Genomic DNA, 281,660 nt, shown 5'->3' on the forward strand with positions numbered 1-281,660 from the left:
AGGGAGTGTAGTAGATATAGGGGTTAGCACGGAAATAGCTCTAAAGAAGATAATAAGTTTTGAGGTGACAGAATGTGTGATAACAGAACATATGCCCATCAAAATAAAATTAAGGGGGGAGTATGATGGAGTGAAGAGAAGGGTAGGAAAAAGAGATAGGTATAAGGAGGGATGGAAGTACATTTGGAATGATACCACGATCGAGAGATTGAGAACAGAGTTAAAAGAGAGTGAAGAAAGTATAAGGGTTGAAAGTGAAAGGATGTTGGAAGGAGGGGATGTGGATGAAGTTTTAAAACTAATAGAACGCCCAGTATGGAAGGTGGGTAAGAAAGTGAGAATAAGGGAAGAGATAGACAGAAACATAGGCGCGGGGTGGTTTGATGAAGAGTGTAAGAGGAAACGAATGGTTGTAATGACAGCTCTAACGGACTTCAAGAAAGGAGGGGAACAAGGGAAAAGAGAGGATTATTGTAAATTAAGAAGGGATTACAAGAAGTTACTAAATGAGAAAAAAAAGTGCTGGAAAGAGGCGGAAGCTGAGAGAGTAAACAGGTATTGCAAAGAGAAAAGATTTGATAGGGTTTGGGAAACTATAAATAAGATAAAGAGAACTAGATCGACAGGGGGAGGAACAATGATAACAGAAAATGAGTGGATAGGATATTTTGCAGAGCTTTTGGGTGGGAGGGGAGAAGGTCAGGGGGGTATGGAAAAGACGTATATTGTAAAGGAAGTACAAACAGGAGTACAGTTACTAGATGAGGAGATAACAAGTCAGGAAATAGTTAGGGTGTTAAGTAAAGTAAAAACCAAAACAGCGGGTGGGGCAAATGGTATTACTAACAGGATATGGAAGGAAGTAGGAGCAAATGAAGTAATGTTGAAAGTGATGGTGAAATTTTTTAACAAGATATGGGAAACGAATAAATTCCCTAGCGAGTGGAGAAAAGGAGTACTTTGTCCTATATATAAGAACAAAGGAAGTCGAAGTGATCCAAACAACTATAGAGGAATAACACTCCTGGACTCGCTGTCGAAGGTATATACAGGAATTTTAGCTAATAGGATTATAAATTAGGCAGAGAAATATGGAAGGATTTCGGACTATCAAAATGGATTTCGTAAAGAGAAAAATACTGTGGATAATATATGGATTTTGGATACTTTAATTACGAAGTATGTGAAAATAGCAGGGAAGAGATTATATGTAGCAGCAGTAGATTTAGAGAAAGCCTTCGATGCAGTGAATAGAGAGGCGTTATTTACTAGATTAAGTGAGGTTGGGTTATCGGTAAAAATGAGGATGGCAATAGAAGGAATATATGAGAAAGTATTGGTGATGATTAAACTAAAAGGGGGTGGGTTGAGTAAGTGTATGGAATCGAAAAGGGGTGTGAGGCAGGGTTGTAAGCTATCACCCATATTATTTCTACTGTTTATAAATAATATATTGGATAGACATGGAGGCGAGAGATGGCAATGCCCTTGGATTGGGAAGAGGGAGATACCGGGGCTGCTATTTGCAGACGATTTATTGATCTTGGCATTAACAGCAAAGGGGTTGCAGGAAGGACTAAATGAGGTAGTGGAATATACAAGAAGATGGGCACTCAAGATAAATGTACGGAAGACGCAGATAATGATATGTAGGAAGAGGAAAGCCAAAAAAGAAAAGAAATTCTGGACAGTCGAGCAGCAAGAAATCAGACCAGAAAAAAGAATGGAGTATTTAGGACTTATAATTAGTAGTAACGGCACGTGGGAAAATCAGATTAGAAGAGCCAGATATAAAGGGAGGGGAGCACTGGCAGTAGTGGGGATATTAGAAAATAAATTTCCGGATATAAAGTACAAAATACAGAGATTGGTGTTCCAATCAATGGTCAAAGGAAAAATGTTATATGGGGTAGAAATATGGGGATTAGAGGAAAATAGAAAAGAACTAAACCAGGTGGTGGCGAAATTTAGTAAGATTATTATGGGAGTCCCAAACTGTACTGCAAATGTGGGGGCTAGATTAGTATGTAAAGAATCGATAGACACTACTATAGCCAAGAGGGTGATGAAGTATTGGATGAGATTGGAAGAAGGGAAGGGAGGGGATCTAGTACAAGACACAGATAGGTTCCAGAAAAATATGGAGAACGAGAGGTATTGGGTAAATAAGTGCAAAAATAAATTACGAAAACTGGGGTTAGGAGATATAGGATATGAGAGGTGGAGAGAAAAGAAAGAATGGGTATGGAGAAGGGTTATAAGGAGAGTTGCCGATATAGAGAGACAGAGTTTAATAATGGAATGTAGAGAAAGAGCCTCACTATCAGTATTTAATAAATTGTTAGAAATCATGAACCCGAAAATCGAAGTGGAGGACCGGAAGGGCAAGAGAGGTCTATACTGGTGGATTTTTGGTACTCCTACAAACAGAGGCTGGATAGGTACAGAAAATGCAGGTAGAAGTATTCTGTGTGGAGAAAAATGGTCGGACCTACATATATTCATCGAATGTAGGGAGTTAGAAGAGTTGAAAAAGAAAGTGTTGAGTAAAGAAGAGATAGAAAAAGTAGAAAAAATTGAAAAGATGACGGTTTGGCTGGCCAGAGAATGGGGAAGAGGAACAAATATTTCGAAATATTTAAATATGGTTAGAATGAGATTTATAAAGAAATTAAGAGAATAAGGGGTAAAAGAGTGTTACAGAGGAAGGAGAGGAAGGAGGTAGACGAAACTGCTAGGTTATATAAAAATTGAAGACAATAAGAGGAGTTTGAAGTACAATCTGATTTTATGATGAAAAGAAGATTTGTATATATTTGGAGAGGATTGCATGTGTGAGAGAACGGAGGTGGTAGTTAATGTTAGAAAAAAAAAGAATAATAAAGCAACGAGGGATGTGAGTAAGAGGAACTGTTGGACTGTTTAGAAACGGAAATAAGCGGAAGAAAGAGAAGGAATAAGGGAAAGCCAGGTTTGATTGTTGGCAATTCGATGGTTTAAGGTTTAAGTTTAAAAAAAATAAAAAATAAAAATTAGAGAGTAGTTTTTTAGTTTTAGTCTAAGACTCGTAGGTGCTATAGAATTGTCAACAAATACATTTGTAAACAGTGTTAGAATATGAATGATAGGGTTAGTGGACAAGAAAAGGTTTTTGGATAACATAATAGTAGATAATTCTAAACTCTGGCTTAAACATTTTAATAAGTAATGAGTGGTCGTGAGGAAGAGGAACTGTTGGACTGTTTAGAGATGGAAAGGATTGATAAATGATGTGAGGAAACAAGGAAAAGACAGATTTGTTTTGTGGCAATTCCGTGGTTTATTATGTAAGTTAAACTATTTTTTAAAAAATGCAATTAGGAAGTAGCCTTAGTCTAAGAGACGCAAGAATAAGAAAGAAAAGCGATGAGCAAGGAACTGGAAATTGTCAAAAAGTGCGTTTGTATATAGTGTATAAATATTAACTATACGGTATAGTGGAAAGTAGTTAGTAGTTAGAGAATAAGTATTATAAGAGAGATGGACAGAGGCTAGGAAGAGTAAGAGGGGAAGATTGGGGATGGAAGGGGGGAGGGGTATAAGAGACAGACGGGTGGGATGGTACAGTCCCATCCCTAGGTGAAAGAGGAAACATGTCCGCTCACAGAATAACAAGTGAATCAAGATGGTGGCAGTAAGACGACACGATTATAGGCGGAGCAGTAGATAAATGCGTGACGGATCGTATGATGGACCGGAAACCGCCTCTACGATTCGCCACGTAAGATGAGGAGAGAAGTACGAGTTATAGGTGGGGGTAATATCTAACCCGGGAGGAGTGGCTGAAGCGGACAGGGAGGGATGGCTCTCTCCTCACAGGGAATGCCGCATGCAGCCGAGGTTTTTTAATTTATTAATTTTTTTATGTTTAGTTAGCTGTAGAGAGTAGATAGGGGATGCCCTTACATGCGGAGGAGTTCCTCGCATACCAGAGGCATCTCAATAGTTTTAGACAAGTTGGTGCAGTGTTAGGCTGGATTCCGCCGACATTGACACCACTAAATATGTAGAGTAGATAGTAATTGTATTGTTTGGTTTATATTATTTTGTGCGGGTTTTTTTGGGTTCTTAGTTAACAGTTTTAGTGTAGATAGTTAGAGCTTTATATTATATAAAATAGTATGTTAGTTTATATTGTTTTGTTTTGTTTGGTTTATATTGTTTTGTTTGGTTTTTTTGGGTTCATGTGTATTTTATGCTCTTTATTGTCTGTAACCGATGGTGCAAACTAGGGTGGCAATAAAGAGTTATCTATCTATCTAAAGCCTTTGACTTATTAAATAGAAAACTTATAATGGAGAAATTAGAAAGAATAGTTGGAAAGAACCAAGTAACAAGATTGATACAAAATATCCTGTCAAGCAATCAAATAGTAATAGACAATAGAGTATCCACAACAGACCCTATGAATCAAATAAATGGAGTTCTACAAGGCGATCCCTTGAGTCCTCTACTTTTCATAATAGCCACCGCAGAAGTACCTAGAGAAATAGACACAGAAAAGGTGGAAATCTACGCGTACGCAGACGACATCAGCTATAACAAGGGGGGCTCATTCCCGACTCCCGCGCTTTGCTTCCAGCGTAACATCGCCCCATCCTGACGTCACGTGGAGGTCTCCTGTCGGCAGCTAGTCAATGACACCTTCGACGTGTTGAACTCCAGGTGCCTAAAGATCAAAAGACTCCCCTTAGGAGTGGATACGTCTTAAACATAAGGAGCGCTTACTGGAGGTGATTATCTGATTACACAAGTGAGATTTGGTCAACGGAAAACTTTACTGAAAATAATTCATCGCCGAGTGATACGGGGAGTTTTCATCCTGATACTGATAATGAAGGAGATTTCTTGAGGTTCGTAAGCAATGAACTATGTATAGGTCTTCTTGAGGGGCCGTTAACACCTGTACCCGTAAATGAACAGAAAGAAACGTTGGAGTTGTTAAGGATGGAAGACTTGAGTCAGAACTTCTAAACTGAAGACTTAAACCAGAATGCAATTAAATACCTAGCAGGCTACTTGGCATTCAAATGTCGCTCTGTTGATGACAGCTTGGGCGGTAAAGGTGAAATGTTTGCCTCGCCACAGGAAGTGCCTCACAACTGGTTATCAGTCATTTCAAAAGGAGGCCTTACTCGTCCAACCGAAGAATGATATCAAAAATTATGCAGTTTGAGGTACTTTCTGGTAGTTTTCAAGGGCTTTACACTTCTAAATGTGAAAGAGTAATGCAGACTTTGACTTCTATAATAAAATCAAAATTTCCAGAACTTGACGAGAATATTATATCGTTGTACGTCAGAACTTTCATTAGAATACCGGTACGTCACCTCAACAAAAAACATCATATAGATGCCATGAAGAAGTATTCAGCGAAGAAGAGTCGACTGTGGGCAGTTTCACCTTCTTCAACAACTTCCTAAGTCATCAAAACGTGAGTTTTACATACAATTAAACCAATAACTATTCCAGTGTTTCTATGTTTGTATTGTTCTAACAGCCCGGCTTTTAAGATGTAATTACTCAGATTTTCTTCTATCTTCTATCAACAGTATTATATCGCTGATTGCAGATGGTATGTAAAGTACAACTTCATTATAATTAATTGAAGTTATTTTTCCTAATGATCGAGGTTTATGCTGCATGGAGGCAATGCAGGCGCACGCTTCGAGCCCTCCCGGGTACGTCACGCGCGATCAACCAACGAGAGCGCTGTGAGCGGGAATGGAATACCTATTATCAAGACCGACTCCAATCCTCAGACCGTAATATTAAAAAAATGGCGGCCGAAGTAGCCGGATTGCTGGTATTGGCTAACACGAAAATATCACGCACATATTATGTAAACGGCGGTAATTTAACATGATAAATGTAATAGCATAGGGAAAATCACGTTTACACGTTTGAAAACGCTTCGCCAAAACGTACGCACCACATATAATCAACTAGAATCATAGATATTCTACTAGAAATTACAATTCGTCAAATAACGTTTTCTCTTAGATTTCACTTCGCTGGATAGATGAAAATACATGATAAAACTGTTAAAATGATATTTCTAACATCATTTTGAATGTTTCAAAATAAATTAAGGTTCGAAATTCATCGATTTATTCGCTCTCGTGAGAACTGTGAAACATAATTTGTTACCTTAGTTTTGAAGTGGTGGACAATTTCTTAAATTCAGCACCCAATGCATGGGAAGTACACCCGAAATAATCATGTTACGGTGTTGGCTTTACGTCCCACTAACTACATTTTTTACGGTTTTCGGAGACGTCGAAGTGCCGAGATTTAGTCCTTCAGTAGTTCTTTTACGTGCCAGTAAATCTACCGACACAAGGCTGACGTATTTGAGTACCCTCAAATACCACCGAACTGAGCCAGGATAGAATATGCGAACTTGGGGTCAGAAGGCTAGCGCCTTAACCGTCTGAGTCACTCAGCCAAAGTACATTCGAAATGATTATGTTAACCCAATGAACGGCCCTGGTAATATTAACATAATGTTGGCATAACAGCACTTTACACAATGATAGTAAACTTAGTAATGAAACGTTCAGACACTAAAGATATAATAGGTTTTTACCCATTAAAGAACATGAGAGCAAAAACTCTATTGACTAAACATTGATATTTAGCCACATGGACGAGCTTCAGTTCGGCGCTGTCTGCTTGATAATATAACCATACCGTGAATCTGAAGGTGTTGGTAATGTAAAACCCTACGTTACCGGTACAAACCCAGCTAAACCCCCAAGTCACTATTTCTTCTGTGTAACAGTATACAGATTGCTTCATCTGTCACACTTATAAGTTTTGTTATACTCCAAGATCCATCTAAACATTTCCGCAGGCAAAGCACAGATTATTGTAAAATACACTTGCATCTAAACCAGTCGACATTTTGAAGCACATAGACACTGGCGGAATAACAAAATATCTGTTATAATCTATCTAAATATTTTTTGAGGAACACGAATAGTTTGGAAGTAGAGAAATGGCCTCCCTAACCTCAGACTTATTCTCAAAATGATGTATGCATTCTACAATTTTCTCGTGGACTTCAAAATAATCACGATGCATATTCCTAATCCATTTCTCTCTTAATGTTCTATTCCGTAGGAAACTTAAGAATAGTTGTATGAGAGGCATTGCCATAGTTAGATTAAAACCAGGTCCACCTAGTGCTGGAATCAAATTATAATAAATGTTGTAATCTTGGTTCAATACGGACAAACAAAGAAGTTTATTAATTTAACTAGTGCACTCGTGTTCTTTAATGGGTAGAAACACGATCAAAACAAGCACATTCTCACATTACTGTGTATAATTACAGATCCTATGTGTCCACTGACACATATATACACTCGCACACTTATATTCTACAAATAAACTAACATGTATCGTGAACTTTCATAAAATTACACCGACTACATACGATAACAACAAACCAAAACAAACCCACATTTCCAACAATCCGGCTACTCGATTCGCCATCTTTGAACGTTCGAGAGTGGCATTAAGGTCTGAGGATTGGAGTCGGTCTTGCTATTATACACTACCTACCTTGAGCTATAACATTACCCGAATGTGATGTGAAACTTATAGTTTCTCATTGAAGATGGCGCTCTAGCCATCTGTGTTGATACCGTTGCCTACGCTATAATACAAGGCCTTGAAATGAAGTCATGGAAACGGGTAGCATCCTAGTTCACCATTCAGTCGCTAGGATCGCGTTCTTGCCCCCTTGTATTCGCATGGCCGCATATGTCAATAAGTAAATTATATCCTAAATAAAAAGAGCTGAATGTTTTTGCGAGTATTGACAGTACTTAATTTATAGAGCGGTGCTGCAGTGGCTTGAATATGCCATTGAAGTTTCAAAACTTTCCTTTTGAGGGGCTTCTTATCAAGTTTCAAAACTTTCCCTCTTCTACTTGAGTGGCTCGAAGCAATGTTGTCTAATAGAGGTCTCAGAAATTTTCATTGTAGAAATACAGCTGGTTTATCGTGTTTACACTTTCTACACTTAATTTCACTGTTGAAAATGTATTTCGAAAAAAAAACCCGTACATTTTTAGTAACTCTCTTCGGGGCAAGTACTGCGTAGCGGAGGTGGCAGATTCCGTCGTTCACTAAAGAAGTGCCACAGACGATGATTTTCGGTATCTGAGGGCTCCTCGATCTTGGAAACGAATAAGACCCAATGATGGACTTTGAATAGCTGGAGAAGAGATATGTTCTAAACAGCCTTTACAGTCTGTTTTTTCTTTCGCCACACGAACCATGATGTCATTATACTCCGCTTGGCGTCTTAGGTAGCTGAAGAAAAGCTCGATGTCATCGCTTGTAAGGTTCCTCGTCAATGCATAATGCAAATGTATACTTATGAGGTATTGTACGCAGCCCACAGTGGATTGGGTAGTCAAGATCTATGCCTGATACATTTCCCTCATGAATCCTTTTTACTTTCTCTGAATGCATTTGAATTTTCTTAATATAATGACAAACCAAGAACCAAACCCCATTGCACTACAGCCCTTGAAGGGCCTTGGCCTATCAAGCGACCGCTGCTCAGCCCGAAGGCCAGCAGGTTACGAGGTGTCGCGTGGTCAACACGACGAATCCTCTCTGCCGTTATCCTGGGCTTTCTAGACGGGGGCCGCCATCTCACCGTCAGATAGCTCCTCAATTCATATCACGAAGGATGAGTGGACCTCGAACCAGCCCTCAGGTCCAAGTAAAAATCCCTGACCTGGCCGGGAATCAAACCCGGGTCCTCCGGGTAAGAGGCAGGCACGGTAACCCTACACCACGGGGCCGGCTCCTTAATATATGACAGGAAATCATTAATTAACCAACTGAGGCGTTCATCTTCAGTACTAAAAGATGCTCGTTTGTTCTCATTCCTGGAATATGTCCCATGTGAGGTGTTGCAGACGTCATGCGTATCGAACAATTTCATAAAATGCTCCATAAAACAAATGATTTATTTTAAACTGTATTTAATGCTCTCGGGAAAAACCACCTCCATACTTTTCAAACCAGAGATTGTTCCGGGGGGGCGGAATAAAATACGGTATTTTTAGCCCTTGCTACATTCATTTTCTCCAAATTTCTTGGGTGAATTATTTTTCTGGTTGGTTTCCTAATTTAAGATTTCTGAGTTTGAAGAGGACTCTCAAATGATCGCCGGTCACGGTAGCAATGTTTACAAAAAAGTCCAGTGACATATTTTGGGATCGCCCGATTCTTATGACGTAACTCGGATTAAAACTTAGGAACCTAATTTCATCAGGTGGAAGCCGTATCTATTGCGTAATACTTCCTCTGTATAATATTTCGAACTTTGAACATTCACCGGAAACTTGTGAAACGAAATTCCATTACCTTTAATTTCTCGTGAATAAACCATGACTGGAACTGCGAATGCTTAACATCAGACGAATGCATAATACACTCACAACCAACTCAGTTAATAAACATGTTTAAAGGCGCGAACCTGGTAGACAGGGGGCAAGAAAGCGACCCTAGCGGCCCGGCACTGAACTTCACTGTGACCACTTCGATAGCGTTTTACGGGCTCTATTTCCAGGCGTTGTATTATAACGTAGGCAACGAATGATACACAGTCTGTCTCTCGCTCTCCGAGTGTTAAGTTGGTCTGCTCGTGATGCAAACAATGGAGGGATCGAGCATGATAAACAAACTGGGATTTTAAATGTGCTTCTTGATCTACGAATTGCCATTATCGTGGATTTACATGTTTCAAGGTTCGGCTGTCTGCTGGGAGTCATTATTTTGATTGACGTATGTAATTCGAGATTTCTAATTGCTGCTTCCAGGTATTCATTCATTTTATTTCATTTTGCGTGCCATAGTTACAAGAACGGTTCTATGTGATTTTCTTTCGGCAGTCTTTTATCATCTGTCTTTACAGGCTCTTAGTTAATTAATTTTGTGTGTGTTTTAAATTTTCCTTTCTTTCTTTGTGTGCACACGCGCGAGAACGGAGAGTGGTATTTACCTCTCTATTTATTTGGGTCTGTGTGTTTGTGGGTTTTGAGACCATGCACTTCTGATTAAAACTTCAGTCCATCTCACGCAACATTAGTACCATGGTAGTACCATGGTTACCGCTTGCATCGGCAATATCTACGCGCGGTATGACTGTCCTGTGTTTATTTCTCGCAGACGACTCGCACGACTCGCCGATGCTGCCAACCACTGTACTTAGGAACTAGTCCATTTGTTAGCAAAGGGCGTAAGCCCCCAGTCTGAAGTCGCGAACAGCATGCAAAGGGGGTCTGGAGAGCATGAATAAGACCATTGGTCTGGATTGGTTATGGCACTGAGCCCTGGACCACAATTACATTTGTTTTCACATGTTAGGGCAGTTAGCCCTGGACCACAATTACCTTACTTTTCACATACTACGGTAATTAGCCCTGGACCACAATTACCTTCATTTGCAGATATTAGGATACTTAGCCCTGGCCCACAATTACGTTTCTTTTCACATGTTACGGTACTTAGCTCTGGACCACAATCACGTGTCTCTTCACATTAATATACCACAGCATTCTATGTCGGTTACTGGTCAGGAAGTGATACGATTGATAGCAGCAAAGCATACTACGTCTTTCTTCGTAGACAGCGCCACCACATCTAGGCAGCAGTGCATCTGTCCATTGTTGATACAGAAAACATATCTAATTCTACTGACATGGCATCGAGCGATGGATGCGTTATAAATGTTACAAAACAGCTACTCGGTACCAGGGTTCGGCAGGAGAAGGCATCATTTCGTTGGATACCTCACCGAATTCCTGTTCAAAACATCTTTTCCCTTGGATATGAGGGTGCATGAATTCTTCAAGGCTGCCAGTGTACTGTACCCTCCACTACATTAAGGTTAGTTCCATTTACAAACATTCTTCTTGTCTATTAAGGCCGGTCTCCACTGTTTAACATTTAACACCAACATGTTGAATTTAACATGTTACAGTTGACATGTATATTGTGATTGTGTCTTCCAATTGACTTTGCATGTTTACTCAGAATGTTGAGTTAACACTTTTAACATGTTGGTGTGTTTTCCGCTCCAAGTGGAAAACATGTTAAGTCAATTCGTTGTTCGTGCGTTGTCGGCACAGCTTCGGCAACTTCCATGATGTTTCCATGCCAACACATAACCTAAACGACGCAAACGACGTGCTCCTCATGAAGTAGGATTATAATTACAACACTCCGCAACACTCCTTCTCTTTGTTATAAGCTACAAATACAGTACACGCACGTGTGTCGTTCTCTCTGCACTATACTAAAATGTATAGTCAGGAATGGAGTAGAGCAAGAAGATTAATCTGGACTTAATTAATGATATAATAGAAAAGCCTTATTTGTGGGATGTCTCATCAGAGGAATACAGATATAAAGCGAAGAAAGCAGACAGTTTTCAGGAACTCGAAAATACCTATAATTGTTCCCGCGAGTAAATGAAAAAAAAAAAACCTAGCGTCCCTCCGCTCCCAGTACAGTCGAGAATTGCAGAAAGTTCAGAAAATTCGGTAGTCGGGAGCGGACGAAGTTTATACTTCAAAGTGGTTTGCTTTTGAAGCAATGAGCAGAATGAGGGGAGGAAATGTTCCTAATAAAACTGCTTTTCTAAATTGCAACAGTGGCAATAACAAAGGCCAATTCCTCTTCATCTGAGTCCATTGTCCTTATTTAAAAATACTGGACACCATCTAAATGTATTAAAATTGATATGATGAACTACCTGTATATAAACAAAGGATGTTAAGTTTAACATGTTTATTGAGTGTGGACACAATGTTAAATGAAACAGTATTTGACATTTAACATTTAACATGCTGATGGTGTCACCAGTTAACATTTAACACTTTTAACATTTAACATGTTGTTGCTAAATGTTAATCAGTGGAGACCGGCCTTTACACATTGTTTAATATTCACGTTATATTTCCTTGTGTATTTTTTTACTTCGGCGGTCGGCAACGCTACGTACTACTAATAATTAGGCCTCTCTCTTATTAATATTCAATCATAAGTCGCACGGATTTAAGCCTCTATTTCATATTCATATTTAAGCATAACTAGCACAATATATGGTTTCTAGTGTTTAGAATCGTAATTACTGCATCGAAACGTCTGAAATATTTCATCACGTTCTTATGTAATCGTGGCTGGCGTTGGCACGAATGGACTCTGCCATCGCCTGAAGATTTGCCCTATGAAATGTCACTACCATATTTCAACATAGCCAGATATTGTTACTCTCATTTGTTTCATATGGTTATTCTTTGACTTTCCCTCACTCTTTTTAGGTCTTATCATCGTGTAAGTTGATCCGTTGCCTACGTCGGTTGATCATAACTTCTGTCTGTATTGAATTATTATGGGAATGACATTTTATTGGACTAGCCTTCAACCAATGGCAGTGTCCATTCGCCCACCGTCAGCCATGATTACTACGTTGCCTACGTTATAATTCAAGGCCTGGAAATAGAGCTCAAAAAACGCTATGGAAGTGGTTACACTGAAGTTCAATGCCGGGCCGCTAGGATCGCTTTCTTGCCCCCCGTCTACCAGGCTCGCGCCTTTAAACGTGTTCATTAACAGAGTTGGCTGTGAATGTATTATGTATTTGTCTGATGTTAAGCATTCGCAGTTCCAGTCACGGTTTATTCACGAGAAATGAAAGGTAGTGGAATTTCGTTTCACAAGTTTCCAGTGAATGTTCAATGTTCGAAACATTATACAGAGGAGGTATTACGCATGAGATACGGCTTCAAGCTGATTGAAGTATTATCCGCACACTTTATCTTGGTGCATTTGTGTACGGGGTGAGGAGTCAGGAAGGAGCTGTCCAAGTATCGATAGTGCTGCCTGGTGCTGCCAACTGAATGAAAATGAAATCTGAATTGAATCGAGAATATGATCGATCGATATGAAATTTCTAAACCGTTATCATCTTAAGCCAACAACTATGTCACATACACATTATATAACATTATAAAACATTTCTCGATGCGAATCTTGTTCCTAGAATGAATTCTATACTTTGGCTTTGTTGTGTAAACAACAACAGTACTAGTACGTAAAGTGCACGCCAGATGTCGAACAACGATGCTTAAACGATTCATAGTTTGTGTTTCAAAGGTTGCCAGTACGAATCTCGAAGATCGCCGAGGTCGACCGATTCAGCACTAGGGTGTAAAAGCACCAAGAAAAAGTGTGCGGATAATAGACCTCTGTTCCCAAGTTTTGATCCGAGTTACGTCATAAGAATCGGGCGATCCCAAAATTTGTCACTTGACTTTTTTTAAACTATGCTACTGTGACCGGCAATCATTTGATATGCATCTTCAAACTCAGAAATCTTAAGTTAGGAAACCAACGAGGAAAATAATTTGCCCAACAAATTTCACGAAAATGAATGTAGTAAGAGCTAAAAATATTGTATTTTCCCCTGAAACAATCTCTGGTTTGAAAAGTATGGAGGTGGTTTTGTCCCGAAAGCATAAAATACAGTTTAAAACAAGCCATTTGTTTTATGGAGCATTTTATTAAATTGTTCAATGCGCATAATTTCTGCAACACCTCACATGGGACATATTCAGGAACAAGAACAAACGAGCATCTTTTAACCGGGCGAGTTGGTCGTACGGTTAGGGGCGCGCGGCTGTGAGCATGCATCCGGGAGATAGAGGGTTCGAATCCCACTGTCGGCAGCCCTGAAGATGGTTTTCCGTGGTTTCCCATTTTGACACCAGGCAAATGCTGGGGCTGTACCTTCATTAAGGCCACGACCTATTCCTTCCAACTTCTAGGCCTTTCCTATCCCATCGTCGTCATAATACCTATCTGTGTCGGTGCGATGTAAATTCACTAGCAAAACAAAAGCATCTTTTAGTACTGAAGATGAACTCCTCAGTTGGTTAATTAATGATTTCCTGTCATCTATTAAGAAACTTAAAATGCATTCGGAGAAAGTAAAAAGGAATCATGAGAGAAATGTATCAGGCATAGATCTTGACTACCCAGTCCACTGTGGCCTGCGTAAAATACCACATAACTATACATTTGCATTATGCATTGACGAGGAACCTAACGAGCTATGACATCGAGCTCTTCTTCAGCTACCTAAGACGCCAAGCGGAATACAATGACATTATGGTTCGTGTGGCAAAAGAAAAAACAGACTGTAAAGGCTGTTTAGAACATATCTGTTCTCCAGCTACTCAAAATCCAACACTGTGTCTTATTCGTTTTCAAGATTGAGAATCCCTCAGACGCCGAAAATCATCGTCTGTGGCACTTCTGCTGTGAACGACGGAATTTGTCACTTCCGCTACGCAGTACTTGTCCCGAAGAGAGTTACTAAAAGGTGTACGTATAATTTTTCGAAAGACATGTTCAACAGTGAAATTAAGTGTGGAAATTGTAAAGGCGACAAACCACCTCATTTTCTACTATGAAAATTTCTGAGACCTCTGTTAGACAACATTGCTTTGAGCCACTCAAGTAGAAGAGAGAAAGTTTTGAAACTTGATAAGAAGCCCCTCAGAAGGAAAATTTTGAAACTTCAATGACATATCCAAGCCAATGCAACACCGCTCTATAAATAAAGTACTGTCAATACTCGCAAAAACATTCAGTTCTTTTTATTCAGGATATAATTTACTTATTGAGATATACGGCCATGCGACTACAAGGGGGCAAGAACGCGATCCTAGCGGCTGAATGGTGAACTAGGTAGCAACCCGTTTCCACGAGTGCATTTCAAGGCCTTGTATTATAGCGTAGGCAACGGATTACTATAATACAAACTTGCGTAAGTAAGACTGAAGTTTTACCTCCATGTTTGTCCACGTGAGGCAAATTGGATATCGCGGGTAGCGGGTCGACAAATGTTGTGATTGCTACCCCTTATATTTGGACCAGACTTGCCTATTTTTGCGGCGGACCAGCATTGTATCTGCGCTGTTCGAACCATGCTCGTAAGTGCATGATATCCGTCGCTATCCTGTGCGAAAGTATACGTCGCGCCTTGACACACCGGTCTGGTCTGGGTCGACTTTATACTGGGTCTCTCTTCTTGTTCATACCTTTGTGTGCGTGCCTGTGCTGTCTGCCTGTGTACGGTTTATAGTACTCTCCGTATCTCGTAATTTTAATTTATCTTTCTTTTTTATTTTTCGTTTTAGATGGCCGGTTCGGGCCATGCGCGGTGGCTATTTTAAATTTCTAGGCCGTTATCTGCTCCATTTTTGGCGATTAGTTTTTTGTTTTTATCTGTGGCAACATCATCTTGTTCTTTTGCTTCTGCTCCTTTGGGAGGCGGTGCTTTGGCATTGTTGTTGTGACGCGCTAGCATCGAGTGGACGCTCGCTTGGAGTACAGATGCTAACTGTTGATATGTACGCGTTCCGCATTAGTACGACCGCATTATCCCTTTCGTGATTCCATTTTCTGATTCCTTCGATAAGATGTTCCACGTCACATTATTTTTCTGAAACGAGTTTGTATTTTTATGTGGTCATACGGAAGTGAATAGTGCGATCATGTGTACTTTCGCCGTGTAACACAAAACTTGCTATCTCACTGAACGGGATACTACTTGATGTTCTATTTTACTGCATTTATGTAAGTAACTTTTAATGCTGCTTCCCATTTTTGCATTCATTTTAATATTGCGTGTGTTTGTATTAAACCCCATTTTCTTTTGATACATTCTTTTATTCAAGGTGGTTACGGGTTCTTGCCTTTCTGTCCTTTCGCTCCCCTTTTGTATACGCACGGGTCCAGCTCCGAACTGTTTTAGTTCGTTCCAGTCCATCCACGACAATTTATGAAGAGAGGTAAGTGAGGTAAGTATCTGCGCGTATATGTCGTGTATTGTGTTGAGGTGTTGTGGCAGCAGGGTATGGGGTGGTAGACATGCCACCTTCCTTCAGAGATGCTGCCTTCTTTCCTTTGGGTCATTGGACCACCTGTGAGAGATATTCTTTCCTGAAACGCTGTTTCAGTTGTTGAATTAAGTACTGTCTGAAACGTAAGCGAGAACGGAACTTTTCTTCCTCTAATTTATCTAGATCTGACACATTGGTAGCATTGATCTCATGTACAAACATAGTTGGAGTTAATGGTGTTAAGTCTTCTGGATCCTCTGATACGCATGTTAGTGTTCGGCCATTAATCACCGACTCCACATCACACAGTGAATTTGACAGTTCTTCATAAGTCAGAACAGACTTCCCGAGAATCCTCTTCAGCAGCTCCATGACAGAACGCACCAGGCGCTCCAACGAACCTCCTCACCTACAAGCTGTGGGATGATTGAACTTCCACTCAATTTCTTGTAGCTGAGATTCATTTAGGATTTTCCGGACACATTTCTTTTAGCATATTTGCAGCTCCAATAAAATTAGTTCCGTTGTCACAATATACTGTACAATGGATGGAAATCCTCTTCTTGCAATGAATCTCCTTATTGACAGAAGTAATGCTTCAGTGCTGAGTGAAGATACGCGTTCTAAGTGTACAGCCTGTAACGGTTCAAATCCCGTCACAGAGTGATATCTGTATTATTATTATTATTATTATTATTATTATTATTATTATTATTATTATTATTATTTGTTCAATTCAATTCTGTAATGATTATCGCTTGCGTGAATGTAGTGAATTTGGTACGTATATATGTGTGTGTAGTTTAACATTAAAGACATGTACAGTGAGAGTTGTTGTATGATATCAAGTTGTGGATGTGTGTAATAACCTGTGACATTACAACATTGTGCAATACTGCTAGCGTAACTGCCGAGTCATCGCTTTGTCATTGAGTGCATTTAGCGATGAGCTAATTTTTTTGGAGAAACCTACTGTCGCCCCAGACAATTTCACCATAGTGTGTAGCATTTGGAGCCGGGTGGGAGTAATATTATAGTTATTTCTGGAGACTGCGTAGGTGTGTCAGCTAAGGCTATAAATACTAGGACTAGCGTCTTATAGCTTCAGTCAAATGGATGGTGAACACTGAGGCAGTCAAATGGATGGTGAACATTGAGATAGTCAATTGGATGGAGAGACCTCAGTCGGTCAGTTCAGTTGGAGGTAGAGGCTTACCATGAAGTCATATGAACGGAGAGACTTGCCACGACCGAGCTCGATAGCTGCAGTCGCTTAAGTGCGGCCAGTATCCAGTAATCGGGAGATAGTGGGTTCGAGCCCCACTGTCGGCAGCCCTGAAGATGGTTTTCCGTGGTTTCCCATTTTCACACCAGGCAAATGCCGGGGCTGTACCTTAATTAAGGCCACGGCCGCTTCCTTCCAATTCCTAGGCCTTTCCTATCCCATCATCGCCATAAGACCTATCTGTGTCGGTGCAACGTAAAGCAAATAGAAAAAAAAAGACTTGCCACGAAGTCATATGGATGGAGACACTTGCCAAGGATTGTTGTACTGAGATGATAGTAGTCAGTCATCTGGATTGAGAAGCAGCAGTCACATGGATACTTGGTCGCCAGTGAAACAGAAAGGATCACCAAATTGGGCTTGATACACCTACATCACACACCAACTCAAAGGAATATGTCGTAATTACACTCACAGCGTTGAAGTTACAGTCATATGAACCAGTGAGGGAAAAATTTCTTGTATCATTTTTTTAAAATGTCCGGTCAAGAGGAATTCAAATTAATGCCTAGTTTCCTTCGGTTGTTATGTCATACTTATATATTCTCATCTATTTTATCGCAGCAGTTCTTACAATTTTGCGAAATAATTGAAAGAACATATTTTGTTCTTACAAATTTATTTATCGTTTTATTTCAAGGGTAGAATTGGATAGCCTCAAATTTAATGGGGAAACAAAGTGACAATCTCCTTTTCCCAGAACCTATATGGTATGTTGTCAAAAGTAAGCTTATTATTTTATTGCTGCACTGAGTTGTACCTGCGCCCATCAAATATTTTATGTGTAAGTAATCAGGTAACTTTAAAATGTGAGTACATTGTCCGACGAATGAGTATCTTATTTTATTTCAGGAATATTTTAATAGGTTTTCATTTAAATTCAATTTCACATTTTTAAAGTAAGTGAGTCAAGAAAGTCCACAAGCCCTATAAATTGCGCACTTATACAATGCAATCCACACCTTCGAATCCTTCTTTAACATCAATGGTCCAGCTCGATCAATTCCAATAACTTCAAATATTGTAGCATCCTTGATACGATCTTGTGGTAGCTGAGTGCTCTCTGATTCTGCGTGCTTAGCTCTGTGTCGCTTGCACTGTATGCACTTGGAAATCACAATTCTAATGGCTCTTCTACTTTGCATGATCCAAAACCTTTTCCTCAGATGTACAAGAAGAAATTGCATGCCAGCGTGACAGTGAACTTTATGTTGTTCTTTGATCGAGGCATCAACTACATCATGAGGGAAATCTGAAATTGAAGAGGTCATTTCTCATTGTGATCTTTGTCTTCACCCGGACCAGCCCTTTGCTGTCTCGAATTACTTTCAATCCGCTGACTGTGTCACACTTTTAAGGAAATAACTCCCGTTGTACACACTTTACACTTTATAGTAACTAATTCTGCTTCACTTAATTCTGAAAATGTCAGGGGGCCATTTTGCCTCTCTCTACTACATCGATCGTTTTTGTAGAACCTTAATACCATCCCATTATTCTTACACTTTGAGAATAGGTGAAATCACTTTTTAGATCAATACCCATCATTGTTACAGGCTCGTCTGCGTTTTTCTTTCTCTCTGAAATAATGATATCCTCATCATATTTGCCTTCGTTGACGTGAAAAACAGGTCACTTCTCTTCAGGACCTCTCCCTCACACCAGTTAGAATTCGCCAATTCTGATGGATAGCACCCTCTTGATAGTAGGTCTGCAGGATTATAAACTCCAGGTACATGCTTCCATTGTTGCGGATCAGTAAGTTGTCTTATTTCCTTGACTCGGTTGCCGACAAAAATAACTCTTGAATGCATATAGGTCTTCAGTTTCATACTTCTGAAATCCTCCCAGCATAAAAATCGGAGATAGTCACGATCTTCAGCTCGTACCTCAATCATTTGGAAAACGTTTTTATGTCTGCAGTAACACCCAGCTATTTCTCTCGAAACCTTAAAAGAATTTCACGGATAATTTGAACGTAATTAGGACCTTTTATTAAGAAATCGTTTAGTGAAAGCCCTTCGTTTGTTTTACATGAAACATCAAAAACCGGTTGAACTGGAGCAGCCAGACTTTCAGGTTTGATTACATGTCGACGTGGATGATAATGGCAATATTTCTCAACCTCTCCCTGTGACAGTTCTTCAATAAAACATCTCTCTGTCCAGTCTACAAATATTTTGCCATATTGTGAGAGGAGACCTGTCTTTTGCAACTTCTGCGTAGTCGACTGAAGTCTTTCCTCTGCTATTTACATATTAGACTGGATTTTCAGATGACCCTCCCTCCAAGGAAGGCCAACTACATAACGTCCATCTTCCTTTTGGGTTAAAGTATTGTGCCATTTCACTGTCACGTAAAGTTCCGGCCGTAGTAAGAACAAAGATGGAGTCTAAATTTCCGAATACTAAATATCGAAACGTCTGGCGATACTGCAAGCTAAGGTGACAACATTTACATCAGGCGCTTGTGAAATGATTAAGATACAGGAGGCAGTGCAAAAAGAACGAAAGGAGAAGATTGTTACGGACAATTATTGAGAAAAAAGGAACAAATTGGAAGAGAGCTAGTTTTCAACTGAATCATATACGGAAAGCAAGATCGTTTACTAAATAAAGAGGGTATCAACAAGAGATTCATCCAGCGGAAACAAGGAGTGGATTTTACTGATAGCTGCGCTGCAGATCATTAATAGAAGATTTTTATTTCGCTCCACAAAATTTAAATACGTGGAAATCCAAGTACAAGGCTACGACAGGCTTACGTCACCACAACCTTTGCTGACGTATTACTTGATATCGTCAAACCTAAAGAATTAAAGAAGTGGGATTTCAATAGTAAACTCTAGAAAGAATATCTGAATATAATCTGTTTGTTTCGAACGTCATATTCAATCATTACCCCAGAGTTCTAGTTGTCGATGAAATCAACTCTTTCAAGGAGACAATCTTTCGCTATAAGCAGATAATAACACAGCTTTTCCTATGATGATAAAGTTAATTAAAATTATATGTTATTCTGTTTCAACTAGTCCAGAAATGAGTAAGATGTTCTAAGAAGATGAAGGGCTAGACTGCCCAAGTGAGCGCCGTCAGATGATATTGCCTGCCGCAAGATGACCAAGCCCAGAGAAGACGTATTCGAGCCTTCCCAGTTTACATAGGGAAATGAAAGGAGGCGTGTCCATATGTCCTGTCACCTGGACATAACCGGCTACAGGAATTGCGGAAATTCAGATAAGTCTTTCTTTTAAACTAATGTATTAATGATTTATGTTCTTTTCTTTGTTCATTACAAGTTCATTATGACTGGTTCAAATCATTTTTAGGGGATAGAAGGCAGATTGTTGAAATATCATATACCGGTACTGATTTGAGCAAAAATGTAATTAAGAATGTGTATTCCTGTGCCAGAAACACAGATCATGGTGTTCCACAGGGGTCAGTTTTAGGACCATTATTATTTTTAGTATTTATTAATGATATCGTCCAAATTGTTGATGATATTCAAGGAGTGCAATTAACTTTGTTTGCAGATGATATTACTGTCTTTGTAGCTGATGAAAGTTCTGAAGGGTTAGAATTGAAGGCAGGCAATATAGTGAGTAATATCCTGAGCTGGCTTGAAGATAATAAATTAATTTTAAGTAAACAGAAAACTTCTGTGATTAGATTTCACCATAAGATTAATTTAAATATGGAAGTTAGTCCAATATCATTTGGAGAGACCATAATTGAGTACTCATCATCAACAAAGTTTCTTGGCTTGTGGATGGATGAATCATTAACCTGGGATAAACATACAGAGTTTATAGGGAAAAAGCTTAGTAGAATTTATTTCATGATAATATCTTTGAAAAATAGTTTTAATTTAAAGGCTTGCCAAATTATGTATTTTGCATATGTCCATCCCATACTAACCTATGGAATCATTTACTGGGGGAATTCACGATATAGCAAAGTCATCTTTAAGTTACAAAAGAAAATAATTAGAGGAATGGCCGGTGTCGGCAGGAGGACAAGCTGCAAGAAATACTTTAAACTTTATATTATTTTACCATTGCCTAGCCTTTATATCTTCCATACACTTGTATATATGAAGGAGAATGTAAACAGCTACACCATAAACTCTGATGTACATAGGTATAATACTAGAAATAAACACAGTCTGCACATAGAACCACACAAAACTAAGCTATATGAATCAAGTTTGAGTTATGCAGGAGTACATTTATTTAATAAATTACCAGACGGCATTAAGCAGATAAAACCATGTTCAAAATTTAAGAAAGAATTATTCAAATTTGTTTCTAACCATTGTTTTTATTCTATTGAAGAATACTTAGCTCTTGAAAATTAACTTATGTATCACTTTTTTAAATTTTTTTAATCTGTGCCTCTTTACCACATTGTATATTTCTCTTTATTTATCATGGCATGTATATTACTGTTTTATCCTTTGTTACTGTAAATATGATTATTGACGTGTCCCATATCACTGTATGATCAGTTGGACGAAATAAAATACAATACAATACAAAAAGTTTACCGAGTTATTCCGTGTATAAATAATGAGACGACGTAAATAGTGGATTATGAACTAGGTTAGAGGTGGTCAGGTAATCTTCACATTCTAAATGTCAAATCCCTAGATAGGTGGTCAGTCAGTGATAAAAGCCTACGCTCGAAATATGATCCATTTAATCTGAGAAAAGTTGGTTTCGCTAACGTGTTGGTAAATGGTGTACCATGTCAAGAGTAAACTTAGGTATGTGTGTGCGATGGTTGTAATCAAATAATGTCAAATTAGACAATCCGTTGGAAATGCTTGCCAGATGAATATGTGTGTATACAATAATTTAGTGTTATGACAGAATCGAGGTCATAATGTTGTGAATAAGTCCACAAGCAATGGTAGAAATAATAGATACTTCGTGAGAGTGAGGAATAAAATATATTAGGTAAATAAAATGTGTTATATGTTTAACGAGTAGTATAATAGTTATTTAAAGAGATGTTGATATGAGATTGGTGATTAAGAATGGTGATAGTTATTGTTTCGTCGTGAATACGATCATGGTTATGTAGTGGTGGACTTAATTGTTTCCAAGTTGAGTTTTGTGGAATGGTAATGAGTTCGTTGTGGTTCCTTTGGTCATTTCGTTAGTGAGCAAGCATAAATAGGGTAATATATAATCGGAGTGACACCTGTTGGTTAACCAGTATACCTGAAAGTACCAATAATTTCACGGTTAGGAGGATGAAGTCGAGCATGTTCATACCACTACAGATATTTTTTAATTCTGAATTTATTCTCAAGTAAAAGGAATGTAGTATACTTCTTAGGGAAAATCCCATATCACTGATGGTTGACTGTAGGTGCATGAGTTATCACTATGTGACAGAATTTTCACACAAAGTAGACCACACTAGCCAATGCGTTTCAGATGGAACTAAGATAGTATCCACTAGAGAATATGATGAAATTGCACTAGTAGGCCCCTACTCATTTAGAGTAACCAGTATACTCAGGTTAAGAGCGGTATTTAAGCTTACAGGTACTATGTTGAATCATTTATTGAACGTATGCATTAATTTAAAAAAAGGACTTATCAGTATTCACGCAGCAAAATAAAGAAACATGAACATTCATACCTGTTAAGATCCAGTACTTGTTATAATACTAGGAAAGGATTCTCCCGAATCAATCTGAGTGTGTATCTGTATCACTATGAACTGAGAGAGAAAAGAATTACCATATTTAAGTAGGCCAATATAGTCTCGAACTAAGAAAGAACAACTAATCCGAAGGCTTCAACATGTAATATAGGAGGATTATGATTCCAATTTTTAAGATTTGGTTCTAAACATGAAAGTGCGTCCTGCATATTTAAAAACCACCCTCAGTCTTCAGCTTTATATACAGTGTATTATAATGTAAATCTTATTTCTCGTTAGATGCATCTGACTTTATTTTAACTTAATATTTCCAATCTAATATTTTCAATTTAATATTTTTAATCTAGTATTTCCTTTTTAATCTAATATTTTGAACCCAACATTTCTAACCTTATACTCCTAATTTAGCATTTCTGAGCTAAAGGCTTAGTAATATTTAATTTGATAATTTACCTTACGTACCTTAATGATCTTTCGTTGAATTTCATTCCTGACTTTAGTCAATTTTTCGACCAATCAAGGCTCTAGCACTTGATATATTACAGATACAATATTCTTGTTGAGGAGTATTTTAACTCAAATGATAATTCTATTACTAGGCACGACTGAGGTCGGACATATTGAGCACTAGCGTGCTTATGGTGAACTTCGCCAACTTCTTAGTCCGATACTGACATTTTTTAAATTATTACTCCTTTCATACCAGAAAAAGAAAACAAAGGTATTCTAAGCCAAATAGTGGTAATGGAGGATTTTAATGGAATATTTAGGAATTATACCAAATGAAATGAAATGTCGTATGGCTTTTAGTGCCGGGATATCCCAGGACGGGTTCGGCTCGCCAGGTGCAGGTCTTTCTATTTGACACCCGTAGGTGAACTGCGCGTCGTGATGAGGATGAAATGATGATGAAGACAACACATACACCCAGCCCCCGTGCCATTGGAATTAACCAATTAAGGTTAAAATCCCTGACCCGACCGGGAATCGAACCCGGGACCCTCTGAACCGAAGGCCAGTACGCTGACCGTTCAGCCAACGAGTCGGACAATTATACCAAACATTCCGATAGGAGATATATTATATTTTAGGAATCCAAGGCTAATCCCGTCGAGTATGAATATAATATATAGATGAAGCCTGCAAAGTCCTTAATTAGAGTCTAAGGGAGAATAATTCAATGTCCGATACTTGGAATGAAAGGAATGCATAATAAATATGGTATGTGAAACATGAATTCTTCTTTCAATGTGTATCATAGTATAGCGACCTAGTTTTTAAGTGGGTATGTCGTAACAACTTGATAGTTATAAGGAATTCTAGCCAGTAACGTGTAGGAGACGTCCTTCGACGTGGTTTAGGGATTCCTTGGGTTCAATATGACGTGTTTTTCTCAACATTCGGAACTCATAGCCCGGGTAGATGATTATGTTAACCGTTACGATCGCCAGTTAAGCTAGCTTGGATTTTATGTGTCCTCTCCTGGACGCAGGGACGGCGCAGTATTAAGTAGATATTGCTTCGCTTCTCGATCTTGTTCTTCAGCTGATTTTATTTCTACTGAATACTGAATACCAATCATTTCAAGATTCCTCAAGTCCGTGATAGAACCATCACTGTAAGCCATCGTGATTGCTGTATTTGCCATATTCACTTCAGGAAAGTTGTCAGTTCTCCACCCAAAGTCCAGCCTATCTTTGTTTCAATAGCTATAAGGGCATTCAGTCTTGCCTAAGCCACGGACGAAGGAGGTCGCATTGAGCTGTGGGTCCCGGGAGGGGGAGTGGAGTTCGAGAGTGTGGAGTGCTGGAAGGTCGCCGAGAAGTGGGCCGACAATGATTGGTATAGAGCAGTACAGAGTGACGATAGGAAGATGGCAGAGGAGAATGAAGAAAGAAGAAAAGAAGCCAGGTGGGTGTAAAATGGATATGGAGAGGAAAGGAGAACTATTGTTATCGGCAGCAGTGATTATAATTTTACTATGTATTGGGGGGGTCGAGTTGAACCCAGGCCCGTCATATAGTGGAAATGAGGAAGGGGAAAATATGGACGCAATCAAAAGAGCTGTAAGAGAGGTGTTGACAGAAGTTTGCCCTTTCGGGCAAATAAAAGAGATGATTGAAGAACAAACCAGTAAGATTGAAAAAATGGAAGTATGGATAAGAGAAAAAATGGACGACATAGCTGCACAGGCGAGAAATAACACCGAGGAAGTGGTAGCATTAAGGGAAAAAGTAGGACGACTTGAAGAGGAGAATTGCAAGCTGAAAGCAGAAGTGGAAGCAAATACTTTATATAGAAGGAAGAAGTGCTTGTTTATTTATGGAGTGCCTGAGGAGCCGAGAGAAGGCAAAGTTCTTACAACTTATAAAGTAGTGGACCTAATACAGGGAAAAATGAAAATAAATTTTAGTGAAGTAGATATTGACGATGTGCAGAGAGTGGGGAGAACTAGAGGCAACAGGCCTATAAAGGTACAATTGTTTTCAACGTTGATGGCGGATGTTGTGTTAACAAATGCGGGAAACGTCCAGAGGGAGAAAATATGGATAAAGAGAGACGTAGGAAGTGACGCGATCAGAAAAGAGAGGCTACTCAGAAAACACAAGATACTGGCTGTAAAACAGGGGCTGAGGGCAACTATTAGAGGTCAAAATCTAGTGGTGTCAGACAGAAGCTGGAAGAGGATCTGGTCTGTGGATAGATTGATGGATTTAGAATCCAAGTTAAAACAAGATGAGGAAAAGGAGAGTAGTGAAATAAACTGTAGGCAAGTGAGGCGAAATACAAATAACAGTGTGCTGAGGATAGACTTAGGGATGAAGTCAAAGCATATCGGAAGTATTACTGAAAAGGGTCAAGAGAGGCAGAGAGAAGTGCTAAGTGGAAGTAGGAATAATGGCAAGGAAAGAGCAGTGGACGGACAGTGCAGTGGAGAGGCTGAAGAACAAAGGGTGATGGGGGCAAGGAGAGTGAGCAGCAAGAAGTTGAGAGAGCCGAGTGTAGTGGTGTAGTAAGGCAAGATCAGGGTAAAAAAGTAAGGTCAGTGTTAACCCGTGAGATATTCGAGCAGAATCAGAGTCGTAGCGGAGGGAGAAATAGAAACTTAACGGACATGTGGAGAGTTGAGAAAAGTAATGAGGGTATTGTAACAAGAAGCAAAAAACAATAATATAGCGAGTAAGTAGGTAATTAAGGGCATGATTGTAGAAGAGGTAAGAGATGGAGGTGGTGTTAGTTGAGTTGAAATGTTGTGATGGAGAAGTGGTATATAAGTTATGATGTGGATGATGTATGAGTGTGTGGTATTTGCAGATGGAGATTTATTTGATGGTAGACGAGTGTGTGCTAGGGCTGAAATGTGGAGTTGGAAGTAGAGGTGGTATATGTTGAAATGTGGTGTTGGAAAGGTATGGAGAAGTGGTGGTGTACGCATGAGTAAGTTGTATTTAATGTGATGGTATATGAGTGGGTGGTATTTGTAGATGTTGAAATGTGGTGTTGGAAAAGTATGAAGATGTAGTAATGTAATTTGGCTATGTGTAAATTTTGGTTTGGTGGACGAGTGTGTGCTAGGGCTGAAATGTGGTGTTGGAAGTAGAGGTGGTATATGTTGAAATGTGGTGTTGGAAAGGTATGAAGAAGTGGTGGTGTACTCATGAGTAAGTTGTATTTAATGTGATGGTATATGAGTGAGTGGTATTTGTAGAGGTGGAAATGTGGTGTTGGAAAAGTATGAAGATGTAGTAATGTAATTTTGGCTATTTGTAAATTTTGGTTTGGTGGAAGATGGAGTTTTCGGTAGGTAATTATAAGAAGTAGAGGTGGTAAATGAGGTAGGGTTGGTGCGGTATTGCTGAAATGTGGTGGTGGAAAATTTTGAGGGCTTGGTATTTAAGAAGTAGAGGTGGTATATGAGGTGGAGTTGATGTTGCATTGCTGAAATGTGGTGTTGGAAAGTGTTGTAATGCTGGCCGAAATTTTTTGGAGATGGAGAGGTAATTTTATTATGGAGAAGACGAAGAAATGTGTTGGTGGAGAGGTGTTGGTATGTGCGTGATTGGTATTTGTTATTCATTGCCGAAATTTTTGGAGATGAGAGGTAATTTTATTATGGAGTGTTATGACGGAATGATATGAAATGAAGCAATGTTAACGCGGATTGGTAAAAGTTGCGGTATGGTTGACTGGAATGCAATGACGGAATAAGATGGCTGGTTTGAATGTTGCTGTGGTAGCTTATTTTGGAGTAGGTCAGGGAACAATAAAGGTGATGAAAATGCTGAAGCATGAAGGTTGCATGACGAGTGGGTACGTGTGAGTGATAACAAGCAGAAAGTTGCAACACCAGCAGTGGAATGTAAATATAGACCCGGCTGAGGAGGTCTGGTCTATAACTGTAGCGTTAGGTCTTATTGTTTTATTGTTCATTTTATTTTGTATATGGTGGAGAGGGATGGCTTAGGTTGGACTACGTTTATTAATTTTATTAGTTATTGATGTTTTAAGTGTGAATTTAGAATTAGACAGGGGAGTAGCTGGACGTGGCATGAAGAGACGGAGGATGACTACCGTGGTGACCTAACTTTTGAGGTCACGGTTCCGGAGTATCTGACAGTCTTCATGGCACGGCCAAGGTGTACAGTGGCAGTATTTAGTATTTATTTATTTATTATTATTATGAACATGTACTCGGGGCTGAACGCCTGTTATGTTCATTAATAAATACAAATACAAATACAAATAAGGGCATTCTTAAGTCGAACAATATTTCCAGTTAGAATTTAAGCATAGACATCCATTCCAATAAGGAGCTGAATTTCTGGACAGTTATCACCCACATCACTGATCCATATTTTCTTCATTCTAAGTTCCTGAAACAACGTACCTAGAGCACGCTGAAACTCGTTGGACTGACTGGCAAATATGTGGCTGGTCCCTAACTTCGATCTCATAATCAACGTTGCCGCCTGGTTTTTGGAGCTTGATTGTGTACTTCTTATGATTTATTTCCGAGGTATTGCTCACACCGAACAGAACATGGGAAACCAATTCTTCAGCGTGTGATTTTAATCCGAGTTATTCTGCTGTTTTCTTCAAGTTGTAGGATCGTTGTAGCTCTCACTGTTTTTCTTCTGCCATTTCCGTGGACAGTAACCATCACTGTTTGTAGTATTACTTGACGAACAGATGTATGACAAGCCATATTTGAAGTTGTGTGAAGCTGACTGGCTTCCTCTTCTTTCTTCAATTATCCTTATCTTTCTGAAAAAGATCAGGACATAACCGTGGCATGTTTATTACAACAAACCAAGCACCTAATGTTTGATTTACGGTCCCTTTTTTTTTTTTTTTTGCTAGTTGCTTTACGTCGCACCGACACAGATAGGTCTTATGGCGACGATGGGACAGGGAAGGGCTAGGAGTGGGAAGGAAGCGGCCGTGGCCTTAATTAAGGTACAGCCCCAGCATTTGCTTGGTGCGAAAATGGGAAACCACGGAAAACCATTTTCAGGGCTGCCGACAGTGGGGTTCGAACCTACTATGTCCCGAACACTGGATACTGGCCGCACTTAAGCGACTGCAGCTATCGAGCTCGGTGATTTACGGTCCTTTGACAAATGATTAGGTCGCAAGCACATGAAACAACGCTTTTTTTCTCTCTCTCTAACCTCCGATCTTCTTTCTCAACTGCAATGTTTGTTGTTTTGAAACACTTCTCGCTGTCATGGGCCTTTTCAGAGAAGATACACAAGTCTTCTGAAGTATTGCTCAGTGCAGCCACTGTAGGTGAACTAGTCTTATCTTTAATGTGCTTCCTATCTTACCATACTTACTTAATCCGGTCCTCTTGTACCATGAGGTGTAGAGGATATGAGAGATCTGAATCTACTCCTATCTCCCGTTATGGCAATGGCCTCTCGTACAAAAGAGTCCCCTCACCTGCAGTGCTTCTCTAATTTCCTCCTCCCATGGCTTCCGTGGTCTTCCTCGAGCCTTCCTTCCTTCCACTCTCACCTCCATCATTAACCTCGGCAAGCGATCTGTCGACATTTGGTGGACATGGCCAAACCATTTCAATTGATATTCTTGGATGATTTTCTCCAATGGCTGCATATTCAATACTTTCCGGATGGCTGTATTCCTGATCCTATCTCTCTTGGTTTTGTCCTCTACTTTCCGGAGGTACCTCATCTCTGCCACCTGGATTCTGGTCTTGGTTCTTACTGTTAGCGCCCAGGATTCACAGCCATGAGTCAATGTGGGTACAAAGGTGAATTTGTAAACGGCTAATGTTGTGCCCTTTGAGATCTCCTCCTTGTTGAGGAAGTTTGTTCGGATGGCATTAAACAAGCGCCCTGCTGTTCCTATTCTTTCTGTTATTTCCTCCCCCATCTTCCTGTCTGAGCTGATGATTGAGCCAAGATACTTGAACTTGGTGACTTGCTCTAATGGTTTACTATTGACCATGATACAGTGTCTCTCCTCATTCCTGCTGATAACCATAGACTTTGTCTTGTCCACATTCACCTCCATACCTTTTTTCATAAGCTCTCCCCCACCCCCCACCACTACATTGATGTTGTGTCGCAGGTTTTGTTCGCAGGAGGCAACAACAGTCAGGTCATCAGCAAATACCAGGTCAGAAAATTGTACCTGCCGCATGAGATAATTTCCGACCGTCAATTTCTTGATTCTCTCATGACACAGCTTCATATTTGGTCGAGGTACACGATGAAAAGAAGAGGGCTAAGACTGCAACCTTGACGGACTCCTTGTCTCGTAGTGAACTCTGCTGACCTCACATTTCCTGTCCACACGTAATTCTGACAGTTCTTATACAGACTTGTAATTGAACTGCAAAGTAACTTGCTAACTCCATACTCCTTTAGGACTTTCCAGAATTTGGACCTCGGGACTCAGTCAAATGCCTGTTTCAGGTCAATAAAGGCAGCATGAAGAGTCTTGTTCTTCTCCAGTAGCTTTGAACTGGCCATCCTAACAGTAAATATGAGATCTTGCGTGCTTCTATTTGGGCGGAAGCGACATTGGACTTTTTCAAGTTTAGCCTCTACCTCCTTTCTTAACCCAGTCTCCAGGATCTTTGAGAAGACCTTCCCAGGCACTGATAACAAGGATATGCCACGATGATTACTGCGCTCTTGATTGTCTCCTTTCTTAAAGATGGGGATGATGACTGCTACTTCCCAATCCCTAGGTACCTTTCTTGTTCTCCAGGCCTCCACCATAATCTTGAATAGAAAGTCTTCTGCTTTCTTTCCCAAGTTCTTAATAATTTCTGGGGCGATTCCATTATGCCCTTGGGCCTTCCCATTCTTGAGTTGTTTAATAGCCAACTGCATTTCATTTATTCTTAAGACCTCTCCTTCTTCTTGTTCTCCTTTGCTCCCCCGTCTCCTCTCTTTCCTCACTTTACCATGGGCTGTCTTCATTTTCATTTCCATTCAGTAAATCATTAAAATATTCTTTCCACCTCTCCATTATTTCCTTCTCTTCTGTTAAGATTTTCCCTTCCTTATCTTTTATAAACTTTAGAGGCCATTGTTTCTCCTTTCTCATGTTTTTCAGTGCTCTATAACACAGCTCCTGGTTCTCTTTATAATCTTTTTCCATTCTTTGGCCGAATTTTTCCCAAGACTGTATTTTCGCTATTTTCACTAGGTCTTAACCTTTCTTCTTTGTTCATTATACATCTCATGGTCCTCAACATCCTGGCTTCTTAAGTATTTCTTCCATATTTCCATTTTCTTTCTTACTTTTTCCTTCTTGTCATCATTCCACCAGCTTGTTCTTTTCTTGTACTCCCCCACCGTTGTTGTTCCACATACTTTACTTGCCACTTCTAATAGTATCTTCTTGAACATGTTCCAGTTTCCCTCCAGGTCCATTTCCTTGATCCTCTCCTCTATCGTCTGACACTCCTCCTCCACTTCCTGTGTGAACTGCTCCTGTACCTCCTTGTTCTCTCTTAACTTGTACAACTTAATATTTTCTTGCTTGTTGTTCTTAGATTGTTTCCATTGTTGTTATCAAGAGAAAATGGTCACTTCCTCTTTCGTAGCCACGGTATACTCGACAATCTGTCACCTTCTGGAGGTGATCTCTCTTAACTAACACATAGTCTATGATGGAGTGCTCATCTCGGCTGGGTTCCTTCCTCGTGTACATATGTATCATCTAATGTGGGAACATGGTGTTCACTGCAACGAGATTATTGGCAATGCAGAAATCAACAATCCTCTCACCATTGTTGTTAACCACGTGTTCATCATGCCGGCCAACAGCTGCGCCACTTCCCTCTGGCTGGTTTCCGACTCTGCCGTTGAGATCTCCTAATACAATGATTTCTCCTCGAGTGTCATCCACCACATTCTGGACTCTTCGTGGAACCTATCCTTCTCCTCCTTTCTTACATCGTCGTTCACTCCGTAAACCTCAATAAACGTCATCAGCTCTATCTCAGGATCTAATCGTATGCTGACCGTTAGAATCCTATCCGTGTGGAATTTCAATTCTTGAATCTTGTTTCTGAAGATCTTGTGGATGAGTAGTGCTACTCCTGATTTGGCGCTTAGTCTGATGCTAACTCCATTATAAATGAGTATATGATTGTTCACCATTGTATCCACCCCTTGAACTTTCCTTTTTGTCTCTGTCAGTGTCACCACTACAAGTCTTGCTCTCTCGAATTCAGCCACTAGTTCATTCTCCTTTCCAGCTAATCCTTGTACGTTCCATGTTCCAAATTTCACAATCCTTTTTCCTCGCCATGTTGCCATCGCGTTCAGCAGTCTGGTGTCTCTCTCATTTGGACTTTTCATGGAAGTTATTTCGGGCATGTGAGATATGGGCCCACAGAGCCTGTAGGGCAGTGAGGGGGATGCACGCTTTTGGCCTCTGCCCCTGCCATGCTGCAACTTCAGGACTGATGGTGTTCTCATTCCCTACTCGCTGAGACAAAGATTTTTTTCCTTCAGGACCTACAGCTGAAGGTCTGTCATTTAGTCTGGCCCCTCACCCTCTACCTTACCGGCAAGAGTGACCCTGCTAGCAGCCGAAGCTCCCGCCGGCATCGCTCTTGGGATCACTGAGGCATGCAAACCTCCACACCACGTCAAGGTACCAGACCATGGGGGAGGTTCTTCCTATCTATTTTTGAAAGATATCCCTTCCTTTAGTTTCTGTAGTACTGAAACCTGACTGTGCTAACAGTATTTGCTGCTCATTTCGGACTTCAGTCTTCACAAACTCCATTAAAAAAACAAGTCGAGACATCCTAAGTTCCATTTCATTTACACTCTGTTTAGAAAATTGACTCCTCGGCCATCCCCGTAACGTTTCGTCTGGCAGACTCGACACAATTAAGGGAAATAACCATGTACCTGGATCTGTGCCGGTCAATTTAAGGTACTGAGTGACCGTAAATGCGATTCTAATTGAATTGATAAAGTTGAAAGGGGAAGTTTATCATTTTGAGTAGCATTTGGAATTACTAGTTCCAACAGTTCTCTTACATAGACTTGCATCATAAGGTCATCCTTACCGAATCGTTCTTTTAACGCTTCAATGACTTTAGGATAATTTTCCGCTGTTTGAAGGTAACTAGTAACAATTGCCACTGGTTCTGTGCCAGGTTTCATTGCCTGTAATAAATACTGAAACTTGGCACTGTTGTGCAAAGTATCATCTTCGTGTATTTTTCGGAACTGAAACCAAAAGCCTAACCATTCCTTAAGATATCCATTAAATGTTTTAGCTCAATTTTGGGTAACTTAAAGGACCTTCATTTACTGTTATGATTGCCTCCCTCATTTCTGAACATCTCGCAAGGTGGTGAACTAATCTTTCCTGCGAGGAAAAATGTATTGTTTACACATACCTTAATAACTTCAAATTCGTCACTATATTCCTCAGTACTTTCTCTTTCAGCTAAAATTATCCTTCGCATGTCTGTCTAATAAATGATCCATTATTTTCACGTCAATTTAATGAAGTTCCTCCATTAAACTTTCCAACCGGTTAAAATTTGATTGCAACAAGTCACGATACTGCGAGGTAATTTCTGTTATAACAAACTCTTTAATACATTGAAACTTCTTTGTTACACATTGCCTAATAGGCGTCCTACCTGTCTTTAGCTGTTCCATGTTGCTTCATTCTTTTCTTGGGTAGGAATAATTATGCACGATTACTCAACATAATTATATCACAGTCTAATATATACAGTCGCGAAGCTCTAATAAGAGGAAGGTTCATCCACTTGACAGCTGGTGCGACACTAGCACCTCTAGCGGCGAGGTAGAAGCACCCTGCTAGCAGACAACAGGGAACGAATTACCACTACTGTCTAAAATGGTCATAACTTCTGAACCATTCATGCAAATGATGTCCTGGCAAGGTTATTGTAATCCTTATGAAATAGTGGAGGAGGTCAAACAATTTATTTCGATGAGAAGTTCGAGGATAATATTGAAATATTTATTTAATCTTAAGGAGTTATGTTTTTTTACCGCGTACTATAACATAAAATCGCTTCTAGAGGGCAACCGGTTCGAAATAGGTATATACCATCCCGGACTTTTTTGTAGAGGTTTTTATGCTCTACATTTCGTATGCTTACACTTGGGGTCTATCGTTGACGGTTCAGGCAGCGTAAGCCAAGAAAGCAAGTGACCGACCATGGTAGAGCGTTGGCCTTCTTAGCCCAACTTGGCAGGTTCGATGTTTGTTGGTCGGTCGCTTGCTTTCTTGGCTTACGCTGCCTGAACCGTCAACGATAGACCCCAAGTGTAAGCGTAAGATTTGTAGAGCATAGAAACCTCTACAAAAAAGTCCGGGATGGTATATACCTATTTTGAACCGGTTGCCCTCTAGAAGCGATTTTATATAATAGTCTGCGGTAAAGAAAAATAATTCCTTAAGATTAAATAAATATTTCAATATTATCCTCAAACTTCTCATCGAAATAAATTGTTTGCAAGTTGCTTTACGTCGCACCGACACAGACAGGTATTATGGCGACGATGGGATAGGAAAGGCCTAGGAGTTGGAAGGAAGCGGCCATGGCCTTAATTAAGGTACAGCCCCAGCATTTGCCTGGTGTGAAAATGGGAAACCACGGAAAACCATTTTCAGGGCTGCCGACAGTGGAGTTTGAACCTACTATCTCCCGAATACTGGATACTGGCCGCACTTAAGCGACTTCAGCTATCGAGCTCAGTATAAATTGTTTGACCTCCTCCACTATTTCATAAGGATTACAATGACCTTGTCAGGACATTATTTGCATGAATGGTTCAGAAGTTATGACCATTTTAGACTGTAGTGGTTATTCGTTTCCTGTTGTCTGCTAGCAAGTTGCCTCTACCTTGCTGCTTGGAGCGCTGAACTCGCCTCAGATAAAAAATATCATCAGAGCTTCGCGACTGTATATATTAGACTGTGATTACATTTCTCTCTCACCTTGGACAGCAAAGTTCACAGTAATTTACATACGTCTCCGATCACGTCGGGGGTCACCAGATGTTACAAAATCTACACCTGACTCCATATTTATATTAAAACATGCTTTATTTTTCTCTCGTGCAAACTATATTGAAATCCACCTTCTGCAATTTTATAAAATACAACAACAACAACATTATTAGCATATTACCCCATGATAGTTACTCCTAAGAGCTCTGAATCAAGTCAATCATGGAGATCAATCAATCAATCAATCAATCAATCAATCAATCAATCAATCAATCATGGAGATAACAAATTCAAAGAGTACAAACAAAGAAGTATTTATAACACCATAAGAAACTTTCACCCCATCACGAGAAAAGGGACGTTTTATCATCAATTACAACCTGTTATTCCCCTAAACCATGGTTTTATTATGGTACATACTCTCGGCGACATATCACATTTATTATACGGCTACCTTTTAATCATGCTCTTAATCCCCATTATAAAAATATCTTTCTCCCTCAACTTCCTGTGTTTGTGGCTTGTCTGATACCAACAGTAATCACCTCCTGTTTCAATGTCTTGCTTTTAATGTTCCCCACCAACGCTTCCTATCCCCTTTGCTTAACATGGACACCCCCTTCCCCACAAGTATTTTGTGTTTATTATCATCTCTAACTCCTACTCTTGTTAACAGCATAAATCAGTTTCTTGATGATGCACATATTGTACTCTAATCCTTTGACAGCCTCTTTGTGCTCACTCTTCCATTGCAAAATGTTTGTCATAATTTTGGTAGGATATAAATCACCTTAACCTCCGTCTTATATGAGGTCATCATGTTTTGTGTGAATCGTATAGTGTGTTTTTCTATCATCTACACTTTTAACGTTCACTACGAGTGATACATGTGTCAGTGTTAAAGTAATTAATCTGGTTTCGTTACTGGACGATAACACATGAGTCCAACCACACCTTTCAATAATAATAATAATAATAATAATAATAATAATAATAATAATAATAATAATAATAATAATAAGTCAGTAATTAAAACCGAGAGGACTTTTCCTATTTGTAAAACACACAACCTGATTTTGACCCCGTTTACTGTATCATCATACCATTGCGTACTGTCCATCTCACAACATTATCGAGGTCTTTTTGCAGTTGCTCATAATCTGTAACTTATTTATTTCTGTTGAGGAATGTGAGGATAGGTTTGTACCTTTAAAGGTGGTAAGGAATGGTAAAGATCCACTATATTATAACAGAGAAGTAAAGAGATTAAGAAGGAGGTACAGGTTGGAATGAAATAGAGTTAGAAATGGTTGTGGAAGTAAGGAGAAATTGAAGGAACTTACTACGAAATTGAATCTAGCAAAGAAGTCAGCTAAGGATAACATGATGGCAAGCATAATTGGAGTCATACAAATTTTAGTGAAAAATGGAAGGGTATGTAGGCCTATATGTATTTTAAGGCAGAAACAGGTTCAAAGAAGGACATTCCAGGAATCATTAATGAACAAGGGGAGTGTGTATGCGAGGATCTTCAAAAGGCAGAAGTATTCAGTCAGCAGTATGTAAAAATTGTTGGTTACATGGATAATCTCCAGATAGGGGAGATGAGTAATAGAAGTATTAAAATTTACCTATGATGAAAATGACATTTACAGTAAGATACAAAAGTTGAAAACTAGAAAAGCAGCTGTATTTGATAAGATTTCTGGGAATATACTAAAGGCAATGGGTTGGGATATAGTACCATATCTGAAATACTTATTTGATTATTGTTTGGTTGAAGGAGCTATACCAAATGAATGGAGAGTTGCTATAATAGCCCCTGTGTATAAAGGAAAGGGTGATAGACATAAAGCTGAAAATTACAGGCCAGTCAGTTTGACATGCATTGCATGTAAGCTTTGGGAAAGCATTCTTTCTGATTATATTAGACATGTTTGCAAAATTAATAACTGGTTTGACAGAAGGCAGTTTAGGTTTAGGAAAGGTTATTCCACTGAAGCTCAGCTTGTAGGATTTCGGAAAGACATAGCAGATATCCTGGATTCAGGAGGCCAAATGGATTGTATTGCAATTGACCTATCTAAGGAATTTGATAGGGTAGATCATGGAAGACTACTGGCAAAAATGAGTGCTATTGGACTAGAAAAAAGAGTGACTGAATGGGTGGCTATATTTCTAGAAAATAGAACTCAGAGAATTAGAGTAGGTGGAGCTTTATCTAAACCTGTAATAATTATGAAGGGAATTCCTCAAGGCAGTATTATTGGACCTTTATGTTTTCTTATATATGTATCAACAATATGTGTAAAGAAGTGGAATCAGAGATAAGGCTGTTTGCAGATGATGTTATTCTGTACAAAGTAATAAATAAGTTACAAGATTGTGAGCAGCTGCAGGGTGACCTCGATAGTGTTGTGAGATGGACGGTGGGCAATGGTATGATGATAAACGGGGTTGAAAGTCAGGTTGTGAGTTTCACAAATGGAAAGAGTCCTCTCAGTTTTAATTACTGCGTTGATGAGGTGAAAGTTCCTTTTGGGGATCATTAGAAGTACCTAGGTATTAATATAAGAAAAGACCTTCATTGGGGTAATCACATAAATGGGATTGTAAATAAAGGGTATAGATCTCTGCACATGGTTATGAGGGTATTTAGGGGTTGTAGTAAGGATGTAAAGGAGAGGGCATATAAGTCTCTGGTAAGACCCCAACTAGAGTATGGTTCCATTGTATGGGACCCTCACCAGGATTATTTGATTCAAGGACTGGAAAAAATCCAAAGAAAAGCAGCTCGATTTGTTCTGGGTGATTTCCAACAAAAGAGTAGCGTTACAAAAATGTTGCACAGTTTGGGCTGGGAAGACTTGGGAGAAAGGAGACGAGCTGCTCGATTAAGTGGTATGTTCCGAGCTGTCAGCGGAGAGATGGCGTGGGAGGACATCAGTAGACGAATAAATTTGAGTGGTGCTTTTAAAAGTAGGAAAGATCACAATATGAAGATAAAGTTGGAATTCAAGAGGACAAATTGGGGCAAATATTCTTTTACAGGAAGGGTAGTTAGGGTTTGGAATAACTTACCAAGGGAAGTGTTCAATAATTTTCCAATTTCTTTGTGATCATTTAAGAAAAGGCTAGGAAAACAACAGATAGGGAATCTGCCTCATGGCTGACTGCCCTAAATGCAGATCAGTAGTAATTGATTGATTGATTGAAGCCCCTGTGAATTTACTAAACGTCGCCACAATCCTCGATTTGCAACTAGTGTTTTGGTCTCATTTAGTTCTATACCTCTTATCTTTAAATCATTAGAAACAGAGTCTAACCATCGTCGTCTTGGTCTACCTCTACTTCTCCTACCCTCTATAACAGGGTCCATTATTCTTCTACGTAACCTATCCTTCTCCATTCGCCTCACATGACCCCACCACCGAAGCCAGTTTATGCATACAGCTTCATCCATTGAGTTCTTTCCTAAATTAGCCTTTATCTCCTCATTCAGAGTACCTTCCTGCCATTGTTCCCACCTGTTTGTACCAGCAATCATTCTTGCTACTTTCATGTCTGTTACTTCTAACTTATGAATAAGATATCCTTATTCCACCCAGCTTTCGCTCCCGTAAAGCAAAGCTGGTCTGAAAACAGACCGATGTAAAGATAGTTTCGTCTGGGAGCTGACTTCCTGCTTACAGAACACTGTTGATCGCAACTGCGAGCTCACTGCATTAGCTTTACTACACCTTGATTCAATCTCACTATATTACCATCCTGGGAGAACACACAACCTAAATACTTGAAATTATCGACATGTTCTAGCTTTGTATCACCAATCTGACATTCAATTCTGTTGAATTTCTTACCTACTGACATCAATTTAGTCTTCGTAAGGCTAATTTTCATACCATACTCATTGCACCAATTTTCAAGTTCCAAGATATTAGACTGCAGGCTTTCGGCACAATCTGCCATTAAGACCAAGTCGTCAGCATAGGCCAAGACTGCTTACTACATTTCCACCTAACTGAATCCCTCCCTGCTATTTTATACCTTTCAGCAGATGATCCATGTAAACTACGAACAGCAAAGGTGAAAGATTACAGTCTTGTCTAACCCCTGTAAGTACCCTGACCAAGAACTCATTCTACCATCAATTCTCACTGAAGCCCAATTGTCAACATAAATGCCTTTGATTGATTTTAATAATCTACCTCTAATTCCATAGTCCCCCAGTATGCGAACATCTTTTCCCTCGGTACCCTGTCATAAGCTTTCTCTAGATCTACGAAACATAAACAAAACTTCCTATTCCTCTCGTTGTATTTTTCCATTACCTGGCGCATACTGAAAATCTGATCCTGACAGCCTCTCTGTGGTCTGAAACCACACTGGTTTTCATCAAACTTCCTCTCAACGACCGATCGCACCCTCCGTTACAAGATGCCAGTGAATACTTTGCCTGGTATATATAATCAATGAGATACCTCAATAGTTGTTGCAGTCCTTCCTGTTCCCTTGTTTATAGATAGGTACAATTACTGCTTTTGTCCAATCTGAAGGTACCTTACCAACACTCCATGCTAATTTTACTACTCTATGAAGCCATTTCATCTCTGCCTTCCCACTATACTTCACGATTTCAGGTCTAATTTCATCAATTCCTGCTGCTTTATGACAAGCGTAATTTCACCAACATCATTTTCCTCCTCCCCATGAGCTTGGCTGTTTGCAACACCACTAGGATGATTTCCTTTTACATTGAGAAGATGTTCAAAATATTCCCTCCACCTCTCCAGTGATTCTGTGGGATCTATTATGAGTTCACCTGAATTACTCAAAACACTGTTCATTTCCTGTTTCCCTCTCTTCCTAAGATTGTTTATCACTGTCCAGAAAGGTTTCCCTGCTGCTTGACTTAGCCTTTCCAGGTTATTACCAAAATCTTCCCACGACTTCTTTTTGGATTCAACAACTATTTGTTTCGTTCTGTTTCTTTCATCTACATACAAATCCCTGTCTACCTCGGCCCTTGTTTGGAGTCATTTCTGATAAGCCTTCTTTTTACGTTTACAAGCTGCTCTCACTTCATCATCATAATCATAATAATCATGAGGAAAAAAAAATAGTTTTCTAAGAATTTCATCCCACAACATAAGATACAGAAATTCCTTACAATCACATCCACAATGATATTTAAAATATGTCAAACATTAACAAGTAATTTATACTTGAAAATGTACCAACGTCCTTCAATCTAACTTCAATCTAACTTAATACATCAAAACATGCAGATCATCTCACTTGTACAGAAAAATTATGCTTCAGGGCAGTTTAAATGAAACAAATTAGAACAATAACCACTCTCTACCATTAGCTAAGGCTCATGAACAATTACTTGGCTGCCTTTCTAAAGAAAATCAGTGAAAAACTGCTGTGAATATTTTCTTATAGGTTAGTTGTTTTTATTGTTTCTTATCTGAGCTTACTGTTTGCAAAAACCATGAGTGCTAAGATGCATAAAAATGAATTGAGGAAGGACACCTAGTGGTTTATTTTTGGATCATTATAACTTTTGGTGGCTATCCATGAGGTTGTTATCCTACATAAATTGCAGGAATATGCTGTGATGGTACTATATTTCAACTTCCAGGTTATCTATCAATTTTTCACCCAATTTATTACAGTAGCATCAATAGGCAGAAAGGTAAGCAGATTTGATAAATGAGGTGTCCATAGTACCTACAATAAAGCAACAACAACAACAATTAAAATGTGAATTTCACTAGAATTAATTCGTTTGACTGGGACTAGAATTCAATGAGACAACATATTAGGAAACTATTGCAAAAGAAACCTTTAATGACACTTTCCTCTTTATATCATACATTTCATTCAGACTAAAAGGAAGTGAGGCAAAACAAGAAGTATAAATAAATACAGTTACAGACATCTGTCTCCACAGGTCATGCTCTTCTTAAAGCACCAATAAAGTTAAACTCAACAGTTACTTAAAGGAACCAATAATTCATCAACATATTAAGCAAACTCTTCACAAAATATCATATTTAAAAACATATTGGTCACACACACATACACACACACAAATACACATCACTCTCTCTCTCTTTATAAACAAAAATAATTGTCAAAAGTGAAGAAAATAGACAAATGAATCTAACTATAAATATGATCCAATAATGAGATTTTCTTTCAATTTATTTTTCAGTCTATTTTCTGTACGATAAGGTAAGTTTATCAAACTGGCTAGAGATGCTTGGCTAAATTAGTAAACATACATCAGGATTTGAAAACTAAGTCTAGAACAATGCACAGGAAGAATTAACCTTTAAGAAAGCAGGCATTCGTACAGTATAAAATTGTCACAGAGTGATTAAAAAAAAGTCTCATATATAGATATGGAGAAAAAAAAAAGAATTGTAATGTTTGGTGAGTTATAAAAAGCACCTCACATATTAAAAAAAGAAAACTGGCTAACATTTGGAAGTTAAAATATTTCAGAAGAATTCTTTCCGTAAAAATATATACACAAAATAAAGAGTATTTCTTAATAAATAAAATAATGAAAGGTACTGGAAAACATTGTTCTTCCTCTGCTTTCAATTTCCATTCAAATACTAAAATAATATACAAAGCTTCGTCATACATGCTGAACAATTATGCTACATCGGCTAAACTAAAGCCATACTATAAGATGCTGCTGCAAATAGCAAAGGCCTTAACACTATAAAGCTACTACAAGTAGAACACATCAGACATTCAAAGTAAACATTATTATCCTCTCCACACTTACACACACCATATAAATAAAATATCTCCTTAATAATACCCTGCACTTGCTAAAAATATGCAGCCCAATGACAGAAGCATTTGAAATAAATTAAAATGTTTCTCCTTCTGGCAAAACATACTAAGGCAAGAAATGTATTATTTTTTCCAACTGAAAATCAATACTTCACAAGAACACCATTAGAGATCTATTATCTTCTGTTAAAATTACACACACAGGTAGTTGCGTACCACTTACACTTGACTAATGTTCTCAGGAGCCCTCAGAAATGATATTAATATATATATATATATATATTTTGCTAGTAGTTTAACGTCGCACTAACGCACCAAAGGTTTTCGGCGATACACGGATGGGGAAAGGGTAGGATTGGGTAGGTAGAGGATGTGGCCTTAATTAAAGTACAGCCCCACCATCTGCCTAGTGTAAAAATGGGAATCCAAGGAAAAGCACCTCCAGGGCTGCTGACAGTGGGATTCAAACCCACCATCTCCCAAACGCAAGCTCACAAAAATTTTATAACTGTATCAAACATATACATTAGCAGAATTTGGTAAATACTACTAAGCTGGGAGGGGAGAAAAAAGAGCAAATTACTGAAGCAAGAAAGAAAGACACATTACAGTCAAGAAAACAAAAGGTGCGTATAGTGAGACTTTACATAATTATACTCTTGTCATACCAAATTGCTCTTTCTTGCTATATACAGTATTTCTTTCCTGTCCTAACATCAACATAATTATTATGCATTAGGATGAAATATACATCATACATTTCTTACATTTTGATCTCTATAACTACATAACGAGTGGCCAACAGTGAGTGGAAAAATGGTTAAGTATTAAGAACTACATATTGACCTCATAGCCAATAATTACTTCAAGCATGACCAGAACAAATAAGGAATCCTAGGAATAACACAGTAATAACACTAGAGCCACACATTGCAGCCTGACAATATCTGTAAGGAAATACTACAAACTACAGCTAATATTTTCTACCAGAACTTATAGTTGCAACACAAAGAAATATTTATGCTGGGGATACTCTACAGCAGATCTGTACAATCCGTGTTCGTTGAGTCACAGCTTTCTGCAGAAGTGGATGAGCCTGACTGCGAAAGAGAAGTAAGAGAAGGCATGTTTCTTTCTTTTTTTTTTTTTTTTTTTTGCTAGGGGCTTTATGTCGCACCGACACAGATAGGTCTTATGGCGACGATGGGATAGGAAAGGCCTAGGAGTTGGAAGGAAGCGGCCGTGGCCTTAATTAAGGTACAGCCCCAGCATTAAGGCATGTTTCACCATATGTCATTGAAGGGGTAACATAGACCAGTGTGACAGTCAGCTCTCAATTGATGTTTCATGTGTGGTTATCTATAGTAGAGGAGTGTAAGAGAAGGAAGAATGACCACCACTCTCTTGATATGTTGTGGAAGAAGAAATATTTTTATTTGTAGCTGCTGGTGACAATGTTGAATGTTTAAACAGTCACCGAATATTAATGCACCACTACAATTCCACACATAAGGATGTGTATATAATGATATAACTCGCAAAGATTGTGGTCAGAAGGTAGATGTGTTGAAATCATTTTGGACTCTGAATAAAATAAAACTAGTGTTTTTTATCTTGCTTTTGTAGGCATATTTGTAACAAATATAAAGCCATTTGAAATTCAATGAAAGAATGTTACTTGTTTCTTTTTTCATTAATAACAGGAATGTGCCCAATCCAGAGTGTTGAATGGAGTGAGGCTCTGTGTGACCTACAAACTTGTGGATAAGATTCCAACTTCTGGAAACTTATTCAAAGAAAGGGCTTTCATAAAGGAATGAATAATTGTTTGATGCCATACTTCCCTCACACACTATAGTTGCCTACTGCATTAGCACAGGATGTTCGACAGCAACTCATCGAACATGAAACACATTTTGTGGTTTATTCTTTGGCACTCAATGAATCAACAGATTTGTTCGATACAGCCCAGCTTACAATTTATCACCAATGCAAAATGTTTTATGTAGGACAGACTGGATGAAACTTTACAGTAAGATATCTTGAGCACATTAATGCTTAAAGGAACAAAAAGTTTTCATCTATGGGTCAACACGAGTGCAACCGGTCATCAATACAACTGAACAAGATCTCACCTTTTTTATGCAAAACAAACAGGGATGCCTTCTAAACAAGCTAGGAATATATATATATTTAGAATAAGTCAATAATCAGGACAATAACCTCATTGACAAAATAGAAAATAAGAACCTCTTATATGATGGAATACTTGGGCATTTAGAAGCATTAGGCATAAAAAATAATAAAGATTGTAAAAGGAAGAAGCTTTAATTAGACTCACACACTGCTCAATACTTGACACTTGAGATTTCACTCTTAGCTGTCTATATTAATAATACTTTTCACAAAACTGCACCCCAAAATTGATGATCCTTGGACTGAGGGATAATGACTGACATTACACTTATTTTGTCGCGGGTTACTCCGGATATTTACATAGACACAAAATGATGGAACTAGGTGAATGACGGGACCATGAAACTATGTATTAAAAGTTACAAGTGAGCCTAACTCTGATCACAGAGATTAACTAAAATCGTCAAAAATAGACGGAGATCTTATACAACATCAATATAGTGCGTAGTGATACAAAATTGCATAACAACAGAATAGGTAAGAAGTGCTGTGTATTTGAAATTACTCACAGGCTAAAGAGAGGTTAAGTAGAACAGCGGTAGTAAGAAACAGACTGTGCACTTGATTGTGCAAGGAGATCTCAAGATGCCGCTCACCACAGAGATTACTACCATAGAGGACAAATGTAACATTTGCTCCAAAACAGTAACTAGTAAGGACAAAGCAATTGAATGTGAGATTTGCCATCAGTGGCAGCACTTTCATTGTTCAGAACTAACTAAAGGAGAATATGACATCGCAAAACGGAAGAATTGCAAACTAACATGGCTATGCATAGAATGCAAATCAAAGATCAACATTTTTGACATCAAAAGGAGTGTGTTGAATAAGATATCAGAACATCTGCAAAAGTTGCTAAATGATTAAAGATTAACATCACAAATGAAATAGGGAAGGAAATTCACAATGCGATCGGAAAAGAATTTGAAACATTTAGTAGATATTCAGTTACAAATTATAAAGAATCAGCCCTGAATGTGCCCAAAAAGGTTGACTCGGTAGATATTGATATGCTACCTGACACAAACTCAAGAGAGATGACGTCATGTAAAGACCTGAAGAAATGAAGCGACATAAAGCAATGCGCACGGCCGATCGTAACCTTAAGCCAAAGAGGGTCTTGGAATTAACAAATGTTTCTACCCAAAGGATTCAGGGAAATGTAGGTGGTAGAGAAGAACTTCCTCATTGCAGTACAGATATTACACCATTAATAAGATCTGAACAACAGTCTTCTGATAACGCAGAATGGGTCGAAGTCGTCAAAAATAGACGGAGATCTTATACAACATCAATAAAAACTCCAACCTTCATTGGAACAAAGCGGAACGATTTGGAGAAAGATAAAAAGAACATGGAATTTCGTGCGGCTCCCTGAAGAGCATGGCTCTACATAGGCCGATTGGATCAAAACACTTCAGTAGAGATGATGAAGAATCGCTTGAAGAACTTGAAAGTAGAGGAGGTAATAGAATGTGAACAACTCCAAACAAAAGGAACATTTAAATCATACAAAGTGGTTATCCCTCTCAACGATCTTGGAAAGGTCATCGATCCGGAACTCTGGCCAGAATATGCCGTTGTGAGGAGATATCGTCTTTTTCGACAACAGGAAAGAGAAGAAAAATATAACACTCAATTTCCTCCTTTGGAATGTGGAAGGGCTTAAAAACACTTTGACTTTAGCTACGGGAAATCTCATCGACAATCAAGACATTATTATCATGACTGAAACATTCGCGACCACCGAAATCAACATATCCGGATTCTACTCAGAGCAAGTACTCGCCATACAAGGGCAACGAGGCAGACCCATGAGTGGTATTGCCTGCTTCTTTAAACCCGTTGTTGGAAAGTTGTCATGCACTTATAGAGATAAGAATATTATCATAATGGAATCTAACACATTATCGGTAATAGGATCATATGTCGATCCTTCCTCAGCAATGGAAGATGTATTATATATTCTTATGACTGCTCTATCGAAGGTGAATCAAGAAAATAATACAATCATTGCTGGAGACTTAAACTGCAGGATAGACAACAATGAATATCGAGGTCAAGAATTGCTTCAAACGTTGGAGGAAGAAGGATACACTCTTGTCAACAGCAAATCTGACAAGACGTACTTTGCCCACAATGGAAGCAGTACAATTGATGTTTTATTCTTCAAAGGTGCTGGACTTCCCAATCGTTACGAAGCCTATTGCTCGAAAACTTAATGAGAGTGTCCTGAAAAGCACTGATAAAATCATTGACTTAAACCACAAAATAATGAAAAATGAATTGGATGCTGCAGCTTCTGTTTTAGAAGACACCTTCAAATCTGCCTTCATCACAATAACTCCACGAAAATCCAAAAAGTGGTTCAATCAGACCTGCTATCTGGAAAGAAAGCAAGTCCTGAAGGCTCTTCATGTGGCAAAAACAACACTGAATATAGAAGACCTAATTAAATACAGTCAGCTCAGAAGTAAATATAAAGAACTACTGAAGACTTCTAGAAACAAGTATATTGAACTTGAGGCATTGAAGATGGCTGACGAAGCCAAGAAGGACCCATTCTTAGCATTAAAACCACGTAAAGTTCCAACAACAGGTAAAATAGATATGAAGACCTGGGAGAAGCACTTCTCACTCATCCTAAATCAACAAAGATCCTTAACAGCCTATTCAAGAAAGTACATTGAAGCAGACAGGGGAGGCATTACCCTATTCTCACAAAAAGAAGTGTCTGACACTATACTCAAACTAAAAGATAGAAAAGCACCGGGCCCTGACGACATTTTCAGTGAACACATTAAAGCTTCAGCAAATGTATTACTTCCATCCATAACGAATCTTATGAACCTCTGCTTGTTACTAGGAGACATCCCCAAAGCATGGAAAACTTCCACATTGAAGGTTTTATACAAACGAAAGGGTAACTTGCTTGATCCAAATTCCTATAGAGGGATTGCTCTGGAGAATAATTTGTTAAAGATACTCACCAAGTTAATAACCATTCGACTGACGGAAGAAATTGAAACCAAACTTCCTGAAGAGCAATTTGGATTTAGAAGAGGAAGAAGCACTCTGCACGCAATAAGAAATCTACTGGACGATATACATAACATCTTACGACTACCAAGGGGTAAATTTCACACAGTGTTCATAGATTTTTCCAAGGCCTTCGATAATCTTAAAAGAAACATTATATCGTCGAAGGTTGATTCTCTTGTTGAGGACAAGGCTCTCATTATTCTGATCCATAACATGTTGATAAATAATATGGTCATAATTTCAGACAATATAACTTCGAGGGAAATCGCGCAGACAAATGGCGTTCTACAGGGCGACCCTCTCAGTCCTTTATTGTTTAACGTAGCTATCTATGATGTGGTTCAAGCGATAAAAGAGGTGTCAAACGAAGTAACCATGTATTTATATACTGATGATATGGTTCTAGGATCACACAATATTAAAGAGCTACAAAAAGCACTGGATGCACTGGAGAAGTGGACAGACACAAATGAATTGCAAGTAAACATTGAAAAGACTGTCTACATGATTTTCAGGAAGGGTGGACGAACATCCTCAAGTGACAAAGTGACGTATAAAGCAGAAACACTAAACGACGTGAACAGTTTTAAATATCTGGACTTGATGATGCAGACAACAGTAAACTCCTTTAGACTTCATATTAGACTACGTGCTGCGGCAGCTATGAAAGCAATATTTGACATCAAGAAGTTAAATAGATTATCTCTTAAGACGGCCATGACTTTGTTTGACGCTAAAATAATCCCTATTTTAACATATGGACTGGAAATCATTTGGGGTAAGCTAACAAAGAATGACCTACACACTCTAGAAAAAGTCAAAGCCCGATTCTTAAAGACAACTCTCTGTGTGTCCAGATTTACTAGATCAAGACTGGTTTATGAACTCGCAAAGGAGCCTTTTCTAATTGAAGATTTGAGATTCAAGCTTGCTCTACCTTATACAGTCCAATGGAAGAAACTCTTGGATGAAAGAATGGCCAAAAGGAATGATATTTGTCCTGAATTCTATTCGACTGAAGCAATGACGAATAGAACATGGACCAATACAAACCAGGATCTACGACATTTTATCAATTCTATGGCAATTCATGGATACCACTATAAACTCTGCAAAACTAGGATCTTTCATGAACTGGACGATAGTTGTGTGTGTGCACTGTGTAATCTGACTTGTACTCGTTACCATGTTGTGGAATGCTCTAACAAGGGAACATTAGTAATGGGTAAGTCGTCGATTACGATGGAACTTGGAAAACACATGGAGGTACACGTAAAAATGATGTCAGCATCAATTTTGGGTGCTAACATTTATTACGGCGTTAACTACGGGGCCTAAAAGTTGTGACATTTCAAATTCCGCGCGATCAGCGATGAATACCTGCTGGCCAATGCTAAGCTGGCACACTGCGTACCTGAAGACACGCCTCTGCACCTCCTCCCCTTCACGCTCCAATTGGTTCGCCACTGCACGTTTCCCTTCTCCCCGCGCTTGCCGGCTGCAGTGCTGAACTAATTGGAGTGTGAGGGGAGGAGGGGCAGAGGTGTGTCGCCAAGTACGCAGTGCGCGAGCTTAGCATTGGCCAGCAGGTATTCATCGCTGTTCACGCGGAATTTGAAATGTCGCAACTTTTAGGCCCCGTAGTTAACGCTCTAATGAATGTTGGCACCCAAAATTGATGCCGGCATCATTTTTACGTGTACCTCAATGTGTTTGCCAAGTTTCATTGCGATCGGCGACTAACCCATTGCCGATGTTTCCATGTAAGAGAAATAGGCCTATAGTCGACTTATGTTTAAATGACATGTAATTGCTTTATATACACAAACTGTGTGCTCTATTAAATTATTAAAAGGAAGAAGCTACTCAAGCCTCTTTCTTCCCAAGCATCAATTTCACTGATCCCTTATTCTACAGCCCTTGAAACTGTGGCTGCAAGTGATACGCCTTCTCCCCATCCTCCACTCTTACCTCACCTATCCAAGAAACAAGCTCCAGAATGCACACTCCGTTACATCACCAGATGGAAAGCCACACTCGCTGCAACAAGACCTCTCCAAGGACAACAGTAGAGTGACCACATTCATAACACGATGAGAGACAATTTCTTAAAATACAAGGTTCCCTTGAGCAAGTTCTAACAGACATTCTAACAGATCCCTCTTTTTATTTCGTAACACATTTTGAAACTATATTTTACAACCTTTAAATTGAAAGTACTTAGCTTCAGAGAGGTCATTAAACAACAAATACCCAATAGGTCAAATTATCAGTTTACAACAAATCTTGTTCCAACATAGAAGACCAGCTGAGGAACATTTCTAAAGCCAAGACACAACGTCAACACAAAAAGTTTTACATTTTTTTTTAAAGAGAGGGCAATTAAGTGACAAAGAAACAAATAGTTTTAAGAGAAACAAAGAGTTAAATTGTAACAACTTTAACACCTAATGAAGTAATTAGGAAAGTTTCAAACTAAATTCAAAGGTAAGTATAACTGATCTCACTTTCCCCACCCCAATGCCCCGATTTACCTCTCCCCCACCCTTCTCCTCCCCTTTCCTTATTCGTTTTGTTTTAAGTATAATTACGGTACAACTTTAAGATGGATTTCAACAAAGATTATAATTTTTTGTAAAACAAATCACCTAAGCAATGAAATAAGTAGCTGATGATGTTGCTAAGGAATGAAACATGTACTACTAGATAGCTTATATATAGTATCAAAAAGGTGAAAAGTCTTCTTTATTATAGAATTCTTTTGAACAGCCCAGCTTGCCATATTTATTTGTGGAGGTGACAAAAACCTGAATGTTGCTGAGGAATTTTTGGATCTTGTAAAATTAAAGGCAATACTATGAGGGAGGATATTTTTCAGGCAGTGGAGGAATGTGAATGCCGTTGGGCTGCCCTGGGATCTTATGGTACCCATGACAACTCATGGGAATCCAGTGATGTGTGGCCAATGATTTGAATATGTTTCATTCGTACAAGGAAAAGTTCACAATTCAGGAGGCTGTGATCTCAGTGCTGTCCACTACTTCATTCATCAACAAGTTCTATGTTCAAAAATTGCAAATGTCAGTGATGGGGTAGAAAAAATGGCGAAACTTGTTAATTACCAATGAACACATGTACTCTTAGACAATTTCAAAAGTTCTTCAGAGATATTAATTTGGAATATAGAGATATTCTCCATCATTGTGTGTTCTGCTGGCTGACCCAAGGTAGGATGTTAGAAAGGTTTTCCAATCTTTATGAAACTATGCATCTTTATCTTGAAATGAAAGGAAAGCCTTCATCAGAACTGGTCATCTGAACACCTTAAATACTATTCTATAGGGCAGATATAAACTAGTAACTAATAAAAGTAAATTGTGGGCATTCATTCACAAACTCGCACATAACTCACTCATCAGTTATAGTAGGACTCGGATGTTTAAGACCTAAAAATAGCCCAAATAAGCAAGCAAATATGACCTCAAAAGTGACGAAATATGACCTCAAAATTGACGAAATATGACGTAAAAATTACAAAATATGACCCAAAATAATTAATCTAAATATGGTCATTTTAAAATAAGTTATAAATCGAAACGGTAAATCCTTTGATACATATTTGTTAATTAAATTCTTTATTCTTACTTTCATATTAATTTTCTGAATATACATGTTTAGCAGTTATTCACAGTCTATTGCCCTCGATTCACTTATCAAACATTTGTGAAAACATACCTATAAAGTAGGCCCTGCAAATTTCGCTACGATTATCACGTCACACAACATTTTAAAAGTCAAAATATGTTTGCTGCATCCTTCATTGGTGGTTTGAAATACAAGAAAACTAGAAATTAATCTATTTTTTAAAAAATATTTTGAAACATTTAAGCTCAGATTACGTTAATATTATTTAAATGTCTTAAAGTTTAAACTGAGCACCACGAAATGAATTAAGTAAATGTCTTTCGATAGACTATGGTAGGGCGGCAGGGCAAATAGTGCCAACTCACATAACTTTTTCATTCTTCTCCGCGGGTGGTATTGAAGTGTATAACAAGATTCATCTTCAAAGCTTCAGGCGCGGTTATCACTTAACACATTCTTGTAAGAAGCAAAACTCCTTTCCACGTCACAAGACGTTATTGGTGCATATTTAAATAATATTAAATCACTGCTATCGAGTATGCACTCATCTTGAAATGCACTGGTACCTTCTCCTCTAAGAACGTAATTTCTCTTGCACACACGGCGAAAACCGTCATTTCGATTGAGCACGTTTCGAAGTTTCCTTTTTACACTGACGCTAACTATTCCATGTGATTGTTGTGCTTAAAGTTACTTCTCATAATTTCAATACTTGCATGAATTTCGAAGCTAGCAACTTCTAAACGAGTAATTGCACTCGGTATAATTCCAAAGATCGACTTAATATATGCCAGACTTTCTGACAAACTGTTGGAAAACAATTCCTGCGCAATCTTGATAGAAGAGGCAGAGTATTCCAGTATTCAGATGTGACATGGAAAAGCGGTTTTGTGAATACTAGTTCTCATTAGGAAAGTTGACGATTTTGCACAGCTACAGCTGCCGCCAAACCGTCGAAATATGACGTTTCTACGAAAATAGCTCAAAATATGACCTTATGACAAAAAATAGCCAAAATATGCATTTATATGACAAATAAAAATCACTTAATTGTGACGATAAACACCTGATTTGCACCGAAATCCAATCGGGCAAGAAAAATGAGACAAAGAAAAAATATGACTTTTCCTAAACATCCGAGCCCTAGTTATGAGAATACTTAGCACATTTTCCAACGTTAGACGCTGTTCATGCTAGAGCATAATGTGATTTTGTTCAGGTGCTCAGTGACATCCAGACTGATTATAGTTTTCAAGGGATCGAGGTACTTGAAAACGAGGGGGGGGGGGACTAGGGGCTTTACGTCGCACCGACACAGATAGGTCTTATGGCGACGATGGGATAGGAAAGGCCTAGGAGTTGGAAGGAAGCGGCCGTGGCCTTAATTAAGGTACAGCCCCAGCATTTGCCTGGTGTGAAAATGGGAAACCACGGAAAACCATCTTCAGGGCTGCCGATAGTGGGATTCGAACCTACTATCTCCCGGATGCAAGCTTACAGCCGCACGCCTCTACGCGCACGGCCAACTCGCCCGGTACTTGAAAATGAGTCTGACCTTGTATTCCTTTCTCAATAGCAGTTGAAACTGTACCACATACTCTTCAACTTGAACTAACTGACCTTCAATGTGACAGAAGTATTAAGGACTGTTTCAGCAATGCCACTAGTCAGGTTGAGCATTACAAGACAATATCTCAGTAACAGTTTTCATGACTGAATAGGTTGACTGCAAAGATAATCACTGTATTTGGATCAACGTTCATGAGCGAGCAGCTATTCTCGATAATGAATGTAAATAAGAGCAAGTATCGAGCCTCTCTGTCTAATACTTTGTTATGATCAGTCCTTTGTCCAGCTCCATGGCTAAATGGTTAGCATGCTGGCCTTTGGTCACAGGGGTTCCGGGTTCGATTCCCGGCAGGGTTGAGAATTTTAGCCATCATTGGTTAATTTTGCTGGCACGGCGGCTGGGTGTATCTGTTGTCTTCAGCATAATTTCATCATCACGACGCGCAGGTCGCCTACAGGAGTCAAATCGAAAGACCTGCACCTGGCGAGCTGAACATGTTCTCGGACACTCCCGGCACTAAAAACCATATGCCATTTCATCAGTCCTTTATCTTTCAGCTGACAATGACATAAAACCACATTCTGACAGATTGATAAAACAAAATGTACTGAGGTCATAGTTTTGGAGAGCCCAGATCTTGTATAGGTCTGCTGTACAGTACACTTTAAGGTGTCCACAGAGTTCTAACGAGGTGAGAAACATTTCTCAGTCATCAAGTACACAGAGAATAAATGTTTTCTTTTATAGGAAAGCTAATTCCTAAAAGTGACCCTTAATGTATATTCATGTCCAGTCAAGATGGAATACAAGTAAAGATACCAAGATTACATTATGCATAATACATATATTTTTACTTTCATTGACCCGTCTCATTTTCATCCTTGGCTTTGACAATCTGGTAGTACCGAGGTATGAGTGATGCTAGTAATACCATTCCTTATACAGCCAGTCCCTGCTATGAACAGTGTGAAAATATCGCTCATAGTGTCGGTTGATGCATGCACTTCAGTGGGCTTGGCACACTTGATATGTAATAGCAACTTCTGGCTCGGTGAGGAAAGCAAAGGGAAACTACTTCACCCTCATTTCCCTATTTTGCCTCTTCATTGACACCTAGGCTATCTATGACAGCTGTTGGCAGAACTGTGGAGGATCAAACCAGCCTTTGGGCTGAATACCCAACATACATACATACATACATACATACATACATTTAAAAAAAAAACTAAGTTTTATAGAGGAACACTTTTTCACCTGAATAAACAATCAAAGACTGACAGACTTCAAAAAACTGAAAGGAGGATTGGAAGAACCTGCATCAGCAAAAAGTACCAGAGAGATGGACAGTGGCAGATAATACCTAACAAAGTTAGGTACAAAGAGCTAGAACCATTACAGATATTATGCGTAAGAGGAGACTGGGATTCTTTGGACAGATCATGAGGATGCAGGATTTGAGACTTCTGAAACAACCAGTACAACACAATCTCGTCTCAAAAAATACCACAACAGGAAGTAAATGGATCAGAGAAGTAAAAGAGGATCTGAAGGAAATAGGCCTTACAACACAAGACACTATAAATAAGATAAAACTGAATTCAAAACTCAAGAATACAAACCTCTACTTTACCCTTATGGGAAACAAACCCAAAACACACACATTTTCAGCCACAACTACTACTGATTAGCTTTTACTCCCAAGGAAACATATTTTAGTGCTTGCCAAGAAAAGAGAATAAGCTGCTGGTAAATTAAAAGTAAATTTGTATCCTAGATCTGAGGTAGTGCAGATCTATTCAGGCACAACCCCAATGGAGGTGAGCAGCATGCAGCTGTTTAACCACAAACCAGCCCTCCTGCCAATCTTAAATTTCCAACAGTACTGGGAATCAAAACTGAGAATAGCACTAACCGTTGCGCTGTGAAGATGGAAAGCTGCTGGTAATCAATATATGATCTTCAATGTTTATATAGGAGTTTCTGCACTATTTCCTGGATGGTAGCATAAATGATTGAAATTTTGGACAAAGAAAATAATAACAGCAATAATAAATAGTACAGCCTCAGCTACTGCATTCCAGACCTGCCTACCAATATTGACATTCCAATTGTTCTGCTGTCTAGCAAGGAAAGTGGAATTCTGTTGGACAATTACTATGGTTGACTTAATTTTGTTGGATGATGCTTGGGTGTGCCACCAGAGATCTTCAACATGACATTAGTCTACAAACAGCAAAATCAACAGTCCAATACTATGTCATTCAAATGTTATGGTCTTGTGAGTAAAAGACCATATAAATGAGTGTGATTCCAATATGATTCATGGAATTTTGTAACAGAATGGGGGCTTATGAATTTCAGATAAGTAGATAGTGCAGTCATAGGTGCAATCATATATGATATAGAAGGAGAGGTCAGACCGACGATTTATGAAAGTGAGCAGCTAAATTTTTAATAGTTACCAGCATGACAGTCTGAATGATTAACAATCTAGAAACATGATTGAATGGCCATGTTTTCACTTCAAGATGTTCAAGAGCAGAATTGAATACAGAAAACACTGATCATGAGCAAGTTTCTTTGTTAAACTTTGTAACATTGGATCTGATGAGGAAAAGGTCAGTCAATATATAAACAATTGAAATTTATTATAACTGTATTTATTATCATTATATTTTTAATCTGCCAAAGCCTTATGAGAGGTAAAAGACTAATTTTTGACAGGAACAGCCATTTCAATCACTCAGATCAACCTGCATTAGGCTACGGTGACATGTTTAAGTCCTCCCACGCAATAAGCGGAATCAGTCTAGAAAAATAACAACAGAGGCAGTGGAAATATCAAAATAATCCCAAAAATGTCAAAAGACCAATCATGTTTCACCTAGAGGTACTTGATTTACACACATCAAAATATTCTAATTGTACTTTTTGACATCTGCTCCTTACTCCATCCTTTTACAGTTTAGTTCTAATGGAAATGAACATACTATTTGGTCTCTTTGACATTGTTAATAATCAATTCAATGTGGATTAAAATGGGCACCACTCGAATCAAAAATAAATAAACTGATTGTTATAAAGTATAATGTCTAGTGTGAATACCAATTTTTATTCATGTAAATGATGTATTTATTAATATTCTCGCTATACATATATACCATATAGCAAAAGTGTTTTGAAAACCGTGTACATGCAGGACACCAAATTAGAGTAAGATTATCTTCCCTCGACGATTATACATTTAATAATTGTTTACAACATTAGGCCTAATTGTTACTTTAGGTTATTGAATCCTACATTAACTCAGTTTTATCCCATCTGTAAAACACAAAATGATAAATGGCAAATATGCTGATAATAGACTGTAACAATGTGTATTCAATATCAAAAGTTTTTTTTTTTTTAAACATCCAGGAAGTAATGAAGTATGTCTAGCTTCAGAAATACAAACGCTCATAGTTTAAAGTACTCTCAGAAAATTTAATAAACTGGTATTACTTGTCTGATAAGATATGAGCGTGTTGATGTTTGTTGACGAGTGTAGTGCAGGTGTGGCAGTGGCTTGCAAAAGTGAGGCAGTTATTATAATCTATTTAAATATACAACTTCATGCAGACTTACACTATAATACTCCATTCATGTGAAGCATCTAAACGTCCAGCATAAAAATCTTCATTGGTCGTGTCTGTCGAACTACTATCAAAGTCACTGCCGCACCCACAATGTTAGTTTTCTTATCACTTCCATTATTAATTTCCAAACCAACATCTGCCTCATCCTTCTGAATTCTTGCTCCCTTAATGCATCAATGCGCTAGTAGTCTCTCCTCTATATTTTCAAAGTGGATGCACAATTCATCCAGTCTTGTCTGGCCACTTCACTTTAATACCAAAGGGTCAGTTCTTCCAATGCTGAGATTGACAGATGGCTGACATTACTTGCAGCAATTTTTTGCTTCGTACATATCAGTTTGACAGGATCCAGACTGCAGTGATAAAAAATCAATTGTACAACAGAAAACCTATTTTCTTTTAAAATCCTATCCAGCTTATATACAGGATGAGATCGATTTTCTTTTACAAGTTCTACGAATTCTCTCTTGGTCATGTCATGTGACATTGTGATATTACTGTCTTTCAACCAGGACACTATATCGTCTTAGCAAGAAGTGAAGACTGAAACTCTATTGTGTTGTACTGTATGGTAAGATGCATTAGCAAGGATAACAATTCAATGAGGTGGAAGATTGGGAATAAGTCACTCCTGTAACTACTTATTATAGTTCATGCTATTCATTCCATGATAATCTAGAGATTGAGTCTTGATATATATCAGGACTGTCTCTTGAATTAATATAATTCCCCCTCCCGCACTATGTACCAAAACAGCTCTATGTCTCGCACCTGGGTTCACTATAGTAACTCCGTGTTGTCAGTACTTGTCTTGTCAGTATATAAAACAGGCTTCTTTGGCTCATTTCAGTTTTACCTCAATGCACAGAGATTTGCAGTACATCGTGCAACAATATCACTGCACTCAATATATCTAACATCTTTACACTTGGTAAATTTCTTTATTAGTCACCAAAATGGCTCTCTTTACCCTTAAAGTGGTATAATTTCTTTAACAACAGTGAGGAGTTCGTATTGAAATAGGAATTTCTTTCTGTACTTCATTAGTCCCAACACTTTTATCAAAATCTTCGAGTTCTGTCTTCTTCACATGTAGTCAACATTTTCCTGAGTTAAGACCTAATTTATCTCCAAATCCAACTTTTCACACTGCTTAGCAGTTTTACACACTGTATTCTTGCTTCTACTTACAGCTTTAGCATTCCTTTTCACAGCTTTCTGAAATGGAACGCTGACGCCTTTCTTCTCTACTTCCTTACAGAATTTTAGAACATTGTTAATCTTTCTACTCTGATAGAGAGAATGGATCACTCTGTGTTATTTCTTTGGAGGCATAACCATTCTATAAAGAGCTACAGTTCAGTTAACTGATACAGAAGTAATACAAAAAATAACTGATTTCCAACAGCAATTCACAATGACAAATTACTGTTACAACAATTCACTGTACTGTTTGCACTGCGGTAACAGACTACGTCATTCCATTTACAGCAAGTAGTCTGCTCTATGCCAATGGTAATCACTCATCAGATGCCTAATACAATGGTGTACTGGTTAATACTATTATCCAAAGCATACTTACGATGATAAATTGACACAATTTTCAAACTTTTAATTATTGCTGTGTTAACCCCAATCAACATATCTAAGCAAACAGTATACTTAAGCTACCCTGCAATGATGCTATACAATGGTCTCATGCCAATTTCATTAGCTAAAATAATTGGAACGACTGATGAGGCTTTCATGTACTTTGCATACTATTTGAACAACATCCATAATGCGTCATGACATCTTGTTGTCACATTTAAATTGTACACAATATTGCCAAGCCTACTGAAAACATAGTACAGCATGAAAACAATACTGATGATTATGATGGTGTAATAACTGTAACAAGATATTATTTTGCACACGTTATTTGTCTTTAGGCAACAAGTAATTTTTATAAAATATGAAATAATTTATGATCTCAAAATGTAACTGTATTATTTAACAAGTTTTCATCTCACAATACAATTAACGTATACAGAATTATTGGCGACAATCTATACTGATGAGTGATAACTTAGATTTTTATGTTTTGCCTTTTCAAAGAATAATTTAATAATTTTCACTTTCACAGGACAAATACAGAACAGAGAACTACTACTGATGCTAAATCATGTACACTGATTTTCATGTACGGTCTTTTAGAAAAATGGTACTTGTTGTCTTAACAAATTTCCACCTTCACAAAACAATTACAGTGAACTATGGTAGCAGTCAACAGAACTGTGACTTATCAGAATTCCTCACTAGCATTGTTATAGCATACTGCGATCTGAAATGTTACCTCTGGTTGCATCATATTGAGGAAAAGTGAATTCTGTATGAAAAAAAAAAAAAAAAAAGTTGGTGAATATTAGTTGAAGTTCAAAAATTTAGTTCCCTAAAACAAGCTAATGGTTCCAGTTGATTCTTCTCCATACTGACCTTTTCTTAGGGACCATCTAAGGTTTGTGAAAATGAAAATCCACAGCCTGTTTCCATCATTCAACTGGGTCAGGAATGGAATGAATGAAGGCCCCATCTAGCGGCAAGATAGGAATTGTGCCGGCTGCCGAGGCCTGTCGCACTCCTCTGGGGCAATGATTAATGACTGACAGATGAAATGAAATGATATTGGAGAGTGTTGCTGGAATTCAATATGACAGGGACAACCGGAGTACCCAGAGAAAAACCTGTCCAGCCTCTGCTTTGTCCAGCACAAATTATACATGGTGTGACCGGGATTTGAAACACGGAACCCCGGGGTGAGAGGCCGGCGTATTGCCGCCTGAGCCATGGAGGCTCTATCCTAAGGTTTGTATTCCAAGTAATTAAACCAAGACAGATGTAAGGGCACCAAATGTTTACATCTTATTAGATATCTATCAACAGAAGGGAGAAAATATTTCATCCATTTCTGATAAGGTAACTGAAGTGCCACAGGGTCAGTCAATTCCATTTGAAGTAACTAGAAATCTTCTACACCTCATAAAATCACATATATAGCTTATAATATGTTTCTGCATCATCTCCAATCCAAACAAGTCTCATCATGAAATACATATATAGTCATTTTTCAACATCTCTTATAGTCTGCTAAAACTGTACTATATAGATTCTGAGAAGTTTTGGAAAAACACACTGCTTTTTCAGAGCAATTTTCCAATAAAAGGAACTCCCTCAACAATATAGAGATTGCGTGGACCATTGATAAACATAAAATGAATGCAACTCCAATAAGGTTCAAGCAATCTGAGAATGAAATTCATCAACACAAGGCGAAAGTCATCAACGATAAAAATGAAACAGATCTTAAATTAAATTAAACCTAATTGGTGGTGGCTATCTTTTATCTTCTGCATGAGAACATATTTCTAACATAATACAGAGATTATTTACAGCTTGACTCTTACACTTGTAAAGGCATCATAACAGTTTCAGAGCCACTAATAACATTATCACGTTTTTGTTTCGCTTAATTAACAGATAATTCAACAGGAACGTTGTGCAACAATATGTGTAACACATTACAGACTCTGCACCACAATTATTAAATAATAAAGATATAAATCTGAGAACTGTTTCATCGGCACTCTTTAGCAGTTAATTTTTCAATCAATTCTTGAAGAGGTGCTAATTCTTTGCGATCAATCAGATTGAATTCCTGAAAAAGATTTTGAAGATTTTAATCAAAAGTACAATTTTATTGGGCAACTTAAAGATACACTGAAATAAAATCTAAAATGATAACTAATTTTAAAATAGGGAAAGCTCATTATTAACTAAATTAAGAACATAATGAAAACGAAACTAGCAAATATAAATAATTAAAGAAGCTAGGAAGGATGCTATGAACACATAAAAGGATAAAACAACACTTTGACTTTATGTCGCACAGCCACAGATAGGTCTGACGGCAACGATGGGATAGGAAAGGGCTAGGAGTGGGAAGGAAGCAGCCGTGGCCTAAGGTATAGAATATACCTGGTGTGAAAATGGGAAACCATGGAAAACCATCTACAGGGCTGCTGACAGTGGGGTTCGAACCCACTATTTTCCGAAGCAAACTTATAGCTGCATGATCCTAACTGCACGCCAACTCGCTTGGTAAGGATAAAGCAATGACAGACACGTATTGGAAAAGGGAGAAAAAGAATGAAAAGGCAGAGATAAACGTAAAGGGACTAGGACAAACTCCACAGGTCACAAACTGCCACTTCATAGATGAGCTCTCCCTTCATCAAGCCCATTTCTATCAGATTCTCTCCTCTACGTCCTTAACATGCTCATTTCTGCTTTTCAGCTTCAAGAGGTAACCACACACAATGTATGGCAACACTATTAATTTGATATCTTTCAGTTCACAGAATAGTCTGGAGAAAAATCCTTCTCACACAATTTCTCCAAGCTTACACTGGTACCTTTTTACACTAATTTTGTTTAGAATATATAAAGATTATGTGAAACTGTTAATAAAGTTTATATAAAACATAGTGCCCATAGAAATGTTCTCTCAAGTTTCCCTGACTTACCAGTACTAAGAAAAATTTCCCTTACTCACGAAAACTAAGTGCCAAGTTAATTCGCGACTCCACCATCCCCATAGTTGGCCTAATTCTCTCTACACTTCCTTTTTATTTCAATTATTTATAGAAAAACAATTACATTGATGGCACTGTACATATACACTAAACAAATATTTTAATGAGAACATATACCTTTACCTTACGATTTCCAAGGAACAAAGTACAACTAACTTATTAATAGAGTCATTCAAATATGAAAATAAAAATATTTTACCACAGTAATCTAATAATACTTTATATGGATTTAAAGCACTCTTGAGATCAAATGTTGTTTACAACAACAAGAAATTAACGTGTATTTGTAGCGTATGTAGGTAATGTGAATGAAAATATTTTCAAGTACCATAAGCATATCCATATGTCAAGAAGCAAATTATATAAAACACAATTTTAGTAAACATTGGAATTACATTTAAGGTATTAAAAGAAATGATTTTGGGGAACAAGGTAAGAACTGCCTTATTTTTTAATAGAGTTATTCAGTAAAAGGTATACTATCGCATGTATAACATAAGAATTAAACTTCAGTACCCTAATAGTAACTCATGAGGATTTAAAGCACTCTTGAGATCAAAAGCAAGTAATTTGTGTTTGTAATGTAGGTGAATATAATGAATTTCAATATTCAAAACAGTTTTCAAATTTGAAGACAAATCAGTCAGAAAGAATAGGAATGAATAAGAAAAGTTTGCACTTATCAAAAAGATTACTGTTTTTGTTTTGTTTTGTGTTTTCTAGAACTTTTTTTCTGCCTTTCTATTTCAGCATCCTGCTTTTTTCTTTCAATTTTCAACTTATTTTATTTTTCCTCCAAATCTTTCAATTGTAATTCAATTTACCTTTTCTACATTTTCTTCTTTTCCTCTTCTGATTGCTTTTCTTCTTTCTTTTCCAGGTATGACTGATACCTTCTTCTTGAAGCTCGGATCGAGGTCAGCATACTTATATTAATAGCGACATTTCTCGAACCACCAACGTGTTTCACGGTATCAAAAATTGTTCTCTGGGACACAAGTGATTCTTCTAGAAGATTTTTGACTAATAAATGTTTATTGACAGAAAAGCTTGTCTCAACAAATGCATTACCATGGGATAAAATGTAACAAAGTTTCATTACAGACCAGAGATCTTCACATTTCTCACCTTCTCCTAAAAGATTGTAGTAAAATTCATTCAATCCCAAGTCACCCATTCTTTTAGAAATGAAGTCATTAATTTGATTGTTGATTCCTGCATTATTCTGAGCTTCCTCGGTTAGCAGACAGAACTGTCATTTGGCATTTTCAGCACTTTTATCACATATTCTTGGATGGCTGTGCAAGTTTTCAAGAATGACATCAATCATTTTCATAGCCAAGCTGGATTTGAGCAATGTCATTTTAAGGTCTAGGGCAGTGAGACTCCTTGCTCTATAACCGAGCTCGATAGCTGCAGTCACTTAAGTGCGGCCAGTATCCAGTATTCGGGAGATAGTGGGTTCGAATCCCACTGTCGGCAGCCCTGAAAATGGTTTTCCATGGTTTCCCATTTTCACACCAGGCAAATGCCAGGGCTGTACTTTCATTAACGCCACGGCCACTTCCTTTCCACTCCTAGCCCTTTCCTGTTGCATCGTTGCTGTAAGACCTGTCTGAGTCGGAGCGACATAAAGCAACTTTAAAAAAAAACCTCCTTGCTATATGTGATTTTAGAGGACTTTTCTCTCTGAGTTTTTCTAACATGGTGATCAAGAGATTTTTGAACTCATTCATAAAAGTAAATTTTTCCTTTTCATAACATTTAACTTGTTTGAGTAAGCTCTTGGCAGCATAACCAATATCCACTTTTTCTACTGAAAGCAGATTGGCACTATCTTGTAAGTCTAAAGTTATTAACTTTTGGGAAGTACTTGCTTCAGCTATCTTTTCAAACGTAACAAATCTCATCATTATGTTTTTCATAAGTTCTTCAAGCAACATAAAAAGGTGAAGCACCATAGGTTTCTGACTTTGAAATCTTCTGATGAAAGGTTCAACATCCGACAAAATACTTCTAAAAGCACTTAATTTTGCCTTAAGTAGTGGATACTTCACAGCTTCCCTAAGGTATTGAGGTCTTTTTTTCAGTGAACTCTTTCACAAATTTGTCAATGTGATCATATATTTCAACCCATCCTGCTACAGTGACTGGTACAACCATCACCGTGTACTCAAATCGGAAATATGACTGTATGACCATTGATTTCTTTTGATCGTGATGTTCTACTTTAGTATTACGTTCCTAGATAGTGCTAGCATGTTTACAAGCCAATGTTATTATTCAAAGGTCATTTTGTCAATGTATATTTTTCTTCTAAAGTTGGTCACATATGTTATTATTCAAAGGTCATTTTGTCAATGTATATTTTTCTTCTAAAGTTGGTCACCCCACATGTTATACAAGTGCATTTGTTGTCTGATCCTTCATTTTCACTGCTTTTATAACCTCATCCATTATAGCAGTGAAGAGAAGTGGTGATAGACAACTTCCTTGTTCGACTCCGCTCTTGGTTTCAAAATAGTTTGACTTGCCTCCTTGAATATGCACACAGCTCTTTGTCCCTCAATATAGTTGTTTTACTCGGGCTATGATCTCATCTGGCACTTCTTTTCGCCTCAGACATTCCCGTATGTGCTTATGTGGTACATGATCGTATGCCTTCCCAATATCCAAGAATACAACTATAACCGTTCAATTTTTATCCCAGAATTTTTCAAAGAGCATTCTTGTTGAAAAAATGAGGTCTAGCGTTGAGCAGTTCGCTCTAATATCCATGTGCGTCTTCCTCAAGTTTAGGTTCAACAAATTTTCTGATTTTTCTCTCCAGGATGATCTCATATTTTTAACCCATGAGATAGAAGGGTTATGCCTCTACAGTTGTTACACTTTTTTCGGTCACCTTTCTTAAACAGTGGAATAATCACTCCTTCTCTCCAGTCACTGGGGATTTCATTTTCTTTACAAATTTTTTTTAGTACTCTGTACAACCATTGTATTCCAGGTTCTCCAAGTGCTTTGATCATGTTAACACTGAACTCATCCAATCCTGCAGACTTGTTTTCATTTTACATTCCACACAGATCAAACTTTCTATATTATAATTTATATGGTTTAGAGGGTCATCTTGTGTGTCGTCAGTCGTATTACAGTTCAGTAAGTGATTGAAATATCTACTAAACTCCTATAATATTTAATTTTCATTTCTCCATTTGGGAGCTCTATTGTGTTGATAGTACTATTATTTCTTTTGTTTTTAACAATGCTGTACAGTAACTTCTTGTGTATGTCTTGCCCTATTCTATTGGCAAGATGATCTTTGCAGTTCCTTCTCTCATTGTCAACTATTCTTATGACCTGTAATCGTTTTTCTCTGTAAAATGATAATCCTCGATTTCATTTGGATTTCCTCGCACTCTAGCACGGTACAAAGCTCTTCTTGCACCATTTCTAGATTTGACGGCCACTTTCACAACTTCATTCCACCATGCTGTTTCTTTGGATTTTCTTATTTGGCTCTGCCTTACTGTATCCACAAAGACGCACACGAAATGCTGTCAGTTGGTACAGTTATTTATTCACATCTATTTACATATTAAACATACACATAACCTTAATCACTGCTGTTACTAGCAATATACACACATCAACAAAGCCGCCATTTTAACAACTGCCTATCACCAAGAACAGGCAACATGAAAGTCGCAACCTTAAAACAATCGAAACAGTTGACTGCTTACAAGCATGTCACCTACAACACGTGGTCACAAGTATACTCCTGCTACACCATAACTCTACTAAACAACAACTCGTCGTTACCATCAAGACCACCTCCTTATATGTGCCTGGCCAGGCTTCTAGAAAGATACATTTTCTTGTAAATTCTAGAGTGCCTAACAACATGATTATAATATACAGAATATTTTACCATCATCTAGTGTCAGAGATACGTCATTCTGGATGTTACAGTGTGTTTCACAATTCTGTAGTGGATTACACATCATATACAGGTAATAATAAAAATGATATAATATTAATTTACAGGTATTTACATTAACTGAACTCATATAAATATTTATGTACAGCACACGTTCATGACATAACCTCACAAACAACACGATCATATCGTTTGTACATATGATATAACAACAACAACAACAACAACAACAATAATAATAATAATAATAATAATAATAATAATAATAACTGGATGTAAACACTTCATAACCATACAAGTCATAAAAATAATAATAATTGTAAAATAATAATAATAATAATAATAATAATAATAATAATAATAATAATAATAATAATAATAATAATAATAATACTTCGAGCTAGATAGTTTCATTATTTACCCATGGGTGAGAAAATATTGTTTTCAAGTTATATCAGTTTATCCCACTTGCATCAGCCTTCCACAGCTGTCTTCACCAATACTCTCCTCAGGTTATCCCATTCTTCATTTGCAGATCTAAGATCTTCTTTTGGTAACATCTTCCGAACATTTTCTCGAAACATTTCCTTCACCTTTGGTTCAGAAAGTCTCCAAGTTTTTATTTTTGGTGTTCTTTAGTTGTAGACTTGAAGAGGTCTTCTCTTTGTGATATCTGCAACCAACAGCCTGTGGTCTCCATCCAAATTTTCACTAGGAATTACTTTGACATAATTTGCAATCTTCCAAACTTTTTGGTCGGCAAGTATATAATCAATCACACTTCCCAACTATATCTTGTGATCTTATACGTGTCCCTTTTCTTGAACCAAGTGTTACTTACAACCATGGTGTTCCTCATAAAAAGATCTAGAAGATGTTTGCCCTCTCTCATACTATTCCCCATTCCATGAGGACCCAGGAAGGATTCATAGCCCAGCCTGTCTGATCCAACGTGAGCACTAAAATCTCCCATTACTACCAAATTTTCACAATCCATATGTTCTTCCAAGTTGGACAGGAAAGCTTCTTTTTCTTCATCTGAACATCCTGATTGTGGAGCGGAGACCTGGATTATATAATATTTGTCTCCATTCCAATTTACTGACAGTTTAATTATTCTATCACTGACAAATTCAATCTGGCTACAAACATCAATATCTTTATGAAGTATAAAGCCCACTCCCTTTCTTGACTCCAAGTTATTTCCAGACCTGTATAGTTTATAGTCTATACGGGGTGTCCTATTCCTGTTGCCTTCCATTTGGTTTCACTAATCCCCATGATAAGAATTTTCCTCCTTTCCATCATATCAACTATTTCTTCAGTTTTATTTGTCGGTGTTAGAATATTCAATGTTCCAATCCGGCAACTGGGTCTTGATTTGGGTTTCGCAGCTGGTGAAGCTCCAGGCTGTAAGCCATCATACGCATCTGGCTGTTGTCGTTGTCTTGAGCTCTTTGATCCGAGGCTCGTATTTGTGTTGAAAGCGATTGCAATTACACTCCAACTGACTTACTATGCCTAACGTTAGAGAAGATTTTCTGTCACGATTATTTCTGTTAGCCTTTAGCAGTCTCCTGCCACATCTACAAGGTAGCAGCTTCCTGTTGAATTTATGTGTCATTTACTACACCAAGGCTTCAACAAGCCCGCTAAAGGATGAACTCCTCTGCCCATAGCCACTGTCGCATACAGTAGTAGGATGTACCTGAGCCGAGACATTTCAATGTTGATATGACCCCAATGTACCTGATGCACTGGGCTTCATATACCATAGATCCCCAGGGGGTCTCTGTGTACGTAAAACCTTTTTATTGATGCAAACATTTTCCATTACTCTATCGGCAATTTCCCTATTATATTCAAGGCTCGTAGAAAACATGTTTAGGAAAAAAAAAAGAGTCAGAACTCGACAATCAAGCACAAGACTTCTAAACCAGCAGATCCTAGACTAGACTGTTAAGTGGGCAATGAAAATAGCACACGGAATCCATTTGATGGCTGCACTTACCAGAAGTAACACTACAACATAGCAACTGAAGCTTTCCCGAATCAAGAAATGGGCTTTAGTACGAAGGAGCTGAAACACAATATGATTAGCCATCGTAGGATTCTAACGATAATGCTTCAAATCCCGCTGACTATTACATATGGCTGCTGCAATTTTGTCGGTCCACCGTGAGACCTGTTTCTGGAGAGGAATACTGGAGGTATTGCTTCCCCTGCAAGAGCCAGAATTCCATGGTAATGGAAGAAATGTAGTCGTCAACAAACCTCAGCACCTCATTGGCCATCACAGCGCATTTTGGAAAATCTGGCCAATTTCCCCGTCCAAGTAACCAGCGGTTTGGGACTTCAGGCTGTCTCCGATTCAAGACCATGAGAAATATTGGAAAATGGTCACTATCACAGAGGTAACTGTGTACTTACCACCGTAACAAGGGAACTAGCACACAGTTGTGCAAGGTGACATCCAGGTGGAAGAATGTGCCATGTGCGCTGCTAAATTAGCCACAGTAGTCTGCCTTCGATAGTTTTATGACTGCGGCATCGCTCTTTTAAGTTGCTGCAATTTCTTCGTTCCATCAAGGAATGAGTTTTAGTTAGAGTCCTAGAAAAAAATGGAATGGACTCCTGAGCAGCAGCAAGAATAACTTGCGTGATACAAGTCACGTCATCATCTATGATCCATTAGAGTCATTAAAGACAGCCAGTGATGTGAACTTTGGCCAATCAGCACACTTTAGAATCCATCCTGGAGGAACCTCAATGGATTTGTTTCAACTAAGAACGATGGGGAAATGGGGGTCCTGTCACAGAGGTCGTCATGTACATTTCACCAACGCAGTGGGGTGAACACACGGCTGTACTGACTAACGCCAACGGGGGAAGAAGGTTCCATGTTCTATGCGTAAATGTGTTTGTTCACCTGTATTCAAACTGCATAGATCCAGCTCTCCTATTAACTTCTCCAACTCTCTTCCTCTGGGGCAAGGCACTTCAAAGCCCTATAATGAGTGATGAGCATTAAAATCACCTAATGGGAGGAAAGGAGGAGGGAGTTGATCTATAAGGGGCAATTATATACTTGATATTCAGAAGCTGACCTGGTGGGAAATATACATTTTTTCCTTACAATTTGCTTTATGCCACACCAACACAGATAGGTCTCATGGCATCAATGGGATAGGAAAGGCATAGGAACAGAAAGGAAGTGGTCATGGCCTTAATTAAGGTACAGTCACAACATTTACCTGGGGTGAAAATGCTATTTGTTTTACGTTGCTCCGACGCAGATAGGTCTTATAGCGACGACGGGATAGGAAAGGCCTAGGAATGGGAAGGTTGCGGCCGTGGCCTTAATTAAGGTACAGCCCCAGCATTTGCCTGGTGTGAAAATGGGGAAACCACGGAAAATCATCTTCAGGGCTGCCGACAGTGGGGTTCGAACCCACTATCTCCCGGATGCAAGCTCACAGCTGCGCGCCCCTAACCGCACGGCCAACTTGCCCGGTGGGGTGAAAAAATACATTACAAACTGAAGTCATGACAGGCAATGAAACACCATACCATTACTGCCTCTAGTTCGGTCTTTAGCGGAACAGCATTGATGTAGGTATCACAATGTGTGACGATACCGAGGTCATCGGAAGCCCGGTTGGCATAATCCCGATTTTTTGAGTATAACCTAAAATTTCTCAAGACTGTATGATCTGGTCTGAGATTAGTTTCTTGAATACAGACCATACTCACCACAAACTGATTGATTAGATGGTGCAGCTCGGTAAGATATCTGTCATAACAGTTACAATTCCACTGAAACAGTGCCAGAGTGTGGACTCTTTCTTATTTGTTTTAGGTTATATGCAGCAAGCCACTTTCTAACTCAAACACTTCTGTTTCCATCTGAGGATGGAGATGAACCCTCAATGTCCATCACCTTGTCACCGGACAAGGTTTTGGAGGGGTAGAGGGTCCTGGAATTTTTCTTTGATGCTTTCCTGCAGATGGGGATCCTCCTAAGAGGGAAGCACACAGGTGCCGATACATACCCTCCAGATGGGCTTCCTACTTCCCCGCCTTTTGTCTGAGTTCAGATGGGCTGGGAGAGGGATTCCCGGCCCTGGTCGAACATGCCACCTATACTGGCTTTGAAGCGGCCTTTGCCGACTTTTGGTGGAGGGAGACTTGGCCTTCCTCTCCGGCTGTGCCGGCTTACAGGCTTGCTTGTGGCCAATGGTTGGGTGGTCCCCATCTTTGGGCTTTTACTCTTTGTGGTGTCACTCACAAGAGCAACTGCTGCACCTTGGGTACAGCGATCTTCACAGGCATAGCTGGAAGAAACAGCAAACTTGACAGATCTTACTGAGATAAACAGGACAGTTTCTATCTTGAGGAGAAAGAAGAACAGGGCGGTTAGTGTACCTGTTCAGAGCTGTGCACTTTCCATGCCATGGGCTTCTTTTCCACATGTACCACACGTAGACTGATTGAGATACCATGAGTCCAAACTTTTGGCAGTTTTAGCACCGCATGGGAGGAGGTATGTTAGGCATCACATCACAACGATAGGGTGTCACTTTGAATTTCTGTGGTAACACTAACAAATTGAAGAAGACAATGAAAGCACCAGTGGCAACATCTTTACTGTTGTTCAAGATCAGGTCGTGGTGGGAGAAGACTCCGCAAACCAGATTTAGAGATTTGTGCTCTTCTACTTTGATGGAGATTTCGCCGAAGTGGTCGCACTTAAACAATTGATCAGCCTGAGCTGCGGTGTGTATCTTAACAAAAAGCTACCATTGCACATCATCTACAGGTCTTCAAGTTTGCTGTAGACACCTTCTATATGTCTAATGAACAAAATAGCCTTGACCAGCTTGAAGTCATTCCCATTACCAGGAGCCTAGACAAGCTCGATTTTAAACTTTCGCACTGTGCTTGTTCCCAGGGGATTGCCCTGTGGGTGGGGGCGGTAGAATAACACCCACGGTATCCCCTGCCTGTCGTAAGAGGCGACTAAAAGGGGCTCTGAACTTTGGAGCGTGGGTTGGCGACCACGGGGCCCTTAGCTGAGTCCTGGCATTGCTTCCACTTACTTGTGCAAGGCTCCTCACTTTCATCTATCCTATCTGACCTCTCTTGGTCAACTCTTGTTCTTTTCCGACCCCGACGCTATTAGGTTTGCGAGGGCTAGGGAGTCTTTCATTTTCACGCCCTTCGTGGCCCTTTTCTTTCTGTGACCGATATCTTCATTTTTCGAAGTGTCGGATCCCTTCCATTTTTCCCTCTGATTAGTGTTATACAGAGGATGGTTGCCTAGTTGTACTTCCTCTTAAAACAATAATCACCACCATCTAAAGCATTTGTACTGTGTCAATTTATGTATTTTTCATCTGAACAGTGTTATGTGGCTGAAGATGTTGATAATATACGAAACATGTACCACTTTTAACCATAAAGTTGCCTTAAGCAATCACTGTATTGAATAGGTGGAAGATAAATAAATACTTAATTGTGAATCACAAGGCAATACTCGCATGGCAAAGAAGGTATTGCTTGGGGTCCATAGTTAAAACAATGCCATACAGGCATGTACACCATAGCACATACATTTTCTGTTCAGATATCCGGCTGTCCGGAGACCTGTGTTTTCAGATGGATATCACTGCAGATAACATCCCTCTAGAACTTATTCAAAGTGGAGGACTAACTTTGAAGACCAGGATTTTCTCCCTAATTCTTGTAATTTGGGAAAGACAGAAAGTGCCTGCCGACATGAAAAATGCCACCATAGTAACCATTTCAAGAAAGGTGATCGAAGTATCTGTGGCAATTATCGTGGCATTTCCGTACTATCCATAGCAGGAAAAGTTCTGGCAAGGATTTTGTTGAAATGCCTGCAGACTGTCACCGAAATGGTACTGCCTGAGTCTCAATGTGGGTGCCCCAAGGGCTCTGAACTTTGGAGCGTAGGTTGGCAACCATGGGGCCCTCAGCTGAGTCCTGGCATTCCTTCCACTTAGTTATGCCAGACTCCTCACTTACATCTATCCTATCCGACCTCCCTTGGTCAACTCTTGTTCTTTTCCGACCCCGACGCTATTAGGTTTGCGAGGGCTAGGGAGTCTTCATTTTCACGCCCTTCGTGGCCCTTCTCTTCCTCTCTTCATTTTTTGAAGTGTTGGATCCCTTCCTTTTTTCTCTCTGATTAGTGTTATATAGAGGATGGTTGCCGAGTTGTACTTCCTCTTAAAACAATAATCACCACCACCACCACAATGTGGGTTTCGTGCCTCAAGAGGTACCACTGACATGATCTTTTAGCTAAACAAATCCAAGAGAAATGCAGAGAACAACAAATCCCGCTTCTTTTAGTATTTTACGATCTGGAAAAGGCTTTTGATTCTGTTCCTAGAGAAGCTACATGGATGGTATTATGGCGCTTTGGCTGTCCTGACCGTTTTGTAGGCTTAATTCAGGCTCATCATGATGGAATAATTGAACGAGTTCTTTACCTGAATGAGCTATCAGAAGAATTCCCTACCACAAATGGGCTTAAGCAAGGCTGTGTGCTTGCCCCCACCCTTTTTACCCTGTATTAAGCAGCCATGCTTCACGAGACTTCTACTAATGACCATGTAGGTGTGGAAATTACGGTTCGGTATGATGGACTATTCAACCAAACCAGGCTCCATTCTCAGTGACTGACTCATAATACTCGGGTAATGGAGTTTCAATCCATTGACTGTTGTAAGGAAGTGTATGAACGATTTGGTCTGACCATCAACAAAGCAAAAGCAAGTCATCTCCGTACAGGCCATGAAGGCCCTTGGAGGGGTGGAAGGTAAAGGCTTCCACTAACTGTAACCTCGGCACTTGATGGGGTAGAGTGGTCAGCTCTATGCCTAGCTGCCTTTGCTCCCAGGAAATTAACCTGATACTCACTTTTGGTGTAGGCTGAGTGAACCTCAGGGCCATGTGGACCTCTGGAAGTGGACTGTTTCTTAAATTTCACGACTTCCTGATGGGGATTCAAACTCACGTCCTTCCGGGTGAACCGAGTACGTTTTTACCGCCTCGGCCAGGCAGCTCCTGACCATCAACAACCATACGACTAAAGTACTTGCACAGCCGGTACCAGGTGGTACCATCCCTGAACTAAATGTCACCATAGCAAGAACACCTCTTGAACAGGTAGACCAATTCACCTACCTTGGTGGTATTCTAACTACATGCTGCAACTCAGAAGAGGATATGGAAAATAGAATATGCTCTGCCCATGTACCTTATGGCCACCTGTCCCACAGAGTTTTCTTGAATAAGGATCTCAAAATATATACCAAACTAATGGTGTACCAAGCTGTAGTCATAACAACATTACTATATGGATGTGAAACCTGAACATTTTACCGTCGTGACATAAAGAAACTGGAACGCTTCCATCAGCAGAAACTTAGATCCATTATGAACATCACAGGGGATGATAACATAAGCAATGTGGCAGTTCTTGACAAGGCGCAGATGAACAGCATATGAAGCCTTCATCATCACTCATCAGCTTAGATGGGTTGTACGAATATAAATGGTCCGTTATTGGACATGATAAATTTTCCAGCTAACTCATTCCTGGTTGCCTTCGAAGCCTATTCAGTGGCCTCCACGGTATGCACTAGCCATGCGTCTTGGTGGGTGTGCCATTTACCAACTGATGAGCCCAACTTAGCACATTGGAGCAAAACACTGGCAACCAGGAATGAGTTAGTTGGAAAATTTATAATGTCCAATAACGGACCATTTATACTGGTATTACTCATTACTCAAATTTACTCATTTGGGACAAATATTTCAGGGTCCCTATGGGAATCAACATCTATATCATTAGATGGGTTGGTCATATCCAGCATATGAATGATAGCAGACTGCCTAAAAAACTTCTCTCTGGTGAGATTGGTCATGGAAAAAGGTCTCAAGATGCTCCTTTGAAATGTTATAAAGACCAGCTTAAGAAGACTATGAATAGCACCAACATAAATGCTAACACCTAGGCAACAACTGCACAAAACCGTGTTCTTTGGCACAAAGCTACTGCAGAAGGTGTCTCACTGTTTCAGCCGGCAGCTCTCTGGGCCATTTGACATGTAACCCATAAATTTTGATGGGACAAACTGAGAGAAGTGAGAATAAGTTAGTACGGACAGAGCCAACACAGAATTTACTGCGAAGCAGGTACTTACCCTTAGCATAGATGGACAGTGGCCTTGAGGCTGTCCCTAAAATGTAGTGGATGGAATGTCTACAATAGGACATGCAAGCTGCAGAAATTCATCCTGCTGATGTCACAGACTGGGCAAAATGGAGGGTAAATTGTAAGAAAGAAGCCCCCACATAAGATTGAAAGAATGCCAGGAAGAAGACTGTTATCCATGGTTAATGTAATAATTTCATATTCTTGTTTCCCTGGAGATTCAGTCAGATAGCCTCCAATTGTAAGATGTCTGAGGACAGGTTCGGCTTGCCTGGTGAACCTCTTGTAAGGCAGACCCTCCAGTGTGTGTGGGTCGCAAGTGCTGTGTATGGGAACTGCGCGATTTTGTAGTGGTGGATTGTATTGTGTGTGAGTTGGAGGAATATGGGGGACAGTACGAACATCCAGTCCTAGAACCAGGGTAAATAACTATTTAAGGTTAAAATCTTCAACGCAGCTGGGATTCGAACCCGGGGCCATCTGAACCCAAGGCATCTCCACTCACCATTCAGCCAAGAAGCCAGAAAGAGTGATAAATTGAATGCTGTGCCTGTTGCCCTGAAGCAGTATGAAAATAATGCATTCCCTTTTTTCACAATGAATCTGCACGTATAATGTATAACAGAATTCATAATTTGTTTATTTACTATATTTCTGAAAGTAGTGGACTCAGTGTGAATTTAAGACCAACAGATTCTGTAAATTGTGGTGTATTACGTATGTGAAAATTGTAGAGATGTGTATACTGATAAAGAATTCAATGTTTTAATAAAATGTTATAGGAATGTACGAGTTTTTTGCGGATTTTTCGATGATACAGACCACTATCTGATCTGTAGTGAACTAAGTATCTATAGCCCTAGGGTAGAGAAAGTGAAATCTGTCTGCAAACGAAAAAGGGTAGAAAATCTCCAGGACGAGGAAATTAGACAGAAGTACATGGATATGATTAGTGAGAAGTTTCGAACAGTAGACAGTAAGCAGGTTCAGGATATAGAAAGTGAATGGGTGGCATACAGGGATGCTGTAGTAGAAACAGCAAGGGAATGCCTAGGAACAACTGTATGTAAAGATGGGAAAAGGCGAACATCTTGGTGGAATGAAGTGAGAGCAGCCTGTAAACATAAAAAGAAGGCTTATCAGAAATGGCTCCAAACAAGGGCCGAGGCAGACAGGGATTTGTACGTAGATGAAAGAAACAGAGCGAAGCAAATAGTTGTTGAATCCAAAAAGAAGTCATGGGAAGATTTTGGTAATAACCTGGAAAGGCTAGGTCAAGCAGCAGGGAAACCTTTCTGGACAGTAATAAAGAATCTTAGGAAGGGAGGGAAAAAGGAAATGAACCGTGTTTTGAGTAATTCAGGTGAACTCATAATAGATCCCAGGGAATCACTGGAGAGGTGGAGGGAATATTTTGAACATCTTCTCAATGTAAAAGGAAATCATCATGGTGGTGTTGCAAACGGCCAAGCTCATGGGGAGGAGGAAAATGATGTTGGTGAAATTATACTTGAGGAAGTGGAAAGGATGGTCAATAAACTCCATTGTCATAAGGCAGCAGGAATAGATGAAATTAGACCTGAAATGGTGAAGTATAGTGGGAAGGCAGGGATGAAATGGCTTCATAGAGTAGTAAAATTAGCGTGGAGTGTTGGTAAGGTACCTTCAGATTGGACAAAAGCAGTAATTGCACCTATCTATAAGCAAGGGAACAGGAAGGATTGCAACAACTATCGAGGTATCTCATTGATTAGTATACCAGGCAAAGTATTCACTGGCATCTTGGAAGGGACGGTGCGATCAGTCGTTGAGAGGAAGTTGGATGAAAACCAGTGTGGTTTCAGACCACAGAGAGGCTGTCAGGATCAGATTTTCAGTATGCGCCAGGTAATTGAAAAATGCTACGAGAGGAATAGGAAGTTGTGTTTATGTTTTGTAGATCTAGAGAAAGCATATGACAGGGTACCGAGGGAAAAGATGTTCGCCATACTGGGGGACTATGGACTTAAAGGTAGATTATTAAAATCAATCAAAGGCATTTATGTTGACAATTGGGCTTCAGTGACAATTGATGGTAGAATGAGTTCTTGGTTCAGGGTACTTACAGGAGTTAGACAAGGCTGTAATCTTTCACCTTTGCTGTTCGTAGTTTACATGGATCATCTGCTGAAAGGTATAAAATGGCAGGTGGAAATGTAGTAAGCAGTTTGGCCTATGCTGACGACTTTGTCTTAATGGCAGATTGTGCCGAAAGCCTGCAGTCTAATATCTTGGAACTTGAAAATAGGTGCAATGAGTATGGTATGAAAATTAGCCTCTCGAAGACTAAATTGCAGTAGGTAAGAAATTCAACAGAATTGAATGTCAGATTGGTGATACAAAGCTAGAACAGGTCGATAATTTCAAGTATTTAGGTTGTGTGTTCTCCCAGGATGGTAATAAAGTGAGATTGAATCAAGGTGTAGTAAAGCTAATGCAGTGAGCTCGCAGTTGCGATCAGCAGTATTCTGTAAGAAGGAAGTCAGCTCCCAGACGAAACTATCTTTACATCGGTCTGTTTTCAGACCAACTTTGCTTTACGGGAGTGAAAGCTGGGTGGACTCAGGATATCTTATTCATAAGTTAGAAGTAACAGACATGAAAGTAGCGAGAATGATTGTTGGTACAAACAGGTGGGAACAATGGCAGGAGGGTACTCGGAATGAGGAGATAAAGGCTAATTTAGGAATGAACTCGATGGATGAAGCTGTACACATAAACCGGCTTCGGTGGTGGAGTCATGTGAGGCGAATGGAGGAGGATAGGTTACCTAAGAGAATAATGGGCTCTGTTATGGAGGGTAAGAGAAGTAGAGGGAGACCTAGACGAGGACGGTTAGACTCGGTTTCTAACGATTTAAAGATAAGGGGTATAGAACTAAATGAGGCCACAACACTAGTTGAAAATCGAGGATTGTGGCGACGTTTAGTAAATTCTCAGAGGCTTGCAGACTGAACGCTGAAAGGCATAACAGTCTATAATGATAATGTATGTATGTATGTTATATAAAGAAAATGAAAAAAAAAAAAAAGGAAAGAAAGAAAAAGACCAGGAGTCAAAGAAGAAACATTACCACTATGCGTCCGGTGGTAGTAATATTACTACCACACAGCGTGCGGCTAAGTGCCGCTGTTAGTAATATTACTACCATGAAAATTGAAATTCAGTCACTCGAAAGCTATTCATGTTATCAAATTAGTTTTGTTTTAATGTGTTGTCGATTTCCTTTACTATTGATAGGTGGTGTAATCGATCGATAGCGATTGGTGGTGCAACCTTGGGACAATGTTTCGTAGCCATGTACGCGCAGCTAGATCTTACAAATGCAAACAAGAGAAGAGCTCCACCTAATCAATACTTGTTTATTATTATTATTATTATTATTATAATAATTAAAAATACAGGACTGGTTTCAACCCTAACGGGTCATCCTCAGCTATGCATACATATACATATAACACATTGTACAATTGCAAACATTACCATATTTTGAAAGGAATATCATGTGACGGTAACATGTCAGGTTGTACTCATGAGTAGGGCATTCATCAAATTGCGCATCTGAGAAAAGTGAATATTCCTAAACTTAAAACTAATTTAAATAAAAACAACATATGCGTAAAACACTTTCATGCTTGTGAATGTTCAAGTTTATGACTTGCACTGTTTCTTAGTTCTTCAGTTTGACTAAACTTAAAACTAACTTATGAGTATTCATAAAATAAAAACATGTGCGTAAAACACTTTCATGCTTGTGAATTTTCGAGTTCCTTGCACTATTTCTTAATTCTTCAGTTTGAGTGCTATCATTAAGTCTGGTTGTCCACAACTGTGCATTATATTAAAGACTCAATGGCTTGAATTGTAATATGAGTTACATTTAAAATACCAATATGTCATTTAAAAAATATTTTGTCACATATGTCACAAAGGATAAGAAACACTTTGCATCTCTAAAAGGCAAAATATAGACGTAGTGTAGATTCAGTTGAGGTTTGGATGGAAGTGTAGAAATTGCAGCTTGTCGTATATGAAATCCAGTTGTTTACATTAAAAGATGAGTCATAATGTCCTTTGCCATATTACGATGATGATATGTTACATTGAATCAGAGTGGAGGCTCCTTCTTTTTTGTAGTTGCGTGATATTGTAAGAATTGTCTGTGAAAGATAAGAGTAAGATGTGAGTGATACTAATATGTTGAAGGAATGTCTTAGGTCAAGTGAGAGAATCTATACGTTGAACCCATGACCTTTGTGCCCTAAGAACATTATGCATAATGTTCTTTTAAATTAAAAGTTGGATTCTTGATAGCATGGATTTGACACGTGACGAGGGGGTGATTACCTTCGGTCCCACGCTCTGGGGTATGTGACGTCAACCACACGTGTCGACGGCGGAAGAATCTCAAGTCATTTTTATGAACTATTTCAAAGCGCGTGTACATGGCGTGACCACGCCAAGTCAAAAAAATATAGTGCCTATCAAAGGAGGTCAATCATCTCACAAATCGAACCCGTAAAATTTTTAAATGTCCATGAACACTACCGCCAGAAATGTAGCAAGCATGTAGTCACTTTCAAAACTCTTGAAATTACAGTTTAGGTAAGTCAGAAAATTTATAGAAATTTTCTTGGCGGCAAAGGGAGAGATCCGAAGAGAGGGGGTAACTGCTATAAATATGAAGGGACGCCATGACGAACCTTCCTTCTCCGGCATTTGTGATACAAAGCGGACGAAAAATTGTTGAGCTGCTCTGCGAAATCAAACCAACGAAAGTAGACTGAGTTCAACTGCAGATTTTAGCCATTGCGGCTAAGTCTTGACTCCATGAGGAGATAGTTTTCTTGAGTGAAATAATTGTACCAGATGGGACGGTCAAAGTACTGAATAAATTCTGATGTGATTAAGTAATTCGTGTGCGGAAATAATTATAGTCCATCGTGTGCGTTCAAGCAAACAAGTGAAGGGTATTTTCTTTTTTTTTAATGCTTTATTCCAGGAAACTTGAAGAAATAATAATAAATTGTGAAGCCATGAATGTAAAAATGGCTAAATAAAATGCCAGGGTCACAGGTGAGCCCTAAGACGAATACTGGCATGAAGACATGAGGTAGGTGACTTTCCATCTTACTACCTCTTATATCCTGTCTCGTGATTTCTTAAAGTGTATTTGAATGGGGATATACGACGCAGTGGTCACCCTACTAAGTTTTGTAAATGTGAGAGTACGACTAAAAGAGTCATTTGTTTTATTTTCCACTTGGATAAATTTTTGAAGTCTTGCGAGTGCTGTATAGTGTTGTAAAAAGTTATTGAATAGGGTTCCGAAGTGATATCACGTCCAATGTAGATCGTCATCCGTGTGAGTGTACTGCCTATATTTTGTGATGTCAAATTAAGATGTTCATTCGACGTAAAATTCTTCTGTCTGCAATTTGACGTTAATAATAATAATCCATGGTCACTCATTTTCAATCAAGTGGAAGCACGCTGTCGGGTGAGAACCTAGGGTGATGAATTTGGTCACGGAGAGAAACGTTTTTATTTAATGCCAATTTTAAACTGTGTCTGACTGACAATAGAAGATCTGTAGAATGTTTCAGTCATTTCTCGTAAAAAATCAAGTTATTAAATACGATATCATTTATGCGAAGTTATTCATGATTAATGCATTGTGCGATATTAGACGTCGGGATTTCTAGTGAGGATTTTATTCCAGTTCTTTGTCGATGATAATTGTGGAGCTGGGAAACAGAGGTTAGTTTTGTGAATCAGGTTGGACCTGTCATTGAAGCCGGGACACGGAAGCCCGAGGAATGTTTTATATGAGTTGAGATGAGATGTGTGAATCAGGTTAGAGTCCTGTCATTGAAGCCGGGACATGATAGCCCGAGGAATATTTTATAATGTTGGGAATGGAAAGAAATTCATAGAAATCCATAGCGATATCAATTGGCAACGCGTGTAATTAGTGTGGGCATCTTGAAGCATAATCTGTGCATTTTGTTGGTTAGAATATCGTATTTGTTTAATTATGTCGGCAGAGTTTAAAGGGAGCATTTTGAGAAGTCAGTCAGGTAGAACGAACCGGGTGGTTTATGTAACTGCCAAGCGAGCATGGGGTGAGAGACCTCAGCTATGATAGCGGGAAAGAAGTGGAGTTGAGATTGTACTGTAATTCTCGGCCAGGGGAAACGTTAAAATGCTGGATTTAGTTGAAATTCATAGCCGGTAATGATCTGAGTATTGTGATATACTGTAATTGGGGATGTAATGAACTTTTGAAATCACGAACTTTGAGTATAAGGAACAGAGCAACCCAATTTCAGGGTTGTCCAAAATATAGAGCGATGGTCGTGATGATCGGTTTGTCTGTGAGGGGTGTGCAAAATTCATAATGGTAATGACGAGATATGACATCGTAATTATATGGCGAGTTGTTTGGTTTGTGCGTAGATTATTAGGATATCCAAGTGTTAATAACGGTTAGGACTAGATTAGATTTTTAAGCATGATATCACGAGATAGGATATATATAGCTGGACATGAATTATGTAAAATTCTTTTCCAGCCGGATAAACATCGCAATATTGAACTCACATCACAGCTGCGTAGAAATTTGTGAAGAAACCAGAGTCCGCGGAGATAAAATTTGTGGTTCGTTAATATTTCGTTAAATCATTTAAATTTATTTAATTATTAAATTCAGTGAAACCGCATTTGAAATAACTTTAATCAAGCGAATAACTTGGAGATGCATTCTGGAAATTTTAGTTTGTTTTCTGGGAAATGTTAACATGTAAAGTAACGATTAAGGGGACATATCCGAAGTAAATGGATTTTACTGCCACAAAGTTTGTGAGCATTGCTATTGTTGTAATTATTGAACTTTGATTGATTGAGCAGTGAATGTGCTGGGGATAGTAAAGTGGAACTTTGGTCATAAACCGATGTAACTTAATTGTGTTTAGCCTTCAGCCTAGAAACTTGGATGGTAAGGGGTCATCAACCTCAGTGACTCAGATTAGGGCCATATGCCATTGTAGCATCATTTCCTTGCGGTCATCATCCACAATGACTTTAAAGTAACTTAGAAGAGTAGATGTCGGTCCATGACATAGACGCAGGTCACATCGATTCAATTAAGGGTCCATGCCGTAGAACCACTGTGTGGCACACACCGATTGGACGGCCTTAATTATTCCCAGAGTCCAGAGTTCGTGTTACGAGGGCTGGACCATAACGAATCACTATGATGGTACATGTGGTCTCACATGGAAGCCGAATTTAAGGATTTCCAGACTTTCCTTTCTTAAATGATTAGTAATTGAGATAATGGTTTCTAGTAAGAATGCCCATCAGGCAGTTACGTTAAAGTCTCACACCAGTGTTCTGACGTTTATGTAAAAATGATTGTGGTGTCCAGTGGACACAATTGACTTCTATGATACTATTGACATGCTTCAGAAATTTCCTGAATAAATAGGAATCTTTTAAACAGACCTTTCATTCCGGTAGATAGATTAGAATTAATGAACCCTACCTTTACCTCAGCAAGTGACGAAGAACCCGAAACGACCCAAGAGACAGATCTCATGAACTTTGGTGATAGGTAAGAAAGGTAGGTATCCCTCAATATGGACCTAAAGGGTTCAACGTGTACTTACTGCTATTGTGGTCTTGAAGTTGTATATGGTTTGGGAGCACATTGTGTACTACTTCGTGTCCGCCTCGGGCTAATGCCGTTTGCTGTGGAGGGAAGGGACGGGGGCCGGGAGGAATGGCTGTTGAGCGGGTAGGGGTGGAGTTGGGTGTATCTTCTGGTGGTTTTCTGGCGGGTGTCAAGTTTTGTTTACTGATTCTGTTAAGATAAGCATTTTTTTAGGGATGGAATGACTATATTAAAGATGATATTTGTATTTTCTGTGATTTCGTTTATATTAAAATAAGGGTTGGCGTATTGATCTAGATTAATATAAAATTCTTCTGTTATGTCGAGCAAGGGGCCCTTGGTGTTTATATGTTTGTAATCTTCAATGTGTTCGCCTATGGAGGAAAAATGATTGTGTTTTATGGCATTTAGGTGTTCATTATAACGGATTTGAAAGTTCCTGCCAGTACGTCCGATGTAGCTGGTGTCACAGTTGTTGCATTTTATTCGATATACCCCTGAATCGTTGTATTTATTATTGCTGTTGATTGTTTTAGCGTTGTGTATGATATTGGCACTGTTGTGTGTAGTTTTGTATGCTGTTTTTAAGTTGTATTTTTTTGAAAATGTTGGTTATGGGATATATATGCGTATTATTGAAGGTAAATAATAGGTAATCTTTCTTGGATTTTTCTGTTTTTGTTAATTTTGATTTGGAATGAAATATTATTTTATTAATAATTCTGTTAATCATTTCTTTCTTATACCCACTGTGTTTGCCTATTTCATGAATTAGTTGTAATTCTTGTAATTCTCAGATGCGCAATTTGACGAATGCCCTACTCATGAGTACAACCTGACATGTTACCATCACATGATATTCCTTTCAAAATATGGTAATGTTCGCAATTGTACAATGTGTTATATGTATATGTATGCATAGCTGAAAATGACCCGTTAGGGTTGAAACCGGTCCTGTATTTTTAATTATAATAATAATAATAAACAAGTATTGATTAGGTGGAGCTCTTCTCTTGTTTGCATTTGTGTGAATTATCAATACGGATATGAAGCTTATAAATTACGATACAGCTAGATCTTACCTAACTGCTGACATATGTACTCCTGGCATGTTCTGGTTCAATAAGCTCAAATTCATGCGCACGTGTTCTAATGATGGATTATATGACTTCATAGATTTAGAATGAAAGTCTAGTGATTCAGCAGTCTGCAATCATCTCTCAAGTAGTCTATTTATACTGTATATTGAGATATGGATCCCAGACCTAGTACAAGTAAAGGAAATCCTACTGGTGCATACAGCCCAAAGATAAGTGAACAGATTATTATGGAACTTGTAAACGATTTGGATTCTGATCTGTATGAAAGTGATTGTGAAGAAGAAGATGAAAATCTACAAGCCCTCAGGAAGATGAATCAGTCGCAAAACGACGAAAGGAGGTAAGAAGCACGGGAACACAATGGAAACAAGATATTGCTCCTGTGAACAGGCCTGTTTGTTCTTCCCCTACAGAAATTTTGTGAAGCTTTGGCAGATGATTTGGTGAGTAGTAATGCTGCTGAAATTACTGAAGAATCACGAGCGGGAAGGCTAGTAGGTAGAGATTATTTTCCACACAGAATAACTGCAGTGAGCGTGAAGAAGAAAGGACACTCGCAGCGTACATGCAAGGTTTGCTACAGCACCGACCGTGCTGTGAAGAAAATGACGACCATATACTGCCGCAAATATGACAGGTCTTTGCATAAGAGAATGTTTTTAGTGTTACCATAGCAAAGCTAGGTATTTGGAATGAAAATGTGTAATTCTGTTGTTCAGTGACTGAAAAAAATCAAACTTTGAGTGAATTAGAAATTCAAGTGCATGAACAAGGATAACACCAATATTGGAGCCTGATTTTATTTCCAATGCTGAAGGTATGCATTTTTTAATTGATTTCATGTGATAGTGCACTTTTTCTAGCATATGTATATAAATTTGTTTATTTATACTGCAAAAACTGACAACACTGTGATTTTTTTTTCTGACAGTTTAAATCACGCCAGCACAGGGTAGAGATGCTACTTTGACTCATCCGGGCTCATAGTGTTAACACTAGAACGGCCAGAGCGGTCATTTTGACCGTTAGCGAATTTCATGGTATTTCCACGCTCGTAATTTTTTACGCACGAGGTTGTTCTTTTGTGACTTTTAATATTTTAGGGTTATGTACATTCACGCCAAAAATTACATCCGTAGATAATAAGGGAACGCCGATATTGTCCCTTATACCTAGGAAGGCCATAAGCGGTCATTTTGACCGCTTCACTTCCTTGATACGGAAAGCTCTATTCTGCTCACTGATTGCTTCCTGTGATATATTTACAAGTGGCGCTATAGGGGCGTATGATGTAACTAAATAGTATGCCTCTAGCAGTGGTTGCGAGTGGACGAGTTAGTGCCTGTCCCTTGTGTCTATAGTGCGTAATAATGGCTCGGCGGCAAAAACTTACTCCTGTTCAATTATTAGCAGAACTTGAAAAGCTAGGAGAAGACGAATCAGGTGACGAAGATACATTATCAGATATAGACGCAATGAGTGACGATGAGGATTTTATAACTCAACAGTGTGATAATATGTCGGACAGTGATGGTGATTCGCCTGATGAAAATATGCACACAGTGGACTTCGCACCTACGATAGACGCAGTTACTCCTTCAACCAGCCGTGATCAATCTTGCAGCAGAGGACGATCTCTTAGCAGCAGGCAACCTGTTCGAAGAGGAAGGGAACGAGGTGGGAGAGGTCATGAACTGGTAAAGTCTTCTTCATTTGCACCAGGGGATCAGTTATGTGGTAATGATGGAACAACTATTTGGACTGTTGTCGACAGTAGTGGGAACCCCCCTTGAAGGATGGCTGCTCAGAATGTACTGAAAGAGGCAGCAGGGCCTACTTCTCACGCTAAGCGTAACGTAGAGACTAACAGCAAGGTTAGTGCCTGGCGTTTATTCATTGACGCATCCATGTTGAAGCATATAAAGATGTGTACAGAGACCGAAGCTCGTAGACAGACAACGGATAATAATTGGTCTATTTCTTTGGAAGAATTAGATGCTTTTATTGCTTTGTTATACGCCCGTGGAGCTTATAAACTTACTAGTCTAGCTGTAGATCATATGTGGTCTTCTTTATGGGGTCCCCCTGTTTTCACTAACACTATGGCAAGAAACAGGTTCAAAGAAATTCTAAGGTATTTGCGCTTTGATCTCCGTAAAACTAGATCCACTCGTTTGCAGACAGATAAATTTGCTTTGGCTTCGGCTATTTGGAATAGATTTATTGAGAATTGTTATGCGTGATATAAACCAGGAGCGAATGTCACAGCTGATGAACAACTCTTCCCCAGCAAAGCTCGGTGCAGGTTCACGCAGTATATGGCCAACAAGCCAGATAAATTTGGCATAAAATTCTGGCTACTGGTAGACGTTGATTCTAAGTATGTGTGCAATGGGTTTCCTTATCTTGGGAAAGACGAAATGCGACCCGCCAATGAGTCACTGCCTGAAAATGTTGTCATGAAACTTATGGACCCATACCTCATGAAAGGACGTAACGTGACCACTGATAACTTCTTTACATCGGTAAAGTTGGCTGAGAGACTGAAAGAGAAGAAAACTAGTATTGTTGGAACTATCAATCGAGTGAGGAAGGAAATCCCGGTGTCAATCAAAGCACTACGTATGAATCTGTACGAGACTGTCGTACTTCAGAAGGAAGATCACACCACTCTCACAGTATATCAAGGAAAAGTGAACAAGAATGTGCTTCTGCTAAGCACTCTACATCCAAGTGTTCAAGTCAGTGAAGATAACAAGAAGCTCCCTAGTACTACTGAATTTTATAACGAAACTAAGTATGGTGTGGATGTAGTTGATCAAATGGCGCGTAAATACTCCACTAGAGCTGGATGCCGAAGGTGGCCTGTACATGTATTTTACAACGTACTTGATCTAGCAGCAATAAATTCATGGATAGTCTACAAGGAAGTTACGGGACAGAGAATCTCTCGACATGATTATATTCTTGAAGTAATACAAGAACTAAGATCTGATTTTGTGAAGACAAGATCCCGGTTGATTGAACTCCCTACACTTCAGCCTGAGCCTCAGATTCAGGTTCAATATGCCAGTCGAAAGCGACGACAATGTCAAGTGAACTCCAATTGTAAACAGAACAAAACCTCTGACACATGTTCTTCGTGCAACAAAGTAGTCTGTGAAAAATGTTCGTGTAAGGTAATAACTTGCATGAATTGCTTGTCAAGTGCCTAAATAGGATTGTAAACAAATAGAGACCGTTATTTTTATCATAATTTTTCACAAAGGCATTCAATAGCAAGCCCGCCGAAATATTTCATTGTTACCTATCAGAAGTGAGATAATATGAACAATTATTAATATTTAACAATGGATTGACCTGTATACAATACATCCTAATGGTTAACTATGTTGTTTTAAAATAAATAATTGAACATTCGCATGTTTCTCAGATCCTGGATCCTAGGTATACGTCAGTAAGTGGCAGCGGTCAAAATGACCGCCTGCGGCCTTTATAGGTATGAGGAATGTTCGGCCGTTCTAGTGTTAAAGCATAGAAGATCATGCATATGCACACAATTGTACTGGAATATTCGACTCGGTCAGGACATGCTATTTTATATATACAGATAGCTTGTTAGAGATGTCTTTAGTGACAAAGCATAGTGTTAATATATTGTTATTTGACAAAGAAAATAAGAAAACAACAATACATAAAATAAAAATCATTATAGAATTTCATTATTTCTACCAATATTAACATGCAACTTTTGTAGTTCCAAATGTTCAGCCTGGTTTACGAAGCCTGGCTGCCATGTGCGCCAGTATCAACACATCTCTCAGTTTTCTACAGTAAAATATGGGAGTGTCCAGTATTGTCTACGTAGGTGGTTTGAAAAGTTCTCGGAATGTACTAGAATTAAGTATCTTACCTCTGTGGAACTGCTTTTATTTTTCAACATAGTCTCCCTGTAGACTAATGCATTTGGTCCAGTGATGTTCCAATGCCTTGATCCCATCTCGAAAAAGATTCCTCCAGGCCTGCAAAATACCTCTCCAATTCGGCTGTCAGTTCTTCCCTTGTAAAAAATCTCCGTCGACCGAGGAAAATTTTCAGCTTGGGGAATAGATGAAAGTCTGATGATGCCAAATCAGGTGAATAAGGTGGATGTGGCAACAATTCGTACCCCAGTTCATGAAGTTTTGCCATGGCAATAACACTTGTGTGCGGCGGAGCGTTGTCCTGATGAAAGATGACCTTTTCCCTTGCCAAACCAGGCCTTGTTTCGCGTATCTTTCCCTGTAGTTGGTCTAGGAGGTTTGCATGGTAATTCCCCGTAATTGTTTGGCCAGTAGGAAGATAATCTATCAGCAGAATGCCTTTTGCATCCCAGAAAACTGAGGTCATGACCTTTCCAGCCGAACGCACTGCCTTTGCTTTCTTTGGTGGTGGTGAATCAACATGTTTCCACTGCTTTGACTGCTGTTTTGTCTCTGGGGTATAGTAGTGGACCCAAGTTTCATCTGTAGTCACAAACCGGCCAGACTTTGTTCGGACATTTCCAATCTGGTGCGTTTATTGTCCAATGTCAAGAGCCACAGCACCCATCTTGCGGATAATTTTTTGATACCCAATTCTTCGGTTAAAATATAATATATCCGTTCAGAAGACATCTCTACAGCTTCAGCAATCTCCCGCACTTTCAGTCGACGATCCTCCATGACCATTTTATGCACTTTTGCGATAAATTCTGGGGTTGTAACACTTTTTGACAAAGTATTTAATCACTGTTCGAATCTCAGTTTTTTTCCCTTGTCACAAATCACTACGCGGGAACAATAGCAAAGAGTCGTCACTACCACACTCCTGCAGCTAGAGCACTGACGCGCCACGTGTTCCCTCACAAAGGATGTATGATTACTGCGCGGGAACCTCGTTGCTCTAGCACTGACATCCAGCGGTGATTCCGAGAACTTTTCAAACCGTCCTCGTATAGTGCATCTGGTTCGGGCTGTAAGTTGTCATATGCACCTAGCTGTTGTTGTCATCCTGAGTTCTTTGATCCGACGCTCGTATTTGTCTTGAAATCACGCTTAATCCACCACTGGCCAGCTATGCCTAACATGGCTTCTTCACAGAGCTATTCAGGGTCCTGTAGGACCTTCACAGTTAGCGTAGTGATCATGGGTATATAATCCCCATTCTATTTCACCCCTACAGGTAATCCTCTACTTCATCCAGCTGACCATCTCCCATGACATGGACGAGGTGCTGGACCTACAAGTTATAATAATAAAAATGTTACAGGTTTTATGCCCCACTAACAACTTTTAGGGTTTTCAAAACTGCCGAGGTGTGAGAATTCTGCTCCCCAGGAGTTCTTTAACATGTTGGTAATTCTACCAACACAAGGCTGGCATATTTCAGCACCTTCAAATACTACCGGACTAAGCTAGGATAGAACCTACCAACCTGAGCTCGGAAGGCCAGCACTCTACTGCATGAGCTACTCAGCCTGGCTAACCTGAAGTATAAAAAAAAAAGGGAGTAACGTGGTGAAGCAGGGTACTGAAAAAGAAGGAACAAAAGATAAAAAATGTGATTCACAGAAAGATGTGAATAATGCTACATGTGGTATTAAGATGATTTGGAAAACAAACGATACAGTGCGTGCAAGCAAAGTACAAAAATTGTTGCAGCAGTGTCCAGACACATGTGGGAGGACAGAGTGGTTTTGGAACAAAACTGGACAATGATCAGGAAGTGTGCTGTCACCACTGTTATTCACAATGGTAATGGAAGGAATTGTGAAGGAGACAAAGGTTAAATATGGGGACAGCGAGCTGAAGGTAATGCTGTTTGAAGATGATATTGTGGTGTAGACAGCAAACAGAGAGGAAATACAAGGGCAACTAGCCATGTTGAGTGATATGGAAAATTATGGAATTAAAATCAGTGTGGACAAGAATAAGCCAGTGGTATTGACTTGAAGAGAAAGGGAAGGGAAAGAAATTATAAAATAAAGGGACAAAGACTTGAAAATGTGGAGAGCTTCAAGTACTTGGGAAGCAAACTGAGGATGCAGGGCTGGACATGGAGATCAGTAAAATGATTCAACAGGGAAATGCATTCTACCAGAGTGTGAGGAACCTGGTGTGGAGGAAGGAAGTACCAATGAAGTGTAAAGAATTCATAAGTTATGAGTTTCATGGTGTGGGTTACTGTACTCACGTCCTAGTTCGTGAACCATGGACAACGGCTGAGTGGCCTAGTAAGTGGTCCTGAGAGTTGAGATATCAGTTGCTATGGAATAGGAGTGAGCATCTCGGACACATTCTGAGTCATAGCCCTCCTTGTGCTCAGGCGGCTAGGACTATACAATCCACCGGTGGTCCATAACCCGTTAGAGGAGAGATCCTCACTTGGACTATGTATAAGTAGGGTAGCATCCTGCTTCATGAATTTACCGAGCTCAGAACATTTTAAGCAAGCCTCGGACCTATGGAGTAATGGAGTCCCACTCCCATTTGACAGGCGAGGGACTGCTTGGAAACAACTTGGCGAACAAAATGGAATTCGATGGGGAGCTATCAATATTAATGGGGCTTATGGAAGAAAGAAAGTAGAACTGGCTGAGTCAGCAAAGAGGGTGCATCTGGATGTGCTAGGAGTAAGTGATATACGGGTAAGGGGAAATAAGGAGGAAGAGATAGGAGATTATAAAGTGTACTTGACGGGCGTTAGAAAGGGAAGGGCAGAGTATGGGGTAGGGCTGTTTACCAGGAATACCATTGCATGCAACATACTTTACGGGCGTTAGAAAGGGAAGGGCAGAGTATGGGGTAGGGCTGTTTACCAGGAATACCATTGCATGCAACATACTTTCTGTTAGGCACGTAAATGAGCGAATGATGTGGGTAGATTTGGCAGTTGGAGGAATAAGGACGAGAATTGTCTCAGTGTATTCACCAGGTGAGGGTGCAGTTGAGGATGAAGTTGACAAGTTTTATGAAGCAATGAGTGAAATCGTGGTCAGGGTCAACAGCACGGATAGAATAGTGCTAATCGGCAATTTCAATGTGAGAGTAAGATATAGAACTGAAGGATACGAAAGGGTGATTGGTAAATGTGGGGAAGATATGGAAGTTAATGGGAATGGGAAGCATTTGCTGGACTTCTGTGCTAGTATGGGTTTAGCTGTTACGAATACATTCTTCAAGCATAAGGCTATTCACCACTGCACATGGGAGGCTAGGGGCACCAGATACAATTTTTTCTTAACTGACTTCGAATTCAGGAAATCTTTTAGGAATGTACGAGTTTTCTGGGCATTTTTCAATGATACAGACCACTATCTGATCTGTAGTGAACTAAGTATCTCTAGGTCTAGGTAGAGAAAGTGAAATCTGTCTGCAAACGAATAAAGGTAGAAAATCTCCAGGACGAGGAAATTAGACAGAAGTACATGGACATGATTAGTGAAAAGTTTCGAACAGTAGACAGTAAGCAGGTTCAGGTTATAGAAGGAGAATGGGTTGTATACAGGGATGCTGTAGTTGAAACAGCAAGGGAATGCCTAGGAACAACTCTCTGTAGAGATGGGAAAAGGCAAACATCTTGGTGGAATGATGAAGTAAGAGCAGCTTATAAACGTAAAAATAGCCTTATCAGAAATGACTTCAAACAAGACCGAGGCAGACAGGGATTTGTACATAGACGAAAGAAACAGAGCGAAACTAATACTTGTTCAATCCAAAAAGCAGTCGTGGGAAGATTTTGGTAATAACCTGGAAAGGCTAGGTCACGCAGCTGGGAAACCTTTCTGGACAGTAATAAAGAATCTTAGGAAGGGAGGAAAAAAGGAAATGAACAGTGTTTTGAGTAATTCAGGTGAACTCTTAACAGAACCTAGGGAATCACTGGAGAGGTGGAGGGAATATTTTGAACATTTTCTCAACGTAAAAGGAAATCGTCCTGGTGGTGTTGCGAACAGCCAAGCTCATGGGGAGGAGGAAAATGATGTTGGTGATATTACCCTTGAAGAAGTGGAAAGGATGGTAAATAAACTCCACTGTCATAAAACAGCAGGAATAGATGAAATTAGACCTGAAATGGTGAAGTATAGTGTAAAGGCAGGGATGAAATGGCTTCATAGAGTAGTAAGATTAGCATGGAGTGTTGGTAAGGTGCCTTCAGATTGGACAAAAGCAGTAATTGTACCTATCTATAAGCAAGGGAAGAGGAAGAATTGCAACAACTATCGAGGTATCTCACTGTTTAGTATGCCAGACAAAGTACTCACTGGCATCTTGGAAGGAAGGGTGCGATCAGTGGTTGAGAAGTTGGATGAAAACCAGTGTGGTTTCAGACCATAGAGGGACTGTCAGGATCAGACTTTCAGTATGTGCCAGGTAATTAAAATGCTACGAGAGGAATAGGCAGTTATGTTTCGTAGATCTAGAGAAAGCATATGACAGGGTACCGAGGGAAAAGATGTTCGCCATACTGGGGGACTATGGAATTAAAGGTAGATTATTAAAATCAATCAAAGGCATTTATGTTGAAAATTGGGCTTCAGTGAGAATTGATGGTAAAATGAGTTCTTTGTTCAGGGTACTTACAAGGGTTAGACAAGGCTGTAATCTTTCACCTTTGCTGTTCGTAGTTTACATGGATCATCTGCTGAAAGGTATAAAATGGCAAGGAGGGATTCAGTTAGATGGAAATGTAGTAAGCAGTCTGGCCTATGCTGATGACTTGGTCTTAATGGCAGATTGTGCCAAAAGCCTGCAGTCTAATATCTTGGAACTTGAAAATAGGTGCAATGAGTGGTATGAAAATTAGCCTTTCGAAGACTAAATTGATGTCAGTAGGTAAGAAATTCAACAGAACTGAATGTCAAATTGGTGATACAAAGCTAGAACAAGTCGATTATTTCAGTATTTAGGTTGTGTGTTCTTCCAGGATGGTAATACAGTAAGTGAGATTGAATCAAAGTGTAGTAAAGCTAATGCAGTGAGCTCGCAGTTGCGATCAACAGTATTCTGCAAGAAGGAAGTCAGCACCCAGACAAAATTATCTTTACATCAGTCTGTTTTCAGACCAACTTTGCTTTACGGGAGCGAAAGCTGGGTGCAGTCGGGATATCTTATTCATAAGTTAGAAGTAAATGATATGAAAGTAGCGAGGATGATTGCTGGTACGAACAGGTGGGAACAATGGCAGGAGGGTACTCGGAATGAGGAGATAAAGGCTAAGTTAGGAATGAACTCTGTGGATGAAGCTGTAGGCATAAACCAGGTTCGGTGGTGGGTCATGTGAGGCGAATGGAGGAGGATAGGTTACCTAGGAGAATAATGGACTCTTGTTACAGAGGGTTAGAGAAGTAGAGGGAGACCAAGACGACGATGGTTAGACTCAGTTTCTAATGATTTAAAGATAGGAGGTATGGAACAAGTGAGGCTACAGCACTAGTTGCAAATAGAGGATTGTGGCGACGGTTTGTAAATTCACAGAGGCTTGCAGTCTGAAGGCTGAAAGGCATAACATTCTTTAACGATAATGTATGTATGTGTGTATGTATGTATGAATGTATGTATGTATGTATGTATGTATGTATGTATTTATTTATGTATGAGTTTCATTATGGTCCGTATTGACAACTGATCATTATCAAAAGGTAGAGAAGGGTCCACTTATTCAATACCATAAGCTTGTAAATTGTCTTACAAAACTGGAACTAGTTTCAACCCCATACATATTGGGTCATCTTCAGCCATTCTACAATTGGAAGACATATGCACACATATAACCAATAATAAATTAAACACTTTGGTATCCCACAATTTACAATCTTACTTTTAAAATGTTGATGAAGTCTGAACAACACATCCAAACTTGAAAATAAATGACACATCAAATCTGCCGTGATTGATGCTGAACTATGTCTATAACTATTGGTTATATATGTGAATATGTCTTTCAATTGTAGCGTGGTTGAAGATGACCCAATATATATGGGGTCGAAACAAGTCCCAATTTTATAAGACAATATATAAGCTTATGGTATTGAATAGGTGGACCCTTCTCTACCCTTTGATAGTGATGTATTAAGATGTACTGTTGCCCAATACTGACGTATGCAGCAGAGATCTGGACAATGACAAAACGACGGGAGAATAAAATCAAGGCCAGTAAAATGAAAATTTTATGAATATGTTAAGAGAATAGGAGAGGGAAGGATGCCGAAGCGGATTACAGAGACCCAGAGGGAGGGTAAAGGGGTGACCCAGACCCAGACTAAGATGGTTGAAAACGATCAAGCATAGTATAATTGGAAGAACCTGGATTGGACATAGTTAAGGAGGAACAATGGTGGTTGGATGGTGGAAGTTAGAAAGGTGCCATAAAAATTCCCAACCCAATGGGAGTTGGACGAGAAAAATGGATTATTATTATTATTATTATTGTTATTAAACACCACAAAACACTAACACAAATTAAAATAAAAATGGGAGAAAATTGCAGTAATTTATACTATAGATTTGAAATAAACAGAATTTCTCATTACCTGGACGAAAAAGATGAAATGTTTAAAAGATGTATTCAAGTGTGCCTCTTCTCCCAATTGTACCACTTCCGAGAAGTGTTGGTGATAGATATGAGCGTAGACTCTGAACAGTCGTTTTAAGATTGTTTTGGCTATTGAAAGAAAATTTTTTGGAAAAGGAACACCTGAAAAACAGAAGGAGGAACATTATCACAATATTACTATGCCAAAGGGGATATAAACATGACATCATTTACACACTGTAGAGGAGAACCCTGCCATATATCAGGCATATCTACAGGTATCAGACAGAGAGTAAGATAGACTTGGCCCCGTGTACCTAAGTGAAACACAGTCAACAACACTAGGACATGCCTGTATCACAGAGGTCAAGAATTGTAACTCCAGTTTTAGCATATTCTGAGGTTCTGGTATCGTAAGAAATTTTAAGAAAGAAATCTAGTTGAAGGTATACAAAAGCAACTCACCTCCATTTTATGTTGTAAAAAGCAAGCCTTTGGGAGGTAAACAGTTGTATGTCGATTTTAAAATGAGCGATTATAATTATACAAATGTAAATATGTGTCCTCATCCCAAGGGGGTGTATCTTTTTCAGGCATATTCCCTATGGAGGTCAGCTGTGTGCACCTTTCTAAACCATATACCAGCCCTCCTGGCAATCTTAAATTTCTGGCAGTACTGGGAATTGAATCAGGTCTCTGAGGACAGGAGCTACTAGTGCAAACCATTACATTACGGAGATGGACAATTATACAAATAGTATTTTAAAAATGGACGAAGTAAAATAATGAAGAAACAAATATTTGTAAATTAAAAGCTTTTCAGTCTATCGAACACACAAGTTAAATATAAATCATCATCATTTTCATTTTCCCCATCCAGCTCCTGCCAGGTCAGGGTGTTGACAACACTTATCCACCATTGCTTCTCCTTCCACCACTCCTCTTCGGTAATTGTATTCCAGTCCAGTCTTGTCTTCTTCTTTTTCTTATACTGTTCTTGACGGAGTCCATCCATCTTACTCTCTTTCCTTCTATCATAGCCTCCCAAACTTGGGTAACCATTCGGTATACAAGGAGCCAAGCTAAAGCACCCCCCCCCCCCCTAAGGTGTAATGTGTCCCATGCCGATGGGGTGTATGGCACATGGGAGATATGTCTTGAACAGAGCTTTCGAGATACCTGGCGCCCTCTCGAAGTAAGTAGCCTTACCCGGGTATGCGGGGCTCCGCCTGGGCGGACATCATATTTCCCTAGCTACTCGTGGGACCTACATGAGTACTGTAACAGCCCAAAAACCTGAGAGCTCCTCTGGGGCCTCTGAGAGAAACACTAGCTCGACGACAACCAATGGGAACTCTTCGGAGATAACCTCGGACAGCACGATCTCGACCGTAAGAGAGCTCACTCTAGAGGTGGGCAATCTTCTAGTTCAGAGGAAGAAGAAGAAAAAGCACCCCGGCACTGAGAAGAGAAAGTACAAGAAGGCTTTAAAGGTCTGGGAGCAGGCCAAAGAGGGCCTAACTCCTGGAGCTGAGAGGCCTTCTAATGCCATGGCAACGACTGTGGGGGGATCCAATGGGCACAAGAGGCGGGACCCTGAAACGGGTTCTGCTTCCAGGGCACAGAGGACTCCTGCCACCAAGATGCCAGTGGGAAAACAACTCCTGTCGGGGGCAACCCCAGAAGAAGATCGGCAAGGCCACAAAAGACCTAAGGTGGAGTATGCCAGAATAGCTAAAGCTGGAATCAGGAGGGCCATAGTGCCTGAAGGATATCCTGACCAGCAGCTAACTGAAAAACAGGTGGAGTCTGTAGAGGAGGATATCACCAGTCTGATAGATGAGCTTCCGGAGCAGGGGCCCATTAAGCCTCAGTTCCCGGACTGCTATCTGTTGAGAGGTGCAGCCATCATTATTGCAGAGAACAATGAGACTGTAGCATGGCTCTCTAGTCTTGTTACAGATATGCAGCCGTGGGAAGGAGCCAGGCTCACAATTGTGGGCATGGATAAACTCCTTTCCTACAAGAGAGTCATGGTCTGGATACCAGGACAACCAAAGGACAATGACGTCTTTTTGAGAAAAATGGCATGCCAGAACCATGGTCTAAACCCCAGTAGCTGGAGAATCTACGACCGCAAGGAGGAGAAGAAGGGTGTCTGCCTTGTGGTCAGCATGGACTCCAGGGATGTGGAAAAGTAGTGGGAAAGATGATCTTCTGTAGGGTGCATGTTGCCACCTTCACCCTGGTGGAGGGCAAACGCGACAAGCAGAGGACCAACCCCACCACAGACAATACCAAGACCAACAGAGGCAAGGAGCAGGAGCAGGAGCCTGGGCCAGCCAAGCCTCAAGATTCATCGCGGGAGCCGGAGCTGCATGTTCCGGAGACTGCATAAGGTAAAGCATTGCATGAAGGTAAGGAATGATTACTTTAATACAATCAAACATACAACATTGTATAACGGCCTCTAGGGTACTTATAAGAAGTATCCAGAAAGGTGGGTTTTCGGTCGCCTTGATACAAGAGCCCTGGCTTAGACAAGGACATATCATGGGTCTAAAATGTGCAGGCTTCACTCTCTTCAGTGGAGTAGTGGAGGAGAAGCCTAGAACATGTGTACTAGTTAAGGATCATAACGCCTGGGCTATACCGGGCTTCATTACTAGAGACCTAGTAGCAGTCCTAGTGAGATATGAAGAGGGCAGACAGCCAAGAGATTTGGTTGTCTGCTCTGTATATTTCCCAGGAGACTCTGAATCTCCACCCCCGCTGGAGGAGTTCAAGAGACTGGTGACATACTGTAAGAAACAAGGACTTAACCTCACAGTAGGATGTGACGCCAATGCTCACCACAGCATTTGGGGAAGCAAATATACAAATCGAAGGGGAGAAAATTTCATAGAAATTCTATGTACAACTGATCTTGAGATCAAGAACATAGGTGATACCCCAACCTTCATCAATAATAGGAGTGAGGGGATCATAGACCTTACCCTGGGTTCCATGGGAATCATACAGGAATTTAAAGATTGGAAAGTTTCTTTGGAGCCTTCCTTGTCAGACCACAGACACATTGTGTTTCATACAGAGGGCTCCTTCGAGATCCCATCTTACAGGAATCCTAGACGAACTGATTGGGCGTCTTTTAGGGAGGATGTGAGGAGGGGACTGGAAGGAGGACCCTCAAATATAATCAAGAATAAGGAGGAGCTGGAGCTCAGTGTGAGTTTTCTCACACAGACACTAGTTACCTCTTATGAATTAAACTGCCCAGTTATTAAGGCAAAAAGAACAACAGGAAGCTTCAAGTGGAACAGTTATCTGGAACACCTGAGGAGAAACACACGAAGGCTCTGGAACAAATACAGGGACCTTCAAGACCAAGAAAGTCTAGATTCTTACAAAGAATCACAAAGAAAATACAAGTCAGAAGTCAAAAAGGCTTCTAAGAAATCCTGGAGGCAGTTTTGCAACTCCATCGAGAGTCAACATGAAGCAGCAAGGCTTCATAAAATTCTAACCTTGGATGGAAGGGCAAGGTTGGGCTTATTGGAGTCTCCCTTGGGTGGATATACATCCACAGAAGGGGAGACCCTGAGCTTATTGCTTGATGCCCACTTTCCAGGTTCAGTAGTCACGAATAGTGAAGTAGAATCAAGCGGATCCTTCCGACCCGATAGAAGTTGTTACCCCAAGAAGGGTGAAGTGGGCATTAGAATCTTTTGCCCTTTATGAAAGTCCAGGAATGGATGGGATCTTCCCAGCGCTTCTTCAGGAAGTGGGAGTGGTCCTTATACCATACCTGGTCAGAATTTTTAGAGCCTGTCTCACCATGGGGTATGTGAACTCCTTGTGGCATCAGGCGAAGGTAGTGTATATACCTAAACCCGGAAGGTCATCGTATACTAGACCTAAGGAATTATAGACCCATTAGTCTAACGTCTTTTCTGCTTAAGACTTTGGAAAGACTGATGGATAGACATATCAGGGAGAAAGTATTACGAGATTGTCCCCTGCATTCTCATCAGCATGCATACCAACCAGGGAAGTTGGTTGAGACGGCACTACACCAACTTGTTTCGAGACTGGAGAGCGCCTTGGATCAGAACAACTTGCTATGGTGGTATTCCTAGACATAGAAGGGACCTTTAACTACACATCTTTGGGCTTCATAGAACTTAGTCTAGAGAGAAGAGGCGTGAGTAGGATGCTCATAAGATGGATTATGGTCTCACTGCAGGGCTGTAAAGTTCTGTTTACCCTCAACACAGGAATGTTGAGAGCTAATATAGACTGGGGGTGTCCACAGGGAGGAGTATTATCACCAACATTATGGTGCCTGGTAGTGGATGAACTACTTACCAGGTTAAATGATGGAGGAATTTATGCCCAAGGCTATGCAGACGACATTAGCCTGATGGTGGTAGGAAATTTCCCCAGTACGGTTTCAGAGCTCGTACAGAGCTCCCTACAGAGGGTGGAAAGATGATGCCACAATACGGACTTGTCGGTCAATCCCGACAAGACGGAGCTCGTGGTGTTTACTAGGAGGAGGGAGGCTAAACGGACTGTCAGATACATTCCTATTTGGGAAAAAATTAGTTGACACAACCTCAGTTAAGTACCTAGGGGTAATCCTCGAGGCAAGACCGAGTTGGAAAAAACATATAGACCATAAGGTGGATAAGGCTCGCAAGATTATGTAGGCCTGTCGCAGGGCCGTCGGAAATACTTGGGGCCTAGGACATAGGGTGGTCAAATGGCTTTATATTTCTATTGTACGGCCCATGATCACCTGCGCATCTTTAGTCTGGTGACCAGGTTCTGAGAGTAAAACTGTGACCACCAAGTTAAACAGTGTCCAGAGACTTGAGTGTCTAGGAATAACAGAGGCACTGGATACTACACCATTGTGTGCAATGGAGGCCATCCTATGCCTTCCCTCCTTACATTTATATGTTAAGGAGATAGCGGGAATGAGTGCTTACCACCTCTGGTCACTCGGAGGATGGTCTTTCAAGAATCTGAACAGAGGTCATGCTTCTATTCTTACAAGACTTCACCAGACTTGGCCTACGACAATGATGATCGGGGACCTGATGAAGCCTAGTTTTAATCTGAACTATAAGTTCACAGTGCTGATACCCACAAGGGAAGAGTGGGTCAAGGATGCTGGGACCCGTCTTAGGTCTGTGGGCTGTACATGGTACACAGATGTCTCGTGGACAGAGACGGGCACAGGCGCTGGGGTCTGCGGGCCTAAGACAAGGCTCGCCCTTCCCATGGGTAAATATGCTACTGTTTTCCAGGCCAAAGTATATGCAATACTGGCCTGTGCTGTACACGTATGGAACATGCCTGGACATAGAAGATGCGTCGCAATTTGCAGCGACAGCCAGGCAGCGTTAAAAGCACTATGCGCAGTTAGAACAACATCCAAAATGGTATGGGAGTGCCAAAGGATGTTAGATAAGCTGTGTGAACTTTACCCTGTTATGGGTTCCTAGGCACACAGGAATCAGTGGAAATGAAGAAGCTGACAAACTAGCAAAACAAGGCTCAAAAGATCCTTTCATAGGACCAGAGCCCTTCCTGGGAGTATCACTAACAAGTGTGAAACTGGGAACATCCCAGTGGACAAACCAGTTTCACTTAGACATTTGGAAGAGGTTAACCGCAGCAAGGCAGGCATGTGAACTTATCGAAGGGCCCAACCAATGATATAAAAAGGTCCTAATAAATTTTAATAGGACCAGAATACGAATGGTAGTTAGACTGTTGACAGGCCACAATACCTTACAGAGACACCTACACATCATGAAAGTCAGTCACGATCCGATGTGTAGAAGATGCGGTTGGGAGGAAGAGACCTCTGCGCGTGTGTTGTGTCAGAGCGAGGCTCTTGCAAGCACTAGACATCGATATCTTGGCTCACATTTTGTGAACCTGGAAGACATCAGGAATGCCAACATCCAGATACTGGTTATCCTTTATAGGAGCACTAGGGCTGGACTAGGCAAACCCGTTTAAGGGACACAAAGGGTCTTCTTAGACCTACGTGTGGAGCCCTGCCTTCTATCTATCTATCTATGGTGACAATGGGATAGGAAAAGCCTAGGAGTTGGAAGGAAGCGGCCATGGCCTTAATTAAGGTACAGCCCCAGCATTTACCTGGTGTGAAAATGGGAAACCACGGAAAACCATCTTCAGGGCTGCCGACAGCAGGATTCGAACCCACTATCTCCCGAATGCAAGCTCACAGCCGCATGCCCCTAACCGCACGGCCAACTCGCCCGGTCCAAAACTTGTTAAAATATTATACTATAATATATCTGTAAAATAAACACATTGTATTTTTATTCCTTGTTTAATAATGTGTTTTTTTTACAAGTATGTTGTAGTGTAATATGTATCTTTAACTTGTGTGTTCGACAGACTGAAAAGATGATGATGATGATGATGATAATGATGATGATGCTTGTTGTTTAAAGGGGCCTAACATCAAAGGTCATCGGCCCCTAATGGCACAAGATGGGCGACATGATATATGATAATTAAAATTTGAAAATGTATCCACTGACTAGAGTTAAAAAATGGCGATGAAGAAATATGATTATGAGATTTAAACAATCAGTGGATCTAATTCGCAATGCCTTATTTTCCAATAAAACAATAGAAAATACAGGTAACAAAGGAACAAGACATTGCCTGGAAGTACAGATATATATATAGTTCACGTTAGACATTAAAACAATACATTAAAATACACAACACAAACTAAAATAAAGTCAATGGGATAAAAGTGCAGTTAACACAAATACACTATGACAAAGGACATCATTACACACGATAGAAAAGACCACTATCCCTCATAAAACGGATGACGAGGTCTGCTGACTGCTCGTCATCTTGCAGGATGAGGGAGATTGTACTCGTTGAGGTTAAGCCTACGGCACAGATCGACCAGGTCCACACACTCCATAAGGATGTGTATCACGGTAAGATGGTCGCCACAAGTATACACCGGAGGGTGTTCTCATTTCAAAGACTGAAAAGCTTTTAAGTTACATTTAACTAAGTTGACACTGGAAAGTATGGCTTCCTTCCTAACAAATTAATGGAATAAATATCTGAAAAACAAAAAACAAAAAAAACTATGCACCGGTAATAAGAGTACAATGAAGTTTGCAGATAGTTTTTCTCCTCTCCTGGAAATTATAAGTGTGAGTTAAGACTCTTTTCAAAGCTAGTAAATATAAATGGCCTTTGCTGAATTTAAGGTATAGGATAAAGCTGTCCAAACAGCACTTCTAGCAGTGCACCAGTTGGCCTAACTCTCACTGTATGTCCCTTGCTTATCTGGCATTCACTTAGCGCTTGCATAGGGTGAAATGTGTATGCTTGATGGTAGCATTTCAACTATGGGCGAGTCTTGAAAAGAAATGGAGAAGCAGAGAATCATCACTCTTCAAGCAGGAGTAAGAGGAGTCCTATTTCTACATCCACGCATGTATTTTATACAGCCTCTCATCATTTGAAATTTAAAGAAATATTTCCCAGAACGTCATTATTAACAAAAACACAAGGAAATCATTCAACGTTTAAAACAGACATTTTCCACACGGTTCACTGACTTTGTAGAGCTTAAGCCCATTCTTGATTTATTTGTTGAACTTTTTTTGTATCAGATTAGGGAATTCCACATAGCTTGTAGTTATAATACCAAGCTGAAAGATTGGTTCAACAACTCTCCCTTGCAAGAGGTTTACAGCAAATGTATCTGAGACTTCATAAGAAGGTGGCATAAGTGCTCTTCATGTTCAATTCTATTTACATCTGTAAAAGTCTTTGTTTGGGTATGACACTCATCAAATCAAATTTGTAAGCATCTCTCAAGGATGAGGAACTCCACCACTGTGCATGTTTGGCAGTTTTATGGACGCTTGTTCCCGATATAGAAAAAATTGTAAAAAAAAACAACCCAATGACAAATGCCTGTATACAACCATGTAATGTATTTATGTAAACGAACACAAAATGTAAGCTTTCGTTTTAACTACTTGTTTTATGTTGCACTGGCACAGACAGGTCTTCTGGCTATGATGGGATGTGAAGGAAGTGACTATGGCCTTAAGTGCCTGGTGTAAAAATGGGAAACTACACAAAAGCATATCATCTTCAGTGCTGCCAACAGTGGGATTCGAACGCATGATCTCCCGAATGCAGCAGACAAACGCGTAGCCAATTCTTCTTATTCTCATTCTTCTTCCTCCCGGCCTTATCCCAATAACTTGGGGTTGGCACTTGTACCAATTAAGCCCAGTTTATGATGTTCCATTTTACTGTAGGCCTACTAGATGGCAGAGTAAACTGAATCTCTCTTGGGCGTCTATTGCTGAGTTTTAATTAATTTTGATGGGTGATCACCAAATGTGCAGTTCCTCTTTTGACCACATCAAAATCTGAGTGGCCATCCCTGAAATGATTTGTGATTTAGTTCTTCCATACTTTCGCATCTACAATTAATTTGTTTTCATTGGCATCTAGTCTCACAGCATTTCATCCCCAGGTAATGAGCAGAATTTCCTACACACTCTATTATGCAAATTAAAAATTTTAGGATTTTCAAGTACACAACACTTAAATGACACACTAAACACTTTGCAAAATTTAATTAAGCTAACAATGGAACCATAAATTGGAAGACCAATTTTTTGGACATAACAATCAGTAGAAATGAAGATAAAATGTCATACAAGATACACAGGGAAACCCACTTAAACATCACACACAATGGACGAAGATTCCAACCACCCAACCAGCAGCAGGACTGAACGCAATGATAAACAGAGCTATAACCAGAGCAATGAACAAAACTGATTTCAATAACAAAATACAAATAATAAAACAAATCATGGTAGAAAACAACTATCCACCCAACACAGAACGGCTATCAAAACAACGATGAAAACATCTAAACAAACCCTCAACCAAAAACAATAAATAAATTACCTCTCAATTCTGTGAACAAAAACACATACAAAATAATGTATTAAAAAAGCAAGGGTTTAAAATAGCATTCAGAACAAACGACACATTACAAAAATGAATTAATAAGTGCAATCTAAATAAAAAAAGACAATTTTTTCCAAATAAGAAATGCATATGAACTCAAAATGCCAAGAACCAAATCGTAATGCCATATACATCGTAATATCATATATAACATAATTTACACACCAGGTACAAAGAACACAACAATGCCATTAGACAACAGCCTTCTGCTAAGACGTATGACAGTGCCCACCACTTCACAGATCTTAAAATATTACACATCGAAAATTATAGAAAATCTTTAAACATAGAGAAGGCAATAGACATTTACATCACAAAGAAAGCCAACCAGAATAACCTCAACGATCACACACACACCTAGAAGATCCCCACTCTTCAGTCTACTGAATTAAATCACAAATCAGTAAAGTACAACAATTTAAACTCCATATTTTTTTTCCTTTCTGCTACTTGTTTAATGTCGCACTAACGCATCGAAGGTTTTCAGCAACGGAAGGATGGTAAGGTAGCAGCCATGACCTTAATTAAGGTACAGCTCCAGAATTTGTCTGGTGTGAAAATGGGAAACCATGGAAAACCATCTTCAGGGCTGCCAACAGTGGAATTCGAGCTCACCATCTCCCGAATGCAAGCCCACAGAAGGGCTGACCCCAACCGCATAACCAACTCGCTCAGTACCATTAAATTATCTAATCTATTAATTCACCAATGCTCCGTAACACATTCATTCCTGTGGACACCTTAGGCATTAGCCACCATAAAAATAACTCAAGAAACAAAGGTTTCTTCAATGTAGTGTTACTTCGGCCAACGTGAATGTTTTTAAAAAACCTGCAAAACGCCCAGTATCAACAATTGCAAACAAATTAAAACGATTTATGGTGAAACAGATGTATAGTGATCAAATTCACTTCTTTCCCCCAAAGAAGAAGCTATTTTATTTAGCCTAAGTGTACAAGCATTGTATGATATTACAAATTACATGTTGCATTGCATAAATATTTGTAATGGTACAAAAGATAATAAATAAAAGGTACAGAAATCATAAAGCCCAATTGTATGGAGAGAAAAAGCGGTCGGAAAAGAAGCAATCTTGTAGACTGTCCTCATAATACACTGTCTTCTAAATTAGAAAATATATGGGCCGTCATCAAGTTCTTAAATGTGTATCGTCCATGTCAACTGATATCCGTCTATTTATCATTGAAAATGGAAACTGTCTTTCCCCTCCCTGTTGGGATAAACTTCCCTGTTTATTGTTATTGTGCCCTTATTAATCTCTTCTAAAGCGTTCTTGGCATGGCCGAAGTTACCCCGGAAGAGGACAACTTTTATCACAAAACTATTCCCTGAAAAACGTATTTGAATAAAAGGCATCAAATTGTGTTGATCATTTACCAGATAAACTTACATTTTGACCCCATAAACCACTGGAACGGAGAATCGAATGCTGGGGCTAGAGAACAGTTTGTTTTCTGCTGTTACCAGAGAAGACAATAGTCGGGGCTGCAAAAAAAATCGATTGACTCAACAATGAGCCCGCCAATGTTATTTGGACTACTGAGTGTTGAAAGAGCATTCTATTGTATGTGCATTTTAGTTGTTGCAAATAGTTCATCTTTTCCGATATAGGAGGCAGGAGAAAATAAGTGTTGCTATTCGTCAGTGGCTGAAGTTATCCTGTATGGCCGAAGTTACCCCACTTTACGGTATTCAGTACAGTTTATCTGCAATTCTCTGCAATATCTTGTTTCCATTCAATTTTAATCTCAGTGTGTGCTACTTATGTTTAATCCTTTTCAATTTGATGAATATCACTCCAAACTTTAAGTCAAGTATTTACAACAAAATTTGTGGTGCTTTTAGTGTGTCATAAAGTTATTTTAGGTGCTACTTTAAAACAAAGTTTCTTCCATATGTTGGATTCATTAAACTCTGTTAAACAAGTGCTTTAGAACTCTATGTTTTCACTACACAACATATAAATGTTGTACCTCCTATGTTTTTGTATCGATTTTAAATTGTGTTTTGTTAGACTAAGTATTCACCCAATTCTCGGTTACATGGGACTTTTAACTTTTTTTTAAATATGTAGGCTATTTTAAAGATTTCTCTATTCATGCTAATTTACTTTTAAAATTTCTCACATCTGTCACTGAAGATGGTACCGAGAGTAACGAAATGGGTCTAACAATATGTAATAAAAATTTGTACCTGTATATAGTAGTGTTGATTAGGTGGAACATCTTACCCAAATTCCGTAAGTAGTTGTAATCACTGTCGGAGTCGCTCACGTTTATTACAATCCGTTCAATGGCATCCTCTATTAGCTGGTCCGTGCCCCCACATTAATTTTTCTTCCCTCTCGATGACATGTTTTACACACATTTCCCAACGTTGAAGAGTCACTAATTTTATCTTTTCCAGCAAAAGTCTTCTTTCTTCTGCAAGGTTGAAAGTTTTGATGTTACGTGTTACATAGCCCTTTACTTGGATCCACAGACTTTCAATGAACAATGGTACAGGGGTAATCTTAAAACTTGCCTTCCCAATTGTAATGTGATATTACCTACTTGATACACCGCACAAGTCCCTAACAGCCCGTAGGATGGCCCTGAAGAAGTTCCAACTTGATGCTGTTCGATTTGTAAAGGATTCCCTTCCCGTCCAAATGCTTATTCATATTCCTCTTTCTCCAAATGGTATGGCATATTGGGTTCAAGAAGAGAGAGAATAAATATTACCAAAGCGTTCTTTGAATACATCCCGATTCATTTCCTCATGATATGTCTTTTGTGGAGTTAAGATTCAAAATGTAGAACTCTCCTTCCATGAAACCTTTATACAGTATTTGCAGATATGAGTAATTATAAAATGTTTCCCCTTCCCTAAAGGATTATTTAATATTCAATACAGTATTCTTATATTTTGTGTGACAAGAATGAATGAATTTGGATGAAAATTAAGCAGTGGTTACATCAGAAACGACACTAGTTTCACATGCCTAATTAGCATGCCAATTTGGATAAAAATATTTTGTTTGGTAATAAGATAGGACGAACAGGGAACGAAAAACTGAGGTTTTTTAGTACAGGCAGTGATTACAGCACAAGTTATAAAGGACGACAGTTGTAGGCCCAATTATTTACAAGTCATCCTAACTCGCACGGAAGTATTTTGTATGATAATGAGATCAAGTGAACCATGAATTAAAGTTAAAGTTTTGAAGTCAAAGCCTATGAAGTGTTGCACTTAAAACAGGTAACCAAATCCCAAACACCAAAATGAAGACCGACTACCAAATTCATTAATAATGTTATATTACTAAATATTAACAATAAAGAAACTCGTAATAATAAAAATATTAATAATAATACTCAAATTCACTAGCATGCCACGAACACTATCACACAGCAGTAAACAGAAAGCTTTTCCTACATGTGGGTTGGATGTTAACAAAATGAACAGGGACTATACGTTTCACTGTTGAAACCTCGTCCCTTTCAAAAGGTACTTGAATGCACGAGTATCGATTAAGAATTGAAACTCAACAGCTTTCTGAAGTGAAAAGTGGAGCTAAACAGATTCAAATGACATACATATAACGTTTACGTGGAAATAACATTACTTTACACATGTAAAGTATTTGTAATGCTTTAATGATAATTAGGCAGTACTATTTCATTTCCCACATTTTTTGGGTTTACTTTGTTTCCCCAGTCATTTGAGATAAAGTTTAGTTTCAGCAGACTGAAGAACCTATCAGTTATATTTAACTAGATCAAAACTGAAAAGAAATGGTTTTCACTATAATAAACAATAGTTTTCAAGGTCTTCAATTCCATTACATTTTCTGTTATTTCATACATTTCTTTTGCTATCTGTTTTACATCACACTGACACACACTGGTCACAACAATGCAACAATGGGATAGGTCAAGGCTAGGACTGGGATGGAAGTGGCCTTGGCTTTAATTAAGGTACAACCCCCAGAGCATTTGACTGGTGAGAAAAAGGGAAACCCTAGCAAACCATCTTCAGGGCTGCCAACAGTGGGGCTCAAACCCACTACCTTCCAAAAGCAAGTTTCACAGCTAAGTAACCTAAATCGTGTAATCAACTCGCTCAAATACTTCTTCTAGCTCAATGGCATATGCTGACAACTCCCAGGTGTGAGACTGTCCGTAGGACGTAATGTAGCTTGACGACTCGCAGCTGTGGAGCAGGGCACAAGTAGCTTTGAGTGCATATTTCAGACATTCATCAAGAGATGGCACTAACATATTATATACTGTCGGAAAGAGGAAGAGTGGCTCTTTCTCGCAATGGTAATTGCGTTAAATTATCTCAAACAGTTTACATTATAATCGATCATGAAAAGTTATTCCTCGTCATGTCTGTCTCTATCCAAGGTGAATAGATGAATAGCATGGCGCACAGACGACAGTTGTTAGCTTTTTTTTTTTTTTTTGCTACTGGTTTTATGCCGCACCGACACAGATAAGTCTTATGGCAATGATAGGATAGGAAAGGCCTAGGACTTGGAAGGAAGCGGCCATGGCCTTAATTAAGGTACAGCCCCAGCATTTGCCTGGTGTGAAAATGGGAAATCACCTTGTCCTACTTAACATCTCTTCAACATGTACTAAATGTACGTAACATGACCTAATAGGTTGAAAGTCGGTTTCGATTTCAATTCTCTGGATGTTTGCATAAGCCACCACCTCACTGTTTATGTTATCTCTGTTATTCTATGAACACGAGAAGGAAATCGGCCTCTACACCTGACACTTCTTGATCTCAAGAAGGCATCCGACAGGGTACCGCATGAGTTCATCTGGAAAACACTTTGTGAACAAGATGCTCCAGAAGCCTACGTATGATATGTTTAGAACCTTAAATGCAATGTCACAAGGATGGTACACTGTCCACTTGGAAATTCACTTTCTTTTCCAATCAATGTTGGAGGTTACCATGGAGCAGCATTCCCACCCCTCCTGTTCATCTTGAGCATCTTGATGTGTCTCTTGCAGATCAAACCTGTCAGACTCTAGAAGATTGGACTCTAAGCTGGAAAGATGCCTACACAAGAATGGCCTAAATCTCAACAGCAACAAAACAATATTTACAACATGGTATACAAACCAATGGTACCATCAGCATTGACGGTGATCATCTTGGTAAAACCACACAATTTAAATACCTTGGTTCGCTTATCACTTCAGACAGAGAGAAGTTTCAAGACACCAGAGCCTGAGTACGAGCTAATACTACATGGCTGAAATAATGCCAAGTCAACAAAGTGCTATGAGATGAGAAAGTACCCAACCATCTGAAAGGGATGTATACACATTTATGTTTAAATTCTGTTTAAATCCTTAAAAACTTAAAAAAACTGACTAAATTAAGAAACTGTTCTTGGTTCACATTGAATCAAACCTAGAGAGAGAAACTCGCAGGCATTCACTCCAATTAAAAATATAAGCACCTATTTTTGAAGGGAAGAGAGTTTCATCATCCAATTGGTCCTGTACCCATGTCATGAGGTAATCAATATATTTCGGAGCAGAGCACTTGATGGGCTTTTTTACAGTATGACCATCAGCCCAATGATACTCGTACTTTGGTCCTGCTGACATAATGGGACAACTCTCTTCAGTGCAGAATTCTGTGATAGTGCCATACAGCATGTTGATTTGATTGAAGAAGTCAACAGCTAGAAAGAAACAAATATGTTAATTTTAGTAAAAGGACAGTTTTATACCAGTAAATTTAATCTAAAAGACAATCAGAGAAACTGATGAACTGAGAATTATAAATACACAAAGTTTTATAGACATTCTGCAGTAAATCCAAACTGTTAGAAAAGAGACTACTTCCTTATCAAATGAATCTATCACACTCACATTTTAGAACATAACTAAATCCTTCTTTCTCAAGTAGACCAGTTTCCATCACAAAAAAAAAAAAAAATATATCTTTCAACAATAAAGGTCAACCACCATTCTACGAAGTTAAATGGTGAAAACATGTGTTTTAAATGTAAAAATGTAGTCAATATGGACTTCAGCAACAAAGTGAAACAACTCACAGCAGATACTATTGTACATAGATTTCAGTCAACACTGCTGCTCTCTGTAGTAGAGTGATCCGATATGCTTTACTCTGGCGTGCAGTGTTTCTCCCATGAGCAAGCTCCCCACTTGTTTGCAGTGTGCAAGAAGAGGATGACACGGTATGCCGTACATGTTTTGTTTCCTGACCCTGGTCATTGCTGTGTGTGTGTATGAGCGTGCGCGCCTAGCTGACCTCTTACACATGTCCAATATCTACTCCAATAAATGCACATTTGACATTTAAACTCAGCCTTGTCAATACTTGGAGTTATTTAAGTAATTATTTGTTATCACCTAATACACCATACTTGTTTTGAGGACCTTATTGTCCTCTTCCGCAACTTTTTTTCACACTACCAAATATCTCTTGGACCTCTTTACTTATCATTAAGCACCAAACACTAAAGTTCTAAATATTCTCTTAACTGAAATCTAATGTTATAAATAAATTAAATCATAAATGTCATAAGAGAACACTAAACTATACTATTCTATTTACAACCTTCTTAAAATGTCATCCTTGTCTATTATCTACAAATATAATCAGTTTATTAAAATTAGCGTCTCTTAAAATTTTACTAAAATCTTCCAATTCATAGATCACGTCAGTTAAATGTTGCAGGTATTTCCATCTTCCTTGAACATGCCCTAGAGCAGTAACTCTTCACTCCAACCTTGTAAAAGGAAGAAGGTAGCGTGCGATAAACAAATAGTATCAACCGAAGTGATATAATATAGTATGGATAATAATAATAATAATAATAATAATAATAATAATAATAATAATAATAATAATAATAATAATAATAATAATAAATGATTAAACCCTGGAAACGCACAGTAAGAAGGAGCTAGGCCAATAGGAAGACCAAAAATTAACAATATGAATAGAATATATTTAACAAAAAAAAAAAAAAAAAAATCAAAGACAAATTTTGACAAGTGGTGAAAAATAAATATGTAAAACTTGAGAAAATCAGAAAAGTGTGCCGCATTTACAAATAGAATTTCCGAAATGCATGTAAGAAAAGCCTATTGAACAAATACAAGCGTACAATGAATACATACAGAAACTGAGTAAGAAAAGTGGGAGTAAACCCTGAAAGAAAAGAAGTACGAAAGGAAGGGGAAAGGGAAGTGGGATAAGGATCAGAAAAGCCATATCTGAACACCCTCAGGAAATCATCTTTCTGGTTCGTTTTTATGCTGCTCCTCTGTTTCGGCAATTAATTAACCCTTTTTCTCCTCCCACATCTATTTCTCACCTTTATCATATTGCTCAAATGGACACTTTCAATTCTTATAGTAATGCTTCATATTATGCTTCTGTTCCCCCTCCTCCTCCTCCTCACATCTTTCCCACCCCACCCAACCTCCCTCTTCTTCTACTTCTTCTCTTCATCCAACCACTTCCACTCTTTCTTGTTTTCGCAGTCAAGGTCGAGGCCATATCGCTCGCTATTGTCCAACTCCACGATCGGGAAACGCTCCCTCCCGCCGTATGTAGGCAGCATTCGGTCTATAGGGCAAAATCTGCCACTTGCCGCTCCGTGTCCGTCTCGATCTGCTTATATTCTTGCTGTACTTCAGAATATTCCCTCTCTTGCATTATTAGACTCAGGGGCTTCTATTTCACTTCTCAGTTCCTCTTTTTTCCAGCAATTACTTCAATTGCATCCACATTTTCAATTATGTTTTTCGGATTTATTATGTACTTCTGTCTCACGTCACCCTTTAAACATTCTTGGTCAACTTATTCTTACAGTAAAGATTTCTAAATTTTCATGGTCCTTTCCCTTATACTCGGATATGATCTTTTTTTCACATACTGGCTTAATTCTCCACACTAACACCTCTTCCATTTATTTTCATTTTGATTCTGTGACTAGCATTCCTTTGATCAATCCTTCTGATTACCCTACTTCATTACATCTCTCTATCTCGCATGTCTATGTTACTGAGTCTCAGCAGGAAGTTTTAACCTCGCTCCTTAACCAATTTTCTGATGTTCAATAGGCTTTTCTTACATGCATTTCGGAAATTCTATTTGTAAATGTGGCACACTTTTCTGATTTTCTCAAGTTTTACATATTTATCTTCACCACTTGTCAAAATTTGTCTTCGATTTATTTATCTTGTTACTATGTTTGATTGTTAAATATATTCTATTCATATTGTTAATTTTTGATCTTCCTATTGGCCTAGCTCCTTCTTACTGGGCGTTTCCATGGTTTAATCATTTATTATTATTATTATTATTATTATTATTAATGTTATTATTATTATCCATACTATATTATACCACTAAGGAACAGGACAATGAGGTCCTTGAAATTAATAATTAATTTAAACAACTCTACAAGGTCGAGTTTAAATATCAAATGTATTACGTATTTATTGGAGTAGATATTGTAGTCAATATATAAAATCCAACCACATTGGTTAAGTTAATAAACACGTGTCCAGTGTTGCAGTCGTATTTCAGCTGTTAACTCTCCAAGTGATATGAGTCGTTAATAATGACTCATTTATGCCTTTGTGAAATGATAAAGTCGTTATTAACGACTCATTTCTTTAGAGCCGTGTTGCTGGGCAACCATTTAATGAATATCGTCGAACTTTGCACTAATCAATAGTTAAGTTCATTGGCTATTTTGATTCATCTAGCTGAATTATCGAATAGGTTTGTTTTTTGTTTTATGTACTGTCTAAAACAAATCTTAGCATCGGTCGCTTGAAGCGCCACACCGCATGGCAGTGTTCTAATGTTGTTCTACTTGATTGGTTAGTGTTTCCTGCTGAGACTCAGTAACATAGACATGCGAGTTAGAGAGATGTAATGAAGTAGGGTAATCAGAAGGATTGATCAAAGGAATGCTAGTCACAGAATCAAAATGTCCAATGTCCAATAACGGACCATTTATATTGGTGTTTCAATAAACTAAAATGTGCGATCCATGTTGTTCTGACAATATTCGGGATATGTTAGAGAAAGATTATGAAAATTATGTTTTCAGTGATGATAGTGATTTGCCAGGTGAAGAAATACCAAAAGCAGTTTCTTTGAGTGGTGACTCGTCAGAAAACTAGGATGATAAAAAGAAAGTGAAGCAAATTCTGGTGCCCTAAGTGTAATTGTGGCAGTCATCCTACTTGCTACCATAAGTTGAAACACTTCTACAGGCCCATAGTAAAGGGGAGGAAAAGAAAAACTCTTGCAAGTGACTCGAAGTAAAGAATTATGCCTGAAGAGGAGATGTACATAGTTTTGGTTTTTTGTACATAACTTTCTCTTCTTTAGTTTTACGGTAAATATGTACCCTAAGTCTTTTGTTGCTAACTAAATGGTGAACATTTTATACATTTACCTTTTGTTTTGGTCTTTTATAGTTTTAAAGCTACGTACAGTGCAAATTGTTTTTTTCAAAAATGAAAAATTGTAATTCACCACCCCCCCAAAAAAAAGGAATCACGGCATGTACCCAATATTATTACATAATCACATGCTCTAGTTTATACTGAACAAAAAGATATGTAATATGATATATTTTACTGTCATTTTGTATTTTTTATGAATTTTTAAAAGAAACGTGTATTAAGAGGTTACAGTCGCTTATCAGTTAAGAGGTTTTTACGTATCACTTGGAGGGTTAAAGAGAGAGACAGAGAGAGACAGAGAGAGAGAGAGAATGCATGCACACAAGTGCATTTTGTTCTTTTCTTAATTCTGTAATTAGTGCGTTTTTAATGGCAAACAGTATCTTTATGTGTAATTCTTGTATGTTAACTCAGCCAGCTAATGAAGATCAAAGACGGTTCTAAGGAAGATTTCTGGGTGTAGATGTTTCCAGTTGTAAAACAAACAGTATAATTAATTTCAGGAACCTGGAAGTAACCAGCCTAAGAAATGAAAAAAGCAGCATAGGGTTCTCACCAAAGAAAAATTAGGTGATGTTGGCTATCGTTTGGAAAAAAAAATCACTTTGCTGTCTTGTACAACAAGTGGGAATTTCATATGGGTCTGTGCAAAACGCTACTAAATTATTACACTAAGAGCCATATAAAATTACTGTGAAACATGCTCTCCAACAAGATGACCCTGTACAAGGTGCACACTCTGTGAGTGGAGCCTGGGAAATACATGCAATGGACAAGTAGACTCACATTTAATATTTCCGACTTATCTGCCTATAATTATTACCTCTTGCCTCGTACAAGACGAACTCAAATACCACACAAGAACTGAAACATAATATTTATTAGGAAATTGCCGGAAGTCCTGAACGTGAACTACAGTGAGTGATAAATAATTTCCTAACGAGGTGCCAATAATGTGTGGAGAATAAAGGTAAGCAGTTTTAACAGTTTCATAATTTGCTTCCCTCTGAGAATCCTGAAGTGAAGTCCTCCGTACCTTCGTTGTACCTTTTACCGCTCTCAGTTTATTTAACGTCAAAAACTTCATAATTGGTCCGTATCGAAAAAAGATTTACATTCAAAGATAAAGGGTAGGATTCTCCACCTGCCACTCCATCTCCCAATGGGACATAACCAAATGTCTCAGCTGAGAGCGAATATCACTTGCTGGAACCTTCTTAATTTTGTTTTTGTGTTGCTGTCGTGTGGTTTACCATCCTGATACTGACTTACCTGCATGTGGTAAATGAGTGCGTGCCCGTCCATAGCAAAAACACCGCACACCAAAATTAAGCATATCTGATCACTCTGTATAACATCCTTGTTTAAAGAGTTTCGTGATGATGATGCTTGTTGTTTAAAGGGGACTAACATCTAAGGTAATCGGCCCCTAAATGTACAAGATGGACGAGATGATATGATAATTAAAATTTTAAAATGTATCCACTGACTAGAATTTAAAACAAATGAAGATGAATAATGATGGTGAATTTAAAATAATCAGTGGACCTAATTTGCAATGCCTTATTTGTGGTAAAATGAAAGATGATAGGTTATGGTAGAATAAGACATTGCCTTAAAATTCAAATATAAATCATGCAAATTACTTTTAAGGAACACATTAAAATATACAAACACAAACTAAAACACAGTCAAATTAAAAAAGTAGTGAACAATAATACAAAGACTAAAACGAAACACAATGTTTATATGCGATAAAACAAACCACTATCCCTCATAAAACAGATGACGAGGTCTGCTGACTGCTCGTCATCTCACAGGATGAAGGAGATGGTACTCGGGAGTTTTAGACTATAGCGCAGATCAACTAGGTCCACGCTCTCCTTAAGAATGTGTAACACAGTAAGATGATCACCACTAGTACACACCGGAGGGGGGGGGGTCTCCTTTCAGTAAATAGGAGTGCGTTACCATACCATGGCCGATCCAAAGACGACATAATACCATTGCTTCCCTCCGAGAAGCCCAAAGGGAAGTCCTCCATACCTTCGTTGTACCTTTTATTGCTCTCAGTTTATTTGGAAGTGGAGTGGCCTCATCTCCTAATGGGACATAAACAAATGTCTCAGCTGAGAGCGAATATCACTTGCTGGAAGCTTGTAAGGCAACGGGGGCAATGTAACTGCCTCCTTGGCAGCCTTATCAGCTAACATGAGATTAGTCACTTGCACCAGAGGGTGCCGAGGAAACCAGGTATCAATAGTCTGTAGTGAGCTCAAGGAGTCAGTATACAGCAGAACGTGTCGGCACTCATTAGACAGTGTGTACCACAGAGCTTCACAGATAGTATAAGAGCTCTGCTGTGTACACACTACAGGTTTCCGGGAGAGCAAAAAGAAACCTATTATTGTTGACAACGAATGCACAATACCAATATAAATGGTCCGTTATTGGACATTATAAATTTTCCAGCTAACTCATTCCTGGTCGCCAGCGTTTCGCCCCAGTGTGCTAAGTAGGGCTCATCAGTTGGTGAATAGCACACCTACCAAGGTGCATGGCTAGTGCATACGGTAAATTTACTCATTCAGGACAAATATTTCAGGTTCCCTATGGGAATCAACATTTATATCAAACGAATGCACAGCAGACTTTTGTTTCTGCCCTTGAACTACCCGTGTAAACAACGACTGAACCTAGATACCAGCCAACGGACAGGAAGAGCCCTCAATAAATCAAAGGGCCCATGTTTTCCTTGGGGCCAGTGTGCAATCTACGATTATTTCAGGTCGTCGTATTATCCGCGGAGGTATCCGAGTTGGTTGTCTGACAAGGCAGGGAACCAAAAGTACATCCAACAATCTGCGACTGCTATCCAAGCGTATTCCAACCGGCCATGTTGCTCGAGGATAAGCAGCGTACAGTTGACGGTTTCCACTGTGGAATACGCAAGGATAGCTTGAGTGAAGTGGCATCTGTCGCAAATTTGCAGCATAGGACAGAAGCATTTGCTAGCCCTTCAGGTGTAAAGGCGACACACCAGATTCAGCGAGCAGGCTGGCAATGGGGCTTGTACAAAAAGCTCCCATTGCCAACCTAACCCCACTGTGGTGGGTGCTATTCAGTTTCGCAAGGACGCTTTGCCTTGATGATCCATGTGCTACACTGCCATAGTCTAACCTGAATAAAATATGTGCCCTATAAAATCGTAGGAGCAGCGTGCGGTCAGCCCCCCAATTGGTAGGGCTAAGAAACTTCAAAATATTCAACTTCTTAGTGCATTGCATTTTTAACTGACGCACATGTGGCTCCCACGAATATTTGCTATCGAAGAGGAGCCCAAGAAATCAGCAAGTGTCAACTACAGGAAGAGCAACATTTCCTACATAAAGCTCAGGATGTGAGTGAAGAGTGCACTTCTGGCAAAAATGTACAACAGAGGTCTTCGCGGTTGAAAACCGAAAGCCAGGTTCTAAAGTCCACTGTTCCACTCTTCTAATAGCTTGCTGTAATTGTTGCTCTGCGACTGCCATATTGTGTGAACTATAATGCAGAGCAAAATTGTCCACATATAGCGGCGTTATTACTGCTGAACCAGCAGCAGCAGCAACTATACCGTTTATAGCAATCGCGAACAGAGTGACACTAAGAACCAATCCCTGTGAGACTCCATTTTCTTGAATGTGGTATTGCGAATATGCCTCCTCTACTTGGACACAGAAGAGACGGAGGGACAAAAAATTTGCAGTAAATACCGGCAAGTTACCTCGGAATCTCTACTGATGCAGGACTGAAAGGATACCATATCGCCATGTGGTGTCATAGGCCTTTTCTAAATCAAAGAGAACAGCCACCAAATGTTGTTTGCGGAGAAATGCATCCTGGATTGAACTCTCCAGGCATACCAAGTGGTTAGTGGTCGAGCAAGCGGCTCGAAAACCACATTGGTACTTGTACAAAAGTCCTTGTTTCTCGAGACACCACACAAGTCGGCGATTCACCATCCTCTCAAATAGCTTACACAAACAATTAGTAAGACAAATAGTTCTGTAACTTCCTGCATACTTAGGATTTTAGTCAAGCGTGAGGACAGTAATAACTGTGCCCTCTCGCCAATGAGACGGAAACTCGCCCTCTATCCAGATTTGGTTGAACACACGAAGGAGATGCAATAGACTATCCTCACTGAGGTGTTTCAACATCTGGTTATGGACATTGTCTGTTCCAGGAGACATGTCCATGCAAAGTGCCAAGGCGCTTTGGAGTTCCCACTCCGTAAAGGGCACGTTATAGGCCTCTGAAGCTTGAGTGGCAAAACTAAGGTGATGACATTTTGCCTCTTGCTTCAGAGCGAGGAAATCACGATGGTAATTACCGGAACCAGATGCATCCGCGAAATGACTGGCTAGATTGTTAGCAATCGAGAGCGGTTCAGTGACGATACTGCCTGGAAATTTCCGGTACAGAAGATGATCCTTGGATACCCGAAATACATTGAAGTTTAGGCCACACTTGAGATGACGGAGTATGTGACGTCATCCTCTCCCGCGAAGCTTTCTTACTCTGTCGAATAAGACTCGCGCCTGAGCACAGAGTTTCTTAAATATTACCAAATTAGCCACAGTAGGCTGCCTACGATAGCGTTTATGAGTGCGACGGCATTCTTTGATCGCTGCTCCAATTTCTTCATTCCATCAAGACATGAGTTTTCGGCGAGGAGTCCCTGAAAACAATGGAATGGACTCCTCAGCAGCAGCAAGAATAACTTGTGTTATGTAATTGATATCGCCATCTACGCTCCGCCTGGTCACGTCGTTAAAGACAGCTAGTGATGTGAACTTTGGCCAATCAACATGTTTAAGAATCCATCGAGGAGGAGCCTTGACGGATTTCTGTTTCAACAAAGTAAGAACAATGGGAAAATGGTGAGTATTCCACCAAAACAGGGGAACCAGCATTCGGCAGCATAGACTGACGTCTATGTGAGAGTATGTGCCGTAACATACACTGAAATGAGTTGGTTCACCTGTATTCAAAATACATAAATCCAGCTCTCTTACTAATGTTTCCAACTCCCTTCCCCTGGGGCAAGGCATTTCAGAGGCCCATATAGGGTGATGTGCGTTAAAATCGACCAATAGGAGGAATGGAGGTGGAAGCTGATCTATAAGATCGAGTACATCATTTATATTAAGAGGCTGGCCTGGTGGAAAATAAACATTACACACTGTTGCTATAACAGGCAATGGAATGCAAACTGCTACAGCCTCCAGCGGGGTTCTTAGTAGAACCTCTTTGCTATAGGTATCAGAGCAGACAAAAATGCCAACGCCACTGGAAGACCGGTTAGCATAATGTTGTTCTAATCTATCTATGTAACACATACATGTCATAGAATACTGACGCTTGTTTTTTAAACCGGAAGACACATCATATCATTGTATATTTTATATTTATATATAATTCGCAGGGGCCATCAAGGACTACGTTAAGTCTTGTTGCATTTGACAATGAACTTGACCTTCTCTAGAGCTCAAATTTCCCTCATTCTTTGTGAGTGGGTCTGCTTATGCTCCTCTGTCCACGGGGCACCGTGTCTTCTCTTCGGTTGCTCGTCTCAGTTTAGCCCGTTCGTCAATATTTTCTTGCGGAAGAGATCTCTGTTAAGGGCGTCTTCAGCTGAGATATGTAGCATTTGCAGGTCTTCTTTGGTATTTCTAAACCAGGGAATTGTGGTTTTGGGGTTTGAATCAAAAAAGTGAAAGATTTCTTTAGTTAACTTTCTTCCTTCCATTCTTTTCAGATGACCGTAAAATAGTGCCAGTCTTTTTCTGATTGTGTCGGTAATTTTCTCTATTTTGCTGCAGACTTCCTTGTTGGATCTCTTTTGATGGATTCCATTTCTGTACTTTGATCCTAAGATTCCTCTCACAATTTTGCGTTCTCTTTTCTCCAGTTCTTCAAGGAGTCCTTTGTTGGCATTTAGAGACAAGGTTTCGGCTGCATATATAACTACTGGCTTCAGAACTGTTTCATAGTGATGTATCTTGGTGTTTTGGGAAAGGCATTTTTTGTTGTAGATTGTGCGGGATGTTTGGTAGGCTATTTCCAGTTTGCGTACTCGCTCCTGAAGTGCTTCTTTGTCCAGTCCATTTTTCATGATGATCTCACCCAGGTATTTGAATTTGTCTACTCGGGTGATGTCCCCGTATTTTGTATCGAGTTTTGGTGGAGCCTCTTTGATGTTAGTCATTACTTCTGTTTTCCCAAACGATATCTGCAAACCAGTTTGTTCGGCAATTTTCTTTAAAATTTCAACTTGAGCTCTAGCGGTTTCTATGTCATTTGAGAGAACAGCAATATCATCGGCAAATGCTAAGCAGTCTGTTGCGATCCCCTTGGATTTGGTTCCTATTCTCAATGGACTGTAGGTGGTTTCCTGTAATCTCACCCGCCAGGTTCTGATGATCTTTTCAAGAACACAGTTGAAGAGTATCGGGGATAGCCCATCACCTTGTCGGACTCCTGTTTTGATGTCAAAGGAATGCGAGATACATCCGTGGAACTTCACCTTGGATTTTGTATCGGTCAGGGTGGCTCTAATTAATGCCAGCAGTTTCAAATCAACTCCAATTCATTTAAGATGTTTAGCAGGACTTCCCGGTCAACGGAGTCGTACGCTTTCTTAAAGTCCACAAAGACGGACACATACTGCTTGGACCTTAGTGTACAATATCTGATGATCGTTTTGAGATTTTGGATCTGTTCAGCTGTTGAGCGACCTTTTCTGAACCCTCCTTGGTATTCACCTATTTCATGTTCGACTTGTGCTTCCAAACGCTCCAGGATGGCAAGTGATAGAATTTTGTAAGTCACGGGTAGCAAAGATATTCCTCTGTAGTTGTTGATGTTCTTCATGCTGCCTTTTTTATGTAATGGATGGATCAAAACTATTTTCCAATCTTCGGGTAGGGTCTCCTTGTTCCAAATTTCTTCTATTTGCTTTTGCAAGATATCAAGTGATTCCTCTGGGGCATATTTCCATAGTTCTGCTACTACTGAGTCTTCCCCCAGCGCTTTGTTATTTTTGAGACGGGCAATGTGGCGCTTTATTTCATCTCTGTCGGGTGGTCTGGAATCTGGGTACCTGAGTAAGGGTTCCTTGGTCTCAATGGCGCTTTGTGGTTTAGAGCAATTAAGTAAATTCTTGAAGTAATCTGCCAGAATGCTGCAATTTTCTTCATTTGACGTCGCCAGTGTGCCGTCCTTTCGCTCAAAGCATAGAGATGGTGGTTTATAGCCAGTGAGTTTGCGTTTGAAGGCTCTGTAGTACTCTCTGTTTTCATTCTTCCTAAAGTTTTGTTCTATCTTTTCAATGAGAGATTTTTCGTATTTACGTTTCTCAGTTCTGAACACCCTAGCTGCTTGGGCACGTTGGGTTTTGTAGGTTTCCCAACCATTTTCTGATTTCGTAGAGTAGTACTGTTTCCACGCATTGAGTCTTTCTTGGAGGACTGATTCGCAGGTACCATTCCACCAGGCATGCTTTTTGCTTCTCTTGATTTCTGCAACGTCTTTGGCGGCCTCAACAAGGAGACTTTTGGCGTTGTTAAAGTCACAGTCATTTGGTCTAGCCTTCTCCTGGAACTCCTCGACCCTTTGCCAAAGTTTATCTTTGCCAAAGTTTATCATTGCCGAAGCGTGTGATCTGTTTGGTTGTCTTCCTTGTGTTTGCGGGAATTGGTTTGAATTTGATAAGAGACATATAATGATCTGAGGCCACATTGATGCCTTTTTTTACCTTGACATTCATAATCTCAGGGCTGTTTCTCCTGGAGATTGCAACATGATCAATTTCGAAATCTCCGAGAGCTTGGACGGGAGAAAGTCAAGTCATTTGCTTTCTGGGTAGATGGCGAAAGTGGGTCGATATGACCTGCAGGTTGTGACTTTCGCAAATGGACACCAGTCTTTTGCCGTTGGGATTGGTTCTTTTATGAGCAGGGTAATTTCCTATAACTTTCTTGTACTTCTGTTCACGACCTAGTTGGGCACTGAAGTCACCCAAAAGAAGCTTGACGTGGTGTTTGGGGATTTTGTTTAATTTTTCATCCAGTAGGTCCCAGAAATTATCAACTTCGTCTGGATCAGACGTGTTCTTATCGTTTGTAGGAGCATGTGCGTTAACTAGGGCGTAGGTTTTGTTCGCGCATTTAATTGTGAGTATAGACAATCTGTCATTCACAGGTTTGAAATTTGCAACCGATTTAAGGATCTTGGTTCTAACAGCAAACGCGGTTCCAGGCATCACAGCTCCATTGAGGATTGCTCTTTGCGCTTTGCTCTTGAAAAATCGGTAGCCTTCGGATTCAAAAATCTCTTCATCTGGGTACCTTGTTTCCTGTAGGGCCATTATGGATATCTGATTTTCGTGAAGAGCTTTGGTGAGGGTTTTCAGCTTGCCAGTTTGTGTAAGTGAATTTATGTTGAAAGTTGCTAGAAAGGTTTTATATTTTGGCCTGAGTTTTTGACTCTTCGGGGTACACCGAGACGCTCCGACTCGTCTCTTGCATGATGTCGAGTCTCCCCCAGAATCCAAACGAGACTCGTGCGCCGTGGCGTTCACGACGAGGGATTTATCTGAAGATTTACCCCCTGGGGTATGTTTCTTGAAATGTTGTGCCATCATGCTTTTTGACTTGACTTTGCTTTGGACGGGTACCCATCCTTTTACAACTAGGGTTGTTAGCCCTAGAGGTTGCCTCAAGATGTTTTCTGGCTTCTGGTCATTTACCAGTCTTCACTGTAACCCTGGCAAGGGAGCAGTTTTTTTTTCACGGTGGTATTTTATTTCCCTACTACCCTCTGACTCTGCTGGCTGCAGAGCCAGCGAGCTTCCCCAATTCCAATGGGACGCGCCCGATGGAGGTAACCGGTAAATCCCCACACGGGTGTATATTTTATATATTGTATATTTTAATATCACTTACATCATGTGACATTCTTCATTAGATTTAGTAATGTTTTAAAATTATATATTAAGTTAACTTTAGATCTCATGACCAGCTGAGGATGACCTCTGTGAAGGTCGAAACCGGTACTGCTTAGTAATAAGATATAATAAAGTATTGATTAGGTGGACGGTACCCATTCTTTTTGATTGTAATGTTGTTCTGTCGAGTATGATGATCTGGTCTGAGATTAGTTTCCTGAATGCAGACTATACTCGTCGAATACTCACTAATTAATTTTTAGCAGCTCAGCAAGATGCCTATCATAATCGTTACAATTCCACTGTAACAGAGACATAGTGTGGACTAAGAGAGGAAGAGAGTTAGATTATACTTAAAACCTAAGCACTAACATCAACATCTACATCAACAAATGTAGAGGAAAGCTCGACATCCATCCAATCGTCAATGGACGAGGGAACCAATGCCCACAACTTTGACTTATTTTGGGGACAGGGTTTCGTCCTACGAGGGGAGCACGCGTACCTGCTGGCGCCGATTCATACCCTTCAGATGGAGGGCATGATTTCCCCTTCTTGTTTAGATGGGCTGGGAAAATTTTTCCCAGGCCTGGTCAATGATGCTGCCTCCACCAGCGTGGGCATGACTTTTGCTAACCTCTTGGTGGGGGGGGGGGGTGACTTGGCCTTCCCCCCCCCCCTCCAATCTTCCTAGTCAATACTATATATATATATTACATTACGATGAAAGTTCACACATACATAGACATGTTTTGACCCGGTATTGGGTTAACCTCAGTAAGATATGTATGATGCATTAAAAACATAGGAAACACACAAAATGAAATGTTAGTTGTTAAAACAGTCTTGAGCTGGAAGTCTTTCTGTTTTAATGCTTTTTGTTGTCCTTTTAGGATTAATTAATTCTAAGGATTTGAAATGGAACCTGCAGACAGAGGAGACACGGCAAAAAGCGATAAAAGTCATGGGATTTCTTAGCAGGAACCTAAAAGGCTTCAAATCAGGGGCCCTACGAACAGTCTACCTCAGTATGGTAGACCCATACTAACCTATGGTTTTCCTGCCTGGAGTCCCACCACAGTCACTTCAGAAAATACAGAATTGGGCGGAAAGGCTAATAACTTACCGCTCCCATCTTCATTCCGCTAACTTCCCCACAATAGAAACCACTGTCAAAAGAACCAACTTGATCTTCCTCCGAAAATCCCTCGCCGGCTCCATTAACCTTGACCCGTTTTGCCGCCTTTCCCTATCTGCAAAGGTGTTAATTTTATCCCTCCATTTGCCCACACCTCCTCCTACCAATCCAGTTACTACGGCCGCTCCGCACGTCTCTGGAATAAGCTACCGCCTAAAATAACAGCCTTGCCTTTAACGCAGATTACAAACCATGTAAAAAGATGTAAATCTCTGTGTGTACATGGACGAGAGTGAAAGGAAGAGATAATGTCATCGAGAGAATGAATTACTGTACGAGTGTAAATATGTGAATAAAGTAATTATTGTATATATTAGCTTAGTAGGTCTGTGAAGCAAATAATGTACATGGGGCTTGCCCTTTTTCGCTAGACCATCCATATAATCTGTATGATTTGTGGTAAATAAATAAAAATAATAACTGGTATCTGTATACTGTTGGCTTAGTTTTGTGTTCCAACATGGGCTGATATATACGTAAGTATTATCGAATTGAACCATTTGATTTTAGTCTGTAAAATAGATAATAAAATCGAATTAAGGTTGAAAAGTTGTGACTAATAGGAACAACATTTATATTAAGTTATTAAGAACGAAAATTAATTTACGTTACGTGGCCCGCTTGTGTCACCTGTGTGCTCTGATTATGGAGTCCAGCTCTCAACTGACTTGCTCCTGCAGTCGAGACATATGACGTGTTGCTGCAAGGAAGTGGAGTAGGGAAATGGGGCGGGGCTTGCGGGAGAATGGGAGTGTGCGGAATAAGGGTGATGGTGACTTAAACCGAGTGTAATAATTGTGAGTTATTATGCTCCATTTTTTTTTTTTTTTACTGCATACGATTGGAATTAAAGTTTCCCATATTACGTTCTTTTTTTTATTTGTCTCATTTCAGTTGAGGGCTGGGTTCTCATATTGATCCATACTAATGTAAAATTCTCTAAAATGTTGAGTAGTGGACCTTTTTGTTCACATTGTAGAATTTTTAGATCTTTGATCTATCGTAGCATAATTGTGATTATAGTCATTGTGATGGTTCCTCATGGCACAGAAACTATTATGATTACTATTGTATTCCCTTTATCAGATTTAGTTGCTATTATGTCATTAACCTTTAACTTTTCTTTGAGGTTTTTAACTTTCTTATTAATGTATCGTTCTGTGTTTATGATTAAATACTTGTTTATGACAAGATAAAAGTTTGTTTTTCATAACATATTTTATTTCTTCCTGTTTATCTAGGGGTAATTTGTTGACTGCCATTTCTGTTTCTACTAAAGTGGTAATTAAACTATCATGTTTGGAGGTGGTGGGCCAATTATGTTTGGGCCATCATGGAGAGGAACGATTATATTAATAAAAATTCATTTTTTTGTGGAAAACATTGACATAATCAAGAAGAATCACTTAAATAACCGGCAAAAAGAATTAAAATCCATAATCAATAATAGTACTTTCCTTTTTAATGAATTTGAAAAGAAAAAATTCATTGCCATGAACCCTAGGTTACCCGTAGCATAATTGTTACCAAAAATTCATAAGGCTAATACCCTAAACGATCTATTATCAATTTTAAGGGTAGCCAGACATACAAACTATCTAAATTTATTCAAGATTTCCTTAGTACACATTATCTCTACCAAGCGAACACTACGATAAAGAACTCCATATAACTTTGCGAGAGAATAAAACATATAAAGGTACCAGAACACCATAATATCCTTTCATCTGATGTCGTCAAATATTGATGCAAGTGTGATAAACTGATAACTTGAAAACAATATTCTCTCACCCATGGGTAAATAATGCAAGTATCGAGCTCGAATTATTATTATTAATATTATTACTATTTTACAATTATGATTATTATTATGACTTGTAATGTATGGCTATGAAGTGTTTCCAACCATTTAGTATTACTATTATTATTTATGTAGTCAAATGATCGCTTTGTTTGTGAGGTTATGACATGAAACATGTGCTGTACATATACATGAGTTTAGTTAATGTAAGAACCTGTAAATAACAGTATATAATTTATTATTACCTGTATACATGATGCAAGGTTATGAACACTACGATAAAGAACTCCATATAACTTTGCGAGATAATAAAATATATAAAGGTACCAGAACACCATAATATCCTTTCATTTGATGTCGTCAATATTGATGCAAGTGTGATAAACTGATATAACTTGAAAACAATAGTCTCTCACCCATGGGTAAATAATGCAAGTATCGAGCTCGAATTATTATTATTATTATTATTATTATTATTACTATTTTACAATTATGATTATTATTATGACTTGTAATGTATGGCTATGAAGTGTTTCCAACCATTTTGTATTAGTATTACTATTATTATTTACGTAATCAAATAATCACATTGTTTGTGAGGTTATGTCATGAAACATGTGCTGTACATATACATGAGTTTAGTTAATGTAAGAACCTCTAAATAACAGTATATAATTTATTATTACCTGTATACATGATCCAAGGTTATGAATTTCACTATTGGTTCCGTATTGAATTAAGAGTACATATAATTTAATTGACAAAGTTTTAATCCACCTACTCAATACTATACAATAATTGTAATGGATATGTATACATTAGAGTGTATTAGGGGACTAGTTTTGACCTGGTGTGGGTCATCATCAGCCTAAATAAGATACACTTTTTATATGTTGAAATCCAGGAACAATATTTTGTCATAAATTGATAAAATTAATCAAATGAGCAAAATGTATATAAAATGGTGAAATGCGTGAAATGTTATGTAAGGAAAAATTATGTTGTGGTACTGATCAATAGATAGTGAAATGTTCAAGTTTACATATTTCAGTGAGACTATAAATATAGTACCACATCGATTATTTACAATAAAGGTTGAAATATTACACTTTATATATACTGTACATTAAAATTGCCTAGTGATAAGGTATAAAATGCCGGTCTGAATATGAAGTCCAGATGCTTGTAGTGAATTCTATTGTTCCTTTATGTCCTCTGTCAAATACTGAATATATGTTATGCACAACATTGGCCCAGAGGGTAACTATCTTGCGTAAAGTCCAATATGTATGATTCAGAAAATGTTTGCACGCTGAATATAAGTGACTTCTTATCATACAAAGAGTTCTGCATATTATGAGAGGTGAAATTCCCAATCCAAGATGGAACCAATGGAACCTTACGTGGAAAAGTGATCGATCTGACCGGTACCCTGGTATGATAAGAAGTCGTTTATATTCAGCCTGGATACATTTTCTGAATAATACATACTGTACTTTAAGCAAGATAGATACCCTCTGCGGCAATGTTGTACGACATATATTCAATATTTGACAGAAGACGTAATGGAACGATAGAATTCCCTAGAAGCATCTGGACTTTATATTCAGACCGGCATTTTGTACCTTATCACTAGGCAATTTTAATCTATATATAAAGTGCAATACTTCAACCTTTATTGTAAATAATCAATGTGGTACTATATTTATAGTCTCACTGCAATATGTAAACTTAAGCATTTCACTATCTATTAATTAGTACCACGATATACTTTTATCTTACATAACATTTCATACATTTTACCATTTTATGTATATGTTATCACATTACACATTTTGCTCATTTGATTAACCTCCTCAGACCCACTGTCCCCTATAGGGGACATTTAATTTTGTAATATCCTTGTGATAGTTTCTACTTCCACTGTTGTGTTCTTGCATTGTTGCCTTTCTGAAGAATGCAGCTCTGTAAGACAACAGTATTTTAGCACCAAATATTAACCATTGTTGGATGGTAACATACTCAATTCAGAAGAAATGTCTGATAGCCGAACATGTGCTGCAAGCAGAGGTAAATATCACATTTTCTGTATTTCACACTATTGAATATTTACTTATGGCAACACAAATCACTCTATTAGTTTTGGTGTAATATACATTGGCAGTAATATAATTGATACTAAATATTACTTTGGATCTAGTACATGTTAAGTTTTGATGTCCCCTATAGGGGACATTGGGTCTTGGGCGTAGTTAATGTAGTGATCATTGTTTCTTTGTTCTGAGTCTAGTTCGACAGAATTATGGGCTATGAGCAGTGCGTATGTATGTGGGATGTGTGTGTGATAACCCCATTTATTATAATATTTTATCACGTTTCGTTGTTCATTAGGCTTGTCGGAAAAGGACATCACTGAAACTCTCAATGGTGATATATCAGACATTGATATTTCGGATGGTGAAGATTATGGGGAAACAGATCTTACACTGCAACCACTTCAAGAGTCAGACTCAATTTCCAGTGAAGAAGAGCATGAAGAAGATGAGGATGGTGAAACTCAAGCCCACGACATCTCTTACGCTAACGAAACACAGTGGCTTCATTGGAAGCATACTGGGGATTTTGAACCTCTTCCTCCTGCTCCAGAGTATCAGCCAGATGTTCATCTATATCGAAAGCAATTACCCTTTGATTATGTCTTGAAATATCTTCCACTAGAATTTTATGAACTTGTGAGCGAGAAGACTAATCATCGCTATCATGTGAAGATGGGAAAACTACTGAATTCAACTCCACAGGAAATAAAAAAATTATTTGGAATTGTTATAACCATGTCGTACCTGCGATACCCACAAATGCGAATGTATTGGTCCAGTCGCACTAAGGTTTCCGCAATTGCAGATAAAATGCCCCGAAACAGGTTCTTGCTTCTAAGGAACAACCTCAAAATTGTTGACGACGATTTTGTTTCTGAGGATGACAGAAGTAAGGATAAATTTTGGAAGGTGAGGCCCATGCTGAATTTTGTGAGAGAAAGCTGCCTGAAAAATTCCAGAAGTGCAATTGTTTCTGTGGATGAACAGATCGTACCATTTCATGGACATGTTAGCATAAGGCAATATGTTCGTGGCAAACCAAATCCTTATGGATTAAAAGTTTTCCTTGCTTGTTCTCCAGATGGACTGCCATTAGACTTTTTCTTGTATGAGGGTAAAGGTGATTCAGTTTTTAATGATGATACTTTAGAAACAGAAACACTTGGAATAGGCGAAAAAGCTGTGATGCGTCTCACAACAACTCTCAGTGAAGGATCTACAGTCTACATGGATCGCTATTTTACATCAATTCCCCTTCTAGACCTTCTCCATTCAGAAAGAAAACTGCAAGCAACGGGAACAATTCAGAATAACCAAATTCCTGAAGGAGCTCGTCTGAAGACAGATAAGCAGATGAAACAGGAAGGTAGAGGAACAACAGATCAAGTAGTACGGAGCGATGGACAAGTGGCAATTGTGAAGTGGTTTGACAATAAATCTGTAACCTTGGCGTCCTCAAAAGAAGCTTCGGAACCATCTGATAAGTGTCTCCGTTGGTGTAAAAAAGATAAAAGGTATATCAAAGTCAACCGACCATTGATAGTGAAGAATTATAATTGCCAAATGGGTGGTGCTGACCTCTTCGACAGAATGATTGCATTCTATAGGACAAGCAAGTGGACTGTTAGACTTATTATGCATATGTTGGACTTCGCAATTGCAGCAGGGTGGATTGAAATGAGACGTGATGAAACAGCCAGGGAAACTCCTAAGAAGAACAAATATGTATTTTTGGACTTCAAGAAGTGCGTTGCAGATAGCCTTCTGCATTGTGAAAATGAGTCACAAATTGTTTCGGATGACACCAGTGAGGAAGAGAGAAACCAAGAAATGAACAGCAAAAGAAGAAAAGTTGTTCCACACCCATCCCCTCAACTACGAAGGCAAAGTGTGTTGCACATGCCCGAAATCGTGGACACTAAAGAACACAGATGCCGCCTGCAAACTTGCCAGAGCAAGAAAGCAAGGATAATGCGTACTACTTGCAAGGTTCATTTGTGTTTGGTTACAGGACGAAACTGTTTCAAGCAGTATCATGAAATGTAATGGAAGGCCAGTGTGATTGTTAGATAGAATGTAACAATGTAACAATCTTTAGGAAGAGAATTGTGATTATTGATTAACACTTGAATTCATAGCTTAAAGCCCAATGTCCCCTATAGGGGACATGCCATTTTTCTGTCAAAAATATTTCAGACATCCATAATACATGTTTTGTTGTTGTTTCATACACTAAATGGAAATAAATATCGAATCATTACATTTAATTATATTTCCAATTTTCTGTGGGTCTGAGGAGGTTAATTTGATCAATTTATAACAAATTATTGTTCCTGAATTTCAACATATAAAAAGTGTATCTTATTTAGGCTGATGATGACCCACACTGGGTTGAAACTAGTCCCCTAATACACTGTAATGTATACACAGGCATTACAATTATTGTCTAATACTGAGTAGGTGGATTAAAACTTTTCCAATTAAATTATATGTATATATGATGTGTAATCCATTACAGTATTGTGAAACACACTGTAACATCCAGAATGACGTATCTTTGACACTAGATGACGGTAGAATATTCTGTACATTATATGTATATATTAAGCACTCTAGAATTTACGAGAAGGTATTTGGTGGCATATCCTTCTAGAAACCTGGCCAGGTACATATATAAGGAGGTGGTCTTGATGGTGGAGACGAGTTATTGCTTAGTTGGAGTTATGGTTTAACAGCAGTATATTTGTGACCTCGTGTTGTGTTTGGGCAGACATTCTTGTGAGCAGTCAGCAGTCAATTGTTTTAAGGTTGCAATCTCCATGTGGTATGTGCTTAGTGATAGGCATTAGTTAAAAATGGTTGTTTGTTGATGTTTCCGATATGTTTTGCTTGTGACAGCAGTTAGTTAGGCTATATGCATGTTTAATGTGATTAATGTGAAAATTTGTAAATAAATAAGTGTACCAATGGACAGTATTTTGTGTGCTTCTTTGTGGATACAGCAATATGTATGCCAATATCCCCGTTAAAACCACTATAAATTTGATATGGAATAATTTAACTAAATTCAGTAAATTAAGCATTGGCGAAATAAATGAATTCATATGCCTATTAAAATTCTCTTGAAGTAATAATTATTTCATTTTTGAGAATAAAATCTACCAACAGACAGGATTACCTATGGGAGCACTATCTTCGAGCATTTTAGCGAACATATATTGCCGCGGCCACCAAATTAGACGGGCCAGAGAAATTACGCTGTTGCCAAAGTTATGTAGCAACTGGCGAAGAAATGCCTAACTCAACACATCATTTCGGAGCATGAGGCAAGTTGCTCTCTTTCAAGCTCCTGATGTTACTTCATACAATGTTTCAAAACAAATTATACTACAAGCTTCCAAAAAGACTGCTGATTTCAGTGGTATAACTATTTTCCATATAAACCACTTTGAATAATTATTAAAAATAAAATCTTGAACGAGTAAATTAAAATCCGTAAAATCATGTATTGAAAATTTCAATAAGCGGCCATCAAGTTTTTATTTCTTTAGCCAATAAAATTTTGTCTGCAGGAAAAATGTAAAAAAATCGCCTGACTTATATTTTTTATCTGAAACATATTTCTGTGAGTCTTGTCGCTTTCCTGGAAAATGGTCCGGAAAGCAATCATGTAAATACCGCTAGCTGAGGCAGCTCGGGCCACACGCGCCAGCACAAGCTGCAGAACGCCGTAAATACTTTTCGATTACATACTGATCAGTATCAGTTTTATTACATTATAACTTTAAACATTTGATTACTCTATATTGTACTGAGTAATATAGAAAAAGAACTGCTTTAAAGAATAGGTTTACATTTTTTTTAAATGAAAAGGCGTATGGCTTTTAGTGCTGGGAATGTCCGAGGACAAGTTCAGCTCGCCAGATGCAGGTCTTTTCATTTGACGCCTGTAGGCGACCCATGCGTCGTGATGACGACGAAATTATGATTGAAGACAACACATACACCCAGTCCCCGTGCCACAAAAATTAACAAATTATGGTTAAAATTCCCGACCCTGCCAGGAATCGAACCCGGGACCCCTGTGAACAAAGGCCAGCACGCTAACCATTTAGCCATGGAGCTGGACAGGTTTACATTAATTTACAATGAATTAAGAATTGATTTCTAGCTACAAGGCAGTCTAAGATTTCTTAGTCACTGTCATCACTCAACCCAATTGAATTGATTTGGGCTCAAGTGAAGAGAGAAGTGGCAGAGAGGAACAAGACATTCAAAATAAAGGACCTCCAACAGTGTGCGTCCCGCTCACTCCAGCACAGAGACGGGCCCGTTTACTGTGGAACCGTCAACACCGAAACTGGACCATGAATGAATGGAGGCATGTACTCTTCACAGATGAATCCCCCTTCAGTTTACAGAACGATTTCCATCGCACATTAATCTGGAGAGAACAGGGTATCCGATACAACCACAGGAACATCGTGGAATGGGACTAGTATAGTGGTGGCGGTGTCATGGTGTGGGGCGGCATCATGTTGAATGGCCGTATGGACCTGCACATCTTCATGGGTGGTCCGAGGAACACTGTTAATGCTCGGAGATACAGGGATGAGGTACTGAGACCACATGTTCGACCCCTCTTCTTATTTTTTGCTAATTGGTTTACGTTGCACCGACACAGATAGGTCTTATGGCGACGATGGGACAGGAAAGGCCTAGGAATGGGAAGGAAACGGCCGTGGCCTTAATTAATGTACAGCCCCAACATTTGCCTGGTGTGAAAATGGGAAACCACGGAAAACCATCTTCAGGGCTGCCAACAGTGGGGTTCGAACCCACTATCTCCCGGATGCAAGCTCACAGCTGCGCACTCCTAACCGCACGGCCAACTCGCCCGGTGTTTGACTCTTCAGTGGTGCGGTTGGTCCAGACTGGTGGATGAATTTCTGGCTGGGAAAGACATTAATCGCATGGACTGGCCTGCAAGGTCTGTGGATCTGAATCCTATCGAACATGCCTGGGATGCATTGGGGAGGCAAATTGCATTCCGTCAGCCTCCTCCAAGGACCCTCCAAGACCTTCGCATTGCCCTTTTGGAGGAGTGGGATCGACTGCCACAAGAGCTCTTGGACCTTCTGATAGAGAGCATGCCACGTCGCTGCGAAACGTGTGGCCATTATGGGTAACCATACACCCTATTAACAGCATATTTAGTTCTGGAAGACATTGCTAAGTTTTGTTAGTTGTTATCAAAGGTGTACCTTAGTAATCAGAAACTTTCTGACACTGTTTTTCTGGACAAGTTGTGATACATATGGTGTGTGAGTCAGCTTCCGTTTGTTCAGCAATCTGTCTGACATTCCTATCAGGCGATATGGCTTCGTTTAGCGATTATGCTTAACTTTTGGACACTAGTGTATTATTACAAAGATGTACTGTGCCTTCAACATCATTTCCTTCATCTTCAATGGTACATCCCCTAACCAGTCGATATCCATATCAAGTCTCAAATAATTAATGTATTCACTTTCCAAGTGAAATGCTAATGACTGCTTCTTGATTACTGTCTGATTTTTATATTTACCACATGCGAAACTTCCCCCTCAGGATATTTAGGATTTATTTTCTTAATACATTGGAGATGGCCATATTTGAATGTGCTACCCTCCAAAACTCGCAGGATTTTAAATGGTTTTTGAAAATTTTTCAATGATAGGGTAATCGATGATTATAACAACTTTTGGAATGTATAAAAAGATCACACTTTCTTGTACACAAAAATGAGTTAATTATCATAAAAGTGCAACAATTTTAAATATAAATTTATGAATATACTAAGTTTTACAAACGAATCTGACGCAGCTATGGATGCCAGTTCGGTTAATATTTCGAAATTTGACTTTGTGGGCACATCTACTAAAACACACTAATACAGATTCTAATTGAATTGGTAAATTGGCACCGGTATCCTTGTTTACAACCAGGAATTTACATTCCCACTGTTCCTTGTTTGACGACGGGGTTGCATCGAGTTGGTGCAGGTACACGGGAAACACCCACATTTTTAGGAAGTGGTATAAAACAGTATTACATAACCCACTTCAAGGAAGTGATATAAAACTACGTTACACTTCTCACCAATTTGCAATTAGCTCATTTTCTACATTTACTAGCCTGAAGCATCAGAATCATGTTTACTTACTGTGTAATTGTTGTCCTCATCCTCATTTTCAGAAGTTGTCCTCCATAAGAACATCCATTATGGATTCGTTGTCAAAATTTCGTATACTTGAATTAGACATGCTATATATTCACAAGAATTACACAAACAAGCCTGCCTCTCGAACACACACTCTTCCTGTCCACATGTACAGTACGTACTTTCCTGCCCATTTCACAGCTGAGAGTCAACGATGACGCAGACTTAGGTTATGTAGGAACGTGGCTGTGCTATCAATGCCTTGAAGGAAGAGCTCTTGACTTATGCTTATAACTAGTATATTTTATGCTTATAGAAGCATTCAACAGTATCCTAGTGAAGTCACAGCTCGCTGAAACAGCAGCTACAATTTTTTAGCTACAGTGAAATCGTGCCCATAGATTCTCAGAGCTCTGTCAGCAACAATGAATTAGCGCGCCCGTAGTTTCTACGAGCGGCGTCTCCAATGTGGTAATCTTATTATTCTCGCATTTTCTGCATGGCGTGTAATTTCCACTAGCATCCATGGTAAGAAATTGGACACCCCTTGCACCTAACAAGCCTGTTTCTTGGATTCCAAGCATCTATAAATACCTCTGTGAATGGAAAGTCCAAGGCCATTGACCATCTCTTCCAATTATCTGCTAGCCTGCCCTGCCTCCAGGTGTATCTAGGGATATGGAAACAAACAGCTGCATTCAGTCACTTACAGCAGCAAGACAAGTGAGTTATAAGTGACATGCAAAATGGGACGAAAGAACATTAGTTATACCGCAGTTTAAACTTACAGTTGTTTATTTTTCAGAAAATAATGGAATCAAGTGCACAGGAAAAGAGTTTGGTGTAGAACCAAAATTGATTTGCTACTGGCAGGCTCAGAGAGAAGAATTTAAAAACAGCTAAATCCACGTTTCGATCATTTTGTGGCCCAAAGTGTAGAAAACTTTTCAAGGTAAAGAAAGAAGGACTTAATAATAATGTTACTGGAGGTGCATCCTACTAACTACTTTCGCGGTTTACGGAGACACCGAGATGCCAGAATTTGGTCCCGCAGAAGTTCTTTTGCATGCCAGTAAATCTACTGACACGAGGCTGATGAATTTGAGCACCTTCAAATACCACTGGACTGAGTCAGGATCGAATCTGCCAAGTTGGGGTCAGAAAGAAGGATTTGACTATGTAGTGTAACCATAATGAGTAAAAGGAAACGTGTGATCTCTCCCCCAAGTTGATCAGTTCCTCCACTAAACAGATCTTCCGCCATTAAGTGAGCTTGAGCTTACAAGTTAGCATACTGAATGAAAGTCAATTATTGCAGGCAAAATATTATGCTTTTGTTGACCTTTCCAGAAGTCAGTTGTCAGATAGTTTAAATAACTTCCAGGTAGACTTTGTGGTCTTGGAAGATCTCAATTCTTTTCTCATCTGTCTTGTAACAAAATAAAATCGACACTTCGTATAATGTAACACAAGTTTAGGATAATGTCCACAGCATGGTCATCATAGCATCCTAATTCTTTTGAATTAATAGTGATACTGTGTAAACTGTCCAAACACTCGTAAAATATATATGTCCCAAAGACTATGTTCACAGGAGAGTTTTTGTTCCACTACACTTTCAACTTGCACGAACACATTATAAACTGCTCTTGAAGAATGGGTGGGGAAAGTGCTGTCAATGCTGTATTTATTGCTATAGTCCCTAATGAATGGTGGCAAGTGTTTCTTCTGTAGGATTTCCATGAAGCAGGCTGAAACATTTATGACATTTTGTGACCTTTGAAGTGTTGTGTAATATATATCCTCCTAGATAATAAAATCAAACACTCCTTAGCATGGCTGTGGCTATCAATATTAAGTAGGCCTAAATTGTTCTCCCTGTCTAGTAAAAGGTCATCCATCTTCTCAGAAAAGTCTAGTGCTTGCCTTATTTTATTTTGTGCTTTTTCTACTACTGCCTTATTTGTCTCTTCTATCATTGTAACCATGTTCTCATTTGACTGACGAATGATGTCACGTCAGTTCAAATTTGGGCTTACAATTACTATCCAATGACAGGACACTAGCCGCCAGCATCTTGGAAAGGTGTAGCAATCCAACTGATGAGCCCACTGCTACACTGGGGCGAAACGCTGGTAATTTCACGATTGAGAAATCCTAAATAGCTTAAATGATTTTAACATTTGCAATATATGGAATTAAATTATGGTTTCCTTCTGGGAACCTTATTTTTTTATATTCACGCCAGAGGCAGGCATTTATACAAGTGGAGGCACATGCTTTCCCTAGTGAACTGTCACTACATTATCGTACATAAGAGGCTTGCAGTGGTATCTCAACGGCGCACTAGCCGTCAGCGTCTTGGAAAGGTGTAGCAATCCAACTGATGAGCCCACTGCTACACTGGGGCGAAACGCTGGTAATTTCACGATTGAGACATCCTAAATAGCTTAAATGATTTTAACATTTGCAATCGATGGAATTAAATTATGGTTTCCTTCTGGGAACCTTGTTTTTTATATAAATGCCAAAGGCAGGCATTTATACAAGTGGAGGCACATGCTTCCCCTAGTGTACCGTCACTACATTGTCCTACATAAGAGGCTTGCACTGTGGTGTCTTAACGGCGCACTTGCTGCCAGCGTCTTGAAAAGGTGTAGCAATCCAAATGATGAGCCCGCCACTGCTACAGTGGGGTGAAACGCTGGTAATTTCATGATTGGAAAAGTCTAAAGAGCTTAAATGTTTTTAAGACAAGTTTTGTTTGGAATATAAATAGACTGCAACATGTGTAAATTCAGAAAATCTATTGTTGAAGGGTGGTCGTCACAAATTAATGTGCATAATATACCAAACTGCTGTTCTAGTGGTTTTTAATTAAATTTGGCTGTGATTACTAGGGCCCGGATTTTTAAAAAATGCATATGCGCATATGCAATTGCATATTTTGACATATTTTGAGGGTTAGTGCATATTCTAGACGTAACAGCATATTCCGGTATATAATGTCTGAATTTAAGGACAATTACAAGAACTACTAAAATAAATCTGTTTTGTACATCCCTAGCTAGTTGCCTATTTTATGTGCATCCCTCGCTAGTTGGTATTTTCGACTGTCTGTGTAATGGCACTTTACTTTCACAACTGACAATGGCAACAGATAGCTTAGGTGTGGGTAGGCAGGTTGGACTTCCCTGAATTCCTTTCTCTACCACAGCAGATAATAATCTCAGGGGGCTGGGCACTTGGTCAGGACAGAAGTATCTTCAGTTCACTAGGTACGTTCCATTTTAATGCCCTGCATCTCATTTCTAAAAGTGTTAGTTTTTAAAAAATGCCTACGGAAAAGAGCAGCAGAAGAGATTTACTAAATCAGTGGGTGTCGGGTAATAGGGACTATTCAACAGATGGTGTCATCGTGTACTGTCAAGTTTGCTCAATGTGAAAAGAAATTTCAGCTTGAACAGCATTCAAAAACACTGTACATATTAAAGCAAAGGAGGAGAAGAACAGCACACCACAACAACTACTTCTTACACAGGTAAAGCCCAAGTCCTGTAGTCTTAATACATTTTCAAATGATCTTTGTAGGGCTTTCGTATGCAGCAACATTCCATGGAATAAATTAAACAATCCAGTTCTGCGATCATTTCTTGAGAAATATTGCGTAAATCAAAAAATATCAGATGAATCAACTCTTAGGAAAAATTACCTACCTCCGCTATATGAATCTACCCTGGAATTGATGCGTTCTGATATCAGAAGGAACTGTGTCTGGATATCGGTGGATGAGACAATGGATTCGTGTGGTCGTTACATAGCAAATTTCGTGGTTGGTAAATTACATCCAGACGAACCCGGTACGCCACATCTTCTTGCTTGTAAAGTACTAGAGAAAACCAACCATAGCACAATAGCAAGATTTGTAAATGATTCTCTGCGACTATTGTGGCCATCTGAAATTGAGACTAATTGTTGTAAAGTGCTTGTACTGCTCACAGATGCAGCTTTGTATATGTTGAAAGCAGCAAAGGCCCTCCAAGTATTTTATCCAAAACTCATACACGTAACCTGTTTAGCGCACGGATTACACCGCATTGCAGAAGAAATATGCGCAGTTTCCAGCTGTTAACAATTTAACTGGATGTCGGAAGAAACTGTTTCTGAAAGCACCAGCTCGTGTCCAGCTCTACAAAGATTGTCTACCTGAAGTTCCTTTGCCACCTGAACCTGTCCTGACTAGGTGGGGGACATGGTTATCTGCAGTATCATTTTATCAGGAACATTTTAATGGAGTGAAAGAAGTGGTTACAAAACTTGAAGATGAATATATTGCGTGTGTCTGTGATGCAAAAGGTGTGTTTGAAACCGCTACTGTTTATCAAGATGTGAATTTCATTCATGCACATTTTTCTAAACTTCCAAAAGCCATTGAGAGCTTAGAATCTTCTGGTACTCCCCTTCATGAATCACTTGATCTCGTTGAAAAAGCTGCATCTTCGTTGAATTACGCTCCAGGCGAAATTGGAGAGAAGATTAAATGCAAGTTAGAAAATGTGTTGAATTCGAACCCAGGACTGAAGAAGATTAAGTTAATTAGTCAATACTTGAGTGGAACTAGGGTATCCTTGCCAGATGTATGCTCCGAAACGTTGGTGCCCATGTATAAGTACTGTCCAATTATGTCAGTTGATGTAGAACGATCATTTTCAGCCTATAAACTCATTTTGACGGACAACAGACATAGTTTGTCTCCAGAAAACATTGAAAGACTACTAGTTACCTATTGTGATGCTTCTTTTTGCATTAAATGATACCTGTAAATAGGTAAGTGAATAAAATTGCATGTTTTTAAGAGCATATTTCCTTATTTTCCGTGCATATATTGTAACTTTTAGTGCATATTTGCATGCATATTTTCAGGTTTTTTAGTGCATATAAATCCGGGCCCTAGTGATTACATATCGGAAACCATTATTCCATAAATACTTGGATACCTGAATCGTGCACTCAATTGTTACTCTTAGGGATTCAAGAGTTCTTTCCGAAGCAACCCAAGAATTATTCTTCCCACTGAGGTTAACTCTCCATTTTATTAAGGTTTGATGCACTACTGAATCTTTATTAAGAGCCGCTGGTGGTGTAGAAGTATTTAATACATCTATTAGGATATTTAATTCCTTAGTGAATGTTTCTGTTGGTCCAGTATCTTTAAATCCCTCCGAGTTTATCTGTCTAAAAACCTTTATGCTATTTGCATAGAATTATTAAATAACTGAAAAGCAAGTCCCACGTTCATGGATTGAAATGAAGTAGGGTCTATATGTGCAGACGTTAGTTTGTGGCAAACTTTCAAGCAGCAAATTTATGGCAGTTATCCATTTAAAAAACCTGTCAATAGAATTTAAAGTCCATAACTTCATTATTGTAGACTTGCCTTTTGTAAAAAGTTTCAAACAAATTAAATTGTGTTGTGACTTTGCCTTTTGTCGTGGAAATTACTTCTGATGCACTTTATTCTATGTACAGCATCTGAAAAGGTCCAAAGCCTCCTTCTAGAATAAGAAGGGTTAGAAATAGAGCAAAATACCTTCCCTTCTTTTCCATTTACAGTATTTGTAAATATTTCCACACATTTTCCATCTGAGGTGAAACCAATAATTCTAGCACCAATTTACTCCAGTTGTAAAACCACTTGGATTAGAATTTGTGACAAAATATTCACCAGATAAAAATTTCACGATGTTCCGTATTGAACTGTATCACAATTAAATTTTACATCAACTGTTGTAAAGAATCTACAAGATCCTATTTACATACTTCAATTATATTAAATTATATTAAATTGTATTATATATATATATTTTGCAACCGAAACAATTACAGGTTTGATCATGAAGCTATTCACCAAGTTTCGTCGGCATTTGAAAGCACAGTGCCGGACATAGAGTATGTTGCGCTGATCTTCAGGAGCTAGCATCTTGCTTCAATCAAGCGATTTGTCTTCGACTTCTACACAATTTTGGGAATTAAATTAAATTAAATTGTGTTGTGACTTCGCGCCTGATAGTATATGCAGGCTGACTCACTTAACTGTTCACCTCTTCTCGTAAACATTTTGAGGCACATTGCCAAACATTGCGCGTGCTGTGCTACTCTTCAGAAGATTGCGCCTTACTTCATATAAGTGACTGACCTCCTACTTCTTCTAGATTTTACGATTTAAAATCGCGCAGTGCTAATCCCCATTATCTTATGTTGCTTCTTCAACTGTTCTAATGATGACCCAGATTTGTGGTCGAAACCGGTACCGCTTCCGCTTATAATTAAATAAGAATGTAACACTACATTTCTTATTTACTTGTATTGAATAGGTTGAACCACGTTATTTGTTATTTCAATTTAATTGTGTTACACAGCAAGCCGTTAAACACAATTATTGCAAAGAATCAGCGTCAGGTCAGGAGCAATCCTGCTACCGTATGCGACAGTAGATGGTACTACCTGTGACTGTCTGGCCAAGGGTCAAACTATGGGAGAGCCAATGGCTAAGGGCAGAGGAGTTCTTCCTTAGAAGGTCTGATGAAGCCTTTGTGTAGGAACTGACACATAAATTCATCAAAGTGCTGCTGCGTTGTTGATGTGGCAGGGGACTGCCAAAGGCAGAAAACCCTCTGCAGTGTGAGGCTTAGCAAGCCAACTGCACCGAGGTAAATTAATGTTGCTTTCAAAGCTAAAACAAGTCTCGGCTGTAAAAGTGTTAAAATTAGCGGACATGACAACTCTACATGCAGTTCGTGAAATTAAGACGGCCAACAACCTGAAGCTTATCGGAGGTGCACGAAGAGACAGACATTACCCAAGAAACAGCTCAGAATTGGAACCCTCAACATCCAATGTGAAGAACTTGTAGAACTTATGGACAGGACCAAGCTTCAGATATTGGGGTTGAGTGATACAAAGTGGAAAGGCTGTGGAAAGAAATCTCTGAGAAATGGATATATGTTATATAGGAGTGGGAGCTTGAGTGAATCCAAAAATGGAGTTGGTCTCCTCGTTCACAAAGATTTGGATGTACAGTCACATGTCACCTATGTGAATGACAGGATCATCCAGATGAGATTACAAGATGGAAATGTGCATCACACTTTATTTCAAGTACGTATATGCACCTGAAACAGGATGTACTGCAAATGAGAAAGAAGAATTCCAAACATGAACAATTAATGGAGGAGAACACCATAATTATAGGTATCTGAATGCCCAAGTTGGTAGAGGGAGAGATGGCTGTGAAAACGTCATCGGACCTCATGGCATTCAGAACAGGAACTCCGAAGGAGACAATTTGATTTCTGAGTGCAAAACAACTTAAGCATACAAAGCACATGGCACCAGAGAGGGAGAGTCATAAAATAACAAAATATAGTTGGGATGGAAAGCTCAAGACTGTGATAGACTACACATCACTGATGGCAAAGCTGGTTGCATGTTAGTGTTGTCAAAGTCATACCTAGTGAGTGTCTAGATAGTGACCGTCAACTATTAATAGCTGATCTTAAGGATGTCCCCAAAGCTAAGTGCAAGAAAATGCCATAGACCAAGACCTGCTTGTTAAAGGACTCAGAGAAGAAAGAGAAATGCCAAGCAAGAATAACAACAAAATTACCCAAAACTGAGATCAGAGCGGTAGAAGAAGAATGGACCATGTTCAAAGAAACTCTCGTAAAGGAAGCTGAGGAAATCTGTGGGAAAAAAAGTGTAAAACCGATAGAGAAGGAAACGCTTAGGTGGAATGACCAGGTGAAGACAGAAAAAAAAAAAAAAAAAAATTAAATCAAGTAAAACCAAAAAATGGGCAATAGAAGAAACGAGGTAGAAACTGAAGAGCGAGCACAGGAATATCAAACCAAGAAGTTGGCTGAAAAATGACTGATCCAAGAAGAAAAACGAAAATGCTGGGATGACTTTACTACCAGGATAGAGGAAGACTGCCAAGGAAGTAGGAAGCTACTACATAAAGTAGTAAAAAGTAAAAGTAGTGAATATGGAAACATCTTTGCACTGGAAACAAATTATGGTAGTTTGATAAGAACAGAGGAAGGGATCAGAGATGAAATGAAGTACTTCACCATGGAGATGGAGACAACACCGCCACCACCACCTGTAGAATAGCTGAAATCCGGTAAAACCAACCCCATTAACACGGGCCAACGGCCGTAGCCATGTTGAAACACCGGATCCCGTGAGATCTCCGAAGTTAAGCAACATTGGGCGAGGTCAGGAGTTGGATGGGTTGCCACGCGCTGTTGGTGGGGGGTAAGGGAATGTAGGAGCGGAAAGGAACTGGCCACCCTACCGCACGTAAACTCTGGCTCAGGAACACCTCTGCGGAGGTTCGGACCTGCCTTCGGACAGAATAACCCTTACCTTACCATTAACATGGCTTGAAGTCAAAGCAGCTAAAGAACATGTGAAATGGGAACTCCTCGGGCTTTGAAGATCTCGCCTCAGATATGATAAATGCAGCTGGAATACCAAGCTTAATTTGGCTACATAGAGTATTCTCAGTGATCTGGGAAGAAAATCAAATTCCAGAAGATTGGAGAAGAGGAATCATCATACCAATGTTTAAAAAGGGCAACGGATAGAAATGTGGAAACTATAGAGGCAAAACGTTGTTGTCACACACACAGAAGCTGTCAGAACAGACCATTGAAATGAGAATTAGGAAGATAGTGGAATCTTTACTCAAGGAAGATCAAAGTACTATGGATCTCATTTTTGCCATAAGAATGCTTACAGAAAAGTACTGGGAACATGGAAAGAATCTTGTGATTACATTTTTGGACAGTGTCTTTGGAACAAGATCTGGGAATGCCTGGAAGATTTGAAGGTGCCAAAGTACCTGACTGACAAAGTGAAGATGCTATACCAGAATTGCTATAGCTGTGTTCAGATAGGCAATGGAAGACCGAAATGGTTTGAGACAAGGACAGGTATCCAACAAGGAAATGCCCACCACTCTTGTTCATAATAGTAATGGACAAGATCATAAAGTCTATCAAGAAACTAGACAGCAGACCAAATGCCTTGGTATTTGCTGATGATGTGCAATTATGCAGAGAAACAGAAGCTGAAGTACAGAAAAAACTGACTGAATGGAACAATATGTTCAATAAATTTGAGATGAAGATAAGCAAAGCAAAGACTTTAGAATTGACCATCAACAGGAAAGAAACAAACTCAAACCTCTTTTTGGAAGGAGCAGAACTAGAATCAGTTTCTCACTTGCAGTACCTCAGAAGTACAATCTCCAAAGACAACACTGTCAAGCAGGAAATAATCAGCAGGACACAGAAAGTATCAAACTTTTACACAGTGGCGAAGCTATTAGTTGATGAATGGGTAGGCAAGAAACCTTACCTTAAAGTTTCTTGTAGAGTAGTTCCAATCGTCGAGTTTTCTTGCTTGCAAAATGGTCAATCACATGATCTTTCAATAGTTGATCACACATCAATTCCTTCACAAGATTTTCCTCGACAGAAATGGTACTAAGACTACTGAGTCTTTCATTGTTTATTGTATTACACAAGTATTTTTTTATCCTCTTCAGAGTACTCATACTCCTTTCAGAGGAAGCCATGGTCACAGGAAATGTTAATATTAAACAAATCAGTTTTGACACTGCCACATATACTGCTTCGAGGTCATTGAGGACAATATAATGTAAACGTTTTTGAGGGGGTAATTTTTTTCTATATCAGAATAAATGTTTATCAATTCATTTTCCTATCTTTCTCTATTTTTGAATGGGTATATGTTCATAAGATTGTTCAGTTTAATGGCAGGGAAGCTGTTCTTTATACACTATGAAGTGAGTTGGATGCAACAACTCAACATACTGGATGCTTTTAAAATCGTCAAACCGTATTTCCATTTGCATAATGAAGGTGTCAAGAACTTCATATGGTATGTTAAAACATTGAGCGTTTGGAATGTCCAGTCATCTACATTTATCTCACTATTTATTTCACATTTTTCAACGCAAAATGATACCGTATTTTTTGATCCCATGTCCTGGGGGATACCAGTGCTTTTCCTAATTTCATTATTGCACAGAATTCTATCAGATGTGGTTTTATGTTGCAGTAGAGCAAGGAGATGGTCTGTATAAATTAAAAAATTCCCTATTGAGACAGAGCAAATAAATGAAATGGGCCTTATTGAGTATGTTAAGCAACCCAACAGCAGAATTGTACGACTCGCTGTCCCAACCCTCATGATTCTCTTGCAATGTCTTCAAAAACCTGCCTTAGATCATCATAATGTGAAAATATTGTCCGTGTGGTGCATGCTTTTGGATCTACTAGAAAATGAATGCCCCCCTGTGGGTGGGGTGGTAGAATAACACCCACGGTATCCCTTGTATGTCGTAAGAGGCGACTAAAAGGAGCCCCAGGGGCTCTCAACTTGGGAGCATGGGCTGGCGACGACAGGGCCCTGAGCTGAGTCCTGGCATTTCTTCTACTTATTTGTGCCAGGCTCCTTTCATCTATCCTATCCGATCTCCCATGGTCAACTCTTGTTCTTTTCCAACCCCAACGGTATTAGAGCACTCGAGGCCTAGGGAGTCTTTCATTTTCATGCCCTTTGCCTTTTTTTGGCTGATACCTTCATTTTTGAAGTGTTGGATCCCTTTCATTTTTTCTCTCTGATTAATGTTATACAGAAGATGGTTGCCTAGTTGTAGGCCTACTTCCTCTTAAAACCACCACCACCAAATTAATGAAACACTGTCAGATTATGAATGAAGAGCCAGACTAACTTGATTGTTTTGGAGCAATGGAGAAGAACAAGGTTTTAACTTGTGGGCATACCGGTGTTGAAATATTTCCTGTGGGCAAACTTGTTTAATGTAATTCTGAACATCCCCATGTTTTCCTGCCATTGTGGAGCACCCATCATATGTTTGGCATACAACTTTATCAAGTACTCCCCACTTTCGCAGAAAATCAGCAATTAATTCTGGTAAACAGACTGTGGATTTTCAAGCCTGGTGCAATCTTATCAATTGAAACATCATAAAAGCCTATAAATCTTTCTGTGGGACCCTGTTTTAAGCAGAATCTGAATATTACACTGACTTGAGATCTATCTGATACATTTAATGTCTCATCCCCCTGAATACCAACAAAATCACAAGAATCTAACTCTGCTTTGATCGTCTCCTGAATTATGGTAGCTACAGACTCAATTAATTCAATCTGTATTTCACCTGATGTGCTCTTAAAGCCCGACGTGGACTGTAGATGATCTTGAATGTACTATTCCTGTTTTGAAAGAAGATCTAACAACTCTAGGTAACTGCCCCTGTTGATCGAATCTTCCCCTTCTAAATGACCTCAAAATCCAATCTCATGCTTCCCAAGAAATCATAAAATATCAAAAAGAAGTCTATTTTATTTCATTACTTTGTTATGTTTAATGACTTGAATTCTTGCACTTTGAGATAAAGAATGTTCACCCCAGCCCAGTAAACGGAATCTCTCTTTATTATGTTTCTTTGAATTTTAGTGCTTCTTTGACTCTCTAAGAAACTTTTTTGTAGAAGTTACCCCATTTGAAGTCTATTCCTTTTCACCACCAAATAAAACACACGAATGAAAAAATTCTTGCCTTCAGAACAGGTTGTCAACCACGAATGCTGCGTATACCAAGAAAATTGAAATTTTCTAGCTACTTTACCGTCAAAATACTTAATATTAGGCATCCATGGTTTTGTTTTTGGCTTCACACTTCTCTTCATAAGTCCAAGAAGAGAACGGTTTATATTTCAAATAGTTCAAACAACTTGTAAAGTTCCCGAAAGGGCCTACTTCACCCATTGTTTGAACGCGAGTTTCAACCAGATGATGTCTGTCTTGTTTTACACAGCTGACATAAACTCAGAATTTTAACTGGTTGTTTCCATGTCTGAATTATCATGAATAATGCCAATAATGCACTGGCTAAAACAACAGAATAACGTGCACACTTACATAATCAACAATATGATACATCATTGTCGTCTTCGCGCTGGGAGTTTCTACACGCTCAAATAGCAGAAGAGGCATGCCTCAACGGGGCACCTTGCGGGGAGAGGAGTGCGGGTAGTAACCTAACTTACATCCACCACCCCGCTCCCAGTCACAAAGCTAGCGGAACGCAAAAAAGTCCTGGGCGAGTCAACTTACGTCCTGCCTCCCTGTCAGAACAAGTAGTCCGCTGTTACCATCTAGCGGGTGATCAGCAAAGCACATAGTCTGCTGTCACCATGTAGCACATAGAGATTATTGTAGTTTTAGCACAATAACAACAACAGATAAATATGTTACGATATTTATATAATTTAATCCAATGTCTTAGGGTAGGCACTGCCTCAAATGACTCCAAGTAGTTTTGCCACTGCTTTTACAATAAAGTCAGAAATCTACTCTGAGATTGCAAAATACCACAAAAATAAAAAACAACCCTGTATCACACCTACTTCTTATCGATTCTCACAAATGGTTTAGAGACATGTACTCTACTAAACAATTACTACAGTAGAATTCAGGCAACAAAAATGAGATTCATTTGAAATAGAAATCAAACTACTCAAAAGGACAAAACCAGGAATGAAGTAAACAGGAAGGTAGCTGGCACTGAGGCCCTTATTACCAATGTAATAAAGAAGTGTCGACTTCCAGTGTACGGGCACTAGTATCTGTACTTAGTCTGAACGTAGTTTAAAATTATCGTAGTGTATTATAGCATCTTATTAGAAAGTAGTGTGTTTATTCTATTACTGCGAAATATTTGTATAGTATAGAACCGTTTCTGTTGTATCTGTAGTAACTCTCTTACTAAAATTCTGTTGTAATTAGGGTAGACTTGTTGTTGTTGGAGTCATCAGTCCATAGACTGGTTTGATGCAGCTCTCCATGCCACCCTCATACAGAGAGAGCTGCATGTCCTCGGGAGGTGGTTACGGCTGTAGTTTCCCCGTTGCTTTCAGCCGTGTAGCAGTATCAACACAGCTAAGCCATGTTGAGTATTATTACAAGGCCGTATCAGTCAATCATCTAGACTGCCGCCCTTGCAACTACCGAAAGGCTGCTACCCCCCTTTCGATGAACCATTCGTTAGTCTGGTCTCTCAACAGATACCCATCCGATATGGTTGCACCTGCGGCTCGGCTATCTGCATCATTGGGACACGCAAGCCTCCCCACCGCGGCAAGGTCACAACTGCAGTTAAGAATTGTGAAATTCTTGTGTATTATTCTCTGTTTCCAGTAATTAACAGCAATTTTCATCGTGTTAGTGTGTTGTAGGAATAAAAATAGTACAATTAAGTAGTATTGTAGTGTAGTAGTAGCCCATATTAAATAACTTACTGTCGTGTGTTCTTTGTGAACTAACCTAGACAATATTTCTTTCCTTTCATTTTTATTTTGCACAGAATAAGTTATCTTATTTTTCCTTTTCATTATTTAGTAAAAAAATGCCTAAGCAGTGCGAGTGTAGGAACTGTGGGTGTGGCCAGGCATAAAGGAGTATAAGGGAGGAGTTGGAGAGCTTGAGGGAGATAATTAGGATACTCTCAGAGGACAGGAAGGAAAGTAGGCCTCCAAACAATGTACAGGATACAGTAGGTGAAATAGAGGGATTGGAAGGAAATGGGGGAATTGTGGAAGACAGGTGGTCTAATGTTTTAAGGGGAAGGAGATTGCAGGCTAAGGGCTCCATTCAGGATCAAAATTCAGGACAGGTGTCCATGAGAAATCTGTACGAGTCACTGCAGGTAGAACAACCGAGGGAAGATGAGGAACAGGGAACTGTTGTCGAGAAGTTTGGAAGTAGGAGAAAGGGAAGAGTTAGGAAAGGGAAATGTGGAGTAGTGGATAGGAAAAGACAGGTGGAACAGGGTCATGGGATGGAGAAAAGGGAGGAGGAAGTAGCTTCTGCAGCTGTCAGGAAAGATAGGACTGACCAGGAGGGGAGGGGATCAAATGAGGTGGGTAGGGTTGAGGCTCTGGTCATGGGGGATTCTATCGTTAAACATGTCGGGAAAGTGTGTGGAGGAAAGGGTACCAGGGTAGAGTGTTATCCAGGAATTAGGTTAAGACAGATGTTGAAAAAAGTAGAAGAGAAGGAGGAGGGAAAGGAGAAAGTGGTAGTGTTTCACGTTGGTACTAACAACGTAAGACAAGCAGGTATAAGTACCAACATAGTTGGGGATGTGTGGGATCTGGTAAATGCAGCACGGATGAAGTTTAAGGAAGCGGAGATTGTTATCAGTGGAATACTATGCAGGAGGGCTACTGACTGGAAGGTGATTGGGGATTTAAATGAGACTATGGAGTGGGTATGTGGAAAACTGGGAGTGAAATTTCTAGATCCTAATGGGTGGGCAGGAGATAGGGATCTGCGCTCAGATGGCCTTCACTTAAACCGCAGTGGTACATATAAGTTAGGAAATTTGTTTAGAAGGGTTATAGGGAGGTACATTCAGGGAAACAGGGTGCGCTAGGCAGCAGTGTTAAGGGAACAGGGAACTGGAAATCAAGTAGGGATGACATAAAACTGTTAGTGCTCAACTGTAGAAGTATTGTAAACAAAGGAATAGAATTAAGTAATTTAATAGAGATATACTTACCAGATATTGTAATAGGAGTTGAATCATGGCTGGGAAATGATATAATGGATGCAGAAATTTTCTCACGGAACTGGAGGGTGTATCGTAGAGATAGGATAGGAAAGGTAGGAGGGGGACTATTCATTCTCGTGAAAGAAGAATTTGTAAGCTACCAAAAAGTTAAAGATGACAAGCACGAAATTCTAGATAATAGGCAACCAGATGTCTTTGGAGTGTACAGACCAGGAAAGGGTAGCGCAGATGCTGATTCAGAGTTATTTGATATGATAATCAGCTACGTGGGAAACGATAAGGAAAGGAACGTGATCGTAGTGGGTGATCTCAATTTACCAAATGTCAATTGGGAAGGTAATGCGAACAATAGGAAGCATGACCAACAAATGGCAAATAAGTTAATATGGGAAGGGCACCTGATTCAGAAAGTGATGGAACCAACTAGAGGGAAGAATATTCTGGATGTGGTGCTGGTAAAACCAGATGAGCTCTATAGAGAAACCGAAGTAACATGGTATTAGTGATCACAAAGCTGTTTTTGTGGTAATTAAAAATAAAAGTGAAAGAAAGGAAGAGATTAAAATTAGGACTGTTAGGCAGTACCATATGGCTGATAAAACAGGCATGAGGGAGTTTTTAATAAGCAACTATGATCGGTGGAAAACGGTAAATAAAAATGTAAACAGACTCTGGGCTGGGTTTAAAGCAATTGTTAAGGAATGCGAAAATAGGTTTGTACCTTTAAAGGTGGTAAGGAATGGTAAAGATCCACTATATTACAACAGGGAAGTAAAGAGACTAAGAAGGAGGTGCAGGTTGGAAAGAAATAGAAATGGATGTGGAAGTAAGGAGAAATTGAAGGAACTTACTAGGAAATTGAATCTAGCAAAGAAGTCAGCTAAGGATAACATGATGGCAAGCATAATTGGTGGCCACACTAATTTTAGTGAAAAATGGAAGAGTATGTATAGGTACTTTAAGGCAGAAACAGGTTCCAAGAAAGACATTCCAGGAATAATTAATGAACATGGGGAGTGTGTATGCGAGGATCTTCAAAAGGCAGAAGTATTCAGTCAGCAGTATGTAAAGATTGATGGTTACAAGGATAATGTCCAGATAGAGGAGGTGACTAATACTAAAGAAGTATTAAAATTTTCCTATGACAACAATGACATTTACAGTAAGATACAAAAGTTGAAAACTAGAAAAGCAGCTGGAATTGATAAGGTTTCGGGGGATATACTAAAGACAATGGGTTGGGAAGTACTTGTTCGATTTTTGTTTGCATGAAGGAACTTTACCAAATGAATGGAGAGTTGCTGTAGTAGCCCCTGTATATAAAGGAAAGGGTGATACGCATAAAGCTGAAAATTACAGGCCAGTCAGTTTGACATGCATTGTATGTAAGCTTTGGGAAAGCATTCTTTGTGATTATATAAGACATGTTTGCAAAATTAATAATTGGTTTGACAGAAGGCAGTTTGGGTTTAGGAAAGGTTATTCCACTGAAGCCCAACTTGTAGGATTCCAGCAAGATATAGCAGATATCCTGGATTCAGGAGGTCAGTTGGACTGTATTGCGATTGACTTATCTAAGGCATTTGGTAGGGTAGATCATGGGAAACTACTGGCAAAAATGAGTGCAATTGGACTTGACAAAAGAGTGACTGAATGGGTGGCTCTGTTTCTAGAAAACAGAACTCAGAGAATTAGAGTAGGTGAAGCTTTATCTGTCCCTGTAAAAATTAAGAGGGAATTTCCTCAAGGCAGTATTATTGGACCTTTATGTTTTCTTATATATATCAATGATATGTGTAAAGAAGTGGAATCAGAGACAAGGCTTTTCACACATGATATTATTCTGTACAGAGTAATAAATAAGTTACAAGATTGTGAGCAACTGCAAAATGACCTCGATAATGTTGTGAGATGGACAGTAGGCAATGGTATGATGATAAATGGGGATAAAAGTCAGGTTGTGAGTTTCAGAAATTGGAAAAGTCCTCTCAGTTTTAATTACTGCATTGATGGGGTGAAAGTTCCCTATGGGCATCATTGTAAATACCTAGGTATAAATATAAGGAAAGATCTTCATGGGGGTAATCACATAAATATGACTGTAAATAAAGGGTACAGATCTCTGCACATGGTTATGAGAGTATTTAGGGGTTGTAGAAAGGATGTAAAGGAGAGAGCATATTTGTCTCTGGTAAGACCTCAACTTGAGTATGGTTCCAGTGTATGGGACCCTTACCAGGATTACTTGATTCAGGAACTGGAAAAAATCCAAAGAAAAGCAGCTCAATTTGTTCTGGGCGATTTCCGACAAAATAGTGTCACAAAAATGTTGCAAAGTTTGGGCTGGGAAGACTTGGTAGAAAGGAGACGAGCTGCTCGACTAAGTGGTATGTTCCGAGCTGTCAGTGGAGAGATGGCGTGGGAGGACATCAGTACAAGTAACAACTCTCATTATTGTTCCGTATTGAAGATGACGTTAGGCATAGATATCAAGGATAATTTAATAAAAAACCACCTATTCAATACTAGTCAATATTCAATAGGTGGTTTTTTATTAAATTATCCTTGATATCTATGCCTAAGGACATCAGTAGACGAATAAGTTTGGATGTTGTCTTTAAAAGTAGGAAAGATCACAATATGAAGATAAAGTTGGAATTCAAGAGGACAAATTGGGGCAAATATTCGTTTATAGGAAGGGGAGTTAGGGATTGGAATAACTTACCAAGGGAGATGTTCAATAAATTTCCAATTTCTTTGCAATCATTTAAGAAAAGGCTAGGGAACAGACAGGGAATCTGCCACTTGGGCGACTGCCCTAAATGCAGATCAGTAGTGATTGATTGATTGTTTCACTTTTAACAATGTCATTTATCAACAGAAAGGGCTCCCAATGGGCTCACCAGCCTCAGGTATTCTAGCTGAAATCTACAGAGATCATTTGGAAAAACCAAAAATAATAATTGAAAACAAGGAAGATTTCTTTTTGGTAAGATATGTTGATGACGTATTTGCCATTATCAATCAAAGAAACACTAACCATATAGGACCATCTTAATTCTCTGAACCTCCACATAAATTCACTGTAGAATTAAAAATCATCAAATCCATGAATGTTCTGGACATTAAAGTTACGTGGAATAATAAGGATCTGACCTTTGATATTTTCAGGAAACCAACTCAAACACTCAACGTCATCAAATATGACTTCCTCCATCATGGTGCCCAAAAAAGGGCTGCTTTTTACAGTAAGGTCCACAGAGCCATTAACATACCATTATCTAATAAAAATTACACAAAAGAAATAAACAACATATACACTATAGCACTGAATAACAGTTACAACAGCCGGTATATCGACAAAATCAACAACAAAATAAAAAGCAAACCAAATACCACCCTGAAAGAGGATGCTAAGGAAAAGAAGTATTTTTTCACTCTTACATTCAACAACACCAATGCATATCAGACCTCCAATATATTTAAGAAACACAACTTTAATACTGCATTCAGGGCAAGTAACAATAATTCAAAGCTTGTTCATAATACATGCACATTGAATCACAGTGACAAATACTTAAACTCCAGCATTTAGAAATGTAAATGCCACCAATGTGAATGTGACGTGAGTTACATAAGGCAAACAGTGAGAAAGGTTGAGATTCGATACAAGGAACACATTAATGCCAATAAACAAAAATTTTCAGCTATGGGTGATCATATGACTAAATCTAATCATTAAGCGTAAGGAATTCCAGAAAAATCAAACGGCTTCCGTACTCTACGTAACAACTTTGCGTATTACAGTCTACGTCCACAACACCCCCAAGACCTCCTCCTAAACAGACAATGTTCTGGAAACACCTCCTTCACCGCCCCTACTTCTCCTTCCCAAACGCTTCATCACACAGTACAAGACACAAGCAGACACACTCGTTTGCTGCAGCCGTCAAGCGAGGTACACAGCTTTAGAGGTGAGTCAGGCGTTTCAATAATTCAATCAGTTTCTCTATCAATTTTCTCGCTTTGCTTTTAACTTAAGGTTTCATCATTACAGGTGCCTATTGAACTGAGAATCGTAACCCGCTTAACAACTATAGGGCAAATTAATATCACAGTTCAACCACTACATATACAGCATCAAAAATACTACGTTTTTACTCAACAAAAATAAGAAGACGGCTCAGCTTTAATAATTCTTTTATATGCAACGAACTTTTAATTCAACAAAATAACATATACAAAAAATTAATATCTTAATGTCAAACGGACTGCATTCAACTTCAATCCTCTAATTTAAGGATCGCATGTGAAACCAATATTACGAGTGTATAATATTATAGACATTAAGGAACCGAAGACCATTCATATACCAAATGAAGAATTTTATATTTTATTTTTGACATGCAAGAATCTCCTTGTTACACAAATTAGTTTTAATCTAGCATAATAAGAAGTTAAGTTTAATTATAACATCATTCTATTGCCTGTATATAAGGAGTTAAGTATGATAATATGCTGTTCATTGTTTTGACCACCAAGTTTCTATACACTTTTCATGCAGCTGATGATGGTGTTAAAAATTGTACACCGAAACATGTCCTGTAATGTGTAATAAATAATGTTGTAAACGTCAGAAAACAACATTGTAAATGTATTGAAAAGGTGGAACCTACTATAAGCTTATTTAATTGTCAATCTAAACACTCATTTTCTTCCATAGAATGGGATATAAACATAATTTACTTCGCTAACAAGGATGTTTTACTAAATATACTGGAGAATATTTATACTTATTTATATTTATATTTTTTTACATCGATCAATGCAACAATCCCAATTTTCATCTGAATGAAATTTCTGAAGAAAAATAACCCCCATTCTTTTTGATGTTTTAATAAACAACAAATCGACATCTAAAGCCAATAAAGCAATCACAATATGGGACCAATCATCTACTACTCCCCTTCCCTTTCCCGCTTCACCACTACGCCACCCCCTCCCTGCTTTACCACTACCCCTTGGCGGCTCCCGGCCACTGCCTGCCAGTGTTAGTTCCAACATCAGTGGAACGTGATTCGGACAGCAAACAGGATGGGATAAAGAGAAAGGCGAGTAAGTAATTTTAGATTTCCTTCACCCAATTTGTTTTTTCTTTTGTCTTTTTCTTTTCTTTTCTGATAGTTTAATCATTCATATTCTCTCTTTCCAGACTTCTCTACCTAACCAAATGAACTTGCTAACACTATTTCACACACCAATGTTTCTGCATTGACATTTAATAATCAGAAGCTGTTCACATGAGTTCAATTTCAATTTCAAGGATTACGGGAAGTTCTAAGAACAACACATCAATGTTTTATATCAACAAGAATAGCTTCACAAATTCTTCGAGAATTTTAATGAAGACAGGAGAAGAAAGTTTTATGACAGACTCTTCACTGAGTGTTTGAAATAATCCTTCACTCACTCATTTTTCTCATCATTTATTTTTCCATTCATTCATAGATTTTAAGATGTTTTCCAATATTTTATTAATTATATATGGCTGATGAGGACCACAAATGGTCGAAATATGTACCTAAAAAATAACATGACTAAACTTATTTCTACCGGGTGAGTTGGTCGTGCGGTTTGGAGCGCGCAGCTGTGAGCTCGCATCCGGGATATAGTGGGTTCGAACCCCACTGTCGGCAGCCCTGAAGATGGTTTTCCGTGGTTTCCCATTTTCACACCAGGAAAATGATGAAGCTGTACCTTACGTAAGGCCACGGCCGCTTCCTTCCCATTCCTAGGCCTTTCCTGTCCCATTGTCACCATAAGATCTATCTGTGTCGGTGCGACGTAATGCAACTAGCAAAAAAACTTATTTCTCAAATTGTTTGAGTGTTGTCTACAAAATATTGAAAGGTGGACCAAAAACAAAAAAAAACAAAAAAATTTGTAAAATTCCATGAACCCAATTATGCAATAAACATGAACACTAACGCATGATTTGAGATTTTATTTTTCCTGTGTTCTTGGATGTGTTCTCCTAAATTTACGAATCCATCAACTTTTAATGAGCTGGTATTAATCTGAACCTCTTCTCTTAGTTTTACTTCATCAAATATGAGAATTCCTGTGCGATTGTTTTCACTCTTCTCATTGCAGAAAGACCTTCCTAAGGCATTTGATAGGGTAGGTCAGAGGAGACTACTGGCAAAAATGAGTGCAATTGCACTAGACAAAAGAGTGACTGAATGGGTGGCTAAATTTCTAAAAAATAGAACTCTGAGAATTAGAGTAGGCGAAGCTTTATCTGACCCTGTAATAATTAAGAGGGGAGTTGCTCAAGGCAGTAATATTGGACCTTTATGTTTTCTTATATACAGGGTAGCCCACTTAAAACTTTCACAGCAAATATATCTGGAACAAGAGATATTGAAAAATGACTTTCACAGGTATGAAGGCAGTGAAGGGGCTAATTAAATGCTATGAGGGCATAGCCCTAGTCTAGGCACTCCACTCACTCCGCTTGCTATACAATGCTGTACACGAAAGCTTGGCGGCCGATGATGCTCTTTTATTTTTGGTTCATGGGATTGCCGATGAGAGTGTCCTTTACGATCTGCGAGCGATCTGCCAACTGTTGCCAACTGTTAAGGAAAAATCCACCAAGCCTGCGAAATTTGTTGTAGTATTGCTATGGCTTTGTACAGAGGTTGCGAGCTGAAAATTACTTCATTTAATCGTTTGGAGCAGAATTTAGACGAGCTTTTGGACGTTTATCAACGGCACAGGTGGATAACGAGAGAGAGGAACTGTGAAAAGTGTGGGGGCTCACAAAATTAAGTGTAGTGAGGAATAAAGTTATTTTCTGGTGCAATCGGCGCATAGGAGGGGTAAAGTGTACGTGGAACGTGAGTGCGAGGAAGAACACTTTCTTCGAAAAATCACGCCTTTCCTTACATCAAATAGGGCTACTTTCTGTGAAGTGGTGTCTGTTAAGTAAGCTGCAAACCCCTCTTCTTCAGTTGGAGCTTGGTGTTGCGAAGCAGACTATTGTTGACTGGACAAGCTTTTGCCGTGAGGTGTGTGTAGCCTGGGTGGACAGGAACAAAAAGAGAATTGGAGGGGTGGGAGTGATCGTCAAAATTGACGAAAGTAAATTTGGTAAATCTAAATATCACAGGGGAAGGAATATTACAGGACAGTGGCTCTTTGGGGGAGTAGAGAGGGACAATTTCAAGAATTTTTTTGTTGCTCCTGTGGAAAGAAGGGATAAACAGACTCTGTTAGCGGTCATTCAGGAGTGGATTTTACCTGGATCTATTATCATTTCAGACTGTTGGAAAGCATACGATTGCTTAGATGACGAGGGATTTGTTCATCTCAGAGTAAACCCTTCCCTGCAGTTTATTGACTCTTGGAGGAGCGGAAGAGTTAATAGGGCTAACAGGCATCAAATGCCGGGTGGTGGGGTTTCCGTCCACACCCAAAACATTGAGAACAGGTGGCGTCACCTTAAACACGGCAGCTACTCCATTCCGGCATTCGGAAGAAAAAAGGGACACTTTGTAGCCTACCTTGCCGAATTTCTATTTAAAAGTGCTTTCCCCTTAGGAGAGAGAGTATACCATTTCTTCCGAGCTGCCGGAGATCTCTACCCTCCCCTGCATTAAGGTAGGCATTTGTTTCATCGCAATAATTCAATTACATCCCAAGGTATTGCAACGTGAAGTTGACGCTTGAGATAAACAAAGCGCGCAGCAGTTGCACATACTGAGATTCAAGTGTGAACCTCACGTTCCTCTCAATTGCGATGTGATTGACGTACTACAATGCAACATGCACTGTACTAAATGTTATTTGCACTGCTATCAAGAATAGGATTTCCTGCCACAGTACAGTACTGTGTATTGTACTACTTCAGAATGTACATAATTCGTGCAGCAAAGTTACTGTAACGAAATGTAATGTCATTGGTCAGTGTAAGCCGACCCATTACACTACCCAATACAACCCTCGCCTCTGAAGGTCTGTACTGGAACGGAACAATATGAAATGAAATGGTGTATGGGTTTTAGAGCCGGGAGTGTCCGAGGACATGTTCGGCTCGCCAGGTGCAGGTCTTTCGATTTGACTCCCGTAGGCGACCTGCGCGTCATGATGAGGACGAAATGATGATGAAGACAACACATATACCCAGTCCCTGTCCCAGAGAAATTAACCAATGATGGTTAAAATTCCCGATCCTGCTGGGAATCGAACCTAGGCCCCTCTGACCAAAGGCCAGCATGCTAACCATTTAGCCATGGAGCCAGACGGAATGATATGACATTGCTGCTCTCTCTCTGTGTGTGTGTGTGTGTGTGTGTGTGTGTGTGTGTGTGTGTGTGTGTGAAAACGGTTCTCTATGAAGAAGGTTGACTTGTTGGAGGTACGTTCGGGTAAATGACACTGGTGTACACACTAATTGGTATTAATGTTTTAAACGTGGCATTAATTTACCTGTCCATTCTTTGTAGGCTTTGTAGGTTTTCACAAATGAAGAAATGGGTGACGTACTTTACGAAGAATGTCAACAAAATAGCACATGAGCAGTACAGCTGTATGCACAGCGTTACCCTAAGACATCAACTAACCCATCCTACCTGCACTAATATTGTTGCAAAACTTTGCGCGACAGGAACTTGTCTCCACGAACATGGGTCCGAAGCAGGAGAGTAACACATGAAGCAGCAGAAAAGGTTGTTCTGGCAGCCGTTGCAATAAATCCTCATGCCAGTTCTCGTGAAATGGAAAGACAGATTGGAATCCCCCAAACAGACGTGCTGCACATTCTTCACAGGCATAAATACCACCCATGCCACTTGTCACTACATCGAAGGCTTTACGGCAATGACTTTCAAATTCATCTGGAATACTGCCAGTGGGTTCTGCAGCACTGGCATTATGAAGCGCGTTTTTTAAGTAAGGTCCGTTTTGTTGTAGACACTAGTAGTTCGCGTGCATATCTCAACAAGCTCGTGCGTCGTGTACCAGCATGCCTCGGAAACGACTGTGCTCAATTTCAGCTCTGTAGCTAACCTGTACGGTTCTGTTCTGAGCTTTCAAAATGTTTAAGACTATCAACTCGCCCGCCGCGTGCGAGGTTCGGTCAGTGATACGGTTTCTGTCAGCAAGGAACCTGTCTGCTCCAGAAATTCATTGACAGATTTGCGAAGTGTACGGTGATACTGTTATGAGTGAAAGCAAAGTGCATAACTGGGTACGACAATTCAAAGATGGCCGTGACAACGTCCATGATGAGGACCGCTCCGGTCGCTCTTCTCTGATTACGGACAATTTGGTGGCTTCAGTTGAAGCGAAGATTCGTGAGAACAGGCGCTTCACAATAACAGGTCTCTCAAACGAATTTCCTGACGTGTCAAGATCAGTGCTTTACAACATTGTCTCTGAACACCTAAAGTTTAGGAAACTGTGCTCCGGTTGGGTCCCGAAACTCCTAACAGAGGACCACAAAAACCAAAGATATGAGTGTTCGATGAGGTTCTTGACTCGTTATGACGAAGAAGGTGACGGTTTCTTGAGTCAGATCGTAACTGGAGACGAAACATGGGTTTCACATATCACACCTGAATCAAAGCAACAGAGCATGGATTGGGGACACACACAACTCACCTGTAAAGGTGAAGGCCAAACAGACTCTGTCTCAGAGCAAAATCATGGAGTCGGTGTTTTGGGATAGCATGGTGTTTTGTTGGTCGACTTCATGCAACGAGGAACCACTATCAATGCAGAAGCATACTGCCAAACCCTGAGAAAGCTACGCAGAGCGATTCAAAACAAAAGACGCAGCATGCTGACAAAGGGAATTGTCCTTCTCCATGACAATGCAAGACCTCACACTGCAGGTCAGACCCGCGATTTACTGGACAGTTTTGGCTGGGAAGTTTTAGACCACCCACCCAACAGTCCTGATCTTGCGCCAAGCGATTACCATCTGTTCCTCCACCTCAAACATCACCTCAGTGGCAACCATTACAGTGATGACGACAACGTGAAAACAGTAGTGAACTCTTGGTTAGAGGAGCAGGCGGCAAGTTTCTATGAAGAGGGTATTTTAAAATTGGTTACAGGGTATGGTAAGGGTTTGAACAAACTTGGCAACTATGTCGAAAAATAGAGTGATGTGTGTACTTTATGAAAATAAATTTACTTTTTTGAAATAACCTTTCGTTGTGTACTTATTTTCAAACGGACCTTACATAAAAAACGCCTCGTATATGTACATTTTGTAGGTATTCCTTAATTTCGTATTAACTACAATGAGCTTAGCAACGAAATATTTGATATATAAATGACAACTAACCATAAAGCAACACATAACCTCTCATTACTCACGAACACTTGTTGACACAACATTAGGTCCGAGATATTTAATTTCATCCTGAGTTATCCTTTACGTATGACAGTCAATTTGATTGATATCACTTGTGACAGTTACAAAGACCAGAAAATTCATGTCAGTATTGTAGTAAACAGAACAAAGGACCTAAAATGCATATTAGCAAAGCTCATCCAGAAAAATATTGTGAATCCCTTGTAAATACGTCCTCTTTGACTCCTACACCTGACCCAAATATAGGCTTGGAAGATGCTGACTCATCTCTATCATTGCTCCATTTACAAGAACCCGATGAACGCAGAGATGTAAATAATACATATGAGAGGGAAATGAGGAAATAGCTACACATATTTCAGCAAGAGTTGACTGACTAGGAGTTCAACAAAAACGTCTCATAATATGTGAAGTTCTTAGCTATGGCTACAGATCTTTTACCTGGTCTAAAGAATTCAGTAAGTAAATATATTGAAGCTCGAAAACAAGAGCTTTTCAAAAATAACAATCACCAATATAAAACTAGCAGTAATCCGCGAAGAGCTTCCAAAAAATGACTGTCAAAGATGGAGGGAAAAATTTGATTATGAACTCACACAATTTCAGTACTTTTATCAACAAAGGAAGGTCACCAGAAAAATCTTGTCGAAGAACACTTTAAAAATAAATTTGGAACCGCTAATTCTAAACATTGGACTGTGTCATACGGGAATACGTTTTCTTAAACCATTGTCAAAGGGGATTTGTTATGACACCTGGAACTTTTATTAACATAAATATCAACGATCGTATTCTCCGTACAGCTGCAGGACACAAGTCCTCCGCATACATAGTGTTTTTAGATGTCAGTACAGCCTATGACAGCATTAGGCATGACCACCTAACTGCGACCATTGAGCATTCCCAGTTGCCTCAGTCCCTTAAACTTCTACTAATGAAACTACTTACGGGGAATAAAACATAGATCAAACACATGAAGGCCATATTGAGGAAATACATATCTAATACGGAGTGATGCAAGGAGATCCAATATCACCTTTTTATTTAACTGGGGTATTAACCACGTACTTTATGACATCACTGAAGAAAGGAGAGACATCCTAAAAATGACTGCAATGGTCACCCCAGTGTGACGTTCTATGCGCACAGGCCACGGCACTGCAGCGAGTATGAAACTAACCCCTGATACAGATCCAATAACTGTATTATGTTTTGCTGATGATATAGCACTTGTCAGAAATGATAAAGAAACATCCTCGATCTTGGTCACAAGCCCCATCAATATACTGCAAGAGAGAGGCCTAGAAATCAATACTAAGAAATCTAGAGCTATTATCATCCAAAATGGAAAATTAATCTATAATACAATTCCAACAATCTGTGGCAATATCACAAGTATTGGCAATGATGATGAAGTTAAATATCTGGGTGTGTCCTTCAATAAGACTGATATTCAATGAAAACCAAACTTTAGAATATCTAAGAAGTAATTTGAACAAGCTTGCTGCCTCCCATTTGTTGCAACCACAACAAAAATTAACTGTTATAAATCAGTTCACAGGCCCCAATTCATCAGCACTTATAGAGAATATTTCAAAGACATTTTTAATAAAAGCAGACAATCTAATCAAGAGTGTAGTGAAGGAAATTCTTCAGTTACCAAGTGATACACCTAACAGTATGTTGTACACAAGCAATAAATATAAAAGGCTTGTCTATACTTTGTGCAACGTGGAAAGCATATCTCCAACAATTAAACATCAACCGCAAGCTTGAAGTAGCGAATGATCCTCATGTAAGTGATGTCAGAGATATAACGCCATCAGTAATCATTGCTTCTCAAAGTTGCAGATAAGTACTGACGACAGATGCAAGAGTCGAATCGACGGGGTAATGCAGCATCCTGCTTTATAGATGGTAAAGGGAAGGTAGTACATGAAAACCTCAACAGGTGGCATTACAATCATTCTTTATATCTGAAGGAAGTCTCTTTAGCTGTATTTGAGTCATGTTTAGGGGATTAACTGCTTAAATTGAAGATAGCATTGAGTTCATGTCACGGGTATTCAGTAAGTAAAGATGAGCACGCGCGAGGCTATTACCGAGAGAGAAGTCCTGGATATTTTACTGAATAGTGATTGTAAAGAAGATTATAATATATCTGAAAGTTCTTCCTGTTGATCTAGTGATGTGGATACGTTATCTGTGCTTAGTGAATTTAGTGATAGTAATACGAGTGAAGAAGCAAATGTAGATGTTACGAACGTAAATGTTCCGACGCACCGTAAGAAAAGAAAGTTGAAGAGTGGAAATGTGAATCTGCTTGTCCATTGCAAGGTATTCCTACCAAAATACCATTCACTGGCATTCCTGGGGTAAAACCTGTTTTTCAAAATATCGAAATTATGCCTAAACATGGTATTATAAATTTACTCATTCGGAACAAATACGTAGGTGGATCAAAAGGTTAGTTGCACTAACGCGCCGCAGCAGCGCACTGTGTGTCACAAACGTGGGCACAGCGGAGAAAGGGACAGACACTGCCCACACGTCTGTTAGGCAGGTCGCTGTGATGTCTCGTCTAGTATTGTGTGAATAGCGGCCAAATGCAATGGCGCGTCAACTAGACGTTCACTCCAAATATGAGGTGCGTGCGACAATCCGATTCCTATGGGCGAAAAGGAAGAATTGCACGGACATTCATCGTGAAATTAGTGCTGTGTATGAGGAGCGGGCCATTTCCCGACAAGGTATTGTAAAGTGGTGTCAGCAATTCAAAGCCGGACGCACGGATATCACGGACAACCATCGCGAAGGCAGGCCCGCAACGTCCAGGACCCGTGCAAAGGTCAACAGTGTGAATGCGATCATTAGACAGAACCGGCGCATTAAACTGAGAGAAATCGTGACGCAGCTGAACATCATAATCTATTGTCTTCATTTCCGTATTGATTGGTACTACAATATAGGGAAAATTGAGAAGTCTCCACCTCATCAATACATTAATTTATTTACTCTAAAGTGGTAAAATCATTCAATACCGGTTTCGATCCCTATGGGATCATCCTCAGTTGACACATGATGAAATACTTATAAAAACATCACATATAAAAGATTGCATCTGGTAAGACTAGTTCAATTAAATTAAATATAAAAGTTGTTAGGTTGTTAGTAAGAAAGTATTTGTATGTGTGTGGCACATGACCACACTATGTCTAAGCTAATATACATTGTAGTGATCTTACATTTGTTCTCAATCAGTGTTTAGGATGTTACATTCAGTATAGTTGTTTCATATTGATTAAAACATTAAAAATTGCTTATAAAAGAATGTGTCTATCTTTGGTTTGAATAGCACTAATTGGTATGAGCCTTAACGTTACATGACACCTATATTACAGAACATAGATATATTTTTTTTTTGAGTACACACTATTAATTGTGAGTCTATTATGAAGTCCTAGAATATTTTATTGCTTGAGGTATCTCACTTCATTGTATCTGTTTTTGTAAAATGTCAGTAGGGTTGTTTACACTTTTTTGATGTTTTTGGTATTTCACTTTTATATAAGAAGTCCAATTGGAAACAATTATTCCCCTCCTAACAAATTATTACTTAAAAAGAATCAACAAACAACAACATACACATACGAATCAACCGCTCAAAGATCTCCCCTCATCCAACCCCGCTCCCCTTACAAGCGCTCCACCCATCCCTCTCGACCTCCCCTCCGCCGCTGCGAACTACAGTCCTAGGATAACACGCAACAGATCTCGACAGGCAGGCACGCAGAGCACACAGCGTCAACATTTAACGTAAGTAATACAACACACAACTCACTTTTCGCATCTCCACAATACACTATCTCTTACACATATTATTTCTGCTTGCAGATACATACATCCTACAATATATAGAAGCCTCCACGCTATCATCACAACAAAGTGCAACTCAAATCTCCATCTAGTTGCACAGCATTCAAATGGAAATCAAACTTATAACTGTCACCATTTATCCCAGTAACAACATACGCAGCTTTTATCTACGAACAAGACAACTTCATTACGAGTAGCATTTATAAATGATAACAAATGAAAAACAACATAAGCTCTAACCTCAACATTATATATCATGTACTTTACTAGAGCAAGTGATAAAATACAACAATACCAATAAGAATTTGGTCCCATCCCATTAGATCAATATTTTATATACTTTTAACAGCCTGTCATGTCAGACCATATTTTATACATATATCATAGATAATAGTAATTTTACAGTACTGCTGCCAACAAATGTAAACCTAACGCACAAAAATGGACACATAAGGTACCATATAATAAGTGTTTCTAGTCAAAAAGGTATCATTTTAACAAGCTTTTTCATGTTTGTTTCCAATTGGACTTCTTATATAAAAGTGAAATACCAAAAACATCAAAAAAGTGTAAACAACCCTACTGACATTTTACAAAAACAGATACAATGAAGTGAGATACCTCAAGCAATAAAATATTCTAGGACTTCATAATAGACTCACAATTAATAGTGTGTACTCAAAAAAAAAAAATAATAATAATAAAAAAAAAAAATATATCTATGTTCTGTAATATAGGTGTCATGTAACGTTAAGGCTCACACCAATTAGTGCTATTCAAACCAAAGATAGACACATTCTTTTATAAGCAATTTTTAATGTTTTAATCAATATGAAACAACTATACTGAATGTAACATCCTAAACACTGATTGAGAACAAATGTAAGATCACTACAATGTATATTAGCTTAGACATAGTGTGGTCACGTGCCACACACATACAAATACTTTCTTACTAACAACCTAACAACTTTTATATTTAATTTAATTGAACTAGTCTTACCAGATGCAATCTTTTATATGTGATGTTTTTATAAGTATTTCATCGTGTGTCAACTGAAGATGATCCCATAGGGATCGAAACCGGTATTGAATGATTTTACCACTTTAGAGTAAATAAATTAATGTATTGATAAGGTGGAGACTTCTCAATTTTCCCTATATTGCAGCTGAACATGTCGTATGGCAGTGTGTTTGCCATTCTTCACGAGGACCTTGGATATCGTAAGCTGTGTCAAAGATGGGTCCCACGTCTTCTCACCGATGAGCACAAGGGACAACGTTTCCAATCCTCCCTGGAATTCTTGCAACGCTATGCCGCAGACGGCAACGGATTTCTATGGCGAATCGTCACAGGCGACGAAACGTGGGTCCACACTTCACCCCCAAAACGAAGAGAACATCAATGGAATGGGTGCACCCCTCATCACCACACCGAAAGAAGGCCAAGGTTCAACCTTCAGCTGGTAAGGTTATGGCGACAGTGTTCTTTGACATGGAGGGTTTGCTGCATGTGGAATTCATGGCGAAAGGAACGGCGATCAACGCGGCGTCGTATTGTCAAACATTGCACCGGTTGCGTAAAGCGACTAAAGAGAAGCGCCGGTGTGATTTTGTTGCACGATAACGCAACACCTCACAGGGCCCGCCAAACGAGAGAACTGCTGCAGCGTTTCAAGTGGGAGGTCTGGCAACATCCACCCTACAGTCCCGACCTAGCGCCATGTGACTTTCATCTGTTCGGTAAGCTCAAAACGGAGCTCGGTGGTCGACGTTTCCAGACCAATGAGGAGGTGAAGGCCGCTGTCTCTGAGTGGTTGCAGAACGCTGGAGGAAATTTCTATGCATCCGGAATCGACAAGTTGGTTGTGCATTCACAGAAATGTTTGGAGTCTCTTGGAAACTATGTGGAAAAGTGACATTACAGTGTATGCCGTTATAGTCGTGTTGCTGTTGTATATTTTAAAAAAATTCTAAGGCTTAGACAAATATTTGATGGTCTTGCCAACCACATACAACACTGGACCTGGACTTATATATGTCTCCATTGAACAACAATAGAAGAGTGGACAATTTTACTGCATCGTTTTATTATCATATGAAGACTTTTATTCTCATTCATCAGACCAATTTTATTGTACTATACTCACCTGCCTCATTAGACTATAACGCCTCTATGTGTTATATTATATCACCATATTTTATACATCATTCTTCTAGCTTTTAATGAGAAAACAGCCTATCATTTGTATTTTGCTATGTATGTATTATCTATACAACTTTTATGACATGTACTCTTCCCATTCTGTGATTTCTAGCTGATGATGATGCCATTAAGCGTCGAAACCGGTACTAGTAATAATAAATAATATGTTGTGAACACCTTGTACAACAAAATTTGTATTGAATAGGTTGAACCTTTTTTAATTCGAATTGTGAATCTCAGTTCAATACAGGAAAATGAAGTTCTTAACTATTTCTTTTAAGTGACTTACATTTTACTTCTTCTGAATTTTACAGTGTCTAACCCCATCATTTTTATATTGCCTCTTCTACTGATCCGGAGTGAACTTTATCTTTAATTTTCTTTTTCCTATGCATTGTTTTTCATGTTTTAATCGGCCGATGATGACCTGGACTAGGGTCGAAACCGGTACCACTTCTACTTATTATTAAATAAGAATGTAATCACTGCATTTCTTATTCTTTTATATTGAATAGGTTGAATCTCTTTATTTATTATTTCAATTTTAACTGTTTTGCTGTTGTATACGTGGTGTAATAAATGGCCATAACTGGGAAGTGCAACTTATTTTCTGATCTGCCCTCGTATTTCAGATTCCCTATGGGAATCAACATCTATATCATCTGATGGCCAAGCAGGCATCAATTTTTGGTAATGAGACAAAGTCTCTCATAGTGCACTGGTACTGCCGGTGGTTACAATTAGCCTACGCAGTGGCCTCCACGGTATGCACTAGCCAGCATCTTGGTAGGTGTGCTAGGTACCAACCGATGAGCCCAGCCTAGCATACGGGGGCGAAACGCTGGCAACCAGGAATGAGTTCGCTGGAAAATTTATAATGTCCAAAAACGGACCATTTATGTTGGTATTATAAATTTACTCATTCGGAACAAATATTTCAGATTCCTTGTGGGAATCAACATCTATATCATCTGATGGCCAAGCAGGCATCAATTTTTGGTAATGAGACAAAGTCTCTCATAGTGCATTGGCACTGCCGGTGGCTACAATTAGCCTACGCAGTGGCCTCCACAGTATGCACTAGCCAGCGTCTTGGTAGGTGTGCTAGGTACCAACCGATGAGCCCAGCTTAGCACACAGGGGCGAAATGCTGGCAACCAGGAATGAGTTAGCTGGAAAATTTATAATGTCCAAAAATGGACCATTTATATTGGTATTATAAACATGGGAGTGCAAGGTATGCGAAGTGGCTCTCCACATGCCTGAATGCTTCAAGGTATTCCACACTAACAAGAATAACTAGGTGAGTTTATAGTGCATAGCTCATATTTTTCGTTGTAATGTAGCACATTTCATTGAAATGATTATTTTTTAGTATTTTTAAGAAAGTTTGACAACATTTGAGCCAGTAGTTGCAGTCATATTATCATTTAAGCACAGTCTTGCATCGACCTTATAAACACCAGCATTTAAATGGTAATTTAAAGGTCCAGAACTGATGTTTATAAGGTAAGCGGACGGGTTAAGAAGATCCGAGAAACTCTACGACAAAAGGAATTTCATGCTAGGAGTAACTACCTGCACAAAGGGAGAGGATTACTATTATTCGCTGAAGTACCATCTGTCAACTCATGGGTGATGAAATGCAATTTGCTATCTTTCTTGGAAAGGAGAGACATCCTAAAAATGACGGCAATGGTCGCCCCAGTGCGATGTTCTACGAGCACAGGCCACTGCAGGCACTGCAGTTTGTATGAAACCCTACCCCATGTGTTCGGGAGCTGCCCTCGGGGAGAATTTATTACTTCGCATTAAGCGTCATGACACCGCAAGATCTTTATTAGCGAGCAGTCTCAAAGAAAAAACCCTTGAGGTTGATGAAGGAGTCCACTGTGTGGCAGAAGGTGGAAGTAACTGCCGTATTGATGTAACTGCCATCAATCGGAGACAAAACAAAGCAGAAATCATTGACCCTATGATAAGGTTTGAAGACTCTGTTACCAGCCAGATGATGTAGATAAAGAAAAAAAGAATATATACTGTAAGCGCCAACAATATCCTACTTCCAGAAAGCTTACAGCGTCAGGAACATAGGAGTAAGAGGACTGCTTCTGGGTGCTAGAGGGACCATCCCCAGAAATTTTGTCAAATGACAGCAATCGTAGGGACTGGACAGTAATCTTCAAGACAAAATTGTTACAACAATTATAAAATTCTCAGTGGCAATAATGTGGAACCATTTGTCTGAAAAACATAGTGCCGATTGCAGAAACGATGACTAGTTTTAAGCCTCAGACGTCTACCTAAACGACGTCTAAAACGAGCACGATCTTCCATTGCATAAACTATGTTCAGTCGATGTTTAACTAGACATCGCTTAAAGTTTCAATACTGGTTCCAAAATTAAGTATCTTTCATGCAACTCTTTGCTTGTCGCAACCAATGAAATTCATCGTGCGTGTGCCGAACGCCAGTCAGCTGTTTGTCTTCCTACAGATTACTCAAATATGGCTAAGCATGAGCATGACTTGCCCACAGATAAGAATATCACTTTCGGTAAATCTCTTAATATTATTGACTCTAAGCGACACGCCACTGTACGGGGAAGTGTAGCTTTGATTATATTGTTGTCACAGTGAGTGTAATCTACTCATAAATACGGTAGCTTCGACGAAGAGAAGATGAAGCAATAGTAATGTGTAACTGAGTGTGTTGTATAGGCCATATAGACGTAGCTTGCATTTGGAGATCGTAGGTTCGAAACGCATCATCGGCAGCCCTGAAGCTTGTTTAACGTAGTTTCCCTATTTTTACACCAGGCAAATACTAGGGCTGGACTTAGGCCCTTCTTCCCCAGTCCTCTAAACAATAATCACCACCACTTGCCTTTTCCTATCTGACAGTTGCCTAAAACTCATACGATTATATATATAAAAAACCCATACTACCTACCTTTTAGTTTTCACTATTATGTGTGTTTACTTGGCAGTAAATATAAGTGAATCCCTTCCGGTTGATGTACGTGACAGCCCTCTGACGATCGGGACACATAACTCCGATGTTTATGTAGTTAAACTGACCTATAATTCCGTGGAAATTACCCCATGTATATAATAAAATATATCAATTGCCAAGGTATGTATTAAAGTTGACAGTTACCGGACTGTCCCTTTGTCAGTCTCAAGAAACAAGTCTCTCGAAAAGTGAAACCTTATTTTTTAAGATCTCTCTCCCCGTACATGCCAAACAAATTTCTGTGATTCAGCCGCGGACTAACCTTTCTTCCCGGAATCATCTCAACATGATAATACAAAGTACATGTTTCATGGTACATAACCTCTGATTGTGATTCACTCCTCCCATCTGAAGTTAAACAGTGCTCTCGGCAGTGTTTAAACATGACCGGTTGTTCATCGGTTTTAGACAGTGTCTAAATGATAAATAATGTTGTCTGCAATGCGGCAGCCATACTTAGGCATTGTTTAACCGTAGACTGTCTAAATACCGTTTCAGCAATCAGCCCATAGTATTTAATTTCCTCATGACAGCATTAAAAAAATGTTCATATTCATCAGTACATCTATATTTCTTTTCGAAACCAATATTAAATTTTTTTCTGTGTCCTTTGGCAAGTAAGTATTGGTGTCAGAATAAATTAAAAAATACAAAAATGTAAGTGTCTGAACCTACTTCATTTCTTTCAGCACTCTCAGAAAAAAAGCATTGAAATTTAATTTGTGGTTAGGTCTGTGTGATTTGTTCCTTGAACTTTTCTCTGTCTTCAGAGGTTCTCTTTTATGAGGTGAGTTTTGTTTCTTTAATTGTTTCGTGTGATACTCTGGCAAACTGGGGGATATATATGAGGGACAGCGCCAGATCTAGGAATTTCTACCTATTCGCCCCGTGTTACAAATGAGTCTGATGGCCATTAGATGATGCAGATGTTGATTTCCATACAGAACCTACATCATCTGTGTTGTCGAAGACATGCTGCGTGATTCACACGTTGTTCATTAAAATACATACCTTGCCCTTATCTCAAGTGACCAGGCAGGCATCAATTTTTGGTAATGAGAAAAGGTCTCTCAGTGCATTGGCACTGCCGGTGGCTCCAAACAGCCTATGCAGTGGCCTCCATGTTGTGCACTAGCCATGCGTCTTGGTGGGTGTGCTATTTACCAACTGATGAGCCCAACTTAGCACACTGGGGTGAAACACTGGCAACCAGGAATGAGTTAGCTGGAAAATTTATAATGTCCAATAACGGACCATTTATATTGGTATTATAAATTTACTCATTCGGGACAAATATTTCAGGTTCCCTATGGGAATCAACATCTACATCATCTGATGGCCAGGCAGGCATCAATTTTTGGTAATGAGACAAAGTCTCTTATAGTGCATTGGCACTGCCGGTGGCTCCAAACAGGCTATGCAGTGGCCTCCACGGTGTACACTAGCCATGCGTCTTGGTGGGTGTGCTATTTACCAACTGATGAGCCAGACTTAGCACACTGGGGCGAAAAGCTGGCAACCAGGAATAAGTTATCTGGAAAATTTATGTCGAATAACAGACCATTTATATTGGTATTATGAATTTACTCATTTGGGACAAATATTTCACATTCCCTATGGGAATCAACATCTACAGTTCTATACGTGTTGATGTGAAAAAGCAAAACTGTTGTCATTTTTACATTCATTCTTTTCAATGACCATGTCATTCACTGGATTAAGTTGTTTATTTCATTTCATGTTCTGTGTACTCATGAGGAGAATAAAACAATTGAGGTATTACAATTTCACTATTATCTCATGTCTTTCTGATTCAATATCAATGAAACTGCAGTTTTGTAACTCTCAAATGCTGTATACCATACTATTGTTTCTCCGGTTCACTCGAGATAAGGGCAAGGTATGTATGTTAATCAACGTGTGAATCACGCAGCATGTCTTCGACAAAACAGCGAGTTACATAAAATCAGTTTCATGGTCCGTATCACACTTCAATAGATTCACAATTAAGTATTTATTTATTTTCCACCTAGTCGATACAATGATTGCTTAAGGCAATTTTAAAGGTCAAAAGTGGTACATGTTTCGTATATTATCAACATCTTCAGCCACATAACACTGTTTAGATGAAAAATATATAAAATTGACAAAGTAATGCTTTAGAGGAAGTGTCCTTAAAATTAACATTGTTAATTAAAATTGTTAATTGTGAAAACAGCGAGTGATGCATCACTTTCTGACTAATGCCTCCAAAAGTACTCGTCGGATTTGCAAAATATGTATATCACTGAACTTGATGCTCGATTCTTAGTTGTTCTATTGGATGCAATTAGTAGTCCTATTTTTTTTTTATGTGCTACCGGTTTCTCGGTAATTACGTAAGTAATGGAGAAGAACTGGACAGTGTTTTATGAGCCCCTTAATATAATTTAAGAATTTGAAAACAGATTGTCTATATCATTTAACAGATCAGAACATATGAGGTGGCAATTTAACCGGAACCGGGTGAGTTGGCCGTGCGGTTAAGAGTGCGCAGCTGTGAGCTTGCACCTGGGAGATAGTGGCTTCGAACCCCACTGTCGGCAGCCCTGAAGATGGTTTTCTGTGGTTTCCCATTTTTACACCAGACAAATGCTGGGGCTGTACCTTAATTAAGGCCACGACCGCTTGCTTCCCATTCCTAGGCCTTTCCTATCCCATCGTCGCCATAAGACCTATCTGTGCTGGTGCGACTTAAAACAAATAGCAAACAAATTTAACTGAATAACCATGTATAAAAAGATAAAAACATAACAGGAAATACACAATGACAACACATCAGTGTGGGAAGAGGGAGAAATAGAAAAAGCACAAAGAATCAAGGACAATCTTTATCTTAAGATAGACTGGTTCTCTCCTCATCAATCCCAATTCTTCAACATCAATTCCTTCTTGCCCCCCTCCCTGACAAACTCATTTCTGCTTCCCAGCTTCATCAGGAAGGCAGGATTCAACACTTCAACAAGTGTCCAACAAATCAGAAATGAGTTTGTCTGGGGCTAAGTAGAAATGGATGTAGAAGAACTGGGATTGATGAGGAGGGAGCCAATCTACCTGAAGATTACAGCCTGTGAAGATGTGGAGAATGTCCTTGTTCTTTTTTGTTTTCTTTCTATTTCTCTCTTCCACACTGACCTGTCATTGTGCTTTACCTCCTATGTGTTCCCTTCAATATTCCTATCTTTCTATATACGAATTGATTTGCACTTGTTTGTTCCTTTCCATTACTCATCTGAAATTTTAGTTATTGGGACATTAAGGCTTGAGCAGACCCTTTGGTGCTATTTGCCGGGAGTAGGCAATGTGCTGGCACCGGGTTTCACTCTCTCCATTCCTACTATCATATATCATGAAGTCAAATAAATATTAAAATTTATTTATTCCACCTATTCAATACATAAATAGAGATTTTAATTAAGAAATTAAATCTTGAATAAAATTATAGGGACATGTTTCACCTTTTAATTAAGGGCATCTTCAGCCTTAATCTCAATCTGAAAGGTAATTAATCAGGTACTTGATTGTATTAAAATTACACATGAAAGTGAGGATGATGATGGAAATGTGCTTCAAATGGTGAGCAAATGGTTAACAATAGTTATGATATTCTTAAAATGAAGCCTTAATAAAGTCTTAAAAAACAAATAGTCATAAATTGATACACTTTCTTGAATGTCCTTATTTAAAAATTGGTAACAAATTGTATACTGGTAATTTTATATGAACGTAAATTGTTACGTTAAACCTTGTAAAGTGGCGCCCTGTGGAGGTTGAGGGCCTTAGAATAATGATAAAAGAAAAAATGTAGTTGATAATTCCAAAGTATTAAAACTTATTAAAGCTAGTAAAGAGACGTTACCATTGCTCGTTTCAAGTGAAGTTTATAATAAAATTGTTACGTTGGAACAAGTAGAGCAGGGCCTTGTGATGGTTGAGGGTGTTAGATAAAATTATCGGGTTTTGAACAGTTCAAGCGTCAGGATAATGATGAAGAAAGTAGTTAATAACTCCGAGTGGAGTTTAAACACAATTTTTAAAAATTAGTAAAGAGACGTTTCTGCTGCTTAGAACAAGTAGGGTTTATATAATAATATAAAAATAGTTAGACTGTTGTAACTCTTGTGCGAAGAGTGCTTGATGGTAAGCAGCTGTGTTAAATATTAGCTGGAAGGAGCGATTGTAATCTCTTGTATATAGTCGAAAGGGAAATTAGGTTTGAAGTCTCTTTATTAATGTTGAAATTGGTTAACGTAATGATGAGTTGGAGAGAAAATAATGTGTATATTTACAAATTGTGTTTAAACTCCACTCGGAGTTATTAACTACTTTCTTCATCATTATCCTGACGCTTGAACTGTTCAAAACCCAATAATTTTATCTAACACCCTCAACCATATACAATAATATATAGTAGGAAGGATCCACCTTTCAATACTCCGTTGTTAAGTTGAACCAAATAGAAGTTACAACCTATTCATTTGGGACCGGTTTCAACACATTTGAAGTGTCATCATCAGCCAATTAGCAAAGCAGTGCAAAAATTAAGACATAAAGATCCAAAAACAATGAACACAGACAAAAAATTAACAATATTTCATGTCGAAGCAATTCGAGTTGATGTTCATAACACAATGATCACAGTCAAACGAGTAAAAAGAACACCACTATTTCGTGCCAAAACAAATCTAGTTGAAGTTCATAAGCAGATCTAGTACAATCCTGTTATGCTGCATTCACATATGAAGACGTATGAAGATGTTGTATTTGAGATCGATAACGAGTTAAAGGATTTATTCACAAAGCCCGGCTTTACTTGTTCCAACGTAACAATTTTATTATAAACTTCACTTGAAGTGAGCAACGGTAACGTCTCTTTACTAGCTTTAATATGTTTTAATACTTTGGAAATATCAACTACATTTTTTCTTTTATCATTATTCTAATGCCCTCAACCTCCACAGGGCACCACTTTAGAAGGTTTAACATAACAATTTATGTTCTTATAAAATTACCAGTATACAATTTGTTACCAATTTTTAAATAAGGACATTCAAGAAAGTGTATAAATTTACGACTATTTGTTTTTTAAGACTACATTTTAAGAATATCATAACTATTGTTAACCATTTGCTCACCATTTGTAGCACATTTCCATCATCATCCTCCCTTTCAGATGTAATTTTAATACAATCAAGTACCTGATTAATTACCTTTCAGATTGAGATTAAGGCTGAAGATGCCCTTAAAGGGCGAAACATGTCCTTATAATTTTATTCAAGATTTAATTTCTTAATTAAAATCTCTATTTATGTATTGAATAGGTGGAATAAATAAATTTTAATATTTATTTGACTTCATTGTACATTTCAATACGGACCAAAACATGAGAATTATAACATGTAATCATATATCATGTCATTAATTTCATGTCATTAACTCCTCTGATGAGGTTAACATCAGGAAGGGCATCTGGTTGTAAAACCCTGCTACAAAGATTCATCTCATTCATACCAACCCAAAGAGAAACGGAACAAGTGTTGGACATCATCACCACCATCTGAAATGTTAGTTATCCAAAATCATATAATCGTCTTTCAGTTAACGGAGATTCTACTGTATTTGCTTGCGGAAAAAACAAAACAAAAATAAGCATTAAACTGAAATAGCTTGATTAATGAAAAAAGAAAAAGAAAGAAAGACCACCACCACACATTGACAGAGAGAACAGTCCAGAACTGACAATGTGATTGAGGGATAATCAGGTAAAAAACCAGAAAGATCAGAATTAAAAAGAATTGTCTTACTATTAACAGCCACCCATTCATTCAAATCTTCTCCTTCAGGTAACATAACAGCAAGTCTGAGATTCCCAGAGCCCAAAGTGGCAGCTGCATGTTTCATAAGGTCATACTGGTGAGTGCCTTCTGGAATATTCTTCTTTGGCTTGAAAGTCTTTGAAGAACGGCCTCCACTGAAAGAACCAATATCCATATAAAGCAAAGACAAAAGTAAAATGATGGTATTCTTTAGCACTAAATATGGAAGGAAATGAACTATCAAATCACTTCCTGTTTAATCATCATAGTTGAGTCCTTTAACTTCCTGTGTCCATGAGGGCAAAATTTCATTTGAACATTCATCGAGATAAGCAATATGACATGAAGATAAGAAAGCAGATATGACAAATTATTCTTCAAATAAATAAGTTTAAGTAAAACTCCTTAAATACAGAACATGGAGGACCTAAGGTTATAAAGAGTTTGGATAAACTATATAACACAAAAGAGGCATAGACACAAATTAACCTGACATTTAGAAAACTTGAGATTTAGTAATTAACAATATTACTTCAAGCATAACTTAACATCCCTAGATAATGATCACTTTAAACATCCTAAAAGTAGAGATGAATTTGTGAAGTATATTCTTAGAAAGATACAAGTTTATTGATTATATTAAAAGAGTTTCCTAAAAACAGCTTTGCCCAGTCTGTCCGTCCACCCATTCTACTGGACCAATTTGCTTCATTTTTGTTTTATTCTCTCCAGAATTACCTGCCGGTGAATCATCAAGCATTCCACAAAATACAAATTTCACGTTTCCGTACTGACAGTTAAACTAATCATATTTAAGTCACTACAGCAATGATTTATTATTAAACAGTATCCTCCTTATTCAATACATTATGGCATAATGTGAATTTAAAAAGCTTAAATTTCTCATTTGTCACATCTATACATGTTTCAATCCTAATTGGATCATCTTCAGTAGATTGCTAAAATACTGACATGCATATTATATTGTAGTTAAAAACATTTAAAATTGAAGCAAGAATGGTGTTATTAATGTTAAAATGTTCTTATTAAGAAAAAGTTCATGCCCTTATAAGATCATGTTAAAATCTTCAGTGTGCATTGTTATGCACTTGTAATATCCTCTTGATGTTTCATTAGTTAAAAGTCTGCTAACTGGACAAGGCGGTATCTGATTAGTAATTGATATTTCACGACTTGGTTTGCTGCCGAGACATATGCAATTATGGTCATCCTTATTGGCAGTGGGAGGGCAGGGAGGAGTGGGAGGGCAAGGAGAAACATGTAAATATAATTAAAAATGACCTATATTAGTACTGAATCCATCGTTCTCATGGGTCACCGAGATAAATAGTTACACTCCGGATGACATTTAAGTCCAAGTTCAGCCAACATCGGCATGGAGGGGTGAGATGGGGTGAAAAAGTAAATGTCCAAAATAACTGAAATTATGTATGTACAGTATATGGTTATGTTCCAGCATAGCTCTCAACCAAACTTGGTACACATATGACTTACAATCTGGAGCAAAATACTGTGGGAGTATGACACATCTAGCATCCCTACAACTGGGGGGTTGAAAGAGAGTGAAATGTAAAAATCATCAAAAATGACCAATATTAGTGTCAAATCCATATTGTTCCAGGTCACTGAGATGAACCGTCACACTGCGGATGCCATTTAAGTCCAAGTTCAGCCTCCATCGGCATGCGGGTCAGGAGGGATGAGAAAGGAAATGTCCAAAATGACCGAGATTAGTATTGAATTCACAGTTTTCGGGTTCGCTAAGCTGATTGGCGACAGTTCCAATGACAGTTGAAATCGTGTACATCATATCTACTGTACAGCACGACGTGTAAATACATACAGTTATCACTTATTTGAAAGGATCCACTACTTTGCAGCTAATCTAGGCTTCCATAAGGACAAAGTTCCATGAGAAACAAAATAATCTAAAATAAACACTCTCAAATTAAACACACAACAATAACTCTGAAGCTACAAAATATTTCATAAAAATCAAGTGGCTGCGCAGTTTGGGCCTTGCAGCTATCAGCCTGCATTTGGGAGATAGCGGGTTCAAACTCTATTCGGCAGCTCTGAAGGTAGTTTTCTGGTTTTCCGTGGTTTCCTATTTTTCACACCAGGAAAATGCTAGGGCTGTACCTTAATTAAGGCCATGGTCGGTTCCTTCACACTCCAAGCCCTCTCCTATCCCAGTCAGCATAAAGGCGGGATTCCAATGAGGCAACATTTGGGCGACATGGAGCATGCGGCTGGCAACAAATGTTGCTCTATGTAGCATGCGGCTTGTTGTCACTGGGGCAGAAAATATGTGGTATGCTACATGTGTTGCTGGGTGTAGCATGCGTCACTTGTGGAGAAAAGATGTGGTATGCTACATGTGTTGCCGGGTGTAGCATGCGTCACTTGTGGAGACTTGTCGCCAACTACAAACGTTATTCCATCAAGGCAACCAAGACAACAGTTCCTCACTCGCCTTTGACCGGTTGGTGACAGCTATACTTCGTTGATGTACCGGTACTTCTTTCGAGTTTCTCAACTTAGCATCTCACGAATCATCCCAGAAATGTGCATGGCGAGGAGTGATCCAAGCTGATAAGGCATGGAGCCCTTGGCAAAGAAACCACGTCCCACGTCGGAATTCTAAAGAGGCGAAAGCCACTAGTGATGAGTTTATGGAGTACTTTATCAGATGAAGGTCGTGTACCATGGCAGAATCGGTATGCCTAGAGGTACGGGAAGATTTGGAAACTTCTTGTTCACTGGAATTTAATGATATTTTTAAAAATTAAAATGTATTAGTTTTAATCAGAATATCCTAACCCTATTCTGATTATTTTACCCCCCTGTAGTACACATTTCTAATACAGTTATACTAGGAGAATGAAAGATAACTCGTGGCATCTATGACAATAAGTAGACAAAACATGTGGCACTACAGCCCTTGAAGGGCCTTGGCCTATCAAACGACCGCTGCTCAGCCCGAAGGCCTGGAAATTACGAGGTGTCGTGTGGTCAGCACGACGAATCCTCTCGGTCGTTATTCTTGGCTTTCTACACCGGACCCCCTATCTCACCAACAGATAGCTCATCAATTCTAATCACGTAGGCTGAGTGGACCTCGAACTAGCCCTCATATCCAGGTAAAATTCCCAGACCTGGCCGGGAATCGAACCCGGGCCCTCCGGGTAAGAGACAGGAATGCTACCCCTACACCACGGGACTGGCAATAAGTAGACATAGTGAGGAAGGAAACGACTGTGATGAAACAGTGTTGGAAGACTTTGCGTAATCAGAGTAGTGGCCAAGGATATCCAAATAAAAAGTAGATTAATTGCTGTGTGTTGACAGTGTAGAAAAGAAAACCATTTGTTGTTATTCTATTAAATGACGTATTTACGAGAAATCCATAGGCATGGAAATGCCATACGATACTGATATGTAGAATATATTTTTATTGTTGTACAATAATGTTATTGGCTTTACGTCCCATTACTACTTTTACGATTTTCTGAGTAAGTAGATTATACGCGAACCACAGGTTTCCTCTCAATAGAGAAGCACCACCAGTTTTCATTTTCGGAATTCTTTTATGCTCTCGGTGGAAAGCTGAACGCATTTTTTAAATTTTCTTCGGTTCATGGACACTGCAGTCATATTTTTCTGGGGGCCGTTTTAACGTATGCTTTCTTTGCTACTGTTTTTATAATCACTCAATGTTTCGCTCTGTTTCTTTCATCTACGTACAAATCCCTGTCTCCCTCGGCCCTTGTTTGGAGGCTTCTTTTTATGTTTACAAGCTGCTCTCACTTTATCATTCCACTAAGATGTTCGCCTTTTCCCATCTTTACACACAGTTGTTCCTAGGCATTCCCTTGCTGTTTCTACTACAGCATCCCTGTATGCCACCCATTCACTTTCTATATTCTGAACCTGCGTACTGTCTACTGTTCGAAATTTCTCACTAATCATATCCATGTACTTCTGTCTAATTTCCTCGTCCTGGAGATTTTCTACCCTTATTCGTTTGCAGACAGATTTCCCTTTCTCTACCCTAGGCCTAGAGATACTTAGTTCATTAGAGATCAGAGAGTGGTCTGTATCATTGAAAAATCCCCGGAAAACTCGTACATTCCTAAAAGATTTCCTGAATTCGAAGTCGGTTAAGATATAGTCTATTATGGATCTGGTACCTCTAGCCTCCCATGTGTCACAGTGAATAGTCTTATGCTTGAAGAATGTATTCATAACAGCTAAACCCATACTAGCACAGAAATCCAGCAAATGCTTCCCATTCCCATTACCTTCCATATCTTCCCCACACTTATCAATCACCCTTTCGTATCCTACAGTTCTATTCCCAACTCTCGCATTGAAATCGCCCATTAGCACTATTCTATCCTTGCTGTTGACCCTGACCACGATGTCACTCAATGCTTCATAAAACTTGTCAACTTAATCCTCATCTGCACCTTGACATGGTGAATACATGGAGACAATTCTAGTCCTAATTCCTCCAACTGCCAAATCTACCCACATCATTCGCTCATTTACATGCCTAACAGAAACTATGTTGCGTGCAATGGTATTCCTGATAAAGAGCCCTACCCCAGACTCTGCCCTTCCCTTTCTAACACCCGTCAAGTACACTTTATAATCTCCTATCTCTTCCTCGTTATCTCCCCTTACCCGAATATCACTTACTCCTAGCACATCCAGAAGCATCCTCTTTGCTGACCCAGACAGTTCTACTTTCTTTCTTCCATAAGACCCATTAATATTGATAGCTCCCCATCAAATTCCATTTCGTTCGCCAAGTTGTTTCCAAGGAGTCCCTCGCGTGTCAAATGGGAGTGGGACTCCGTTACTCCAATAGGTCCGAGGCTTGCTTAAAATGTTTTGAGCTCGGTAGATTCATGAAGCAGGATGCTACCCTACTTGCACATAGTCCAAGTGAGGATCTCTCCTCTAACGGGTTATGAACCCCTGGTGGATTGTATAGTCCTAGCCGCCTGAGCACAAGGAGGGGCCATGACTCAGAATATGTCCGAGATGCCCACTTCCATTCCATAGCAACTGGTATCCCGACTCTTAGGACCACTTACTAGGCCACTCAGCTGTTGCCCATGGTTCACAAACTAGGACGTGACTACAGTAACCCCCACCATGAACCATAGAGTTTCAGTATGCGCCAGATAATTGAAAAATGCTACGAGAGGAATAGGCAGTTGTGTTTATGTTTCGTAGATCTAGAGAAAGCATTTGACAGGGTTCCGAGGGAAAATATGTTCGCTATACTGGGGGACTATGGAATTAAAGGTAGATTATTAAAATCAATCAAAGGCATTTATGTTGACAATTGGGCTTCAGTGAGAATTGATGGTAGAATGAGTTCTTGGTTCAGGGTACTTACAGGGGTTAGACAAGGCTGTAATCTTTCACCTTTGTTGTTCGTAGTTTACATGGATCATCTGCTGAAGGGTAGAAAACGGCAGGGCGGGATTCAGTTAGGTAGAAATGTAGTAAGCAGTCTGGCCTATGCTGACGACTTGGTCTTAATGGCAGAGTGTGCCGAAAGCCTGCAGTCTAATATCTTGGAACTTGAAAATAGGTGCAATGAGTACGATATGAAAATTAGCCTCTCGAAGTCTAAATTGATGTCAGTAGGTAAGAAATTCAACAGAATTGAATGTCAGATTGGTGATACAAAGCTAGAGCAGGTCGATAATTTCAAGTATTTAGGTTGCGTGTTCTCCCAGGATGGTAATATGGTAAGTGAGATTGAATCAAGGTGTCGTAAAGCTAATGCAGTGAGCTTGCAGTTGCGATGAACAGTATTCTGAAAGAAGGAAGTCCGCTCCCAGACGAAACTATCTTTACATCGGTCTGTTTTCAAACCAACTTTGCTTTGCGGGAGCGAAAGTTATTCATAAGTTAGAAGTAATAGACATGAAAGTAGCAAGAATGATTGCTGGTACAAACAGGTGGGAACAATGGCAGGAGGGTACTCTGAATGAGGCGATAAAGGCTAATTTAGGAATGAACCCGATGGATGAAGCTGTACACATAAACCGGCTTCGGTGGTGAGGTCATGTGAGGCGAATGGAGGAGGATAGGTTACCTAGGATAATAATGGACTCTGTTATGGAGGGTAAGAGAAGTAGAGGTAGACCAAGACAACGATGGTTAGACTCGGTTTCTAACGATTTAAAGATAAGAGGTATAGAACTAAATGAGGCCACAACACTAGTTGCAAATCAAGGATTGTGGTGACGCATAGTAAATTTACAGAGGTTTGCAGACTGAACGCTGAAAGGCATAACAGTCTATAATGATAATGAATGAATGAATGATGGTATAATTTAGATGTTTGAATACTACGATACATATTTACGATGTCGAAGGAGTGAAGGCTATGATTAGGTTGGTTATCAAATTTATTTAGTTTCTCTATTAATTCTTTAGTGTTTTTAACGGATTTTTTTGGATAAAAATTGATAATTCCTTCTTAAAAACTTTTGAATGAATTGAGACGTTTTATATAGAAGGCTTGGTCTATAATTAATGATCGGGCGAATGGGGACGCCGGTCTTGTTGATGCTTGTTGATTAAAGGAGCCTAACATCGGTCATCGGCCCACCAGTCTTGCGTATCTTAGGAAGGGCTTTAGCAGTGGGAAGGCTTGGGTTCATACTACTCAATTTTGTTTTTTTCTTGATCTGTTAAAAGGTACAAAATATTCTTTAAAGTTTGTGTAAGTAGGCATTGGATTATGAAATTTTTTTCTTTTAATATGTAATGACTGTCGAAGACACCATTGCACATGATTGTAAAAAAATTTAATCTTATGTAAAAAGCAGAAATGTAACTTAGGAACTTTGTAAAAATATGTGGTACAATAATGAGGAGTTAAAGAATGGTGAATCACTTGTGGGCAGGTTTGCTAGGTATTTCATATCGGTCTATTCTCAGCACACTGCTCTGTAGGATATTCCCACAGATAATAGTAGTGACTCAGAAACTTTACACATCGATGAAATAACGATGGATGACATTGACAGATCATTGAGAAATTTAAGGCCGAAGTCATCTGCAGGTCCGGATCAGATACCTCCATATATCGTAAAGGGATGTGCGGAAATTCTTAGGAAGCCATTATATTTTCTTTATAATCTTGCTCTTAAAACACAAACTTTTCCTGACGTTTGGAAAAAGTCTCAGGTGTACCCCATACTAAAATCATCAGCTTTTGCAAACAAAAAAAAAAAAAAAAGTTTATTCTTCATGATAAGATTATCTTACACATTGGACCACTAGTATCTGACCAGCAACATGGGTTTGTATCTAGGAGATCTACAGTTACAAATTGGTCAATTTCTGTCAGGATATATTGGAACAATTAGATAATGCGGGGCATGTGGACGTTGTTTTCACAGATTTTTAAAAGGCATTTGACAGCGTGGATCATGATATACTGTTAAGTAAATCGAGCAGATTTGGATTCTCGCAAGATATGCTCAAATTTTTTAGTACTTACCTAATAGGAAACAATATGTTCAATACCTTGGAAATTTGGATTCTCGCAAGATATGCTCAAATTTTTTAGTACTTACCTAATAGGAAACAATATGTTCAATACCTTGGAAATTCCTCTATGGAATACAATGTAAATTCGGGAATTGTTCAGGGTTCGAATCTGGGCCCAATTATGTTTGTGATTTTCATATATGATTTACCTAAACATATGTAAAAAATCCAACTGTTTCTTTTATGCAGATGACTTCAAAATATTCAGACCGATTAGCTCAACACAAGACTGCCTCGTATTACAAAAAGACCTTGATGATATTCTAATGTGGAGCCATACGAACAAATTAAAATTTAACGCCTTGAAATGTGCAACGTCATTAAGCCGAAAAAAAGAATAAAACTACATTTCCATATAAGCCGGATCCAAACGCCCTGCAGGAAGATGACCAAGTCAGTGACCTAGGCGTCCGGCTTGACAAGGGTCTTACTTTCACTGCTCGTGTAAACAAGGTGACAGGAGAGGCCTAACGGACATTGGGATTTATCATACGGAACACTAAACTGTTCAGGGAGACGAATTCCATCATAGCACTCTATAATGCCTTTGTACGAACAGAGCTGGAATATGCTAGCGTTGAATGGAACCCAAGGTTTGATAAACGTATCAAGTTAATCGAAAGAGTGCAAAATATTTTGTAAGATTCCTTCATCACCAAACACATGGCTCGTATCCATTTATGGTGCCATACAAAAATTTACTAACCAGTGTCAGAATGATTATCCTTGAAAATCAGAGAAAAGTAAACATTGCCAAGTACCTGCATAAATGTCCGGCACCATAGTTAAATGGTTAGCGTGCTGGCCTTTGGTCACAGGGGTCCAGGGTTCGATTCCCGGCAGGATGTATGTGTCGTCTTGATCATCATTTCATCCTCATCATGACACGCAGGTCGCCTACCGGTGTCAAATCAAAAGACCTGCACCTGGCATACCGAACTTGTCCTTGAACACTCCCGGCACTAAAAGCCATACGCCATTTCATTTCATTTACCTGCATAAATGATTAAATAATAAAATAGATAATATGAATCTACTGTCCCTATTGAATTTTTGCGTAACCTCGCTTGCACTCAAAAGAACGCAGCACATTTAGGACTGAAAGAGGTCTGACGACCGCCCACAACCATTCACCACTCTATAGGGTATGAAACATCTATAATGAAGCTGTTATCATACACAATAACTTTGACTTTGACATTCATAAAACTTTTTGCAGCTACACTGCCATGACACTAAGAATTAATAATACACTGTAAGCTGTCAAAAAGTTACTGTAGATACTGAATAATTTGCAGTAGTTATTAAGAAGTTTATTTTTTAGTAATTAAGACTTGTGTCAATGTAATTTAAAAAATTAGTTATTAAGAATGGTATTCTTAGTTATTGAGATCTAAGACTTGTTATGTAATTTAATAACTACTTTCAAGATTTTTAGGTTTACTGTAATTGGGATTTACTATGCTGTTGTAAACTGGCAATTAAATTAAATTAAATTAAATTAAATCAAATCACTTTCAATTTTTAATGTGTATGCAGAATCTGTCATGAGGAAGGCTGGTCTGGATGTGTCTGGGATGGGTGTGAAAATTGGCAGCAAAAATATTAACCACCTCAGATATGCTGATATCACCCTTTTGGCAGGAAGTAAGGAGTACAAAAGGTGAGGGATGAAAGCGAGAAGGCTGGGTTGTTTTTAAACATCAATAAGACGAAGATTTTGTGACAGCAGAAAACCTGGATATTAACATTAAAATTAACGAGGATATTGGCGACAATGATTTTATCTTCCTTGGCTCTAAGTGATTTGAGAAGATGATTGCTCCAGAGTTCGAATGGTGGCTGACACTTGGAAGGAACGCAATGTTGTTTGAAAGAAATGGGAACACCAGCACACCTGATCAGATTAATCAGATCACTTTACACCAATCAAGAAGCAACTGTTTTGAAAAATCGGCCGCTTTCCCATCTATCTATTCCAACCCTGTATGTGGGGTACAATTAAAAAGTTCTCTCTAATCCTGAGAACAACATCTGGAAAAGCAGAGGCATCAGTAAAACAACTCAATGCAGTCTGGTCAGTACTGTTGTCTTCCCCATTGCCACCTACGGATGCGAAACATGGATGCTAAAGTACGCTGATGGGAAAAGGATTAATGCTTTTGAACTTTGGTGTTGTCAACATATGCTGAGAATACCATGGACAGCCAGAATCTGTAATAAGAGCATCTTAAACCACCTAAAGCCAAGGTCTCATGAAGGCCACTTCATGAGAAGCACTTCCTTGAAAAGGATGTCATGCTATGAATTATGGACGATAAAATAAGAACTGGAAGGCCAAGATTGCAGTGGTTAGATGATATCAAATGTGACACCAGTATGTCTATTAATAATGGCGTGTGGCCTCCAAAGAGGCCTGGTCAAGATCTTTCGAGTTGACGCCGTATAGGCGGACCTGTACGTCGGTGAGGAAGGGGCCCGATTTATGATGAATTCTAATGCTGAAGATGGCACACACACCCAGCCCCCAAGCCACTGGAATTAACCAATGAAGGTTAAAATCCCTGACCTGGCTGGGATTCGAACCCAGGACCCTTTGGACCAAAGGCCATCACGCTACCATTTAGCTACAGAGACGGATGGTATGTCCATTGCCGAACTGAGGGAAGCTACAAGGAGAGCTGAATGGCGATACATGATACATGGGATAACCGAGTCGTATTAGACTGAACGGATGAAGGAAGTGTACAATACTAGTGCTCTTTAGTTATTATGATTCCACAACTTTTCTTTTTTTAGCTTTACGTCGCACCGACACAGATAGGTCTTATGGCGACGATGGGACCGGAAAGGCCTAGGAATGGGAAGGAAGCGGCCATGGCCTTAATTAAGGTACAGCCCCAGCATTTGCCTGGTGTGAAAATGGGAAACCACAGAAAACCATCTTCAGGGCTGCCGACAGTGGGGTTCGAACCCACTATCTTCTGATGCAAGCTCACAGCTGCACGCTCCTAACCACACGGCTAACTCGCCCGGTACTTTGAAAAAAAAAGTCATAGAAATTTTGTCAAATTAAGTTTCTGCATATGGTATACGACTTTAGAAATAAATTTAAAATGTTAAACTGTTAACATCTCATGGTTACAAAATTTAGTACAGAAGAACTACTACAATTAATGCTGGATATCAACTGTTCATCAGTATAAAAGCAGTGTCATATGACATTTGACGTGAAAATGACTCCCTTCACAGCAAGCGCAGAAAGTTGGTGTTATGAAAATCGCAAACTGTTTCTGGTAAACTGCAAAGTGATACATTCAACATTCTGATATCAATAGGCAACTCAACGTCCCAGCTAAATATAACATGATGATGCAACCTCTTCCAGTGGATGCCTCGTGCTTTGCACGCTCAATTACGTGCACTCAGTATACTTTAGAGCGCTGTAGTGACTGAAAGTGTCGACCGATTTTAAAGATTCTGGTCTCCCTCTGTTTGCAGATAGATAGACTAACAAAAATAAGCAACACTGTAGTAAATACAAGAATAGTTTGCAAATAAGTGTCTGTGAACATTGAAAGTTTACATCAAAGTTGTGAAAAATCACAGATTTTCCCATCCATCTATTCCGACCCTGTATGTGAGGTACTATAAAAATGTTCTCTCAAATCCCGAGGTGATGGTACCACATCAGTTGCCTAAGACCTTCAGAAATAAAGTTATGGGAGGTCGAAAATATAAAAATTTATTTTACCTTCTATAGACTTCTTCTTCACAACCCAGTCCCAGGATTCCCCTCCGTTGGATGATGTATCAGCACTCTCTATCTCTGCTTATCTTTCCACCTTTCTTCTCTGAAGACTGTCTGTATCTCTGCAAGATTCTCTATAGCTAAGTTACTCCACCACTTTTTTGGCCCGTCTCTAGGTCTCTTTCCTTCTGTCTTCTCACTGAAGATTCTTTCAAGTAGTCCTCCTTCTGGCATTCTCATCACGTGGCCAAACCATCTCAGTTTGTTTCCATCTTATTTTGAATTCTTTGTACTCCTATAGCATTCCAAAGTTCTTCATTCCGACTTATTGGCTGAATGGTCAGCGTCCTGGCCTTCGGTTCAGAGGGTCCTGGGTTCGATTCCCATCAGGGTTGGAGATTTTAACTTTCACTGGTTAATTCCAATGGCTTGGGGGCTAGGTGTTTGTGCTGTCCCCAACATCACTGCAAATCACACACCACATGTAACACTACAGTATTCTCCACCACAATAACACCCAGTTAGCTACACATAGCAGATGCCACCCACCCTCATCGGAAGGTCTGCCTCACAAGGGCTGCACTCGGCTAGAAATAGCCACACAAAATTAAATCCATCATGCTTCTGAGAAGCCTCATTCCCGCAACCCAGATTTTGCTCTTCTGTCATTCTGTACATAGCCATGTTCCTGAAGCGTATGTCAGGATTGGTAGTATACATAATACTGTTTGCATTTCAGGCAATTCTTTGTTCCACATTATATCTTTAACATACCAACTTCTGAATGTGAATTCTGATCAATAATGTATATTTAATTGAATAGATAATCTTACATTCAACATAAAGGCATAATTGCAGTAGACTTAGGACAAATAGAGTAGAAGTTACTCAGTATAGAAAATGCTGTAAATTTCCTAATGTCTTATTCTTTATCTCAGCCTTTTCCCGCATCACGTAGGGTCAGCATTGATTTAGTGGATTCTTCTCTTCCATAAATGTCCACCAATGCTTCTTTCTTCTTCCAACCTTTTTCTCTTAGATCCCCTATCCTGTCTTTCCATCTCATTTTTGGTCTTCCTCTCTTCCTTGACCCTCCAATTTCCAGGTTTCCAATTCTTTTCCCCATGTAGTCCTCCCCTCTTCTCTGCATATGTCCATACCATCTTAGCCTGCTTTTTTGAACTTTGTTTCCTATGGGTCCCACTTTCACTGATCCTCTGATGTAATGATTCCTAACTCTATCCTTTCTTGTAACTCCATTCATCCATCCTAACATTCTCATTTCTGCCACTTCCATCTTTCTCTCTCAAGCTCTTGTGATCGGCCAAGTTTCTGCACTATAAAGCATTGCAGGTCTCACCACAGATTTATAGAACTTTCCTTTCATCCTGCAACTGACCTTCTTATCACACAGTACTTCACTCAATTTCTTCCAATTCATCCATCTATTATTTACCCTGTGTTGTATTTCACCCTCCAGACCTCGATCACTTTGTACGTATGAACCCAGATATTTAAACTTCCTGACCAATGGTATTCTTCTTCTTGCAGGTTAATACATAGATCTTGTGCTTCTTTCGTACACATATATTCTGTTTTCACCCTGCTGATCCTCATTCCTCTTTCTTCCAGAGCATTCCTCCACTCTTCAAGCTGCTCCCGTAGCTTTCCTTGGGTCGGTTCACAGAGATATACGTCAACTTCAATACGGAACCAAAATGAGAATAGTTACTTGAGTACAACATCGTCAATAAATATCATGCTCCATGGCGCCTCCTTCTTTACATTTTTAACCAGCACATCCATTGCCAGGTCAGAGATATGGGCTGAGAGCAGATCCCTGATGTAGTCCTACTCTCACCAGAAATTCCTTCGTTGTACCTACACTGCTCCTAACTTGTGTCGTCACACCTTCACACATCTCTTCTACCACTCTCAAGTACTTTTCTGGCAGGCCTTCACTTCTCATACTTCTCCATAGCTCTTGCCTGGGCACTCTGTCATACACCTTCTCCAGATCAATGAAAGCCATATGTAGATCAGCCTGTACCTCTCTGTGTCTCTCCATCAGTTGCCTTAGTGCAAATATTGCATCAGTTGTTCCTCTTCCTAGCATAAATCCAAACTGTTCTTCACAAACTTCGGTTTCTAAATGTAACCTCGCCTCAATAATCCTTTGCCAAGTCCTCATTGTGTGCATCAGCTTTATCCCTCTATAACTGCCACAGTTCTGAATATCACCTTTCCCCTTACAAATGGGAACTATACTATTCTCCATTCATGTGGCATTTTTTTCCTTTCCATATCTTCTCCATTAAATCCCAGAGAATATAAATGCCCTGTTCTCCCAGGCTTTTCCATACTTCTATTGGAATTTGATTCGCGCCAACTGCCTTTCCATTTTCTTTACTGCGTTTTCCACTTCTTTCCTACTTATAGCTTGGGTCACTCCTTATTTACCTCTCCATCCCCGTACTTCTCTCTCACATTTTCCTCATTCAATAGTCTTTCAAAGTACTCCAGCCATCTTTTCAGTATTTTCTCCTGATCGTGTATTACTACAGCTAACTCATCCTTCATCTGCTTCACTGATGTTATGTCCTTGGACGCTTTATCTGTTGCCTTAGCAATCCTTATTAGTTGCCTACCATCTTGACTTCTTTCCAGTTCTACATACGCCTCCTCCACTGCCTCAGTCTTCGCTTTTGCCACAGCTCTTTTGGTCTTCTTCTTTGCAGTCTTACAGGCTTCCCAGTCTTCCTGACTTCCCGTTAAATCCCATTGTTTCTTAGCATCCTTCTTCAATCTTATCACTTTCTGAACCTCCTCATTCCACTATGCCTCCTTATCTTCTGGCGGTCCCTTTCCTGATGTTACACCTAGCATGTCTTCTACAGCTTTCTTTATTACACTGCTATTGATACTCCACCACTCCTGAACATCCTCTGATGATCTCAGTTCCCTTAACACTTTTTTCTTGAATCTTCATGTAGCCCCTCTTCTTTCAGTTTCCACCACTTTATTCTCTGTTCTCCTTGCTTGACATATTTACGTCTTTTTCCCATCGTCTCATAATCGGCCACTACAAGTTTGTATTGCGCTGCCACACTTTCACTGTATATGACCTTGGTTCCTTGAAGTGTTTCCTTCTGTACAACAAGTAATCTAACTGACTTTTATGGTCTCCACTCTTATAAGTACAAGTTGTTCTCTTCTCTGACTGAAGTTGGTATTAGCAATCGTTAGGTCGAAAGCTACTACTTATTCCACAATCCTGTCCCCTTCTGCATTCCTTTCTCCGTAACTCCATTCACATTTCTCTAACTTCTCTTGTAACATCACATTTCCTAATGTATTGAAACATAATATACTCAGGCTATATCTGGACGTCAGAGGTAAACTATCATAAATGCAAAAACAATGATTTTAAGGTTTATACTGTATGTGACTTGTTTTCGTCATGTCTCATTAGGGTACATTTGTGTATGTTTTGCAGGAATGAAGACAAGGTGTGTGATGCTATTGGATGTGCAAAGAGAAACTAGCAATAAACAATGGTGAGTGATCATGCAACAGTTCAGCCTTATGCTATCCTCCGCATTCCTTATCGTATTAGCTCTTGCGAAAGTTCATCATGCTCAGAACTGTCGATTCAACTTGCGTTAAAGGTAATAACATATGCGCCTCAGCAGCTTCTTTCTGCTCTCCTGTAAAGTTAGAGAAGTGTCACTTACAATAGTTTACATCTGTCGCACATATATAATGAGCCATCTGTTTGCAATAAATAGCATAACAGCATAACAGCTGTTCGGATAAAATAAGTTAATCTGGTTTTACTTATTTTGATATACACATCTCATCTTCAGCATTCTTTTGTAACATCACATTTCAAAAGCTTCTACTCTCCTTTTTTCTGAGCTAGTTATCATTCCATATTTCACTTCTATACAATGCCACATTCCAAACAAAAGTCTTCAAAAACATCTTTCGAATTCCTTCATCAATGCTCGAAGTGAGCAAATTTCTTTTCTTAAGAAAGGCCTTCTTTGCTTGGGCTAGTCTGCATTTTATGTCCTTACTTCTGCCATCGTTAGTTATTTTACTACCCAAGTAACAATATGCATCTACTTTAAGACTTCATTTCCTAATCTAATATTTCCTGCATCAACTGACTTTGTTCGACTGCACTCCATTACTTTTGTTTTTGACTTCTTTATTTTCATCTTGTACTCGTTCCCACAAGACACTGACCATACCATTCAGCAATTTCTCCAAATCTTCTGTAGACACAGATAAAATATCGGCAAATCTCACGGTTTTGATTTCCTCTCCTTGGATTGTGATTCCCTTTCAAAATTCCTCTTTGCTTTCCTTTAACGCCTATTATACATAAACATTAAACTGCAGCTTTGTCTCACTCCTTTCTAGATTGCTGTTTCTTTTTTCAACAGATTTTCTACAGATTGTAAAAAATTCTTTTCTCAGTATCTGGTCCCGATCACCTTCAGAATCTCAAAACAGTTTGGTCCAGTAAATATTATCGAATGCCTTTCCTAGATCTATGAACAACATGTATATGGGGCTTACCCTTCTTAATTCAGTCTTCTAAGATCAGATGTAGTCAGGATTGCTTCACGTGATCCTAAATTTCTTCTGAAGCCAAACTGATCTTGTCCCAATTCAGTTTCTTTATACTCTTCCGCAAATAACAGGTGTTAAAAATTCTGCAGACATGAGATTATACTAAACTAATGGTGCAGTAGTTCTCACAGTTGTAAGCACAGGCTTTCTTCGGAATATTTAAATCTAGGAATTTCATTTTGGTCCGTATTGAACAGAGAATGGAAGATAGGAAATTTAAAAGGGTCCACCTTTTCAATACAATAAATGTTATAGTTTATTTACAACATTACTTTTATTTAAACTTGGAACTAGTTTCGACGCTGTTTTGCGTCATCTTCAGCCAAAATGTGGGAAATAGGCCAGCATGTAGACATTTATATTACACAAGGCGTTACATTAAACAATACATATCTTACGAGGAGATAAAAACAGGGAAGAATATAGAAACAAATGAATCGCTGAGAAAGCAAAAGTTATACATATTAAAAATAACCCTAACCACACATCTTGCAGTGTGAAAATATTCACATTGAATGATTCCTGAATACAGAACACACGCGCACACATTTCTGAAGAGCCAGCAGGCAAGAAAAAGTAAGGTGAAACCTTAAGAGTTCTTCTGAGAAGAGTTCATCATTTTTTCTATGTTCCGACTAACTAATGAAGTCTCCCTTGAGTTCCTGATAAACATACACAACAGGAAATTCTTCTTCACTCTCAACAATAGCTATAAAGACCAACGGTAAAAAGCATTTTAAATATTGTGCAGAGACGTGAAAGCATGATCATGAACATGATCTAACTTCTTCATTTAACCCAATTTTTTACACAAGGTGTTGCATTAAACAATACACATCTTACGAGGAGATAAAAACAGGGATGAATATAGAAACAAATGAGTCGTTGAGAAAGCAAAAGTTGTACATATTAAAAATAACCTTAACCACATATCTTGCAGTGCGAAAATATTTGCCTTGAATGATTCCTGAATACAGAACACACGTGCACACACTTCTGAAGAGCCAGCAGGCAGGAAAAGTAAGGTGAAACTTTAAGAGTTCTTCTGAGAAGAGTTCATCATTTTTTCTATGTTCCGACTAACTAATGAAGTCTCCATTGAGTTCCTGATAAACATACTCAACAGGAAATTTTCTTTACTCTCAACAATAGCTATAAAGACCAACGGTAAATTGTATTTTAAATACTGTGCAGCATTTAACCCAATTTTTTACACAAGGTGTTGCATTAAACAATACACATCTTGCGAGGAGATAAAAACAGGGACGAATATAGAAACAAATGAGTCGTTGAGAAAGCAAAAGTTGTACATATTAAAAATAACCTTAACCACACATCTTGCAGTGCGAAAATATTTGCCTTGAATGATTCCTGAATACAGAACACACGTGCACACACTTCTGAAGAGCCAGCAGGCAGGAAAAGTAAGGTGAAACCTTAAGAGTTCTTCTGAGAAGAGTTCATCATTTTTTCTATGTTCCGACTAACTAATGAAGTCTCCCTTGAGTTCCTGATAAACATACACAACAGGAAATTTTCTTTACTCTCAACAATAGCTATAAAGACCAACGGAAAATTGTATTTTAAATACTGTGCAGAGACGTGAAAGCATGATCTTGAACATGATATAAATTTCTTCGTTTAACCGCCTTTGAAAGTCTCTCTCTATATTACATAGCTTCTATCTCGCGCCATAGCTTTACCACCTTATGTCCCGCAATAAACATCATAGAAACCTGCCCCCACCATACACGTAACGCTGCAACAATACACCACAAATACTGGCACAGTCAACTCTCAGAAAACGTATTCCTTAATACCAATTTTATATTCTTGTCGAGCTGAATACCGGACCTGTGAAGATTACAAGATTATTTTGTGCATCTACAGAATGGTAGTGTTAATGAAGCTATGTAATATAGAGAGAGACTTTCAAAGGCGGTTAAACGAAGAAATTTATATCATGTTCAAGATCATGCTTTCACGTCTCTGCACAGTATTTAAAATACAATTTTCCGTTGGTCTTTATAGCTATTGTTGAGAGTAAAGAAAATTTCCTGTTGTGTATGTTTATCAGGAACTCAAGGGAGACTTCATTAGTTAGTCGGAACATAGAAAAAATGATGAACTCTTCTCAGAAGAACTCTTAAGGTTTCACCTTACTTTTCCTGCCTGCTGGCTCTTCAGAAGTGTGTGCACGTGTGTTCTGTATTCAGGAATCATTCAAGGCAAATATTTTCGCACTGCAAGATGTGTGGTTAAGGTTATTTTTAATATGTACAACTTTTGCTTTCTCAACGACTCATTTGTTTCTATATTCGTCCCTGTTTTTATCTCCTCGCAAGATGTGTATTGTTTAAGGCAACACCTTGCGTAAAAAATTGGGTTAAATGCTGCACAGTATTTAAAATACAATTTACCGTTGGTCTTTATAGCTATTGTTGAGAGTAAAGAAAATTTCCTGTTGAGTATGTTTATCAGGAACTCAATGGAGACTTCATTAGTTAGTCGGAACATAGAAAAAATGATGAACTCTTCTCAGAAGAACTCTTAAGGTTTCACCTTACTTTTCCTGCCTGCTGGCTCTTCAGAAGTGTGTGCACGTGTGTTCTGTATTCAGGAATCATTCAAGGCAAATATTTTCGCACTGCAAGATATGTGGTTAAGGTTATTTTTAATATGTACAACTTTTGCTTTCTCAACGACTCATTTGTTTCTATATTCGTCCCTGTTTTTATCTCCTCGTAAGATATGTATTGTTTAATGTAACGCCTTGTGTAATATAAATGTCTACATGCTGGCCTATTTCCCACATTTTGGCTGAAGATGACGCAAAACAGCGTCGAAACTAGTTCCAAGTTTAAATAAAAGTAATGTTGTAAATAAACTATAACATTTATTGTATTGAAAAGGTGGACCCTTTTAAATTTCCTATCTTCCATTTCTTGGGAATAGGTATAACAACATTCTGCTTTAAAGTGGATGGCACTCCCCCTGTATCATACACCTTGCACAGTAAATGGAATAACCTTTCCATGCTGGTTTCTTAAGGCAGTAAGTAATTTTGAGAGTATGTCATCAATTCCAAGTGTCTTGTTCCTATTTAGGTCTCTCAAAGCTCTGTCGAATTCTAAACTCAAAATTGGGGCTCCCATTTCATCAGCATCAATCTTGTTGATAACGATATCATCTATTTCTTTACCTTGATACAACTGTAGGATATGCTGCTGCCAATTTTCCGCCTTGTCTTCTTTCTCCAGAAGTGGTTTTCCATGTGAGCTCTTAATATCATATACCTTCCTTTTTCCAAAGGCTTCCTTCATTTTCCTGTATGCAGCATCCACCTTCCCTACAACCAGACAACCTTCAACATCCCTGCACTTCTCTTTCAGCCATTCTTCCTTAGCTGCCCTGCACTTTCTGTCTACTTCATTCTTTAATCACCCGTATTTTTTTCTACCTTCCCTGCGAACCATGTGACCTTGCCGCGGTGAGGAGGCTTGCTGGTCCCAATGAAGCAGAAAGCCGAGCCGCAAGTGCAAACATATCGGATGGGTATCTGTTGAGACACCAGACTAATGAATGGTTCATCAAAAGGGGGACAGCAGCCTTCCGGAAGTTGCAAAGGTGGATCGAATGATACAGCCTTGTAATAATACTAAACATGGCTTATTTGTGTTGATACTACTACACAGCTGAAAACAATGGGAAACTACAGCTGTAGCTAACTCCCGAGGACATGCAGCTCTCTCTGTATGAATGATGTACTGATGATGGCTTCCTCCCAGGTAAAATAAAATAGTCCATGATTCGGATCTCCGGGTGAGAACTACACAAGAGTGTAGGAAGTATCAGGAAGTTGGATATTGACATTCTGCGAGTTGGAGAGTAGAATGTTAGAAGTTTGAATCATTGTGGTAGGTTAGAGAATATGAAAAGGAAGATGGATAGACTAAACGTAGATGTACTAGTTGGTATAAGTGAAGTATGTTTTCAGAAACAGCAGGATTTTTGGTCAGGCAACTACAGAATTATCAACACAAAATCAAACAGGGGTAATGCAGCAGATGGTTTAATAATGAATGAGAAAATACGGCAGCAGGTAAGTTACTACGACCAGCATAGTGAAAGGATTATTGTTCTCAAAATGACAATAAACCAATGCCCACCACAATAGTGCAGGTCTATATGCCTACTGGTTCAGCAAATGATGAGAAAATTAAAAGAATATATGAAGAGATAGAAGACTTAAAACAACACGTAAAAGGTGACGAGAATATAATTGTGATAAGAGACTGGAATGCAGTGGTGGGCCAAGGAGAATTAGGATTGGGACAAAGGAATGAAAGAGGAAGTCGGCTGAATGAATTCTGCACTGACCATCATTTAGACTTTGCTAAAACTTAGTTCAAACACCATAAACGACAGCTGTATATGTGGACGATACCTGGGGACACTGGAAGGTATCAAATAGACTTCATTATGATTAGGCAGAGATTCAGAAACCAGGTGTTGGATTGCAAAACTTTCCCAGGAGCAGACATGGACTCTGACCACAACTTGTTGGTATTGAAATGCCATCTGAAGTTGAAAAAATTGAAAACGCTGAAGTAAACAAAATAGAAGAAGAATGGACAGTCGTCAAGACTGAGGTCAGTAGGGTTGCTGAAGAAATGTTAGGAAGAAAGGAAAGATCAACTAAGAATAAACAGATAACCTAGGAGATACTAGATTGATCGAGGAACGACGAAAATAAAAGAATGCAAAAAATGAGGAGGGCAGAAAACAACACAAGCAATTAAAGAATGAAGAATAAAGAACAGCTGAGGAAGAATGGCTGAAGAGAAGTGCAAGGGTATTGAAGGTTGTATGGTCCTAGGAAAGTTAGATGATGCATAAAGGAAAATCAAGGAAACCTTTGAAGAAAGGAAACCTAGGTGTATGAATATTAAGAGCTCACATGGAAGACCACTTCTAGGGAAAGAAGACAAAGCAGGAAGATGGCAGGAACATATTAACAGTTGTATCAAGTTAGAGACATAGATGATCTGGTTCTGGAACAAGCAGAGGCTGTTGATGCTGATGAAATGAGATCCCCAATTTTGAGGTCAGAATTCGACAGAGCTTTGAGAGAGCTAAATAGGAACATGACACCTGGAATGATGACATACCCTCAAAATTACTGCCTTATGAGAAACCAGCATGGCAAGGTTACTAGGAAATTGAATCTAGCAATCACACACATTCTTTTGATTCATGTATTACAATGTCAAATACTATTGTTTTAAGTTTTTTTAAATGTCTTATTTCTAATTTAAATGGTACTACATTTTTTTATAAAACTTGTGTCAGTAGAAAGTCTATTTTCTAAAAGTTTAATAACGCGCTGTGCACCCGACAAGGACACAGGTAACAGGCTAGAGACAGCAAGAAAATAATCAGACACAGCACAATCCTCCAACAGATCGCAATTATGAAGAAGGGAACATTCTCACCATCCCACTTCAAATAATGAGGCATTAAACTTAGACAACTTGACCTCGAGCAAATTATACAAAGGCTTTAAAGTTATTTGCCCTTTCAAAACACATAACTCACACCTGTTTTATTATAGAAGTCAAAGCATGTTAAAAACATCAAGACAAGAGATGCCTTATTATTAAACTTTTAGAAAACACAGACTTCCTACTGACACAAGTTTTAAAAAAATGTAGTACCATTAAAATTAGAAATAAGATGCTTTTTAAAACTTAAAACAAGTATTCAACATTGTGATACGGGAATCAAAAGAATGTGTGCGTGACTGAACATCAAGATCAGTTTTAATTACTGCGTTGATGGGGTGAAAGTTCCTTTTGGGGATCATTGCAAGTATCTAGGTGTTAATATAAGGAAAGATCTTCATTGGGGTAATCACATAAATGAGATTGTAAATAAAGGGTACAGATCTCTGCACATGGTTATGAGGGTGTTTAGGGGTTGTAGTAAGGATGTAAAGGAGAGTGCATATAAGTCTCTGGTAAGACCCCAACTAGAGTCTGGTTCCAGTGTATGGGACCCGCACCAGGATTACCTGATTCAAGAACTGGAAAAAATCCAAAGAAAAGCAGCTCGATTTGTTCTGGGTGATTTCTGACAAAAGAGTAGCATTACAAAAATGTTGCAATGTTTGGGTTGGGAAGAATTGAGAGAAAGAAGAAGAGCTGCTCGACTAAGTGGTATGTTACAAGTGATGAAAATCATTTTTCGTCCGTATTGAAAGTTTCATAAACTGTATATAGGATAATATCTTTTGTTTATTTCCACCTATTCAATGTATTGAATAGGTGGAAATAGGTGGAAATAAACAAAAGATATTATCCTATATACAGTTTAAGTGGTATGTTCCGAGCTGTCAGCGGAGAGATGGCGTGGAATGACATTAGTAGACGAATAAGTTTGAATGGCGTTTATAAAAGTAGGAAAGATCACAATATGAAGATAAAGTTGGAATTCAAGAGGACAAACTGGGGCAAATATCATTTATAGGAAGGGGAGTTAGGGATTGGAATAACTTACCAAGGGAGATGTTCAATAAATTTCCAATTTCTTTGAAATCATTTAGGAAAAGGCTAGAAAAGCAACAGATAGGGAATCTGCCACCTGGGCGACTGCCCTAAATGCAGATCAGTATTGATTGATTGATTGATTGATTGATTGACTTCACAATGAACTGGTGAACAATTTTAGACTTTTACATTTCTCATCCAAGCACATTTTAACACTACAATGTATCAATGTAATTTAGAATTAGTCATCTAAAATGAGAATAAGTAGTGTTTTAACATTATATGTTATTTTTTAAAAAGATGCAAGGTTCTTCATCAGCTGATGATGACCCATACATAGAGTCGAAACCAGTACTGTAATGTAAAAGGTTTCAAGTACCTTATAATAAATAATAGTATTCACTAGGTGGAAGGTCCATTCTTTATACTTGCAATGTTTTGTTGTGAAGATGGCTTAGAAGAAACGTGTGTGAAGAGGAAAAGCTCATTAATAAAGAAATTCAAAGTTTACTAGAAGTTTTACAGTGTTCTGACACCTTGCAGTGTGTTAGTTCCAGTTGGCAGTTACTATGACAACCAGTACACACCTCCTGTTTAAACCAATACCAGGTAATGATGCCCTTTCCCTTTCCCTTTCCCTACCCTCTCTCTCTTAAATCTCCCTAAGGCAACCGGTCCGACTTCCACGTTGCCAATTCACGGGCCTTGGCTAACTGGCTGCTTTTGAATGATAACATCATTATCTGTTTTGTGTGTTTTTGAAATAAGTAATTTTTGTGTCAATAAGTGTATCTTTATCAAGACTCTGTATATCATTTTAGTGTAATGTAAATATTTTAGTATCGTGTAGTATGTCTAAAGATTTAGGCTAACTTAATCCTTGTTATTTATTGAACTACAATATGCTGCAAACAGTTCAAAGTGCCGCAAAATGAAGAGGGCGACAAAAAATTAACTTGATACAAGGCAAGCGTAAAAGGGAGGCATGGCTTCGTTATTCGTGGTCAAGTTCGCTATATGGTGGCTTATAGGACTATTTTGAGTCTGCAAGGGAAAGTAGAGGCCTACTGACGGATTAGTAAAACTGTAGAACAAATAGGGGAGCAGCTTTTAAGAGAGTCCAGCTACAGTAATTAGAATAGGGAGGGGAAAAAAAAAAAAAAGAATGAAAAGGAGTCAGAAGAAGAAGAAGAAGGGCGGGAGAGAATGTACTTGGACCATCACATGACGGATTATCAACACCAGGGAAAACTCGGCACTATGCTTCGGATTTCAGTAAAAAGAGACCCCATAATTTGTGATCGCAAGATCGACCTGCAAAATGGCAAAGCTGAAGGACGGACTTTTACCAATCACAACTCTCGTCTTAAATTGTGCCAACACCTACAGCAGGTATGTCAAAAATGTCAAAAACATATCAGATGTAAGGCTTTTCAGGCGTTTGCTCGATTAACCAGCGTTTCGTCTTAGGTCTGACACTAGACTCATCAGAGTGGGATGTGTCAGACCCTACCCACTGACACTGGGGTGTATGCAGGTGAACTTATCAGAAGCCCTTATAAGAGGCACAGTCTGATAACTGCATACGGGAGATAAATCTCCACAATGGAATTATTGCCCGCCTAGCAATTCCGAATGGAAAATTTTAAATTCCCATGGAGGGAATTAGATATTTTTCACCAATAGAGCATGTCAAAAATGTCAAAAACATATCAGATGTAAGGCTTTTCAGGCGTTTGCTCTATTAACCAGCGTCTATTAACCAACGGCAGGTTCCAACTGAATTCACTTTTTTATCCAAAAAAAAAACCCAACATGCTCTTAGATACTTCTCCCATCCTCACCCGGATTTGAACCAGGAATACTGAGCGGGTCAATCTAATATTATGTCAACAGACATTTCCACAATAATTTTACATAAAGTCATGTCATATTTTTATATGTACTACGCTCCCCTCTGCAAATAACCTTACTCACTGTAGGCGGGGTTAACTTCCTATAAGTAACCAGGGGAACCTGACCCCTACAGAGCGCATCCCCAGGTGGCGGATAGGGGGTCCCTACAGTATGTAGGGCTGGTTGAAATAACCAATACAACCCGCGGACCAACAGATAGCCCAATTCCTGGGGGTTTTAAAATACTGGGACACCCTCTCTCCAGGGGTCATAAATATGGAGGGCCCTTGCCCTGGGTTAAGGGTGAAGACCTCAGCGGCTTCTACGGCGGAGAAGATGGACTTCGATACGGTGGAGATGGCGGAAGAGGCAACCCATCCTTCTGGGGTGTACAGATGGAACCTACTGCCTTGTAGGACGAGGAAGGCATCCTCGAAGGCTAAGGGAGTAAACCCTGAAAGAAAATCCTCTTATACATTAGGCCTAGCAAGACAGCAGTAGAGTATTGAGTACAGTCGCTTTCAATAAGAAAAAGAGCCTCGGAAAGAATATTATAGACCGGACTGACACGTCCTCTCAGACAATTGTAAAGTATGATGACCGTAAGGCTGATGATATACAATGTTCTGAAAGGAAACCCCAAATAAAAAAGAGACCCAAATACCAAATTGGAACTATGAACATTCTATCATTAACCGGAAAGATAGAAGAACTCCTAGACATGATGGATAGAAAAATATCAATATTGGGATTAAGTGAGACCAAATGGAAAGGGATTGGAAGTAAGACACTTCGTGGAGGTTATAAATTATAGTGGAGTGGACAGGAGAAGGTAGTGAAAAATGGTGTTGGATTCTTAATTAACGAAGGGACTGATGCTACAGATGAAGTTATCTGAAAAAGTGATAGAATCATTAAAATGTTCATGAAACTGGAGAACACTAAGTACACCATCATACAAGTGTATGCCCCACAGACAGGCTGCAGTGAGGAAGACAAAGAGAAATTTCGGCAAGACCTGGAAGATACAGTTAATGAGGAAAATGTTATTATTATTATTGGAGATCTAAATGCGCAAGTTGGGGTAGACAGACTTGGGTACGAGAACATCATTGGTCCACATGGATTTGGACAAAGGAACCCAGAAGGAGAACTATTAGATCTGTGCAGAAGAAATGATCTTATAATCAAAAATATATTCTTCAAAAAAAGAGAGAGTCACAGAATAACAAGGTACAGCTAGGATGGCCAGTATAGAACATTGATTGCCTACGTAATCACAAATAAAGATGGTGGCAGGTACATCAAAGGTCATCCCTAGTGAAAGCATGGACAGTGACCACAGATTGTTGGTAGTAGACTTCAAACATAAGACAAATGAAATGCAGAAACTTATTATGAAAAAAACAACGGTTAAACTTGGAAGTTGCAAGAAGTCCAAATAAAGGAAGAATACAAACTAAGGATTCAACAGAGTTTGCCAAAGTGTGAAGTAACCAGCGTTAATGAAGAATGGAAGGCCTTCAAAGACACCTTTGTGCGAGAAGCCAAAAACCTATGTGGAGTTACAAGTTCTATCAAAAGAAAAAAGGAGACACCATGGTGGAATGATAGAGTGAAAACAGCGGTGAAAGAAAGAAACCAAATAAAGAAGGCACTGGACAAGGAAAAACAAAAACAGGGGCAAGAACGAAATGAACAAGAAATACAAAGACTTCAAGGAGTATACAGGAACAAGAAACTTGCTGTAAAGAACATTGCAAGGGAAGAAAAAGAGAAGAAATGGAATGAGTTTGCAGACAAACTGGAACAGGACAGTAGAGGAAATATGGAATTGCTATACAGGGTAGTGAAAAACAAGCAAAGGGATCAAGAGACCACAAAAACAAAAGAACGTGATGATGGAACTCTGGCACAAGAAGAGGGAGAAATTAAACAAGAACTCAAGATCTATTTCAAAAAGCTGCTGAATGGAGATACAGAAAACATAACGGATAGAGGAGAGCCAAGTCGAGGAACCACAACTGAACCACCAATTACATGGCTTGAGGTTGAAAATGCGCTCAAGAGCATGAAGAAAGGAAAGGCAGTGGGCATAGATGAACTAAGTGCAGATATGCTGAAAGCAGCGGTAATTCCAGGAATCCAATGGCTCTACGGACTGCTCAACAAGATATGGGAGGAAAATACTATTCCTGAGGACTGGAAGACGGGCATCATTGTACCTCTTTTCAAGAAAGGAAGCCGACGAAAATGTACTAATTACCGTGGTATCACACTACTGTCTCATGTACTGAAAATATTGGAAAAAATAATAGAGACCAGAATCAGAGATATTGTTGATCCAATTTTGGAAGAAGAGCAGTATGGTTTCAGACCAGGAAGGTCAACTACAGACGTTATATTTGCAATTAGGATGCTAATGGAAAAATACTGGGAGAAGAACAAGCCTTTATTTCTAATATTTTTGGACATTGAGAAAGCATACGATAGTGTACCAAGGGAAAGAATTTGGCAATGCATGAAAGAACTTTAAGTGCGAGACAGCCTCATAGACAAAGTGAAAATGTTGTACAGTGGGAACAGAAGCTGTATTCAAGTAGGATGTGATTTGTCGGACTGGTTTGAAACAAAGAGAGGAGTGCAGCAGGGCAGCTCATTGTCACCACTTCTATTTATTATTGTAATGGATGTAGTAATGAAATCTATTAAAAGGAATGAACATGGAGATATCAAAAGCCTTCACATTTGCAGATGATGTTGCGATCTGGAGTGACTCAGAAGAGGAATTGGGAGAGAGAATACAAAGCTGGAATGAGGAGTTTAAGAAATATGGTTTAAACATCAGCAAGACCAAGACGGTGGTGATGAAAGTGTATGGGGAAGGAGCAGAACCAATAGTCATGTTAAATGAAGCTCAACTGGACAGCTTTCGAGTTTTCAAATACTTGGGTAGCATTATATCAAATGACAACCTAGCAAAACATGAGGTGAACAATCGAATCAATAAGGCAACACAATTTTACCACCAGGTAAGACACCTGCTGTGGGATGAGCAAATACCCATGAAAACAAAAATGACATTGTACAAGTCCTATTATACACCAATTCTTACATACAGTCTCGAAACCACAACATTGACCAATAGAGATAATTCCAAACTTCAGGCAGCTGGAATGAAATTCCTATGCACTATGATCCAGAAAACCAGGGGGCATAGGCAGAACACAACAAATCTCCAAACATATCGGTACACAACCTCCACAGCAACAACATTAACAACAATATAACGTGCATAGACGAGAGAGGTGTCACCACCAACTGCTCTAAAATCAAACCCTATCTCGCTGTATATATAAATATTACTGGACTACATTAACAGTTGAATTGCACAGTACTCAATTTTCAAATTTTAATGACAAGAGTTCTTATAACATACCAATACAAAGTATATCAGCCATAGAACATTCTCGATGATCACCTAATACACACAAGAACTACAAGAGGATTGAAGAATGAATGCAACGCAACATGAACTCAAATTTTAATAGACGTTTTTAAAATATACCATGTTTTAATGTGTTTAATGTGCTATATTTTTTAGTGTCTTATGATGTGGCCTATATATTTTAATGTGTTTATGTACTCATGTCCATGCTCAATCAATAGGTTTTAGTTTATTATAACCATCACCACTTTTAATCAGAGATATTTTAACGCAACATACTGCAATATATTTTACTTCCATTTTTCATTAGACATCCGGATGCTCTAACGTAACATCTTTGTAATTTTGTCTAACGACCGTAAATTTGTATGCTAGCTGATGATGGCCAAGAAAGGCTGAAACCAGTACTAGTGCAATAATTCATTCACAATAAATAGTATTGATCGGTGGAACATTTTTCTTGTCTATTACAAAGATTTAGTTAAGAGCGATGTACTGCTGAGAGGTCATGATTGAGACAAGTTGGTGGAGGAAGAATGGTACAAGGACAGGATGAGATGGAGGAGGCTCATATACCACACCCGGGGAACTGGAGATGGTTTAGGATGATGGTGATGATGATGATGATGATGACTACGCTCCTGTTGAAATCCTAAAAATGGAAATCTATCATCAGGAGTTAGCCTGATAACAACCTGAGAATAAGGGGGATATTTGAGCCAATAAAATTACTGTTGAGTCACTTGGGAATAATATTAACAATATTTAATGTTATCCTAACGCTCTCATGATTCCTGCGCCAAGCACAGTGCGAGAGGGATTGATTGTGATGGTAGCAACACCAGCCAGAACATGTGGCAACACAGTGCTTACACACCTTTGCTCAGTGCCACGTGCTGTCATAACAAGCACATTGTTTTAATAGGACTATAGGCTCTAATTTGAGCAGTGATAGTAAGGGGGAAGTTCCTTGTGACCCTCTGCATATATTATGACATAATTTATAATGAAAGAAAAATGGAAAACTCATCCCAGCTGGTTGAATGAAGTGCATAAAGATCTCAACAAAGGAGGTATCACACCCACAGAAATTCAAAAAAGAAATATCTTCTGACAGAAAGTTGCGGAACTGAGGGATAATCCAGAGTAACGACCTGCTAAACCGCGGAACAGGTAGCTGGTGTATTCATAGCCCAAAGTTGGCTGTATCAAAAGAAAGAAGAAAGCGATGTTAGCAAAGAGGATGAACATGTTGATTGAAAATGGACATAAGAATGGAATATTCCAGTTATACATACCTTTTGAGGAACAAGTGGAGTGTACCCTACCAGTGGAATTTATGAAAATGTAAGCAGGGAATTCATTTTCAGACAGTACTTAGATGACAGTATACCTAGTACAATACATTGCAGATGCAACGATAGGTATGCCAGTACTGATCTAGACTTTTTACCGACAAACTTGCATGAAATACATGTGTATATTGTTCTTTGCATTCTAATGGGATTAGTACAGAAGCCAACAATTCACAGTTATTGGTGTCTAGATTCCTCAAACTGGGTAAATATTTACATTTAGTAAACAATGAAACTGCTGATAAATCTGATCCATTCTGAAAGTTATGTCCTGTAATGGGAATGATTGAATCTAAATTTAGGACACTATAATGCCTGGCAGGGATATTTGTTCACATGAATCGCTGATGAAATGCAGAGGCCATTTGCATTCCATTCAGTATTACAAATCAAAGGAGCATAGCATTACAGCACGCCATTCAAAGAATGGTTAAAAACATAGGCTTCATTCTAATTCATATGGGTCATGATAAAATGGATGATATGCCAGCTAGCAGCAAAATAGTTACTGATATGATGTCTCACAGCAATCTACTGGATCAGGGTTATTGTTTATTTATTGACAATCTGTATTCTCCAGACCTGTACCACTTTATACATACTACACGGACAATTGTGCGTGGGACAGTCAGACTTAACAGGAAAACCATGCCCAAAGAACTGAGTAAAATACAACTCCAGAAAGGTGAGGCAACTATATTTTTATTCAGTAACATCTGCGCAATCAAATGGAAAGACAAGAAGGATGCTACTGTACTCTTCTACAATGCATACTGTACTCTGTACAATGCATGGACTAGATTTTGCTGATACTGGAAAGACTGACAGGAAGATTGGAGTCATATGAATTAAACCCACAGCAATTATAGCCTATAATGCTCACATGGGAGGTGTAGATTTAGGAGATCAGCTTCTCAGTCAATTTCACGTCAAGCATAGAACTCGCAAAGCCCATATTAAAAAAAAAAAAAAAAATCTCTTGGACATACTTTTGAACTTCAATATTCTGCATCAAAGTGTGAATGGAAAATGGGACAGAACATTCGATATTTTCAAGCAGAGACTGGCAGAAGAAATGATTTCATCTTCATTGCAAGATGCGTTCCGTCACCCGTGATGGTGGTAGTGGTGATTATTGTTTTAAGAGGAAGTACAACTGGGCAACCATCCTCTATATAACACTAATCAGAGAGAAAAATGGAAGGGGTCCGACACTTCGAAAAATGAAGGTATCGGCCAAAGGAAGACAAGGGCCATGAAGGGCATGAAAATGAAAGACTCCCTAGGTCTCCATACGTAACACCGTCGGGGTCTGAAAAGAACAAGAGTTGACCAAGTGAGGTTGGATAGGATAGATGAAAGTGAGGAGCCTGGGACAAGTAAGTGGAAGCAATGCCAGGACTTAGCTGAGAGCCCCGTGGTCGCCAACCCACGCTCCAAAGTTCAGAGCCCCTGAGGCCCCTTTTAGTCACCTCTTATGTCAGGCAGGGGATACCGTGGGTGTTATTCTACCGCCCCCGCCCATGAAGACCTACCTTACAGACTGATCGATATCATTTCCCAGACAAAGTTGAGCCTACGGTACTGCTGTGAAGGGTTCAAAAACAACAAAGAGATGATTTGCCCGAAGTATCAGCAGAGGAAGGATCCGGATGGGAATCTAAACCGGGACCCAATGGACCTAAGGCCAGCACGCTAACCATTTAGCTATGAAGTTGGTGACAATGGTGATGGAGGTACTTTCGTGTATGTGGGGCTATGCCCTTTCTCCATTCAACATCCATAAATTGTACCTACAATTAATGGAAAATAAATAATAATTATTATTATTAGTTTAACAAATAGATACCCATCCTGCTGGATATTGTCTTGGTTGTTTCCGCTACGAATATATATCATCTCAGCACGAGGGATCCAGGTTTTGAGACATGCCTTTGGACTACTAATTTTGACAGTTTTCTAAACACTGTTATCATCAAAGAGATGGAACAATGGCAGCCACTTTTTACTTATCCCAATCTTAGAGGCAGTTAAGTACTGTCCCTACTTCATTGCTAAAGGAATTTGATTCTGGCTCGGACAGGAGGTATTTGAAAATGTTCAAATCCATTACACTTGAATCCACAGATTTATACGTACATAAAACAATTTCTGCACGACAAAATTCTGGCACCTCCACGACTCCGTAAAATGTAAAAGTACATATTGGGATACAAAACCATAACATTATTCATTCCTTAAGGCATAGGATAAATTCATACCCATACGAGTTGTAACATACAATACAGACATAGGAATATATATGTATATTTAGTCCTCAGCCTGAAGGCTGGTTGGATCCTCAACAGCTCTACCATCAGCTGTCATAGATGGCCTAGGCATCACTGAAGAGGCGTACTAGGGAAATGAGGAGTGAGGTATAGTCCGCACACTTTATGTTGGTGCATTTGTGTATGGTGGTGAGGAGTAAGGAGGGAGGTGTCCCGGTATCGATAGTGCTGCCAACCAAAGGAAAATGAAATCTGAATTGAATCAAGAATATGATCGATCGATACAAAGTTTCTAAACCGTTATCATCTTAAGCCAACAACTATGTCACATACACATTATGTAACATTATAAAACATTTCTTGATGCGAATCTTGTTCCTAGCATGAATTCTATACTTTGGCTTTGTTGTGTAAACAACAACAGTACTAGTACGTAAACTGCACGCCAGATGTCGCACAACGATGCTTAAGCGATTCATAGTTTGTGTTTCAAAGGTTGCCAGTACGAATCTCGAAGATCACCGAGGTCGACCGATTCAGCGCTAGGGTGTAAATGCACCAACATAAAGTGTGCGGATAATAGTTTTCCCATTGCTTTCCTCACCGAGCCAGAATTTGCTATTACATAATCAGTCTGCCAAGCCCACTGAAATGCATGCACCAACCGACCCTATGAGCAATATTTTCACACCATTCATAGCAGGGACTGGCTGCAGAAGGAATGGCATTACTAGCATCACTCATACCTCAGTCACTTTCATTTTGTCAAAGCCAAGGATAAAGCTGAGACAGATCAATGAAAGTAACAAGATTGCTCTAGCCCATACCAGAAGACATAGCGCACTGTAAACACTAGGTCCCGCTAGTAAAGGCATGACATAGGAATAACAACAAAAAATTCTAATTGAGCATAGCATTACATTAACACACTGCTACCGAACACTTGTGCTAGGCTTATATCATGCAGAACTCCTTTGGTCATTCTCTTCCATTCACGATAAGATTAGCGGACTTACGCTAGCAACCACAGTTTAAATTTTTTACTTTCATATTATGCCCTTTTATATTCTAATATCTGGAGGTGTAAGGACTGTTGTTGTCAGTGTCAGTATCTTCAAGCAAGACCAATTATTGATCGTATCATTTCACGTCAAGTCCTTGAAAATTACCAGGAATATATGAATTAATCATCTCTTCACGGATTAGCAACTAGTCTAAGATTTCAATAATGGCAAACTCTACGGAGAAATGGACGAATACAGAATGAAAGAGAACTAACCCTTAGCAAAAAATGCTATGTAACACGGTTAAAAATAAAAGTTCGATACATATAGGCATAAACCATAGCGATAAACGAATTCTACAATGTAGCCCCATACAGAGCTCTGCACGAGATACGGTACGGTACGGTACGAAAATAAGACCAAACAAACAGCAAGTCATTAACATATTATTCTTTAATATTCAAATATATAAACAAAAACATTATAAGACATTCATCACGGTGAAGTCAGTACTTGCACAAACAGCGGAATTACTAACCTAAAAGATATACGTTACCAAGTTACACGTTAAGAAACATCACACACTAAATGCACAAAAAAAAAAAAGTTTTAAAACCCAAAAAATTTAAAACGTAGTAATAAACAGTACACTGGGAAGAAAAGGACTATCAAATCTTCACCAGTAATTTGGATTTATAACTGACGTATGATGAGATAATACACTTACAACAGGAAGCTCATTATGGATGATTACGTCTCCCTGCTGAGAAAAATGTGGCACGGTGATGAATAAAATTTAATGTCCCAAGTGCTGCTAGCATACGTCAAACTTTCGTCCAAAAACAAATCAAACTTCATTGGTTTCCTTTAGCCTTCTAAAGAAAAACTTGCAAGAACATGGAGGACAAAATCACGACCAAAACAGGAGTCAGAATTGTCAATATGGAAGATTTGCCTTCCTAACCACTTTCCTGCGGTCTCTTTCATACATTAAACACAAAACAAAGCACACTAACTCCCATAACAAACATCAATTACTATCCTTTGAATGCAAATCACAACATAAAAATTATTGCAGAACTAGTTCAATATTTGCTCAAAAGATAGCAGCATATATAAGCTATCTACACAGAAACAAACTACATAAACACCAGGGAGTAAAGAATATTGTCTCCACTGTATTTGTTATTACTCCCTGATAAACATGTTTATGTTCTATCAACGAGCTAGAAAGAGGAGCTCGTTGTGTTCTATAAATGGATATGGGCTCGTCATGTCACCAAAGACATTAGGTAGGCCCAAATATAGTAGAGACAATATAGTACGCGCACCTTTTCTTGAGCCCGAATCTCCATAGTAACGAATGGGAACCAGGGCTCAAGAAAAGGTGCGCGTACTATACACGACACTGAGCGAGATATCGAGGGACAGCTATTGGAGCTCACTCTAGCGGATAGACCTGAAAGGTACTGATTCTGTCATAAGAGCACGTGTATTTTTGTGTGAAGTTTTTGGTGTTATTTATGCGTTTTCAGTGAGTTGGCATAATTAAATAGTAGCGTGTATCATTCCTTGATATCTCCTCTCAACATGAGGCGAAAGGTATGTGCTGTGTTTGGCTGCAGTAATTACGAAGTAGAGAAAAATGCGCGGTCGTTCTTCAGGTTCCCTCGTGACAAGAACATGTAAGTAATATTGTGTTTGCATATATATCTTCCAGTGACAGAGATTTTTATAGTACTTCATAATCTTCTGACCTGCTCGACCCATGCTTTAACGGGCTTAAAATATAATACGCATATTTTATTGTATAGTGCAGCAGTTAACCTTCAGTACCGATGTGTTGTTGTAGGTGTGATTTGTGGGTTATGAAATGTCACAGAAGCGATTTGGATAAAGTGTACAAGAAAGAAGGGACGTTACGCTTGTATAAGAATTATAAGATCTGTTCAGATCATTTTCCAGGCCAGCGACTTTAAAAATCCTCGACTATACAGCCAAGGGTAATTTTTACTCTAATTGTACGTAAATATTCCTCAAAGCATCACTATCGACAACATTTTCAAACTTTTCTTTCTTTTATCCCTCTTCTCAGATTAAAGCCGAGATTTTATAGATTTTCTTTCTGTTAGTAGGCTTCATGTTAAGAGGAAAATTGTCCAGCTATTAAATGTTAATTCATTGCATCATATGTGTAAGGAATGTGCCGACATTTTTATTGACAAATGTCTTAATGTGATGATACAATGTTTTTAAATGAGGAAAAAAGACAAATCCAACCGTAAGATTTCAGGCAGGTATGCTAAAGCTAAAAAAGTAATGCATAAATGGAAGATCAAGCCATTTCACAGCAGTCCATTTCACACATTGTTTATATGTCTAATTTCAGTCTTTGAATAATAACCTTTTAAATAATTCTTCATTCATTTATCCAGAATTGCTTTAGCAACTTCGAAGTTAATATCTCAATACCACTTTCTTTCTAGACGTAATTTATTTATCCATTTCCGTATATACATTTCCATTGATATTTGAATTTAGCGCGATTTGTTCAGGTCAAGTCACTAGGAGCGCCACCGTCGAATTGTCTCCCATTTTAGCAAGGCGAAATCCGTAAGTGTCGTGTATTGTCTCTACTGTATTTGGTAGGCCGTCAGGAGGTTTCACAGTACTCCGCAAACCAACAGTAGGGAAGATCAGAGAAATAAGTACAATATAGTAATGGTAAAACCGGAAAGCCTGGCTATTATTGGAATGTACTTAAAACCAGACACGTCTATAGGGGATGCGGTGGAATCAATTATGAAGGCAATAATCCAGGTAGAAACCGAAAGAAACGTAATGTTTGCAGGAGATTTCAACGCGAGGATAGATAAACCAGATCAGAAAACAGAAATCATACAGGATATTATGAATGAGGAAGGATCAAACAATCAATACTGATCTGCATTTAAGTCAGTCGCCCAGGTGGTAGATTCCCTATCCGTTGTCTTCCTAGCCTTTTCCGAAATGATTTCAAAGAAATTGGAAATTTATTGAACGCCTCCCTTGGTAATTTATCCAATCCCTAACTCTCCTTCCTATAAATTAATATTTGCCCCAGTTTGTCCTCCTGAATTCCAACTTTATCTTCATATTGTGAACTTTCCTACTTTTATAAACGCCACTCAAACTTATTCGTCTACTAATGTCATTCCACGCCATCTCTCCACTGACAGCTCGGAACATACCACTTAGTCGAGCAACTCGTCTTCTTTCTCTCAATTCTTCCCAACCTAAACTTTGCAACATTTTTGTAACGCTACTCTTTTGTCGGAAATCACCCAGAGCAAATCGGGCTGCTTTTCTCTGGATTTTTCCAGTTCTTGAATCAGGTAATCCTGGTGCGGGTCCCATACACTGGAACCATACTCTAGTTGGGGTCTTACCAGAGACTTATTGGCCCTCTCCTTTACATCCTTACTACAACCCCTAAACACCCTCATAACCATGGCAGAGATCTGTACCCTTTCTTTACAATCCCATTTATGTGATTACCCCAATGAAGATCTTTTCTTATATTATTACCTAGATACCTACAATGATCCCCAAAAGGAACTTTCACACCATCAACGCAGTAATTAAAACTGAGAGGACTTTTCCTATTTGTGAAACTCACAACCTGACTTTTAACTCTTATAAGCAAACCAGAGCCCGTAACTTATATAGCATCGAACGGATCTAGCACAATAGACTTGGTTTTCTACAGATGATATGAAATAAACATAATTGAACAGGTAGGACTATGGACGTCGGCAGCTGCTACAATAAGGAAGCATGTACTGTTGACAACAATCATATGGAAGGAGCCGGCAAGGAACAGGAAGACAGAAATCCCACACAGGATTGTAGACTGGATGTACAGAAATTAAAAGAAAGTTACAAAAAGGTTGAAGAGGCAAAACAGCACACTGAAGAGGGAAAATTTAATGAAGCCGCAAATATTGTTACTAGCCTGCTACAATCAGCCTGCGTGGAACGCAAGGAGAGATATGCACAGTTATGAATCGATAACGAATGCTACAGAGAAAGAAAAGTAGTTTTGGAGGCTCTACACATAGCCAAAACGTCTAATAAAAAGTAAAGTCTGGCACAATATGCGGAGAGGAAAAGACGATATAAAATTCTACTGGAAACGAAGAGAAAGGAGTATCTACAAAAAGGGCGAAAAAGCAAGTACAAGAAGCCTTAACAAATCTTACCTGGCATTAAATAAGAAAAGTGCAAATACGTCTTGCGAAATTTCTATCAAAGCATGGGAGACACATTTCATTAGAATTTTAAATCAAATGAACTCAGGCGAGGCATACAATACTGAGCCCAAAAGAGATGAGTTAATTGACATAGTCATTACTAAAGAGGAAATAATGAGGGTAATACAACAAACCAAGATTAAAAAAGCGGCAGGACAGGATGGAATTTTTCCGGAATACTTGAAAGAATCTGCAGATATCCTGATAGGCCAATGGGTGTCCGTATTAAACAAATGTTTTCAAACAGGGGTAATACCAGAAAAATGGAGGACGGCGACCATGAAAATTCTTTACAAAGGAAAAGAATCGTTCGACAACCCAGATTCCTACAGAGGAACTGTGCTGGAGTATGTCCTTTTCTAAGGTATTCACATGTATCATCAACGAAAGGCTTAATATACTAATTGATACTTTTCTACCAGACTCCTAGTTTGGTTTTAGAAAACAGAGGAGCACAATACAGGCCGTGAAACTTCTAATGCAGAATATAGAAGCAGCATTGCGACATCCCAAGGGAAAGTACTACGCAGTATTCGTAGATTACAGAAAAGACTTTGACCTAGTTAACAGAAGAAAGCTAATGGAAAAGTTGAGAGATGTTATAGGGCGAAGCCACCCACACACCTTGATAATACAAAACAGCATGAGTTACAATTACATTGAAATGAGTAACAACGATATAAGGTCAAGGAAAATAAGGCAAACCAACGGTGTCATGCAGGGTGATCCTATCAGTCCTACCCTGTTTAATATACTAACGGCAGATGTCAAATCAATTACAAACGATAATTCGAAGGCTACTTTGATCATGTATGCAGATGACATGATCTTCTTCTTCTTGGTTAGTTTTTGGACATCGTCGTAAGACGCTACGTCCAGTCACTGGTTTGCGGGATAAGTAATGTCTGGGAGAGGTACCAACATTAGAAGAAAGTAGTACACTACGAGATAGTAGGGTTAGCTATGTAATGAAGCTAATTACAGCCGGCAATAATGAAACGGAGGAAAAGACCAATAATATGGAGGCTAAACTATCAAGGCATAACACAAAAACACTGGGACACAGGGTTTTAATGCTTCACGTCTGTGTGGTCTGCCACGACGTCTTACTACAAACAAACTAGACCGGACGACAAATAGGGGTGGGATGCGAAAGTTCGTACCCATAGGGAAGGAAAGTTTACAAGTGGATGTTACAGATAACTAAAAAAGTAAGTATGAAGTCTACAACGCGAAAAGTTGGTTGAAACACTAAACACGAAACATTTAAAGGCAGTTGGTAACCCGCATGAAGAAACTTAACTATGAATTCGCGACGGTGATGTTCATATGTCTGACACTGAAAAAAGATATGATTGACAGCACCTACTGCCCGACCGCATGGACAGAAGTTACTTTCGAGAAGATTAAGGCGATAGAGATGAGCAGGTGTACACACATGATTGAAGCGGAGCCGTATGATTAAAGTAATATGACGCCGAGTGTAGTTACCAAAGGCGAACCACGGTTTATTAGGAATATCAGGCATAAGCGTGAATAAGTGCTTACCTTTCAACTGGGAAGTTCAGCGCCATTCTGCACACCACTGATCGTGGATGAAGTGACGACAGTGTTCCCATAAGTCTGTGTGTGAAACTGCGATATAGTAGTCCAATCCAGTACCCTGGGCGGCCTCTTTAGATAGGATATCCGCTGTGACGTTACCGTGTATTCCAGAATGGTCCGGAATCTATGCGAATAATACGTTAACATGACAGAGGGACAAGTCATAATTAATTGGCGTAAATTTTGAATGTACCAATTATTGATATGTTCGGGATTGTCTAAAGCCATTAAGGTGCTTAAGGAGTTAGTACAAATGAGAGTTGTTAATATTCCAGAATATGTTACGATGTTTCTTATTTAATATGCTCCGACAATTCCATTGCAGTAACCGCATGTTTTACTTGGCAGTAGGGGAAATCCCATGGATAGAAAAAACTCATCATATACTGATTTTAACTTATGCTTCCATGGGTCGTTTGGGCCCATTTCTGCGAGTACACCTGCAAGGTCTTTAAGGGCGTTTCGACACTGTTCATCAGAATTAACGTTTGATTTACAATGTAAAGCCATGACAGAGGGAGATGCCGATATTGGCTCGTGGGGAGCTGACGGTTGCCCTTGAGGACTTGGCTTCCGTGATGTAGATGCAGGCTCGTTAGAAGTGGCAGGTATCAAACGCACGACTGGAGTGCCAGAATGTTCTGGAACCGTCTTCGGATTACTGATCAAATTAAGATATGATGCCCTGTCATAACCTGGTTTAACGGGTGGGCGGGAAGGGTTACTAACCACCATAGTAAATTTACGCTTTCGAGGGAGAGTTTCGTCCGATTGAGATGGTCGATTGGGTAAAGGAGGAAAATGTTGGGGCATCAGAAGGGGGTTAGATACGGACTGTAATGGGGCAAAATAGTTTTTCACTTCGAAATATGATTTGTTTTCAACACTCATAATGCGTTTAATTTATTTTTGTTGTTTGTGGATGGCACAATGTTCTGCTCCCGCAGGATGATTTCCGCCACAGTTAGCGCATTTAACGACTTGGTGAGTGCAATCTTCAGTAGAATGATTAAGGGAACACTTTCCACATCTCGGCTCCCGGGAACGACAATTAGTAGCGGTATGTCCATACCGCTGACATCGTTTGCATAATAAAGGAGAGAATATAAAGGCCTGAAACTCTAAAATGACTTTAAAAATGGACACACTTTTCGGAAGTTGTTGACTTTCGAATACAATCTTCACAGTACCTGTAGGGATATATTCAGTTTTTCCTTCTTTGGATGAACGTCTATTTAGACGTTGTACTTTCACTACAGGATAGGGTGAGTCTAAATAGGTGAGAATGTCGGATTCGGAAATAGTAGTGTCTACTCCCCGTATTACCCCTACTCGCTGAATATTCGAAGACGGAATAAAAGCTGTCAATTTCTTTTCTGTAAGAATGGGATGAGAAAGAAAGGCGTTTGCAGCCTTACTAGACATGAAAGTAACTTGAATTCTATTTCTTCCCTCCCTATGGATGGCCTTGACGTCACCAATTTGCCTCTCGTAGAAAATCCGACCCAGAGTCATAGGGTGAATAGGTCCTATTTTATTTTGAGATGCAAGCGATTCGACAAAAACTATGTAAGGGCCAAGATGAGTGTTAGAATAGGTAGGTACAGGAACGTGCGAACGCTGATCCATGTCACGTATGGTATTTTGAGAACTGTCTCGTTGGGTATCAGTATTACTAGTGTCCATGTGTAAATCCTTACGCACGGCATCTTTACCAATATCAGGAGGTCGTCCTAACGGGCCCCCGCCACTATCTACAGACATAGTAGTCCAAAAGGGGATTACACTATACTAGCTCCGAAACAAACACAAAAGAAAAATTACTAGGATACAAACACAAACATAAAACACTCTACTTAACTACAGACAGGAAAAACCCGCTGCACCAGTGACCGGAGCGAGACGTGTGCACTGCACAACAGCCGAACACCGAATGCAGATGACATGATGACTGGATCATCAAACAAAGAAGAAGTGCAAACAGCAATAGCTGAACTAGAGGAATGGTCTGAGGTGAATCATCTTAACATAAGGAGAACACTGTCCAAATGGTATTCAGAAAAGGAGGGAAACAAGCATCAAAAGACAATATAATGTTAGAAGGTGTACCGCTTCAAGTTGTTAAGAAATACAAGTACTTAGGAATCACCATGCAACCGGCAGAAAGTACCTTCAGGATACATATTGAGGAAAAATCCGCTACGGCCATCAGAGTCACTTATAAAATAAGAAATATAACTCAGCTGTCAACTGATATTGTGATGAAACTCTTTCACAGTGCAATAGAGCCAATAGTCACCTATGGTATTGAAATAACATGGGAAAAGCTGTCATTTAATGACTTAACGGAAATTAAGAAGGTAAAGGCGTATTTCATGAAGAGAGATATGGGTGTGAACAATCAGTCACGAGCGAGACATCGGGAAGTGCGGACGTGTGAGTGAGCTGAGGTGTGCAATATGGGAATAACGCTACAGCAATACAGGCTAAGAATTAGAAGATGGCATGGTGCAAGGTGGTGTCGGAAGAAAGATGGAGCTGAGAGAGGGATACAAATGAGTGGTCATAGAGTACTGTTGGAGGTTATGTTGTGTGCGCCGGTTATTGCGACGCTGCTGGTGGTAGGAGGTATAGAAAAAACCCGGGTCCAAACCAGGGACCGTTCAGTTGGGAGGAGCTCGAAGTGATCAAGAGAGTGGTGAAAAAAACGAGCAAAGGAGAAGAAATAAAGGAAATGATGCAGGAATACCGGGCAATCCAAATGAAGGAGATGAAGGACTTAAACATTTTTTATAAAAGAAGAAATTGTAGGGGTAAATGACAAGTTAGCTGAGATAGAAGACGAGGTAGAGAGCTTGAAAAAGAAGGTGTTAGTACTGGAAGAGGAATTGACAACAATGAAGAGAGAAGTGAGGTTAGCGAGGAACGAATCAGCAAGAAAAAATATGTTTGTGTATGGTGTACCTGAGGAAGGAACAGAATCAAAAGTGGAGTTAGTATTGAAAGTGGTGGACATAGTTTCGAATAAAATGAAGATAAATTCTCTGAAGTGGATATAGATTATATATATAGAGTACGAAGGAACAAGGGACATAGGCCGGTGAAGTTAAGATTAATTTCAACCGTGATGGCCGATATAATTCTGAGGAATGCTGGAAATTTGAAAGGATCGAACATTTAATTGAAGGCTGAGACAGAGAAAGAAGACAGGATGCGGATGGATGTCTATAAGTGGCATATGTGGCGTGCTAGAGCGCAGGGATTGCGAGCAAAGATAGTGGGGAGGTCTCTGGTGACTTCAGGCAGAAAGTGGTCCGATCGTGGGCACAGGAGGAACTGCTGAGGATAGAAAAATGTGAGGAGGAAATGAGTTGCAGAAATCGAGAGCAGGGAGATATCAGCGCGGAGAAGGAAGAGAGAAGACGGGACTGCGGTGACAGCGGTCAGGTGGCGGAGACAGCAGAGACCTTGGTGAGTCAGAACAACCCAGTAAGGAGTGAATCAACAAGTAGGACACTAGACTGAAATGAAGTGAGTATAGGTAGTGAAGAGGTGATGGGAGGCGAAAGGAGTCATGGTAGTGACTCAACCTTCCCGAATAGGAGAGATGCAGAAAGAAACCTGGACAGAAATCAGGCGTTGAATAAGGGGAGATCGTTAAGTTTAAAAGATCTATGGGGAGGGAAAAAAGGCTCTGGCACGCAAAAGAGGAAGGATGGGGGAAGAAGAAAGAGAGGGAAGGAGAGAGGGATGGGTAGGAGCCAAAAGGAAGAATTACGAGAAGTAAGGGGGGAAGTGGTGAAACGCAGAATAATAGAGAGGGAGGGGAGGGAATAAATAGAGATGGTGATATGGGCGCTGAATATTGAGAGGTTGATGGGGAAGTTAGGGAATAGGAAAATTGTGGATTTAGTGAAAGATTTTGAGATAAATGCTCTAGCGGAGACGTGGTTAGGGAAAGGGGTTGAATTTACATGGAACGGTTAGAGTAGTTAACGTGTTAAGGAAAGAAATAGGGAAGAGGGGCAGAAACCCAGGGGGCATAGTAGTTTTAGTAAGAAATGAGGTAGCTGAATGGGTGGAGACGTTACAGACCAGAGTAGAAGGGGTAATGTGGGGAAGGGAGAAGCGGAAGCAATTTGTCTGGCCCTGCTTTATAACCATCCGAGCGATTCAGTTTATGCAAGCAAACATTTTTAACGAACTGATTGATGAAATAAACACAAGTAAAGGGATGTATGTAAAAGATGGGATGGTTTTATTGGGGAATTGGAATGCGGGAGTGAGCAATAGGGTACCGGTGTACGGGAAAGAAGTGAAAGTAGACGGGGAACTGCAAAGAAAGAATAAGGATAATGGTTTAAAGAGCCATGGAGAAAGGTTATTAGAATTATGTGCTATATAACATTTATTTATTTTAAATAGGTGGATGAAGGGGGATAGTGTGAGAGATTTGACGTATATTACAACAAATGGAGGGAGTGTAGTGGATATAGGAATAAACTCAGAGATAGCGTTAAGGAGAATAATAAGCTTTGAGGTGTTATAATGTGGGTTAACGGAACATATGCCTATCAAAATAATATTGAGATCTTTGGCTGCTGATGAGAAGGCAAAGATGGAGGAAAGTAGGGAGAGATATAGGAATGGAGGATGGAAGTATGTATGGGATGTTAATACTAAAGAGAAATCAAGACGGCATTTGAAAGAGGAGGGAGATATATTAAGGGTAGGAATTGAAAGGGCGGCAGAAGGGAATGATATGGATAGCGTGCTAAAATTAATAGAACACCCCGTATGGAGGGTGGGGAAGAAAGTGAGGAGAAGGGTGGAGGGAAAAATGACAAAATGAATGGTTTGATGAAGACTGCAGGAGAAAACGTGAGGTTGTAATGAGAGCCCTAGCGGAGTTTAGGAAGGAGGAGAAGCAAGAAAAAGGAAGGAATATTGTAAATTGAGAAGGGAATATAAGGAGGTATTGAATGAGAAGAAAAGAGGATGGAAGGAGGCGGAAGCTGCAAAAATAAATAGATATTGTAGAGAGAAGAAATTTGAGAGGATACGGGAGTCAATAAAAAGATTTGAAGAACGAAACCGGTGGGGAAGGGGGATAAAATAGGAGAAAACGAGTGGCTTAGGCATTTTAAAAGGCTTTCAGAAGGGGAGGAGAAATTGGGTAGAGAAATAGACAAGTCATATATAGGAAGGGAATTGGAAGTAGCAATTCCAATATTGGATGGGGAGATAAAAAGCCAGGAGGTAATTAGAGTATTAAAAATGCTAGACTTAAGGCTGCAGGAGGGGATTTAAATGAGACTATGGAGTGGGTATGTGGGAAACTGGGAGTGAAATTTCTAGATCCTAATGGGTGGGTAGGAGATAGGGATCTGCGCTCGGATGGCCTTCATTTAAACCGCAGTGGTACGTATAAGTTAGGAAATTTGTTTGGAAGGGTAATAGGGAGGTACACTCAGGGAAACGGGATGGCCTAGGGAGCGGTGATAAGGGAACAGGGAACTGGAAATCAAGCAGGGATGACATAAAATTGTTAGTGTTGAACTGTAGAAGTATTGTAGAGAAAGGAATAGAATTAAGTAATTTAATAGATATATATTTACCAGATATTGTAATAGGAGTTGAATCATGGCTGAGAAATGATATAATGGATGCAGAAATTTTCTCAAAGCACTGGAGTGTGTATCGTAGAGATAGGATAGGAAAGGTGGGAGGGGGAGTTTTCATTCTGGTGAAAGAAGAATTTGTAAGCTACGAAAAAATTAAAGATGAGACACGTGAAATTCTAGGTGTAAGGCTCATTTCTAAAGATAATAGGCAACTTGATATATTTGGAGTGTACAGATTGGGAAAGGTAGCACTGATGCGGATTCGGAATTATTTGATAGGATAGTCAGCTATGTGGGAAACGACATGGAAAGAAATGTGATTGTAGCGGGAGATCTGAATTTGCCAGATGTCAATTGGGAAGGAAATGCAAACGACAGGAAGCATGACCAACAAATGGCAAATAAGTTAATATGGGAAGGACAGCTGATTCAGAAAGTGATGGAACCAACCGGAGGGAAAAATATTTTGGATGTGGTGCTGATAAAACCAGATGAGCTCTATAGGGAAACTGAAGTAATAGATGGTATTAGTGATCATGAAGCTGTTTTTGTCGTAGTTAAAAATAAATGTGATAGAAAGGAAGGTCTTAAAAGTAGGACTGTTAGGCAGTACCATATGGCTGATAAAGCAGGTATGTGGCAGTTTCTAAAAAGTAACTATGATCGGTGGAAAACGGTAAATAAAAATGTAAACAGACTCTGGCATGGGTTTAAAGAAATTGTTGAGGAATGCGAAAACAGGTTTGTACCTTTAAAGGTGGTAAGGAATGGTAAAGACCCACCTTATTACAATAGAGAAATAAAGAGACTAAGAAGGAGGTGCAGACTGGAAAGAAATAGAGTTAGAAATGGCTGTGGAAGTAAGGAGAAATTGAATGAACTTACTAGAACATTGAATCTAGCAAAGAAGGCAGCTAAGGATAACATGATGGCAAGCATAATTGGTAGTCATACAAATTTTAGTGAAAAATGGAAGGGTATGTATAGGTATTTTAAGGCAGAAACACGTTCCAAGAAGGACATTCCAGGAATAATTAATGAACAAGGAGAGTGTGTATGTGAGGATCTTCAAAAGGCAGAAGTATTCAGTCAGCAGTATGAAAAGATTGTTAGTTACAAGGATAATGTCGAGTTAGAGGAGGAGACTAAGGCCAATGAAGTAGTAAAATTTACATATGATAACAATGACATTTACAATAAGATACAAAAGTTGAAAACTAGAAAAGCGGCTGGAATTGATCAGATTTCTGGGGATATACTAAAGACAATGGGTTGGGATATAGTACCATATCTGAAGTATTTATTTGATTATTGTTTGACCGAAGGAGCTATACCAAATGAATGGAGAGTTGCTATAGTAGCCCCTGTGTATAAAGGAAGGGGTGATAGACATAAAGCTGAAAATTACAGGCCAGTAAGTTTGACATGCATTGTATGTAGGCTTTGGGAAGGCATTCTTTCTGATTATATTAGACATGTTTGTGAAATTAATAACTGGTTCGATAGAAGGCAATTCGGTTTTAGGAAAGGTTATTCCACTGAAGCTCAACTTGTAGGATTCCAGCAAGATATAGCAGATATCTTGGATTCTGGAGGTCAAATGGACTGTATCGCGATTGACATGTCTAAAGCATTTGAGAGGGTGGATCATGGGAGACTACTGGCAAAAATGAGTGCAATTGGACTAGACAAAAGAGTGACTGAATGGGTTGCTATATTTCTAGAAAATAGATCTCAGAGAGTTAGAGTAGGTGAAGCTTTGTCTGACCCTTTAATAGTTGAGAGGGGAGTTCCTCAGGGCAGTGTTATCGGACCTTTATGTTTTCTTATATATATATAAATGATATGAGTAAAGGAGTGGAATCGGAGGTAAGGCTTTTTTTGCGGATGATGTTATTCTCGATAGAGTGATAAATAAGTTACAAGATTGTGAGCAACTCCAACGTGACCTCGAAAATATTGTGAGATGGACAGCAGGCAATGGTATGTTGATAAAAGGGGCTAAAAGTCAGGTTGTGAGTTTCACAAATAGTAAAAGTCCTCTCAGGTTTAATTACTGCGTTGATGGGGTGAAAGTTCCTTTTGGGGATCATTGTAAGTATCTAGGTGTTAATATAAGGAAAGATCTTCACTGGGGTAATCACAAAAATGGGATTGTAAATAAAGAGTACAGATCTCTGCACATGGTTATGAGGGTGTTTAGGGGTTGTAGTAAGGATGTAAAGGAAAGTGCATATAAGTCTCTGGTAAGACCCCAACTAGAGTATGGTTCCAGTGTATGGGACCCTCACCACGATTACCTGATTCAAGAACTGGAAAAAATCCAAAGAAAAGAACTCGATTTGTTCTGGGTGATTTCCGACAAAAGAGTAGCGTTACAAAAATGTTGCAATGTTTGGGTTGGGAAGAATTGAGAGAAAGAAGAAGAGCTGCTCGACTAAGTGGTATGTTCCGAGCTGTCAGTGGAGAGATGGCGTGGAATGACATTAGTGGTCGAATAGGTTTGAATGGCGTCTATAAAAGTAGGAAAGATCACAATATGAAGATAAAGTTGGAATTCAAGAGGACAAACTGGGGCAAATATTCATTTATAGGAAGGTGAGTTAGGGATTGGAATAACTTACCAAGGGAGATGTTCAATAAATTTCCAATTTCTTTGAAATCATTTCGGAAAAGGCTAGGAAAGCAAGAGATAGGGAATCTGCCACCTGGGCGACTGGCCTAAATGCAGATCAGTATTGATTGATTGATTGAGGTGTGAACGGTATTTCCAATAGTGTATGGAAGGAGGTGGGGGAAAATGAACCGATGTTGAGGGGGATTGTGAAATTCTAATAGGTTGCTGGAAACGGGGAAATTTCCGAGGAAATGGAGGAAGGGGGTATTATGCCCTACTTATAAAAATAAAGGAGCTTGTAGCGATCCTAACAACTATAGGGGAATCACACTCCTAGACGCGTTGACGAAGGTGTACACAGGGGTTTTGGCGAATAGAATAACAAATTGGGCGGAACAGTACGGTAGGATATCTGAGTTCCAAAATGGATTTAGGAAAGGAAGGAACACAGTCGATAATGTTTAGATTCTGGACACTCTAGTTACAAAGTATGTGAGGATAGCGGGGCGTAAATTATATGTAGCAGCGATCGACTTAGAAAAAGCCTTAGATACGGACAGTAGAGATGCGCTATTTTTGAGATTAAGGGAGGTTGGAATGTCGAAGGAAATGAGGGTAGCAATAGAAACAATTTATGAGGAAGTTTGTGATGATTAAATTGCAGGTTGGAAGGATGAGTAAGTGTTTGAATCTAAGAGCGGGGTGAGGCAGGGTGTAACCTATCCCCGATATTATTAATATTATTTATAAATAATATTTTATAAATAATATTTTAGAGGGCCGTGGAGGAGAGGCATGGCAATGCCCTTGGGCAGGGAAAATGGAGGTTCCGGGGTTGCTATTCGCGGATGAGTTATTGATTTTGGCTTTGACGGCAAGAGGGTTGCAAAAAAGGATGGACAAGACAGTTGAGTATACTAGGAAGTGGTCTCTCAGAGTAAAGGTAAGAAAGACTCAGATAATGGTGTGTAGTAAAAGGGGTGGGAGAAAGAATAAGGAAGTCTGGAGGCTAGACCAGGAAGAAATTAAACCAGGGGAAAATATTGAGTATATAGGGATAATAATTAGTAAGAATGGTTCTTGGAAAAATCAGTGTAAGAGGGCAAAATTTAAAGGAAGAGGAGCGCTTGCGGCAGTTGGGGGTATTAGAAAAGAAATTTCCAGATGTTAAATATAAAATTCAGAAAACGGTATTTAAATTGTTATGGGCAAAATGCTATTTGGCGTTGAAGTATGGGGAATGAAGGAGAAAAGGGGTGAACTAAATCAGGTGGTGGCGGAATTTAGTAAAATCATGATAGGCCTCCCAAATTGAATAAGCCAATGCCGGTACCTGATTATTCTGTAAAGAATCGATGGAGATTGAAATAGCTAAGAGGGTGTTCAAGTATTGGAATAGATTGGAGGAAGGGAAGGGTGGTAGCATTAGTACGAGAAACGTTTAGTTTTCAGAAAGGTATGGCGAATGAAGGTTACTGGGTGAATAAGTGCAAAAAATTGTTACAACAGATTGGATTGGTGGGAGGTAGGAATAAATGGGTATGGGAAAGGATAAAGGGAAGACTACTAGTTATTGAAAGACAGAGCTTAATAGGGGACAGTATAGAGAGAGTATCTTTATCAGTATTAAATAAATTGGTGGAAGTAATAAACCCGAAAACGGAGTTTGAGGGTAAAAGGGATAGAGAGGTTTTTATTGGTGGGTGTTGGGAGTTCCGAGGAACAGGGGATGGGTAGGTAGTGAGAATAGTGAGAGATGTGTGCTATGTGGAGAGAGGTGGGAGGACCTACATATTTTCAATCAGTGCCGAGCTTTGGAGGAGATAAAGATAAAGCTACTAAGTAACAAGGAGCTGGATATGCTACGGAAAATCTCTAAGATGACATCTTGGTTATGTAGAGAGTGGGAGAAATGAACGAATATAGCGAAATTCTTAAATGTGGCCAGAGCTAGATTTATAAAGGAACTGAAGGAATAACAGGGGTTGTGCAGATAATGTGGTTCATGCCGAAGGAGGAAGGGGGAAAGCATTTTGCTCAGAGGAATGGATATCCGCCCTAAGCAGATGCGGGAAGGGCATCAGGTTGACCATGATATCAGAAGAGGGGACTGTAGTGTTAGGGGAAGGGGGGAGAGCACCTCGCCTTGTGGATAAGGTGATCCGTCCGGGGCAAGTTGTTGGGAAGTAGATCGAGGTGTAGTAGGATGGGAGGATGTGGTAGATTCATGACTTGAGGAATACGAGAGTAGATGTGCTGATGAGAAGAGTTGGTAATAAGGAAAAATCTAAAAAAATTAGGTTGGAGTTGAGAAAAGGGAAGGTTGAGTAGGCTCTGAGGGTAGTGTAAATTTAAGAAACTGGTATATTTAAAAAGTAGTGAGAAGACTGAGTGAACTAGTGAACTTGGAATGGAGAAATGTCTGTTTGTGTGTAAATGATGTGTGAAAAAAATGATTGTTCAAATGTATTTGTGTGAGGTGGAAGGATAAAGAAGGTGTATGTAATAGTAATTTAGGTAGATTAAGAGGGACTAATTTTAAGGAGAAAATGTTGGCAGTATGGAAATTATGAAAGTAGGTCATATTAAAAAGGTTAAATTGTTGTAGATGCCTTGATGAGGGTTGTGAAATGATGGATTCTTGATGTTTATGTCCTAAGTTCAATAAGATGGGAGAGCTGGGATAAGCCTAAAGGTTTGATGTGTGTAAGTGTAGTACTGTAGATTGAGAAGACTGAGTGAACTATCGGACTTGGAATGGAAACTGATTGTCTGTGTGCAATTGAGGTGTGGAAAAAATGGGTTAAATTGTTTTAGGTGCGCTGTTGAGGGATGTTAAATGATTGTTAGTCGATGTTTAACTCTTAAGTTTAATAAGGTGAGATGTAGTGAGTGGGAGTAATGCGAGAGAGGAGAGGATGACGTATCAAGGGAAGAGGGAGGGATGGGTACTTGACCTATTCCAAAGAAGTTAGGCCTAAGCATGTCTGCACGGGAAGTAAAAGGAGAGGGAAGGTAGTGAGCTGACAATGGAACAGAGTAGGTGTGACGTACATAGCGGAAGTGTGTAGCAGGCCACGTGTTGGGTCTGATTTCCGCCAAGCTGGCTTGTCACCCATGATAGGGAAGGAATACAGTGTCAGCAAATGTAGGTGAGATATAAGATCAGTTCTCACGTGGCGAGGCTGGTGGCTGCTGTCAACGGGTTGGTGGGCATGTATTCCATACCAGGGCTGACGCAGCGACCAGTCTACTAAAAATATTTAAGATGGTAGGTAGGAGTCGGTGATTAGGGTAGTTTGTAGTGCAGTGGATTCCTGCCCAGTAAAGACAAGGTGTAAACTTTCTCGACGCTAACTTATAACAGGTAAAATATTGGGGGTGATCTCCAATTAGTTGTTTAATTTGGATCAGAAGATTGAGAACACACTGTTGAACATGTTCCCGCTGTGGTAGTGTGTTACCTGTTTGTTGTTGATATTGTGCGGGTTGCATATTGATTAATTGTTTCGATGTTGTTGGAGCTGGCTGAGTGGATTGTATGGGGGTATTGATGATACAGAGATTGTAAGAGGCGAGAGGATTGAGTGGGTTGTACGATCTGGAGATATCCAGCTCTATCATAGCCAGGAGGAAGCTTAGCAGGCAAATCCTTGACGATCATTTTCGTGAATTTACGTTTGCGCGGCATTTCTGGCATGGGAGGAGAATGTTGAGTAGGTAGGGGAGGAAATTGTTGAATGTTACTATAACCAGAATAAACAGGTGGAAATAGTCAAGCGGAAGCTTCCGAAAAGGAGATATTATCAATGCACATGAGTTTCTTCATCTCTACTTGTCTCTGATACACAGCACCATCAGATGAGCCCGTTTCATGCTCCCGATTACAATGTAAACATAATTTGACATTGGCAAGGCAGTCTGAGGTAGCATGGTTTAAGCCACATTTCCGACAACGAAAGTTATAGACGGGCAACTGCGTAAGGTGTGACCATAACGCTGGCATTTTGAGCAAATAATGGAGTAGAATATAAAGGGATTGACTTCCAATAATACCTGATACATTGAAACGAATTTTAGCTATGTTTTTGAGCAAAAACAATCTTTACTGAACCAGTAGGTAGATAATCAACCTGGCCACCGTGTACTACTGTACAGTAATATCCTATTAGAATTTAGTGTGCTTACGTTATTAGTGTAAAATATTTGTGTAGTACTGGTGTAGTAGAGGTATCCGTACAAAATCTTACTAAAATTCTGTTGTTGTAATTAGGACAGGCTAAATTGCAAATTGGAATTGTGTAGTTCTTGTGTATTACTTTGATATTCAGTAATTAACAGCAGTTTTTATCCTGTTTGGGGTTGTAGGATAAAAAATAGAGTACGACTAAGTAGTATTGTAGTGTAGTCGTATATTAATTACCTTATTGTAGTGTGATCTTTAAGTACTATCCCAAAAAATATATCCCTCCGTTCATTTATTTTTTGCAAATAAGTTATTGTATTTTTATTTTCATTTTTCCGTAAAGAATGGCTAAGGAACGCGAGTGTACGAACTGTCGGTGTGGCGAGGCATTGAGGGGTATGAGGGAGGAGTTGGAGAGTTTGAGGGAGATAATTAGGATTCTCACAGAAGACAGGAATGAAGACAGGACTCTCTCAAACAATGTACAGGTTACAGTAGGCGTACAAGAGGGAGGGGAAGGAAAGGAGGGAGTTGTAGAAGACAGGTGGTCTAACGTTCTAAGGGGAAGGAGATTGCAGGCTAAGGGCTCTATTCAGGATCAGAATTCAGGACAGGTGTCTGTGCGAAATCGGTACGACTCACTCCAGGTAGAACAACAGAGGGAAGATGAGGGACAGGGAACTGTTGCTGAGATGCGTGGAAGTAGGAGGAAGGGAAACGGTAGGAAAGGGAAATGGAGAGTAGAGGATAGGATAGAAAAAGACAGGTGGAACAGGGTCATGAGAAGGAGTAAAGGGAGGAGGAAGTAACTTCTGCAGCTATCAGGAAAGATAGGGCTGACCAGGAGGGGAGGAGATCAAATGAGGTGGGTAGGCTTGAGGCTCTGGTGATGGGGGATTCCATCGTTAGACACGTGGGGAAAGTGTGTGGAGGAAAGGGAACCAGGGTAGAATGTTATCCAGTAATTAGGTTGAGGCAGATGGTGAGGAAAGTAGAAGAGAGGGAGGAGGGGAAGGAGAAGGTGATAGTGTTTCACGTTGGTACCAACAACGTAAGGCAAGCTTATACAAGTACCAACATAGTTGGAGATGTGTGGGATCTGGTAAATGCAGCAGAAGTGAAGTTTAAGAAAGCGTAGATTGTTATTAGTGGAATACTGTGTAGGAGGGATACTGACTGGAGGGTGATTGGGGATTTAAATGAGACTATGGAGTGGGTATGTGTGAAACCAGGAGTGAAATTTCTAGATCCTAATGGGTGGGTAGGAGATAGGGATCTGCGCTCAGATGGCCTTCACTTAAACCGCAGTGGTACGTATAAGTTAGGAAATTTGTTTGGAAGGGTAATAGGGAGGTACATTCAGGGATACTAGGTCGCCTAGGGAGCGGTGATAAGGGAAGAGGGAACATGAAATCAAGTAGGGATGAAATAAAATTGTTAGTGTTGAACTGTAGAAGTACTGTAAAGAAAGGAATAGAACTAAGTAATTCAATAGATATTTACCAGATATTGTAATAGGAGTAGAATCATGGCTGAGAAATGATATAATGGATGCAGAAATTTTCTCCCGGCACTGGAGTGTGTATCGTAGAGATAGGATAGGAATGGTGGGAGGGGGAGTATTCATTCTGGTGAAAGAAGAATTTGTAATCTACGAAAAAGTTAAAGATGAGACACATGAAATTCGAGGTGTGAGGCTCATTTCTAATGATAATAGGCAGCTTGATATATTTGGAGTGTACAGACCGGGAAAGGGTAGCACTGATGCGGATTCGGAATTATTTGATAGGATAGTCGGCTATGTGGGAAACGACATGGGAAGAAATGTGGTTGTAGCAGGAGACCTAAATTTGCTAGATGTCAATTGGGAAGGAGGTGCGAACGACAGGAATCATGACCAACAAATGGCAAATAAGTTAATATGGGAAGGACAGCTGATTCAGAAAGTGATGGAACGAACCAGAGGGAAAAATATCCTGGATGTGGTGCTGATAAAACCAGATGAGCTCTATAGGGAAACTGAAGTAATAGACGGTATTAGTGATCATGAAGTCGGTATTAGTGATCATGAAGCTGTTTCTGTGGTAGTTAAAATAAATGTGATAGAAAGGAAGGTCTTAAAAGTAGGACTATTAGGCAGTACCATGTGGCTGATAAAGCAGGCATGAGTCAGTTTCTAAAAAGTAACTATGATCTGTGGAAATGGTATATAAAAATGTAAACAGACCCTGGGATGGGTTTAAAGAAATTATTGAGGAATGCAAAAACAGGTTTGTACGTTTAAGGTTGGTAAGGAATGGTAAAGACCCACCTTATTATAATAGAGAAAGAAATAGACTAAGAAGGAGGTGCAGACTGGAAAGAAATAGAGTTAGAAATGTCTTTGGAAGTAAGTAGAAATTGAAGGAACTTACTAGAACATTGAATCTAGCAAAGACGGCAGCTAAGGATAACATGATGGCAAGCATAATTGGCAGTCATACAAATTTTAGTGAAAAATGGAAGGGTATGTATAGGTATTTTAAGGCAGAAACACGTTCCAAGAAGGACATTCCAGGAATAATTAATGAACAAGGAGAGTGTGAATGTGAGAACCTTCAAAAGGCAGAAGTATTCAGTCAGCAGTATGAAAAGATTGTTAGTTACAAGGATAATGTCGAGTTAGAGGAGGAGACTAAGGCCAATGAAGTAGTAAAATTTACATATGATAACAATGACATTTACAGTAAGATACAAAATTTGAAAACTAGAAAAGCAGCTGGAATTGATCAGATTTCTGGGGACATACTGCACCACCCTGAGGGGGTCTCTTTCTTGCACCATATTGGGCGACCTATCAATTGCTCCGGCTATTTTCCCCTCAACAATCCTTCACTTCTACAGATCATTAAATGGATCAATGCATTTAATAAAAATGATGCTAAGTGTCGGTAGCTATACTCGCTTCTAATATTCATTGTATAAACAGTTACCGCATCATAAAATTTAAGCGATATCGTAATCTTCATTTTTCTTATCACATTTATTGATATGATAATCCTTAAATTGCCACGCGACACCTCTCAGGGATAATTAAATTACTTATGCGAACCGTACTATTTTTACGTGGGATCAACTGGGACACCACATTTCCTTTTTAATAAATTACCATCGATACCATTCGTCCTCCAGAATCAATATCAAGTTTTCCAAGTCCAATCATTCGAAGAAAAGAAAAGAAAATAAATAAAATATTTTTTTAAATGAATTAATTCAAATCATTTATATCATAATGATATTAGCCTATCTCCTAAAATAATAACATCTAAATTGGATAATCTATAATTTATTTCATGCTTCTAGAATCATAAAAGAAAATCTGATAACATGTATTGACATCAATTATCTTCCTCCTCTCTATAAAAAAATTTTTAAATTTTAATCTATCCTCGACCTGATTCAACTATTCCTCTTGCATTAATTATGCGCATCACACAAAAATAAAGTATAAATTCTCTTAATTACATAAATCGAAAGTACATATTCTATCTGTTGAAAACGTAGTATAACATTTTTGGGTTAAAAAACTAAGTCCCTAAGCCTTAGTAAATTTCATACTAAATATGCTTAATCTGAGTCCATCAGTTATTGTTTCTTTCTTAAAAAATGCTTATTTTCATCATTATCAAATTGATATTCTGTCATTAACACACGCGTTTCTTCCGATGTTATAACGTTAGCAATCGCAAGTAAGTTCCAAATATATATCAGCTCAAAATGGCTATTTCAAATATATATAGTCCATTAAATGAAAAATATTGGTCACCTTGACCATGTCATTTGGTTAAAATATTCAAATAACATCTTAAAATTAAATGTAGGTATCGTCTAAAGTTCAATTATTATCGTAGTCCAAATAAATTTATACCTAACATGATTTATGGTTTTACCAATATCCAATCAGATATCAAAAATTCCGTAAGAATGCATTTGGTAACCTATTTTATCTAATTGTGGTAGAGATTTAAATTATGAAGTTGTTCTATGAATTAAATACATTCTCGACACCAAACTTCAAATAATATTCAGTACAACGTTGATATATTCTCTATGAAGACAACAAGTTTCCGTTCTTTTATTTCTTATTTGGATATTTAATATGAAGACAGTTTACGGTAACCCACATACGAAATCTACGATGTATTTCATTGTATTCGTGTACCACTAACCCAATATATCTCGCATTACCATATTAATATCTTGCCGCATATGTCAAACATCACCATTGGCCAGTAATACGTCGTATTTACCGCCAAAACTATCCATAAGCATATCTATCTCTCCATTTACCAATATTAATTACCATAATATATCATTATTCATTCCCACAAATATATCTCAGCGAATAATTATTCGTAAATCCACATCGATATGCCACTCAAATCATAACTTCCCTACGTAAACATTTATCATTTCCAACAAGGCGGCAAATCATCTTAACATATCATTAATGTACTGCAACGGTACACTTTTGGGTTAGATTTCATATTTAATACACATAAACACGTTATCCTGAAAATGAAACACATATATAAACTAAACAAGTTAATATTTACTCACATGTCATCGCGTCGTAACATCAACCAGATATTTGTTACTCAGAAATCAACTATCTTCTTAAAAAAAATAGTAAATTTGGGTTACGTCTCTTTGTATACGTTGTTTCAATCCCATAATGGTTGAAAATCACACTCTAAATCTCTCCTTGTTCAATTATAAACATTCCTATATTATGACATTGATTGTAAACTCTGGAAGAAATACCTACTCCCATAATGATAAATCAACTAGGATAATCTCATTGCAAAGATGGCATCGACTGAGATTTCATCACGAAGAACTACGTAAAAACAACATACCAATGTTCACTACAAATATACGAATACTACATCTACGACACATTGATTTCAAGATAATAAAGTAATTCTTTGGAACTTAACTTGCGGTCGCTGACGTTAGATGACTGGGTCAGGCTTCGATGTTGTCATCTTAGGACTGCGTAGATCGTCTCCAACATCCGTTACGTCACCATCAGGTTGTAGTTCTGGGACCCGGGATAGTAGAAACAGCTGGGCGGTCTACGTCGGAGAGTCGGCTCCATCACCGATTTAGCCTCTCATGTTGTAGCCGTTAGTCATATGTGAAAGAAACATTTCCAAAATGGCAATTAATATCACGCCCATACTCTTGAGAATAAGAATCTAGATTATATCTCTGATTCAGGTTATTAAGACAGTAATTCAATGTTAATTCCTTGTGACAGATTTTAACAGGTAAAAATCATTAAATTAGTTTTTAAATTTTTTTTATCCAGCTAATCAACCTATAATGCGTTAAATTTGACTTGATATCTCGTAACGGCCTTCAGTCTATACTCCGACTACTGTCCGGATACTATTCAACTTGCGCTGATTTTCCGTCACGATATTTGTTCAAATATAGGTGTAATTCAAATATTTCTTCACTGAGCAGGTTTTTCAGCTCTTAATAACTGAAATATCTCGCTTCTTCTTTCTGCGAGGATTATTTTTCTCTCGTGGATAAATTTACGTAGTTTTGCGTACAAGATATTTTTTATTGTTCACCTACTTCTTCTTTTTTAACAATTTTAAAAACCTTCTATTATTTTTTTAACACGGCCGCATGGATACTTTATAACTTTCCGTTTCACTCTGTGACCTAGGCATACTTAATTCGCCAAAAGAACATCTTTGCCGTCACGTGCATGACCTGCTTGATTTTATACGTTCGTATTATATATATATTCTGAAATCACGGCCTATTTCTCTTAATATATGCGTTCTTTTTAGATGTATGGCCCAATTACGTAATCTTCGCGATCTCATCACCGTGCATTTCAAACTTTTAATGTCGTATGACAATCTTTATTCCGTTATCAGGACGATGAAATCGGTACAGTACTAAAGACAATGGGTTGGGATAAAGTACCATATCTGAAGTACTTATTTGATTATTGTTTGGTCAGAGGAGCTATACCAGATGAATGGAGAGTTGCTATAGTAAGCCCTGTGTATAAAGGAAAGGGTGATAGACATAAAGCCGAAAATTACAGGCCAGTAAGTTTGACGTGCCTTGTACGTAAGCTATGGGAAGACATTCATTCTGATTATATTAGACATGTTTGTGAAATTAATAACTGGTTCGATAGAAGGCAGTTCTGTTTTAGGAAAGGTTATTCCACTGAAGCTCAACTTGTAGGATTCCAGCAAGATATAGCAGATATCTTGGATTCTAGAGGTCAAATTGACTGTATCGCGATTGACCAGTCTAAAGCATTTCATAGGGTGGATCATGGGAGACTACTGGCAAAAATCAGTGCAATTGGGCTAGACAAAAGAGTGACTGAATGGGTTGCTATATTTCTAGAAAATAGATCTCAGATAATTAGAGTAGGTGAAGCTTTATCTGACCCTGTAATAATTAAGAGGGGAATTCCTCAGGGCAGTATTATCGGACCTGTATATTTTCTTATATATATATAAATGATATGAGTAAAGGAGTGGAATCGGAGGTAAGGCTTTTTGCGGATGATTTTATTCTCTATACAGTAATAAATAAGTTACAAGATTGTGAGCAAATGCAGCGTGACCACGAAAATGTTGTGTGATGGACTGCAGGCAATGGTATGTTGATAAACAGGTTGTGAGTTTCACAAATACGAAAAGTCCTCTGAGTTTTAATCACTGCGTTGATGGGGTGAAAGTTCCTTTTGGAGATCATTTTAAGTATCGAGGTGTTAATATAAGGAAAGATCTTCATTGGGGCAATGACATAAATGGAATTGTAAATAAAGGGTACAGATCTCTGCACATGGTTATGAGGGTGTTTAGGGGTTGTAGTATGGATGTAAGGGAGAGGGCATATAAGTCTCTGGTAAGACCCCAACTAGAGTATGGTTCCAGTGTATGGGACCCTCACCAGGATTACTTGATTCAAAAACTGGAAAAAATCCAAAGAAATGCAGCTCGATCTGTTCTGGGTGATTTCCGACAAAAGAGTAGCGTTACAAAAATGTTGCAAAGTTTGGGTTGGGAGGAATTGAGGGAAATAGAAGAGCTGCTCGTCTAAGTGGTATGTTCTGAGCTGTCAGCGGAGAGATGGCGTGGAATGACATTAGTAGACGAATAAGTTTGAGTGGCGTTTATAAAAGTAGGAATGATCACAATATGAAGATAAAGTTGGAACTGAAGAGGACAAATTGGGGAAAATATTAATTTATAGGAATGGGAGTTAGGAATTGGAATAACCAAGGGAGACATTCAATAAATTTCCAGTTTCTTTGAAATCATTTAGGAAAATGCTAGGAAAACAACAGATAGGGAATCTGCCACCTGGGCGACTGCCCTAAATGGATGGATGGATGGATGGATTGGAGGGGTTTGCGATTTAAGCGGTGAACAGAGTGAACTTTGATGTCGCTCTTAAGTAAAGTAAGAATTTCTGGTTCAGATAAATCTTTTTCCACACCTCGTATGATTCCTACTCGGAAGATATTGGAGTGAGGTATAAAGGCATGTAGGCACATTACTACTTGAGCAACCGGACAGTGTGGACATGCGGTATGACGTTTAAAAAGTAGGAAAGATCACAATATGAAGATAAAGTTGGAATTCGAGAGGACAAACTGGGGCAAATATTATTTTATAGGAAGGGGAGTTAGGGATTGGAATAACTTACCAAGGGAGACGTTCAATAAATTTCCAATTTCTTTGAAATCATTTAGGAAAAGGCTAGGAAATCAATAGATAGGGAATCTGTCACCTGGGCGACTGCCCTAAATGCAGATCAGTATTGATTGATTGATTGATTGATTGATTGATTGATTGATTGATTGATTGATTGATTGATTGATTGATTGATTGATTGATTGATTGATTGATTGATTGATTGATTGATTGATTGATAAGGCGAGTGCAGTATAACATGATTGGTACTGAGCAATATCGTGCGGAGATCGGCGGCTGGCAGAGCAGTCAGAAGAAGACGAAGGGAAATGAGGCGGACAAGGGAGAACTGAGGAAGATTGGGGAAGTTATACTGGCAGCAATGGTGGTAAATATTCTATTAATTATAGGGGGACTGGAGATGAATCCAGGCCCTGACATGAGCTGAGAAGACTGGGATAGAATCAGAGGGCTGATAGTAGATGCCATAAAAACACATACTGGAGCTGCACTGGTGAAGGAATTGAGAAAGGAACAAGCCAAGGGTTTTGAAGATATGAAGATATGGATCAAGGAGCAGTGGGGAGTTACGGAAGAAAGAATAGAGGAGAACGAGAGAGCAAAGGGAGTGCTAAAAGAGCAGGTGAAAAACCTGGAGAAGGAAGTGGCGTCACCGAATAATGAGCTCGGACTTGTTTATCAAGAAATGACGAAGAAGTGTATATATATCTATGGATTACAGGAAGAGCGAAATGAATATAAAGTGAAGCTTATATATAAAGTGGTGGACTTCGTCAAAAATAAGCTGAAAACTAACTTCAGTGTAGTAGAGTAGGAAAAGTGAAAGGCAGGAGACCAGTGAAAGGGAAGCTGATATCAACATTAATGGCAGATATAGTGGAAAAAACGCTGGGCATTTACAAGGTGAAAATATATGGATAAACAGAGACTTGGGAAGAGAAGGGTTTGAGAATAGGAAAATCTTACGAAAGCATTTAGAGCGAGCTAGACATCAAGGCCTTAAAGCATTCATTGAAGACCAAAGGCTGGTGGTAACGAACAGTATCTGGTGTCGTGTTTGGTCCGTAGGAAAGCTAAAAGGTATGGAAGAAGAGATGAAACGGGTAGAGGAACGAACGAAGCAGCCAAAAGACAGACAGGAAGATGCCCAATAGGAGGGAGGATCGTGGTAACGATGGCTGAAGCGACAAGAGACGAGAACAGTGCAGTGCAAGGTAGTGTGAGTGGAAGGTCAAATGTGCAGGTTCAGGCAGTGTTATCAAATTGTGTTCCGGAAGGAAAAGAGGTTTCATTGATTGCTGACCTGGGGGGTGACAAGAAAGAGAGAGACTTTATGACTAAGGGGAGGAGCAGGAGCTTGCAAGATCTGTGGGGGGAAGGAATAAATGTTTAGAAGATAAAGAGAGGAAGGACGACGATAAAGTGTCCAAGAATGATGGAAGGTAGAAGCTGAGAACGAGAGAGTGACGAGGAGTAAGTATAAAGACAGTTGTTCGTAGGGTAAGGAAAAAAGCCGTAACTAGGCTGGAAGATAGGCTTTGTTAATATTGAAGGTGTATTGAGTAAATTATAAATATGTAGATATAAAAGTGAAAATTTTAATAGAAAGCTTTGATAATATAGCGCTTTTGGAAACATGGCTAGAAATAGGCAGGGAGATAACTTGGGGAGGATTTACGGAGAGGCACAAGTCAAGGAAGAGATTGAGCAAAATGGGCCGGGTGCTAGTTAAAGAAGAATTGAACGAACGTGTAGAGTATATTGAGAGTGGCATTGAAGGTATGATATGGATAAGATTTAGCATGGGGAGAGAGGCAGGGAGAGAGAAACATGTATGTTTGGTTTTGCCTACTGTCACCCCAAATAATCTCCATATGCAAATGATAACTTCTTCGAGGAATTGTTATTAGAAATTAACATCATTAGACGGAGGTATGAGGAGGACGGAATATTGTTATCTGGAGACTGGAATGCCAAAACAGGCGAGCGAAGCCCGAGGTATAGTAAGGAAGAAGAATCGATAGTAGGATCAGGAAGAAGTAGTAACGATAAGGTAGTTAAAATCTACGGTAGAAAACTTTTAGAATGGTGCGAAGTCGGGAATTTCTGCATTTTGTACAGTTATTGGGAGCAGAAAGATGGCAGGAGCATATTCAGCAGTTGTATCAAGGTAAAGATCTAGATAATTTGGTTCTGGAACATGAAGAGGCTGTTGATGCTCATGAAATGGGAGACCCAATTTTGAGGTCAGAGTTTGACAGAGCTGTGAGTGACCTAAATTGGAACAAGGCACCTGGAATTTATGACATTCCCTCTGAATTACTGACTGCCTTAGGACAAACCAGTTTGGCAAGGTTATTTCATTTAGTGTGTAAGATGTATGAGACAGGAGAAGTCCCTTCCGATTTTCGGCAGAATGTTGTCATACCTATTCCCAAGAAAGCCGGTGCTGACAGGTGTGAAAACTACCGCAGGATTTGTTTAGTATCTCATGCCTGCAAAATTTTAACACGTATTATTTACAGAAGAATGGAAAAACAAGTTGAAGCTGAGTTGGGAGAAGATCAATTTGGCTTCAGAAGAAATGTAGGAACACGTGAAGCAATCCTGACTTTACGCCTGATCTTAGAGGATCGAATCAAGAAGGAAAAGCCCACATACATGGCATTCATAGATCTAGAAAAGGCATTCGATAATGTTGATTGGACCAAGCTATTTATGATTCTGAAGATGATAGGGATCAGATACCGAGATCGAAGAATTATCTACAATCTGTATAAAAATCAGTCTGCAGTGATAAGAATCGAGGGCTTTGAAAAAGAAGCAGCAATCCAGAAAGGAGTGAGGCAAGGCTGCAGTTTGTCCCCTCTCCTTTTCAATGTTTACATAGAAGAGGCAGTAGAGGAAATCAAAGAGAAATTTGGAAATGGAATCATAGTCCAAGGAGAGGAAATCAAAACCTTGAGATTTGCCGATGATATTGTTATTTTATCTGAGACTGCAGAAGATCTCAATAAGTTGCTGAATGGTATGGATGAAGTCTTGGGTAAGGAGTACAAGATGAAAATAAATAAGTCCAAAACAAAAGTAATGGACTGCAGTCGAACGAAGGCAGGTGATGTAGGAAATATTAGATTAGGAAATGATATCTTAAAGGAAGTAGATGAATATTGTTACTTGGGTAGTAAAATAACTAACGATGGCAGAAGTAAGGAGGACATAAAATTAAGACAAGCACAAGCAAGGAAGAGCTTCCTTAAGAAAAGAAATTTGCTCACTTCAAACATTGATATCGGAATCAGAAAGATGTTTTTGAAGACTTTCGTGTGGAGTGTGGCATTGTATGGAAGTGAAACATGGACAATAACTAGCTCAGAAACAAAGAGAATAGAAGGTTTTGAAATGTGGTGTTACAGGAGAATGCTGAAGGTGAGATGGATAGATCGAATCACGAATGAAGAGATACTGATTCGAATTGGTGAGAGGAGATCGATTTGGCTAAATTTGACGAGAAGAAGAGATAGAATGATAGGACACGTCTTAAGACACCCAGGACTTGTTCAGTTGGTTTTTGAAGGAAGTGTACGTGGTAAGAACTGTAGGGGTAGACCAAGGTATGCATATGACAAGCAGATTAGAGCAGATGTAGGGTGCAATAGTTACGTAGAGATGAAAAGGCTAGCACAGGATAGGGTGGCATGGAAAGATGCATAAAACCAGTCTATGGTCTGATGACTCAAACAAAAACATTGGGAGGGGGACTGAGAAGGAAAAATGACATATATTACTGAACAGGGGGGAGCGTTATAGATTTAGTAATGAGTTCAGAGGACCTGATAGATAACATCCAAAGCATAATGGTGGAGGATTGGAACGAATCGAACCACGCCCCGGTATGGGTGAGTTTGGTAAGGAGAGAGGAAACCAAAGAGGTAGAGAGGAATAGTACGATAGAGGGAGAGAGTGGTTACATTAAATATATATGGACAGAGAATTCAAAAGGAGAGCTAGATGCATTGATGGATAAGGAGATACAGTTAATTAGAATTGGCTGGGAAAGGGCGCTGATGGAAAAAACATGGACTGAGCGCTCGAGCTGTTAGAATACCCTATAAGGAGCGTGACAAGGGCAGTCGAGCACAGCAGAAGAAAAAATGCTGAAGGGGATGGCGGCTATGATAGAGAATGTGAGGTTTGCAGAAGAGAAGCGCTAGGAGCATTAAAAGAATACAGAGCAAGAGGAAGGAACAAAGATCGTGAAGCTTTTTGTAGATTGAGGAAAGAGTATAAAAGGAAAATTGCGGAGGAGAAGAAGAAGAAGTGGTTGAAGGACCAATCAGAGCTAATAAATATGGAATGCAGTATGAATCGGACTGAAAAAAATTGGGAGAGAATAAATATGATAAATAAAGGAGGGAAGGGTCCAAAGAAAATAAATATTGACTATGTAAAATGGGTGACATATTTTAGCGAGCTATTAGGAGGAAGGGACGATTGGGAGTACAAGGAAAGTAAGCATGCCGTGTGGTCTAACGTGGAAGTAAGCATCCACGAACTAGATGGAGATATCACGATAGAAGTAGTTAAGGAGGTGATTGGGAATCTGATGATAAAATCAGCGCGGGGGGGGGGTGGTATTAGTAATGTATGCTGGAAACAAATAAGTAAATACTATCAGATTGTAGAAGGAATTGTAAATCTATTCAACAGGATTTTCAACGGAGCAAAGGTACAGAAGGAATGGGAATATGGGATATGTCTGATATACAAAAAGAAAGGAAATACAAATTTACCCAATAACTACCGAGGTATAACCCTGTTAGTCTCACTGAGCAAAGTTTACAATAGACTAAGAGACTGGGCTGATAACAACGGCATAATCTCTAAATACCAGGGCGGTTTCAGGAGGGGGAAGCAAACGATAGATAATATCATGATTGTGAAAATGCTAGCGGAGAAATGCATTGTGCGGGAAAAAGGAAGCTTATTTCTAGCAGCTTTCGACACGGTGAGCAGAAAGGCGTTATTAAAAAACTAAGGAGGCAGGGAGGGAGTCTCTAGGAAAATGATACGTGCGGTAGAGGCGCTGTATCAAAGAGTATATAGTAGCGTCAAACTAGAGAACAATTTAATAAGCAAACCGATAGAGTGCAAGCAGGGCCTCAAACAAGTGTGTAAATTACCGCCAATATTAATTATATTATTTATAAATGATATATTGGATGAGCATGGAGAGGCTAGTTGGGCTGTACCGCAGTGGGTAATATAGAGATCCCAGGACTGATCTTCGCTGATGATATTCTGTTAACGGCGCTGACCAGGGGTGGACTCAAGAAAAGTCTGGATAAATTAGTAGATTATGCAAATAAGTGGCCGTTAAAATTAACTATAATAAAACAAAGGTAATGATTGTAAGTAGAAGAAGGAGGGTGAAAAAGTAAGGGAATGGTGGATACAAGGGGCAAGAATAGAGGAAGAAGATCGATTAGAATATTTAGGAATGGTACTGAATAGAAAAGGAGGTTGGGATGACGACATAAAACGATGCAAGATGAGGGGGATTGCAGCCCTTGCAGCAACAAAAATTCTAGCCGCCAAATACCCAGGAACAAGCTATAAAATACTTAGGTTAATACTAAAATCTCTGGTCCTAAGTAGAGCTCTATATGGGGTTGAACTGTGGGGATTAGAAAAGAAAAGGGATAGCCTGAATCAAATAATATATAAGTTCAGTAAGGCTGTTATGAGGCTACCGCAATGTACAGCCAATGTGGGGGCGCCAATCTTATATGGAGAGTTTATAGAGTTGGACTGTGTCAAAAGGGTTTTAAACTATTGGACTAGACTAAGACGAGGAAGCGGCAGCATCTACTGCAGGAAATATATAGATATGAACTGCAAGGAATGTATGATAAGGGTTGATCAGCAAAAATAAAGAGTCATGTAGAGGAACTGGGTATGGGATCTATTTGGCGAGAGGAATAGAAGGGGAACAATAGCAGAATGCAGCGGGCCCTAACAATGAGAATTAAGGACATATAGGTCCAGAAATGTTTGGAAGAATGTAGCCTATTCTAAAAATTAAGTATAAGATTTGGGAACGGAAGAGTAAAGGGTGGGTTACTACGGTAGCTGATGGGTATGCATAGAAATAAAGGGTGGAATAGGAGCTGGAAGAGCCCTCAGTGTATACTATGTGAGGCTGAACATGATTAATTACATTTTCTGTGTGATTGTATAGGAACAGATACATTAAGGGCAAAATTCTTAAATGCAGGTTGAGCATGTGGTGTAAAGTTATTATTACGTTGGGTTGAATTCTGCAGAGAAGAAGTATTATGAGAACTATCAGTCACACTTGAATCCATATTCACCACTTCTTATCGTTCAACATTCTTATTTCATGCGGGATGAGACTCCACTGTCGGTACTCATGACACCACTTCACAATTCTCACACAATCTATCACTAGAAACTAGGCGTAAGTTCTAGAAACGTCAAGACACGGAACATGAAACCTCAAACACTTCCAACAGTACAGGACGATGTAGCGAACGAGACTACTCCCTGATAAACACTAAAAGCTATTCAATCAATCTTCTTGGTACGACCAGGTTGACCAACACCACTATAACGTTTTCATTCCTCTCCTGAACGGGGAAGCGGGCCGCTTGTACGGTAACGCCGTCTTTTAGGCCGGGAGATATTGTATCGTATTGTATTTTATTTCATCCAACTGATCATACAGTCATACGGGACACGTCAGTAATCATATTTACAGTAACAATGTATAAAATAGTAATATACATACCTCCGGGCGAGTTGGCCGTGCGGTTAGGAGCGCGCAGCTGTGAGCTTGCATCCAGGAGATAGTGGGTTCGAACCCCACTGTCGGCAGGCCAGGAGATTGTTTTCGGTGGTTTCCAATTTTCACACCAGGCAAATGCTGGGGCTGCACCTTAATTTAGGCCACGGCCACTTCCTTCCCATCCCATCGTCGCCATAAAACGTATGTATGTCGGTGAGACGTAAAGCAAAATAGCAACAGAAGAAACGTGCCATGAGAAATAAAGAGAAATATAAAATGTAGTAAAGAAGCACACATAAAAATCATAAAGACGATACATAAAATGAGATATAGTACCATATCTGAAGTACTTATTTAATTATTGTTTGGTTGAAGGAGCTATACCAAATGAAGAGTTGCTATAGCAGCCCCTGTGTATAAAGGAAAGAGTGATAGATATAAAACTGAAAATTACAGCCCACTAAGTTTGACATGCGGTGCATGTAAGCTTTGGGAAGGTATTCTTTCTGATTATATTAGACATGTTTGGGAAATTAATAACTGGTTCGATAGAAGGCAGTTCGGTTTTAGGAAAGGCTATTCCACTGAAGCTCAAGTTGTAGAATACCAGAAACATATAGCACATATATTAAATTTAGGAGGTCAAATGGTCTGTATTACGATTGATCTGTCTAAAGCATTTGATAGAATGGAGAATGGGAGACTACTGGCAAAATGAGTGCAACTGCGCTAGACAAAAGAGTGACTGAATGGTTTGCTATATTTCTAAAAAATAGATCTCAGAGAATTAGAGTAGGCGAAGCTCTATCTGACCCTGTAATATTTAAGAGGGGAATTCCTCAAGGCGGTATCATTGGACCTTTATATTTTCATATATATATATATATATATATGAGTAAAGGAGTGGAATCAGAGAAAAGCCTTTTTGCGGATGATGCTATTGTGTATAGAGAAATAAGTAAGTTACAAGATTGTGAGCAATTGCAACATGACCTCGATAATGTTGTGAGATGGACAGCAGTCAATGGCATGATGATAAAAGGGGTTAAAAATTCAGGTTGTGAGTTTCACAAATAGGAAAAGTCCTCTCAGTATTTAATACTTCGTTGATGGGGTGAAAGTTCCTTTTGGGGATCATTGTAAGTATCTGGGTGTTAATACACTGACTGACAGTGACAATGCAACACCAAGGAGGAGTGGTTCGAAAGGGATGAAAGTTGGGGGAAAAACGGAGACGGCACGGATGAATAATTGATGTTTATTTCAAACCGATATGCAGGTTACACAATGCGCACGGTATCGACTCAGTAGGATGTAGGACCACGGCGAGCGGCGATGCACGGAGAAACATGTCGAGCTACAGAGTCAATAAGAGTGCGGATGGTGTCCTGAGGGATGGTTCTCCATTCTCTGTCAACCATTTGCCACAGTTGGTCGTCCGTACGAGGCTGGGGCAGAGTTTGCAAACGGCGTCCAATGTGATCCCACACGTGTTCGATTGGTGAGAGATCCGGAGAGTACGCTGGCCACGGAAGCATCTGTACACGTCGTAGAGCCTGTTGGGAGATGCGAGCAGTGTGTGGGCGGGCATTATCCTGCTGAAACAGAGCATTGGGCAGCCCCTGAATGTACGGGAGTGCCACCGGCCGCAGCACATGCTGCACGTAGCGGTGGGCATTTAACGTGCCTTGAAAACGCACTAGAGGTGACGTGGAATCATAAGCAATAGCGCCCCAAACCATGATGCCGCGTTGTCTAGCGGTAGGGCGCTCCACAGTTACTGCCGGATTTGACCTTTCTCCACGCCGACGCCACACTCGTCTGCGGTGACTATCACTGACAGAACAGAAGCGTGACTCATCGGAGAACACGACGTTCCGCCATTCCCTCATCCAAGTCGCTCTAGCCCGGCACCATGCCAGGCTTGCACGTCTATGCTGTGGAGTCAATGGTAGTCTTCTGAGCGGACGCCGGGAGTGCAGGCCTCCTTCAACCAATCGACGGGAAATTGTTCTGGTCGATATTGGAACAGCCAGGGTGTCTTGCACATGCTGAAGAATGGCGGTTGACGTGGCGTGTGGGGCTGCCACCGCTTGGCGGCGGATGCGCCGATCCTCGCGTGCTGACGTCACTCGGGCTGCGCCTGGACCCCTCGCACGTGCCACATGTCCCTGCGCCAATCATCTTCGCCACAGGCGCTGCACCGTGGACACATCCCTATGGGTATCGGCTGCGATTTGACGAAGCGACCAACCTGTCCTTCTCAGCCCGATCACCATACCCGTCGTAAAGTCGTCTGTCTGCTGGAAATGCCTCCGTTGACGGCGGCCTGGCATTCTTAGCTATACACGTGTCCTGTGGCACACGACAACACGTTCTACAATGACTGTCGGCTGAGAAATCACGGTACGAAGTGGGCCATTCGCCAACGCCGTGTCCCATTTATCGTTCGCTACGTGCGCAGCACAGCGGCGCATTTCACATCATGAGCAGTAAGGATGTAAAGGAGAGGGCATATAAGTCTCTGGTACGACCCCAACTAGAGTATGGTGCCAGTGTATGGGACGCTCACCAGAATTACTTGAATCAAGAACTGGAAAAAATACAAAGAAAAGCAGCTCGATTTGTTCTGGGTGATTTCCGTCAAAAGAGTAGCGTTACAAAAATGTTGCAAAGTTTGTGCTGGGAAGAACTGGGAGGAAGAATACGAGCTGATCGACTAAGTGGTATGTTCGGATCTGTTAGCGGAGAGATGGCGTGGAATGACATTAGTAGACGAATAAGTTTGAGTGGTGTCTTTAAAAGTAGGAAAGATCACAGTATGAAGGTAAAGTTGGAATTCAAAAGGACAAATTGGGACAAATATTCATTTATAGGAAGGGGAGTTAGGGATAGGTATAACTTACCATGGGAGGTGTTCAATAAATTTCCAGTCTCATTGAAATCATTTACGAAAAGGCTGAGAAAACAACAGGTAAGTAATCTGCCACATGGGCGACTTCCCTAAATGCCGAGCAGGATTGATTGATTGATTGATTGATTGATTGATTGATTGATTGATTGATTGATTGATTGATTGATTGATTGATTGATTGATTGATTGATTGATTGATTGATTGATTGATTGATTGATTGATTGATTGATTGATTGAACTCTTAAGAAGGCAATATCTCCTACAGTAATTAACAACAGAAAAGTAAAACCATGGTTTACAGATGCCTGCTACAAAGCAAGAAAAACGATTTGTTTGCCTTGCATGCAGGAAAATTGCAGCGTACGAAGGAATGGCTGGAGTACTACGCTAATTTAGGAAGATAGTATAAAACCATATGGTGGCTAATAAAGCCCGTCAGACGTTTTTGGAAAAGGAAGAAAAATGTTTAATTGAAGAGGCTACTCAGGACCCTTACAAAGCTTTGCGTCCTAAACAGCCAAAGTTTTCTCGCAGCATACCAATGGATGTTTGGGAAGTGCACCTTCGCGCAATTCTTTCGGGGAGAGACACGCGGCCAATAAAAGTTTATGTCGACCCAACAGTTATCCCAGATGAATCGGAGAGATTTACGCTTGCTATTGTGTATAGAGTAATAAGTAAGTTACAATGTTGTGAGATGGACAGCAGTCAATGTTATGATGATAAACGAGGTTAAAAGTCAGGTTGTGAGTTTCACAAATAAGAAAAGTCCTCTCAGTTTTTATTACTGCGTTGATGGGGGTGAAAGTTCCTTTTGGGGATCATTGTAAGTATCTGGGTGTTAATATAAGAAAATAGAAAAAAAATGTCAAAAGCCAAAAAAATGAGAAAGCTTGTGGTCCAGACAACATTTATAATGAACGTGTGAAAGGGATATTCCCAGAGTTAAAAGAATCCTTTTGGCAGTTATTGAATGAATATTTAGAACAGGGTAGGATACCAGACTGTTGGGCTAAATGCACAATAAAAATTATGTATAAGGGCAAAGGTGATACAGCAGACCCTAATCCATACAGAGGAATTGCTCTGGAATGCACACTCTTAAAGACACTCACACAGCTAGTATGTAAACGCCTCACAATATTAATAGACGACAAGTTGGCAGACTCCCAGTTTGGCTTCAGAAGAAGTTCAGCTATTCGAGCAGTCGATTGTCTACAATAGTATATTAACGAAGCGCTGGCTAATCCAAAGGAAAAATTCATGCCATCTTTATTGATTATTCTAAGGCTTTTGATACGATCAATAGAGATATCCTATTAAAGACGTTGCGAAGGATCATCGGGCCTAGTTGTTATCTACTTCCAATCACTAAGAATCTCCTTACAGACAACTGGGTAGAGATTAGTGATGGTATAACCAAGTCATATCCTATACTTCAAACCATCGGCGTCCTTCATGGTGACCCCTAAGTCCATTGCATTTTATTGCCGACACAGATGACATTGTCCAAAGAGTAGATTCAGAAAATGTCAATATTCTCACGTATGCGGTTAACATGGTTCTGACGTCAACTTCTCAGTTGGATTTGCAGACTACTTTTGATAACGTTACGGTATGGGCAGAAGAGAACCAGCTGAAAATAAGACTGTCTCTTTGACCTTCAGAAAAGGAGGAAAACGGGGAACATTCTTAAGTAAGTCACAAATTTAAAGGACCTAGGAGTCACTTTTCAAACACCGGTGAACGTGTTCTCTTTACATGTAAAAACCAACTAAATGCTGCCCTAAAATCCATTAGGTACATCAGATCTTTGAGTCATCTGTAACTTTCATGTGCCATCGAGTTATTTCATATTAAGGTTAGTCATGTAGCCACCTATGGATTGGAAAATATATGGATATATGTTGGAAAGAGGCAATTGTATAGTATACAGAAGGTGAAAGCATTCTATTTAAAGAAAGTGCTTTGCGTATCAAAATACACTCCATCACGTTCGTATAAAAACTGTCGAGGTAATAATTCTTTGTGGAAGAGTTGCGTTTGGAACTACTGCCCTCGGCCACCCCAGCGTATAAGGAACTCCTACAAGAGCTTCAAAAAAGGGACAGCATATGGTGGGACTTTTAACAATGTGATGCGATGATTAAGCACAGCTGAACTCAGGGAGGCTGTGAGTTGAGACACGCTGTGACTAGACCCTCCGTGCATGGGTTTCACCGACGTCTGTGTATTAAAGTGACTGCAAGTGCAAAAGGTACGGCGAACTTTGTGAAGGCCATCACGTACATAAGTGTAACTGAGAATAGAATCCATAACAAAATTCTGTACAGACGATTGTTCATAAGAATTTTCTTCATGCGAAATCGGGAGGTTGTGGGCTCGATCCCACTGGTGTCAGTTTGGCCACTTTTATTCTGTACTTAACTTCTCTTCAACACGTACTAAATGTACGTAAGACGACCTAATAGGTTGAATGTCAGTTTCGATAAGAAAACATTTATTTATGTAAATTTTCAAGAGCGTAGTACTCTTCAATAGAATAAAAACAATGGTTTGAAACGAAATTGAAATATTCTTTCTTAAATTTTGAACATGGATGTATATGCTTAATGCTTAATGAAGTCTGGCAATTTATTAAACCAATGTACTCCTGCTTAACTCAAACTTGATTCATAAAGCCTTCGAGCATAAAAATAGATAGAGAGGGCCCTTCCCTATGTTTCTACCGGCCAAGCAGGGCACCAACATCGAGATCTGAGCGATCAGCTGATGTAGGGCAAAACAAGGCGGTCATCAATACGAAGAGCATTGCGAAGTGTGATAAATCCCGATTTAAGCGTGCTCCTCATGATTAATTGATTTAAACTATAATAATTTCGTGTGGCTATTTCTAGCCGAGTGCAGCCCTTGTAAGGCAGACCCTCCGATGAGGGTGGGTGGTATCTGCCATGTGTAGGGAACTGCATGTTATTGTGGTGAAGGATAGTGTTATGTGTGGTGTGTGAGTTGCGGGGATGTTGGGGAAAGCAAAAACACCCAGCCCTGGGGCCAGTGGAATTAACTAATGAGGGCTAAAATCCCCGACCCCACAGGGAATATAACCCGCGACACTCTTAACCGAAGGCCAGCACGCTGACCATTCAGCCAACGAGTCGGACATTTAAACTATTGAAGATGGTGATAAATGCAGTTACCTAGTAGTATTTCCATTCCTTTCTGTATGAAAAAAATAAGTATCATAATGTATGTGTGTGATATTCGGATGATTTTATGTACAAATTAAGCGATACGGTGACGTAAATAGGCCTCACGTTGTTAACTTATTTTAGTTACTTGTGTTCTAATTTCACAAGTTTAATTTTTCTCCGTAATATTCGTCTGGAGTAGTGATTTTTAAAATATTTTCACAGTGCTGCAAATAATACATACATACATACATACATACATACATACATACATACATACATACATACATACATACATACATACATACATACATACATACATACATTATCATTATAGACAGTTATGCCTTTCAGCGTTCAGTCTGCAAGCCTCTGAGAATTTACTAAACGTCGCCACAATCCTCGATTTGCAACTAGTGTTGTGGCCTCATTTAGTTCTATACCTCTTATCTTTAAATCGTTAGAAACCGAGTCTAACCATCGTCGTCTTGGTCTCCCTCTACTTCTCTTACCCTCCATAACAGAGTCCATTATTCTCTTAGGTAACCTATCCCCCTCCATTCGTCTCACACGACCCCACCACCGAAGCCGGTTTATGCGTACAGCTCCATCCATCGAGTTCATTCCTAAATTAGCCTTCATCTCCTCATTTCGAGTACCCTCCTGACATTGTTCCCACCTGTTTGTACCAGCAATCATTCTTGCTACTTTCATGTCTGTTACTTCTAACTTATGAATAAGATATCCCGACTGCACCCAGCTTTCGCTCCCGTAAAGCAAAGTTGGTCTGAAAACAGACCGATGTAAAGATAGTTTCGTCTGGGAGCTGACTTCCTTCTTACAGAATACTGCTGATCGCAACTGCGAGCTCACTGAATTAGCTTTACTACACCTTGATTCAATCTCACTTACTATATTACCATCCTGGGAGAACACACAGCCTAAATACTTGAAATTATCGACCTGTTCTAGCTTTGTATCACCAATCTGACATTCAATTCTGTTGAATTTCTTACCTACTGACATCAATTTAGTCTTCGAGAAGCTAATTTTCATACCATACTCATTGCACCTATTTTCAAGTTCCAAGATATTAGACTGCAGGCTTTCGGCACAGTCTGCCATTAAGACCACGTCGTCAGCATAGGCCAGACTGCTTACCACATTTCCACCTAACTGAATCCCTCCCTGCCATTTTATACCTTTCAGCAGATGATCCATGTAAACTATGAACAGCAAAGGTGAAAGATTACAGCCTTGTCTAACTCCTGTAAGTACCCTGAACCAAGAACTCATTCTACCATCAAATCTCACTGAAGCACAATTGTCAACATAAATGCCTTTGATTGATTTTAATAATCTACCTTTAATTCCATAGTCCCCCAGTATGGCGAACTTCTTTTCCCTCGGTACCCTGTCATATGCTTTCTCTAGATCTACGAAACATAAACACAACTGCCTATTCCTCTCGTAGCATTTTTCAATTACCTGGCGCATACTGAAAATCTGATCCTGACCGCCTCTCTGTGGTCTGAAACCACACTGGTTTTCATCCAACTTCCTCTCAACGACTGATCGCACCCTCCCTTCCAAGATGCCAGTGAATACTTCGCCTGGTATACTAATCAATGAGATATCTCGATAGTTGTTGCAAACCTTCCTGTTTCCTTGCTTGTAGATAGGTTCAATTACTGCTTTTGTCCAATCTGAAGGTACCTTACCAACACTCCACGCTAATTTTACTACTCTATGAAGCCATTTCATCCCTGCCTTCACACTATACTTCACCATTTCAGGTCTAATTTCATCTATACCTGCTGCCTTATGAAAATGGAGTTTATTTACTATCCTTTCCACTTCCTCAAGCATAATTTCATCAACATCATTTTCCTCTCCCCCATGAGCTTGGTTGTTTGCAACACCACCATGATGATTTCCTTTTACATTGAGAAGATGTTCAAAATATTCCCTCCACCTCTCCAGTGATTCCCTGGGGTCTATTATGAGTTCACCTGAAGTACTCAAAACACTGTTCATTTCCTTTTTCCCTCCCTTCCTAAGATTCTTTATTACTGTCCAGAAAGGTTACCCTGCTGCTTGACCTAGCCTTTCCAGGTTATTACCAAAATCTTCCCATGACTTCTTTTTGGATTCAACAACTATATGTTTCGCTCTGTTTCTTTCATCTACGTACCAATCCCTGTCTGCCTCGGCCTTTGTGTGGAGCCATTTCTGATAAGCCTTCTTTTTACGTTTACAAGCTGCTCTCACTTCATCATTCCACCAAGATGTTCGCCTTTTCCCATCTTTACACACTGTTGTTCCTAGGCATTCCCTTGCTGTTTCTACTACAGCATCCCTGTATGCCACATATTCACTTTCTATACCCTGAACCTGCTTACTGTCTATTGTTCGAAACTTCTCACTAATCATATCCATGTACTTCTCTCTAATTTCCTCGTCCTGGAGATTTTCTACCCTTATTCGTTTGCAGACAGATTTCACTTTCTCTACCCTAGGCCTAGAGATACTTAGTTCACTACAGATCAGATAGTGGTCTGTATCATCGAAAAATCCGCGAAAAACTCTTACATTCCTAACAGATTTCCTGAATTTAAAGTCTGTTAAGATATAGTCTATTATGGATCTGGTACCCCTAGCCTCCCATGTGTAGCGGTGAATAGTCTTATGCTTCAAGAATGTATTCGTAACAGCTAAAGCCATACTAGCACAGAAGTCCAGCAAACGCTTCCCATTCCCATTAGCTTCCATATCTTCCCCACATTTACCAATCACCCTTTCGTATCCTTCAGTTCTATTCCCAACTCTCGCATTGAAATCGCCCATTAGCACTATTCTATCCTTGCTGTTGACCCTGACCACGATGTCACTCAATGCTTCATAAAACTTGTCAACTTCATCCTCACATGGTGAATACACGGACACAATTCTTGTCTTAATTCCTCCCACTGACAAATCTACCCACATCATTCGCTCATTTACGTGCCTAACAGGCAGTATGTTGCGTGCAATGGTATTCCTGATAAAGGGCGCTACCCCAGACTCTGCCCTTCCCTTTCTAACACCCGTCAAATACACCTTATAATCTCCTATCTCTTCCTCATTATCTCCCCTTACCCGAATATCACTTACTCCTAGCACATCCAGATGCATCCTCTTTGCTGACTCAGCCAGTTCTACCTTCTTTCTTCCATAAGCCCCATTAATATTGATAGCTCCCCATCGAATTCCATTTCGTTCGCCAAGTTGTTTCCAAGGAGTTCCTCGCGTGTCAAATGGGAGTGGGACTCCATTACTCCCATAGGTCCGAGGCTTGCTTAAAGTGTTCTGAGCTCGGTAAATTCATGAAGCAGGATGCTGCCCTACTTGCACATAGTCCAATTGAGGATCTCTCCTCTAACGGGTTATGGACCACCGGTGAATTGTATAGTCCTAGCCGCCTGAGCACAAGGAGGGCCACGACTCAGAATATGTCCGAGATGCCCACTCCCATTCCTTAGCAACTGGTATCCCGATTCTCAGGATCACTTACTAGGCCACTCAGCCGTTGTCCATGGTTCACGAACTAGGACGTGACTACAGTAACCCACAAACATGAACCATCTGCAAATAATAAACTCAACAAAACATATCAATAACCTCCACATCTAATAATGCCTATTTTATGCTTGTTAAAGCAAATCAATAAATGTGACCGGAAATAACGCAATCGTCCCCATTGCACCTATATTATCATCAAAGCAACTTTGAAATAACCAATACTTAATGCAGCCAACAACGTCAAGGTTCTGTCGTTAAAAAACAGCTCTCACCATCATCACACTTATTCGCAGACTTTACATTTAGTTTATAGATGTACAGTTATGCATGATGATATTGTTTTACAGGGCCAAACATCTAGGTTATCAGCCACTATCAGGCATGAACTCACATAGAAGAACCTAACCTCTTGGTTATCAGCCACTATCACACATGAATATGCACACACACACCAAAAGTTGTTCAACTGTTCTAAATGCTCAGGCTATATCAAACGATAACTGAGTTACTTAAACCTAATGAGATGTAACATTTACAAGACTATCCTAAAATTGTACAATATTATGGAGGACATGAAGATATGTAGGCTACAACTCACCAAAACAGCTGCAGCCCGTTAATACACAAATGTACGAAAGAACACAAAAGTATAACCGAGTTAGTTAAGGCTACTAGTGTGTAACATCCCTCTTCTAGTTGTATTTCCACGAGTTTTTCTACGTATATCCTTTTTATATATTACTTCCACTGTTAAAAATTGTGCCCAAGGAAGCTAAAGAATTCCTCGCCAATTTCAACATGTGGCACACATCTAGAAAAATAAACACTGGCTCTTTTGTTACTGGGTGAAGTTTTCTCGTTGGCTCCGTAAACATCCAGGCCCAGAAATTTTACCATTGAAAAGTTGCTGGCTGCCCCATCAAACGTTAATGCGCAAGACAAGCTCAAGATGATTTTCTAAGAAGCAGAAAAAAACTATTCGGGTTCAGGGCAATGGAGATGACCGAAGGAGAGAGCGATGTTCCCGTTAACGACTCTATGGAGCCCGGTGAAGAATGGAGCCAGACCACAGGCGACAGAGGACCAAAACCAACATGTTCCCGACCGCTTAAAGGAAAGAAGTTAAATTTCATATCACATTAAACATAACAGTTAGGTAACACGTAATGTAGTAGAGTTGCATTGTGTTGAATAGGAAACAGGTCGATTGAATCTTCAAAATAAACCAATGTAGGTTAAGTTATCGCGAGTGACTTGATAATATACCAATGTCATGATGGAGTTAAGTACTCTTCAGGAGAAACTATACAATCCAAACGATAGGGAAAGTGACTTAAATAGATATCAGTGTTATTTCAATAATGTTATCAGTGTTATTTCAATAATGTTATCAGTGTTATTTCAATGATGTTATATGATCATATCAGAATTTGCCATGATATGAAGGTAATGATTAAGAATAGGATATGGCAATATTTTAAAAGAATTGTGGGATATGTTTGTAATATGTGAAGGTTATGTTGTCACAAATAATTGATAGGAAGTTAGATATGAATATCAAAACAATATGAAGACGTGTTAGTGTTGTAAGTGAAATTAATGATCCGAAGATGCATTTAAATGAGAAAGGAGTAACTTACATGTTGATTGAGACGAATATGTGATATACTTCGAAGAGATATGATATGAAAAGAGAGAGTTATGAAAAGACGATATGAATGGATGAAAACCATAACGGTATAAGTAGCATTTTGTCATTCAGAGAAAAAGGCATTTAAACATCTTCAACGCTCATATAAAGCATGCTATTTGTAGTTATACCACCCATCATTAGAGCGCAGAATATTACCGCTATCACTTGTATCTCTTTGCTGGTGAAAGGATACATCCTCCCGGAGTTACATCCTGCACATAACTCATTTTTTAAAAAATGTCACTTTTACCAATATGGTTTTCATCCATTCATATAAGAGAATACTGATGAAGAAATGGAATGAATATGTTGCTACGATGATTACTTGAAAGCATATGAAATATTTTGAGGAGGTTACGAAGTGTATTGGCCTAAAATCGAATCAGATGTATTTCGGGAGCAATAGTTGCATGTTATTGTTGGAGATTCCATATCAGATATTTAAGATAGCTTGACGTGACACTTATTTTTTGATATCGCAAGAATGAACCATCTAAATGAATCCTGTTAAAAGTAAATTAGTCACTGAATTCCATATTTTAACCTGATAATCCTACGAAAGACTATTGTATTTTAAAATAGGTGTTATGATAGATTGTGATTGCTACGATTAATATTCGAAAGTCTTTCCGGTTATTTATGTTGGATAATAGTCAATTGTAATCTTTGACAACGATTTCCTAATGTCTAGTTAAATAGTACAAGATTATAAATTGAATTTCCATTGCAGTTTTGAATTTCTGTGGTTATTTTTGACACATATTTGTCTTGATTTGCAGATTAAGTCAATGTTGAATGTAACAGTAGTTAATTTAGTAATTTAAATGAATAGTAGCCAATGTTTGATACAAAGATATATGAAACCTAACTTGCTTCTGTTCAACACAATTTTATGAAACGACGAAGATGCATATGAGGAAAAGCTAACAGCCTCGAACAACTCGCGATCTCAAGAAATTATGAAAGGATATAGATCAAATACTTAAGAACGTGTAACTTAAAGCGGAATTGTTTGAATTTTACTGAATTTCCCACAATTATCTGCAAGTAATTCACATTTTACTTTATTAAAGAGATGTAATATATTAGTTCATTTATATAAAATGTTTTTATTTTATTAATTTATAATTTTGTCAATAAAAGGTAGTATTTAACACACGTAGATGTATTACTTACAGCTGCAAGCGAAGATAGTATTTAGAATTAATGAATAGCTTAATCTTTTACATCGAATTTTGAAGCGATTTGTTATCCGTAGGCATTCATATGCGAATATGAGAAGTTAGAAGAATATTTCGATTGTGTCACTGCATCTCCTGAAACTCACGTAAAAATTACAACCTACAATTTTACCCTCGGAGAAGAGTTAACTGGAGTTTTCTGATGCATGTCGCTCTATGGAGTTGTCCATTCTATTTAATTTCGTTGCGGGTACTTGCGTTTATTCCGATCTGAGTGAAATTTTACGTTCGGAATAGCGCAATGATACAATATTATAACTGAGTTTATTGATTTACCACACAAAATGTATGTATACGAGGCAGAAAATTCACAGTCTGTATGAAAATGAAAAGGTGTTTCGTTCTTGATGATGATGATGATGATGCTTGTTGTTTTAAGGGGCCTAACATCTAGGTCATCGGCCCCTGTGCGCGTTCATTGTAGGTAGACATTTACAAGTACAACACTCGTAATGTCCTGGCTTCTAGAAATGTTGCTTTTTGTAGGCAGATGAGAATACTTTCACGCAGTCACCAAGTTTTTACATTTGGACAGATTAAATGTTCGTCAATTGCATTTGATAATAAACGGCAGTGGAAAACTGATAATCTTACAAGTGTGCCTTGGGGATAAAAAAAAAACATATAGCTATTTGTCATGTTATATTTGATTTTTTTATAAATGTAAAAATAAACAGAATACAATAAGTTAATATAGTTTACAATGTTATCATATCTTAATAATGAAGAAACTCGCATTGGTGTAAATATGATGATTAAGTGTAAAAATGGGAAAAGATTATCTGAAATACAAAGTTTTCTACATTTCGATAAAATATTGTAAATTGTTGAATATAACAAAATCACAAAATATTATTCCATCATCAATCATTTAAAATATTTTCCCGTCTACTGTATAATGAAGATGTAGTATTATGTGAAATATGATATTCTCTACATTTTGATCGGATTTATCTGCTTTATTTAAAAAATATGTAAATACAAAAGAAATTTATCATTTCTATATTGAAATTATATGAAGGAATTATACAAAATCTCTGATGGTGTTGATGATATCACGTTAATTATTTTTATTTTCTATTTTCCATTCACATATTGAATATCTAACATTATGTTCTGCTTTATTTTGAAATGTTGAATATGTATGTAAAACATAATAAAAAATTATAACATTTCTATATTAGATTGCATTATACAAAAAATCTCTGTTGATGTTGACGATGATGATGATGATGATGAATACAACAAAGAAAAATCTATATTAGTTTTATTTTACTATAATAGTTCAGTTTCTTACTATAAAACATCACACTCCTATTCCTCTTCCTTTAACCTTCTAATTATATTTTAATAATATTGTATGATAAAAATGCATCTAAACATGTATACATGGATACGGAAGATTAAGTTCCTCACATTGTTCTTCTCATCCATCTAATACACCTAGTAGCGTATGTTAACTTTTTTCTCCTCTTTCCCTTATAGACTTAGATCAAAAAGAAGGGGAGAAAAATACCTCCTTCTCCACCTAATAAACCTTGTAGCGTATTAAAACCTTTTTCACATAATCTTTCTCTTCTCCTACGTGCAAAGTATTATTTCATATGTACACTTGGTGCTTATGTTCCTGTCGTATCAATAACGTAAACAGAACATACTTGGAAATGATTACACATATAACCAAAATGGTATCTGCTTTTTATCCATGAGTTTAATGATTATTTCTCGTAGACATCACCTCGTTCTGCTGCTAAAACTTGGACGTAAGTAAAACTTGGCAGTAACGTTAACATGTGTTTGTTTACCTTTCCGTCACATATAAGGTATTTTCTATCTGCTCTTAGAAAAACATAATCAGATTGATGAGACGAAGATAAAGATAGAAAGTTGGTAAAAACAAACTTTGTTATTAGAAACGCGAACCTATCATTCTTTACGATTTTTATTCTCACCCATTAAAAGGGATGAACACGTGAGGTAATTTATAGGTGTAGGTAACACGTGTGATATCTTTCTCTATAAATGATAACCTATCCACTCTCTGTTCATTTTAAATATAACTTCATTTACCGTCTCCTCTTAGATGTGGTAAATTGGTAAAGTTCGTTCTATGTAGGATAGCAGTCAGGAAGGGCAACCGTCTGTAAAACAGTGTCGATTCCACCCAAGACTCTCAGGTATAGAAAAAGTAGTATTAATGTTCTTCTCCTTTGCCGACTAGTTAGCGATGTGGTCTTAACACACTAACGCGTAAGACATTGTGGCAGGTAGTATATGATAATTCTTATTAAATTATGATTCCGCTTGAACATTAATAATAATTTTAGTCATGTCCACATTACGGCGATATTTGAAATGTGGTAACTCACAAAGATGCTACAAGGGTGCACGCAGTAACAGATAGTTATTTTCCAAGTCTCCGCGTGACTGCGCTGTAGTCTCCTGCTTCCCACACACGCGAAAACGGTGTAAAGCCGCTGGCGGAGGCGAGCTTCCTTCCAGTCTTCCTGAGAGGGAAGCCATACCTGGCTAACAATTCGGCAATTGTCTCCCTGGGAGACAGAAGGAGCAATCTCTCACTCACCCTTCCCTTATTTTTGCTAGAGGGCTGGGAGGTAGCACCCAGAGAGGGAGGAGAGGACCCTCTCCACCCTCCCAAGAAAATAAAACCTCGGTGCCTAACCTAACCCAGTGAGGTTAGGTTAGCGTCTGCGATTGTTTGTTAGGTTAAAACATCATTTTGACGTCATCACCTTACCTCCGTGAGGTTAGGTCTGCTCACGTACGAAAGGTTTGACATTGCCGACTTAATTAATGTTGTGACATGGCTAATTTTCTTGCTGCACGAAGTCACATCCACTCAAGCTATACACTCTCGGAACTGTCCCTCTACTTAAGCAATTTTGAAGGACATGTTATTAGTGCGTACTTACTGTTTCACTTCACCCCATACCAACTCTATGGGGTTGAAGTGACGGCGGTACGGCGTCAACCTAACAAACTCATGTCCTTGTTCCTTCAGTACCTACCTCGTCGACTACATACGCCGGTGAAACGGGTTGGTTTGTTTCACCATTGCATATAAGGCTAATTCGGCCATGCCCATATGCGTTGGGATATTTCTTGCCTGCAGCCATTCCATTGACAGATCTTTACGGGCGCTCGAACTGGGGGTCTTGTCCATTATTACGGAGTGGTAAGGTGCACTGACAATAACAATGACAGAAGGGACATCCAGCTGTTGCAGGAGATTCTTAAACCAATATAAAATAAACAATGTCCATATCTTTATGATAACCACCGGTTTCTTCGATCGGAACATAAGAATAACTCTTTCCCCGAAACCACTGGATGAACCTACATGCGCTATTATTAATCTGTCGCCCCTCCCAGTCGGTTGATTATCGCAGCTTTTAGGCCTGTCATCAGTCCAAGATTTAACCATACACTCCCCGGCATTCACCTACGTCTCATCCAACCATATTACCTCTTGGAAAACCTTACCGACAAGTTCATTTAGAAAAATACTCCCAGCCATCACGGCGTGCAACTTTTCAAACGGCTTTATTTTCCGTTCAGTTTTTTATATCTGAAGCCTATGACTTGCAGTACCAATTTTAAGGAAGTTTTACTCCCAGAGAGAAGCTTTCCCTGCCTAAGGGAGCCTAGTAATTTTGCCACGGTAGGGTATTCCTTCCTGCTGTAACGTAATAATCTTACATGTGTATTGCATCAGCCTTGAAAGAATCAATTACTGTTACAGGAGATAGCTTAATTCGTTTCTTTCCCGGAGTACTGAGAAATAAGTCCCTACTATTAACCCATTCCCGCTACTGCTAGGTTCCGCAATCCCTTTTCCCTTCAGTTTCTGGAGGCGAACACCTTTCTGAATAAGAGCCCGCTTTGAAAGCCATGGGTTCTGTTTATTCAATCTCAGTTAAAATAATCCTTAACACACTGTTTGTTGACATAGTGTTAAAATTTAGCTGCATGTTCGGATTCTTGAGTTTATACAAACACTTTCTGGGAACTGTTAGCTAAAACTGTCTTAACGCTCACAAGAGTCACGATAAGTGAGAATCTAGAAGGCAGTGGCAAATCCATGCAGTTTGTGAGCGAGCTTCGAGGCGCTTTTCAAATACAGCCGTAAACTAAGGCGCGCGAAGTCAACAGTTATTTCAGTATTTTGTCTAGGCCGTAAATTTTCCGTTGGTTTATAGACCAATATGAAATAAACAAAGCCGAGAAGAGAATGCGTGATTCAAATACATCTCATTTTTGAAAATTAATTCCAAGTATATACCAAGTGTTCTCCCTGAGAACTTTCTAATAGGCCCTGCCGCTTTTACAGACCGCCCGGGTAACATAACCTAGATATGTGTTAGTTTCATAACATGAATACATATTTGAGTTAAATGGTGTTCCAAATTAAAATGTAAATACTGCAAACCTGGTTAGTTAAATGATAAATCATCAGTATCGCCAGCACAATTGCATCAATTGCGCAAGTTCAAAGGTTCAGCTTGATTATCACGTAGTGTCGTGGGCGAGCTGTGTCCGGAATACGATGCAAGCACTGAATTCCGTATGGCACTCCACAGCAACCGAACAGTAAATCCTGGTGTTCCATTATGGTGAACGAACAGCAGAACATGAGAAGTTCGAAATACAATTATGTCTTCGTGATAATAACACTAAAATATAAAATTTTACAGTTAATATTTACCTGTTTGATATTATTGTTAATGCTCAGAGGGGAATAAACTGAAATCCGATCATATAACCATTTTACGTAGTATTGCCCGCCCGGCTGCTCATGCCTGCCACCCGCCTGGCGAAAATTTCTTGGGAGAACACTGAAATCTCTTATAGAAAATAAGCAAACTAATGGATCCGTGATTATACTAAAAGTGATCCTAGGCAGAACATTTGTAGTGAATTCAATGTACATACTGATTTTAGCCAACGTAAGATCAAGCAATTGAAACAACTGTAGGGAAAGTCATCTTTTCCGTTTCTTTCTGGAAAAAGGCACATCATATTCCAAATATCAAGATACAGAAGTTTTGCATGTAATGCACTTGCCATATTTTGGGATAACAGAGATTTTTACTGCTTAAACCTGGGCAGTTAAGTTAATTGAGATTTTAACGGATTGTTAGTCTTAACCAATTTTGATTAAATACTAATTTGGTTAAGTTCACTGTTAAATTATTTCAACAGGCAGTTAAATGCTAATAATGCTAATGCTAATGATGAATAAAGTGGGCCCTAATGTTTGACTTGTATGTTCCACAACTTGAGCTGCAGGAACAGAGGGATTGCTCTCCCTCTTGTAAAACTCACAAGTTCCTCCGCACCAATTCACATGCCTAACTATTAAGCGGCACTCCTCGGCGCAAAGGATTACCACTTTGTGATTCATCACTATGTTGTATTTTCCGTGACATGGCACTGCACCAGTTGCAAAATAAATTCACAGTTATCTAACAAAGGAAACACCACTTCCATAAACGCGCAAATCACACGTGACCACGTGCTAGCGACGACAGACCAAACGGCAACACTTCAATACGGAAGTAAATATAGTTATCGATGGTACTACTATACTAGGCATATTGCCAACAACCAAATGAAAATAGTTCATCTTTATTTTGCAGCTCGCTTAAATATTACATTTTAAAAATATGCTCATGTTTTTGTAAGTAAATAAAAATTTATACGCACTGTACGAAACTAATATGCGTAAAGTTCATAACTGTATCTTACATAAAAGTAATGGATTGGTCGTTCTGATTGATGGGTGGCGTTCTTCAATTATTTATTTGTAGTGGAGCCAACATGAATTACAACTGTCGAGTGCAACCTTATTCCGGCCTACCTGTACATCGCAAAAATTCAGACAATGCTGCAACATTCAAGGTATCAATCTCACTTTTATACCCAACATCATCAATGGTATAAAAGTTAATCCTCTGCCACATCACTCAGTTAGTTTATCTGACATGTTGAATATGGCTATGGGCAGTTGTCTTGTCTGGATCTCTAGCAAGATTCCTCCATTTATATTTCACTGGCTGGATACTGTACCAGAAACGCTGGTCTGCAGTTTATTTCGAAGTATTTCAAACTTTAAAATACGCGCCGCGCTCCAAGCGAGCAGCCAACCACAGCGAGCATGTCAACTCGCCAAGGCTATGTTACGACATTCATCGAATTTTCCATACCTTCTACCCTTAATAACTCGCTCTAACTGTCAATACGGAATGCGATTTATAGCTTGCAACTTAATAACTCTCATATTAATTATGATACGAATATGAGAGTAACATCACTGTATACCCCATTTTAATACCTCCAATACTGCAAAGTTTCATTAATTCTCTCACGGATTAAGAAAGTTATTGAGACGAATGAAGCAACTGCAGTCTTCCAGACCTCGGTATAAAAGAGACGCGAGAATGGGACACAAATAAGCCTAGTCCCACATTCGAACCTGTACGGTTGATTGCTGGTGGCTGTCATTGCTACGATACGTCGAAGTTATAGAGTATACGTCGTCGATACTCTGCAAAAATGTTGTAATATTTCTCTGTCTGCTTAGTTAGCCGTGTAGTTAGCGAGTGCAATACTTTGAACATTTTCAAATGACTAAAATCTTGTGTATCAGAACCTGCAATTATTACGTTCTTAAACTGAGCATCGATACTTCGAGTTTTCACAAACATATATTTGAAATACTAGTAACTTGCCTAACTTGACAGTGCTTGTCTTCGTGTGAAAGTTACACATTATTTGTGAACTCAGGACATTGTGTGAACAAAACCGATTTTCACTACTCAGAAATTGAATTAACAATATCATTCCACGTCTTTAAACACAATCTTGCGAGTGAACGGGACTAATTTTGCTTAATTGTTTGCATTCTAGCAGTGTCGTATAAATGTAAAGATGTGTGTGAACGGGACTAATCTCATACATTAGGCGTTTTCTTCCTAACACCCAGCTGAAGTGATTGTTATTTACGAGTACCTCAGTGTGAATAATATTCCTATGACATCTAGCAATGTTCAGTTCAATGAATTAACTCTCCAAATAACTGTAAATAAAATCAAAGTGATCTCGAAATCCCAGAGGAACCGATTGGTGTTTGCGTCCAGAATTCTACAATCATTTAGGGCACTAATTACCTTTGTTTTTATGTCCTTTATTTCACAAGTGCAAGTGATATTAAGAAGTGTGCAGATTTGATTCCATTAACATTCGGATGCAAAATCCTGTTTGAGATCTTTAATTTTTCGTCTCAACATAGAGACCTGTGCAGTTCGCTTTAAAGAATTGTCTTATGTCTGATTCCATTGACATTCAACACGAAATACTAGCATTTCTTTAATCCCTTCAAGAGAACAGTGAAAAATCTATTATAAATACACCTTACTCGTCCATCCTACAAGTCCCGGGGCCTTATACCTGTGCTGGATCCATTATTCCACGTGAGCGAACAGTGCACTTTGAACTCCAAGACCGTCCAGAACAAATAGAACTTCAAGACCCTCCAGAATAACTTTTGAGGGATTGGTACGAGCTTCTGTGGTGCCGAGAGATATTCTATGGTGAGCACGGGAAGAGCAGCGGTTCGACGCGGGACTCGCCAGCAGCAGGACGAAAACACATCGTGTCTAACTGACCTCCAACTGTACTGAGGTGATATGATCTTCACTTTGTTTAATAAATCAGCATTTTAAAAATATCATGAACGTCATTCGAAGTAAAACCCTCTCAACCTCTGCACCCGCTCCAAATTAACGTACCTTACACGCCTTGCGTTCACCTCATGCCCTTCAAGCTATAAGGTACGAGCTTTTCCTGGTACCATAAAGTTATCTACACCTTAGACTGAAAATGAACTCGGATGTCTCTGTCCACCAGAACTATTTCCAAGGCCTCCCTCACCGGTATCTGGATGAAGGATTGGTATCTATGGACGAACCTGCAAGTTCAAACAAAGGTTAATTTTCATGTATACCCCCAATGAAGGAGGGCTGCATGTACCATTTCAACCACTTGCCAGCCCTCCAGTCATTCTTAAATCACTGGTGGTACTGGGAATCGAACCAGGGCCTGAGGACGGCAGCTATTAGTGCTAACGATTACAATACGGGGGCAGACTGTTCTGAAATGTATGTAGCATATATACCATAGAGATTTTTGCCATCTTAAAATTATACAATTTACACAAACACAACAAGTGAAGCCACTTCATATCTGTAGAGACTCATATAACCCGTTGCAGTCTATATATTCTTGTTTCCCACGCCAAATATTGATGTAATACATCTATAACCTTTGAACATTATGATGTGTGAATTTGTCACCAAAATCCCTTTCGCATAGCATTCTAGCCACCAACATGTTCCTACAGTGCTGATTTCAATGTGGCATTTTTTCTTGCCGACCGTTTGGATCCCTCTCCCCTTCGATAAAAGCTTGACAGAAGCACTCGGTCTTGTACTGGTGATGTCATTATTTGCGTTATAAGTGACAGTGGTCTCATCACGGATTTTTAAGTTTACGGGGTAGATTTACTTAGGAACATACTATCCTTTTTACGTGTTTATCGCTTTTGCGGTCATTCCATGTCAAAGGACCCCTACACCAAAAAAGCTAATATATTCAGATATAATTACAACACTCATATTTTAAAGCAAAATAACCCATCTTTTAGATAATATGCAAGTAATTCAGCTAAAAATTGACAGAATGTTTTACAAAATATTTGGGAATATGATAGTAATGGGATGAAAAGTCAGGTTGTACGTTTCACCCCGAGGAAATGTCCTCACAGTTTTAATTGTACTGCGTTGATGGGGTGGAAGTACCTTATGGGGATCACTGTATATACCTAGGTTTTATTTCTCGAGCTAGTATTTGATATATCTCTAATAGGTGGGCGTATGTCACACATTTGCTGTACCTGACATATGCATTATTCACAGAATATGCACATATAGTACACCAAAGTATTTATAATAAATAAACGGAATATTCGAAAAGTGGTTTGCGTTTACTTTTAATTTAACCATTTTAAAATTCATCGCCTTTAAATGCACAGTATACACTTATTTTCAAAATTAAATTGTATTTACATGTAAAAAACATGAACAATCTCTTTTTCTGAAACTTTTGAAAATATACATTTTATAGAGAAATTAATTTTGATTATATGCCTGCAAACGTTATGTGGGTGGTGCTAATACTTTACTAAATATCCACTAAAAAGTACTATGAGAGCATTGCTAGCATGCAGGCATTGTAGTCTACAGTAGAGTTGATCTACTCTGGAGCCGTTCACTACGTCCATCACTCTAACCAAACCAACTATTACCTACATCAGATTCGTCATTTGATTTACAGATGCATTTAATTACAGTACAATCTACGTATTGAAATAGTTTACTAAAACAGATTTGGCAAATCCGTCTGTCCTTTCTACGGGACAGATTTGCTTCATTTTTATTTTATTATCTCAGAAATCACCTGCCGGTGAATCACGAGACATAGATAGGTCTCTATGTTCATCCACCTTGCAGTAATCATAAATTCAGTGTATTCTCTACTTAGCAGGTTGTTAAGCTACAAGCACTTTCATTAATATTCTGATATATGTGATTTCCATCCTTAGTAACGTCGTTGCATGTTCGATTACTACCAAATACAGTAGAGACAATACTCGACACTTTTGGATTTAGCCTTGTTAAAATGGAAGACAATTCGCAAGTGGCGCTCCTAGTGGCGTGACATGGAAATTCGCAGTAAATTCAAATATCAATGGAAATGCATATACGGAAATAGATAAATACATTACAAATAGAAATAAAGTGTTATTAAGGTATTAACTGTAAAGTTGTTAAAGCAATTCTGGATAAATGAAACAGTATTTAACAGGTTAATTTTTAAAGAGAAATTATACATTTAATCAAGATGTGAAATGGACTGCAGTGAGAGGAGACTACATCTTTCATGTATGCATTACTTTTTTAGCTTTAGTACTCCTACCTGAACGTTCACGCCTAGATTTGTCTTTTTTCTCATTTAAAACATTGTATCATTACATTAAGACACTTGTCAATAAAAATATCGGCACATTCCTTACACACAAAATTCAATGAATAAAAATTTAAGAACTCGATAATTTTCCTCTTAACTTGAAGCCTACTAACAGAAAGAAAATTTATAAATTTAGACTCAAAAAATTCAAAATTTCGCTATAAGCATACTTGCCATTACATTAGGGTAAAGGAAATTTGCATCATAACTTATTCAACAAAATATGTACAATTCGTAAGTCACCCGCATTTTCTTCAGTGCTTGACAACGCATTACGGCATTCCAAATGGGGTAACTTGGAACACAATAAGCCACACATATCTCCATATGCATTTTCCTGAATTGAAGGTTAAATGCTGCACTATACAATACAACAGCTCTCTATATTTTAAGCCATTTAAAATAGGGGTCGCGCAGGTCAGAAGTCTAGGAAGTGCTATAAAAATCACTTTATATCGGAAAGAATAGGTATGCAAACACAATAATTACTTTCGTTTTCTTGTCACGAGGGAAACATGAGGAAGACCACTAATCTTCTGGACTTCATAGTTATTACAGCCAAACGCAGCACACATCTTTCCACTCATATTGAGAGGAGATATAAAAGAATGACGTACGCTACTATTTACCTACGTCGACTTACTGCAAACGCATAAAGAACGCAAAAACTTCACAAACACATACATATGCTCTTATGATAAATTCAGTTACCCCAGGTTACTCCGCTAGCAGAGCTCTAATCGCTGTCACTCGATACACGCAGACTGTCACGTATTGTCTCTACTGTATTTGTTACAACCTGTCAAGGCACAGCGGTACACGTCCCCTGATCACGGAAGAATACTATTCTGTGCTGGGCCTTCTCCGTCTTCTAGATATACTCAACAGATGGCAGATCTTGCCTAATAACTTACATGCTGCTAATAGAAAACAATCAAAGTACACAGAGACGGAAGGTATCAATTACTCTAGTCTCCTGCATGACAAATACCAATAATAAAACCCAGGGACAACCTCTTGAAAAAGTTGGTTACTAATTACCCGAACCCGTATTCAACCACGGTCAATTGTATGTTGCACTATCTCGGGCAAGATCGTTTTAAAAATATTAAACCCATATACGCCAGAATGTTTGAAGTACACTGAATACTGTATAGAGAGAAGTGTTATAAACTAAATTAGGAATGAATCAGTTAACATGTAGCGGTATTAAATGTTCATAAAACCTCTGAAAAAGGCAAGCGAAATAATATGACTATGACAGTTATATCAAGATGAGTTATCTGACCTATTTATAATGAATGCTGCGAAGCAGCACGGGTCTACTAGTATCTTAATTATTTTAACTCCAAAAATATTGCCATCATATGTGAATAACCAAACAGTAAACAAGGAAAGCAAATCACAAGAAGAAATTCAAGCCCTAAATATCATAACTGCTATATGAGTTATATATATCACTGAATTCGTCTCGCTGAGTTCTAACTAAAGATGAACAAATCATCACAAGTTTCGAACATTTAGCCTATCACAGGTAATTCATTTCATATTGTTCCGTATTGAAAAACAATAAAATATAGTACAAAAGTTAAAAGTTCTCCACCTATTCAATATTATTTTTTGTAACCTAAAAAAAGTTACATACACCGTATTTACTAGTGTATTAGAGCCCCTTGGATTTTTGGGACAAAGAAAATGAATCTCGCATACGTATTTCGTCAGAGAAGAACAAGGATTCCGCTGCGAAGCGGGTACAAGCCTTGCTGCAGCGCCGATGATATCACACAAATTTGCGAACAGTTTTGTCCATATGACCCGCGCATTGAAAACGCGTCAGAGTCATGCGGTGCATCTGTGTTTCGTAGTTAAGAAATGTTGCTTCCGTAGCGTAGGCCTACTGCAGCTCAGATGACGTCGTACAAATAGGTGAATAGTATCGTGTCCGACCCACGAAATTAAAGCATGCATCAGTCATGCTATTTCTGTTTTTTGTAGTTAAGAATGCCCGCCATCGTAATGGTTAACACAGTTAGCTACCGTTCACGAGAGCCTGATTTCGACTGCCAGCACCGTATTGCCAGAGTTTTAAGAATGACAGGAAAGTCGATATGTGGTAAAATGGTATATGCAGGGGTTGCACCACATCGGGATGAGGAAACAAGTTTATTTAGCTAAGAAATATTCACGGTTTTTACTATAAGTATAGCAGTGGAGATCATTAACAAGTGATCATTTAATATCTCGTATCTCGGGCCAATACAGCCTACATAATATTCGAGAGATGTAGGTTTAAAACGCGATAAAAACGATCCAATCATAACGATTGTTTTACTCGCCAACGTACCTAAATAATAATAATAATAATAATAATAATAATAATAATAATAATAATAATAATAATAATAATAATAATAATAATAATAATAATAATAATAATAATAATAATAATAATAATAATGATGATGATGATGATGATTTTGCGTCCTCACTAAATACTTTTACGATTTTCGGAGACGCCAAACAGAACATATTATGCGAAAATAAAAAATATCGAGGCAATGAACGTCCGAAATTAAACGTTATAATAATAAAATGCATTACCACCACACCTGGAGATATTCATTTCCTGTTATTTACTTTTATTCTTTCCGTCGTGTAACTTCGATACTAGTCGGGCACTTATTAGCAAGAAGGGCGTGCGGTCGTGAAAACTCGCTACGAAAATTCGTCTCATTTCATACTTGACCCGTAGAGGTAAGGGTATCGTCTTATGCAATATTAATACAAAAGAAAGTAATGGTAGTCATTTGTATCTGTCAGTTCGGTGGAATCAAGTAAGGAATTGAATATTAAACACTCATCACGATCGCACGTCTTGAGTAAATTCTCAAAGTTTTCTTCCAATTTGAAGAATACACTTCAAAAGTGACCACTTGAAGCATCAACACACACTTGCTTCATAAATTTTTATCTATAATTCATATCTTGCCTTAACTTTAATCATTTTGACCGATGATGTCTCTAACAAGACCGAAACTTGTTTCATCAAATCACTGAATTCAAGAAGATTCTTCTAGCAAGCCAAAACTAGTTTCATCAAAAATATGTTTCTTTAAGGTTACAATAAATAGTATTGAATAGGTGGATATTTTTTAACTTTCGTTTTATATTATATTAAGTCTATGATATGATGTTAGTTACAAAACTACACACGTTCAGGACTTGCGTTGTTACGGAAGTCACCCGGCCATACAAGACTACTGCAGATCCGAGTATCCAAGCAGAAGAGTCTAGCATTGCACGGAAATTGTCACGTGGCGGAATACAAAGGTCTTGGATATTATGGCGGGAACCGACACCAAGCAGTCATCTTTGTTTGCTGGCAGTTGAGCAGATGCCTCGTTATTACGTGTTCTGGAGCAGTGAAAGTTGTTTATTGTAAGTGATAATATATAATTAAGATAGTGACGTCAAATCGCCACGAAAGAAATCACGACCAAGTGAACGAACTTCTCTTCGGACACTCCCGGCACTAAAAGCTATACGCAACCCTGGGTTCAATTCCCGGCTCAGTCAGAAATTTAAATCATGATCAATGGGCTGGAGTTCTTTTTAGTATGAGATAAAAATGCCCAACATTGCACAACTTGTTGTAATAGGTAATTATCTCTGCTTTTCAGGTGTAGATATACTGTACCCTTACTGGGTCATTTTAGGGCAATATTACTTTATTTGGTTTCATAAACAGATGTATAGATGGAATAGTTGGATGAGAACCGCCAGAAGTCACTTACCAGGCTTGAAGTCTCGTCCTCCCTACTTTCATTGCGTCACCGGCTGAATTCATGTAGCATACGGGCAATGGAATATTCGAAAAAGAAAAATAGGCACTACCTAAAATATAATGAAAGTAGGATTCTATAATATGAGAGGAATACACTATTATTATTAAATGAGAAGAATCTTCGTTTAAATATTATTTTTCTAAACATTTTATTATACTGATAGAAACCACACGAGATGATGCCGTATTTCAACACATAAGCAAAAAGAACAATTAAGACTAATTCAAAAATTATATACATGTTATGCCTTCATGTCCTTGTAGTTTGTCCTCGGCATAGTTGATCTTTGGCGTATCTGAAGTCATTTGAATAACACACACTAGTACGTGATTTTATTTAATAATAACAATGATATTAAATGGCATCTAATGTTTTAATAAGCTGATCAAAAATGGATATTAAATGGTATCCATTCTGGTGATTAATTAATCATTAATCCTCATTAATTAATCACATCCTTAATTAATTATTATGATTTGGAAAGAAAATCAAGTACATCTACTCTACACACGAGATTGCATCGCCGTATATCAAACACGTGGTCTATTTGATTACGACAATTATATATTTACACTGAACACATACGCATATCCTGGGTTTACCTAACAAAAATATTCAAAGAAAAATCAGCCAAAGCTGGAATCGAACCCATCACCGTAGAACACTTTGGGAAATAATAAAACACGAAAATACATTACATAGAAAAATATCAACATATTTTACACAATACATCTTGAAGATATGGCTTAACCAAGCCATAGTATCTGGTTAAATTCTTCGCTCCAACATCATTCGAACACACGGACTTCAGCTTCCAAAGAAAATTTTTTAAACTCCAACCAAAGGCTAATTTAATGCCTAAGCATAAGAAGGGATCTATCCTTCGCAAAATCAGAAAATTATCCGCATTACACATAACGTATCATTAGAATGGAATTGAGACTGCTTTGGCGAATGAAAGGGAACTCGCCAGAAACATTGAGCTTTGCTGGAAACTACAAAATCTCTCTCTCGACCCTCAGTCGGCTAGTAATATACCTGTCAATCATGACAACAGCTGTGTGACCAGCCTTGTGGCTACGGACACTTTGAAATCGTCCTTCTTTCTTTCTCTCTCTTTCATATATCATCGCGGCTTATTCTCAAGTACGCATTCATTTGAGAGCCGTTACTTATTATTCATTATCTGGCTATATACTCAGCCTAATTCAACATATCACAACAGCCATAATTATTTATTACTCTTTATCATTTCAACAACATAACATGTTACAGCTTCGCCCTTCCATATCATACCACCGCATCTCAATCCGTTCATTTAATTTACAGAGAAGACTCCATTCTTCCAGGTTATTTAATTCTTCTCACATATTTATATAATTCATATTAATACCTCGGTTTTAAACATCTTCCGTTCATTTAATATCATCCGGGATCTACAAATTCCTGAATCACCTTAAAGCAAACGTATATTTTGTATTCAAACTACTGTGAAAATCTTTACCAGATAAAACATTACGAAGAAATAAGTTTAGCTAAATCGCCAATCTTCCCAAATATGTGCTTCATATAAGTTAAGAATTTCTGGGATCTATATAATAATTTATGCAACTGATCCAATTAAATATCAATGATAATCTTGAAATCATTTGATAATCCTAACTAAATAATAAATCTTTTCCCAGTCATACGCGCATAATGTTCCCTACATTTTTAATTATTAATTATAACATTATGATAGTTACAAAATAAAAATTGCTACTGGCATGCAAATCTCGTGGTAACATATATTTAAATCATTTGTACTTATCAAATGATGGGTATGGTTTGCCGTCATCTCGGGTACATCTTAGATTTTTACACGACCATGATGTATGTTCTTCTCTCTGGCAGCCCTCGGTTCCTCTTCATACTACCACGATCGATGTCTCGAACTGTGGTCTTCTCAGTTGAGTCTCTGGACGCTCCCTGTAGAAAATGATCGCAGGCACCTAGGCGCGATTCTTGTAGACTCTAGATCTCGGGTTCGACGACCACTCACGAACATACAGGAAAATGGGAAATCAATTATTAAACACTGTTTATGTACTTTCAAAGGGAATCCACTTGTGACAAGATCCACTCTTAACTTCAAATAGATTAGTGCAAATAGTGGCAAGTTTGTAGAAATCACTGTTCATTTCCCCAGTAATCACATAGTCTATCACCACGAGTGCCCATGGAGTTTGCAAACGCTAATTTTATCAGGGACAGTTATTAAATTTTTCCTGAACGTCACTCGCTCTTAAATGCTTTGGATAGGTGATTATTAATAATTGGTGAACATAATTAGCTGTCTCACCATTTCTAAATAACCTGACGCGTTTGCCCTTTCATTGACGATTGAACCATGAGCCACAACTGACTGTCTTTAACAACTAAAATGTTAAATGCTAAAATAAGGCTTCTATTCGGCAATTGTGTACATTAACTTGTACCACACGGCTTATTCCGCGATATATTTACATCACACTGATGTGTTTTTCTTTATGGCACAACACTTCGTACACTGATATCCAAGTTCACTCCTAAGGTGTTAGTACTGCAGCTACACAAATGACAATGAGATACTGTATCTAGGTCCTGGCTCTACTTATAGCCTCCGGACAAAATGATCAGGGAGGAGGTGAATTATGCCCCTGCTGAAAATGAAGGTCCGGTAATCGGAGTCTTTCAGCGACGTGATAACAATCAAATTATAGCTTGTGACCTCTACTTTTTACTGAAGACGTATAAAACTAAAGCGATCAGTAGGTCATTCATAATCTCAAAAGCGTCCTTTTAGAAGATCACGCGTCATGGTTCATCACGCAAGATCTCCCACTTTTTTCCACACGTTGTCGATTTCAGCACTCGTCTTTACTCTGCGTACTACTGTATGACAAGCGGCATTACCGATCCACTATTCAAGTATTGCATTTATATGCATCAACAATTAGCATTAAATATATCAGTTCGAATGAAACCTGACTCATAAATTTCCAAAAAAATATTTCAGATGAAGGTGTTCTTATTCTTCCTCTTTTTAGTAATTTATAGTGAAGTGGCACCAGTGAATTCGGTGTTGAATTAGTAGTGGGCATTTATTTCTCAGGGGTTAACACACCTTAACGCAGCCCACTCTCCGACAACCTACATCTCCACGCGTAGCGTCTCTCTTCTTCTCGCTCGCTCGGAAAGAGAGCGCGATTTCAAAGTTTAGCAATATTGCGCTATCCTTCTCTCGTTACAGCGCAGAAAACTGCTCCCTTCGGGCTGGCGTATCGCGAATCACATCCCGGTTCGGCATGTAGACTGCTAATTACTATATTATATGTCACAGAATGTTGCGGAAAACGGCATATATAATTAACTAAACCTCCTAACATGCCTATGGCATGGTGATGAACGGTTACAGTACATGTATGGCAACATTTCCTTAAGTTTTAAAAACAGATATATTACAGAAATTCAATGCCACGTCTACAAAAGCTCTGCAGGATACATACCTATCTGGTTTGATTTCTGTATCAGTTCCAGAAGGGTGACAAAACAGAAAGGTTGAAGCATAAAAGACTCATTCCGCTGCGTTTCATTACCCGGTAAGTAATGTTCTATTTTACGTCCGTGCTTATCTGATGAACTGAAAATTAAAATGTTGAATCATGTTCAATAATTTTCCCTATACTAAAAGAAAAACGAGCTTCCTTACTTCTGAATTGAATGTGCAAAAAATGTGGCAGATATTCCTTCAAATGTATGAGCCGGAAGCCTATCTAGCTTGAAAAGGGAACAGTGTAAATGTGACACCAAAAGTGAAGTATTAACAGTATTTAAACGTTTATAAAGAAAATTGTAATTATCCATTTGGAAGGCCACGGGGTGATGTATGTTCTGTGTGTGAAAAACTTTTAGGAAATTCAGTGCGAGAAAGTATCAGCAGTAAGGGAGAAACTAAAAACTGAACTCCAAGTACATAAATCTAAATCTAAGCACTTCTTTATACAATTTGCTTTACGTCGCACCGACACAGATAGGTCTTATGGCGACTGTGGGATAGGAAAGGCCTAGTAGAGGGAAGGAAGCGGCCGTGGACTTAATTAAGGTACAGTCGGGAGTGAAAGCGGGAAACCACGGAAAACCATCTTCAGAGCTGCCGACAGTGGGGTTCGAACCCATTATCTCCCGGATGCAAGCTTACAGCTGCGCGGTTCTAACCACACGGCAACTTACCCGGTAAGCACTTTTGAAATGCAATGAAGGAATGTGAAATGTTAGTGAGGGAAGGAGGGAATGAACGTTGTATGTCAGAAGCTATAGCCGTAGATTATAAGCAGAATATTCCTAATCTTCACATCCATATATTACGGAGATGTTCTACGCAAGGGAGTTGTGGCTCTTCAATTTGGAATACACTGCATTTCTGATGGGACCACTACAATGTTTCCATACACACATTTAGTTGGAAAGAAAGGTCCCAATGGAGTTACCTCCATCTTCAATCACTTCAAAACGAACTTCACCGACATCAATAACAAAATACTGTTTGTTTTCAGATACATGTTTGGCACAAAACAAAAATAACACTGTTGTGAAATATTTCAGCCATTTGACACAAAAAGGTAGAAACGAAAACAGTATGTTGTTTACACTGCAGTTGAATTGATTACGGTGATGAAGAACTCCTCCAATAACATTAACATCGTTGACGAAGAACAGGGTATGACAAAGGATTTCATGAACGTGATGTATCCACAAAAACGCACATACATCTTCTACAAACACGCACTAATAAGCTGCCATCATAAATCAAAACTGGACTACGACGGATCAGAAGAAACTGCAACAGATGCTTGTCAACTACCAACCTAACAAAACCAATTCACATACCTGATTTCAAACACTCGGCTGGACACGGCTTCCACACAAGTCTCATTAAAACAACTCAACTCTACTCCCAGACTGCTTCTTCATATACATTGCCTAGCCAGTCAAGATTTTGACGTAATATGTGTTCTCATAAATTCGAGTCTCCATTAGCCTACTTACGATGTAAGGACATTTCTGCACAAATCTATTCGCACATAGCGTTGTTCTGGACGTATTGCGGTGCGTTGCAGAACGTTACATCGGATTTATACTGTCAATTACGTGTTCTTACATTAAATAAACTCATATTAATATACGAAGGCTGACCAACGAAGGCTGACCAACAAAGACTGGCACTGATCATTTTCACAGATGTTTATTATTCCATTTCAAGGTTTACATGACCTTTTTCAAAGTAGTAACGTATCCACACAGATGCACACATGATGCTATCAGTTGGTACAATAATTTTATTTACATATTCACAAATTAACACACATAACCTTAATCACACTATCACAAAACAAAAACACTTCACTTGTAGAATATCAACAAAGCCGCCATCTTGAAACAGTTGACAAATGACACTGAGATTACACTTGGAAATAGAGTTGAATACAGATAACCACCGATCAATTCAACATGGATACTGCCTAATGCGCATGTCAGCCACTCGCTTGCAGTAACTTCCAAACCACAACTCAACCGTAGATAACTTCACCGTCAAGATCGCCTCTTTATATATATCTGGCCAGATGTCCAGAAGGATACATTACAAAAAAACTATCTTCTTGAATATTCCAGAGTGTCCAAAACATAGAAATCGTGTTCAGAATAATCTCAAACATTCTAGTGCCTTCTTACCATTCTGGAATTTACAGTGTGTTTCACAATTGGATTACAAATTATACAGGTAACAATAAACTGCATAATATTAATTTACAGGTATTTACATTAACGGAACTGATATCAATGTCTATGTACAACACATGTTTCATAACCGCACACACACTGCGATTATTCTACTATATAATTAATAATAGCACTAACGTGATCGTATCGCAATAATAATACAAATACTAACATGATGTAACACTTCACAGCCATGCATACAAGTAATAATAATCATGATCGTATAATAATACTAATAATAATAATAATAATAATAATAATAATAATAATAATAATAATAATAATAATCGAGCTCGATATCTACATTATTTACCCATGGGTCAGAGAATATTGTTTTCAAGTTCCTCTTAAAACAATAATCACCACCACCACCTCCTGTTATCGCACTTGCGTCATTATCCCCCTACAACTTGAAACAATTTCCACACATTGTCACACTCGTCGACGGTGCTTTGGACGTAGGTTGTATCTTCTTTCTTCCTCGATGTCAAGAAAATCAAATCAAAATTTCTTTATTTGCAAATGAGGTTTTCTACCTCGGTGCCAAATGGTACACTAAAATACATTATTGTCAAGCACTAAATTTTAAATTAACAAGAGAAGATTTTTTTCTAGAATACAATATTATACAATTTACGCTAACAATTGTTTCTATTTAACAAACAGATCATCCTTAATAAATTTATATTGTTTACAAAATTCCACTTATAATATCGCCTATACTTACATAGTCAACTCATATACAGTATGTAGAATTACTTCAAATAATACTATGCAACTGGTATAAGATTTGAATTTACATTGCACTTATTTACTTTTCTTTTTACCCATTTTGGTACCTAAGTAGCATAACGACCTGCTGCGTCTTAACCAGAGCCCCCTTTGCCACCACTTTTCAGAGTTCCTGAAGGGCCTTCAGAGCTACCGTAGTGGTCCCAGGGCCCTCGAACTCCCCACTGTACTTCACCCCTACAGGGAGTCCCCTACTTTGGCTGTCCAAACTCCATATCATATATATATATCTTAAACTACTATTGTAATCTTAACATAAGAGTCATGATCAATGTAACTTGTCTTTAAATAATTGTTCTTGGCTGATGATGAAATCTGTCGAAACCGGTACCAAATATACAAAAATTGTGATGTTTTAACAGAAATGTAAAACTTTCACACAATATATAGTATTGAAAAGGTGGAATTTTTCGTCCTTTCTTTGATGTAAATCTTTACTCAATACGGAACCTACGTATGGAATTCTTAACGTTAAATTAAACTCCATGGACCAGGGGATGGAATTAATTGTCTCCTCCTCCTCTTGTGACAGTATTGAACCTCCCCAACAACCTTTTTGGATTGGTATAATAACTATCGAAATTCGTGTCAAACGGCTTTAAGCCAAAGAATGCTAATTATTTCACGTAATGCGGCGTTCGCTCTCGCATTGTGTAGGTGCAATGCCTCCGCTTAGCTGCGCATGCGTTGGGAGCTCCCTGGCGAGTCTGGTCTGCCTAGCGTGCCCAAGCGTTATTTCGAACTGAGAAGCCGTGATGTGTAGAAGTGGAAACGTTTTCTGCGCTATGGCGTGGGATCTTACACTAAAGCCTGGGTGAATTTCACCTTTAACGGGGATCTCTTCCCGTCGTGTTTGTGGTTGACCTTCTACCATATATTCTAACTACTTTATTTTTCATAAAAGCTTCATCTGGATTCTTCATGGAGAGATTGAGTTCAGTTGCCTCGTGTTAATACTATCAACAATGACCAGGTTTGGGATTTCTAAAATTTAGTGTCTGAAAAGGTATGTACCTGTGCAATTATTTTCTTGTAGCCAGTGAAGAAAAGTGTCGACGTATACCAAAGGTACTTTAATCTGGTCGAGCATAATAATATCATCGATTTCGGACTTGGCGTTGTGAGTGCTCATGTGTTTCTAAATGATGCGTTCTACTAACCAATTATTCCTCGGAGCGTGGAAAATACACGGTGGACTGGTTGGCAAAATTTTAAAATTTAATAATTTTTGTTTTTTGCCTGTATTGTAATATTTTCTTGTGAACCAAGGTGGCTTTTCCAAGGTATTGAGCTTATCACCTTTTTCTTTCTGGAGTTCCCTGTCTGTAATTCAGTGTACCTTTCTGCTTTGATTTGTACGTTTTCTTTCTGTCTTGTGTTTTTCGGGATATATTTTACCTTGCTGCAGGTTCTTTTCCTCCTCGCTCGGGAAGGAGGCTTTGCGTGTTTGGTGTTTACATTAGCAACGTGATGTTGGCTCGATTGTTGTTGGGAATTTGATTGAGTGTACCGATACGCGTGCATTTTGCGTTGATCTCAGTTGATGTTACTGGTTTTGGTGGTATTTGTTAATGATATTTGTGTTTCGTTAATCCATTTTCGCTACCTTTTGGTCTTTCTTTTTCGTTTGGTTGAGACGCGTGTTTAAATTTCTCTGATAAATTACTTACCTTGGGAACGGCCCCTTGGTGGTAATAGTGTTGATTACTCGAGGTGACGAAGACGAAGTGATCTCCTCAGCATCTCGCTGAACCGTAGTCTTATTTACTGGTATTAGAATTTTGTTTAGTTTATTTTATACCGGTGATCGATCACATTTTATGTTAGTTATTAGTACTTTCGGTAGAAAGGTATGGAGGTCAACATATTATCTGTTTTATTTGTTGCAAATCATTTTATTACTCTCAGTTAATTTAAGGTCAACATATTATCTGATTTACTTTGTTGCAAAGCACTTTACTATTCTCAATTAATTTATAGTCATCATATTATCTGATATTTGTTGCAAATCATTTTATTTTCAATTAACTTAAAGTCAACATATTATCTGTTTTATTTGTTGCAAATCATTTTATTATTCTGTTAATTTAAGGTCAACATATTATCTTATTTATTTTGCTGCAAAACACTTTACTATTCTCAATTAATTTAAAGTCAACATATTATCTGATTTATTTAGTTGCAGATCACATTACTATTCTCAATTGATTTAAACTCAACATGATATCGAATTTATTTTCTGGCAAACCATTTTTCTTTTCTCTATTAATTCAAAGTTTTCATAGAATTTAACTTTTAGTTAGGATTTTTATTTTTCTCTTGAAGTTGTTATATCTAATTCCGTACAAATTAAAGTTATCTTGTGTTACCAAGGTGGTTTTTTTTCATTTCACCGTTTCCAATGGAGCACTGCCACTGTCCGTTTTGGTATTTGTGACCACGGCCTTAAGCCGCTTCCCTTCTCTGTTTCCGGTAAGTGTGTTTTTCTCCTTTGGGTGATTTTGTGCTGTGTTACGTTTGTTTTTACTCGACCGTGTTTTGTCTCTCTCTTTCTCGTATTCGCTTTAAGGGGCCTGGGAACTGTGCAACCCTCATAAATGTATACCTTTGTTCAATATTAAATTTCTCTGGAATTTATAAACGTATTAGGTTAAAAATTTAACCTGTTATTTATCATAAACTGGCAAATAAGCACACAATGTATCAATGTAGTTCAATTTTCTTCTTAACTATTAAGTTACAAATATTAGTCGGATTTAAAAATTCACAGAAATAAGTCTCAAATTCATGTTCCTTTTTCTCAGAAAGTATAGTACACTTTCTTAATTTTAATTTTTTTACTTAATTGTGACAGTATTATTTAGCTATGGAAGTAGAATAGTTGATCTAATTGTAACGGATGTTTTTTTAAAAATTTGATTATCTTCCTTTTTTCCACTCTATTTTCTTTAGATGCCAGAGTGGAAGCTTTTTGGGCATTCGACACACGTACCTTGTCAACGTTTCACAAAGCAGTTGTGGTATTGAAACCAGATTTTATGCCCATCCCTTCCAGAAGTTTTAGCCTACCAACGGCTCCTTCATTAAAAGTCACCACAGCATCACAGACACCTATTACCACCATGTCATACTCTACCAAGACAGTTTTTGGTAGTGTTTTCTAAATGCAGTAATTAAAACTTTCATTCAAGTTCTGTGTGACTCCATGTAACCATCTTCTCAACAGTTTGTCATCTGTCAAGTCCCTGTATACTGGTCTGAAAGCTTCTATTACTGTATAGGTAGTGAATGTTTGTGTTGGCATGTTGTACCTTCACTTTACACTTTCACTGTTTCCATTAGTTGAACACTCTTACTTCAAGTAAGAGAGTTCCTTACTGAAAACACGTTCCCTGCTTTCATGCTCTTCAACGTGCTGTATTTTTAGGTTAGAAGACGTGCACAAATTATTGTCATTACTACTACTATTTAAATGCTAATTACCACAGAATTTACGCTTTTTAAACAGTCTACTGCTTCTCAGCATTGTTAAATAACTTCTGAAGTACACTTGGCATGACCACTTGCAATGTAAGTCACAAAATTAAAAACCTAATAACTGTTGCTGTTTATAAACAAGCATTCTCGCTTAACAAAACTGAGACAAAAGAAAAGCAAAATGCGGACACAGGACACATTGCCAACATTACTACGTGCTTAAATAATAATAATAATAATAATAATAATAATAATAATAATAATAATAATAATAATAATAATAATAATAATAATAATAATAATAATAATAATAATAATGTTATTTGTTTTACGTCCCACTAACTGCTTTTACGGTCTTCGGAGACGCCGAGATGCCGGAATTTAGTCCCACAGGAGTTCTTCTACGTGCCAGTAAATCTACCGACACGAGGCTGTCGTATCTGAGCACCTTCAAATGCCACCGGACTGAGCCAGGATCGAACCTGCCAAGTTGGGGTTAGAAGGCCAGCGCCTTAACCGTCTGAGCCACTCATCCCAGCGTAAACAAAAATTCCCAAGGAGTTTCAACACCACGCTTTCAGAGAAAAGCAAAGACTACAAGGAGGGGCGTGGCACTACAGAACTGAATGACGCACGGTCTCTTTAAATATTTTTATACTGCATAAATGATGCAGCAATATACTTGATATATATATATCATTTTATTCAGGAAACTCCCAGGAATATTTTTAAATTTAAAAAATTGCAATTTTTTACATTTTCACACTTCCCAGGCCCCGTAACTCCCTTTGGAGGCGAATGCACCACCAACCTTCTCACCTGGGAGCATTTCTCCTAGGCGTGTAAGGTTTTTCTGCCCATCGTCCAAAGGGCTGGTTTGGTGGCCTGGAGGACGGTGTCGGTTAGACTCTTGACCAGCATGTGCCGTGTCGGGGGCCGGGGTTGCCTCGCTGCCAGCCTCTTCCTCGATAGTCGATGTGTTCTCCTCACGATGACCAGACGGTGCTGTATCACAAGTAGCCTCTCCTCCAGGCTTACTCTGTAAGCGCAGCGGTTGGGTGACTCGGCGCAACTCCGACGCATGGACCTTGACAGGAGGGTTGTTCTTCAGTAAATAGACCCCATGGCCCAGCTGTTTCTCCACCTCGATGGGACCAACCACTTAGGTGCGAGACCTGCGTGAAACCCTTCAATCTTAAAACTGACTTGGTGGTTACGTCGCAGTACTTGTTGGCGTGGTAGGAAGATCTGTATCTCTTCGACATTTTGAGCCTTGGTCTGGTAAGGGATCTCTTCTCGGCCAAAGCTTGCTTCTCCTTGATGTTCCGCTGCTGCTGCTGCTGCCACTCCGCCAGGGAAACAGATGCATCGTCTTGATCCGAAGTGGATGGTAGACGAATCTCCCAATCCCCAGTGCCGTACAGCTGTCGACCAAGAAACAGCTCAGCTGGGGAATAGCCGGTGACAATGTTGATGCGTCGTCCCAGAGTAAAGAGTGACTGCGGTATCTGACGGTCCCAGAGTTGATGTTCTTTGTCTATCAGGTGGACTCTTAGCATCCTTTTCAGCTCCTGGTTCCGTCGTTCCGTTGGATTTGCCCTTGGGTTGTAGATAGGAGTGGTCCAGTACTCCAGACCCCATTCCGTCATCATTTGCTGCCATTTCCTCGACGTGAACTTACTCACGTTGTCTGACAGAATGCACCGTGAGTAACCGTAGCGGCTGAACAACTCGTCTTGTAGCAGGCTGGTGATGCGTCCCGTCGTGGCTTCAGGTATCGGAAAGGCCTCAACTCATATTTTAAAGAGGTCAGTCATTACTAGGAGTCCTGTTTTACCCCGTGGTGTTCTCCGGTACGGACCCTGGGCTATGAGTATCCAAGGGCGCTGTGGCAGTCTTCCTCGTTGGCTGAAATATGCCTTCCTGTTGTTTGCCTTTGTGCGGGCACAGATGTAGCACCCCTTCACGTAGTCCAGGGTGTCATTCCGCATGCTGACCCAGAATAATCTTCGTCGGATGGATTGATATGTCTCTTCGCCTCCTGGGTGTCCAGCTTTCGTGCTGTTGTGGAACTTCTCGAGGATGGCCGTCGCGTGCTGTCTGGAGATCACCACTACAGCGGGCGTGTCGGAGAGGTGCAACCTGTACATCAAGAGTCATCTGTCAACTCGGAAGTTCTTGTAGCACATCTTGAATTCCCTCGGGACAAGTCGACTATCGGTGTTCTGTCTCCTAATCCACTGCGTCATGGTCCTACAGGGCATTGTCTTGTTCCTGCCACTGTTTGATCACTCCCAGATCAAGTTCCTTCTTGATCGTAATAAGGACAGCTTCCTTAGGTTCAGTCTCGAATTTTGTGGAACTCCCTCTCTACAATGGTGCTCCTAGCTTCAGGTTCCATCGCCGGGTGCCTAGATCGGCTGTCTGATCCAATGTCCGTCGGTCCTGGGCGTGACACACATTGAAATCAATTTCTGCGATTAACGGAGCCCATCGCATCAGCCAGAGACCGAGTTCAACGATTTGAGAGCGGTGTTATCCGTGTAGAGCTGGAACTTCCTTCCCTCCATGTAGCCTCTGAATTTGCCCATGGCCCACACCACGGCCACGGCTTCCTTCTCGGCAGTACAGTAGCGTTGCTCGGTGGGAGATAGCTTCCTTCTAGCATACCCGATGATGTATGTTCCACCGTCACTCCTCTCCTGGGATAACACTGCTTCTAAGCCGGAGTCGCTCTCATCCGTCTGCAGGCACATCTTCCGTTGAGGGTTGGGATGGACTAGACCAAAAGCGTTGTATATCGCAGCCTTAATGCCTTGGAATGCTGCCTCGTCCTTGCTCGTCCATTCGGAACGGGCGGTTGTTCTGGAATAGATCGGTGCGTGGTATTGCCTTCTCTTCAAAGTGTGGCATAAAGCTACCATAGCATCCACATAAGCCAAGGAACTGGCGTACTTGTCGCTTCGTCCGCGGGCGTTCAGCTTCTTCGATAGCTCTTTTCTTCTCTAGTTGCCTTTATAAGCCTTCAGAGGTTAGGACATGGCCAAGATATTCTACGCGGGACTGGGCAAAGTAGCACTTCTCCAGTCGCAAGTCAGTCCATGAATCTCAAGTCGTTCCAACACTTTCCTTAGATGTACAAGATCGTCTTGAAAATTCTTGCTGTGAATTAAAATGTCGTCGAGATACACTTGTCATAAATCTCCGACACATCCTGATAATACCTGATCCATCAGTCGCATGAAGGTGGCAGGAGCATTTTTCAATCCAAGGGGCATTACTGCAAACTAGTACAATCCTCTCGGTGTCACGAAAGCGGTCAGTGGTCTAGAACGTTCCTCGACCTCCACTTGCCAGTATCCGGAGTTGAGATCCAGCGTGCTGGAAGTCCTAGGCCCACTTACTTGTTTCAGCGAGTCTTTCAGGTCAGACATGGGGTAGGCATCACTAACGGTGTTATCGTTCAACCTGCGAAAGTCCACACATAGTCGATACTCCCCATTCTTCTTCGGTAGGACGATAGGTGAATCCCTAGAGGATGTAGACGGTTCGATGAGACCTTGCCCTTCCATCTTTTGAATCTTCTGAATGACGAAGTTGCACTTATCCGGGTTGATTGGATATGTACGTTACTTGATGGGTGAAGAAGTCCTGCATTCTATGATGCGCGTTACAGCGGTAGTCCATCCTTTATTATTGGTGGTGACTTCCGGAACGTCCTTTAATACGCGTCTCAGCTCCTCTTCTTCACTTGGTTGACGATATATTTACCGGATATCTCCCAGGTCTACGTCGACTTCCGCATCGTAGCGAGTCCGGAGATTTTCACCGTGCCAGGCGACGCTCAGACATCTCTATTTTCCTAAAAAGACTTCATGAACTGCATAGTCTAGGATCACCATGTATTCTACTAGAAAGTCATGACCTAATATAATGTCGGGTATTAGGTTCTAAATCACTGCAACGTCAATTACAATAGGCAGGTCCATACATTTAGCGGTTAGGTTAGTCTGTCCTTGGATGGAATAAGTTATCCTATACGCTGCTCCCACTACCCTCCCGAGATGGTGAGACTTCATAGGCGGTAATAATCTGGCAACAGTCCCATTTACAAATGAATGGCTTGGCTGATGAGTACGACTGAAAAATTATCGTTGGCTCTCCTCAAGATAGCTGGGCGGAGTTGGCCTGTTCTGCTCATAATCTGACCAATCCCTCTCCTACTTGACCAGGGTTGCTTGTCTGTCGTGACTTGAGGCGCATTCCCGTTCCCATCTCTGCCCCTCAATCCAGAATGGACCGGACCTAGTCTCTCTCTCTCTGACGCCAGAGTGAGGCATGTGTTCTTCAGGTGTCCCGTTCTTCCTCACTGGTAGCATTTCCTAACCGAGCTGGCCTCGTCCGTAGCTTTGCTCTTGTGTTCCTATTCCAGCTGGACGATGATTCTACATAGATCATCAAAGGACCTCGGTTGTGATACTTTCACTCGGGTTCGAATCTTATCGTGGAGTAGCTCCATGATGTCTGGTAAATTCTCGTTCTCGCTTCCTTCCGGGTGCAGCTACTTGAGTAGCTGGTACTTCTGGAGGGCGAACGCGCTAGCTCTCATGCCGTTGGGTTGTGCCTCAGTCAGTAGCTTCCTTGTTCAGAACTCTTCACCCTCCGGAATTAATCCTAGAAAGGAATTCTCTTTGAAGTCCGTCCAGTTTAAATTTAAGCCCTTCAAGTTATTCAACCAAGTAATGGCTTGCCCCTTTAATCGCGGTGTGATGAGTTGATTGACGATGTCCTCCGATAGATTAGTCCTTCCTGGTAGACTGACTGATCCTTCGATGAAGCTAGTCGGGTCCTCTTCCAGTCGCCCGTGGAATTCCGGAAAGCTCTCTATAATCACCTTCGGGTCTAGGTGTCCTGTATTGCCGGTTAGGTTTGAGGATTTTAGAGGCGTGGTGATAGGTCCAGTTCGAGGTAATCTATCTTCTACCACGTGAGGGATGCTTTCTCTTATATTCTGCACATCTCCCTTAATGGTCGAAAACCGATTTTCTAACCTTCCTTCAACAGCAGAAATAAGGCTCCCAAAACTTCCCTCAACGGCAAAAATACGGCTTTCAAAATTTCCCTTGACGGTAAAAATTATCCCCTCAACCTGTAGTTTTATGCCGAAAACCTGGACTTTCACCTCTCCTTGAGGTTCGAGATGTCCCCTTCCAGCTGGCTTACCCTACTATCGATCTGCTCAACCTGTCCCAGTTTTGACCTGATGTCCGATATCTGTTGTGTTAATTGAGTAGTGACGTCGCTAATTTGGGATGAAATTTTGTCATCTACGGTAGAAATCTTTTACTCTAGGCATTGTTCTACTTTGTAAACCTGCGTATACACTTGTGATATTTGTCCAAATTAAACTGTATTAGCTTGAGAAATTTCGACTGAAATTTAGTAATTTACTTTCGAAATTTGGCCTGCAATCTGATCTGTTAGGCCGCAACTGACGTCTGAAATTTTGTCTGATAGTTTGTCATTTACCTTCGAAATATGGTCTACAATCTGTTCTGCTGGGCCGCTATTCACGTCTGAAATTTTGTCATTTACTTTCTTTAAGGTGTAATTAACTCGTGAATCAACGTCTGAGATTATATCATTGAGTGCCTGCATCATGGTCATTAAGTTGGAACATATTTTGGTAATATTTTCCTCTTCTTTCGATGCCGAGTCCGATGTTTCGTCCACCTGGATAAAGAACTTTTCCGGATCTTCTCGCTTTCCGATGAGATCTTCTCGTAACCGCGTCTTCAGTGATTTCTTCTTGCCATTCGTCGGAAGATTTCTCTTTGCGACTTCGTCTTTGAGTTGTTGTACGTAGTGATGGGGTATTAGATTCATTTTAATGAATCAATTCATTTGATTTCGTTCAGGTTACTGAATCGATACAGTGAGCCGATTCACGGTTCGGTTCGAACCCCACTGTCGGCAGCCCTGAAAATGGTTTTCCGTGGTTTCCCATTTTCACACCAGGCAAATGCTGGGGCTGTACCTTAATTAAGGCCACGGCCGCTTCCTTCATACTCCTAGCCCTTTCCTGTACCTTCGTCGCCGTAAGACCTATCTGTGTCGGTGCGACGTAAAACAACTAGCAAAAAAAAAAAAAAAAAAAAAAAAAAAAAAAAAAAAAAAAAAAAAAAAAAAAACAAACAAACAAACCCAAGATTCACGGTTCATTAGAGTCATCGATCCTATTGCATCTGTGTAGTGATAAGACAGCAGCAACGACATTCAATGCTTGCTGCTACCATCTGGTCTACATTCTAAATGCTAGTGTCTTTACGTCGCACCAACACAGATAGGTCTTATGGCGACGATGGGACAGGAAAGGGCTAGGACTGGGAAGGAAGCGGCCGTGGCCTTAATTAAGGTACAGCCCCAGCATTTGCCTGGTGTGAAAATGGGAAACCACGGAAAACCATTTTCAGGGCTGCCGTCAGTGGGGTTCGAACGTACTATCTCCCGAATACTGGATACTGGCAACACTTAAGCGACTGCAGCTATCGAGCTCGGTAAGGTCTACATTCTATGAACTGCTTTCCTATGCGTTATCTTTCAGATTCAGTAGTATAATTGCTTATTATATTACAGCACAAAACTTTCGTAGTTAATGATAATAATAATAATAATAATAATAATAATAATAATAATAATAATAATAATAATAATAATAATAATAATTGTACCGGGCGGTACTCCTCCGCTCCGCTAATTCAAACATTGCGCCGGTTGAAACTCCTCTACTGGAGGAAGCTTGAACTTTAACTACAGTGTTAATTCTCAAGTTTCTCAGAAGATGTCCCTACTTGTAAATTTTGAAGTTTTCTGAACTGTGTCGTTTTCGATGTATTTTTGTTTTGCCTGTAGTAAGAAGTGTGGACATTCTCTTCTAGATGGCACTACTGAAGGACTACAATTATGCACCCTAGTGTGAAGTGAAAGAACTGTGTTTTTGGAGAAATTTTGGGTTCATAAGTTTGTTCTTTGTTAAATTTCTTTCAGTCATTGTTTAAGTTGGCAATATTAACCCTTTATTTCCGCCAGTTTTGAATTTGACCAATAAGGAATTTCTGTAATTTTTCCACCAATAAGGTGTTTCTTCTTCATCTGGTGTAGTAGTTTTTGCCATTAACCAATAAAAGGCTTGTGGGCGGGTGTTCTCATTCCTGAAAGGTCTCGAATGTTCCGCGAGGGTATATAAACTGCTGATTTTCGGGTCTCCGGGCCACTTCAGTAACATCTATCTTTGTGTAAATTATGTAGCAGGGGGCGGGAAGCGCCTCTTTCTTCGGGCAGCAGTTCAACCACCAGGTAATGGCCTTTTAATAACTTCTTTTCTTGCTAGCTCAGCAGTTTAACTCTCGGGGCAGGTCCGAAGCCTTTTACCATGTAACTTTCCTCTAATATGTAAAGACACTTGATATCAATTCTATCTTTTTAAACTACAAATTGGGATAGAGAGTGCTTAACCCTCTCGAGCTCCCACTCATATTGCTTTGAGGTGAACTTATTTTCACAACCGTTTCTTCCCTTCTAGTGTAATGTAAATCATTTTCTTATATAAGTCACCTCTTTAGTATGGGATTAGCCCTTGCATTAGCGGCCTAGGGCCAGGTAGGTTTTAGTAAAGTATATTAGGAGTGCAGTTTTGCCTCCTCTCAAGTTGGTATTGTGGAGGCCATGTAATATTTCTGTTTCTTCACTGAATAGGCCTCAGTAGGTTGGGTATTTTTACCCCTGTGTATATGTCTTTGGAGGACAGCTTGAAAGTGGAGTTTGGTGTGGCCTTTGATAGGCTTGAACTTAAGAGCAGGTTGCTCTTTCTTAATATTTGTTTCTGCGAGCCTCGTGGAGGCTTTACTGTGTAATTGGGAGCAAGAGCTCCTGGGCATGATTGGGGTCTTCTGCCCCTTTGTTGAATCTGGTATATCGTAAGGTTGGGCTTATAGCTCAAGAATTGTGTGGCTGGCTCTCGGAGCCCAAATCCTATAACACTGTAATTGTACACTCTCGATTTGTTGTTTAGCTACTGAGTACCTGTTATACTTGTTATTTCGTGATCTTGAAAAGAAAATATAACCTTGTTAAATTAACTTTAATTTCGTATTTTGAGACCTGTTCACCCCAGCACCTTCTTTCACCTCTGCACATCCACAATACTCCGTAACAATAATAATAATGACATAACTCAAATTTTATACACTACCTCATGGTTTTCCACAGTTCTCTGAAATTCACAACTCTTAGATATATATTTGATGTAAAAATACCTGTGTCCACAATATTGTAGCCCACATATTAAATGTAAATCAAATAAGTTGCTTTACGTCGCACCGACACAGATAGGTCTTTTGGCGACGAAGAGATAAGAAAGGGCTAGAAGTGGGAAGGAAGCGGCCGTGGCCTTAAGGTACAGCACCAGCATGTGCCTGTTGTGAAAATGGGAAACCATGGAAAACCATCTTAACGCCTGCCGACAGTAGGATGCAAACCCGCCATCCCCCGAATGCAAGCTCATAGCTACGCGACCCTAAACGCACGGCCAACTAGCTCGGTCATCTTTGAAAATTTCTTCTTCTATCAGCAGAGGATTTTTTAAATCGTAATATTTTGTATAGGCTACATGAGATGTACAGTAGCCCACTAGTTTTCTGATTAAACATCTTTTTATTTAAGCTATTGCATCAGTCTACTCACTTTCTCACTGTCCACGTACACCGGTGATCTCGTAATTCGATTATTCAAGTATTGTGCAATGATGTGACATGCGAACTGAGAGAATATCGAGCGGTTTTTCCGAATATAAAACAGACAATTGGTCATGAGCATGACTCATAGTCATAGGGTAGACTAGATAATGTTATTGGCTTTACACACCACTAACAACTTTTATGTTTTTTGGAGATGCTGAGGTGTTGGAATTTAGTCCCACAGGAGCTCTTTTATGTGCGTACAAATCTACAGATACGAGGCTGAGGTGCCAAGTTGGGTGCAGAAGGCCAGTTCCTCAACCATCTGAGCCACTCAGCCAGGCTTGGAGGCTAGAGAACTGAGTTTAATTGATTGTCGAACGTCAACTAGTTATAAAAATACTGATTGATTAAACTAATATGGTAAATAGTATAACGTAATAGCCTACCTACTTATAAGCTACATACTTTGGAATTATGTTTTGACT

The 281,660-nt window shown here is 39.1% G+C and overlaps 1 protein-coding gene across 4 annotated transcripts; it reads right to left on the reverse strand.

Annotated features, from left to right (window-relative positions):
* Positions 1-40,266: 40,266 nt before the first annotated feature.
* Positions 40,267-204,008, reverse strand: mats (MOB kinase activator-like 1). 4 transcript variants are annotated; one of them, XM_067138282.2, is made up of 5 exons: positions 203,670-204,008; positions 170,410-170,576; positions 106,097-106,324; positions 91,529-91,692; positions 40,267-42,358 (listed from the first exon to the last, which is right to left on the reverse strand). In XM_067138282.2, exons 1-5 carry the CDS (start codon positions 203,681-203,683, stop codon positions 42,293-42,295), a joined length of 639 nt encoding a protein of 212 aa, XP_066994383.1. In that variant the 5' UTR covers positions 203,684-204,008; the 3' UTR covers positions 40,267-42,292. The 4 variants fall into 4 exon arrangements, with proteins under 4 accessions (XP_066994383.1, XP_066994384.1, XP_066994382.1 ...); XM_067138283.2 differs by lacking the exon at positions 40,267-42,358 and adding an exon at positions 54,376-54,520; XM_067138281.2 differs by lacking the exon at positions 40,267-42,358 and adding an exon at positions 54,388-59,040.
* Positions 204,009-281,660: the final 77,652 nt, after the last annotated feature.

Source organism: Anabrus simplex, chromosome 1 (genome assembly GCF_040414725.1).
Source record: "Anabrus simplex isolate iqAnaSimp1 chromosome 1, ASM4041472v1, whole genome shotgun sequence".
Lineage (NCBI taxonomy): Eukaryota > Metazoa > Arthropoda > Insecta > Orthoptera > Tettigoniidae > Anabrus > Anabrus simplex.

What these genes read in the sequence shown, in the direction of transcription:
- mats (XM_067138281.2), bottom strand. An exon ending in TGAATGGGTGGCTGTTAATA is followed by an intron (nt 106,325 to 170,409) that starts GTAAGACAATTC and finishes GTTTCTTTCTAG; the next exon opens with CTGTTGACTTCTTCAATCAA. An exon ending in ATTTCATCTTTTTCGTCCAG is followed by an intron (nt 59,041 to 91,528) that starts GTAATGAGAAAT and finishes AATCTTTTTCAG; the next exon opens with GAATTCAATCTGATTGATCG.